Source organism: Bufo gargarizans, chromosome 2 (assembly GCF_014858855.1).
Source record: "Bufo gargarizans isolate SCDJY-AF-19 chromosome 2, ASM1485885v1, whole genome shotgun sequence".
NCBI classification, from domain to species: Eukaryota; Metazoa; Chordata; class Amphibia; order Anura; family Bufonidae; genus Bufo; species Bufo gargarizans.
Window position 1 is genome coordinate 678,353,216 of NC_058081.1, and position 288,358 is coordinate 678,641,573.

General features: G+C 44.1%; 2 protein-coding genes across 2 annotated transcripts; one reads left to right on the top strand and one right to left on the bottom strand.

Annotated features, from left to right (window-relative positions):
- Positions 1-84,293: 84,293 nt before the first annotated feature.
- Positions 84,294-222,308, top strand: LOC122926289. The gene is made up of 4 exons (XM_044277662.1): positions 84,294-84,454; positions 100,503-102,305; positions 179,575-179,614; positions 221,897-222,308. Exons 2-4 carry the CDS (start codon positions 101,927-101,929, stop codon positions 222,306-222,308), a joined length of 831 nt encoding a protein of 276 aa, XP_044133597.1. The 5' UTR covers positions 84,294-84,454; positions 100,503-101,926.
- Positions 222,309-249,527: 27,219 nt separating this feature from the next.
- Positions 249,528-269,475, bottom strand: LOC122926290 (zona pellucida-like domain-containing protein 1). The gene is given in 10 exon segments (XM_044277663.1): positions 249,528-249,706; positions 253,482-253,608; positions 260,838-260,891; positions 260,893-261,010; positions 261,101-261,187; positions 262,129-262,226; positions 264,724-264,796; positions 266,802-266,989; positions 268,626-268,852; positions 269,379-269,475. Coding segments are annotated over 10 exon segments (1,248 nt in total).
- Positions 269,476-288,358: the final 18,883 nt, after the last annotated feature.

The window sequence follows — 288,358 nt, forward strand, 5'->3', positions numbered from 1 at the left end:
ACGTTTAAACACCTCACTTGAGCCCTGCCAAATTATAAGAAGGTCATCAATGTACCTTCTCCAGTATTGGACCTTGTGTGACAGAGATGATACATTTGTCTGTAAAATCTCTCTCCCACAGCCTCAGGAAAAGATTGGCGTAGGAGGGCGCGCAAGCCGCACCCATCGCCGTTCCCAGAAAAAAGAGACCACTAAACATAAAAAAAAAATTATGGGTAAGTACAAACTCCATCAAGGTCAGCAGAAACTCACATTTCTTTGGTTCCATATTAGAGATCCGTAGGAAGAAATTAACCACCTTCAGACCATCTTGATGCTTGATGGACGTGTATAGCGACTCGACATCACATGTCGAGTCCATAGTGTCCTTCAAATATGGTAACAGCGCTCAGCTCATAGCCTGAGAGAGAAAAAAAGCCTCTCAGGCTATGAGCTGAGCGCTGCGATTGGCCAGCGCTGCAGCATGGGAGAAGGAGGCGCCGGCAGGTTCCCCTGGGTGGAGCCTAACTATGAAGATACCGGAGACTATACCGGGAGAACGGAGCGGCGCCCAGGGATAACAGTAAGTGCAGGGGGGTCCCTGGGCGCCACTCTACATGCCTGTATAGCCAGTTTAGATGTTTTATTCTAGTGAAAGGTCCTCTTTAAGTTTATTGGGTTTATTCTGGAACCGGAAGCTACAGAGCTCCCATCCTCACTTCTTGAGGTAATCGATATAACAGATGCTGATCTTGATCTTGCACCTATATCCTTGTGTTTCCAGCGATATACTCTATTCATTTCAACATCCAGACGATCCCTCTGAAGTTACTTGGTCTTAGTGGCCTTGATCTGCTCCATTTTGCTCTGCTGGGATTTTAGGCTGGGAGGGTGCGGACTGTAATGAACATCAATGAATTCTTATTTCATAATTACTACTTTACCTCACATACATTTAGTGGCCAGTCAATATAGTTTGTTTAGTACATAACAGTTTTGGCAGTGCTTTGCCCATATGTTGTAACGTCTGGCATTGCCCTGTAAGGCTTGATCTTAGTATGTCTGACCCACCGAGCTTGTACTAGGTGGGATATTATACAACCCTCTATATAACTCCAGCCTTCATCAGCTGTTCACCGCCATAAACATTGGGTGGAATGTATCATTTCCTTTGCGCCTGAATTCTGGCAGGAAAAAAGTCACAAATTTTGGAGCAAACTGTTCGCCTGACAAAAAAGGGTACAGCTACATGTGTAACACCCCAGAGTTGTGTTACTACACTCCTCTACTCCGCTACTGCCCTTCAGGAGCCATTATATTGTCATCTGATGTGATTTTGATTATGTCATTCACAAATGTGCATAAAACCATGTTAAAGTAAATTTTTTCCTTGTAATGTTACAGGTCTACCAGCAGGTGGCAGCATCATTGGTAGAGATAGTTTTAATGTTATGGCCGTTCAGAGTGGAACGATCGATCATGTTCTGTTCTGCCCCCCTGCTGAAGGGAAGTGGAGGTTTTCACATCCAGCAGCAAGGGAGGAAAAAAACTGTTAGATCCAGTTCTGATCAAGTTCCCAGTCTGAGCCCTGCAAAGAAAGCGAAAAGTTGCAGACAACTCCAGTTCCAGGAAGAAATCATCCCCTGAGAAGATAACTGTGAGTAAAGTCCAGAGATCCAGGAGAAGCCATATTCCTCCTCAGCTAGTCAGTCCCCATACAGTAGAAGATAGAAAGTGCAGAAGGCAAATTCCTGCCCCAGTATAGAGCTAACAAGCAGCCGTCCTGTCCTGCAAGCTCCAGGTTAGAGCAGAAGATAAATTCCTGCCAACCATTGCCAATACCTGCTGGGACCTAAGACTAAAGCTGTGTCTTGCTTGGATGAAAGTTACAATCAGTAAAGACAAGTTTGAACTTCACCTAAAGGTCTGAATCTCAATTTCTGCTGCAAATTCCTCTATTACTACTAGCACTACACTCAATTTATTGCTAGTGAGCCAGGAGTCCAGCCGTACCCAGGTAGGAGACACCGTTGACACAATTACCACTACCATACAGAGACATTACACCACTCTGGCATTCCTAAACCTGGACGTACGTTATAACACCTTTGAAGGGCCCTGTGACAATACCCTGCGCACGCTGCAATTGGCGTCACAAACAAAAGACAGACTATTATCCACCTGACCCAGCCATTGCATTAAAGTGACGTCAGTATACCTGCATCCTGGTCACTGCACATGGTGACATGTGTCACGCGATTTCTTGTTGAAAAGTCGCGTAACATTTTTTGTAATTATAGTCGATGGTGTCGCACTGCAACATGCGCACAAAAATTCAACTTGAATGGATTTTTTGCGACTATAGCGTCACAGCACGTTGCGTGTTGCAGTGCGACACCATTGACTATCATTACAAAAAAATGCTGCGCAACCTTTCAGCGACAAGAAGTCGCACAACACGTGTAGCCTTCAGCTGTTTTTGACACGGGAGGAAGTGGAGGGACTGGACGTGGTTAGCTATGTTGATTAAGTATATGTCGGATTTATCAAAGTTATGAAAAAAGCCACGGCCTTACTCCAGTAGGCATGGTAGCACGGGCCCCTTAATTATTAATGTCCGACAGATGTAGCTTTACAGATTGAGTCCGATTTTCGTCTGGTTAGACCTAAAGAAAGAGAAAGGAGCGAGGACTGACTTTCATTTCATTAGTCTAGAAAAGAAACTTACAGCAATTTATCTCAACTTTAGACTTTAGAATGTAAAAGTACAAAACCAACAATAAAAATGACGTATGTAAGGGAGGACACGGTCCTGGAGTGCGCAGGCATTTTATGATGCAGGTAGTATTAGTTTCTGCTTCTCAGTAAAAAGGTAAGTGCCTACAGAAGCAGAGCTTTAGGTGGACATACCTGTTTCTGCTGTAATCTTACACCTGTAAGGGAGAGGCGCTCCCGCTGGAATGTCACACACCACAAGTACTTTTTGGTTATAAAACAGAAAGTATTTATTTGTCTTTCTTTGGATCACAACTAGAGATGAGTAAATTTTTCAAAAATTCGATTCGGCTGGTTCGCAGAATATTTTGTCCGGTTTCGATCCGAATTTATTTGTGCCGAATCGTGTTAAAAAACGGCTGCAGAGAGCCTTTATAGTGGTGGTGAACACTGTGCCTTGCAGTAACATGCATAGGGAGTCTGCTGTGGTACCGTAGTGAAATAATACTGTGAGTCAGTATGACATTGCTATTAGAATCACTGCACACTTCACTTATTTGGGCAGTCACAGGACCAAAACTGACCAAATAACTCAAGTATGAACTCAACCTTAGTCCTCCTACACATAAACGTGTGCGCCCTGTGGTCGCAGCGGATCATGGACCCATTCACTTTAATGAGTCTGCGATCTGGCCGTTCCGCAAAAAGATAGATCATATTCTATCTTTTTGTGGAACGGAAGTACGGGACGAAACCCCACGGAAGCACTCCGTAGTGCTTCTGTAGGGTTCCGTTCCGTGCTTCCGTTCCGCACCATTCCACATCTCCAGATTTGCGGACCCATTGAAGTGAATGGGTCAGCATCCGTGATGTGGAATGCACACAGAACGGTTCCCATGCATTTGCGGATCCGCAATACGGCAACGGGAAGCACACGTTCATGTGCAGGAGGCCTTAGAGGTTGATGTTAGCGCCAAGAAGAAGCACACTCCTTTTACACCGCTGAATGGCAAATAGGCCCTTATTTTTTTCCACTAATACACGCCACAGAAGGCTTTAGAACATATATTTTACTTTCGCCACTAATACACGAGAAAAAGGGCTTTAGAACATATAACTGCACCGCTGAACTGCAAATACATTTTTATTTTGCCACTAATACACAACAAAAAGGGCTGTAATTTTCGCCACATAGCGGCTATAAGCCTTTTTTTCCCACTAATACAAGCCAAAAAATGCTTTAGAACATATAACTGCACCGCACAAGGGCAAATAAGACTTATATAGAAATATTTCCTTGTAATAAACCCTGTTAATGGCTGCATCAAACAGCACTAGCACCCCAATAACAAGGACGGTTTTCTGGAATTACAGAGCTGTATAATGGCAACTTGGATCCCCAGGCAGTGCAGCAAGGTGTAATCGGATTGTTCCTATTACCCAGGCTGTAACTTCCCCTACTGAACCCTGTTTTACATAAATGCTGTGGAATGTTCCTCCCTATCCTTTTTCTTACACCTTGAATAATCTTTCCCTGAACTTGTAAATCATTTTTTTTTAGCACAATGAACTTTTTCCTAGCATTGTCCCTAGCGCCTGCTGAGGTCTCTCCCTGCACTAAGCACACTGGAAAATGGCAGAATCCAAGATGGCTGGGGCTATTTATTGGGCTGTGACATCACAGGGCTGGCTGGCTGCTGATTGGCTGCTGCAGGCATTATGGGTGATCCTTCCTTCCCAAAGTTCCTTGCTCCATGTCTTTACATGTGCAGCAGCCATTTTAGTGCGAAATGTTACCACAAAGCGTGAGGAAATTCGGATTCTGTGTGAATCAAATTTTTCCTAAAATTCGGATCAAATTCCACTTCGTCAACTTTGATTCGCTCTTCTCTAATCACAACCTTCTTGTCGGATACTGTCACTTTTTTTTGCATAATGATTATTGTTCAGCGAATTGAAGTCAAACATAATTACTTCGGTCCGAATTTCCAAAATAATTTGATTCACAGCAAAGCCGTATTTCTTCACGCTTCACCTCAATCTTAATTGCAGAAACCATGTAACATTTTGCGCTGTGTGACGTATGATGTAGCGCAGTGACATCACCAGTGATGACATCTCCACGCCAGCATGATGACGTCATCATTTCACAGCACGAGATGTCGTGCGGTGTCCTCAATCAAGATGGTCGCGACGGCCTCTACGAGAGCAAATGGATAAGGTGAGTCATTTTTTTCTGATTAACCCCTGAAAGGCCTAAATTGTAGCCTCAGATGCCGCAATCAGCAACAAACACGGCATACAGGGACAGATTGGCCATAGACCTTTCAGGGAAAATATATGAATGGACAGTACAGACATTTTGACACCATGACAAGAGGCCATCTTGTAGGTCTATTAGAAAGAAGGTTTCACCGTCATAGACAGGGATTCATAACTATAAGGCCTCTTTCACACTGGCGTGTGCGCAATACACAGGCGCCGTTCCGTGGGCATTCCGCATTACGGATGCGGACCCATTTACTTGAATGGGTCCACAAATACGGAGATGCGGAATGGTGCGGAATGGAACCACGGAACGGAACCCTACAGAAGCACTACGGAGTGCTTCCGTGGGGTTTCGTCCCGTACTTCCATTCCATAAAAAGATAGAACATGTCCTATCTTTTTGCAGAACGGCCGGATCGCGGACCCATTCAAGTGAATGGGTCCGCGATCCGCTGCGGCTGCCCCATGGACTGTGCTCGTGCGGGCCGCAGCACGACCACGGGGCGCACACGCCAGTGTGAAAGAGGCCTAAAGCAGTGGGACGATGGAACTATCTGCCAGAGGAGGTGTTGGAGACTGAACATTGTTTTATGCTATGTTATACATTGCTTGGTTTATTTCCCTGTATGCCTATGTATTTGAAGTATTGAATCTGACCACTAGATGTCACTATACACAAATACTCTATCATAATGTTCTATGTGTTGACTATCTGTTATTGCATTTTCCTGTTATCTATGGTTGTTGTTCTTCTATATCTCCTGTGCTAACATGAGCACCATGCTCTCTGCTGTATGTCTCTTCAACACAAATGAATCCTAGTAAACTACAACCATCCATATATGTCTGATTATTCTCTGCATCATCTGCACCAGCCAACAAAGGTTATGGGCCCAGACAACGTAAATCATCAGACAGTCGGAACAGAGGCCTAGTCTTCATCTGCACACCATCTTTGATCAAGCTGCGGAGGAAATATGCTCTGAGGTATCCAGGTGCTTGGAATACGAGCAAGGTACATTAAACATGGCTAGCAGCGGGGATCTTAAACTGGGGATCACTAAGCTAAATAGTGACAACTACCAGATGTGGAAGTTCAAGATGGAGATGTTGCTGAGCAAAGATGACACATGGGATGTCCTTACCACAGACAGGCCGGATGTAGACAACCAGGAGTGGGATAAGAAAAACAGACAGGCAAGAGCCACAGTAGCCCTACTAGTAGAAGATGAACAGCTTATCCACATAAAAGGGGAAGATACTGCCAAAGGTATGTGGAATGCACTCCAGAGATTACATGAGAGCTCTAGCTTAAACAACAAGTTATATTTACTAAGGAAGCTGTATCAGTCAAAACTGACTCCAGAAGGGGATATGCAAGAACATATAAGAAGCGTGCTGGAGATTGTTGCACAACTCAGGGACCTCGGAGAGGAGATCAAAGATAACCATGTGACAGCAATACTTTTATGCAGCCTGCCAGAGTCATACAACCCTCTGATTAATGCATTAGAGACAAGATCTGAAGCAGAACTCACATTACAGTTGGTGAAATCTCGACTTTCAGATGAATACAAGCGCAGAAAGGAGCAAACTTCTCACAGGCAAGAGAGCGATACAGGAGCAGCTCTTAAAGCAACAGACACTAAGATGCCAAACTGGAAGGCCAAACTATGTTTCCGGTGTAACAGGGCTGGGCATTTCAAGCGCCACTGTCCATTGTGGAGGAATGAGCAGAGGGAAAAAGATCCCAATCAGGCACTCATAACCATGATGAAAAACAGCGACCAAGCAGCGTGGCACGGAACTTTTAAAGTGACAGATGCTGTCACCAACCATAAATGGTATATAGATTCTGGAGCAACAAGTCACATGACCAACGATAGAGAATTCTTCGTAGAGCTCAATCCAGACAAGAAAGAAACCATATATCTTGCAGACGGGAGTTGCACAACTGCTGAAGGAACAGGATATGGAATAGTCACTTGTAAAAATGAGGCTGGACAAGTGTTAAAAATACCAATGACGGATGTATTGTATGTTCCCGGGCTCAATGGCGGCCTTATATCAGTCAGGCGACTGGCAAGCAAAGGACTAACCACAATGTTTAAAGGTGACCAATGCACTATCCAAGATGGGGAAAGAGTGATAGCAACAGCTAAAGCGGGTAAGCACCTTTATGAACTTGATGTTGTTGAGCAAGAAACAAAGCTCTGCACACATAAGCACAAGAACTGTATTCATTTATGGCACAGACGTCTGGGCCACAGGCACTCTGACAGCATACAGGAGCTGGCCAGACGGGATTTAACGAAAGGCTTCAAGTTAACAGGCTGCCCAAACACGCTAAGATGTGAATGCTGCATCAAGGCCAAAGCCACCAGAGTAACCCCACCAAAGGCAAGTGAAAGCAGAGCAACAAGACCGATCGACCTAATACACACAGATGTATGCGGGCCTATGAGAACAACCACCCCAGGAGGAAATAAATACATATTAACTTTTATAGACGACTACCTCAAGGTTTACAGTGACATACCTAATGAAGAACAAGTCAGAAGTATTCGACAAGCTGAAGGACTATGTTACCAAAGTAAGCAATACATTTCACAGAAAACCATTAGTACTCAGAAGTGATAATGGTGGCGAGTACACCGGGTTTCAAGTAGAGAATACATTCAGGGAACTAGGAATAGAACATCAAAAGACTGTCCCATATACTCTAGAGCAGAACGGGGTAGCAGAGAGGAAAAACAGATCTCTGACTGAAATGATCAGATGCATTTGGACTCCCTGAAAAATATTGGGGAGAAGCAGCACAAACGGCCACCTACTTACAAAACAGATTACACTCCAAGGCAACGACCAAAACTCCATACGAGCTATGGCACAGTCGAAAACCAAGCATAGGACACCTCAAGATATTTGGAAGCAAAGCTTTTGCTTACATTCCGGGAGAAAAGCGCAGCAAGCTCCAAAATAGAGCAATTGAAGGTGTCTTTGTTGGTTATGCCGAAAACACCAAAGGATACAGAATCCTAGACCCAAAGACCGATAAAGTGACAATCAGCAGCAGCGTAACATTTATCGAGGACCTGAGAAATGAAGTAACGGAGCCAGCCATGCCAAGAGCAGAAGAACCAAATAACGCTGAGCAGGTTTCTTTTCCTATGGAACAAACACCCGAGAGTGATACTGTGTCACAGAAGAGACTGGAACAAACTGAACCAGCTAATGACGCTGAACCAAGACGCTCAATGAGGGAAAACAAAGGTAAACCCCCCAACAGACTCTCGTACAAAGTAGAAACATCCTGCGTAAGAGAACCCACTTGTTGGAAAGACATAACACAACTCCTGGAGAGGGAAGCCAAGAGATGGATAAAGGCAGCTGAGGAAGAAATCATCTCACTACAGGACACGCAGGCTTGGGTGCTAACGCAACTGCCGGCCAAAAAGAGGGCAATTGGCTGTAAATGGACTTTCAAGGTCAAGTACAACACTGATGGTACAGTTGAGAGATATAAAGCAAGACTCGTAGCCAAAGGATACTCCCAAAAATATGGAGAAGACTACGATGAGACATTTGCCCCAGTCGTCAAACATACCACAATCAGAGCTCTACTCACAGTTGCAACTACAAAACAAATGCTTGTAAAGCACTTTGATGTAAAAACCGCTTTCCTACACAGTGACTTAACAGAAGACATCTACATGGAGCAACCAGAGGGCTTTGTAGACCCACAAAAGCAAGAACAGGTATGCAAACTTAAGAAGGGGATCTACGGGCTCAAGCAAGCAGCCAGAGCATGAAACATGAAGATTAATGAGGCGCTTTTAAGAGAATCCTTTCAGAGGAGCAAGGCCGATCCCTGCCTATACACCAAGAAACTAAATGGTAGGTGGATCTTTGTACTCATTTATGTAGATGATCCGTTAGTATGTTATGAGCAAGAAGGGGATTGTTCCAGACTGCTGGAGGTCTTAAACATGGACTTTGAAACAAAAGATCTAGGTGATGTCAAACACTTCCTAGGCATGCAGATAGAAAGAGAAGAAGATGGTAGTTTTCTTATTAACCAGAGTCACAAAATACAGGAAGTAATTGAAACTTTTGGGCTCAATGATGCCAAACCAGTCAACTCGCCTATGGAGACAAATTATCTTAAAGAATTAAACAACTCAATTAACCCCTTGCAAGATGACTCACAATTCAGAAGAGCAATGGGGAAGTTACTATACATTGCTACAGTGGCAAGGCCTGACATAGCCACAGCAGTGGGATTCTTATGCAGAAAAGTATCCCAGCCAACCCAGATGGACTGGAACGCAGCAAAAAGGATCATACGCTATTTGAAGGGAACAATAGACTTGAAAACTAAAACTTTCATCAACAGGGAAAAGTGGTCTGACTGGATATGTGGATGCAGACTGGGCAGGTGACCTGTCATGGTCTCACCTTCTTGCTGTTCTCCTTCGTTTGACATGTGCTGGCGGCCATCTTGGTTTCTGGGTTTCTTGTAGCCTCCCACCCTGCGGCTTCTCCTTCCCACTGGGAGGAGCTGGATGCCTAGCCCATATATATAGGAGGTCTGTGGCTTCAGTTCCTTGCTTGGTCCTCCTGTGTTCACATGCTTCTAAGACTGCTGCTGCTTCTGGTTCCTGATCCTGGCTTCGTCTGTCTACCCTGCTGGTTCCTGATCCTGGCTTCGTCTGACTACCCTGCTGGTTCCTGATCCAGGCTTCGTCTGACTACCCTGCTGGTTCCTGATCCAGGCTTCGTCTGACTACCCTTCTGGTTCCTGACCTCTGGCTTCGCAAGACCCTGCTTCGGTTTAGCCATCCGTTTGGACTTTTGCCTTACGGCTTGATTTTCAATAAAGCCTTCTTATTTCCACTTATCTCTTGTTGTACGTCTGGTTCATGGTTCCTGACATTAGGACCAAGCCATGAATTCTGACGGTACAGGGCCATCCTCGCTACCTACGCTGGTTGCCAGACTTTATCAGCAGGATCACCTGTTGGGTCGGTTCGCTGTGGCGTTGCAAACCCTGCTTGAACGCACGGCTCATTTCGCTTCCGTTGCCGATGGGTCGGTTGTCGCTCCTGGGCCCGCTCCTACTGCCGCTCCGGTTGTTGCGCCAGAGTCTACCCCGACACCTGTTGCTGCGCCTGCGGTGTTTCGGGGTATGACCGGTTCTGCCCCCCTTCCACAGCGCTTTGGGGGAGAGCCAACTCAGTGCCGAGGTTTCCTTAACCAGGTGGGCATTTATTTCGAGTTCCTGCCACATGCCTTTCTTACTGAGAGATCAAAGGTGGGCTTCTTGATCTCGCTGCTCTCGGACAAGGCCTTGGCCTGGGCCAGCCCTTTATGGGAGAACAACAATCCGGTGGTTGCCGAGTTTTCCGGTTTTGTTGCTTCTCTTCGGAAGGTATTCGATGTGCCGGCTCGTGCTGCCTCTGCTGCGAAGCTCCTTATGTCCATCAGACAGGGTTCACGATCTGTAGCTGAATACGCCATTGAGTTTCGTACCCTGGCAGCAGAGGTGGGCTGGAATAATGAGGCTCTGGTCGCTGCTTTCTCTCATGGTCTCTCGGATGCCTTGAAGGATGAGGTTGCAGCTAAGGACCTACCAGTGGAGCTCGAGTCTCTTATTTCTTTCCTGATTTTGATTGACACCAGACTCAGGGAGAGACCTTCCTTTAAGGAGAGCCTGCGGAGGTCTTCTAACAGATTGGCGCCTACGTTTGCTGTCCCACCCGTGCCTCCCTCTCCTCCCACGCCTCCTGGGGATGACTTGTCTGGGGGTGAACCCATGCAGCTGGGGTTTGCTCGCCTGTCCGAGGGGGAGAGGGTACTCCGGAGACGCGAGGGCCGATGCATGTACTGTGGTCTCGGTGGGCATTTTCGGTTGGCATGCCCGAACCGTCCGGGAAACGCTCGCACCTGAGATCCTGTCGGGGGCAGATCTTGGGTGGAGTCTCCTCGTCCCCGGTTTCCCGTGTTGACAAACCACTGATCACTGTTGTCCTCTCCTGGGTCGGGGGCTCGGTGCTGGTGGTTTGTTCATTGATAGTGTGTTCGCTGCCGCCAATTCCATTCCTCTGCAGCCTCGAGGTTCCCCACTGGCTCTTGAGGCGATAGACGGCAGACCCCTTCTGCCGCCACACGTGACTCATGAGACCCTTCCAGTGGGGATAGCCATTGGTGCCGTTCACAGAGAGTCGGTCTGTCTCCAGGTTATTTCGTCTCCATACTACTCGGTGGTCTTGGGGTACCCCTGGCTCCAGAAGCATCCGAGCTTTTGAGGCTCTAAAGTCCGCCTTTGTGTCGGCTCCGATTCTGTCGCATCCCAACCCTGGGTTGCCTTTTGTCCTCGAGGTGGACGCGTCTGAGACGGGAGTAGGCGCCCTTCTGTCTCAGCGTAGAACACCAGAGGGTCCTCTGCTTCCTTGTGGGTTTTACTCCCGGAAACTGTCTTCCGCGGAGTGCAACTATCAGATTGGCGACAGGGAGTTATTGGCCATCGTCCAGGCCCTTAAAGAATGGAGGCACTTGCTCGAGGGTTCGGTGGTTCCGGTTCTCATCCTGATGGACCACAAGAATCTGACCTACCTCTCTGAGGCCAAGAGATTGACACCTTGTCAGGCCAGATGGGCTCTGTTCTTGTCACGTTTTAATTACGTGGTCTCCTACCTACCCGGTTCCAAGAACATCAGAGCGGATGCCTTATCACGGCAGTACTCCGAGCTGTCCGGGGAGGAGTCGATTCCGACTTCGGTCATACCTCCGAATCAGATCCTGGCCGCCATTCGCACCAGCCTGACCTCTCCCCTGGGTGAGCAGATTTTGGCGGCTCAATCTGGTGCTCCCTCTGGGAGACCCAACGGCAGATGTTTTGTGCCTGAGGAGTTGCGCACTCGGTTGTTGCGAACCTACCATAACTCCAAGGCCGCGGGGCATCCTGGAAAGAATCAGCTGTCCTGGGCTGTTTCACGTCTGTTCTGGTGGCCTTCTCTACGTTCCGACATCGCCGCATATGTAGCGGCATGCTCCGTTTGTGCCCAGAGTAAGTCCCCTCGGCACCTTCCGTTGGGCCTTTTGCAACCCATAGCCACCGGGGAGCGTCCATGGTCACACCTGGGGATGGATTTCATTGTGGACCTCCCTGCATCCCGAGGCCATACGGTCATTCTCATGATTGTGGATCGGTTTTCCAAAATGTGCCACTGTGTTCCTCTCAAGAAGTTACCCTCTGCACAAGAGTTGGCCACGATTTTCGCCAGGGAGGTCTTCCGGTTGCACGGTTTGCCCAAGGAGATTGTGTCGGATCGGGGGAGTCAGTTTGTGTCCAGGTTCTGGCGCGCCTTTTGCTCCCAGTTGGGGATTCATCTCTCTTTCTCCTCGGCCTACCACCCTCAGTCCAATGGGGCCGCAGAACGATCCAATCAGGCCTTGGAGCAATTCCTTTGTTGCTATGTCTCCGATCACCAAGACAATTGGGTTGACCTCCTGCCTTGGGCTGAGTTTGCCAGGAACACGGCGGTGAACTCTTCCTCTGGGACGTCTCCCTTCGTGGCCAATTATGGGTTCCAACCTGCCGTGTTACCGGAGGTATTCTCTCCCCAGGATATTCCGACTGTGGAGGATCACCTTTCCGTCCTACGTGCTTCTTGGGTACAGATCCAGAGGTCCCTTGAGGTCTCTGCGCAGCGCCAGAGACTCCAGGCTGATCGCAGACGAGCGCCCGCTCCTTCCTACCAGGTCGGAGACCGCGTATGGTTGTCCACCCGCAACCTCAACCTTCGAGTGCCCACTCCCAAGCTGGCGCCTCGCTTTGTTGGTCCCTTCCGAGTGCTTTGCAGGGTAAACCCGGTAGCCTATGCCCTTGCGCTTCCTCCTGGCATGCGGATCTCCAACGTGTTTCATGTCTCCCTGTTGAAGCCACTGGTGTGTAATCGTTTCACTTCCTCGGTTCCTCGGCCTCGTCCGGTCCAAGTGGGCAATCGTGAGGAGTATTAGGTGAGCAATATCCTGGACTCACGCCTGTCCGCGGTCGGGTGCAGTTTTTGGTCCATTGGCGTGGTTATGGTCCAGAGGAGCGTTCCTGGGTTCCCTCCGCAGATGTCCATGCTCCTGCCTTGCTCCGAGCCTTCCACGCACGCTTCCCTCAGAAACCGTTCTTTACTCCGCGGAGGAGGGGCCCTTGAGGGGGAGGTACTGTCATGGTCTCACCTTCTTGCTGTTCTCCTTCGTTTGACATGTGCTGGCGGCCATCTTGGTTTCTGGGTTTCTTGTAGCCTCCCACCCTGCGGCTTCTCCTTCCCACTGGGAGGAGCTGGATGCCTAGCCCATATATATAGGAGGTCTGTGGCTTCAGTTCCTTGCTTGGTCCTCCTGTGTTCACATGCTTCTAAGACTGCTGCTGCTTCTGGTTCCTGATCCTGGCTTCGTCTGACTACCCTGCTGGTTCCTGATCCTGGCTTCGTCTGACTACCCTGCTGGTTCCTGATCCAGGCTTCGTCTGACTACCCTGCTGGTTCCTGATCCAGGCTTCGTCTGACTACCCTTCTGGTTCCTGACCTCTGGCTTCGCAAGACCCTGCTTCGGTTTAGCCATCCGTTTGGACTTTTGCCTTACGGCTTGATTTTCAATAAAGCCTTCTTATTTCCACTTATCTCTTGTTGTACGTCTGGTTCATGGTTCCTGACATGACCCCAGTGATCGGAAATCCACCAGTGGACACCTGTTTCTATTCAAAGACGGGCTGATCAGCTGGACCACCAGAAAACAGTCCACAGTGACACTGTCCTCCACCGAAGCAGAATATGTGGCCGCATCACAAGCAGGGCAAGAGGTAATCTGGTTGAGACAATTGCTGGAAGATCTAGATCACAACCAGACAGAGTCCACGCCAATCTATGAGGACAATCAAGGATGTATAGCACTCGCACAGACAGAGCGGATAAACCCGAGAACCAAACACATAGACGTGAGATATCACTTCTTAAGAGACTTGCAAGGACAGATGGATCTACGATACTGTCCCACTGAGGAAATGTTAGCAGACATCCTTACTAAGCCTTTGCCTGCAAAGAGACATATGGATCTAACAAGAAGAATCGGTTTGTCTAATTAAGCACTTCACAATGAGAAGGGGTGTTGGAGACTGAACATTGCAGGGATCTCAACTCTCCCGGAGGTTCAGGGAGTCTCCCGCTATTAGATAGCGGCTCCCTGACACCCGCATGTGAAACAATATCTCCCGGAAAGGTTTATCTCAGTCAGATAGCAGAGCAGAGAGATAAGAGAAGTGACAGGACAGAGTTTAGATTACAGGTTGAATTAACCCTTTAGGGTCAAATTGGCTTCTCAAGGAGATATATAGGTTAAAGGGATCCCTTCTGTCTCATTCAGTAGCTATAGAACTATTGAGAGAGATGCATTTTTTTTTCAAATACATTTACACATTTAACCCTCCATTTTAATTATATTATTTACCCCAGTGTTAAATTCACACCCCCTGGATGCATTAATCATATATATAAATATGATAATTTGGGGCAGGGTAATGAGACCGGTCCTCCACACCATAGAGCAAAGTGTGCAGATACTTCATATGTTTGGAAAATGTAATAAAAAGTTTGTGAAAAAAAACCTCCCTGAAATGAGAAGTGCACCTCCCTGAAATGAGTTTTTGCAGGTTGGGATGTCTGACATTGTTTCATGCTATGTTATACATTGCTTGGTTTATTTCCCTGTATGCCTATGTATTTGAAGTATTGAGTCTGACCACTAGATGTCACTATACACAAATACTCTATCATAATGTTCTATGTGTTGACTATCTGTTATTGCATTTTCCTGTTATCTATGGTTGTTGTTCTTCTATATCTCCTGTGCTAACATGAGCACCATGCTCTCTGCTGTATGTCTCTTCAACACAAATGAATCCTAGTAAACTACAGCCATCCATATATGTCTGATTATTCTCTGCATCATCTGCACCAGCCAACAGGAGGTGGTGATGATTCATTGATTCATTGTACAAGTTCAACAAGGGTCCAGGAATGGATGTCTTTCTAGAACATAAAAATATGGCAAGTTATGGATACTAGATTTCTGGAGATGGGACACTGATCCAGTAATTTACTCCTTTGGGGCAATTAGCATCCATCTCATAGGAGTTTTTTTATTTTTTATTTTTTATCTTCCCTTGGATCACCACTGAAGGATTATATGTTATACTTGATGGACCTGTGTCTCCCCAAATTTACAAACTATGTAACAGTGCAATTACACATTGAATGTTTTCATATGGCCACCCTTCTGCAGGAAGATCTGTATGTGTTACATCCAGATTTGTCTTGGATTGTGATGCCTATTTGCCGCACTCTACACATTCACTCTATGCATTGCAAAGGGTGAAATCTGCAATTAAAATCCACAGCGTAAGGCCTCATGCACACGACAGTATTTTTTTCATGGTCCGCAAAACGGGGTTCCGTTGTTCCGTGTCCGTTTTTGTTTCCGTGTGTCTTCCTTGATTTTTGGAGGATCACCAGACATGAAGGAAAGTGAAAAAAAATCTAAGTCAAGTTTGCCTTGCAAATGAAAAAAAAAAAAGGAAAAAAACGGACGCGGATGACAATCTTGTGTGCCTCCGTGTTTTTTCACAGACCCATAGACTTGAATGGGTCCGCGAACCGTTGTCCGTGAAAAAAATAGGACAGGTCCTATTTTTTTGACGGACTGGAAACTCGGATCACGGACGCGAATGACAAATTATCCGAGTTTTCAACGGACCCATTGAAAGTCAATGGGTCCACAGAAAATCATGGAAAACGGAACAACGGACACGGAACACAACAACGGTCGTGTGCATGAGGCCGAAGTTGACATACTACAGATTTAAAGAAAACCTGTCACCATGAAAATGCAGTGTAACTGGCTGGCAGCAAAATACAGAGCAGAGGATCGGATCAGAGTGATACATAGCTATTACAAAGTAGATATGGTCTCTCTGTGTCGTTTGAACAGATTTGACTTGTGACTACTCCTAAGGGTGTTATCTAACTGTCAGGTTTACAGCTTTTAACTAGAGATGAGCAAATCGAAGTTGACAAAGTGGAATTCGATCCGAACTTCAGGAAAATCTAGATTCGCACCGAATCCGAATTTTTTCACGCTTTGTGGTAACTAGGGATGAGCGAATCGACTTTGGATGAAACATCCGAAGTCGATTCGCATAAAACTTCATTCTAATACTGTACGGAGCAGGAGCATTGTACAGTATTAGAATGTATTGGCTCCGAAGAGCCGAAGTTATTGCTGACGTGGTACCTTGGAACCAAACCTGGGTTCGGGAAATGTTTTTTTAAAGTACAAATTAATTTATGAATTTATTGCGAGACTTCGCGAAGCAATGACTTCTGCTCATCGGAGCCAATACATTCTAACACTGTACGGAGCTCCTGCTCCATACAGTATTAGAACAAAGTTTTATGCAAATCAACTTCAGATGTTTCATCCGAAGTCGATTTGCTCATCCCTAGTGGTAACAAATTGCATTTTTTTTCTAAAATGGCTGCTGCACATGTTAGGACATGGAGCAAGGAACTCTGGGAATGAGGGATCACCCATAATGCCAAGCATGTAGCATCAGCAGCCAGCCAGCCCTGTGATGTCACAGCCCTAGAAATAGCCTCAGCCATCTTGGATTCTGCCATTTTCCAGTGTACTTAGTGCAGGGAGAGACGTCAGCAGACGCTAGGGACAGTGGTAGAAAAGACTTTAAAACTTTATTTTGCTGTATAGAAGTTCAGGGAAAGGATAGGGAGGAATCATTTCACAGTATTGAAGCAGAACAGGGTCCAATAGGGGTGTGTACAGCCTGGGTAATAGGAACAATCCTATTACACCTTGCTGCACTGACTGCGGATCCAAATCCATTATACTGCTGCTTTCAGGTTTGCAATAGATGATACCTCTGTAATTCCAGCAAACCTTACTTGTTATTGGGGTGCAAGTGCTGTGTGATACAGCCATTAACAGGGTGTATTATATAGGGTGAATATATAACTGCCCTTGTGCGGTGCAGTTATATATTCTAAAGCCTTTTTTGGCGTGTATAAGTGGGAAAAAAAGGGCTTATTAGACATAGCCGTTCAGCGGTGCAGTTATATGTTCTAAAGCTTTTTTGGCCGTTCAGCGGTGCAGTTATTTGTTCTAAAACCATTTTTGCCGTGTATTAGTGGGAAAAAAAGGGCTTATTAGCCCGAGCACCCGAGCACAATGGAAGTCAATGGGAGAACCCGAGCATTATACCAGGCAACCCCTGCTCTAAAGAGGGGAGGATGTCTGGTTCACAGGAAAAGGTCAGAAATTGATGGTTTGGGAACAGCATGGGGAGGATGTCTGGATGCATCTTGGACTCCCAGGTTGCTGCTGAGAACGATGTTGTCCGAGTAGTACGCCAATTTTCTGGATGTCACAGATATTTTTAGGCTGCGCACATATTACACAGGAGATGTAGCACAGATAATGTCGCTGTCTGCAGCGGCTAAATAATTGCAAGCTATTTAGCTCAGGTTGCGCTAAAAATATAAATTGCTGCCAAATACAATAGTCTTTAAAAGGACTTTTGAGTCTCTACAATTGTACGCAATTTAGCGCAGGTTGCGCTAAAAATATATATTGTTGCCAGACAGAACAATAGTCCTTAAAAGGACTTTTGGATCTCTAACACCAACCCAGCCTAAAATTCAGTTCCCTACACTATCTGTCTCTTCTACAGCACAGCTCTCCCTTGACTAAGACCGAGCCGAACCACGTGTAAAGCACCCGATGACGCGTATCGGCCAGCCAATCACTGTAATGCCAGTAACCAACATGGCTAAGGCATTACAGTGAGTGGCAGTACTTACCTGCACGTTTATTGGTTGCATAGCAGCCAACAAACTTGCGTGGAGGAGACTCAATCATCGCGCTCGAGCACACGTGGTATTCGGCCGAACACCGCAATGTGCTGTGCATCGCGATGCTCGAGTCGAACTGGAGTTAGGCCGAGCGCTTGCTCAACACTACTTATTAGCCGTTGTGTGGTGAAGTGAGAAAATTGCAGCCCTTTTTGGCGTGTATTAGTGGCAATTTTTTTTTATTATTTGCAGTTCAATGGTGCAGTTATATGTTCTAAAGCCTTTTTTGGCATGTATAAGTGTGAAAAAAAGGGCTTATTAGCCATTGTGTGGTGAAATTAGAAAATTACAGCCCTTTTTGGCGTGTAGAAGTAGCAAAAAAAAGTATTATTTGCCGTTGTGTGGTGAAGTGACAAAATTACAGCCTTTTTTGGGGTGTATTAATTTCCTTTTTATTTACTTATTTGATCTAACAGTATGTCAGACAGAGAAGTGCCAGGCCCTGCACAGGGGAGGGTCAGAGGCCTAAATGTTTCTGGTGCAGGCACAGGTCGCAGAAGAGTAAGGTGGTGTGGCAGCAGGGGTCACTTCGAGAGGCCTGAGCTTGCGGTGTCATCTAGCGGTCGTGTCTTGACCAGCAACCCAGCGGTTCTTGAATGGTTGACTCGGTCATCCACTTCGTTCCAAGTGACATCAGACACCCCCAGCCAAGAGTCAGTGGGACGTCAGATACAACCCTTAGTTGGCAAGGCCCTGTGCCCTCAGCTGTCCTCAACCTGCCTCTGTCCTTTTCTGTTCCCTCAGCCAGAGAAGTATTGTATGCTGTGGGCTCAGCTACACTATACAGTGATGACGAGCTACTAGAAGACAGTCAGCAGCTACTGGCAAGCCAAGATTTTGAGGAGACATCCGACGCTTCCTCCACTAGGGGGGAAAGTAGTTATGAGGAGAGTGGCATGGGAGCTGGTGTTGCGAGCTGTCAGGCTCCTGGCTCAGAGACCGTTAAGGAATACATCAATAATGTGCAGACAGTACTCAATAATGATGTAGCCGATCACAATTGGGAGCCGGGTGACGAAGGGGCTTCATCATCATCGGGAGAAAAGGGTTGCAGCTTGTGCGTGAGTCCCAAGCCATCATTTCTTTGCCAAAAAGGCAGTACCAGCCCTCCACAAATATGTAGAACAGAAGGTGGACCAGTCCTTGAGCCTGTCGGTGTCTGCCAAAGTACATGGCAGCGCCGATGTGTGGAGCTGTAACTACAGTCAAGGACAATATATGTCCTTGCCAAACCAGCAACTTGACCAGGTGACGCCGCTTCCACCTCCACGTTCTCACGGCGTTGGTCCTGCGACAATGTCCGGCTCTGGTCCCTCATCCTCCACCGTGTCCTCAGCCTTCACTGCAGGGACAATTCAAAGTGCCCCACCAGCATACTAGATGTGCAGGGCACGGCGGTGCCACGCTGTTCTGCACCTAGTTTGCCTGGGCGAACAGAGTCACACAGGGGAGGAATTGCTCCGTGTCCTTCATCAAGAAATCGAATCCTAGCTTTCTCCACGACAACTCAAAATCTGAACCATAGTGACCGACAATTGAAAGAAAATGGTGTTGGCGCTGCGTCAAGAAGGGGTGAGCCATGCGCCCTGCATGGCGCACGTGTTCAATCTGGTTGTCAAGCGGTCTCTGAAGTCTTCCACCCATCTGCAAGGCATCCTAAAAATGGCCAGGAAACTTTGCATGCACTTCAGCTACTTGGACACCTCTGAGCACACCCTTTTTGAGCTGCAGCGGCAGAATGGCGTCGCCCAACATAGACTGGTCTGCGACGTTTGCACCCGTTGGAAATCCACCCTCCATATGTTGGACGGAATATACGAACAGAGAAAGGCCATGAACGATTTCTTGATGATCCAAGCGGACAGGAGTACTCTGTGTAACTTCAATGTCATCCAGTGGCAGCTCATGCGTGACACCTGCCGTTTGCTCAGTCCCTTTGAGGATGCCACGTTATTTGTCAGTCGCCAGGACTACGGGATGAACAACGTCATTCCACTGCTTCATATCCTGCAACAGATGCTGGTAAATCTGGCTAGTCAGGGGACTGGAAACGTGGCACCTAGATCTCAGGGAGTCCCTCCGAGTCACTTGCGCAAATGGCCCGCTGCATGCTCACTTTCTTGGGTAGTGACAGCTGAATTATCACCATTCGGCAGACGGATGACTTTTGGCTCCTCTTCACCTTGCTGGACCCTAGCTACCGGTCCAAAATGGGGGCCTTTTTTACACCCTCTGAGAGGAAGGACAAACTGAACTACTATAAAGTCATTCTATGTTTTGAGTTGGCCGCTGCCTATGCGCCATCATCCATCCTCTCGCAGGTCTGACTGAGGGGGGGGGGGCTCTCTGCGCTCTTGTTCCACTGCCATGGTTGCCATGGTTGCCATGGCTGCCGTGGCAGGGTGGGGGGGGATAGGAGCAGTTACAGCTCCATCAGCAGAAGCTTGAGTCTAGAGTTAATGATAAGCAGCTTTCTTAACCAGCCTAGTGAAGAAACTACTCACCTGCAGCAGCAGCTAAACATGGAGCAGAACCCGGACCAGCAGGTGGTGGCATACTTGGACAGCACCCTGCCACCCCACATTGAAGATCCGTTGGACTACTGGGCAGCCAAACTGGATTTGTGGCCGCAACTGGCTGAGTTTGCCCTGGAAAAGCTGTCCTGCCCTGCCAGTAGTGTGGCATCAGAGCAGGTATTTAGTGTGGCGGGGGCCAAAGTTACCCCAAGGAGAACTCGCCTGTCCACCCAAAATGTTATTGGCACATGATTGGGACGACGCTGAGGCGAAACGCGCGTCGGGGTTCCAGCCTGCCCCGTGTCCGGTGTCTCAGCCCTCCATCATGTCTGTGGGTATGTTCACGTTCCCAGTGGGTACTTTTGTGTGAGAGTCAGTTTTGTTTTTGCAGCCTGCTATTCATGACCTGATGTATAGGGGTATATCCATCTGAATATATCAGATGGACGCTGTGTGATTATTTCCTCTATAGTATTACCATTAAGTGCCCCATTATTATATACTGACTCTCCACTGGGCTATGCAATGAGATGAGCATTGTAGCTGGTATATACCAGTCACTTGTAGCTGGTATATACCAGATACTTTCTACTTGTGAATCACCTCACTGCATATTGCACAGACATGTATTCCAACTGTTTGGCGGGTTTTTGAGGCACCGGCGGGGGGGACTACGGCATCCAGGTTGTTTTGCTGACTGTTCTCCAAAGTATTTCTGTGAAAATGTCTTATGAATTTTTGATCAATTGATGACACAATAAAGTATTTATATTTTTATTGGGCATTCTATGGTTGTTTTTTAGCAACACTTTTAGGTTTACATGATTGGTTCTCTGTTTGCCCTTATTTATGGTATTATAGTGAGGCCCTTCTTCTTCTTTTTTCAGTTCTATAGACCTGACACTGTTGGATGAATCAGGAATGTTAACATGTGTACAGTTAGGGTCCATTCACACGTCCGCAAAATGGGTCCGCATCCGTTCCGCAATTTTGTGGAACGGGTGCAGACCCATTCATTTTCAATGGGGCCGGAATGTGCTGTCCGCATCCGCATTTGCGGATCCGCACTTCTGCATCCGTGCTTCCGTTTCCGCAAAAAAATAGAACATGTCCTATTCTTGACAGCAATTGCAGACAAGATTAGGCATTTTCTATTATAGTGCCTCCGATGTGCGGTCCGAATGCACATTGCCGGTGTCCGTGTTTTGCGGATCCGCAAAACACTTACGGACTTGTGAATGGACCCTTAGCGTGAAGGATGGGGTAAATAAGTGAGAAAGATCTATTTTTTTAATAAGGAAAAATTAGAAACATATTTGTACTTAGTAATTTTTTTCCTGGTAGATTAAAATCTCTGTGCCCATTGCTGGAGCAATAATTTGAGCTGAAGTACTGGTGAGAAGTATTCAATGCTCATCACCTTGATTCTCTTGGGATCCCAAACACAATCCTCTTCCAGTTCACTTTTAACCATGTCACAACCTGCTGGCACCCAGGCTGTATCATAGCCATTCTCATGCCATGTCTTTTGCAGAGGATGACCTTGATAATGAATCATTACAACCTTGCCCACATTCACTCTGAGCTTCAGGACAACCTGATCTGATTTGTCGCCTAGGGGGTATCTCTTGGCTTTATCTACATCTCTACTGACGTAGACGCCTCTTCCCAGCATTCCATCTTCAGATTGCTGAAATCCAGAGAACATGATTGCTATAGCAGCTGCATATGTGGTGCCGTGGTACATTTCATAGATCTTCCCTTCTTGTGGCTGAAAACCGGCACTGAGAACACCTTCCCGAAATCCCAGCAAAGTCTCCTCTCCCCAGATATCTTCAGTGTAGTGTGAAGGATATCCATAGTGATAAGCCATGATTACTGTAATAAAGATGACAGGGTGAGTGGTCTACAGCATCAAGCCACACAATGATAGGCCACAATATCTGCAACATACATTCAATATCTTTAATTTAAAGTTTTTGCAGAATTACATGACCTACTGTACAAGCAGTGGCCAGAGAGTGTCATGTAATAGATTTACATCTAAAATGTTTTTGCAGTTATGGGATATACTCTATACCTACCTCTGAAATTTTGAAAAGCCCAAAGAAGGATGCCAGTAGCTGGGCACCTATTCTACAAATGTTTTACATATACACTAAGCTACGCCTCTAACTCCACCCAATGCTGTACATTCTAAATCCGACCCAGTCAGCTTTGTTCCCTCAAACAGTAGTTATTCCCCCCTTAGGGCTCCCTCTACATAAGCATCATGCCCCCTTAGTGCCGCCCTCATATTAGTGATGCCCCTTTAGTGCTCCCACACCGTAGAGTGTCCCCTTCGCAGGCTCGGACTAGCCCACAGGGCTATAAGTGAATGCACTGGTGGGCCCCTGAGCAAAAGTGAGCCCCCGATCCTGAACCATTGCAAGGATTTTTAAGAGACTACCCAGTTTATTATAGTAGGTGCTTCGGGTGAAGGGGGCACTGAGGCAGGCCAGCCAGTATCCTTTTTCCTCAGGGACCTGCCTTTTAAAAACTACTGCAGGGACCCCCATAATCAATCAACTTGAGCATTTTGCTGCTGCCTACCCCTGTGTGACCAGATAGTATTTGCATGTAGCTGTACATTGGGCTCCCAGAATGAACTTTACTGGTAAAACTCAATACTCTTTTCTCCCCATTGTTTCCAGTGATCCTCTCTGCCACTGATGTCATGTTCCTGGCTGCAGTTGTCACGTTCTGTACACACAGGTCACCAAGCAGACAATCAATGGCCTCGGCAGTATACTGGATGTTACAGCTGAGGCCAATGGTTGGCTGCAGCAGGGAACAGAATGTCACCACTGCAGCCAGGAAAACAACCAGCAGTGGGAAGGAACAGAGCACAGTGCTGGAAAAAGCAGCGGAGAAAAGAGGTGAGCATTACCTCTTTTGTTACTTTACCACATGTACAGATGCTCCTAGAATTTTATTTATCTGACAACCCCATTAACTGCGGTACTACATGAGTAGTACTGACCCAAAATTACCGCAATATCCATGTATACTCCTCCCCATTCCGCTTCTGGAATACATTGAAATTACTCATGAGCTGCACACATATTGAACAGGACTTCTTGAGCGCAAGCTCAGACCTCCCCTTATGGACCATTTACACAGTGGAATTTAGCAGCAGAATTTCGGTGCAGACTGTTCAATTGGAGGCAGCACTGCAATTCACTCGGCTAGCACTCTCAAGGCTGTGACCATGTTGAGAAGGGACATCTCCCTCCTTGGTGTGGTTTCCAGACAGACGGCAGGTGTCATTTACAGTTTAGCTCAATTTAGTGGAGCTAAGCTGTGAGCAGCCCCACAGGATCCAAAGAGAACAACCCTCCCTCCCCAGTTTTAAATTCATTGGTGGCCAGTGCAGCCCCCCTCCCTCCCCTGTATTACATTCATTGGTGGCCAGTGCGGCCTCCCCTCTCCCCCCTCCTAATTAAACCCCCCCCCCATATACTATGGCCCCATTTGTGCCCCCATCTTTATATTATGGCCCCAGTTGTGCCCTCATACATATACTATGACCCCAGATGTGTCCCTATACATATATTACGGTCCCAGTTGTGCCCCCATACATATATTATGGTCCCAGTTGTGCCCCCATATACGATGGCCCCAGTTGTGCCCCCATAGATATATTATGGCGCCAGTTGGTGGCAGCGGAGAGTTCCGATCGGAGTCCCAGTTTAATCGCTGGGGCCCCGATCGGTAACCATGGCAACCACGATGCTACTGCAGTCCTGGCTGCCATGGTTACTTAGCAATTTTAGAAGCATTATACTTACCTGTGCTGTCTGTGACCGGCCGGGCGCTCCTCCTACTGGTAAAGTGAAAGGTCTGTGCGGCGTATTGCTTATAGCACAGACCTGTCACTTACCAGTAGGAGGAGCGCCCGGCCGGTCACAGACAGCGCAGGTAAGTATAATGCTTCTAAAATTGCTAAGTAACCATGGCATCCAGGACTGCAGTAGCATCCTGGTTGCCATGGTTACCGATCAGGAGCCCCAGCAATTAAACTTTTTGTAAATTGGAGATGATAGCATTGGATAAACCAAATAATAAAATAAATCAACAAATAATGAAAGATAGGTAAGACCTTAGAGAACACAAAGAAAAGAAAGGGGGAGGACCTGATAAAAATTGCAAAGAAGCGAACAATAAAATTATAAAAAATAAACAATATAAGAAAAAGTAAAAAATAAATAATAGTATATAAATAAATACCAGTAACTTACCAGAGGGTATGAGCAGACAAGGAGGGATATGTCGGCAAGTGAACACCTGTAAGGTAAAGACATAAGTGATGAAGTGAGCAATAAAACCATATAGAAATGAGGAAATCTATAAAGATTGAGATATAGGACCTCTGAGGCAAAAGAAGAGAAGAGAAACTGAGGCAAAAGAAGAGAAGAGAAAGTGACAATTTGAGTATGGATAGAGCCCTAAGTGTCATAATAAGAATATGAATAAGAACAAATTCCGGAAAATCAATAAAGAAAGAGATCGTTAAATAGATATAAGAAATGGTTGGTAGACACCAGGAATAAAAAGAAATATGTAAGACATGGTGCTGAAAAAAGAAAACAACTCAGAGGGCCATATAAGAAGAGATGGGGAACTAATCACTAGGTAATTTCACCCACACATAGAAGAAAAATAATAATAAAAATAATAAACAATAAATAATAAATAAAAAATAAAAAAATATATATATAAAGTCATAGATAGGTGATATAAATAAAAGATAGAGTCATAGGTGATATAAATAAAAAATAGAGTAATAGGTGATATAAATAAAAAATATATAAAAAGATAAAATGAAAATATTTAAAAATGTAATCCTACACAATTAAATTAATAAAAAATAGAAATGATATGTACACTTCACATAATGAGAGTCACTGGCCATTCTTTGTAGGTCCATGTATAGATACAATAATTAAAGAGCTAGAATCTAGTAGAACATAGGGCATCCTTCCAAGTGGGGACGCATGCGCAGTCAGAAAAGAAATGGAGGAATCAGTCGCAAGTGGCAGTATGTGGAGAAAACATCAGAAGTCCTAGCGCATGTGCACCACATAGACACGATGCGATGATGTCACTGCCGGGAGCCGGATGTCGGGAGCCGGTCCAAGGAGAGAAACCGAGACGTCAGAGGTAAGAAACAGAACGTCCTAAATGATGGACGAATAACGTCAACAGAGGGCGTACAGGTACTCCCTCTGATTGGTCCAAACAACATCACTCAGAGGAGAAGAAAGCGCCGATTTTACCACACAACTCCGCCCACACAAAACCGAAGGTTTAAAGGTCGGGACCCGTCCCCTGAATCATAACCTGCATATCTCTTACAGGGGGCTATGATATGCACAATTTACCCCTCAGGTGCGGCACCTGAGGGGTTAATTGTGCGGATCACAGCCTCCTTTAAGAGATCGGGTGCTGCTAGGCAGCAGGGGGCAGTCATGTACACAGTTCTTAGTATATTCTAACTTGAAGCGTCCCCATCACCATGGGAACGCCTCTGTGTTAGAATATACTGTCGGATCTGACTCAGCTCTGAAAAAGCTTTTATGCAGACAGATCTGCGATCCATCTGTGTGAAAGTAGCCTACGGACACGGATCACGGACTCGGATGACAATCTTGTGTGCATCCGTGTTTTTTCACAGACCCATTGACTTGAAGGGGTCCGCGAACCGTTGTCCGTCACAAAAATAGGACAGGTCCTATTTTTTGTGACGGACAGGAAACACAGATCACAGATGCGGGGGAAAAACGGTGCATTTTCCGAGTTTTCAACGGACCCATTGAAAGTCAATGGGTCCGCAGAAAATCACGGAAAACGGAACAACGGACACGGATGCACACAACGGTCGTGTGCATGAGGCCTTAAGCTAAAAGCGATGAAAAGGGAATGTGTCATCAGAAAATGACCTGCTGCTTAAATCACTCTATGTTTAACATATTTTTAAACAATTTTTGATGATTTTTTATTTTCTATGTTACATTTTATCCTAAAACAAAAAAATCCTGAAGTTTTCTCATTGGCCACTATGTCCAATAGTTTATACAGCTCATTTTACTGTAGTTAACTCATTCTAATCCTCACTGTAATGATATCACCTCTGTGTACAGATAAGACAGGATCGTTAATTCACAATAGGTGATTTTTAGAGCTTGTCTATTTTTTCCTTGTACAATGACCTCTGCACAGGTCACAGAGCGGCCTACAAAACCCTGTCATACAAGTCAATGAGGTCCCCCCCCCCCCCCCTGACCATTGTGTCTATGGCCCATGGGGCTGCCGTAAAGTATTTTTTTGTAATGCTTTGTAAATGCTATTGAGAACAGCTCGGGCAAGATGGCTTCCCCCATAATAATGTCTAGGAAATAAAAATTTTAAAAAATCTACAATCATTGTGCCATTGTACTGTGAATGTCTTCTCCAAATGTGGTCCTGTAACTTTGTTCCTTTTCCTGTTATTTGAATATAAAATCAATAAACAGATTTTAAAAAGAAAGAAAATAAAAACAAGATGTGCTAATATTTGGTTTTAACTTGCAGATTACATTTTTGGTGACACATTTCCTTAAAAAGAGAGCATATGCTAGCCTCCTAGGGCAGCTAAAAAAAAAGTTTTTAAAAAGTACTGTAAAATAAAAATATAAAAAGTAAAAAATATAAACATTTAAAGCACTCCCTTTCCCCAGAATTAAAATGAACAAAAAACATCAAGATCATAGGCATTGCTGTGCCCCAAAATGCCTGAACCACTTTGTTATCACTTTAGCTAGCAAAAAAAAAGAATAAAATGCGATCAAAAACACACACTCCAAAACACACACTCCAAAAAAAATAAAAAAAATAATGACTGTCCTACAAAAATGAGCCCCCCAGCTCCCCCACTACAGTATATGCAATATTAAGTGGTGCCTTTAGAAAGTACAACTTATCCCACAACGGACAAGCCCTCATACGGCTATGTGTATGGAAAAGTTAAAAAAAAGTTATGACGGGGAGGAAAAATGAAAATGCAAAGACTACAAAATCCATAAGGGATTGAGGAGGGTTCGGTGTATTTACACATGCAACTTTTACTCTGGTTTTTACTACAATTTTGTACACATCATGTTACAAAACCAGCAGTACATTAGTGAGAAGTCTGACAATCTGACTCAGGGTGTAACTTCCTCCTCTGCTCTTGGCTATGTACACGCGGGCTGTGTGCCTCCTGAATGTGAGGGCTCCAGACTCTCTGCCTCTACTTTGCATCATGTTATGCAAAATCACCAGCACTTGCTATTGCAGTAAAAAAAAAAAATTGCTTACCACCGGACTGCCAGTGAAAATTTCAACCCGGACTGTGGTTTAACGGCCAGATGCTGGAAGTCAGACCCTCATCTACCCTAAGGTTACGCTATTAATATTAAATTAATATAAAACCAATGGAATTCTACTTCTTTCATGCATTTTACATTCAGAAATAAGTTCAGCATTACAGTCACTGCTATATCATCCTGATGTAAACCGGTGGAGCTCTTGGTGTGTACTCACCAGATGTCGGAAGAAGCAGGAGTGAGGGTAATTTTCTGGAAATCTCAACCTTTTATTAATTTGCCAATTAGTTTCAGTTTCGTTTCTGAAAACTTTTTTAACTCTAGCTGGGCAAGGTTAGATATTTAGTAGTTGAAGAAAGACACGTTCATCAAAATCAATCAAGGAAAGAGAAGAGCTAATGGAGGAAATGATAAAGATAATTCTCACTAACCCACCGAGGAAGGGGAAACGACTCAATTACAAAGGTTGTCCCATCAGGACATTTATGGCAAATCCACTGGATATGCCATAAGTGTCCGACAGGTACCCATATAAAGGTAGGGTTATCCAGGGGTGCACCACCAATGGTCAGTTGCCTCAGGCACCATCAGGTAGGGGCAAGAGGGGGGCAGCAGAAGGGCCATGGGCAATGAGCGCTTTCATTGTGGCAATGGGGTTAGGCCCCTTTCACATGAGCGAGTTTTCCGCGCGGGTGCAACGAGTGACGTGAACGCATAGCACCCGCACTGAATCCTGACCCATTCATTTCAATGGGTCTGTGTGCATGAGCGTTTTTTTTTCACGCATCAGTTCTGCGTTGCATGAAAAACGCAGCATGTTCTATATTCTGCGTTTTTTACGCAGCCCTGGCCCCATAGAAGTGAATGGGGCTTCAGTGAAAAACGCATTGCATCCGCAAGCAAGTGCGGATGCAATGCGTTTTTCGCTGATGGTTGCCGTTTGTAAATCTTGGAAACATCTGAAGAGATGGTGTTTGTAAATCTTCAGTTTTTTTTATCACGCTCGTGAAAAACGCATCAAAACGGATTGCACTCATGTGGAAAAAAACTGAACAACTGAACGCAATCGCAGACAAAACTGACTGATCCTGCTTGCAAAATGGTGCGAGTTTTACTGAACGCATCCGGAGACAATCCGTCACGCTCGTGTAAAAGAGGCCTTAGGTTAAAAAAAATTGGCATTGGGGAGGGGTGCCATTTCAGTTTTTGCCTCAGGCAACAAAAGGGCTAGGTGCACCCCTGGGCCAAGGTTTCATGGGTAAAAAAGAGGGTTTAATTTAGGGGGGTGGCTTAACAAGGGGTATTATTTGACACCAACAGTGCGAACATATTTTAAGTTTTGAGTCTTTAAAAAAATAAATAAAATTCCTCTCATTTTTTCGGGTGTAATAAAATTCCAAATACCCACAAAACCAGGAAATATACACCGCTTTTACTGCTGCTCCATGCAGCCCTATGCTGGAGCCCAGTTTGCCCTGGTTTGTCATACTAATTGAAAATGATAATTTATGGAGACAGTGAGTGAGAAAAAATGTCTGTTCTGATGGAACCTTCTCCATCTGTAAGAAATCCATTAGATTTTCCCACCTAGTGATAGTTGCTATTACTGCATCATGTAACTGGTATTGCTAGAGAAGGTTTTACACTAAAGGCCTAGTAAGTCAGGCCGGACAGGAGCGCAGCGGTGGGGGAGGACGCGCATGAAGAGGCGTGGCGGCGAGGGAAGGTGAGGTAAGGGTTAAGAGGTGCGGGGGGCGGCATCCAGCGGAGGCGCGAGTTGCCGAGGCAGCGGGGGGCGCGGCAGGAGCAGGGAAGGAGGAAGTGGGCGGAGCAGTGTTCAGTGCGGCCAGGGGAGCGAAACGGACGGCGAGATGTCGGCGCCTGTCTTATCGGTGGATGCCATGCTGGAGCGGTTGCGGCGTGAGGCGGAGGTGCGGGGGCCTGGCTGGCTGCAGGAGCAGGTGGGTGCCTGTTTGGTGGCCCCTGCTCCGGAGATTTCCCCCACAGTTCGGGCTGCCCGGCCGCTGCGTGGGGTTCCGCCGGCGCGCCTAAGCCCTGAAGTCACCCCACGGGCCCGGCGCCGAGTAGGGAGCCCCTCTGTGGACCCTTCGCGGCGGAGAGTGGCCGCTCGGCCTTCTGCGAGTCGCTCACGCCGTGGAAGGAATCCCGTCACGCGGCGGGGCCCTGAGCGGAGCGGGACGCCCCTTCCCCCTCTCCCTGCGGCTGTGCTGGTGGATTCCGGACCGGGAACGGCGGACCGGCCCTGTCCCTCCTTAAGCGGGCGGTCCGCTCGGCTTCTGGACGACGTCGTGGTTCCTCGGGCTGCGCTGGGTGGTGACGGATGCCGGCGCAGGTCCAGAGAAGATGGGAGCAGCGCGGATGAGGATCCCCTTGCCGTGGGGGGCGCCGAGGTCTTCGCCCGGGGCCCGTCCAGTGTTGTGCAGAGGGTCGTGCAGGAGGTCCGGGATGAACAGCCGTCGACGTCCAGGATCCAGGACGGTGGAGTGTCCGGTCGGCGGGAGTCAGGATCTGCGGCAGCGGGAGTCACAGCGCCCGCGGTGCCTGATGAGATTGCGTGGGGCTCCATGTTAGCGCAGGGTTTCCCGGTTGCTGGGGGGGGGGGGTCCATGGGGGAGTTTGGTAGGGGTTTGGGGCAGTTGTTGGGGGGTCTGGCGGGATGGTTATCGGGTATGGGGGCGGGTGCGGGGTCTCCGTTGCCGGGGTGGGGGGTGGTACCGGGGGCCGTGGCTGGGTCGCCGGGGTTTGTGGGGGGGTCGGTGTCAGTGGAAACGCAGGCGGGGGGAGAGGAGGTAGTGCAGAGGTTGGATGATAGGGCGCGCGGGGAGGTGTACGTCTGCTTTGAGGGGCCGTTGGGGGCTCATTTGAAACAGGAGGTGAGGGAGAGGATTTGGAAGGGGGAGTATGTGGAGATATTCTCGCTGCTTCCGTTGGAACGGTTTAACCTGGATAGGGGTAAGAAGGATGAGGGGAAGAAAGGGGATGAGGATAAGCGGCGGCATCGGTTGATCCCGCGTACTTTTGGTAATTGGTTGCAGGCGTTTGCCATATTGGCGAGTGTCATTGGGGAGCGGTCGCCGGATTGTTGTTCGGCGCTGTTTTGCTACCAGGACGCGATTGGGGAGGCGTATAGGGTTTATGGGGGTATGGGTTGGCTCCGGTATGATGAGCAGTTCCGGCAGCGGAAGGCGGTTAGGCCTGATATCCGATGGGATCATAAGGACATTGGGTTGTGGTTGAGGGTGACGGCGGCTCCCAGGACTGGGCAGTCCTTTCGGGGGGAGTCCGGGGGGTCTTCCCCGGGTGCCTTGGCAGCGGCGTCGGCAAAGGGGTTGTGTTTCCTATTTAACGAAGGAAATTGCAGATTTGGGGCCAAGTGCAAGTTTAAGCACGAGTGCACGGGGTGTGGGGGGCCCATGGCGCCAATCGTTGCTTCAAAGGGGGCAGGAATAGGGGCGGGGATGGTGCTGGAAAGGGGACGGACGCCGGTGCGGTTGGAAGAGATGCAGGTGTTCCTAGATAGGTACCCGGATCGGGTTGCGGCTGTTTTGTTGGGGGATGGTTTTAGTTTTGGTTTTAGGATTCCGTCGGTTGTTACGGCGGGGCCTATGGTTCATAAGAATCTTAGGTCCGCGCTTGATCATGCGGATGTGGTGACGGAGAAGTTGTGGAAGGAGGTGGAGTTGGGGCGGATGGCGGGTCCATTCAAGGAACCGCCGATCCCGGGGTTGAGGGTGTCTCCGCTGGGCGTGGTGCCGAAGAAGGAGCCGAATAAGTTTCGGCTCATTCATCACTTGTCTTACCCGAAAGGGGCGTCGGTCAATGATGGTATAGCTCCTGAACTTTGTTCGGTGGTCTATACGTCCTTTGATGCGGCTGTGAGATGGGTAAGGCGGTTGGGGCGGAGGACGTTGATGGCTAAGGTTGATGTGGAGGCGGCATTTCGTTTGCTGCCGGTGCACGTGGAGAGCATGGGTTTGTTGGGCTGTTTTTGGGATGGGGAGTATTTTGTGGATAGGTGCTTGCCGATGGGGTGCTCTCTCTCATGTGCATATTTTGAGACTTTTAGCTCGTTTCTGGAATGGGTGGTGGTGGAGGTTTCCGGTTGTTCATCTGTTATCCATTACTTGGATGATTTTTTGTGTTTGGGGGTGGCGAATTCACGGGTGTGTTCTTTGTTGCTGCACACGGTGCAGTCAGTTTTTGCGCGTTTTGGGGTACCGTTGGCGCGGGAGAAGACAGTTGGTCCGGTGACGGAATTGTGTTTTTTGGGGATTGTTATAGACACGGAGCGGATGGAGTGCAGACTTCCCCAGGATAAGTTGGAGGATTTGCGGCAGGAGATTGGCAGGGCCATAGGAGGGGAGAAGATTAGGTTGCGGGCGTTGCAGTCATTGTTGGGAAAATTGAACTTCGCTTGTCAAATTATGCCAATGGGTAGGATTTTTTGTAGACGGTTGGCCGCGGCTACGGCAGGGGTGTCAGCGCCGCATCATTTTGTCAGGTTGCGTAAGGAGTTGAAAGGGGATTTGAGAGTGTGGGCGGAGTTTTTAGGTCAGTACAATGGTAGGTCGTTGGTCATGGAGGAATTGTGTGATAGTTTGGAGTTGGAGTTATATACTGACGCGTCGGGGGGGTGGGTTTTGGGGCTTATTGCCAGGGTCAATGGTGCGCAGGCGTGTGGCCGGACTCGTGGGTCAGTCGGGGGTGGGTGAGGAATGTGGCTTTGTTAGAGCTTTTTCCCATTGTGATGGCGGTGGTGTTGTGGGGGGAGAGATTGGGGAACAGGGAGGTGCGCTTTCATTGCGACAATCTGGGGGTGGTTCAGGCTATCAACAGTTTGTCCGCATCTTCTCCGCCGGTGGTGCGGCTGTTGCAGTTTTTAGTGTTGCGCTGCTTGTCTATTAATGTGTGGGTGGTGGCGGAGCATGTGGCTGGTGTGTCTAATTCAGTGGCGGATTCTCTTTCTCGTTCACAGTGGGAGCGGTTCCGGCTTCTAGCGCCAGAAGCGGAGGCGGTGGGTCTGGAGTGTCCGTCGTGGCTGTGGGGGATCTTGGAGGAGAAGTGATGGGGATGTTGAGGGATTCGTTGAGTCCGGGTACGTGGAGGGAGTATGGTAAGGCGTGGGCGATCTGGGAGTCTTGGAACGGGGCTTGGGGGGCTGGGGGGCGGTGATGGGGATGTGAGGTTGTTGATATTGTTGGGACAGCTGAAGGGCGAGGGGTGGTCGGTGTCGAAGGTGAACCATTTTATTGCGGGGGTCGCGTTCGGTTTCCGGCTGCGGGATTTGACGAAGGAATTTTTGGTACGGCAGGTTTTGAAGGGTTGGCGGAGGGGCGCGTGCAGGGGGCCGGATTGCCGGAGGCCGGTGTCTTTTGAGTTGTTGGGGCGGATGGGTGAACAGTTGAGTGCGATTTGCAGTTCCGGGTGGGAGTTGGGGCTGTTTAGGGCTGCGTTTGCGTTGGCGTTTTTTGGCGCCTTTCGCTTGGGGGAATTGGTGTGTGACAGTGTTCGTCGAGCGGGGGGGCTGAGGAGTGAGGATATCGAGTTGATGGGGGACAGGTTGTCCGTTCGGATTCGCAGGTCGAAAACGGATCAGGAGGGCAGGGGGCGTAGTTTCATGTTGTTTTCGGTTCCAGGGTGTATTATGTGCCCAGTTCGGTGTGTGCGGTCTTATGGGGCGGGCCTGGTGAGGGACGGTGTTCCTTTCCTTAGGCATGAGGATGGTTCCTTTTTGTCTAGGTTTCAATTTCTGGCGGTCTTTAGGAAGTGTTTGAGGGCGTTGGGGGTGCCGGTCAAGGATTATTCTGGGCATTCGTTCCGGATTGGTGCGGCGACTGAGGCCGCCAGGCTGGGCGCCAGTGAGGAGGTGATTAGGAGGATTGGGCGGTGGGAGTCGGTGCGTTTTAAATCCTATGTGCGGCCTGCTTTGTTGTAATGGGATTGGGGTGGTGGTTTGGTGTTAATTATGTTCTTTTGTGTTTGCAGGTCGGACGGCGGCGGCGTTGGTCTGGATTTTGGGGCACTCTTATGTGTTTTGGGGTGCGATCAGAGCGGATGTGCGGCCGAGTGGGCGACAGTTGGGTTTCAGTCCGGAGTTGGCTACGGTCCGGTGGTTAGGGGTGAGAGGTATGTTGTGGGGCGGGGTGATGAGGGAGGTGCATCATTTTGTGCGGTTGGACCGTCCCCCGGACGTGTTGGTTTTGCACGTGGGGGGGAATAACTTGGGTAAGCGGCCTTTTAGGGAGTTGGTTCGCGATATTAAGTTCGATTTGCTCAGGATTTGGGCTTTGTTTCCGGGGGTGATCACGGTCTGGTCTGACATTGTTCCGCGGAAGGTTTGGAGAGATGCGAGGTCGGTGGAGAGGCTTAATAAGGCGCGGATCAAGGTGAATAGGGCGGTGGGCCGGTTTATGGCGCGGAATGGCGGGGTGGTGGTGCGGCATGAGGTGCTGGAGAAAGGGGAGGGTGCATTTTGGAGGGCTGATGGCGTGCACCTAAATGCGGTGGGGACGGATCTGTGGTCTCTGGGGCTCCAGAGTGGTGTGGAAATTGCGTTACGTATGTGGGGGGACGCGCAGGGTTGAGGTGGTCAAGCTGCGCGTTGTTGGAGGCGGGGGAGGTCCTTGAAGTGGAGGAATATGGTGGTACCTGAGGATGGGAGGGCCCCGCGGGAGGGGCTGGACTCTCATTGAGGAGCTGGTAGGAACTAATTACGTGGCCATCAGTTGCTGCCTCCGAGCTGGGTTCAACGGCTGAAGGTAAGATGGTGACGTAGGTGTTCCAGTGTTATTAAGTTATTGGGGCTTCTAGGACCTCCCTCGTCATTGGTTAACTTATGTTATTTAATTTGTATGTATTTAAATAAACGGCTGCTGTGGCCGATTAAATCCAAGCAGTGGTGTGGTGTGTTTATTTCTTTGGGGTTTGGGGGGAGGGGCTCGGTGTATGGGGTTAGGCAATTGGGGAGGACCAAGCAAATAGCCAATGCCCTCTTCAAGTCAGGCCGGACAGGAGCGCAGCGGTGGGGGAGGACGCGCATGAAGAGGCGTGGCGGCGAGGGAAGGTGAGGTAAGGGTTAAGAGGTGCGGGGGGCGGCATCCAGCGGAGGCGCGAGTTGCCGAGGCAGCGGGGGGCGCGGCAGGAGCAGGGAAGGAGGAAGTAGGCGGAGCAGTGTTCAGTGCGGCCAGGGGAGCGAAACGCCCACCCACCCTGCCCTGTTGGAGGGGGGGGTAGGGGAAGTGTTGAAGTTTGTTGTTTTCTGTGTCGTAGCAGTCGTGGAGGCGGGGGAGGTCCTTGAAGTGGAGGAATATGGTGGTACCTGAGGATGGGAGGGCCCCGCGGGAGGGGCTGGACTCTCATTGAGGAGCTGGTAGGAACTAATTACGTGGCCATCAGTTGCTGCCTCCGAGCTGGGTTCAACGGCTGGGGGTAAGATGGTGACGTAGGTGTTCCAGTGTTATTAAGTTATTGGGGCTTCTAGGACCTCCCTCGTCATTGGTTAACTTATGTTATTTAGTTTGTATGTATTTAAATAAACGGCTGCTGTGGCCGATTAAATCCAAGCAGTGGTGTGGTGTGTTTATTTCTTTGGGGTTTGGGGGGAGGGGCTCGGTGTATGGGGTTAGGCAATTGGGGAGGACCGAGCAAATAGCCAATGCCCTCTTCATGGACAGGAGGACAGTGTAACATGGTAACTGGTCTGGACGCTGGTTAACATCTCAGTCTTGGTGTCAATAAAACAGCCCAATTAGGAGCAGATAGGGATCAGATCAGTTATTACTTATCTTGAAAAGAGCTCCCTAATGTGTGACAACCTAATATGTTCTGGTTGATGGGGGGATGGATTACATGCACAGAAGTCCATGTTAAGCTATGCCCATATATGTAATGGTCGGTCTGTCAAGAACCTCTGTTGAAGATTGCATAAAAAACACAGGGCATAATAATGGAGGATGCTGCTCTTTCTTGTCTGGTAAAATGCTGGGTTTTCTAATGGAAAACAGATCCTATTATTGCCAATGGTGTCCTTCAGGTGGAGTTCTTATTTCGACATTTGATGGAAATGCCACTTCCATTATTCTCGTTGTTCTTCCCCTAGTTTATATTCTGCCCCATAATGGACGATTTTGTCACATTCATTTCATAAAGGGTATTACAACAATGGGAGTCATTTACTAACGGCCAGCAAGACCATGTTTTGCAACTTTTTAACTCCCGTGTGACAATATTTTGCTGTACACAGTATTTTCACGCGGTCCTCGCCAATTGGGAGTGGTGGGGGATTTGCAGGGGCATGACGGTGGTCAAGTCAGGGGTGACTGACTTGGCCCTGGCATATTCACTTACATTTACACCAGTTTTAGGCATAAAAGATGCCGAAAAACTACTCCATTCAAAGAGTGGGCTACATTTTCACTCAAGGCAAACAGACTGCCATAGTTGTGCCTAATTTATGATCAGGCGCATGCATATTCCTGCAGAGCAGGGAGGAATCAAAGACAAGTGTAAAACGCTGGTCTTTGTAAATGACCCATAATATCTCCTGCGACATCATTAGCTTCTTCAAACGATTGGCAGGATTGTTGGGAGTCGGACCCGCACTGATCTGATATTGATGACCTATACTGAGGTCATCAATATCAAACACTTGGACAACCCCTTAAAATTTTTGCAAAAAATAAATTAAAATGTTATACTTCATCCTTTAAAAAAACAACAACCATACAATGTACTGGTAGGGTGTATGTAGAGATTAGGGATAAGTGAATCGAATTTCAGGATAAATTTGATTTGCCGCGAAACTGAATTTCCTAGTGCTTCGTGGTAGCGAACCGATTTAACCTGAAAAAAAATAAAAAATATTATACTTACCTCCTCCATTTGCTGCCCGTAGCCATCTTGCTTGAAGATCTCAGCCGAAACCCTGTGCGTATTGACGTATGACGTCTTAATGCCAGCCGGATGCCAGACGTCATCTCGGGCCGCATGAGATTTTGCACCAGACCTTCAAGCAAGATGGTGGCGTCCATCCCGTCGCGAGCAAATGGTAACTTTTTTATTTTTTCTTAATTTTTGCGCTCTTTTATGTATTATATTTCGTGTATGAACGCGACATCGAAGGGGTACAATAACGAGGGTCGGCGCAACTCCCTGTCACTGCACCCACTACTTACAAACAGGGCCGTCTTTAACTTTGGGCAAAAGGGGCAGCTTCCCCGGGCCCAGTTGCTCCTGGGGGGCCCAAGGCAGCTGCCTCTTGAGCCCCGCTGTCCAGTGGTGTAGCGTGGGGGGGGGGTTTACCTGGGCGCAAAATTCCACTGGGTGCTAGCAGGGCTGCACTGCCAATTAGGCAAAGTGAGGTGATGGCCCTGGTGACAAGCGTGGGGCGGCGGCAGGGCACAGGGCGATAAACGCTCATCTCCATAGTCATCTGTTTCGCCTTCCTCAGGACAGCAATACAGATAGATGTGCTGCGGCAGGGCAGGGGAGGGAGAGGCGAGTTACTGGCACATGATTGGGGGGGCATCTATGGGGCACTTGTTATTGGCACATGATAGGGGGGCATCTATGGGACACTTGTTACTGGCACATGATTGGGGGGCATCTATGGTGGCTCCTGTTACTGGCACATGATTGGGGGGCATATATGGGGGCACTTGTTACTGGCACATGATTGGGGGCATCGATCGGGGCACTTGTTACTGGCACATGAGATTGAGGGCATCTATGGGGCACTTGTTACTGGCACATTATTAGGGGTATCTATGGGGGCACATCTTACTGGCACATTATTGGGGGGCACTATGGGGGCATCTATGAGGGCACTTACTAGCACATTATTGGTGGCACTTTTTACTGGCACATTATTGGGTAGCATTATGAGGGCATCTATGGGGACACTTCTTACTGGCACATTATTGTGGGCACTCTGGGGGCATCTGCTGAGGCCACAAAGAAGGGATATTTTATATGGGGGAAGGGGGAGAGAAACACTATGGGGGCTTCTATTTTATAGGGGGGCGCTCTGTGTAGGGGCATTTTATACTGGGGCACATTATTGTGGATACTATGGGGAAGGGAAGAGAGGAGTACTATGGGCTCATCTATGGGGGCACTATTTTTTAAGAAAGCTAAAGGAAAAAATGTGTACATTTGTATATTATACACACACAAAGTCCACTATACTGTTGCTAAAACTAATAAATATATTATATATTGTGACACAGTGAGAGATTTTGTCTGGCAAGGCAGGTATTTTTCTCCAAAAATGTGCGGCTGGGTTGATTTACAGCCAGGTGAAGTCAAATACCCGACTGGATTTTAAGTGCCGGTCCGGGTTTTGGCAGCACCTGGCTATCCTTAAATGGGCAGCTGGGCTCAGAAGCAAAGTCTTTGTGTTGGGATCTGGGAGCCTTGTGTCTGGATGAAGGCTTGCTACCTGTTTGGCATGAAAATAGGTTGGTGCTGCTATCAGCAAGGACTCTTCGAGGCAGAATTGCTGCATGGTGTGAATTACCACCAACACCGCAAGGTGACTTTTTGTTGACTATGACTGCTTGTTTTGTCACTTGCCTAAAGTGTGAATAAAACACTAAACTGTTTGATCCAAAGAACTTGTTGTTGCCTCTATACTGCGTCTGCTAATCCTGTCTACCGGAGCAAAACCCCACTATATATATATATATATATATGTATATATATATAGTGTGGTTTCGCTCTGGTAGATAGGATAAGCAGGCGCAGTACAGAGGCACAATTCAAGTTCTTAACTCAAAATGTCAGTGTTTATTCACACTTGAGGCAATTGCAGAAAACAGCACGTTACTTTGCAGTCTTGGTGTTAATTCACACTCAATGGAAAGTTCATATAACAGAAGTCACCTTGCTGGCAGTTCTGCCTCCAGTAGTCCACAGCAGGCTTTAGGGGGCCTGTTTCCCCAGCATGCAGCTCTCAGCCCTCCAGCACGGCACAAAGCCTCAGATCCCCCAAAACAGGGAACATTTCTGCTGAGCCCAACTGCCTATTTAAGGAAAGCAAGGTGCTGCCAAAACCCGGAGCGGTACTTCAACTCCGGTCCGATATTTGACCTCGCCTGGCCGCACATGCTCGGAGGAAAATACCTGCCTTGCCAGACACAACCCTTCACTGTGTCACATACGCCCCCCCCCCCCTTTGTTCAACCCTAAGGGGGTGGACATACGCCAGACAATGTACCCAGGACAGGGCATCCGCGTTTCCCTGAAACCGGCCTGCTCTGTGTTCTATTGAGAACTTAAAGTTCTGCAGAGACAAAAACCATCTGGTGACCCGGGCATTCCTGATTTTGGAGAGGGGAGTGGTCAGTCAGCAGGCGGAACTTCCTCTCTAAAAAATAGTAGCGGAGAGACTCGAGTGCCCACCAGAAACTCTCTCTCCACTATACTGTACCTGGTTTCAGCTGCGGTGAGCTTGCGGCTTAGGAAGCACCGAAGCCTACTTCGGAGGCATCTGTTTGTACTACGAACTCCCTCTTGAAGTCGGGCGTCACCAAAACCAGTGACCCACACAGGGCCGACTTTAAAGTGGCAAAAGCCTCTACCACCTGATCATCCCAGCGAACCATCACTGATTTTTGTCCCTTTAAAAGCCCTGTCAAGGGCATGGCTAGAGTAGCAAACTGGGGAACAAACCTCATGTAATAGCCCACCATTCCCAGGAATTACTTTATTTGCCTAGTGGTGACAGGTCGGGGCCAATTCCGTATCGCCTCTATTTTGTTCACTTAGGGTTTGATGACTCTGCGCCCAATGACATACCACAGGTTTTTAGTCTCTTCTAACCCTATCGTGCATTTTTTGGGGGCAAGCGGTTAGACCAGCTTTCCGAAGGGAAACTTTGCGGTCCGAAGGGACACTTTGCGGTCTGCAAAATACATCCGCAAAAAATACGGATGACGTCTGTGTGCATTCTATTTTTTGCGGAATGGAACAGCTGGCCCCTGATAGAACAGTACTATCCTTGTCCGTTATGTGGACAATAATAGGACATGTTCTATCTTTAAATGGTACGGAAATACGGAAACGGAATGCATACAGAGTACATTTCATTTTTTTTGTGGACCCTATACGGAACACAAAAAAAAACGGAACGTAAACAAAAAACGTTTGTGTGCAACAGGCCTTAGCTGCACTTTTGTGACGGCTTGTCTCCGAACCTCGGGTACCCGGTATGGTTTTAACCGGACTTTTGCCTGAGGCTCAGTGACAATGTCATGCTGGATTATGGAAATGCGTGTTCCAACTAATGAACTCCCTGGATTCCTGAGCCTGTTTAGAGGAAAGGCTGTCAGCAAATTTTACTGTGGCAACTGCTTCTCCTGCATCAGACCAAGGAGCCTGAACCTTTTCTCCTACAAAACCTGGCCGCGGGCTGTCTTCAGTAGAGGACTCCCTATCTTTCCATGGTTTGAGTAAATTCACATGGTACACCTGCTCTGGCTTTCGCCTCCCCGGCTAGTGTACCTTGTAATTTATCTCCCCCACTTTCTCGAGTACCTCTTAGGGCCCCTGCCACCTAGCTAGGAACTTATTATCTATGGTTGGTACCAGAACTAAAACCCAATCACCCAGGTTAAAGTTCCGGATCCGAGTCTGCAGATTTTAGACCCTACTCTGGGCTCGCTGCGCTGCCTCCATATGCTCCCTGACCAGAGGCAACACTGTCTCCATCTGTCCTTGCATCTGGGCAACATACTCAATAACACTTTTGTGCGGTGTGGGTTGTTGTTCCCATGCTTCTTTGGCTATGTCCAACAGACCCTGAGGGTATCTGCCATATTGCAGTTCAAAGGGCAAGAACCCAGTAGAGGCCTGGGGCACCTCTTGCACTGCGAACATGAGATAGGGCAGAAGAATGTCCCAGTCCCTCCCATCCTTAGACACCATTCATTTTAACATGTTTTTTACTGTTTGATTAAATCTCTCTACCAGGCCATCTGTTTGCGGATGATACACGGACTTCCGTAGCTGTTTCATGTGGAGCAACTTACAGAGATCCCTCATGACCTTGGACATAAAAGAGGTCCCTTGGTCAGTCAGAACCTCTTTAGGTAGTCCCACTCAGGAAAACATCTTGATTAACTCCTTAGCTTTGAGTTTGGCTGATGTATGTTGCAGTGGCACCACCTCCGGGTACCAAGTGGCGTAGTCAAAGACGACCAAGATGTGTTTGTGCCCTCTAGCGGACTTCAGTACTGGGCCTATGAGATCCATAGCGATTCGCTCTATTGGGACCTCGATAATCAGGAAAGGCACCAGTGGGCTCCAAAAATGTGTCAGGAGGCTATTTATCTGGCAGGTTAGGCAAGACTTACAAAACTCTTCTACCTCTCTGAACAACCTGGGCCAGTAAAAACGCTGTAGTATCCGGTCCTGCCACCCCAAGTGACCCCCAAGAACATGTTGGTGGGCAAGCTCCAATACGAGCTTTCAATACACCTTGGGCACCACCAGCTGTTCAATATTCTCACCCCGCAGTTGGTTTACCCGATACAGCATTTCCTGGTGAACCACAAAACGGGGAAACATCGACTCAGCCACAGGTTTTTGTGGTTCACCATCAATTATTACCACATTCTCCCAGGCCCAGGATAAGGTTGGGTCCCGGTGTTGTGCGGTTCTGAAATTTTCACTGGAGACATTGAGGTCTGCCCATTCAGGACCCCGCGGCAAGTCCTCAATGTCCTCTACCAACACACTCAGCAGGGTTGTCTCCCCCTCTTCCACCGAAGTGGCGGTCAACCCTACCGCTGGCCCTTTGGCCTTGGGTTCCCAGGGTTCTGGCCTCCCGCTCGAGGCAGGCCACTCTGCTGAGGTTACACCTGACTCAGGAGTGTAACGGCACCGTTTCAGCAGACAAGGGGTTAAAATCCGTTTAGGAGATATGCCCCTTTCCGAGAGACAGGCACAGCTACTGCAGAACACCAACCTCCCGAACTGGATACAAAATAGCACTCCAAACTGGAACCTCGCGTATAGCTGTCAGCAGACGAACAGGAAAAGCTTACACTCCTGGCAATCAGTCTCCAACAGCATACAGGGAATCCCCCCAATGACGAGACAAGGCTCCGTGTTGAGGGTCAAGCAGTGCTCTGACTGTACTTCAAGTACAGCCTCTTTTATTGATAAAAAAACAAACATAGTACTGCCCACAGGGTTTTGAAATCCAACCAATCAGTAATTCACAACACACAATGTAAATACAGCAACCAATCGTTCCCGCCCCCTAGAGGACCAGAAGGGAGACTGCGACACAGAACAGATACAACATATCCCCACAATGCATCATGGTTTCCTCCTCTCTGCCTGGGAGACGACCGAAGACAATCCAATTATCTCTCAGGACAAAGGGGAGATCACCAATACACATGTGGAGACAACAGGACAGACATCACCATTTACACACACAATGGGACAATGGGACAATAGAACCACACCCAGCATATTCCTCCCAAGCTGACAAGTTACACTTATTATAAGTTGTTACAACTTTGTGAGGTTACATTGTCCATACATATAACTTACATCAATTTAAACAGTATAACTTGGGGGACAAACCTATCCAAAATTCCCTGGAATAGGTTCAGGGGTTTAAAAGTTACTATGGGCCATAATCCTGAGGCAAGAGGCTTTTAAACAGCCCCCTCCAAAACCCAGTGGCGAGGTTGGTTTCGCCACAAGGAGCATCAACAACTCTCACAGCCGGCCACAGGGCCAGGAAGCCCGGCAAGTCTCTCCCTATTTTTAGTTCATAAGGTAAAGTGGTGGCAATGGCCACCTCATGGGTCCACTTGCCGCCTCCCGTGAATAGAGACACCAGGGCGGTGGGATAGTCCTTTAAATCTCCATGTATGCACACAACCCCAATTTTTCGTCCAGTATACTCGTCGTGCCGCACCAGGGTAGCTCTTACCAGGGATATCAGACTCCCTAAGTCCAACAAACCCACTGCCAGAGTGTCTCGCACTTCTACCTGGAACAGGTGGTTATCGTCTATAGTCTCTGGGATACCTGATGCACACAGCTTCCAGGCGTACAACGAGTTGCGGTATCCATAGTGAGGGTACATTCACACTAGCGTTATTCTTTTCCGGTATTGAGTTCCGTCCTAGGGGCTTAATACCGGGAAAAAAATGATCAGTTTAATCCTAATGCATTCTGAATGGAGAGCATTCCGTTCAGTATGCATCAGTTCAGTCCCTCTTATGGTATTTGGTCGGAGAACAACCACAGCATGCTGCGATATTTTCTCCGTCCAAAATTCCGGAACACTTGCCGGAATGCCGGATTCGGCATTCATTTCCATTGAAATGTATTAGTGCCGGATCTGGCATTAAAATTGTCGCATTGACGGATCCGGTCTTCCGGTCTGCGCATGTGCCGACCTTTAAAAATGTGAAAATAATAAATACCAGATCAGTTTTTTCCGGATGACACCGGTATTTCAATGCATTTGTCAGACGACTCTGCATCCGGATTCTACAAATAATATCTGTTTGCATATGGATTTCCGCATCTGGCAGGCAGTTACGGCGATGGAACTGCCTGCCGGATCCTCACAACGCAAGTGTGAAAGTACCCTTAGTCTCCATGGGTTCACCCCGATAGGGACAGTAGGCCCTTCTGTGACCAGGCACCTGACACCGCCAGCATACAATCGGAGCCGGGTCTACGGGGGGTACACACTGGGCGGGCTTGGTTGGCACAAGTCTCTGGGTCTGGGATGGAGATTACTGGGATTTGGCTGCCCCCCTCCCTAACAAACCCCCTTTCAAATTCCTGGTAGCCTCATAGCGTTCCACCAGGTCCACCATCTCAAAGGCATTGCCAGGAGACACCTGGCCGATCCAGTACAGCAAAGCCCTCCAGAACACATCAGCCAACAGACGGTCCAAGCAGTGGGACTTAGTACGTCAGGTTGCAGACATTTTTGCAACAGGTGTAATAGGGTATAAACTCCCACTGATGCATCCGCTGAGCCCGGACTAATACATTCACCCCCAGTCCCACCAGGATCTCACCCTTTACTGTCGGGTAATCAGCCGCTTGATCATCTGGTAAGTCAAAATACACCTGCTGGGGTCCAGATACCAGGAACAGAGCGACAACCTCAGCCCATTGCTCCCAGGGTAGCTTCTCTCTCACGGCCACCTTCTTGAAGATCGCCAAATAGGTCTCAACGTTGTCTGTGGGGGTCATCTTGGGGATCGCCGCAAGGACTGCTTTCCAGGCATCGTGGACGCTCTGGGATGCTCCTGCTGCTTGTAAAGCCATCACATGTTGTAACAGCAGCTGGTTTGTTTCCTGCTTTTGCATATTGGCCTCCCTCTGTTGCAGGTTAGCTTCCACGAGAGCTTTCTCGACAGCTTCTATTTTGTCGAGGGACAAGGGTTGTAATCTCACTGGTTTGATGTAAAACATACAACCGTGCCCGGAAAAACAAAAATATTTCAGCCTTCACGCTAGCCTCACTGCAATGGCCACATTCTCCACCAATTGTGGGGATAAGTGGGTGCAGTACAGAGGCAAAGTACAAGTTCGTAATTCAAATGTCCGTGTTTATTCACACATAAGGTCAAACAAAAAACTTTTTGCAAGGTTGGTGTTTGTTCACACCAAGTAGAAAGAAAGTTCGTACATAACAAAAAAAGTCACCTTGTCGGCGGTTCTGCCTCCAGCAGTCAAAATGCAGGCTTTAGGTGGCCTGCTCTCCCAACACATACTCAGCTTTTCAGCCCAGCACAGGGATCAGTTCCCACACGAGCGATTGCCAGAGCTCCTCTGTCAGAGAGAGGTAATCACTCACAGCTGACACTGTTGGCTGGGTTTTTTATAGGCCAGTCAAGGCCCGGCCTGGAACATGGGGAGTAGTCACCCACCCATAACTTTGACTACTCCCAGTAAGAGCCATCCCAGATCAGCTATATAGCCATACTAAAATAGCAAAGTGTCAATCAGCTTTAGCTTCAGCGAGGCCAGGAACCTTGGTGACACATACCTTCCGTCAACGACAGACCCTTGCGCCTTCCTACTATATATATACATATATATATATATATATGTTGTGACACAGTAAAGGGAATTGTATGTGGAGGCAGGCATTTTCCTCCCAGTGTGTGCTGCTGGACTAAGGTAAGGTCAAACACCGGACTGGATCGCAGGTGCCGATCCAGGTTTTTGTTAACACCTAACTACCTTTAAAAGACAGCTGGGTTCATGCAGAGGGGATCTCTGTATTGGGATCTGAGGCTTGTGCCGGGGTGGAGGGCTGAGACCCATGTGAGGGGAAGCAGGCCGACTAAAGCCTGCTGATGGACTCTTGTTGGCAGAACAGGCTGCATGGTGTGAACTGACACCAATACTGCAAGGTGACTTTTTTTGCTTGAAAGTGTTTTTTTGTTGTGAACTATCTAACGTGTGAATAAACACTGAACTTTTGGTTTACAAACTGGTTGGTGCCTCTTTACTGCGTCTGCTTATCCTGTTTACCAGAGCGAATCCCCACAATATACTGTATATTTATATATATGTATAATATATTTTGAATTTGATTTTATTATGAACAAAATAAGGGGGAAATGTGTTTGTGTGCATAGGTTGCTTAACTATTGTAAACTAATAACTATAGCTTTAACTTTTTTTTATTATTTTCTCTTCTTTATTTCACTTTTCATGAATTTATTCATATTTTTTTAATTAAATTTTCTTTTTTTCAATTTCTTTATGGAAAAAAGTGCGGTCAAGGCAGGAAGGGGTTAATTCAGACTGCAGGTTCACAATTATTTTTACAGCCAGCAGGGTGCTCTCTCACATCAAGTAGAGCTCTCCCCTGCCGGCTTTTTGACTTTACAGTGCGGTGGATCTCGGTACACAATGCAAAGAGATCACTTTGACTGGTCTCAGGGATCCTTACTGGGATGGTGGCTGGCTAATGACGGCATGGTCACAGCAATATTCAGCTCCCCTGGGCGTAGGCAGAAACGCAGAGTAACCCGACGCTTTTATACGTTAGGTTGCAGTTAAGAGTTTACAGCCATATATGCGTATATAGTCATGCGGTGGCAAGCAAAAGGTTAATAAAGCTGTAGCTGACCCCCTCTGTACCCATAATTCAGTTTCTGTTTTATTCAGGTTCAAGCATTATTACATGTACTTGTTTAAGAAGGAGACGCATTCTCAAGTCATACTTGGAATCCCATCACAACCTGTGCTATAATGCTAATTGGGCAGATTTACTAAGGCCTCTTTCACACTTGCGTTGTCCGGATCCGGCGTGTACTCCACTTGCCGGAATTACACGCCGGATCCGGAAAAAATGCAAGTGTACTGAAAGCATTTGAAGACGGATCCGTCTTCAAAATGCTTTCAGTGTTACTATGGCACCCAGGACGCTATTAAAGTCCTGGTTGCCATAGTAGTAGCGGGGAGCGGGGGAGCGGTATACTTACAGTCCGTGCGGCTCCCGGGGCGCTCCAGAGTGACGTCAGAGCGCCCCATGCGCATGGATGACGTGCAATGCGATCACGTGATCCATGCGCGTGGAGCGCCCTGACGTCACTCTGAAGCGCCCTGGGAGCCGCACGGACGGTAAGTATGCTGCTCCCCCGCTCCCCACTACACTTTACCATGGCTGCCAGGACTTTAGCGTCCCGGCAGCCATGGTAACCATTCAGAAAAGGCTAAACCTCGGATCCGGCAACGACGTTTAGCTTAAGGCCAGATCCGAATCAATGCCTTTCAATGGGAATTCATTCCGGATCCGGCCTTGCGGCAAGTCTTCAGGATTTTTGGCCGGAGCAAAAAGCGCAGCATGCTGCGGTATTTTCTCCGGCCAAAAAACGTTCCGTTCCGGAACTGAAGACATCCTGATGCATCCTGAACGGATTTCTCTCCATTCAGAATGCATTAGGATAAAACTGATCAGGATTCTTCCGGCATAGAGCCCCGATGACGGAACTCTATGCCGGAAGAAAAGAACGCAGATGTGAAAGAGCCCTAAGCCTGTAGATGGAGTAATGTATGAAGTGCACTGTCCTGGAAAAGTAGAGTCACCTTCCCTGTTTTGTTGGTGGAGTAGGCATTTGCACAAAATTTATGACGTATTCATGCAGTTTGCATTTACTATGAGGAAGCTAGATGTTTTGTAGGTGGAACTTCATTTTTGGCCAGATTTATCATTGCAACTTTTTGCATAGTTACAAAAAAGTACCAAGTGTACTGCATTCCCCTGGTGGTGTACAAACTGCCAACTGTCTTTGTAAAATAGTACATAAGGCCGAAAAAAGACATTTGTCCATCAAGTTCAGCCTGTCATCCTGCAAGTTGATCCTGAGGAAGGCAAAAAACCCCTGTGAGGTAGAAGCCAATTTTCCTCACTTTAGGGGAATAAAAATTCCTTCCCGACTCCAATCAGGCAATCAGAATAACTCCCTGGATCAACGACCCCTCTCTAGTAGCTATAGCCTGTAATATTATTACGCTCCAGAAATACATCCAGGCCCCTCCTGAATTCCTTTATTGTCCTCACCATCACCACCTCCTCAGGCAGAGAGTAGTTCCATAGTCTCACTGCTCTTACCGTAAAGAATCCTCTTCTATGTTTGTGTACAAACCTTCTTTCCTCCAGACGCAGAGGATGTCCCCTCGTCACAGTCACCGTCCTGGGGATAAACAGATGAAGGGATAGATCTCTGTACTGACCCCTGATATATTTATACACAGTAATAAGATCTCCCCTCAGTCGTCTTTTTTCTAAAGTGAATAAGCCTAATTTTGGTAATCTTTCAGGGTACTGTAGTTGCCCCATTCCAGTTATTACTTTAGTTGCCCTCCTCTGGACCCTCTCCAGCTCTGCTATGTCTGCCTTGTTCACAGGAGCCCAGAACTGTACACAGTACTCCATGTGTGGTCTGACTAGTGATTTGTAAAGTGGTAGGACTATGTTCTCATCACGGGCATCTATGCCCCTTTTGATGCAACCCATTATCTTATTGGCCTTGGCAGCAGCTGCCTGACACTGTTTTTTGCAGCTTAGTTTGCTGTTTATTAAAATTCCTAGGTCCTTTTCCATGTCAGTGTTACCGAGTGTTTTACCATTTAATAAGTACGGGTGACTTGCATTATTCCTTCCCATGTGCATAACTTTACATTTATCAGTGTTTTGTAATAAATATGACTAGACCTTACACGGAAAAATGCAACATTCTGTAAAAATAAAAAATAAAAGCAAAAACTCACATTGAGCATTACCCGAAAAGACCGACTGTCTAGATCTGTACCAAATATATCACAGTGGTTCGGACTGGATTACACACCTGGTGCCCGTAATGTTGAGCGTATCAAAGTGAATCGAATTTATTTCCATCCGAATTTCAGGAACAATTCAATCTACATTTAAGGCCTCTTGCACATAGTGTGCGTCCCGTGGCCGTGCTGCAGGCCGCAATGTACGAACACCAACCGTGGGGCAGCTGCAGTGGATCGCGGACCCATTCACTCACTTTAATAGGTCCGCGGTCCGGCCATTCCACAAAAAGATAGGACATGTTCTATCTTTTTGCGGAACGGAAGTACGGGACGAAACACGTGCTTCTGTTCCGCACAATTCTGCATCTCCAGATTTACGGACCCATTGAAGTGAATGGGTCCGCATCCGTGATGGGGAATGCACACGGAACGGTGCCCGTTTATTGCAGATCCGCAAATGCGGTCTGCAATACGGTCACAGAGCGCACACATTCATGTGCAATAAGCCTAAGAGTCATTCCGTCATAATAGAAGTCTATGGGCAGCATAACTGATCCATCTGGTTTCCTTTATGCAGGACAGGACTCCTGCATAATGGAAACCAGACGGATCCGTTATGCTGCCCATAGACTTCTATTATGACGAAATGCCTCTTAAAGTTTTCATTTTGCATTCCGTGATAGCCGAAACCATAACGGAATTCACCTAGAACCCGAACACTGAACCTGAAAACCTCAGGTTCGCTCATCCCTACCCAGAAGCACTACAGATATCGGCTGATGACAGCTCATGCAACCTTAGGCTGTATTCACACGTCCGCAATGTGTTTTGCGGATACACAGAGACACGGATCCGCAAAACACGGAAAGCGGCAATGTGCGTTCCGCATTTTGCGGACCGCACATTGCCGACATAATAGAATATGCCTGTTCTTGTCCGCAATTGCGGACAAGAATAGGACATGTTCTATTGTTTTGCGGAAACGGAAGCACGGATGCGGAAGTGCGGATCCGCAAATGTGGATGCGGACAGCACATTCCATCCCCATAGAGAATGAATGGGTCCGCACCCTTTCCGCAAAATTGCGGAAAGGATGCGGACCCATTTTGCGGACGTGTGAATGGAGCCTAATATCTACTCCCTTATTGTGTTAAGATGGCTGGACCATTGTACATAACAAGCACTTGTTACCTCCTGTGTCACCCCTATCTCCACATAGAGTGTAAGCTCCAGGGCCCTCATTCCTCTGTTTTTAATTGTTCACTTGTCTGTTGCTATTATAGGCATAGATAATTCTCTAAACCTAGGTGCACCAAATTGCCCCACATTTTGGCACAATTTAAGACAAAATCTAGGTGCACAAATATCAGTAAATGTGAGCCAGTGTGTTAATGTTGGTGTATGGTGAACGACCAAAAGTATTTTTATCTAAAAATGAAGCCTTAAAAATCACAACATATCATGAAGGAGTTAAAAATATGGAGCTTCTGCGCGATTCCTTTGTTTGTCATTTCTTGTAAAAACTTCCCAGTGACTATATAGTTTTGTTTCCGTGAAAATCTTACATTTTGGAAACTCCCTTTTTTTCGACATGTGTGTTTAGTTTTGCATGTGTGCCAAAAATTACAAGGAACCGGCACTCCAAAACACCCTTTGTTACACATAAAGGAGGGCATCATACACACCCTTGAAAAATTATGATTGCTGACCTGCTGCTGACCCTCAAAAACATTTGGAGCAAGGGCCTGCTGATCTGACCATCTAAAACCTTAGGGGCGAGGGCCTGCTGCCACATTGGTGACTCTAGATAACCTCTGGGCGATTGCACGTCCCCGTGACATCGACGATCCATTTGGATGTCTGCCCTATCAACTTTTGATGTTCTTTTCTGCGTCTACCATAGTGATCACGGGTAACGGGGAATCAGGGTTTGATGCCGGAGAGGGATCTTGAGAAAGGGATACCACATCCAAGGGAGGTCAATGGCTGAATTCTGATTGGCTGTTGTTGCCTTGCCCCTTTTTTTTCCTAATTGTGAACCACCCAGAGAGGGTGCGTCAAGTTATTAAAGCAGAAGAATCAAAGGAAGGCAGCAAGCGCGCGGCAATTACCCCCATTCCCGACTCGGGGAGGTAGTGAAGATAAATATCAATACAGCACTCCTAAGAGGCCCTGTTATCGGAATGAGTCCACTTTCCGTTAACGAGGATATATTGGGGGGCAAGTTTGGTGCCAGCAGCCCACTTGATCCCAACCTTCACAACGTTCACCCAGTGTGCCATCATGGTGAGGATTGTGTTGACCAGACTCTTGGATACTGAGACTGGACTTGTAGATGAGGGCCTGCTGCCGCTTTGTTGACTATAGATAATTTCTAGGCGATCGCAAGTCCAATCCATGGAGGAGAGCAGCTCTAACGTCCCTGGTAGGAGCGCAGCTAGGGGACAGCTGGTGGAAGCGTTTGGGTCTGAAGCTGTAGGATCAGCGCAGAGGACTGGACACCCGGACTCAGGATCTTCGGCTGATGGGGGTCACAGCACCCAGGCAGCCAGGTAAGATTTTGTGGGGACCCTTAGTGCAGGTAGCGACGGGTAATGGAGTGGGGGCGGTGGGCCCCCGGCGGATTTAGGTAGGGGCTTAGGGCAACTGTTGGGGGGATTAGTGGGCTTATTAGCAGGTTGGGGTATGGGGAGGGATGTCCCCGTTGCCGGCATGGGGGGTGGCGGGGGCCCTGGAGGGTGCAATATGGTGAGGGATGGTAGTTTTGGGTTAGGGGGTAATGTGTGCAAAAACAGCCAGGGGGTGGCGGACGAAGAAACTGTGTGGTTGGATGACAAAGCAAGAGGGGAGGCATATGTCTGCTTTGAGGGTCCGTTGGGAGCCCATTTAAAACAGGAGGTAAGGGACCGTATTTGGAAAGGTGAATATGTGGAGATTTTTTCTTTGCTCCAGTTGGATACGTTTAACCTGCATAGATTACGGAAGGAAGAGGGTAAAAAAGAGGAAGAAGAGAAGTGTAGATATTGTCTAATACCGCAAACCTTTCAGAAATTTTTACAGGCATTTGCGATATTAGCGAGTTTCATAGGGGAGAAGGTGACGGAGTGCTGTTCGGCGTTGTGTTGTTATCTGGATGCAATCGGTGAGGCGTATCAGGTATTTGATAGGATAGCGTGGCTGCGGTATGACGAGCAGTTCAGGCAGCGAAAAGCGATGCGTCCAGAGATGAGGTGGGACCACAAAGATATAGCTTTGTGGCTGAAGGTGACTGCGCCCATTAGGTCAGGGCAGTCCTTTTGGGGAGAATCAGGAAGTGGGTGTCAATCCAGTGTCGCCGTTGTGTACGCAAAGGGTCTGTGCTTCCCATTTAATGATGGGCACTGTAAATTTGGAGCTAAGTGCAAATTCAAGCACAAATGCTCCGTTTGTGGGGGATCTCATGGAGCGGCGCTGTGCTTTAGGGGAAATAGACAAAAAGGGGGGGATAGTAATAACAAACGGGGAGACGCCAGTCCGTCTAGAAAGAATGGAGCCGTTCCTAGATGGATACGGGGGTAGCGGTGTTGTTGCGGGGGGGGGAGGGTTTCGCTGGGTTTTAAAATTCTGTTTGTTCCCGGGGATGCGGTGTTGTTGAAAAGGAATTTGAGGTTGGCCAGAGAGCATCTGGAGGTAGTGGCAGAGAAACTTAAAAAATAGATTATGTTAGGTAGGATGGCGGGCCCGTTTTTGGATCCGCCATTTGTAAATTTGCGAGTGTCTCCACTGGGGGTGCTTCCGAAGAAGGAGGTGAATAGGTTTTGGCTTATTCACCACCTGTCTTTCCCTAAGGGAACGTCGGTCAATAACGGTATTTATTCGGCCTTGTGTTCCGTGGTCTATACCTCATTTGATGTGGCAGTTGCGTGGCTTAAGAACTTTGGGAGAGGGGCGCTGCTAGCAAAGACAGTCATCGAGGCGGCGTTTAGGTTATTGCCAGTACATCCGGATTGTTTGCACTTATTGGGGTGTTTTTGAGACGGGGGATTTTTTTGTCAATAGTTGGTTGCCTATGGGATGTTCCTTGTCACGTGCATACTTCGAAGCGTTTAGCTCGTTTTTGGAATAGACGGTGGTGGATTTGTCTGGTTGTGAATCTATCATTCACTACTTGGACGATTTTATTTGTATCGGCCCTCCGGATTCGAGAGTGTGTGAAATTTTGCTGCATACATTGAGTATACGTTTTGAATTCCATTGGGAACGGAGATGACGGTAGGGACGGTCACTGGCAATATTGACAGGTTGACTCAGAGTTTCCGTGAGAACGGAATCCATTACGTAATTCACTTAAGCAAAAGGCAGGTTCGCTCAACTCTAATTGCAATCCAATATACCGTACCTAGCCATAGTGTAAGAGCTGGTGAGCTGTAAGTATTCCCTATGTTAGGCCTCCTGCACAGTCCAGAAAATGCGCATCTGCAAAATATAGGTACCGATGTTCGATGTCTGCATTTTTGGGGGACCCATTGACTTCATTTGTGGAATGGACTGTATCCATATTTCATGGATCTGCATTTTGCAGACTGCAAAATAAATATGGTTGTGTGCATGAGGCCTTAATGCATGACACCAGGAACAGCATTCCTGGAGACCATCCTACAGGAGGAGGAGAGGTCTGTCAGTAAGGGCCATTACTTTGACTTAAAGGGATTATCCCATCTTGAATATCTTATCGCGGTCAAGGCAGGAAGGGATTAATTCAGACTGCAGGTTCACAATTATTTTTACAGCCAGCAGGGTGCTCTCTCACATCAAATAGAGCTCTCCCCTGCCGGCTTTTTATAGAAACATAGAATGTGTTGGCAGATAAGAACCATTTGGCCCATCTAGTCTGCCCAATATACTGAATACTATCAATAGCCCCTGGCCCTATCTTATATGAAGGATGGCCTTATGCCTATCCCATGCATGCTTAAACTCCTTCACTGTATTTGCAGCTACCACTTCTGCAGGAAGGCTATTCCATGCATCCACTACTCTCTCAGTAAAGTAATACTTCCTGATATTACTTTTAAACCTTTGTCCCTCTAATTTAAAACGATGTCCTCTTGTAGCAGTTTTTCTTCTTTTAAATATTCTCTCCTCTTTTACCTTGTTGATTCCCTTTATGTATTTAAAAGTTTCTATCATATCCCCTCTGTCTCGTCTTTCTTCCAAGCTATACATGTTAAGGTCCTTTAACCTTTCCTGGTAAGTTTTATCCTGCAATCCATGGACCAGTTTAGTAGCTCTTCTCTGAACTCTCTCCAAAGTATCAATATCCTTCTGGAGATATGGTCTCCAGTACTGAGCACAATACTCCAAATGAGGTCTCACTAGTGCTCTGTAGAGCGGCATGAGCACCTCCCTCTTTCTACTAGTAATGCCTCTCCCTATACACCCAAGCATTCTGCTAGCATTATCTGCTGCTCTATGACATTGTCTGCCTACCTTTATGTCTTCTGAAATAATGACCCCTAATTCTCTTTCCACAGATACTGAGGTTAGGACTGTATTACTGATTTTATATTCTGCTCTTGGGTTTTTACCCCCCAGGTGCATTATCTTGCACTTATCAGCATTACATTTTAGTTGCCAGATTTTTTACCATTCCTTTAGTTTTCCTAAATTCTTTTCCATTTGGTGTATCCCTCCAGGAACATTAACCCTGTTACAAATCTTTGTGTCATCAGCAAAAAGACACACCTTACCATAAAGGCCTTCTACAATTTCGCTGATAAAGATATTAACCCCTTAAGGATTCAGCCCAATTTCACCTTAAGGACTTGGCCATTTTTTGCAAATCTGACCAGTGTCACTTTAAGTACTGATAACTTTAAAACGCTTTGACTTACCCAAGCCGTTCTGAGATTGTTTTTTCGGCACATATTGTACTTTATGACACTGCTAAAATTGGGTCAAAAAAGTTAATTTTTTAGCATAAAAAAATACCATCTTTACCAAAAACTTCAAAGTTTCAGTTTCTCTACTTCTGTAATACATAGTAATACCCCCAAAAATTGTGATGCCTTTACATTCCCCATATGTCTACTTCATGTTTGTAGCATTGTGGGAATTATATTTTATTTTTTGGGGATGTTACAAGGCTTAGAAGTTTAGAAGCAAATTTAGCAATTTTTCAGAAATCTTCAAAATCCCACTTTTTATTGACCAGTTCAGGTTTGAAGTCACTTTGTGAGGCTTACATAATAGAAACCACCCATACAAACTTTGTTAACCCTTTAGGTCTTCCACAAGACTTCATGGCAAATGGACATAAATTTTATGAATTTAGATTTTTTTAAAAATTTTCAAATATAATCAATTTTTTTCTGGAAAAAAACAAGGGTTAACTGCCAAACAAAACTCAAAATGGGTTGCCCTGATTCTGTAGTTTGCAGAAACCCCCCATATGTGGTCGTAAACTACTTTTTGGCCAAACAGGAGGACATAGAAGGAAGGGAACACCATATGGGTTTTGCAAGGCAGATTTTGCAGGACTGGTTTTGTTTATACCATGTACCATTTGAAGCCCCCTGTTGCACCCCTAGAATAGAAATTTCAAAAAAGTGACTCCATCTAAGAAAGTACACCCCTCAAGGTATTCAAAACTGGGTTTACAAACTTTGTTAACCCTTTAGGTGTTCCACAAGAGTTAATGGCAGATGGAGAAACAATTTAGAAATTTCTATTTTTTGGAAAATTTTCCATTTTAACCCTTACTTTATTACTGGAAAAAATGGGTTAACAGCCAAACAAAACTCAAAATGGGTTGCCCTGATTCTGTAGTTTGCAGAAACACCCCATATGTGGTCGTAAACTACTATTTGGCTAAACGGCAGGACATAGAAGAAGGGGAACGTCATATGGTTTTTGGAAGGCAGATTTTGCTGGACTGGTTTATTTACACCATGTACCCTTTCAAGCCCCCTGATGCACCCCTAGAGTAGAAACTCCATAAAAGTGACCCCATCTAGGAAACTACGGGATAAGGTGGTTGTTGTTTTGGGACTATTTTAGGGGTAAATATGATTTTTGGTTGCTCTATATTACACTTTTTTGAGGCAAGGTAAAAAAAATCTAAAATTGTTTCTACATTCGCAATTTAGTTTTGTTGAACACCTAAAGGGTTAACATAGTTTGTAAAGTAACTTTTGAATACCTTGAGGGGTGTAGTTTCTTAGATGGGATCACTTTTTTGCAGTTTCTAGTCTAGGCTACATCAGGGGGGCTTCTAATGGGACATGGTGTCCCAAAAAAAAACAGTCCATCAAAATCTGCCTTCCAGAAACCGTATGGAGTTCCCTTCGTTCTATGCCCTGCCGTGCGGCTATATAGGTATTTACGACAACATATGGAATGTTTTTGCAAACTACAGAATCAGGGCAATAAATATTTAGTTTTGTTTGGCTGTTAACCCTTGCTTTACTACCGGAAAAAAGATGGTGAAAGATGGAACAAAGAAAGTTTAGGATAAAAGTTCTTTTTTTTTTTTCCTAACTAACTTTTCCCTTCTTTCCCTGCCTAACGATGCCTCTCCCTCACTGACCCTAACCTACCTGGATGGTGATGGGTGCAGGAGGGTGATGGATGGCGATTAGGGGGGACTCAGGAGCTGGTGCTGGACGGTGCTGCAGGGTGCTCGTGCAGAACAGGAAGAGGAGGGGAGAGAGGAGCGCAGGAAGTTTGAATCTCGCGCCTCTCTCCCCTGCACCAATCAGCACCCTGGAGAGCGGTGTTCAGCACCAGGGCCAGCACCGCATCTCCAAATCTTCGTAGTGCGATTGGTGGTGTATAATCACGCCACCGATCGCAGTCTTTTTCCGATTCATCGGGTCACCGGAGACCCGAATGGACCGGAAACGCAGAAAACCGCAGGTCTAAATTGACCTGCGATTTTCTGCGATCACCGATACGAGGGGTCAAATGACCCCCCCCCCCCTGCGTTGCTACAGGATGCTGGCTGAATGATTTCAGCCGGCATCCCGATCTGATTAACCCCCGCGGCGTGGGAATCGCGAATTAAAGCCATGACGTACCCATACGTCATGGGTCCTTAAGGACTCGGGAAACATGCCATACCGGTACGTCATGCGTCCCTAAGGGGTTAAACAATATGGGTCCCAGAACAGATGCCTGAGGTACCCCACTGGTAACAAGACCATGGTCTGAATATACTCTGTTGTCTGTCCCTCAGTCACTGCCTAATCCATTCAACAATATGGGAGTCCAAGCTCAAAGGCTGCAATTTATTGATAAGCTTTCTATGTGGGACAGTATCAAAAGCCTTACTAAAGTCTAGATAAGCGATGTCTACTGCACCTCCGCCATTTATTATTTTAGTCACCCAATCAAAAAATTCTATAGGATTAGTTTGACATGATCTCTCTGAAGTAATCCCATGCTGTTTTTCATCTTTCAATCAATGGGATTTTAGATGTTCCACAATCCTCACCTTAAGTATGATTTCCATTAATTTCCTCACTATTGATGTCAGGCTTACTGGCCTATAGTTGCCTGATTCCTCCCTACTACCTTTCTTGTGAATGGGCACAACATTTGCTAATTTCCAATCTTCTGGGACGACTCCTGTTACCAGTGATTGGTTAAATGAATCTGTTAATGGTTTTGCTAGTTCACCGCTAAGCTCTTTTAGCTTTGGGTGTATCCCATCCGGCCCCTGTGACTTACAGACGTGGACAAAATTGTTGGTACCCTTTGGTCAATGAAAGAAAAAGTCACAATGGTCACAGAAATAACTTTAATCTGACAAAAGTAATAATAAATTAAAATTCTATAAATGTTAACCAATGAAAGTCAGACATTGTTTTTCAACCATGCTTCAACAGAATTATGTAAAAAAATAAACTCATGAAACAGGCATGGACAAAAATGATGGTACCCCTAGAAAACACAGAACATAATGTGACCAAAGGGACATGTTAATTCAAGGTGTGTCCACTAATTAGCATCACAGGTGTCTACAACCTTGTAATCAGCCATTGGGCCTATATATATGGCTCCAGGTAATCACTGTGTTGTTTGGTGATATGGTGTGTACCACACTCGACATGGACCAGAGGAAGCAAAGGAAAGAGCTGTCTCAAGAGATCAGAAAGAAAATTATAGACAAGCATGTTAAAGGTAAAGGCTATAAGACCATCTCCAAGCAACTAGATGTTCCTGTGAGTACAGTTGCACATATTATTCATAAGTTTAAGATCCATGGGACTGTAGCCAACCTCCCTGGACGTGGCCGCAGGAGGAAAATTGATGACAAATCTAAGAGACGGATAATCCGAATGGTAACAAAAGAGCCTAGAAAGACTTCTAAAGAGATTCAAGGTGAACTTCATGCTCAAGGAACATCAGTGTCAGATCGCACCATCCGTCGTTGTTTGAGCCAAAGTGGACTACATGGGAGACGACCAAGGAGGACACCATTGTTGAAAACGAATCATAAAAAAGCAAGACTGGAATATGCCAAACTACATGTTGACAAGCCACAAAGCTTCTGGGAGAATGTCCTGTGGACAGATGAGACAAAAATCGAAGTTTTTGCCAAGGCACATCAGCTGTATGTTCACAGACGAAAAAATGAAGCATATCAAGAAAAGAACACTGTCCCTACTGTGAAACATGGAGGAGGCTCTGTTATGTTCTGGGGCTGCTTTGCTACGTCTGGCACAGGGTGTCTTGAATCTGTGCAGGGTACAATGAAATCTCAAGACTATCAAGGAATTCTAGAGAGAAATGTACTAGCCAGTGTCAGAAAGCTTGGTCTCAGTCGCAGGTCATGGGTCTTGCAACAGGACAATGACCCAAAACACACCGCTAAAAACACCCAAGAATGGCTAAGAGGAAAAAATTGGACTATTCTAAAGTGGCCTTCTATGAGCCCTGACCTCAATCCTATTGAGCATCTTTGGAAGGAGCTGAAACATGCAGTCTGGAAAAGGCACCCTTCAAACCGGACACAACTGGAGCAGTTTGCTCATGAGGAGTGGGCCAAAATACCTGCTGAGAGGTGCAGATGTCTCATTGACAGTTACAGGAAGCGTTTGATTGCAGTGATTGCCTCAAAAGGTTGCGCAACAAAATATTAAGTTAGGGGTACCATCATTTTTGTCCATGCCTGTTTCATGAGTTTATTTTTTTACATAATTCTGTTGAAGCATGGTTGAAAAACAATGTCTGACTTTCATTGGTTAACATTTATAGAATTTTAATTTATTATTACTTTTGTCAGATTAAAGTTATTTCTGTGACCATTGTGACTTTTTCTTTCATTGACCAAAGGGTACCAACAATTTTGTCCACGTCTGTATTTGTATTAATTTTAGACAGCGGACTTCGAACCTCTTCCTCTGTAAAGACACATGCATCAAAAGATTCATTAGTCTTTCTCCCTAAATGAGGTCCTTTTCCTTTGTAAAAACTGAACAGAAGTATTTATTGAGGCAGTCAGCTAGTTCTTTATCTTCTTCCATATACCTTCCTTCTTTTGTTTTTAATTTTGTAATTCCTTGTTTTAGTTTCCTTTTTTCATTCATGTATCTGAAGAATGTCTTATCGCCTTTTTTCACTGACTGAGCTAATTTCTCTTCTGCCTGTGCTTTAGAAGCTCTTATAACTTGTTTGGCCTCTCTCTGCCTAATCTTATAAATTTCCCTGTCATCCTCATTTTGTTTTTTGTTTTATAATTCCTAAATGCTATCTTTTTGTTTTTAATGATTTTGGCCACTTCTGCTGAGTACCACAGTGGTCTCTTCCTTTTTTTGCTTTTACTGACTAGCCTAATGCAATTATCTGTTGCTTTCCAATAGTGCCACTTTTAAGTAGTCCCATTTCTCCTGGACTACATTGAAACTGTTCCAATCTGATAGGGACTCGCATATCACTAATCTAATTTTAGAAAAGTCAGTTTTTCTAAAATCTAAAACTTTTGTTTTTGTGTGGTGTGACTCAGTCACTGTACTTATAGTAAACCACACTGACTGGTGATCACTAGATCCCAAGCTTTCCCCTACAGTAATATCAGATACCAAATTCCCATTTGTGAATACTAAATCTAAAATGGCCTCCTTCCAGGTTGGTTCCTCAACTACGTGCTGTAGAGACAATCCCTGTAGGGAATTTAGAATATCTGTACTCCTGGCAGAACTAGCTATTTTGGTTTTTCAGTTTACATCAGGAAGATTAAAGTCTCCCATAATGATAACTTCCCCTTTCAATGTCTTTACAGTGCGGTGGATCTCTGTACACAATGCAAAGAGATCACTTCGACTGGTCTCAGGGATCCTTACTGGGATGGTGGCTGGCTAATGACTGCATTGTCACAGCAATATTCAGCACCACTGGGAGTAGGCAGAATCGCAGTGTAAGGCCTCATGCACACGACCGGTGTGTGCATCCGTGGCCGTTGTGCCGTTTTCAGTTTTTTTTCGCGGACCCATTGACTTTCAATGGGTCTGTTAAAAAATCGGAAAATGCACCGTTGTGCAGCCGAGACCGTGATCCGTGTATCCTGTCCGTCCCAAAAATAAGACCTGTCCTATTTTTTTGACGGACAACGGTTCACAGACCCATTCAAGTCAATGGGCCCGTGAAAAAACACAGATGCACACAAGATTGGCATCCGCGTCCGTGGTCCGTGGCCGTAAGCTACTTTTACACAGACGGATCCGCAGATCTGTCTGCATAAAAGCTTTTTCAGAGCTGAGTTTTCACTTCGTGAAAACTCAGATCCGACAGTATATTCTAACACAGAGGCGTTCCCATAGTGATGGGGACGCTTCAGGTTAGAATATACTAAAAAGAACTGTGTACAGACCCAGTGCGGCCGCCCCCCCCCCCTCCCTCCCCTGTAGTTAACTCGTTGGTGGCCAGCCCCCTCTCCCTCCCCTGTAGTTAACTCATTGGCGGCCAGTGGGCCCCCCTCCCTCCCCTGTAGTTAACTCGTTGGTGGCCAGTGGGCCCTCTCCCCTCTCTCCCCCTCCTAATTAAAATCTCCCCCCTATCATTGGTGGCAGTGGAGAGTACCGATCCCAGTTTAATCGCTGGGGCTCCGATCAGTAACCATGGCAACCAGGTCGCTACTGCAGTCCCGGTTGCCATGGTTACTTAGCAATTTGTAGAAGCATTATACATACCTGCGAGCTGCGATGTCTGTGTCCGGCCGGGAGCTCCTCCTACTGGTAAGTGACAGGTCTGTGCGGTGCATTGCCTAATGATCTGTCACTTACCAGTAGGAGGAGTTCCCGGGCGGTCACAGACATCGCAGCTCGCAGGTAAGTATGATGCTTCTACAAATTGCTAAGTAACCATGGCAACCGGGACTGCAGTAGCGTCCTGTTTGCCATGGTTACCGATCGGAGCCCCAGCGATTAAACTGGGACTCCGATCGGTACTCTCCACTGCCACCAATGATAGGGGGAGATTTTAATTAGGAGGGGGAGGGAGGGGGGAGGGCCCACTGGCCACCAACGAGTAAACTACAGGGGGGGAGGGGGGCCCACTGGCCACCAATGAGTTAACTACAGGGAAGGAGGGGGGCCCATTGGCCACCAACGAGTTAACTACAGGGGAGGGAGGGGGGGGTCCACTGGCCACCAACGAGTTAACTACAGGGGAGGGAGGGGGGCCCACTGGCCACCAACGAGTTAACTACAGGGGAGGGAGGGGGGGCCCACTGGCCACCAACGAGTTAACTACAGGGGAGGGAGGGGGGGCCGGCCGCACTGGCCACCAATGAGTTAACAACAGGGGGGGGTCCTGCCAGGCAGCAGGGGGCAGTCATGTACACAGTTTTTTAGTATATTCTAACCTGAAGCGTCCCCATCACCATGGGAACGCCTCTGTGTTAGAATATACTGTCGGATCTGAGTTTCACGATCTAACTCATATCCGACAGTATATTCTAACATAGAGGCGTTCCCATGGTGATGGGGACGCTTCACGTTAAAATATACCATCGGATTGGAGAAAACTCAGATCCGATGGTATAAAAGGGACTCCTGACTTTACATTGAAAGTCAATGGGGGACGGATCCGTTTGCAATTGCACCATATTGTGTCAACGTCAAACGGATCCGTCCCCATTGACTTGCATTGTAATTCAGGACGGATCCGTTTGGCTCCGCACGGCCAGGCGGACACCAAAACGACTTTTTTTTCATGTCCGTGGATCCTCCAAAAATCAAGGAAGACCCACGGACGAAAAAACGGTCACGGATCACGGATCTACGGACCCCGTTTTTGCGGACCGTGAAAAAATACTGTCGTGTGCATGAGGCCTAACCCAGAACTTTTATAAGTTAGGTTGCAGTTAAGAGTTTACCGCCATATATGCGTATATAGTCATGCGGTGGCAAGCAAAAGGTTAATAAAGCTGTAGCTGACCCCCTCTGTACCCATAATTTAGTGTCTGTTTTATTCAGGTTCAAGCATTATTACATGTACTGGTTTAAGAAGGAGATGCATTCTCAAGTCATACTTGGAATCCCATCACAACCTGTGCTATAATGCTAAGCCTGTAGATGGAGTAATGTATGAAGTGCACTGTCCTAGAAAAGTAGAGTCACCTTCCCTGTTTGGTTGGTGGAGTAGGCATTTACGCCAAATTTATCACGTATTCATGCAGTTTGCATTTACTATGAGGAAGCTAGATGTTTTGAAGGTGGAACTTTATTTTTAGCCAGACTTATCTTTGCAACTTTTTGCATAGTTACAAAAAAGTGCCAAGTGTACTGCATTCCCCTGGTGGTGTACAAACTGCCAACTGTCTTTGTAATAAATATGACTAGACCTTACACGGAAAAATGCAACATTCTGTAAAAATAAAAAATAAAAGCAAAAACTCACATTGAGCATTACCCGAAAAGACAGACTGTCTAGATTTGTACCAAATATATCACAGTGGTTCGGACTGGATTACACATGTGGTGCTCGTAATGTTGAGCGTATCAAAGTGAATCAAATTCACTTCCATCCGAATTTCAGGAACAATTCAATCTACCTTTAAGGCCTCTTGCACATGTGGCCGTGCTGCCGCAATGCACGAACACCAACCGTGGAGCAGCGGACCGCAGACCCATTCACTTTAATAGGTCCGCGATCCGGCCATTCCGCAAAAAGATAGGACATCTATCTTTTTGCAGGACGAAACCCCACAGAAGCACTCCGTAGTGCTTCCATAGGGTACCATTCCACATCTCCGGATTTGCAGACCCAGTGAATGGGTCCGCATCTGTGATGCGGAATGCACACGGAACGGTGCCCGTGTATTGCGGATCCGCAAATGCGGTCTGCAATATGGCGACGGAGCGCACACGTTCATGTGCAATAAGCCTAAGAGACATTCCGTCATAATAGAAGTCTATGGGCAGCATAACGGATCCATCTGGTTTCCTTTATGCAGGACAGGACTCCTGCATAACGTAAACCAGACGGCTCCGTTATGCTGCCCATAGACTTCTATTATGACAGAATGCCACTTAAAGGTTTTTGTTTTGCATTCCGTTATATTCCGTGATAGTCGAATACATAACGGAATTCACCAGAACACGAACACCAAACCTGAAAACCTCAGGTTCGCTCATCCCTACCCAGAAGCACTACAGATATCGCCTGATGACAGCTCATGCAACCTAATATCTAGTCCCCTATTGTGTTAAGATGGCTGGACCATTGTACATAACAAGCACTTGTTACCTCCTGTGTCACCCCTATCTCCACATAGAGTGTAAGTTCCAGGGCCCTCGTTCCTCTTGTTTTAATTGTTCACTTGTCTGTTGCTGTTATCATAGGCATAGATAATTCTCTAAACCTAGGTGCACCAAATTGCCCCACAGTTTTGGTTCCCTTGCGGGCAGATACGGTGGGGCGTCCGCATGGGCGCCGGAGGGGAGGGCCGCGGGGATCTCTGAGGCAGAATTGCCGGGCTGATGGCAATACGTTGCGGCCGGTCCTGCCTCCGGTGTCTCCTGCGGGTTCCGTTCCAGCGTCCATGCTGGCACAATCCCGTGCCCGTGCCGAGTCTGTTGGGCGTCCGCGTGCACGCCCGAGGGGTTATTCGCAAAGGAATGCGCGGCCGAGTGTGCGTGCATCTTATGTGCTATGTCGGCCACTGGCAGGTAAAGCATCTCTGCACAAATTCAAAGTTGATTAGGGATTTGCTGCACAGGGGCTAATGAGTAGGATCATCGCATGACCTATGAGGTTCGGACAAGCAGCACTCTGTGATTGGCCAGCAGGTGTTTAAAAGGTGATCTCCCTGGCTGACCAGTGCTCACTGTTGTCTCTACAACCTGGGAGTATGCTGGTTCAGATTCACTAAGTTTGTTCCATACATGAACTCTGTGTGTCTCCATCTAGTGAATGCCTCTGGAAACCTCGTCTCTGCTCTACAGTTGCACCGTGTCTGGCCTCGGATCGGACCTTGGATACTTCACAGTCTCATCCTTAAGTATTTGGTTTCACGGACTATTCTGTATGAACTTTAGCCTGGTCTGGCTTTTCTCTGACGTTTTCCCACAGAGCTTATCATTTGGACTACGTTATTTCTGTATGATTTATGGCTTGGACTTTACTGCTGTGTTTTCAATAAATCCACATTTGTTCAGATCTTTGCCTGGTTGCTTGGGGTTCTGCAGCATTACAGAAGCCTTAAAAGTCTACAACATATCCTGAAGGAGTTAAAAACATGAAGCTTCTGCGTGATTCCTTTGTTTGTGATTTCTTGTAAAAACTTCCCAGTGACTATATGGTTTCGTTTTCTTGAAAATCTTACATTTTGGAAACTCCCTTTTTTTCCACATGTGTGTTTAGTTTTGCTTTTTAGGTTCAACCCCTTGGAACTGTAAATCATTTTAATTTATTTTTAATTTATTTTATTTTTTTCACATTTTCCACCCTGCATTCTAATAGCTGAAACTTTTTTCTTTTTTAAACTTAATTTTTTTTCAAATATTTATAGTCCCCACAGCGCACGTCAACATGCAGTGTGGCTGCCACAGCAACCGGATAGCTCCCAAAATCTATCATGAAGGGAATAGTAGTTTGATAAATGTGTCTTATCCTTAACCTAACACTTTTGTCTAGAAAAGCTGCTCCAGTTTTCCTACCCTACCCTCCTACTGGAATGAGTGACTTAAAAAAAAAAGTCTCAGTGACAAATCTGGAGTAAAATTCATTAACGTAGCTAACCAACCGACTTTCCCACCCATATTTGAAACTGGAGTGAGTGGTATAAAAATGCAAAAAGGCCCAAAATGTTTGCACAAATGACAGTAGTTACAAACACTATGTGCAAGACTTGGGTCTCTTGAAGGCATAGGGTTTGGAGGTCACTATTAGTAATAGAACACTCTTTAAAGGCATACAGGGGGACATAATGAAACCTTGAGTGCCAGAGTTTTGTGGTCAAAATGTCACAAGTGATGTAGCATGTGGTACCTTGAGCAAAATTTTGTGACAATTTGACCTCAGCTTCACTATCGGTTTTGGAGTAGAAAGGGAGTTTGCTTTCTGCTTACAGCACTTTTCAGCAGATATACAGTACTGTATCATTTGCGACTTTTGAAAAAAGACTCCAAGAATAAATTGCACATACAACGTTGTGTGGCACCTCAAGTCGGCACTCTCCCAGTCTCTGGTTATAACGCGAGTATTCTCCAGGACCTTCCACGGCTCACAGTACAAGCACTCTCCATGAAGTGATCCAGAACTGCTCACAATGATTCCAGGGACACCTCTGGTTAAAGGGGTTTTTGTATATACTTTTGTAATTGCATATAATAAAAAATGTAGTATAGCCCTGAGTTTTTCAATAAAATGTATCTGTATAGCACCATCTGCTGTTTGTTCATTTTTTTATATTTACCAACATTACAGTTGGTAAATTCTGGGCATGCAAGCCACGGGAACACCCCAAACTCACCTGGAAGCACAAAGTATATGCAGGGTCTATAAAAAGTCTGTTAATTATTGACCCTGGAATTTGCTAGGACTACCTCTGAAATTTGAATACAGTCCCTGCAAATTTGGGACTCTTGGCAACTATGCTTTTTTTTTGTCTTATGGTCAGTGTTTGATTATTTTAAATAGTTTGGCCATGAAGCTCTTAGCACGGACATGCAGTGCTTATCAGTGATCAGAAGAACACATGAAGAAGCAGCTCTTAGCACAGACATTCCTGCATTTGTAAAATTTATTCATAACTGACCCAGTGATTCCCTGGGATCTGTCCACAGAAGAGTCTTAGCCTTTATCCAAACCCTGACCAGCACAACAAAACCAGGTGAGCACCTACCAACTTATTATATTTTACACCACTATGTATTTTCATTTAGCACCTAGTGTGCTTTCTTTAATATAGGTGTTATGGACATGCTCACTAACCTTTCTAGATAGAAATTAGGAGACAAGGATGAAGGCTCATGTAATGCATGTCAAAACCTGCTTGGTGGTACATTGCAATTAGAGTTGAGCGAACCTGCCTTATGTAAATTCAATGACGGTATGCCACATAAAAAAGTGTATGGCCAGTCCTGAGGGTTCCGTGGAGACCATCCTACAGGAGGAGGAGAGGTCTGTCAGTAAGGGCCATTACTTTGACTTAAAGGGATTATCCCATCTTGAATATCTTATCGCTAGGATATGCCCCCAATGTCTTCTATGTGAGGATCCCACCTCTGGGATCCACACATGTCCTTAGAATGGAGCCCATAAAGTGACAAAGGATGCACCACGCATGCAGGGCCGCTCTCTTCATTTCTAGGGGATGCCGAAAATAGGCAAGCGCTGGCCATTTCTGTAAGCCCCATATAAGTGAAGGGAGCCGTACTCTTTCTATTCATTTCAACGGGACTGCTGTAGATCCCCCGCAGATAACACATGGGCTATGCTGTGATAGGGGATGACCTCTCTTAGGCCGATAGTGGCACGAGCCATTATATAACTTAGGAAGGCTTGACATCCTGGATGATCTGTGGTATGGAGCTCAATCTCCTTGGCCTAGACAAGACAACACCAAGTGTTGCAACGGTTGACCTGTTCAAGAATATTTACCAGCCAAGTGTGAGAGGAACCAAACCATCAATTGCATAGTACCATTTAAAGTGACAGTAGCCATTAAGGTCCCTTGCCATTGTGGAAAGGAAGAAAACTGAATTATTCCTGCTTTATTACACCATAATATAGTCTAGTCAGCCTTAAAGAATGAGCCTGGATAGGTATATTTACTCAAAGAATGACTCATTTCTTTAGAAACGAAACTTAGAGGAATTATGTCATCTTTAGACTTTATAATGCAAAAGTATGAATACCATAAAAATGACACAAATGGGTAAGTACAAGGGTGGAAACAGTGTTATGCAGAGTCATTTCAATAAAAACCAGGGAATGGTATCGTTTGTAATGTGTAAGCAGTGCTTATCAGTGATCAGAAGAACACACGAAGAAGCAGCTCTTAGCACGGACATGCCTTTCCTGCATTTGTAAAATTAATTCATAACTGACCCAGTGATTCCCTGGGATCTGTCCACAGAAGAGTCTTAGCCATCTTTATCCAAACCCTGAACAGCACAACAAAACCAGGTGAGCATCTACCAACTTATTATATTTTACACCACTATGGGCCAGATTTATCATGACTCTGACAGCTCACTCCACTTTCACATATGGCTAAAGTCAGTTTTAGCCAAGTCAGATTTATGATCGGCCCTTTAAGACTGTAATAAATGTGGTTTGACAGTAGCAGTTTATCCGTCAGTAAGCAGCTTTACAAAAGTCGCACATCTTTACGAAAAAGTCGCACGTCTTTACGAAAGAGTCGCATGTTCTATTAAAAAGTCTCTTAAGATAAGCATGGTCCTCACTGGAGTGAAATTGCGCAATTTTTTGCGACTTTTTTGCGACTTTTTAAATAGTCGCAATAGTAAATCTGTCTAGAGATTAATTTACATAAGAAAACACGCCCACTTTCAGAAAACTGGCGAGCATAGTGCAGAGCAGAAAAAAAAAATTTGCGCAGTTTTGGTGATTGCGCAAAAATTTGCGACTTTTTCACTACATTATTCTGACTTGAGCTAATGATAAATCTGGCCCTATGTATATTCATTTAGCACCTAGTGTGCTTTCTTTAATATAGGTGTGGTGGACATGCTCACTAACCGTTCTAGATAGAAATTAGGAGACAAGGATGAAGGTGGTAGTCCTGAAAGGTGATTCCTGTACATGAAGTTGTAATGCATGCCTTCTGAAATTCGAGTTATTACACCATGGAGGCAATACCATATACACGGTTGAGTCACATTATTATGAACACTTCCTACTTTCAAAAGTGGCAGTAGGTAGCTCATGAAGAAAGTCACCTGTCGTAGAGATGGATTGGTGGGAAATTAAGGTGTATTATAGGCTGTTTGCACACATATTGTCACAGGTTAAGGGTAAGGGAAAACACCAAATACACATCACAACGAATAGACAACAAACTAGGCCTCAAAAGCTAAGGAAGAGGGATGGTGACCTCCTAGTAATCCATAGGCCTTTTCCTAATTTCTGCCAGTATGAGCAGATCCTGATTGTGGAAATACTCATACACGGATACCTATGCCCTGCTAAAACTGACAAGCCCTAGAATTTTGTAGAAGGGGATGAGACAGCTGGTTCCTTCAGAATGAAGGAACCTGCGTCTCCCTGAGGCCTAGAAACAACGCACACCAGATAATAAGAAACAGCGAAGGCAACAAGTACTTAGCTTAGAGATGTATGTAGAAGCAGGAGATCCAAGACAAACCAGCACTAGCAACTCCAAGCAGAAACTATCAACCGCATGGTCAGCAGTGTGAGGCAGATCTAAATAGAGCCTCATCACTGATAATGAGCGGCACCTGAGGAGAGGTGAGATCCTGACAAACAACAACATACATAGAGAAAAACAGAGAGACCTGTCAGAGAGCCTCACGTGCAGCAAGTCTATCCATTCTTCTCACCTCTCTCACAGGAGGGATCGTGACAGTACCCCCCTTCTACGGGTGGCCTCCGGATACCCAGGACCGACTTAATCAGGATGCGCCCTGTGAAAGGCCCTCACAAGGCGACTGGCATTCACGTCAGTCACAGAAACCCACATTCTTTCCTCTGGACTGTAACCCTTCAAGTGCACGAGGTACTGAATAGATCCACGAAGAATACATGAGTTCACTATCCTGGCAATTTTAAACTCAAGATTACCATCCACCATGACAGGTGGTGGCACGGAGGACGGTTCAGCATGTTCAACATATCTTTTCAGCAATGACTTGTGAAGCACATTATGAATCTTCAAAGCCTGCGGAAGCTTAAAATAATTGCAGAGATCTTGTATGGCCTTGGCCCCAACTTCCAAGAGGGTACCTTTAACTTAATGTTTCTTGTGGACAGCCACACAGAATCACCCACTCTTAGGTCCGGACCACTCACACGTCTCTTGTCAGTCATATGTTTATACTTTTTTCCCATTTTATTTAAATTGTTTTGAATCTTCAGCCAAATAGATGACAACGAAGAGGAGAATCTTTCCTCTTCAGGTATACCAGACGTCTCAGTACCAGAAAATGTTCCAAACTGCGGATGGAACCCATATGCACCAAAAAACTGCGACTGATCAGTGGACTCCTGTCTATGGGTTTTTATGGCAAACTCGGCCAACGACAAAAATAAAGACCACTCCTCTTGATTCTCAGAGACAAAACATCTCAAATAAGTCTCCAGATTCTGGTTAGTGTGCTCAGTCTGCCCGTTCGACTGAGGATGAAAGGCTGAAGAGAAGGACAATTGGACCCCCAGACGAGTACAGAATGCCTTCCAGAATCTAGAAACAAATTGAGTCCCTCTATCAGACACCACATCAGAGGGAATTCCGTGTAGTTTCACGATGTTATAGACAAACACTTGAGTGAGAGTTTTGGCATTAGGTAAACCTGATAATAGTATAAAGTGCGCCCTCTTGCTAAAGCGGTCAACAACCACCAGAATCACAGTTTTCCCAGAAGAATTAGGCAAATTTGTGATAAAGTCCATGGACAAATGAGTTCAGGGTCGGAATGGGATAGACAAGGGAAGTAGAGATCCTGAAGGCCGAGTATGAGCCACCTCTCACAAGCTGCCACATAGCCCTCAACACATTTACGTAACCCTATCCACCAGAATCGTTGAAAAATTAGATCCACAGTGGATCTGCCCCCAGGGTGTCCCATATGAACAGTATTGTGATGTTCTTTAAACACCTTGTGTCGTAGTTCCGAAGGGACAAACAACTTCCCTGGAGGACAGGAATTGGGTGTCTCTCCCTGGGCCTCCAACACCTCTGCCTCAAGTTCGGATACAACCACCCTATCAGCCAATATCGGAGCAGAATCCTACGAATCACCCCCCCCCACCCCCCCCGGGAAAGCGACAAGGCAACCGCCTTGACGTTTTTAATCCCAGGACGATAAGCGACAATAAAATTAAATCTAGTAAAAAACAACGACACATGCATCAAAAGATTCATTAGTCTTCTTTCCTAACTGAGGTCCTTTTCCTTCATTTTCCTTTGTAAAAACTGAACAGAAGTATTCATTGAGGCAGTCAGCTAGTTCTTTATCTTCTTCCATACAGACGTGGACAAAATTGTTGGTACCCTTTGGTCAATGAAAGAAAAAGTCACAATGGTCACAGAAATAACTTTAATCTGACAAAAGTAATAATAAATTAAAATTCTATAAATGTTAACCAATGAAAGTCAGACATTGTTTTTCAACCATGCTTCAACAGAATTATGTAAAAAAATAAACTCATGAAACAGGCATGGACAAAAATGATGGTACCCCTAACTTAATATTTTGTTGCGCAACCTTTTGAGGCAATCACTGCAATCAAACGCTTCCTGTAACTGTCAATGAGACATCTGCACCTCTCAGCAGGTATTTTGGCCCACTCCTCATGAGCAAACTGCTCCAGTTGTGTCCGGTTTGAAGGGTGCCTTTTCCAGACTGCATGTTTCAGCTCCTTCCAAAGATGCTCAATAGGATTGAGGTCAGGGCTCATAGAAGGCCACTTTAGAATAGTCCAATTTTTTCCTCTTAGCCATTCTTGGGTGTTTTTAGCGGTGTGTTTTGGGTCATTGTCCTGTTGCAAGACCCATGACCTGCGACTGAGACCAAGCTTTCTGACACTGGCTAGTACATTTCTCTCTAGAATTCCTTGATAGTCTTGAGATTTCATTGTACCCTGCACAGATTCAAGACACCCTGTGCCAGACGCAGCAAAGCAGCCCCAGAACATAACAGAGCCTCCTCCATGTTTCACAGTAGGGACAGTGTTCTTTTCTTGATATGCTTCATTTTTTCGTCTGTGAACATACAGCTGATGTGCCTTGGCAAAAACTTCGATTTTTGTCTCATCTGTCCACAGGACATTCTCCCAGAAGCTTTGTGGCTTGTCAACATGTAGTTTGGCATATTCCAGTCTTGCTTTTTTATGATTCGTTTTCAACAATGGTGTCCTCCTTGGTCGTCTCCCATGTAGTCCACTTTGGCTCAAACAACGACGGATGGTGCGATCTGACACTGATGTTCCTTGAGCATGAAGTTCACCTTGAATCTCTTTAGAAGTCTTTCTAGGCTCTTTTGTTACCATTCGGATTATCCGTCTCTTAGATTTGTCATCAATTTTCCTCCTGCGGCCACGTCCAGGGAGGTTGGCTACAGTCCCATGGATCTTAAACTTATGAATAATATGTGCAACTGTACTCACAGGAACATCTAGTTGCTTGGAGATGGTCTTATAGCCTTTACCTTTAACATGCTTGTCTATAATTTTCTTTCTGATCTCTTGAGACAGCTCTTTCCTTTGCTTCCTCTGGTCCATGTCGAGTGTGGTACACACCATATCACCAAACAACACAGTGATTACCTGGAGCCATATATATAGGCCCAATGGCTGATTACAAGGTTGTAGACACCTGTGATGCTAATTAGTGGACACACCTTGAATTAACATGTCCCTTTGGTCACATTATGTTCTGTGTTTTCTAGGGGTACCATCATTTTTGTCCATGCCTGTTTCATGAGTTTATTTTTTTACATAATTCTGTTGAAGCATGGTTGAAAAACAATGTCTGACTTTCATTGGTTAACATTTATAGAATTTTAATTTATTATTACTTTTGTCAGATTAAAGTTATTTCTGTGACCATTGTGACTTTTTCTTTCATTGACCAAAGGGTACCAACAATTTTGTCCACGTCTGTATACCTTCCTTATTTTGTTTTTAATTTTGTAATTCCTTGTTTTAGTTTCCTTTTTTCATTTATGTGTCTGAAGAATGCCTTATCGCCTTTTTTCCCTGACTGAGCTAATTTCTCTTCTGCCTGTGCTTTAGAAGCTCTTATAACTTGTTTGGCCTCTCTCTGCCAAATCTTATAAATGTGCCTGTCATCCTCGTTTTGCTTTTTTTTGTAATTCCTAAATGCTATCTTTTTGTTTTTAATAATTTTGGCCACTTCTGCTGAGTACCACAGTGGTCTCTTCCTTTTTTTGCTTTTACTGACAAGCCTAATGCAATTTTCTGTTGCCTTCAATAGTGCCACTTTATAGTAGTCCCATTTCTCCTGGACTCCAATAAAACTGTTTCAATCTGATTTCAATTTCTTTCGGCAGAAGAGAGTTTTTTAGAGAAAAAAGCACAAGGGCGCCATTTGCTAGGAGAAGAACCCTGCAACAAGACTGCTCCAACCCCTACCTCTGATGCGTCAACTTCCACAATACATGGTTGTGACACATCCGGTTGTACCAGAATAGGAGCAGAAGTAAAATATTCCTTTATTGCTGAAAAAGCATGCAATGCTTCTTCAGATCAGACTGAGAAATCCACGCCTTTCTTAGTCATATCAGTTAATCGTTTAACAACAGTTGAGTAATTCAAGATAAATTTACGGTAGTAGTTGGTGAACCCCAAAAATCGCATGAGTGCCTTCAGATCTTCGGGTCTATCCCAGTCCAACACAGCATGGACTTTTTCTGTATCTATACGAAATCCCGTAGATGAAAGTAGGTACCCCAGGAATTGCACTGCAGGGACCGCAAATACACACTTCTTCATTTTGGCATACAATTTATTCTCTCTTAGGATCTGTAAGACCTAACATGATCCTTATGCATCTCCATATCAGGGGAATAAATTTAAATATCATCCAAATAAACCACCATAAACCTGCCCACCAGATGATGAAAGATGTCATTGATGAAGTGTTGAAAAACCGCAGGAGCATTGGACAAACCAAAAGGCATGACCAGATTCTCAAAATGACCCTCAGGAGTATTAATGGCCGTTTTCTATTTGTCCCCTTCCTTGACTCTTATCAGATTATATGCCCGCCTCAAATCCAACTTAGAGAAACACCTTGGCGCTAACAATCTGGTTGAATACATCTGGAATCAAAGGAAGGGGATAGGGATCACGGATAGTGATGCGATTAAGCTCACGGAAGTACAAACATGGCCTAAGAGTTCAATCCTTTTTTTTAACAAAGAAGTACCCTGCCGTCATGGTGATTTGGATGGTCTAATATGACCTTTAGCCAAACTCTTGGTGATATACTCTCGCATGGCTACTCTTTAGGGTTCAGAAAGATTAAACAACCGAGACTTTGGTAATGTAGCTCCGGGAATAAGGTTGACGGGGCAATCATACTTCTCCACCCTTAGAGAATATATCAGAAAAATCCGAAAGGAAAGGAGGTAACATTTTAGTAGTTACAACAGAAAGCGACGTGCTAAGACAGTTTTCTAGGCAGAAATCACTCCAATTGAGAATCTGTCTCGCTTGCCAATCGATAGTAGGGTTATGTTTGGTTAACCATGGTAAACCTAACACCAGAGGAGCAGGCAAACCCTCCAATACATAACAGGAGATAGATTCAATATTAGAATCTCCCACCTTTAGGCCTTTTTCACACGACCGTTTTTTTTACGGGGCATTTTTTACGGTCCGTATACGGAACCATTCATTTCCATGGTTCCGCAAAAAAAACTGAATGTACTCCGTATGCATTCCGTTTCCGTATTTCCGTTTTTCCGTTCTATTGAAAGATAGAACATGTCCTATTATTGCCCGCAAATCACGTTCTGTGACTCCATTCAAGTCAATGGGTCCACAAAAAAAATTTAACACATACGGAAATGCATCCGTATGTCTTCCATATCTTTTCCGTTTTTGTGGAACCATCTATTGAAAATTTTTTGCCAAGCCCATTTTTTTCTATGTAATTACTGTATACTGTATATGCCATATGGAAAAACGGAACGGAACAACAGAACAGAAACGGAAACAAAAAACGCAACAACGGATCCGTGAAAAACGGACCGCAAAACACAGAAAAAGTCATACAGTCGTGTGAAAGAGGCCTTAGGCGAATGTCCTGCACCATTTGAGACAGACACTTTTAACCCCTTAAGGACGCAGGGCGTACCGGTACGCCCTATTTCCCGAGTCCTTAAGGACTCAGGGCGTACCGGTACGTCCTAACTTTAAATCGTTATTCCAAAGCCGCGGGGGTTAATCGGAAGGGGATGCCGGCTGAAATCATTCAGCCGGCATCCTGTCACAACGCCAGGGGGGGTCATGTGACCCCCCGTATCGGCGATCGCCGCAAACCGCAGGTCAATTCAGACCTGCGGTTTGCTGCGTCTTCTGCAGTTTCTGATACCCGCGGTCCCTGACCGCGGGGATCAGAAACTTTAGTGTCCCTAAAATATGGATTTTGCACCTCCCCCTGCACCCCTGCATGATTTTTTGCCGGCGGGTGGTGCAGGTGGGGGAGTTGTGGGCGGTGCGGGAGGCGGGATCGCGATCCAGATGTCAGCCGTTTAACCCTTTCTATACCGCGGTCCGTACGGTCCGCAGCCCCCCGATGGAGAGGGAGAGAGCTCCCAGACAGCCCCCCGACAGCCCCGTCCTTACCCTTCCCTGTCTGCGAAGTTCTGACCACTACTGAGCAGACGGGGAAGGTTCCCATGGCAACAGGACGCCTTCTCAGGCATCCTGCTGTCAATGGTGCTGAACAGATCTGTGCTAAAGGCATAGATCTGTTCAGACAAAGTGTAAGTAAAATACAGTACAAAACACTATATAGAGTATTGTATTGTATTTTACAGACATCAGACCCATTGGATCTTCAAGAACCAAGTGGGTCTGGGTCAAAAAAAAGTGAAAAAAGTGAAGAAAAGTAAAAATAAAAAAACACATTTATCACTGATTAAAAATGAAAAGAATAAAATTCCTTACAGATGTTTGATATCGCCGCGTCCGTAATGACCTGATCTATAAACCGGTCATGTTACTTTCCCCGCACGGTGAACGCCATAAAAAAAAAAAACTATTAGGAAATTGAAATTTTGCCCACCTTACTTCCTAAAAAAGGTAATAAAAAGTGACCAAAAAAGTCGCATGTACGCCAAAATAGTACCAATCAAACCGTCATCTAATCCCGTAAAAATCATACCCTACCCAAGATAATCGCCCAAAAACTGAAAAAACTATGGCTCTTAGACTATGGAAACACTAAAACATGATTTTTTTTGTTTCAAAAATGAAATCATTGTGTTAAACTTAAATAAATAGAAAAAAGTATACATATTAGGTATCGCCGCGTCCGTATTGACTGGTTATATAAAAATATGACATGACCTAACCCCTCAGGTGACCACCGTAAGAAAAAAAAAAAAAAACGATGTAAAAAAGCAATTTTTTGTCATCACAAAAAGTGTAATAGCAAGCGATCATATGCCCCCAAAAATAGTGCCAATCAAACCGTCATCTCATCCCGCAAAAAATGAGACCCTACTTAAGATAATCGCCCAAAAACTGAAAAAACTATGGCTCTTAGGCTATTGAGACACTAAAACATTTGTTTTGTTTTAAAAATGAAATCATTGTGTAAAACTTACATATACAAAAAAAATTCTATACATATTAGGTATTGCCGTGTCTGTGACAACCTGCTCTATAAAATTACCACATGATCTAACCTGTCAGATGAATGTTGTAAATAACAAAAAAAAAGCGTGCCCAAAAATCTATTTCTTGTTACCTTGCCGCACAAAAAAGTGTAATATAGAGCAGCCAAAAATCATATGTACCCTAAACTCGTAACAACAAAACTGCCACCCTATCCCGAGGTTTCTAAAATGGGGTCACTTTTTGGAGTTTCTACTCTAGGGGTGCATCAGGGGGGCTTCAAATGGGACATGGTGTAAAAAAAAACAGTCCAGCAAAATCTGCCTTCCAAAAACCGTATGGCATTCCTTTCCTTCTGCGCCCTGCCGTGTGCCCGTACAGTGGTTTACAACCACATATGGGGTGTTTCTGTAAACTACAGAATCAGGGCCATAAATAATGAGTTTGATTGGCTGTTAACCCTTGCTTTGTAACTGAAAAAAAATATTAAAATGGAAAATTTGCCAAAAATGTGAAATTTTGAAATTGAATCTCTATTTTCCATAAAATCTTGTGCAACACCTAAAGGGTTAACAAAGTTTCTAAAATCAGTTTTAAATACCTTGAGGGGGTCACTTTTATGGAGTTTCTACTCTAGGGGTGCATCAGGGGGGCTTCAAATGGGACATGGTGTCAAAAAACCAGTCCAGCAAAATCTGGCTTCCAAAAACCATACGGCGCACCTTTCCTTCTACACCCTACTGTGTGCCCGTACAGTAGTTTACGGCCACATATGGGGTGTTTCTGTAAACGGCAGAGTCAGGGCAATAAAGATACAGTCTTGTTTGGCTGTTAACCCTTGCTTTGTTAGTGGAAAAAATGGGTTAAAATTGAAAATTAGTCAAAAAAATGAAATTCTCAAATTTCATCCCCATTTGCCAATAACTCTTGTGCAACACCTAAAGGGTTAACAAAGTTTGTAAAATCAGTTTTTAATACCTTGAGGGGTGTAGTTTATAGAATGGGGTCATTTTTGGGCGGTTTATGTTATGTAAGCTTGCAAAGTGACTTCAGACCTGTAGCGGTCCCTAAAAATTCGGTCTTTGTAAATTTCTGAAAAATTTCAAGATTTGCTTCTAAACTTCTAAGACTTGTAACATCCCCAAAAAATAAAATATCATTCCCAAAATGCTACAAACATGAAGTAGACATATGGGGAATGTAAAGTCATCACAATTTTTGGGGGTATTATTATGTATTACAGAAGCAGAGAAACTAAAACTTTGAAATTTGCTAATTTTTCAAAATGTTTGGTAAATATAGTATTTTTTTATGCAAAAAAAATTACTTTTTTGACCCAATTTTAGCAGTGTCATGAAGTACAATATGTGACGAAAAAACAATCTCAGAAAGGTCTGGATAAGTCAAAGCATTTTAAAGTTATCAGCACTTAAAGTGACACTGGTCAGATTTGCAAAAAATGGCCAAGTCCTTAAGCTGAAATAGGGCTCAGTCCTTAAGGGGTTAAGAGAGAGGGGCGGAATCAATCGCAAACACAGAAATATTTTGGTCTAATGCGCTTGTTGTCAAACCATGCATAGGGACAAACTGGCCATCCACTAAGTTAACCCCTGCCCCACTGTCAATAAATACTTTCCACAGTTTTGGAATCTAGCGCCACCTTGGCAGGCAGGAGAAATCGGGTACAACCGGTAAAAGACAAAACTACATTCTCAACTTCCCCATCCACACTACCAAGAGTGAGAAGAGGACTAGACACATTATGACTTTTTTTTTCCCTTCTCACCTTGATGTTTAACATAAGGACATACGTAAACAAAATGTCCTCTTTGACCACAGAAAAAGCAAAGTCTTTTCTTAACCCTAAAGTTTTTATCACCTGGTTCAGGTGTGACCTGACCCAATTGCATTGGCTCATCACCAGACACGATCGAACTTTAGATGTCTCCCTCAGGCGTCTATCAATACGCACCGCCAGAGACATGGCCGCCTCCAATGACTCTGGATTTGCGTGAAATGCCAAGGCGTCTGTAACGGCACCGTTTCAGCAGACAAGGGGTTAAGATCCGTTTAGGCGATATGCCCCTTTCCGAGAGACAGGCACAGCTACTGCAGAACACCAACCTCCCGAACTGGATACAAAATAGCACTCCAAACTGGAACCTCGCAAGTAGCTGCCAGCAGACGAACAGGAAAAGCGTATCCGTCAGCTTACACTCCTGGCAATCAGTCTCTAACAGCATACAGGGAATCCCCCCAATAACGAGACAAGGCTCCGTGTTGAGGGTCAAGCAGTGCTCTGATGTGCTGGCCCACCCAGCCTGGTTTTTATTACAGTTTTGCAAATACAGAACAGATACAACATATCCCCACAATGCATCATGGTTTCCTCCCCTCTGTCCCGGAGACGACCGAAGACAATCCAATTATCTCTCAGGACAAAGGGGAGATCGCCAATACACATGCGGAGACAACAGCACAGACATCACCATTTAAACACACAATGGCACACCCCCACAGCAAACACAGACATTTAACATATCCCCAGATAGCTCAAGTCTGAGTGCATATCATTAGGTGAATGGCACTCAGAATACACGAATACAATAATATTAGCTATCTGGGTGCCCTCACATAACATACAATTTAACCGAACGCATAATAACATAAAATACAATTCTACAGACAGATTTAAGCTGTGCGGCCGGTCTGTTTTCTCCTTTAAAGTTACTATGGGCCATAATCCTGAGGCAAGAGGCTTTTAAACAGCCCTCTCCAAAACCCAGTGGCGAGGTTGGTTTCGCCACAGCGTCCTTCAGGTTCTCAGACAGTGCTTGACAAAATTGACTACGGAGAGCTGGGTCATTCCACACCGTGTAAGTTGCCCACCTCCTAAATTCAGAGCAATAGGACTCAGCTGAACGTTCTACCTGCCGCAAGCAACGCAACTTAGATTCTGCCAGGGAAACCCAATCTGGGTCATCGTAGATAAGTCTCAGAGCTCTGAAAAATTCATCTACCGACCAGAGGGATTGTGAACCAGTTGGCAAAGAGAAAGCTCAAGACTGAGTGTCACCTTTCAGCAACAAAATAATAATCCCCACTCTCTGACCCTCGTCCCCAGAAGAGCTGAGGACGCAGTCTGAAATATAATTTGCACGATTCCCTGAACCAAACAAAGTTGTCACTTCCCCCCGGAAAACCTATCCGGGAGAGCAACCTTCGGTTCAGGGCAGGACTGGTTCCCGCTGCCGAAACCCACCGCCTGTGGTCTCTGAAACTGTGCAACGGCCCTGCGGACGTCAGCCACTTCCAAAGACAGCCACTGCATACGATCGGCCAGTGCAGAAACAGTATCCATAGCTGCACTGATAAAGCAAAGGATAACGGTTTAGGCGGTTAATAATGTCACAGGATAAGGGGAAGGGAAAACACCAAATACACACCACAACGAATAGTCAAAAAGCCTCAAAAGCTAAGGAAGAGGGATGGTGACCTCCTAGTAATCCCTAGGCCTTTCCCAAACTCCTGCCAGTATGAGCAGATTTTGATGGTGGAAATACTCATGCAACGGATACCTAAAGCCCTGCTAAAAATGACGAGCCCTAGGCTAGGTAGCAGGGGATTAGACAGCTGGTTCCTTCAGAATGAAGGAACCTGTGTCTCCTTGAGGCCTAGAAACAACACACACCAGATAATAATAAACAGCGAAGGCAACAAGTACTTAGCTTAGAGATGTATGGAGAAGCAGGAGATCCAAGACAAACCAGCACTAGCAACTTCAAGCAGAAACTATCAACTGCATGGTCAGCAGTGTGAGCAGGGCCGGCTCCAGGTTCATGTGGGCCCTTGGGCGATAAATCCTAGTGGGCCCCCTTGAGGCATTTTTTACATTTACACGTCCCCCTGTGGCTCCCACGCGGTATAATGACTCCCAGTTGCCCCTATACAGTATAATGACCACTAGTGTCCCTTAACACAGTATAATGACCCCCAAATGCCCCCCCACACTGTATAATGACCCCCAGTGGCCCCACACACAGTATAATAACCCCACAGTGGCCCTCCATTCAGAATAATTACCCCCAGTCGCCCCCCATTCAGAATAATTACCCCCATGCTGTATGGAGGTGGCATTGGGGGTCATTATACTGTATGGTGGTCACTGGGGGCATTATATTGAATGGGGGCTTAGGGGATCATTATACTGAATGGAGGGTCATTGGGGATCATTATACTAAATGGGGGACACTGGGGGTCATTATACTATGTGAAGGGCCCTCACAGTATAATGACCCCACAGTGGCCCTCCATTCAGAATAATGAGCCCCAGTCGCCCCCACATTGGGGTTTATACTGTATGGAGGGGGCACTGGGGGTCATTATTTTGTATGGGGGCTCTGGTGGTCATTATACTAAATGGAGGGTCAATGGGGATCATTATACTAAATGGGGGTCAATATATTGGGTAAGGGGCCATCACAGTTTAGTGACCCCCCCAGTGGCCCCCTCACATACCTATCATTGCTGGAGCGCAGGGGAGCCGGCGGTCCTGTCATTCACTAACCGCAGCTCCCTGCGCTCCTTCTCTCCTCAGGCCCGCTGCAGCAATGAGACACACATCATGACGTCACCCCTGGGCTGGGCCTGGAGGAGAGAAGGTGATGTGCAGTGATGTAGCTAGAACTGACTGGGCCCCACAGCAAATTTTGGTAAGGGTGAGGGGGATTCATACAACAAGTAGTGGCATGAGGTCTGTGCAGGGCAGCAATAGGATATAGGAGGGTGGAACAGGAGCTCTGGATACATGAGGGAGGAAAGGAGACAGCAGGGGCTCCATGAGGAGGAGATAGGACAGGATATGGGGGGGGAGCAGGTGTCATGGAGGCAAACTGCTCAATGAAACAGTAAAACAACTAAATAGAATGAAGCAACATCCAGCAGCAGATCAAAGAGTCCCCCCCTCCTGTCCCACAGAGACAAGACTGACAACCTGTGTTCACACTTCTGCTCCAGCCCTTCACAGTGCAGACTCACTGACAACCTGTGTTCACACCTCTGCTTTAGCCCTGCCGGTCTCTCTCCTCAGGCAGCACGTCCTGTGTAGAAGGGGCGTGTCTGAGTTTCTGCAGCAGCCGGCCTCATGTGACTCAGAGGGCCCACCAAAGGGGTACTGCTTAAGTGAAATGACAGCAATGAGAGCTTCCATCTGTATTGATGGAAGTGCTCATAGCAGCTCAGTTGGCCCCCCCAGGAGCATTGGGCCCCGGCACTTGCCTGGGTTTGCCGGGTTATGACGCCGGCCCTGAGTGTGAGGCGGATCTAAATAGAGCCTTATCACTGATAACGAGCGGCACCTGAGGAGAGGTGAGATCCTGACAAACAACATATATAGAGGAAAACAGAGAGACCTGTCAGCTAGCCTCACGTTCAGCAAGTCTATGCGATCTTCTCACATCTCTCACAGGAGGGACCGTGTGACACATATTCCTCATTGTTGTTATGGGCAAGAGGGGCATAATATCAGAGATACATAAAGGGATTATTGGCTTTCTGGAGAAGCGTGGCAGTATTTCTAAAATTGTGCAAATTGTGAGCTGTTTCCATGCTGTGGAGAAATTGTACAGTATCACGAGAAGACAAATGGGACCATTGCAAACAAGCGACGTGGAAATTGCGTATCACCACATGCCATTGATGTGAGAGGTGAACATCAGCTGTGAAGGCAAAAGGATATGCTACAGTGGTGTATCTCCCTACCAAAATGAACCAGGGGCTACCAGATGTGTGTCTAAAACAACAGTTCAGTGAATCCTACTGCATACGGATAGTTGGAAAATCACTGCACCTATGCTAACGAAGTTGCATCATCAGAAAACCCTTCAATTTTGAATTGGACCTCCACTGATTAGCAAAGGGTTGCTTTCTCCAATGAGTCACATTTTCTGCTTCATCGAACGGATGTACATTGCCGTGTCAGGAGAGAAACATCAGAGAATACACTGTCTGCAACCATTGCTGGAAGAACACAAGATGGTGTTGGCAGCGTTATGGTCTGGGGAATGTTTCACTAACATTCTCTGGGCCTAATCTTCCATGTGGAAGACACTCTCAATGGATTTGGGTATGAATCTATCTTTGTAGATTACGTGAACCCGTACATGCTGATTGTCTTCCCTAGGGCAGACGGGATCTTCCAGCAAGACAATGCAACATGTCACACAGACAGAATTGTCTGACATTGGTTGGAAGAGCATGACCAAGAATCACACTGGCCTCAATTAAATTTCCCCAGAATTAAACCTAACTGAGCATCTGTAGGACCACCTCGATTGTCACTCCTAGTTCGTCTAGCTGCTGTCAATGCTGCACTGTTACTTTGGATATTAGCTGTTGGTCAGAATAATGTATATATATTGTTAGTGAGCATCAGGATGATTTAGGAGAGCAGGTCTGTCAACGATCAATGCTAACAGTGTTACACACAGGGACACATGCAGAAGACTTAGTTCTACAGTAAAATGCCAAATCTGTATAAATCAGATGTAGGCAGGCAGTAGAAAGGGAGAGAAGAGCCAGGCTGAGAAACCTGCCTCTGGTATTATGAGTGCTTGTACTCCACATACAGTACACACTTAAGACAGAATTTCCTTAACAAAACTCAACAAATTGCTACGGTACATAAAAAATTATAAAATGACTTTCCCTACACATTGAAATATAAACAAAACAACAGTTACAGGCACTTTTCAAAAAAGTAGGCTAGGCTTGGCAGGACCTACTTGACCCAGCACATTTATAATTTTTGGCAGAAATGTGGCATAGAATATGGCTGTAGCCACAATTTAATTCATGGAAATGGGAGCTGAGCTGCAGTACGCGAGAATAGCCATTAGACAGTGTATGGAGCTTTGTAACTGGAAAAAAATTGTAAAATGGAAAATTTGCCCAAAAATTGAAATTCTGAAATTTGCCAATGCCAATAAGGCCCCTTTCACACGGGCGAGTATTCCGTGCAGATGCGATGCGTTAGTTGAACGCATTGCACCCGCACTGAATCCGGACCCATTCATTTCTGTGGGGCTGTTCACATGAGCGGTGATTTTCACGCATCACTTATGCGTTGAGTGAAAATCGCAGCATGCTCTATATTGTCCGATTTTCACGCGACGCAGGCCCCATAGAAGTGAATGGGAAGCGTGAAAGTCGCATAGCATCCGCAAGCAAGTGCGGATGCGGTGCGATTTTCACGCACGGTTGCTAGGAGACAATCGGGATGGAGACCCGATCATTATTATTTTCCCTTATAACATGGTTATAAGGGAAAATAATAGCATTCTGATTACAGAATGCATAGTAAAACAGCGCTGGAGGGGTAAAAAAAATAAATAAAAATTATTTAACTCACCTTAGTCCACTTGATCGCAAAGCCGGCATCTCCTTGTGTCTCCTTTGTTGAATAGGACCTGTGGTGAGCATTAAATACAGGTAAAGGACCTTTGATGACGTCACTCCGGTCATCACATGGTACGTCACATGATCTTTTACCATGGTGATTCACCATGGTAAAAGACCATGTGATGACCGGAGTGACGTCATCAAAGGTCCTTTACCTGTATTTAATGCTCACCACAGGTCCTATTCAACAAAGGAGACACAAGGAGATGCCGGGCTTCGCAATCAAGTGGACTAAGGTGAGTTAAATTATTATTTATGAATTGTTTTTTACCCCCTCCAGCACTATTATACTATGCATTCTGTATTCAGAATGCTATTATTTTCCCTTATAACCATGTTATAAGGGAAAATAATACAATCTACAGAACACTGATCCCAAACCGGAACTTCTGTGAAGAAGTTCGGGTACCAAACATGCGCGATTTTTCTCACGCGAGTGCAAAACGCATGACAATGTTTTGCACTCGCGCGGAAAAATCGCGCATTTTCCCGCAACGCACCCGCCTCTTATCCGGGCCAAAAATAAGACGCCTGTGTGAAAGAGGCCTAACTCTTGTGAAACACCTAAAGGGTTAGCGATGTTTGTAAAATCAGTTTTGAATACCTTGAGGGGTGTAGTTTCTAGAATGGGGTCATTTTTGGGTGGTTTCTACTATTATGTAAGCCTCACAAAGTGACTTCAGACCTGAACTGGTCCTTATAAAGTGGGTTTTTGAAAATTTCTTAAAAATTTCAAGATTTGCTTCTAAACTTCTAAGCCTTGTAACATCCCCACAAAATAAAATGGCATTCCCAAAATGATCCAAAGTAGACATATGGGGAATGTAAAGTAATAACTATTTTTGTAGGCATTACTATGTATTATAGAAGTAGAGAAATTAAAACTTGGAAATTTGCAATTTTTTACTTCATTTTTGGTAAATTTGGTATTTTTTTTATAAATAAATTTTATTTATTTTTTTACTTCATTTTACCAGTGTCACGAAGTACAATATGTGATGAAAAAACTATCTCAAAATGGCCTGGATAAGTCAAAGCATTTTAAAGTTATCCCCACATAAAGTGACACTGGTGAGATTTGCAAAAAATGGCCTGGTCCTTCAGGTGAAAATGAGCCCGGTCCTTAAGGGGTTAAAAAAATGAAAAGCTCTTTTCTAGAAAGGAATATTGCTTTGTTTTCATATTCTGACATCCATGACTTTTTTTATTTTACTACTTGAGAAAGCTGTGTGAGGGATTGTTTTTTTGTGAGGCGATCAGTAGTTTTCACCAAAACTATATTGGGACACTGTACATACTACCTTTTGCTCATGATCTCCAGAGGTGCTGTCATGGGGAGGGGTAAAAGATTGATTTTTCTTACTGGTAATCCAGTTTTAACATACCCATGATGGCACTTCAATCTTTGGCCCTCCTTTATCAGTTCTTTCTTATGTGTTCACATGAGCAAAAACATAGATTTTTCATGTAACTACATGAATCTCATCCCTGGGCAGGGTTCTTGGAAATACCTAGATGTGGAGAGGCATGTTCCTCTTTTATTTTTCAGGTTCCCTCTCCAGCTGTGAGAAGTTCCCTCCAGGGTCTTTGTCATGGGTTTCTAAAAAACAGATTACAGCTTGGCACGAGGAAGGAAATTACACTTCTGCTTTTCCTGTTATTTCTGACAAATTGAAGCCTACATCCCTCCCTCACACAGCACACACGCCTCATACGTACCATAGCTTTTTATTATCCCTCAGGTACTGCTCATATTTGCTGTGTGAAGCTCAACCTGCAGCTTTTCTACACCAGCCCTCAGGGTCCACCTGCCGTCATGATTTGAGAATATCCCACAGAATGATTACCTGGGGTAAGTCCAGATGCATTGACAATAATTACCTGCGGAATACTAAGGAAATCCGGAAAACATTGTACTACACTGGCGCCTTTATCCTCTATGCTCTATCGCTGACGCTGCGGGCATTGTTGTGGTTCCGCACAACAATGCCCCACACTCCCTATAATACCATAAGCAGAGGTAAAACGTGCATTCGCTGCATCAATCCAAATATATATATATGCGTACCTGTTTGAACTGCGCGTACCGATCCTCTTTTGTATGCCGGTACTTGTATATTAGAGTGGGATAGGGAGCACTATATGTTTTGTTGAAAATGAGCTTTTCCCGGCCGGTGGCACTGCTCGAAGTTAGACTCGCAGGTTCGCGCTCTAATCCGAGAGCTACGTGACGTCACTGAACTTACTGGTATCTGGGAGTGTCAAAAAGCTCCAACGCTTTTCGGATAATCGTTATCCTTCGCCAGGGATGTAGACAGTTTCTTCTAGTATTCCTTATATAGGGTTCTCCTCCCCTCCAATTTTTAACCCTTCGTTCTCTGTCATGCTTTTCTCCTTCATTCAAATGCAAATAATTCCATCTCCATGAGTTTAACCCTAATGGTGCTAATGTATTCATATTAAAAATCTAACGTGTCTCCACTTTAGACATTTTTTTTTTTATAAAGTCTCCTCCTCTTTTAGCTCCCTTTAACTATTTCTATTCCACTAAATTGAGTTCCCTCACTTAAACCTCCACGTGTCTCCTTATAATGTCGGGATAAGGGATGGCCATCGTATTTTCTATGAATATTATAAATACGTCCCCCCCCCACTCTCTTATTTAATGTCCTTTTTGTACATCCTATATATATCTTATTACGTGGACAAGGTAATGAGTAAATAACACCTCGACTATTACATGTGATATAGTCTCTATCATGCACAAATGAGCCATCTGTATTTTTTACTTGTGTATTTGTTCCAGATTTGTTTTTAACCTTTTGCATACCCCACATGTTCCACATGGAAAAAAACCTTTTAATGGTTGCTTTATTTTTGGATTATTCACCTGTATATTTATGCATTTATTTGTTGGTGCCACCATATTCCCCACATTTCTAGCCTTCCTATATATACATTTGGGGAACCTGGGGATATAATCACCTACTATTTTATCCTCTTTCAAAATGTCCCAATGTTTTTTTAGTCTGACAGTTATATTGTGTAATAATAGGCGGTATTTCAAATTGTTCCCCATCATTCTTCTCTTCATTTTCATTCTCACATCTCTTGTTCTTAATTAATTCCTGTCTTTCTAATTCAGCTATTATTGTTTTTTGTTCTATTAACCTATTCCTACTGTAACCTTTTGATTTAAATTTATGTTGTAGTTCCTCTGCTTCTTTCTCATAATCCTCTCTTTTTGTACAGTTTCTTTTTATTCGCATAAATTGGCTCTTAGGTATATTTTTCCAGCCACTGGGGGAGATGACAACTATCTTGTGAAATAAAACTATTCACATCTGTGGGTTTATTATATGTCCTTGTACATATTTTATCCTTCTATATATGAATAGTTAAGTCTAAAAAATGAATCTCCCTTTTACTAAACGTTTTTGTAAATTCTGCTTTCCCTCCCCCCAAATAAAAACCACATCGTCTTTAAAACATTTCCAGAGGACGAGATTTGCGCTGAGCTCGCCATTGGGGTGGATCACTTCATGTTCCCACCGCCCCACATATAAAATTGCAAACCCTGGTGAGAATCTCGTTCCCATCGCAGTACCCCACTGCTGAAGGTAAAAAGTATCCTCAAAAATAAAATAAAATTCTTTAAAATAGACATTATGCGCTCCCCTATGAAATTGATTTGCTCTCTAGGTAGTTCTCCCTGTTTTTCTAAAAAGAATTTTGCAGCTTCATATCCTTTCTCATTGTCTATTATAGTATAAAGTGATTTTACATCAAGTGTACCGATAATATAATGTGATCTCCATTCTATTTCATTTAATATCTGTAAAATGTGCTTAGTGTCTTTCAAATAGGTCAGTAACATCTGGGCACAAAGCTGTAAGTGGAAATCCACATACCTCGAGAAATTGTTGGTTAAACATTCAGTGCTGATACAATAAGTCCACCAGGCGGTTCCATTGTGCTTTAATGGATTTTAGCATTATGGTGGAAGGCCTCAATCCTCGGGAGTCTGACTTCTACAAATTCCGTCTCCTTTTTTATTTAATATACCTTGTTTTTTGCCCCTTTGTATTAATCCATTTACTTATTTTTTATATGTTTCTGTATAATGATGTTATTAATCTCTTGAATCGCCGTCACAGCTTCCCTCTCCACTTTTGATATATTGTGATCTTTTGGATTTTTGGGGACCTTTTACTTTCCGTATATATTTTACTATTAGGTTCATAAATGTGTTAAAAGACTGAGAGTACTCCTGTATCGGGTGATATCTAGACTTAAAGGGGTTCTCCGGGCTTAACCTTTTTTTTCCTTTAAAAATCTAACTTGTGGAGGAAAGATTAACGATCACATACTTACCTTCCACAGTGCAGTCGTTCCTTAGATCTGCTCTCGGTCACGTGGTCCCTCCAGATGGATTTTCTTGGCTTCTGGCTGAGGTCCGTCTTATTATCTTCCTGTCTTCGTTTCCTTTCTCCAGCATGAGACGGATCGTCACTAGTGACGTCACCGCCTCCTGCTGGAGACAGCGGCGTCCGGCAGTCTTCACAGCGAACTAGGCTGAATACTAGTGCGCATGTGCAGGACCGCCGGCCGCTCTCTGTATTGCACAGGCTTCTATGTGAAGCCTGTACGGACTCCTGCACAGCGCAATGTAAGCGCTGAGCAGGAGTGACAGCATAGCGATCAGCCACAGAGGCTGATCCCTATGCTGTGGATCTCACTGGGGGCACTGACTGGCACTTGGGGGGTAGGGCTGCCACTGTGGAATTGTGGATGGCAGTCTGGGGCAATTAGGATGTCACATGGGGAACTGGATTTCACTGGGGCCCAGTGGATGAAACATGTGGGCAATGGATGGCACAAGGGGGGTAATGGATGGCACAATGGGGGAACTGGACGGCACAAGGGAGGCAATTGATGGCAAAAAAGGTGGAACTGCATGGCATAGTGGGGGTAATGATTGGTACTAGGGGCACTGGCTGACAAATAGGGGGCATTGGATGGCACTAGGGACATAGTGGATATCACTGTTATGGATGCACTGTGGACGTCACTGTTATGGGGGCAATGTGGACGTCACTAATATGGGGGCACTGTGGACATCACTGTTATGAGGTCACTGTGGACATCACTGTTGTGGATGTCACTGTTATGGATGCACTGTGGATGTCACTATTATGGTAGCAATGTGGATGTCACTGTTATTGGGGCACTGTGGACATCACTGTTATGAGGTCACTGTGGACATCACTGTTATGGATGCACTGTGGATGTCACTGTTATGGATGCACTGTGGATGTCACTGTTATGGTAGCAATGTGGATGTCATTGTTATGGGGGCACTGTGGATGTCACTGTTATGGGGGCACTGTGGACTTAACTGGATGTCACTGTTATGGGGACACTGTGGATGTCACTGTTATGGGAGCAATGTGGATGTCACTGTTATGGGGGCACTATGGACGTCACTGTTATGGGGGCACTGTGGATGTCACTGTTATGGGGACACTGTGGATGTCACTATTATGGGAGCAATGTGGGCGGGGTGTTAGGAGCACATAAAAATAATTTTGATTTCGGGACCGGACAACCTATTTAACGTTCAAGTCAGTATGATTATAGTTATTATTAAACTCCTCCTTCTTAATATCATTATCACCTCTTTATTTATTTATTTTTTGTAATTTTTTTTTTCTTCTAATATATGAAGAAAATATTTAGCATATTAATGCTAATCTCCTCCTGCATTTTCGTATACATATGAACGCCTCAAATTTATAAAAAAAAATTGTTGGCGCAAAATTCAAGCCTTTCTCTAGTATTTTTTCTTCCCCTTCCTTGAGTGTATATTTACTCAAATTATAAACCTTTTGTCCCAATTGTTTCATTGGTTCATTTGATGATAACTTCTTTTTGTTGAGTTTCCCTCCCCTACTTCCCTTTTTGTATTTCCTTTCCTTCTGGCCTGAAAAAAAATGCTGTTTTACTCTTTTTCTTACCACTACCTTCTTCTTATTCTCCTTGTCTCTTTGTTCATTAACCTCTTCACCCTCCATCTCTTTCTCTTCCTTTTTATCTATCTCTTTCTTTCTATTATTCTTTTCTCCTTTCATCATTATATTCGATGCTCTTTCTTGTACAACATTTTTCTTTTTCCTTATCATCATTAACATTTTTGGTGTATCATTTTGCGATCTCTGATGTTGTTGCTGGACTACATCCTCAATACTCTCCTCACTACAATCAGTTAACACATCAAATCGATTACTGTTTTGTACATTAAATTCATCTTTTCTTTTTGTTAGAATTTCTGGGGATAGTGGGGTTCTATAGTTTAGGTAGTTATCTTCTTCTTCTTCATTATGTATAGTAATAATGGATGAGATTTCTTACATATCATTATTCCAACTTTGTGAAAATTCATCTACTTTTTTAAATGAATTGGGGATTATGGACTCTTGATGCTCTACTGGATTTTAGGGGAGGGCATCACAATTAAATTTCCTAATTTTCTTCTCCCTTATTTCCTCTTCCTTTTGGTGTAACCTCTTTTTTATATTTTCTACTATCTGTTTTATACTCATATGGTCTTCCCATAGTCTTAATTTCTCAAATGTTACCATGATCTCTCTATTTGTTCTCATTAATCTTTCTCTTCTTTTATTATATAATAAATTTAGTTGCATTCCTTGAAAATTCATGAAACATACATTCCCATTCATTGGTTACACTATTTTTCCACTTTTAATCCTTTGGGTATTATATCCCATTCCAGATATTTCTCCAATGAGGTGATTTCCCATAGATCTTTCATTTCTACAATGAGTAACTGCTCTAAATCTTTCAACGTGTGTTTAATCTGTATAAGCTGTACACTATCATCTTTATTTAGGGATCCAGATTGTCTCTTATACAGTCCTGATCAAAAATTTAAGACCACTTGAAAAATGGCAAAAAATCATATTTTACATTGTTGGATTTTAACAAAGTTCCTAATAGAGATTCAACATGCAACAAGAAGAAATGAAAGTGAGACAAAATCATTTTTTGAGCATTCAATTAATTAAAAATAACGATTAAACTGAAACAGGCTGTTTTTCAGCTGATCAAAAGTTTAGGACCACATGCCTTTAAAAGGCCAAATCTGTGCAAAGCTGTGCATTCACTGTCATTTTCTGTCAGGTAGTCACACGTTGTGATGCCAAAGGCAAAAAAACTCTCCCTTTTTGAACGTGTTCGGGATGTTGAACTGCATAAGCAGGGTCTCTCACATCGCGCCATCGCTGCTGAGGTGAGACGCAGTAAGACAGTCATTTGGAATTTCTTAAATGATCCTGAGGGTTATAGAACAAAAAACTCAAGTGGAAGACCCAAAAAAATGTCACCAGCACTGAGCCGGAGGATCCAATTGGCTGTCCGTCAAGACACTAGACGATCCTCAACCCAAATTAAGGCCCTTACTGGTGCTGACTGCAGCCCCATAACCATCAGACCCTGAAGGGCTTCAAAAACAAAAAAAGTCTTCAAAGACCTCGTCTACCTGAATGCCACAGAACTGCTCGTTTGCACTTTGCAAGAGAGCACCAAACATGGAACATTCAAAGGTGGAAGAAAGTTTTATTCTTTGATGAGAAAAAATTTAACCTTGATGGTCCTGATGGTTTCCAACGTTACTGGCATGACAAGCAGATCCCACTTGAGATGTATTCTACGCGCCACAGTGGAGGGGGCGCCATAATGGTCTGGGGTGCTTTTTCTTTCAGTGGAACAATGGTGCTTCAGGAAGTGCAGGGGCGTCAAACGGTCACTGGCTATGTCCAGATGTTGCAGAGAGCATTCCTCATGACTGAGGGCCCTCGTCTGTGTGGTAACGACTGAGTTTTTCAACAGGACAACGCTACAGTACACAATGTCCGCAGAACAAGGGACTTCTTCCAGGAGAATGGCCCATCCTGCGTGTTCCCCTGATCTAAATTAAATTGAGAACCTTTGGGGATGGATGGCAAGGGAAGTTTACAAAAATGGACAACAGTTCCAGACAGTAGATGGCCTTCGTGCGGCCGTCTTCACCACTTGGAGAAATGTTCCCACTCACCTCATGGAAACACTTGCATCAAGCACGCCGAAACAAATTTTTGAAGTGATCAACAATAACGGCGGAGCTACTCATTACTGAGTTCATGTTTGTAAGTTGGATTTCTGTTTTGGGGGGGTTTAGTTTTTTTTTTTTAGAGGTGTGGTCCTAAACTTTTGATCAGCTGAAAAACAGCCTGTTTCAGTTTATTCGATGTTTTCATTAAATTGAATGCTCAAATTTTATTTGTCTCACTCCCATTTCTTGTTGCATGTTGAAGCTCTACTTGGAACCTTGTTAAGATCCAGCCAAGCTAAATATGATTTTTTGCCATTTTTCAAGTGGTCTTAAACTTTTGATCAGGACTGTATGACCAAAAGAACGTTTGTACTTTTTGGATACGTTCCTTTCTGTCCCACCATAATTATGACATATTTCTTAATTGTGAATTAATGGCTTTACTGTCGAGGGTATAGCTGCCGTAGTGTATTGCGATAATTGAAACAATGTACTTAAAAACTATATTACACTGGCGCTTTTATCCTCTATGCCCTATCACTGATGCTGCTGTACCGCAGCAGTACCACTGCTGCTGCAAAAAACTAATATCAATAATAAGAGGATTGGTACACGCAGTAAAGTGACAGCAAAGTTCAAACAAGTACATATATAGTACTTGTATATATATATTTGTATGGATGCTGTGAATGCACGTTTTACCTCTACTTATGGTATTGTTGGGAGTGTGGGGTATTGTCGCGCGGAACCAGATTATTGATATTAGTAATCCTGAAAACATGACAAGCTGGGGATTGTGAGGAAAGGAGTTGAGAAACACTGCTCTAGACTAATATATATCAAGTCAGTGCTCTACCAGTCCACAGCCAGATGAAACCCTGTCGCATGTTGGCTATATTGGTGCCTGAAAGATGACATTCTAATCCAGTGTGACAGAGTAGTTTAGGGGCAGTAATGGACTGAGGTACCGAGGGCCTACCAGTGGAACTAATTCTGTGTGCCAACCCGATAGCTAAACGGTAAAATTAACCGTTTTTTTTCAGGTCTTTTACACACCTGAACATTTTGTCAAACAGAAATGCTTTGTGCACTGCAATATATAATATTGATGGCCTATCTGCCAATCTTCTGGTATTTTCTCCCCTTCTTTCAAACATTCAGTCATAACCCCCCCCCCCCCCAAAAAAAAAACTGTCTCTAATCTCCCCTTTATCTCTAAACTCCAAGTCTACTCTTGCATGATCCATTATTCTCTGCTAACTCTCTCCTTGATCTATTACAATCTACATTCTACAGAAACTGCCCTCACCAAAGTGACTAATGACCTCCTGACAGATAAATGCAACGGAACTACTTTTTACTAATTCTTCTTGATCTCTCAGCAGCATTTGTCACTATAGATCACCATTTCCTCTTCACCATACTTCAATCTATTGGCCTTTAGGACACCATTCTCTCTTGGTTTTCTTCTATTTCCCCTCCTCTCCCTCTTGCTGTTGGGGTTCCTCAGGGTTCAGTCCTAGATCCTCTCCTGTTTTCTCTCTACACAGCCCCTATTGGACAGACTATGAACAGATTTGGTTTTTAGTGCCTCTTCTATGTCGATGACACCGTGACCCAGCTATACACTTCTTCACATGACATCAACCCAGCTGTACTACAGAACACCAGTGACGGCCTGTCCGCTGTCTCTAACATCATGTCCTCTCTATATCTGAAATGCATTCTTTCAAAAACTGAACTACTGTTTTTTTTCTCCATCTGCTAACCTATCTAAACCTGATATCTCCATCTCAGTGTAAGGCCCTACCATCACGCCTAGGCAGCCCACTGTCTCTGTGTTATATTTGGCACTGATCTTTCCTTTACAATCTATATTCAATCTCTTGCCTGCTCATACTATCTGCACCTCAAAAACATCTCTAGAATCCACCCTTTCCTTACTGTGGTAACAACAAAGACTATCATTGCTTTGACCCATTCCCATCTCAATTACTGTAACTCAGTACTAACTGGTCTCCCCTTCACCAGCCTCTCCCCTCTCTAATCTATTCAGGCTCATTTATCTGTCTAACCGCTACTCTGATGCTTCTAACCTGTGCCAATCATTGCACTGGTTACCCATAATGTACAGGACTCAATTTAAACTGGTCATTCTCACCCACAAAGCTCTCCACAGTGCTGCATCCCCTAACATCTCCTTTCTCACTTTTTACTAACATCCTACCCATGCTCTCTGTTCAGCCAATGATTTGGGACTAACACCCACCATAATCTGAACCTCTCACTCCTGTCTACAAAAGTTCTCTCCTGAGCTGCACCAGTTCTCTGGAATGCCCTACCCCAAGCAACTAGGTTAATTCATACATTGCCTTGCAAAAGTATTCACCCCCTTGACCTTTTTTGCATTTTGTTACATTACAGCCTTAAGTTCAATGTTTTGTTAATCTGAATTTTATGTGATGGATCAGAACACAATAGTCTAGTGAAATGATGTCCACCTGTGTGCAATCTAAGTGTCACATGATCTGTCATTACATATATACACCTTTTTTGAAAGGCCCCAGGGGCTGCAACACCTAAGCAAGAGGCGTCACTAACCAAACACTGCCATGAAGACCAAGGAACTCTCAAACAAGTAAGCGGCAATGTTGTTGAGAAATACAAGTCAGGGTTAGGTCATAAAAAATATCCAAATCTTTGATGATCCCGAGGAGCACCATCAAATCTATCATAACCAAATGGAAAGAACATGGCACAACAGCAAACCTGCCAAGAGATGGCCGCCCATCAAAACTCACGGACCGGGCAAGAAGGGCATAAATCAGAGAGGCAGCACAGAGACCTAAGGTAACCCTGGAGGAGCTGCAGAGTTCCACAGCAGAGACTGGAGTATCTGAACATAGGATGACAATAAGCCGTGCGCTCTATAGAGTTGGGCAGAGTGGCCAGACGAAAGCCATTACTATCAGCTAAAAACAAAAAGGCACGTTGTGAGTTTGTGAAAAGACATGTGGGAGACTCCCAAAATGTATGGAGGAAGGTGCTCTGGTCTGATGAGACTAAAATTTAGCTTTTTGGCCATCAAAGAAAAAGCTATGTCTGGCGCAAACCCAACAGATCACATTACCCAAAGAACACCATCCCCACAGTGAAACATGGTGGTGGCAGCATCATGCTGGGGGGATGTTTTTAGCAGCCGGGACTGGGAAACTGGTAGGAGTTGAGAGAAAGATAGATGGTGCTAAATACAGGGATATTCTTGAGCAAAACCTGTACCCCTCTGTGCGTGATTTGAGACTAGGACGGAGGTTCACCTTCCAGCAGGACGATGACCCCAAACACACTGCTAAAGCAACACTTGAGTGGTTTAAGGGGAAACATGTAAATGTGTTGGAATGGCCGAGTCAAAGCCCAGATCTCAATCCAATAGAAAATCTGTGGTCAGACTTAAAGATTGCTGTTCACAAGCGCAAACCATCCAACTTGAAGGAGCTGGAGCAGTTTTGCAAGGAGGAATGGGCAAAAATCCCAGTGGTAAGATGTGGCAAGCTCATAGAGACTTATACAAAGCGAGTTGGAGCTGTGATTGCCGCAAAAGGTGGCTCTGCAAAGTATTGACTATAGAGGGGTGAATAGTTATGGACATTGCCTGTTTCTGTTATTTTGTCCTATTTGTTGTTTGCTTCACAATAAAAAAATTATCTTCAAAGTTGTGGGCATGTTCTGTAAATTAAATGATGCAAATCCTCAAACAATCCATGTTAATTCGAGGTTGTGAGGCACCAAAATACGAAAGAAGTAAAGGGGGTGAATACTTTAGCAAGGCACTGTAACATCCTCAGTTTTAGGTTCTCCCTAAAAACACATCTTTTTAGGTTAGCCTAATACATCTCTTGATCTAAGTCTCCAACATTCACTGCCCTGCCATTCCTTCAGCATCATTCTTCTGAACCTAATCCATCATCAAAAATAGACAACCCATGCACTCAGAAGTAATGTTGAGCGAACCTGAAGTGAAAAGTTCGGGTCCTTCCCGAACTTTGCGAGTTTGGGTACCCAGACCCGAACCCGAACTTTGCACCAAAAGTTTGGGTTCGAGTTCAGTGTTCAGGCATTTAATAAAGCTTGTTGAAAGGCTGCAGGGCAGCCAATCAACAAGCTTTTAAGCTGTGGGCACTTAGAAGCCATCACAACCATGTCTAGTAATGGCATGGCTGTTATTGGCCTGTGCATCATGTGACCCAGCCGCTATACAAGCTGGATCATGTGTAGCACTGCCGATCGGCTCTGAGAAGTGCAGGGACAGGAAGTAGGCAGCTGAAGGGAGAGTGTTAGGGAGAGTGTTAGGAATTTCATATGGCTATTTATTCTGTGGGTGATCTATAGTGATTTTATTCTTGGGTGCTATACTCAAGCTTTGCACCCCTGACACAGAAATATAATAATTTATCTGGCTGTAAATTCAGTGGGTGCATTGCACCATCTTTGCACCCCTAACACAAAAATATAATAGTTATAATAGTTATTTCAGTGGGTGACATATTTTTTTGTGTGATGTACACTTGCACTGCATCCGTGACAGGGAAATTAATATAGTTAATTCATCTGTTAGTTCGTGGGTGACATATACCCCTTTTGTGTGTGAGGTACACCTGCACTGCATAAGTGACAGGGAAATTAATATAGTTATTCTGTCTGTTAGTTCGGTAGGTGACCTCAAAGAATGAGGAGAGCATCAAATAAGGGAGGTGGCCCTGGTCGTGGTGCTGCTGGTGTTGGTGGAGCTCCTGTTGCAGGGAGAGGATGTGGTCGATCTGTGCCAGCTACACGCCCAAATGAAACACCTTCCTCAGGTGCATGTAAGCACCAGAACGTTCAATGTTATTTTGTAGGCCGAAACACCGGTGTACGAATGGTGAGGCCAGATCAAGTAGAGGCGGTAGTAGATTGGGTGGCTAACAGTGTCTCCAGTTCCTTTACATTGTCTCCCACTGTGTCCCCTGCTGAAATTTCAGAGTTGGCACCTGAAGCACATGGGCATCTGTCTTTCACCTCACCCCCTTGCAAATCAATCAAGCAATCTGAGCCCCAAGTCATGCAGCAATCTCTTATGCTTTATGATGACTCTGCTGGCAGGGTTTCCATAGGCCATCCACCTAGCCCTGCCCCAGAAGTGGAAGAGATTAAGTGCACTGATGCCCAACCACTTATGTTTCAGAATGTGGACATGGGCCGACCACCGCAGCACATCTCTGATAATTACGAAGCCAACTGCTGCAGCTTTCTGCAGTGTGCAGACCGGCAAGGAGGGAAGGGGTGAAGAGTGGGTGGAAGATGATGTGGAGGATGATGAGGTCCTAGACCCCACATGGAATCAAGGTCATGCGAGTGATGTGTGCACTGTGAAGGAAGAGGTGGTGGTCACACAGCGCCAGCCACACAGCAAAAGAGGCAGCAGGGTGCAAAAGTAGAGTGGCTGTCCCCCTAGCCAGTACGCCTACTACTGCCCACCCCACCCAGGGACTGAGCACACCAAAGCCAGCTCCAAGGAGTTCCCTGGCGTGACAGTTGTTCAGACAATGTGCTGACGACAAGAAGCAAGTGGTTTACACGCTGTGCAATCGGAGCCTGAAGCGAGTCATAAATGTTCTAAACCTAAGCACCACCTGCATGACCAGGCATCTAAATGCAAAGCACGAGTTGCAGTGGAGTACACACCTCAAAAGCCACGAAAGATCTCAGGCTCCTTCTGCTCCCTCTTCTGCTGTAGTCTCGGCCTCGTCCTCCCCCTCTGGAGTGACAGTGGCAAACAGAGGATGTGGCAGCAACACCATCAACAAGCATCTCCACACTGTCCCATGGGAGCGTACAGCTGTCCATCCCCCAAACACTGGAGTGAAAGAGGAAGTACCCCCCTATCCACCAGCGATCCCTGGCCCTGAATGCCAGCATTTTAAATTTTCTGGCCTTTGAAATGCTGTCATTCCATCTGGTGGAGACGGAGACTTTTAAAAACCTTATGGCGGTGGCTGTCCCACAGTACGTGGTTCCAAGCCGCCACTACTTTTCCAGGGGAGCCATCCCTGCCCTGCACAACCAAGTGGGGGACAAAATCAGTTGAGCACTGCGCAACTCCATCTGTGGCACAGTCCACATAACCACGAATATGTGGACCAGTAAGCAAGGGCAGGGACGTTATATCTCCCTAACGGCACACTGGGTAAATGCAGTGGCATCTGGGCCTGAGGCGGATAGCAGTTTGGCGCATGTCCTTCTGCCACCGATGATTGCAGGACGTTTCTCGTTGCCTCCTACTCCGCTTCCTCCTCTACCGCCTCATCATCTGGTCAGCCTTACACCTGCACCACCAACTTTAGCACAGCCAGGGGTCAACGACAGCAGGCAGTTTTTAAACTTATTTGTTTGGGGGAAACAACCCACACCGTGCAGATGCTGTGGACAGGCATGGAACAATAGACCGATGAGTGGTTGGTGCCAGTGAGCCTCAAGCCCATCCTGGTGGTGTGCAGCTCTGGGCCTAGCCTGTTTGATGCACATCCCCTCCCTGGTGCATGTGCTGAATTTGGTGATGCAGAAGTTCCTGAAAAATCACCCCGATATGTCAGAGCTGCTGCAGAAAGTGTGGGCCGTCTGTGCACGCTCTCGGCGTTCTCACACTGTCTGACCTGCAGCATAACTTCGGCCTTCCCGCTCACCACCTCATATGCGATGTACCCACAAGGTGTAACTCCACCCTGCACATGCTGACAGTGGAGTTTCAGCTGCAGCATGCACAGGTGACTTGCTCTGTGGAACAGCACCACTTCACCACTAACGAGTGGGCCTCCATGCAGGACGTGTGTGCCGTGTTGCACTGTTTCGAGTACTCCACCAACATGGCCAGTGCCGACGAAGCAGTCCTCAGCGTTATTATACCACTTCTATGTCTCCTTGAAAAAATGCTTTGGGCGATGATGGAAGAGGATGTGGCACAGGAGGAAGAGGGATCATTTCCACGGTTAACTGGCCAGTTATTCACAAGTGACTCGCCGGGTGGGTTCCTGCACCAACAGAGGCCAGGTACACAACTTTCCAGCCAGGTCACAGTTTAGGAGGATGAGGAGGAGGAATCGTGTTCACAGCAGGGTAGCACCCAAAGCAGCTCATGCGCATCAATGCAGCGTGGCTGGGGGGATACAGAGGACACAGGCGATACACCCCCCACAGAGGATAGCTTGTAGTTGCCTCTGGGCCGCCTGGCACACATGAACGAGTACATGCTGCAGTGCCTGCGCAACGACCGCCGAGTTGCCCACATTCTAACCAGTGCTGATTACTAGGTGGCCACCCTGCTGTATCCACGCTACAAGGACAACGTGCCATCCTTAATTATGTCACTGGAGCGTGATCGGAAGATGCGCAGGTACAAGCGCATGCTAGTAGGCGCTGCTGATGGCATTTCCACCTGACAGCGGGGGCTCAGAGGAAGCGCAAAGCGAAGGCAGAGGAGGAGGGTTAGCATAGCCGAAATGTGGAAAACATTTGGCAGCACGCCACAACAACCAGCACCACCAGCTGGAGTTGCTGGCCTGCCCTGCGGCCAGTGTATTGTCCGAACGTGTGTTTCACAGACAGCAGTCTGTCCACAGCCAACATGGACAAGCCCACGTTCTTTAAAATGAACCAGGCATGGATCCCACAGGACTTGTCCGTACCTTGTGCTGAATAGTCAAGTATACCGGCTGCACCCAGCCATTGTTATATTCCTCTTTGCATTCTCTTTTCCATTTCCCAATGTTTTGGGGCCTTCCTGAATTTATAAAAAAATAAATAAGTAAAGGGGGGGGGGGAAACAAAAACAGTCTTAGCTATCTCCTACTCCCCCACCACCACTTCCACCTACACTGCCACGTCTACCGCCTCCTCAACCTCCTACTCCACTTTGACCTCTGCCTCCTAGTTCAAGATTATTATTTTTTAATTTTTTTATATTCTATGTTATTTTAAGTCATTTCCCTATCCACATTTGTTTGCAGGGCAATTGTCCTGCTCTGACCCCCATTTTGTTTCCTTTTGCCCTTACTATGACTATTTTAGTGCACCAAGGTTTGGGTTCAATGGGTCAATGGGGTTTGGGTTTGGGTTCGGGTTCGTGTTCGGGTCCTGAATTTGAACCCGAACATCCACGGGTCTGCTCATCCCTACTCAGAAGCACTACAAATATTGGGTGTTGATGGCTTATGTAGCCCTCATATCCACTACCCTATTGTGTTAGAGATGGCCAGACCACTGTACAAATAAAGCCTTATTACCTTCTATGTCACCCCTATCTGCTCATAGATTGTGGGCTCTTGTGATGAGGGTCCTCATTCTTGTTGTTGTAATCATTGACTTGTTTGTTAGGGTATATTCACACTTGCGTTGCTGGATCCGGCAATCTGTATGCAAACGGAAACCATTTGTAGACGGATCTGGATGCGGATGCGGATGCATTGCAATACCATCCCGTTTTTCCGGATTTAATTTTCAACATTTTTTTAAAGGTCTGCGAATGCGCAGACCGGAAGACCAGATCCATCAATGCGGCAATTTTAATGCCGGATCCGGCACTAATACATTCCAATGGGAAAAAAAATGCTGGGTCCGGCATTCCGGCAAGTGTTCAGGATTTTTGGCCGGAGAGAAAAATGCAGCATGCCGCAGTTTTTTCGCCGTCCAAATACCATAAAAGGACTGAACTCAAGACATCCTGATGCATCCTGAACGGATTGCTTTCCATTCAGAATGCATTAGGATAAAACTAGGACGGAACTCAATATCGGAAAACTTTGATGCAAGTGTGAAAGTACCCTTACTATGTTATTTCTGGCTCTGTTTGTACCTGAACCCCCTTATTGTAAAGCGCTGTGGAATATATTGGCACTATATAAAGAAAGATTATTATTATTATTAATATTGTTTTTTGATTGTTCTTATTTAGTAGGTTTAGTAGTTACTTGGAGTCTTTTTAAAGGGCCCGTTTACATTGCCCCGTGCATAGGGCAGTGACCGGGAGGAAAATGTTTGTTATAGATCACTGCCCTACTGAGGTGCAGTAGAGATGGATTTACATGCAACAATCATCTCTCTTGTATGGGGATGAAGAAATGCTACTGTGATCATCCTTCCCTATGCAGACTCATTTCTTGTGGCCAGCACATTACTGCTGCCAACAATGATTTTAGGTGCCACATGAAAGATGCATTCAACCAATGAATGAGCATTTGCTCAATTGTCAGGTGACCTTTGGCATCTTTATACAGGGCAATTACCAGGAACGAGTGTTCCTCTAAAATCTCCCTCCTGATAATCGCCCGGATCAAAGGTGTGCAAAGGGTCCTTAACTCGACTGTGATATCACGTCACAAAGACCATTGAAAAATTCAAGTAGGAGTTTCTTGCACTGTTTAGTAAACTATTGTCAGGATACAAATTGTTACATTTGTATTTTATCTGCAGATATATTCTGGTATAATTTGGTCAGGGACATATGTTTTTTGGTTAGATAAATGAAACTTATTAATGTGGCCTAATGTGGACCAAAAATTTACCTCCTTTATAGCAAGGTTTTAACCTTATTTTTTGAATTTTTACTTTTAGGTTTAACTTTTTCTATCATTCATTCTTAATTTCCGACAAAAAATATTTTTGATGTTTCTTTAAATTTAGATTTCATTTCATAATTGTGCTAAACCGCATATTTAGAAGATGTTACTTTATTTTACTTGATTTTGTTTCTTTTTATAAGCTGGTATTCAGTGATGTATGCTGATGGGATCAGGTTGGTCCTGTACTTATACATCAGGTGAGGATATATCAGAACTGGTCTATATACGTTTTTCTTGACTCTTATGCATTGCCTGTTTCTAGACCTGAGATCTTGGATAAAGACAGCATTAGTATCCGGTATTAAATTGTATTGTGCCTATTTCGCTATACATCAGAATCAGGTGAGTGATCACATTACATGCTCTTGATCATACTTCTTTCACACAACCATTGCATTGCCAAGACCCCCTGAGGCTAAACTGAACCAAGGCAGAGCAGAACAGTTTTGTATGTTTTTATGGATTTTTTTAAATGACCAGAACTTTTTATAGGAATGGTTTTATAGTATAGCTAGGGGCCCAGAGCCATGATGACAATTGTTGCGTTATACAGTATATCTTATAACAGTGGTCTCAGCCCATCACTCAATACTTACCTGGGGAAACTGGTCCAATATTCAGCATCCGGCAACACAATGAGGATAGGGGGTAAGTGCCTGATTGTGGGGTTTCAACTGATGGAACCCCAACTAATCACAAGAAAAAACATCCTATTTTCCCCATATGAGTGTAGTCAGGTGTGCATGCTGCTGCTTTATTCATCTGTAAGGGATAGCTGGCAATGCTATACAGAAGCTTTGAGCAACAATGCACCTGCTCAACAAGCCATCCGTTAGACCCTCACCAAACAGACACTCCCAGTGGGTATATATTATGTTTAAATCTTGTCCCAACCCCTTTAAGTCAATTTTAATTCCCCTGCTTTGCTTGGGTAATAATAGGTTCATGAGTTGTTCCTCAATAAAAATGAAAAAAATATAAACTTTTAAGCCTAGGTTTGATTAGTGATTTCAAACACAGAACAGGTGCAGATCTTTCCATTATAACTTATTTCTGTGTAGCCCTCACTTCTGGTTTTGGCTCACAATCACTGATAAAAATCATTGACAAAATCTGTGAAGTGTGAACTAGGCCTTACCCAATTTAATTTAGGTATGGGAAGCTGCCTTAGTGCAACTGTAGGATGTTCTCCCACCAAACATAGACCTCCCGTTGGTCCTATATTACTATTTTATTTTATTTTTTCTAAAGAAAGGGACTGTCTAGTTTGCAAAAGAAAAAAAAAATGATTGCACATCCGCTAAGACATGCTAATTTTGGTGGTTCCTACTATCATGGGATCATACTCCTGAGGGTCTCTGTAATGAGTTGTTACAAGTTGCAAGAATTAAATATTGAGGCTACATCATTATATTGTCACAAGAAGTCTTTGGCATGGTCTTCTTTATAATAAGAACAATACTATTTTTGGATTTGATAATCCTTCCATCTTGCTTCACATTAACACATTATAACTCTTCTTCCAGGCTTCAGGTACACACAAACTTGAATTACTTCTGCAGTAATGGCAAACAAACATTCTGGAAGAAGGTTTTATACCATGTATCATGGGACATCGGTAAATGCAGCCTACAGTATCATCAACAATGGATTTCAAGTCTCATTGAATGGGATGTTGGGGAGAGGAGTCTATATTAGTAAAGATGTGAGGAAGGCTTCAAAATATCCAGGAGGTCAGGTAGATAAAGTGGTTTTGAAACTTAGTGTAAGGGTGGGAAAGGTTAAGAAAATTGACCGTCAAGACCACCCACTGCGGCTCACCTGGCACGATCATGGATATGACTCTGCTTGGGTGCCTCCAGGATGTGGCATGGTGCCTAGTGGCCAGGAAGAAGACTGTGTTTATGACCCTTGGAGGATCAAAGTGACTGATGTTGTGAGGGGTCCTCCTGAACACGTCCATTCTTTAAAAGATTTAATTGCCAGAAAACAATGACATGAAGAACTTTCAAGAGCTTGAATGTGTGTTTATAACATTTTTTAACATTTACGTAAAAGTTTAACATCCAACTGGAACTGCATTTTACACTGTGTGATGTTATCATCATGTTCCAAGAGTTGCACATCCTTCACAACTCAAGCTGATCTTCATTAACCTCTTGTGACCTCAGGATTTGGTTTGCTTGCATTATAGAATGATCTACCCCTTAAAATATCTAAATGCAATAAAACATGTAAGGGGTCATTTACCAAAGCTGTACACTGGGTCTTTGTGGTAAAAGTCTAAAAATTCAGGGCAAAAGGTATTTTGAGCAAACACTTTTTGAGTTTTCCACCACTTTCTCCTTTAAGTGGGTGGAACTTATCAGAAGGGGCAGGGCTATGAAGCCTGATATATTTACTATAGATTTATGTCAGAAAATTTAAACTGAATTGTACTCCAGCTCCTGGAGTCTTTTTTTTTTCTAGTTTCTGATCCACGGAGTGCGACTGTTAATAAATGGTTGGATCTTCCTCCATCTAAGCTTTTACAAAGATTGTATGTGATTGCATGTGAAATGTCAGCCTTTAGTAAATGACCCCCATAGTATTTCCATTTCCATGTTTGAACATGCTGGAGAACAGCAAGTTAAAGACCTCTGGCTTAAGGCAACAGGTCAGGACAATAACATACAGATGTGTCCTTCCTTACCTTCCTCTTGGCTCAGTATATCCTGGGATGTGTGGCACAAGAGGATGTGCTTTTAATAAATACTTGATTTTATGAGACTGTCACAAGATGTCTTTTACTTTCAGCTGCTATCACTCCTGACATAATATCTAAAGGGTATGTCTCCCGATATACAGGGTGGGCCATTTATATGGATACACCTTAATAAAAATGGGAATGGTTGGTGATATTAACTTTCTGTTTGTGGCACATTAGTATATGTGAGGGGGGAAACTTTTCAAGATGGGTGGTGACCATAGCGGCCATTTTGAATCCAAGAAGGTAATGTGACACATCAAACTTATTGGGAATTTCACAAGAAAAACAATGGTGTGCTTGGTTTTAACGTAACTTTATTCTTTCATGAGTTATTTACAAGTTTCTGACCACTTATAAAATGTGTTCAATGTGCTGCCCATTGTGTTGGATTGTCAATGCAACCCTCTTCTCCCACTCTTCACACACTGATGATGTGTTTCCCTCTTTATTCACTGAAGCTGGCACGTTCCCTGAGTTTTTCCAGCAAGATGGTGCACCACCACATTATGGGTGTCAGGTCCGAGCATTCTTAGATGAACAGTTTCCTGGAAAGTGGATTGGTCGTCGTGGGCCAGTTGAATGGCCCCCAAGGTCTCCCGATCTGATCCCCTTAGACTTTTATCTTTGGGGTCATCTGAAGGCAATTGTCTATGCTGTGAAGATACGAGATGTGCAGCACCTGAAACTACGGATACTGGTAGCCTGTGCTAGCATTTCTCCTGCGGTGTTGCTCTTAGTGTGTGAAGAGTGGGAGAAGAGGGTTGAATTGACAATCCAACACAATGGACAGCACATTGAACACATTTTATAAGTGGTCAGAAACTTGTAAATAACTCATGAAAGAATAAAGTTACATTAAAACCAAGCACACCATTGTTTTTCTTGTAAAATTCCCAATCACATGACCCATGACAAAAGTTTAATTAAAAATGGCCGACTTCAAAATGGCCGCCATGGTGACCACCCATCTTGAAAAGTGTCCCCCCTCACATATACTAATGTGCCACAAACAGGAAGTTAATATCACCAACCATTCCCATTTTATTAAGGTGTATCCATATAAATGGCCCACCCTGTAGAAAAGATTGCCTAATAGTGTTGATCATGCTGACAGAGGCTCTTTAAAACCAGTTAATGATGCATATTTTTTTATTGTAATCTGTTTTTATTTTCTGATATTTTTTTAAAAAAAAATTCTGTACATGACTATGGGGGCAGGATTTCATTAAATTTATAGTGACAATAACCAAAAAATATTTAAAAAATGTATACGATAACATGATTTCAACCATAAACATTTTACTTTCCATACTGCTGTACAGAGGAAGTGACAAGATGGCACATATTTTTTCCTACAAAAGAAAGTTAGGCGTGCAAAAAAAAGCCAACCAAAAATGTTAGGTGCTAAAACACAGTGCATGGGCAAAAATGCTACAAAAACAGTGGTCAAGTGTTATTTTGAGGTTTTATCTTTTTGCCAAAAAAATGTCCAGCACAAAACTGTATGTGAAGGAACTCTTAGATATGTTAATACAGATACAAGACCAACGCTGGCCCGCATGCCTGGACTACAATGAGTATGTGCAATACATATTGCGGCAAATTTGGGGGCCAACAACTTGAAAAATATATGAGTACCAGATCCTACAACAAAACAAAGACCTAGAAAAATTGAAGCTCACAGGTACCAATACAAAAGATATACTTTATTGAATTACATGAATACATGCATAAAAGACGTTGTGATTAAAAGGGTAGAAGCAAGAAAACCACCATCCCTCTCTTAGATCTCAATAGGTCTAATCCAGATTTTTTAAATGTCCATTATTAGGGAGTATAAGGTCAATGTCTGGACCACAGCATGTAAACCCTAAAACTGCTACCAGCTTTCCAAAACCACTCCAGGTGGTAGAAAGTTAAGGGCCCAAGCACAGACAGATACTGTAGATATTTAGATTATTCCTTAATATTAGGGAGCTTTTAGGCATGTATTAGGCTCCAGTCCTACTTTGACCATGCACCTTTATTGCTATTCTTTCTCCAAACTTTTTGCCCACTGATTAAGGTTCAGACACCAGCAGAAACATACCATGGCTCCATATCTGAGTTCCAACACATTTTAGGCCATTTTAGAGGTCTATAGGGATAATCTCCAGGATCTCCACAGAGGGGACAGTGCAGGGACATTTATACCACATGTTATTTCTCAGATAAGATTGAAGAAAACGCTAAACCTCTCTTCCAGTCATCTGCATCTGTCTCCCGATCTGAAATGATAACATTGAAGACCTGACTGGACTTCACCATCCATGATTTAGACACTGTTTTGCATGCTTATCAAGTTATCTGACCCAGGATGGAGAGCCCATCTTGACCTATTTGCCTTCATACCTACATATATTATTTGCATAGTGTGATGTGTTGTCTATTTGACATATCTTTTTTCTGCTGATCCCGCAGTACACATTAGCCCTGCATGGTTATTATTAATAACAGTTTAATACGAAGAACAATTTATCATTGAGATTTTATCTGATTCAATAAAAGGTACTTTTGCTATAGCTCACTTGTTATTGGTATAAAGAAATTTTAACATGATAGACAGATTACATGCCATGAGGTATATAAAGAGCAAATTCAAATCACCAATATCAGGTCATATATATAGATTATTTTAGAAATGTACAGGACAAAAATCCCCTTCCCTCAAGAACGCCATCAATTTGGGACCATCCATTTATGGCTGGGGCTTATGTAGGCCCATTTTCGTTCTAGGACAGCCCGAATTTGCAGGGACTGTCTCTGAAATTAAGGACAGAGTCCATGCAAATTTGGGACTGTTGGCAAAATTAGACTTAGGAACCCTCGTTCTCATGATCTGTATGAATCCCAGTGGTTGGACCCTCATGCATTTTTCACCTATACTGTGGGCGAAAAAAACCTTAGAAGCTCTCGGTGTCCAAGGCTAAAGCTTCAGCTTGACTCTCACTTCACATGTGCTATTTGTAAAAGTGGTGTCCTTCTATGCATTTGAAGGATATGTGAGCCCCCTTTAGACAACCAATAAATTTGCTTAATTTCTTAATTTCCCTGTTGTGTCACCGCATGAAAATGTAACAATTTTTAATAGGTTCTCTCCACAGTTTATAGCTGAAGTTTGGGGTTTAAACAGTGGGACATACTGATCGTCTGAGGGCTGATTCACTAAAAGTATATAAAGATAACCAAATCAAATCAATGAGTAAAAAATATTAGACGGGATAATTTATTTATTGGGCAGTGATTGTGTTACAAACTTACCTGCCAGGCCCCAGTGGTGAGATGTGCTGCAAAGCCATGCCCCCTGGTGACGTGACAGCATGCTTAGCAATAAGATGCAATGCTCTGTTTCTCCACACAGCGGGCATGTGCTGGAGAAGACTAGCAGTGGGCTGATTGTTCAGCTGTTCTATTCCTGTGTGCTGTGTCTGACTAATGGAGCGCCCAGTCATGACCTATCAGGTTCTGATTCTGAGACTCAGTGCTCTACAGCAGTGTTTCCCAACCAGTGTGCCTCCAGCTGTTACAAAACTACAACTCCCAGCATGCCCGCACAGCCAAAGGCTGTCTGGGCATGCTGGGAGTTGTAGTTTTGCAACAGCTGGAGGCACGCTGGTTGGGAAACACTGCTCTACAGTATTTAAACCCCTTCCTGGCCACATACCATTGCCAGTGATGTTTTTTTTCATGTTTTGTTACATTACAGCCCTAAGTTCAATGTTTTGTTAATCTGAATCTTATGTGATGGATCAGAACACAATGGTCTAAGTTGGTGAAGTGAAATTAGAAAAATGTGTAAATAAAACTATTGTTTAGAAATAGAAAACAGAAAATTGGCATGTGCTCGGGTTCAACCAATTACCTTCATAAGTCACATAATTAGTGAAATGATGTCCACCTGTGTGCAATCTTAGTGCCACATGATCTGTCATTACATATACACACCTTTTTTGAAAAACCCCACAGGCTGCAACACCCTCGCAAGAGGCATCACTAACCAAACACTGCCATAAAGACCAAGGAACCTCTCCAAACAAGTAAGGGACAATGTTGTTGAGAAGTACTGTTGAGAAGGGTTAGGTTATAAAAAAATATCCAAATCTTTGATGATCCCCAGGAGCACCATCAAATTTATCATAACCAAATGGAAAGAGCATGGCACAACAGCAAACCTGCCAAGAGACGGCCGCCCACCAAAACTCACGGCCTGGGCCAGGAGGGCATTATTTAGAGAGGCAGCACAGAGAACTAAGGTAACCCTGGAGGAGCTGCAGAGTTCCACAGCAGAGACTGGAATATCTGTACATAAGACGACAATAAGCCGTACGCTCCATAGAGTTGGGCTTTACGGCAGAGTGGTCAGAAGAAAGCCATTACTTTCAGTTAAAAACAAAAAGGCATGTTGTGAGTTTGTGAAAAGGCATGTGGGACACTCCCAAAATGTATGGAGGAAGGTGCTCTGGTCTGATGAGACTAAAATTTAGCTTTTCGGCCATCAAAGAAAATACTATGTCTGGAGCAAACCCAACTCATCACATCACCCAAAGAACACCATCCCCACAGTGAGACATGGTGGTGGCAGTATCATGCTGTGGGGATGTTTTTAAGCAGCCCAGACTGAGAAACTGGCCAAAGTTGAGGGAAAGATGGATGGTGCTAAATATAGGGATATATTCTTGAGAAAAACCTGTACCATTCTGTGATTGATTTGAGACTAGGACGGAGGTTCACCTTCCAGCAGGACAATGACCTCAAACACACTGCTAAAGCAACACTTAAGTGGTTTAGGGGAAGCATGTAAATGTGTTGGAATGGCCTAGTCCAGTGGTGGGCAACCTTATTAGTAAAATGAGCCAAATATCGACAAAACAGCGATTTTTATTTTTTTGAGAGCCAAATTTTTTAAACTTCAAATATATAGGAAGGTACATTGTTATTTACTTCATAAGGGTATTCCTAACCATCTGAACATACCTTTCTCAATCCTTGACACTACATCTTCTTTCACTCCACAACGTTTTACCCTATAAGACGCACATAGGTTTTAGAGGAGGACAATATGGAAAAAAAAAATATTCATTACACCTCAGGTCAGACCACTAATCAGAACCTCAATGTTTGAAATCTCTTTTGAAATTTGAAAAAAAGGAACTCGGGGGTTCTGTACCAACGCAACGCTGTCTTAACAAAGTTTTCTTGAATTTTTATGCTCTTGGAAAAGCCGTGCGAAGATTTCTGAATCCATTTACTGTCAGTGTCACTAAATTCAAGGTGGAGTTCTTTTCCCCACTCAGCAACCCAGGGCGGTACGCTAGAATAGCTCTCACTTAGAATCTGCCTATAAATGAGGGTGGTGCATTTATGAGGTAAATATGGCAGCAGAACATAATTCTCCAACCATGATGGATCAGGGAGAGGGGTAAATTTGGAAATCATAAACTGCCTACAAGCATTCTCAAAGTCATTTCTTTGAATGAAATCTTTACCAAGGGCAGGTACACCCGAGAGGGCAGTATAGAAGTCAGAAGTGATCTGTAACCCTTTCAAATCTTCTAATCTGTGATGTGACATTGATAGCCAAATGTCTGATGGAGATTTAATTTGTGGGAACAGTAGTGTGGGGATAACTGAGATAGGAGCTAAGGGAGAAATCTTGTCCTGAGCAGATGTTAAGACCAAAGACTTATGGCAAATATGCAGCATTCCTCTGGTGAGTACGCTATCTACTTTGGTCCCTTCTCCTGTCCTCTCAGGTGTCCATAACCTATGGAACAATTCCTTACCCAACAGGGCCAATTCTAAATCTACATGCATACAGAATGTCTCTTGTCTGGCCAGTTTAAGCCACCTTTCCAAACTAATAGCCTGTATATAGGTTGATAGGTCAGGGAGGGAGATACCCCCATGTTTCTTTCTTCGGGAAAGAAGGCGAAAGGACATTCTAGTGCGCTTCTTATCCCACAAATAACTGCTCATGATGGATTGTAGTTTATTAATGAAACTAACAGGTACCGATATGGGTAAGGCTCTCAAGGTGTACATTATCAGCGGCAGGATGTAGTCAAAGGCCAGATCTGAATACAATAGAAAATCTGTGGTCAGACTTAAAGATTGCTGTTCACAAGCGAAAACTTGAAGGAGCTGGAGCAGTTTTGCAAGGAGGAATGGGCAAAAATCCCAGTGGTAAGATGTGGCAAGCTCATAGAGACTTATCCAAAGCAACTTGGAGCTGTGATTGCCACGAAAGGTAGCTCTACAAAGTATTGACTTTAGGGAGGTGAATAGTGATGCACATTGACCTTTTCTGTTATTTTGTCCTATTTGTTGTTTGCTGCTTCACAGTAAAAAAAAAAAAACATCTTCAAAGTTGTGGGCATGTTCTGTAAATTAAATTATGCAAATCCTCAAACAATCCATGTTAATTCCAGGTTGTGAGACACCAAAACACGAAAAAAGTCAAGGGGGTGAATACTTTTGCAAGAAACTGTATGTTAGTGAACACGTTTTATTGCTTCAAGAAACTATTCACTGTTATACCAAAAGCAACACAGCAATGATGTCATTATTATATCTATGTTAGTAATGCATTGTTTTATTACTTCAGGAAACCATTCAGTGTTATATCAAAACCAATATGACAAAAATGCCCTTATCATATCTGTGTTAGTGAACGCGTTGCTTTATTTCCTCAAGAAACTGTTCACTGTTATAACAAAAGCAATATGGCAAAAATACAATTATTAAAGCCAGGTTAGTGGCTATGTGTGAGTATCTCCAGTATGGTGGATTTTCTCCACAAGTCTGAAACACAAAACTAAAGCCTTGTGCAAGATCTGCAGGATTAAAATGCACTGCGGGTGTTCAAACACAAACATAGGTACCAGGGAACTATTGCAGCACAAGAGGCGGCATCACCAAATCCTGTGAGAAAATAGAACTAGCAAGCATTCCAAATCAGAACAAAACTGTCCCTCCAAAATCTTCTTGTGGCAGCCAGGCCACATCCCCAAGCAGTACAGTGTCCTTGTCACCATCATCATCATGCTCAGATTCCTCCTCGTCCTTGTCCTCTGCTCCATTGTGAAACATCTATGACAGAATGCGTGGCTGTGAGAAAACTATTCTCAAACAAAAATTGGCTTGTGTGCAAGCTGAACTTCCACCTGGCCAAATTGGTGGTGACGCAGTTGCTGCCATCCTGCTTAGTTATAGTAAATGTGGCACAGTTTCACTTCTTACCTTCTTCTCTAAAATTGATTTCTTCTCTGTCTCTTCTGCCACAGTTTTTGCCATATCCTATCATTAAGTCTTTTGACAGGTGTCTGTAGTGACACTGTTCTGCACCTTCCCCAAAACTGAATTCTGCTATAAAATTGAATTCTTCTGTATGCCATCAGTTGGACGTTTTGTTAGGCAGGGGTCTGTAAAAATGGTCTTGTTATTATAGAAATGTGGTGAAGTTCCGGGACTTCACCAGAATTGAATTCTGCTGTATGGTAGTCATTCTTCTGCCCAGCTGTCCACTTTTTTTTTAGAAAATAGTCTCATTTTCTAAATGACTGTGGCCTTTTCCCGGCACATACCCTGTTTCCTGACCTCACAGACTTCTGGGGAGGCAGATTGGAACATTGGACAAAAATAGCCCAGTTTGCTCTCTGTACTGTCTTGTCCAGTCTCCAGTGTCGTCTCAGAGAGGGTTTTCAGCATGCCAGGTGGTGTCACATCCAAACTGTCAACCTTGTCCTCTGCCATTGTACAAAACATCACATTTTTTAGAATGAATCAGGTATGATCAGTAAGAATGTACACACATCTCCAGCTGAGGTCGATGAATAGCTCTTCCATTGCTGACGGTAGATATTGATCACCGGCCCCATTACACCACTGTTGCTGTCAGCCTGCCTATCATCATGTTCCATACCATATGGTTGCTGCTACCCCTGCCGCAGTTTCTACTCCCTGTTGCTAATCCCCTTATTGCTTCTTCCATTATTCAACTTCCACTACCATTACCCCTACACAGCAGCCACTACTTTGACTACTACCAACACAGTGGCGTACATTACATTACATACTGTAGATTACATACAGATCTTCAGACTTTTTTTTGTCATGCATTACTGTTTTTTGTTTGACAACACTGTTACTTATTTTCTCTCTTACAGGACTGTTAATTCGGCGTTGTTGAGGTATCTAGATGCCTGCTAGATAAATGTGCTCCATTTGTGCATTTGACAGACTTATAAAAGGGAAGAAAAGTGGAACTTCAAGAAGCTGGATGGTCCATCCTTCATATCCACCCAAACGATTAGAAACCATCTACTTGAAGATGGATGCATTCACTCATTCCAATAGCTCATTTGCCACTGTTATTCACTGTCAAGAGAACCTGCACTGGTGCCACAAGATAGCCCATTGGAGACAGGAATGATAAACAACAGTGTGGAATAATCAAAGCAAATTCTGCCTTGGTATTAATGATGGCCACCTTAGAGCTCAGAGGAGAGCTGGAGAGTGCCTACTGCTATCATTCATATGCATGGTGCGGTGACAAACAGGACCAACACCAGGTGTCATAGTGTAGGGCACCATTAGCTACCATACGCGTTCCGGTCTGGTATTTGTACATTGACCAGCCTTTGGCATGTCCAGGAACCAGTCCTATTGGGGTTTTTTTTGTACTCAGGAGATTTAGTATTCCAACAAGATAATACCCATCCACACGCTGCCCATGCTATACAAAATGCTCTTCAGGGTATCCAGAATCTTCCCTGGTCAGCTTGATCACCCCCTACCAAGAATGTGGGACTGTATAGGATAACAGATCTCCAATGCACAAGAGCCAACAACCATCTTGGCTGAACTACAGCTCCAAGTTGAAAGATCTTAGAATAATATAACACAGGAATACATCCAACATCTGTATGACCATTACCAAGCCAATTTGCCTGTATCACAGCAAAGGGGTGTTCTCCTTTAGGCCCATAGTAACATGTTGAATTCAGGCAAAAGCTGTCAGCAATCGTAGGCACACACTGTCCTTCTGGAGGATTTGTGCTTAAATACACAATCCTCTAGGCACAGAAAAGAGTCCGCTAAGTGTTACAACCTTTGACCGATTCAAGAACATTTGCCCAGTGTGAGAGGAACCAAACCATTAATTGCATTGTACCATTTAAAGTGGCAGTAGCCATCAAGCTTCCTTGCCATTGTGGAAGAAAGAAAATTATTCTTATTGCTTTACTACAGAAAGTAACTGTGACATTTTAGTGGGGGTGCCATAATATACAGTGCCTTAAAAAAGTATTCATACTCTTTGAACTTTTCCCAAAAATTTTACGTTACACCCACAAACTTAAATGTATTTTATTGAGAATTTATGTGATAGACCAACACAAAGTAGCAAGTATGTGTAAAGTTAAAAGAAAATGATACATGGTTTTCAAAAACATACCAGACAGGTCAGGGATAAAGTTGTCGAGAAGTGTAAAGAAAGGTTAGGTTGTAAAATATATCACAAGCTCTGAACATCTCACGGAGCGCTGATCAATCAATCATCTGAAAATGGAAGGAGTATGGTACAACTGCAAACCTACCAAACCATTGCCGTTCACCACAACTGACAGCCCAGGCAAGTTGAAAACTAATTAGAGAAGCAGTCAAGAGGCCCATTGTCACTATGGAGGAGCTGCAGAAATTCACTGCTCGGGTGGGAAAATCTGTCCACAGGACAACTATTAGTTGTGTACTCCACAAATCTGGCCTTTATGAAAGAGTGACAAGAAGACAGACATTTTTTAAAGCAGCCATAAGAAGCCCAATTTGCAGTATGCCACAAGCCATATAGAGGACACAGCAAATATGTGGAAGAAGGTGCTCTGGTCAGATGAGACCAAAGTTGAACTTTTTGTCCAAGATGCAATGCCATGTGTTGCAGAAAACTAACACTGCTAACACACCTTGAACACACCATCATGCTGTGGGGATGCTTTTCATCAACAGGGACATGGAAGCTGGTCATAGTTGATGGGAAGATGGATGGAGCTTAATACAGGGCAATCCTGGAGGAAAACCTCATATAGGCTGCAAAAGACTTGCGACTGGGGCAGAGGTTCCCCTTCCAGCAGGACAAAGACCACAAACATACAGCCAGAGCTACAAGATATAATAAAGGCATATTCATGTGTTAGAATGGCCCAGTCCAGACCTAACTCCCATTGAGAATCTGTGGCAAGAATAGAAAATTGCTGTTTACAAACCCTCTCCATCCAATCTGACTGAGTCTAAGTTTTTTTGCAGAGAAGTATTGGCAAAAAAACTCATCCTCTAGATGTGTAAATCTGGTAGAGACATACCAGATAAGACCTTCAGCAGTGAAAGGTGGTCCGACAATGTATTGACTCAGGAGGGTGAATACAAATGTACACCACACTTTCCAGATTTTTATTTATTAAAAATGTTGATAACCATGTATCATTTTCTTTTCACTTCACACATACTTGCTACTTTGTGTTGTCTATCACATAAAATGGCAATAAAATACATTTTTAGGGGCGGGTTCTCACCAGCGTTAGGAATTCCGTTATAGGGTTTCGTTATAAAAGAGTTATAATGGAATATAACAGAATTTTAGGTCGGAATACAAAAAAGAAGCCTTTCTATGGGAACTGTAAGGGGTTACACTCTCAGACAGGGCGGCAATGACAGATTCTTGTGCAGACCACAGGGTTAAAGTCCAAATGTTGCTGTCACGAGGTAGCATCACGGGTATAAAGATAGAGCGGAGGTGCACCCCCTGAGCTGCCACCCGTTCCCCTGTCCCTGCCTACTTGCACCACCCGCCCTAGGTGACGGGGCGCAACTGGGTGACAGTCCCTGACCTGAGTAAGTGCAAGCAGAGAGAAAGAGACAGCAGGGAAGTGGACAGCCAATGAGAGGTAGCACTCGTGTGGACAGAGAGGTGGAACAAGCAAGGTACAACCAAAAATGGAAGGGCGAGGCGGGTCAACTAGCCTGGGTCAGTCCAGGGGGTCACGTCAGTACGAGCGAGGAGACAAACAGATCCGAGAGCGTGCCGAGGTCAAAATCCGGGCGGTCACGTCAGTACAAGAAAAGAGGCAAAGACAAAATCCAAAAGCAAGCCGAGGTCAAAATCCGAGAGGGAGTGTCAAGGTTCAGGGAGCAGATCAAATCCAAAGGTAAGCTTAATAACAATAATAATAATACACAGCAAGGGACCAAAATCACAGGAAATCTGTAGCCAGCAGGTTGCCTGTATTTATAGTGGGGAGTGAGAGTCATGTGACGTGGTCAGCGTCACATGACCGACAGACAGACAAGTCGAGCACCGAGTGATCAGCTCGGAGCTCAAGGCAGACCTAGGAACAGGGAGCCTCCCAGCTAGCAAAAGTCGCCCTGGGAACGAGGCCGGAGACAGATCCTCGCTCCCGAAGCTAAGCAGCAGGTCTGCGGCTGATGGGAGACTGAGTGTGCCTTCGGCACCCCGTTACAGTTGCTTTATTTATAACACTCTGGCAATACAGGCAACCCCAGTTATAATTCACTGAGTAAGGTGAAGGCCCAGCACCACAAAAACATAAACCAAACCAAAATAAACACCTACCCGTCTGGGCTCTGGCTAATACAGTGAAGATCCTGGCTCATCTATTGAACACAGTTCACACAGAGAATTCGGCTTCTCTAGCCAGCAGGGCAGCCAGCTTCCCAGACTTTCTCTAGGCATCACTCTCTCTAGACTGACAGCCTGGACTGTGCTTTATTTTACCTTGACGATCCCAGCTGGCTTCAGTCAGGGATCCTTCAGGCTAGGGGAAGACCTGCCCTGGAATGGGGTGGACTGGGGAGGTCCCTCTACTAAGCCTATCTTCTCCCAGGTAATTTAAGTCCAGCCCATAAACTTAACAACACTGTCTCAGCAACCTACAAATTGCTGAGACCATTTTAACCTTCTGGATTTTATTTACCTCACCCAGTTCAGGAAGCTGGGTGGGATATACACCCCATCCAGGACTTTACCATACACTTTTCTGTTCACCTTACCACAGCACATATAACAGTTCAGTTTTTCTCCGTTATGCATGACAGAAAAAAAAGTCCTGTTTGACAGTGTTATTTGGGCCCATAGACATGTATTAGGATGGAGCAAAACAAAATGCCTCTTAAAGGCTTCCGTTTTGCATTCCGTCCTAAAATTCAATTATATCCGTTATAACTCTATATATAATGGAACACTATAACGGAATCATTTACACTGAGAACCCGCCATAAATTTGTGGGTGTAACGTGGAAAAGTGTGGAAAGGTTCAAGGGCTATTAATACTTTTTCAAAGCTTGTAGTCTAGACAGCCCTAAAGAGTGAGCCTGGACCAGATGTAATTATGAAAAGCACGACTAATTTCTCAAGAAACGTACAAAAATGCAAACCGAAAATGATACTAATAGGTTAATATATAAGGGTGGTAAAAGTCCTGCTATATATAATCTTAAAAACAAAACAAAACAGGAAATTGTATATCTTGTAGTGTATGGGCGCAGCTTCTCACTCATAAAGGTTAACGCCGGAAGAAGCAGGTCTAAACAGACATACAGTACAGACCAAAAGTTTGGACACACCTTCTCATTCAAAGAGTTTTCTTTATTTTCATGACTATGAAAATTGTAGATTCACACTGAAGGCAACAAAACTATGAATTAACACTTGTGGAATTATATACATAACAAACAAGTGTGAAACAACTGAAAATATGTCATATTCTAGGTTCTTCAAAGTAGCCACCTTTTGCTTTGATTACTGCTTTGCACACTCTTGGCATTCTCTTGATGAGCTTCAAGAGGTAGTCACCTAAAATGGTTTTCACTTCACAGGTGTGCCCTGTCAGGTTTAATAAGTGAGATTTCTTGCCTTATAAATGGGGTTGGGACCATCAGTTGCGTTGAGGAGAAGTTAGGTGGATACACAGCTGATAGTCCTACTGAATAGACTGTTAGAATTTGTATTATGGCAAGAAAAAAGCAGCTAAGTAAAGAAAAACGAGTGGCCATCATTACTTTAAGAAATGAAGGTCAGTCAGTCAGCCAAAAAATGGGGAAAACTTTGAAAGTAAGGGCTATTTGACCATGAAAGAGAGTGATGGGGTGCTGTGCCAGATGACCTGGCCTCCACAGTCACCGGACCTGAACCCAATCGAGATGGTTTGGGGTGAGCTGGACTGCAGAGTGAAGGCAAAAGGGCAAACAAGTGCTAAGCATCTCTGGGAACTCCTTCAAGACTGTTGGAAGACCAGGGTCAGCAAGGGAAAAAAGCCACTACTCGCTCATCCTGGTGCACGATGGCATCAATGCACCACCTGGGCAGCAGCTCCTCTCTCTCATAGGCTTCTATGGTTTATGAGGTCGTTATTATGGGGGACTTCAACTAGCCATATATAGACATAAAGGAAACAGGTTCTTGGCAATAACCAAAGACAATTACCTTTCCCAACTGGTTCAGGACCCGACTAGAGGGACAGCCACACTGGACTAAGTATTAACCAATAGACCTAACAGAACAACATATGTTCAGGTTAGGGGACACCTGGGAGATAGTGACCATAAAGTAATAACCTTCCAATTGTCATTCAAAAAAGTGTTTCTTCAGGGAGGAACAAAAATACCAAACTTCAAAAAAAGCTAAATTTAGTCAACTAAGAGAGGCCGTAGGCTTAACTAACTGGGACAGCCACAAAATGGGATATTTTTAAAAGCATCATAAAATCTAATTGTGAGGGGTACATATCTTATGGGAATAAAAGGTAAAGGAACAATAAAAAAACAATGTGGATAAATAGAACTGTAAAGAAAGCAATAAATTACAAAAAGAAAGCATTTAAATCACTAAAACAGGAGAGTAGCGAGGAAGCACTGAGAAACTATAAGGAAAAAAATATAATATGTAAAAAACAAATAAAAGCAGCCAAACTAGTGACCGAGAGATCAATTGACAAAGAGAGCAAAACTAACTCTTAAAATGTTCTACAGTTATATAAATGGTAAAAAGTATAAATAGGAAGGTGTCGGCACTCTACAGAGTAATGAGGGGGGAGTTGCAGAGAGCGATGAGGAGAAAGCAAAGCTATTAAATATTTTTTTCTCCACTATATTTACTGAGGAAAATAAACTGTCAGATGAAATGCAGAATGTAAAAGTAAATTCCCCATTAAAAGTGCCCTGTCAGACACAGGAGGTAGTACAGCGGCGTCTTAAAAAGATTAAAATAGACAAATAGCTAGGACCAGATGGCATACACCCCCGTATCCTAAGAGAATTAAGTAATGTCATAGCCAGACCCTTATTTCTGATATTTAAGGACTCTATACCATCAGGGAGTGTTCCACAGCGTTGGCGCATAGCAAATGTGGTGCCAATATTCAAAAAGGTCCAAAAACAGAGTCCGGAAACTATAGGCTGATAAGTTTAACATCTGTAATGGGTAAACTGTTTGAAGGTTTTCTGAGAGATGCTATCTTGGAGTACCTCAATGGAAATAAGCAAATAACTCCATATTAGCATGGCTTCAGAAGGGATCGGTCATGTCAAACTAATTTAATCAGTTTCTATGAGGAGGCAAGTTCTAGACTTGACAGCGGCGAATCAATGGATGTCGTATATCTGGACTTCTCCAAAGCATTTGACCTTGTACCACATGAAAGGTTAGTATATAAAATGAGTATGCTTGAACTGGGAGAAAATGTATGTATGTGGATAAGTAACTGGCTCAGTGATAGAAAACAGAGGGTGGTTATTAATGGTACACAATCAGATTGGGTCACTGTCACTAGTTAAGTACCTCAGGGGTCAGTATTGGGCCCTATTCTCTTCAATATATTTATTAATGATCTTGTAGAAGGTTTGCACAGTAAAATAGATTTTTTTGCAAATGACACTAAACTGTGTAAAGTAATTAACACGGAAGAGGACAGTATACTGCTACAGATGGATCTGGATAGATTGGAGGATGGACAGATAAGTCGCAGATGAGGTTTAACACTGACAAATGTAAGGTTATGCACATGGGAAGGAATAATGCAAGTCACCCGTACATATTAAATGGTAAAACACTGGGTAACACTGACATGGAAAAGGACCTAGCAATTTTAGTGGACAGCAAACTAAGCTGTAAAAAATGGTGTCAGGCGGCTGCTGCCAAGGCCAATAAGATAATGGGTTGCATCAAAAGGGGCATAGATGCCCATAATGAGAACATAGTCCTACCACTTTACAAATCACTAGTCAGACCACACAAGGAGTACTGTGTACAGTTCTGGGCTCCTGTGAACAAGGCAGACATAGCAGAGCTGAAGGGGGTTCAGAGGAGTGCAACTAAATTAATAACTGGAATGGGGGGACTACAGTACCCTGAAAGATTATCAACATTAGGGTTATTCACTTTAGAAAAAAGACGACTGAGGGGAGATCTAATTACTATGTATAAATATATCAGGGGTCAGTACAGAGATCTATCCCATCATCTATTTATCCCCAGGACTGTGACTGTGACGAGGGGACATCCTCTGCGTTTGGAGGTAAGAAGGTTTGTACACAAACATAGAAGAGGACTCTTTACGGTAAGAGCAGTGAGACTATGGAACTCTCTGTCTGAGAAGGTGGTGATGATGAGTTCACTAAAAGAGTCCAAGAGGGGCCTGGATGTATTTCTGGAGCGTAATAATATTACAGGCTATAGCTACTAGAGAGGGGTCGTTGATCCAGGGAGTTATTCTGATTGCCTGATTGGAGTCAGGAAGGAATTTCTTTCCCCATAAGTGGGAAAAATTGGCTTCTACCTGACAGGGTTATTCTTGCCTTCCTCTGGATCAACTTGCAGGATTAGGCCTCCTGCACACAACCGTTTTTTTCCCCCGTTTTTTGCGTTCCGTATACGGTCCGTATACGGAACAATTCATTTCAATGATTCCGCAAAAAAAACTGAATGTATGCATTCCGTTTCCGTATTTCCGTTTTTCCGTTCCGTTTAAAGATAGAACATGTCCTATTATTGCCCGCAAATCACGTTCCGTGGCTCCATTCAAGTCAATGGGTCCGCAAAAAAACTGAACACATATGGAAATGCATCTGTATGTCTTCCGTTTCCGTTCCGTTTTTTGCGGAACCATCTATTCAAAATGTTATGCCCAGCCCAATTTTATCTATGCAATTAATGTATACTGTATATGCCATACGGAAAAACGGAATGGAAAAACGGAACAGAAACGGAAACACAACGGAAACAAAAAACGGAACAACGGATCCATGAAAAACGGACCGCAAAACACTGAAAAAGCCATACGGTCGTGTGCAGGGGGCCTAACAGGCCGAACTGGATGGACAGATGTCCCGTGTTCATATGTGCTCTCACTGCTTAGAAAAAGTTCTAATATTTGCAAATGAGCCTCTAGGAGCAATGGGGGCTAGAGGCTCTCCTCTCCACACTTTGTGCACTTTGATTGTCAGGACCAGGCAGTGAAAACGTCTTAACACCTGCCTGGTCCTGTCAAAGTGGAGAGGGCGCGGCAGTCGCAGAGAGAGCTGAGCCAGATGACTAGCATGACGAGAGATGATTGGATTTCTTTACTTTAGGGTCTTATTCTAATAAATCAGTCAAAAAAATTAGATTCAAGTCCGAATCGATTCTACTCAAATGAAAAGTGTTCCAATAGACCTGAAAATTGGTGCATGACATTGTGAGGTGTTCTATATATTTTTTTTTTATCAGAGCGTAGCAGTTGTGGCAGCAGCAGCAATCCAGTATGGAACATGATAAACAGGCAGACAGCAGCTATGGCATGATTGGTCTGGTGATAAATAATCACTGTCAGCAATGGCAGATGTATTCATTGGCCTTAGCTGAAGGTATGTTAAAATCTTCAGGGACCCATGGCAAATTTTTCTCTGCTTGGGTATGATGATACCACCTGCTGCGCTGAACACCCTCTCTGATAGTACACCTGAGGCTGGACAATACATTGCACTGATAGCACACTGGGCATGTTTGGCATGGCACCTGAAAAAACTGCTCCATCATGTTCATCAAACTGAATTATTTGATGCTGCTTCTGATACTTGTCGTAGCAAAGACAGGAGGAGGTGGGTGACTCATCGGAGGACGGAGAGGACTTCCTGGTCAGACACGTGGACGGCAGGCATCCGCCTGCTGAAAGCTGCAGCAAGCTGTGTACAGAGGGAATCCTGATAATACAACAATTTTGTCTCCATTTTGGTATCAGCAAAACATTCCTCCATTTTGCTTTGCTAGCAAGGGTCTAAAAGCAAAACTATCTGGTAGAAATCACACAGCTTGCCATGTCTGCAAACATGCCTGAGGACCCAGTTCTTTCAGGATCTGCCCCGACTGTGATTGATCATGACCAGTGTTTTTGTTGTCATTATGAGCCTCGTCCTTCGGCACCACTAACTCCTCCTCCTCTTTCTCTCCTACTTGTCCTTATCCTCCTCCACTTCTTCCTCAGTTTAGAAGGTCTACTCAAGTATAGGGAAAGGGAACTTACTGTCATGAAGTAGAGAAGAAATTGTGCAAGAATAAAGTACCTCCTATAAGGACTTAGTGTGTGTCTAAAGTAGTGCGTCTACCAACAGGTATGGTAGTTATTGTGATGAATTCACACAAGAGGAGAATGGGGATAGAAAGTACTTCGAACACAACTAGTGCCAGACGTGTAGCAAGCCTCTGGTCAGTGTACTTTGTATACTGGCCAGAAAGAGTGGCTGGGCGTTCAATCTGAATATATGGGATAGAGATAATCCAAGTGAGTCTCCAACAAGGCTTAGTCAGTTTAGTGATATCTAACCAGCATTGTAGTTGGATGGCCACATAATATAATTTGATGTTTGGGAGTCCAATCCCTCCTTCAGACCTCGAGAGAGGTTCTGAAAAGCAATGTGAGGGTGAGAGAATTTCCATAAAGATCTGGAGAACAGAATTGCATTTGGGTAAAATAAAGGTAATCATAAAAGGTTTCCTACCTATACAAGAAAGAAAAGGTCGTCTAAGCTCCGTTAATTATGCACTGACTTGATTAGTAAGAGGTAAATATTTGAATGTGCATACATTAGAGAGGTAACTCGGTACTTTAAGACCCAAGTAGGTAATATACGAGTCCTGCTACATAAATGGGGCGAGATGCAATATTCATACTCCCTCCTCCTGCAAAGTGATATTTAAGATCTTAGATTTTCCGATATTGATGAAATCTATCAAATAGATTAACAATATAGGGAAGGACTTGGTCTGGGTTTATGATAAAGAGAAGTAAATCATCCACATATGCTGCTGCCGAGTGATCACCAGAAGGGCACTATCAACCTTTAATAAATATAAGGGTGCTGCCTAATTTTCCATACACATAACTAAAAGGCTAGGAGATAATCAACACCCTTGTCTGGTGCCATTGGTAAGGGTAAATGCTGGTGACATGAAATTATTTACCTTAACTCAGGTGTAGAGGAGGAGAATAATGAAAAAAGATCAGTTATTAATTTTGGAGGAAGTCTGAATCTAATAAATGTTTCTCTCACGAAGAGCTAGTCGGTTCTGTCAAAGGTTTTCTCTACATCTGTGTTGAGAAGGACCAGGAATATTTAAAAAAAAACTTGGCAAATTATATAGCATTTCACACGCTAGTGGCATTGTCTTTGCCTTCCCAAGAGGGGACAAAGCCACTTTGTTAATTATTAGGAAGGGAAGATATTTCTGAAGTAGGGATGAGCGAACCCGAACTGTATAGTTCGGGTTCGTACCGAATTTTGGGGTGTTCGTGACACGGACCCGAACATTTTCGTAAAAGTCTGGGTTCGGGTTCGGTGTTCGGCGCTTTCTTGGCGCTTTTTGAAAGGCTGCAAAGCAGCCAATCAACAAGCGTCATACTACTTGCCCCAAGAGGCCATCACAGCCATGCCTACTATTGGCATGGCTGTGATTGGCCAGTGCAGCATGTGACCCAGCCTCTATTTAAGCTGGAGTCACGTAGCGCCGCACGTCACTCTGCTCTGATCAGTGTAGGGATAGGATGCAGCTGCTGCTGTTAGGGCGAGATTAGGCAGGGATTTACTCTTCCAAAACACTTAATGAAGTGATCGATCTACAGCTGTAAATCATTCAACCTCTGCTATTTAAATGCTCACTGTTTTTAGGCTGCCCAGAGCGTTTTTCTGTCACTTTTTTCTGGGGTGATCGGCGGCTATTTTGTGTCTTGTGGTGCACCAGCAATTCCCTAATTCAGTGGTTTCTGCTGTATCAGGCCAAGTTTAAATCTATCTATAAAAGGGTATATTACATTGAAGGTGTTGATAGGGTCATCCTCAATAACTTCATACGCTACCGTGCATCTCCAAGTCTAATTCTGTCCGTAAACGTATACCTGTCATCCAGGGCCTAAATACTAAGCCTACAATTTATATTCAGCTAAATCTGTGGTTATTGCTGTGGCTGGTCAAGTTATTTAGTGTCCATCAAAGCACAGTTTTTTTTCTGGGTTGAAATACAATTCCCAACTTAGCAATTCCCTAAATCAGTGGTTTGTGCTGTATCAGGCCAAGTTTAAATCTATCCATAAAAGGGTATATTACATTGAAGGTGCTGATAGGGTCATCCTCAATAACTTCATACGCTACCATGCATTTCCAAGTCTAATTCTGTCCATAAACGTATACCTGTCATCCAGGGCCTAAATACTAGGCCTACAATTTATATTCAGCTAAATCTGTGGTTATTGCTGTGGCTGGTCAAGTTATTTAGTGTCCGTCAAAGCACAGTTTTTGTTCTGGGTTGAAATACAAATACCAACTTAGCAATTCCCTAAATCAGTGGTTTCTGCTGTATCAGGCCAAGTTTAAATCTATCCATAAAAGGGTAAATTACATTGTAGGTGCTGATAGGGTCATCCTCAATAACTTCACACGCTACCGTGCATCCCCAAGTCTAATTCTGTCCGTAAACGTATACCTGTCATCCAGGGCCTAAATACTAGGCCTACAATTTATATTCAGCTAAATCTGTGGTTACTGCTGTGCCTGTATTAGTGTAATACAGTACCTAAATAGATAGCCAGATAGTGTTAGGTGCCTGTAAAAAAAGGCCTGCATTTGAATTCAATACATTGGGCCAAATAACTTTTTTCTTATTGTTGTGAACGGTAACAATGAGGAAAACATCTAGTAAGGGACGCGGACACGGACATGGTCGTGGTGGTGTTAGTGGACCCTCTGGTTCTGGGAGAGGACATGGCCGTTCTGCCACAGCCACACGTCCTAGTGTGCCAACTACCTCAGGTCCCAGTAGACGCCAGAATTTACAGCGATATTTGGTGGGGCCCAATGCCGTTCTAAGGATGGTAAGGCCTGAGCAGGTACAGGCATTAGTCAATTGGGTGGCCGACAGTGGATCCAGCACGTTCACATTATCTCCCACCCAGTCTTCTGCAGAAAGCTCACAGATGGCGCATGAAAACCAAGCCCATCAGTCTGTCACATCACCCCCATGCATATCAGGGAAACTGTCTGAGCATAAAGTTATGCAGCAGTCTCTTATGCTGTTTGAAGACTCTGCTGGCAGGGTTTCCCAAGGGCATCCACCTAGCCCTTCCCCAGCGGTGGAAGACATTGAATGCACTGACGCACAACCACTTATGTTTCCTGATGATGAGGACATGGGAATACCACCTCAGCACGTCTCTGATGATGAAACACAGGTGCCAACTGCTGCGTCTTTCTGCAGTGTGCAGACTGAACAGGAGGTCAGGGAGGAAGACTGGGTGGAAGACGATGCAGGGGACGATGAGGTCCTAGACCCCACATGGAATGAAGGTCGTGCCACTGACTTTCAGAGTTCGGAGGAAGAGGCAGTGGTGAGACCGAGCCAACAGCGTAGCAAAAGAGGGAGCAGTGGGCAAAAGCAGAACACCCGCCGCTAAGAGACTCCGCCTGCTACTGACCGCCGCCATCTGGGACCGAGCACCCCAAAGGCAGCTTCAAGGAGTTCCCTGGCGTGGCAGTTCTTCATACAATGTGCTGATGACAAGACCCGAGTGGTTTGCACGCTGTGCCATCAGAGCCTGAAGCGAGGCATTAACGTTCTGAACCTTAGCACAACCTGCATGACCAGGCACCTGCATGCAAAGCATGAACTGCAGTGGAGTAAACACATTAAAAACAAGGAACTCACTCAGACTCCCCCTGCTACCTCTTCTGATGCTGCCGCCTCGGCCTCTTCCTCCGCCTCTAGAGGAACGTTGGCACCTGCCGCCCAGCAAACAGAGGATGTACCACCAATACCACCACCTCTGTCACCAAGCATCCCAACCATGTCACACAGCAGCGTTCAGCTCTCCATCTCACAAACATTTGAAAGAAAGCGTAAATTCCCACCTAGTCACCCTCGATCCCTGGCCCTGAATGCCAGCATTTCTAAACTACTGGCCTATAAAATGCTGTCATTCAGGCTGGTGGACACAGACAGCTTCAAACAGCTCATGTCGCTTGCTGTCCCACAGTATGTTGTTCCCAGCCGCCACTACTTCTCCAAGAGAGCCGTGCCTTCCCTGCACAACCAAGTATCCGATAAAATCAAGTGTGCACTGCGCAAGGCCAACTGTGGCAAGGTCCACCTAACCACAGATACATGGACCAGTAAGCACGGCCAGGGACGCTATATCTCCCTAACTGCACACTGGGTAAATGTAGTGTCTGCTGGGCCCCAGGCGGAGAGCTGTTTGGCGCACGTCCTTCTGCTGCCAAGGATCGCAGGGCAACATTCTTTGCCTCCTGTAACCTCCTCCTCCTACTCGGCTTCCTCCTCCTCTTCTTCCACCTGCTCATCCAGTAAGCCACACACCTTCTCCACCAACTTCAGCACAGCCCGAGGTAAACATCAGCAGGCCATTCTGAAACTCATATGTTTGGGGGACAGGTCCCACACCGCACAGGAGTTGTGGCGGGGTATTGAACAACAGACCGACGAGTGGTTGTTGCCGGTGAGCCCCGACATGTCAGTGCTGCTGCATAAAGTGCGGGCCGTCTGTGCGCGCTTCCGGCGTTCACATCCTGCCGCTGCTTGCCTGTCTGCGCTACAGCGTAACTTCGGCCTTCCCGCTCACAGCCTCATATGCGGCGTGCCCACCAGGTGGAACTCCACCTTGCACATGCTGGACAGACTGTGCGAGCAGCAGCAGGCCATAGTGGAGTTTCAGCTGCAGCACGCACGGGTCAGTCGCACTGCGGAACAGCACCACTTCACCACCAATGACTGGGCCTCCATGCGAGACCTGTGTGCCCTGTTGCGCTGTTTCGAGTACTCCACCAACATGGCCAGTGGCGATGACGCCGTTATCAGCGTTACAATACCACTTCTATGTCTCCTTGAGAAAACACTTAGGGCGATGATGGAAGAGGAGGTGGCCCAGAAGGAGGAGGAGGAGGAAGAGGGGTCATTTTTAGCACTTTCAGGCCAGTCTCTTAGAAGTGACTCAGAGGGAGGTTTTTTGCAACAGCAGAGGCCAGGTACAAATGTGGCAAGCCAGGGCCCACTACTGGAGGATGAGGAGGACGAGCATGAGGAGGAGGTGGAGAAGGATGAGGATGAAGCATGTTCACAGCGGGGTGGCAGCCAACGCAGCTCGGGCCCATCACTGGTGCGTGGCTGGGGGGAAACGCAGGACGATGATGATACGCCTCCCACAGAGGACAGCTTGTCCTTACCTCTGGGCAGCCTGGCACACATGAGCGACTACATGCTGCAGTGCCTGCGCAACGACAGCAGAGTTGCCCACATTTTAACGTGTGCGGACTACTGGGTTGCCACCCTGCTGGATCCCTGGTACAAAGATAATGTGCCCACCTTACTTCCTGCACTGGAGCGTGATAGGAAGATGCGTGAGTACAAGCGCACGTTGGTAGACGCGCTACTGAGAGCATTCACAAATGTCACAGGGGAACAAGTGGAAGTTCAAGGCGAAGGCAGAGGAGGAGCAAGAGGTCGCCAACGCAGCTGTGTCACGGCCAGCTCCTCTGAGGGCAGGGTTAGCATGGCAGAGATGTGGAAAAGTTTTGTCACCATGCCACAGCTAACTGCACCACCACCTGATACGGAACGTGTTAGCAGGAGGCAACATTTCACTAACATGGTGGAACATTACGTGTGCACACCCCTCCACGTACTGACTGATGGTTCGGCCCCATTCAACTTCTGGGTCTCCAAATTGTCCATGTGGCCAGAGCTAGCCTTTTATGCCTTGGAGGTGCTGGCCTGCCCGGCGGCCAGCGTTTTGTCTGAACGTGTATTCAGCACGGCAGGAGGCGTCATTATAGACAAACGCAGCCGCCTGTCTACAGCCAATGTGGACAAGCTGATGTTCATAAAAATGAACCAAGCATGGATCCCACAGGACCCGTCCATCCCTTGTGCAGATTAGACATTTATAACTACCTCCCCTTAACCATATATTATTGTACTCCAGGGCACTTCCAGGGCACTCATTCAATCCTTTTTTTATTTTCATTTTACCATTATATTGCGGGGCAACCCAAAGTTGAATGAACCTCTCCTCTGTCTGGGTGCCGGGGCCTAAAAATATCTGACAATGGCCTGTTCCAGTGTTGGGTAACATGAAGCCTGATTCTCTGCTATGACATGAAGCCTGAATCTCTACTATGGGACCTCTCTCCTCTGTCTGGGTGCTGGGGCCTAAAAATATCTGACAATGGCCTGTTCCAGTGGTGGGTAACATGAAGCCTGATTCTCTGCTATGACATGAAGCCTGATTCTCTGCTATGGGACCTCTCTCCTCTGTCTGGGTGCCGGGGCCTAAAAATATCTGACAGTGGCCTGTTCCAGTGTTGGGTAACATGAAGCCTGATTCTCTGCTATGACATGAAGCCTGATTCTCTACTATGGGACCTCTCTCCTCTGTCTGGGTGCCGGGGCCTAAAAATATCTATCAATGGCCTGTTCCAGTGGTGGGTGACGTAAAGCCTGATTCTCTGCTATGACATGAAGCCTGATTCTCTGCTATGACATGAAGCCTGAACCTCTGCTATGGGAGCTCTCTCCTCTGTCTGTGTGCCGGGGCCTAAATATCTGACAGTGGCCTGTTCCAGTGGTGGGTGACGTGAAGCCTGATTCTCTGCTATGACATGAAGCCTGATTCTCTGCAATGGGACCTCTCTCCTCTGTCTGGGTGCCGGGGCCTAAATATCTGACAATGGCCTGTTCCAGTGGTGGGTGACGTGAAGCCTGATTCTCTGCTATGACATGAAGCCTGATTCTCTGCTATGACATGAAGCCCGAATCTCTGCTATGGGACCTCTCTCCTCTGTCTGTGTGCCGGGGCCTATAAATTTCTGACAGTGGCCTGTTCCAGTGGTGGGTGACGTGAAGCCTGATTCTCTGCTATGACATGAAGCCTGAATCTCTGCTATGGGACCTCTCTCCTCTGTCTGGGTGCGGGGCCTAAATATTTGACAATGGCCTGTTCCAGTGGTGGGTGACGTGAAGCCTGATTCTCTGCTATGCCATGAAGCCTGATTCTCTGCAATGGGACCTCTCTCCTCTGTCTGGGTGCCGGGGCCTAAATATCTGACAATGGCCTGTTCCAGTGGTGGGTGACGTGAAGCCTGATTCTCTGCTATGCCATGAAGCCTGATTCTCTGCAATGGGACCTCTCTCCTCTGTCTGGGTGCCGGGGCCTAAATATCTGACAATGGCCTGTTCCAGTGGTGGGTGACGTGAAGCCTGATTCTCTGCTATGCCATGAAGCCTGATTCTCTGCAATGGGACCTTTCTCCTCTGTCTGGGTGCCGGGGCCTAAATATCTGACAATGGCCTGTTCCAGTGGTGGGTGACATGAAGCCTGATTCTCTGCTATGACATGAAGCCTGATTCTCTGCTATGACATGAAGCCTGATTCTCTGCTATGACTTGAAGCCTGATTCTCTGCTATGACTTGAAGCCTGATTCTCTGCTATGACATGAAGCCTGATTTTCTGCTATGACATGAAGCCTGATTTTCTGCTATGACATGAAGCCTGATTTTCTGCTATGACATGAAGCCTGATTTTCTGCTATGACATGAAGCCTGATTCTCTGCTATGACATGAAGCCTGATTCTCTGCTATGGGACCTCTCTCCTCCGTCTGGGTGCCGGGGCCTAAATATCTGACAATGGCCTGTTCCAGTGGTGGGTGACGTGAAGCCTGATTCTCTGCTATGACATGAAGCCTGATTCTCTGCTATGACATGAAGCCTGAATCTCTGCTATGGGACCACTCTCCTATGTCTGTGTGCCGGGGCCTAAAAATATCTGACAGTGGCCTGTTCCAGTGGTGGGTGACGTGAAGCCTGATTCTCTGCTATGACATGAAGCCTGAATCTTTGCTATGGGACCTCTCTCCTCTGTCTGGGTGCCGGGGCCTAAATATCTGACAATGGCCTGTTTCAGTGGTGGGTGACGTGAAGCCTGATTCTCTGCTATGACATGAAGCCTGATTCTCTGCAATGGGACCTCTCTCCTCTGTCTGGGTGCCGGGGTCTAAATATTTGACAATGGCCTGTTCCAGTGGTGGGTGACGTGAAGCCTGATTCTCTGCTATGACATGAAGCCTGATTCTCTGCTATGACTTGAAGCCTGATTCTCTGCTATGACATGAAGCCTGATTCTCTGCTATGGGACCTCTCTCCTCTGTCTGGGTGCCGGGGCCTAAATATCTGACAATGGCCAGTTCCAGTGGTGGGTGACGTGAAGCCTGATTCTCTGCTATGACATGAAGCCTGATTCTCTGCTATGACAAGAAGCCTGATTCTCTGCTATGACATGAAGCCTGATTCTCTGCTATGGGACCTCTCTCCTCTGTCTGGGTGCCGGGGCCTAAATATCTGACAATGGCCTGTTCCAGTGGTGGGTGACGTGAAGCCTGATTCTCTGCTATGACATGAAGCCTGAATCTCTGCTATGGGACCTCTCTCCTCTGTCTGGGTGCCGGGGCCTAAATATCTGACAATGGCCTGTTCCAGTGGTGGGTGACGTGAAGCCTGATTCTCTGCTATGCCATGAAGCCTGATTCTCTGCAATGGGATCTCTCTCCTCTGTCTGGGTGCCGGGGCCTAAATATCTGACAATGGCCTGTTCCAGTGGTGGGTGACGTGAAGCCTGATTCTCTGCTATGCCATGAAGCCTGATTCTCTGCAATGGGACCTCTCTCCTCTGTCTGGGTGTCGGGGCCTAAATATCTGACAATGGCCTGTTCCAGTGGTGGGTGACGTGAAGCCTGATTCTCTGCTATGACATGAAGCCTGATTCTCTGCTATGACATGAAGCCTGATTCTCTGCTATGACATGAAGCCTGATTTTCTGCTATGACACGAAGCCTGATTTTCTGCTATGACATGAAGCCTGATTCTCTGCTATGACATGAAGCCTGATTCTCTGCTATGGGACCTCTCTCCTCTGTCTGGGTGCCGGGGCCTAAATATCTGACAATGGCCTGTTCCAGTGGTGGGTGACGTGAAGCCTGATTCTCTGCTATGACATGAAGCCTGATTCTCTGCTATGACATGAAGCCTGATTCTCTGCTATGACATGAAGCCTGAATCTCTGCTATGGGACCACTCTCCTCTGTCTGTGTGCCGGGGCCTAAAAATATCTGACAGTGGCCTGTTCCAGTGGTGGGTGACGTGAAGCCTGATTCTCTGCTATGACATGAAGCCTGAATCTCTGCTATGGGACCTCTCTCCTCTGTCTGGGTGCCGGGGCCTAAATATCTGACAATGGCCTGTTCCAGTGGTGGGTGACGTGAAGCCTGATTCTCTGCTATGACATGAAGCCTGATTCTCTGCTATGACTTGAAGCCTGATTCTCTGCTATGACATGAAGCCTGGTTCTCTGCTATGGGACCTCTCTCCTCTGTCTGGGTGCCGGGGCCTAAATATCTGACAGTGGCCTGTTCCAGTGGTGGGTGACATGAAGCCTGATTCTCTGCCATGAGACCTCTCTCCAATTGATATTGGTTAATTTTAATTTATTTTATTTTTATTTTTATTCATTTCCCTATCCACATTTGTTTGCAGGGGATTTACCTACATTTTGCTGCCTTTTGCAGCCCTTTCCTGGGCTATTTTACAGCCTTTTTAGTGCCGAAAAGTTCGGGTCCCCATTGACTTCAATGGGGTTCGGGGCGAAGTTCGGGTCGAGTTCGGATCCCGAACCCGAACATTTCCGGGAAGTTCGGCCAAACTTCTCGAACCCGAACATCCAGGTGTTCGCTCAACTCTATTCTGAAGTCTCTTAGCAAGGATTTTGGTCCATAATTTCATATTGCAATTACAAAGCGATATTGGCCTGTAGCTACTGGAATCTGTCAAAGCCTTCCCTTCTTCAGGCAGAACAGCAGGATAAGCTTCTAAATGCCTGTCTGGGAACGGGAGTGCTTTCTAAGATGGTCTGGCATAACGTCTGGAAATGTAGATGTAAGATGGATTGAAACTTTTTATGGTACATTGTTTCTTTTATTTGTGTACTATACTCACTTATAAAGAGCTAGACATATTATTTATACATTATCATCAATCACTGTACCCAATGGGGCTCACAATCTAAGTTCCCTATCAGTATGTCTTTGCATTGTGGGAGGAAACTAGTGTACCCAGAGGAAACCTCCGCAAACATGGGGACAACATACAAAACTCCACGCAGATGTTGTCCTTGGTCAGTTTTGTACATTGAACCCCAGCGCTGCAAGGCAGCAATGAGTCACTGTGCTGCCCGAGGGGGTCGAAGATAGAGCAACTATCATGCTACATACCATATGGCTGCTGTCGCTTTAGGGTCCATTCACACGTCCGCAATTTAGTTCCGCATTTTGCAGAACGGAATTGCAGATCCATTCATTTCTATGGGGCCACACGATGTGCTGTGCGGTTTCGGAAATGCGGATCCGCACTTCCGGGTCCGCATTTCTGTTCCAGAAAAAAATAGAACATGTCCTATTATTGTCCGCAATTGCGGACAAGAATAGGCATATTCTATTAGTGTCGGCAATGTGCGGTCCACAAAATGCAAAACGTGTGAATAGAGCCTTAATTTTTTTAAGCTTCTTAACCTCTTCCCGACCTATGACGTGTATACTCGTCATGGAGCACTGCTACTTAGTGCTCCATGACGAGTATAAACGTCATGGCATTAAACTGTCACCATGTCTGCAGCCAGGCACCCAGGGTCAATGCCGAGGGGGGTCCTGTGACCCCCCCGTATCGGCGATCGCTTCAAACCGCAGGTCAATTCAGACCTGCGGTTTTTTAGCGCTTTATGTAGTTTCTGATCCCTGTGGTCCCTGACCGCGGGGATCAGACACTTTTAAATTCCCAAAATAAATTTTTTTTACCCCCCCCCCCTGCACCCCTGAATTATGCGGGCGGGTGGTGCAGGGGGATGGTTGCGGGCGGTGCGGGAGGCGGGCGGTGCGGCAGGCGGGATCGCGATCCCCCGCCCGCTTCCCCTTGAATAATCGTTGGTTTCTAGTGGGTATACCAGGGTGCCAGCACATTGCTGGCACCCTGGTATAAACGGCTGACATCGTTGATGCGATGTCAGCCGTTTAACCCTTTCCATACAGCGGTCCGTACGGACCGCTGTATGGAAAAGGTTAACAACGCAGGGAGCTCCCTCCCTCTCCGATCGGGGGGCTGCTGTGCCTTTGCAGCCCCCCGATGGGAGAGGGAGATAGCCCCCAGACAGCCCCCCGACACCCCAGTCCTCACCCTTCCCCGTCTGCGCAGTTGTGACAGACGGGGAAGGTTCCCATGGCAACAGGATGCCTTCTCAGGCATCCTGCTGTCCATGGTGCTGAACAGATCTATGCTGAAGGCATAGATCTGTTCAGGCAAACTGTAAGTAAAATACAGTACAGTACTGTATAGTATATTGTACTGTACTGTATTATACAGACATCAGACCCACTGGATCTTCAAGAACCAAGTGGGTCTGGGTCAAAAATAAATAAAAAAAAAGTGAAAAAAGTAAAAGATAAAAAAAAACATTTATCACTACACATATTAGGTATCGCCGCGTCCGTAACGACCTGATCTATAAAACAATCATGTTACTTTCCCCGCACGGTGAACGCCATAAAAATAAAAAAATTAAAACTATGAGGAAATAGAAATTTTGCCCACCTTACTTCCCAAAAAAGATAATAAAAGTGATCAAAAAAGTCGCATGTACGCCAAAATAGTGCCAATCAAACCATCACCTCATCCCGCAAAAAATTTGCTCCTACATGAGACAATCGCCTAAAAACTGAAAAAACTATGGCCCTCCGACTATGGAGACACTAAAACATGATTTTTTTTGTTTCAAAAATGATATTATTGTGTAAAACCTAGATAAATTAAAAAAAGGTAGACATATTAGGTATTGCCACGTCCGTAAGAACCCGCTCTATAAAAATATCACATGACCTAACCCCTCAGGTGAACACTGTAAAAAATAAAAAAAAAAACAGTGTCAAAAAAGCAATTTTTTTGTTACCTTACATCAGGGGGCTTCAAATGGGACATGGTGTCTAAAATCCAGTCCAGCAAAATCTGCCTTCCAGAAACCATATGGCGCACCTTTTCTTTCTGCGCCCTGCCGTGTGCTCGTACAGCAGTTTACAACCACATATGGGGTGTTTCTGTAAACTACAGAATCAGGGCCATAAATAATGAGTTTTGTTTGGCTGTTAACCCTTGGTTTGTTACTTGAAAAAAAAAAAAAAGGAAAATCTGCCAAAAAAATGAAATTTTGAAATTGTATCTCTATTTCCCATTAAATCTTGTGCAACACCTAAAGGGTTAACAAAGTTTGTAAAACCAGTTTTGAATACCTTGAGGGGTGTAGTTTCTTAGATGGGGTCACTTTTATAGAGTTTCTACTCTAGGGGTGCATCAGGGGGCTTCAAATGGGACATGGTGTCAAAAAAACTGTCCAGCAAAATCTGGCTTCCAAAAACCATACGGCGCACCTTTCACTCTACGCCCCACTGTGTGGCCGTACAGTAATTTACGGCCACATATGGGGTGTTTCTGTAAACGGCAGAGTCAGGGCAATAAAGATACAGTCTTGTTTGGCTGTTAACTCTTGCTTTGTTAGTGGAAAAAATGGGTTAAAATGGAAAATTAGGCAAAAAAATTTAATTCTCAAATTTTATCCCCATTTGCCAATAACTCTTGTGCAACACCTAAAGGGTTAACAAAGTTTGTAAAATCAGTTTTGAATACCTAGAGGGGTGTAGTTTCTTAGATGGGGTCACTTTTATAGAGTTTCTACTCTAGGGGTGCGTCAGGGGGCTTCAAATGGGACATGGTGTCAAAAAAACTGTCCAGCAAAATCTGGCTTCCAAAAACCATACGGCGCACCTTTCACTCTACGCCCCACTGTGTGGCCGTACAGTAATTTACGGCCACATATGGGGTGTTTCTGTAAACGGCAGAGTCAGGGCAATAAAGATACAGTCTTGTTTGGCTGTTAACTCTTGCTTTGTTAGTGGAAAAAATGGGTTAAAATGGAAAATTAGGCAAAAAAATTAAATTCTCAAATTTCATCCCCATTTGCCAATAACTCTTGTGCAACACCTAAAGGGTTAACAAAGTTTGTAAAATCAGTTTTGAATACCTAGAGGGGTGTAGTTTCTTAGATGGGGTCACTTTTATAGAGTTTCTACTCTAGGGGTGCGTCAGGGGGCTTCAAATGGGACATGGTGTCAAAAAAACTGTCCAGCAAAATCTGGCTTCCAAAAACCATACGGCGCACCTTTCACTCTACGCCCCACTGTGTGGCCGTACAGTAGTTTACGGCCACATATGGGGTGTTTCTGTAAACAGCAGAGTCAGGGCAATAAAGATACAGTCTTGTTTGGCTGTTAACCCTTGCTTTGTTAGTGAAAAAAATGGGTTAAAATGGAAAATTAGGCAAAAAAATGAAATTCTCAAATTTCATCCCCATTTGCCAATAACTCTTGTGCAACACCTAAAGGGTTAATGAAGTTTGTAAAATCAGTTTTGAATACCTTGAGGGGTGTAGTTTATAGAATGGGGTCATTTTCGGGTGGTTTCAATTATGTAAGCCTCACAAAGTGACTTCAGACCTGAACTGGTCCTTAAAAAATGGGTTTTGGAAATTTTCCGAAAAATGCTTCTAAACTTCTAAGCCTTGTAACGTCCCCAAAAAATAAAATGTAATTGCCAAAATGATCCGAACATGATCCGAACATATGGGGAATGTAAAGTCATCACAATTTTTGGGGGTATTACTATGTATTACAGGAGTAGAGAAACTGAAACTTTGAAATTTGCTAATTTTTCCAAATTTTGGGTAAATTAGGTATTTTTTTGTGCAAATTTTACCAGTGTCATGAAGTACAATATGGGACGAAAAAACAATCTCAGAATGGCCTGGATAAGTAAAAGTGTTTTAAAGTTATTCACACATAAAGTGACACTGGTCAGATTTGCAAAAAATAGCCTGGTCCTTAAGGTGAAAAATTGCTTGGTCCTGAAAGGGTTAATAAGACAAACCATAACACATGAGACAGCGTTTTTTCAATCACACTGCTTGTTAACGCAGTCACACATGCATTTACCCGTAGCTAGGTCTGTCAGTGGCACTCTGCTGTCATTGCGTTCAAGAGTTTTGCAAACGAATTAACAAAAACAGATACCGTAACTGGGGTTATTTACAATTATTTTTACACCTGTTTTTGTCGTAAAAATAGTCGCAAGACCCTTTTTGTGACTATTTCAATGTTCGTGTGACAATATTTTGTCGTAAAGGTGTTTTTGTGCCGTGTTTGACACTTAGGAGTGTCCGGATTGTGGTGGTAGCCGGAACCTTGGTCCCAGTAAATTTGCTAACATTTACGCCTGAAAATGCATACATGTTGCCAAAAAATTACAGCAGCCACTGGGCTGGTGTCGTTTTTCTGCTATGTTCTCGGGCTGCTGAAGGTGCAACTAATTAATGATGAGGAGCGCAACCTATGACAGCGCACGCAGAGACAAAGACCATTATAACACACCGATCTGTGTGAATGACTCTGACCATCTTTTCATAAAAAAAAGGATGTTGTAGCCGACTTGGTCTCAGTTTAAAGGGGTTCTCCAGGATTTTGATCCTCAGGATAGGCCATTAATGTCAGATCAGCGGGGTTCTCACTCCACCGATCAGCTTTATAAAGAGGCTGCGGCACTCCATGAGCACTTAGGACTCTTTCTAGGCCAGTGATGTCACCGAGCATCTGTCAGGCTTGGTTCACACTTGCGTGAAACAGATCCGGCAGGCTGCTCCGGTCGGGAACAGCCTGTCGGATCCGTCCTTGCCGGGCTCTGCTGGCATTCCGTCCGACCGCATTCACTATAATGGGGACCACCGGAGATCCAGCCGCAACCCGGCAAATATGCTGAGGAGCGGCCGGACAAATACAGCTGCATGCAGCAGTTTTCATCCGTCCACTCCTCTGCATATTTGTCGGGTTGCGGCTGGATCTCCGCCGGTCCCCATTATAGTGAATGCGGTCGGACGGAATGCCAGCAGTGCATGACTGCGCCAGGCAAGAACAGATCCGACAGGCTGTTCCCAGCCGGAACAGTCTACCGGTGTTACCACTCCTGCACCCTGCTACTGTCTTTAATGGGCTAACACAGTGTCATCTTATGTATTTTTGTCCAGGTCCTCCACCGGGTCTTTTTCCTGCAAGTGTGAAACAAGCCTTACACGACCAAGGTGCAACTCAGTCCCATTCAAGTGAGTAGACCTGGGCTGCAAATACCAAGCACAGCCCATGTCCAATGTCAGCACTATGCTGCAGCGAGGCCACAGAGCTCACCAGAGCGCCACAGCCACCTCAAACAGCTAATCAGTGGAGGTTAATGCCTCAGTGATTTCCATCAGTCATTCTGATCCAAAACCAGGTGCAGATCTTCTCCTTATACCTCATGTCTGTGGAGGCTCCAGTCCTGGTTTTGGCTCACAATCACTGACGGAAATCACTGACGTGTGAATGGGGCTTAGGGCTCATGCACACAAACTTATTTTCTTTCCGCTACAGTTTTTTTTTGCGGACCGTATGCGTAACCATTCACTTCAATCGGTCTGCTAAAACAACGGAAGGTACTCCATGTGCATTCTGTTTCCGTATTTCCGTTCCGCAAAAAAGTAGTGCATGCCCTATTATTGTCCGCGATTTACAGTCCGAGGCCCCATTCAAGTCAATGGGTCCGCAAAAAAATATGGAACGTACACGGAACACATTTGTATATTATCCATATTTTGCGGATCCATACTGTAGAAATTAGGGGCGTAGCGTGGGGGGGGGGCCAGAGGGGCCGTTGCCCCGGGCGCCAAATTGCAGGGGGCGCCAGGCATCCGAAATTTCAATGAGGGCTACGGGAGCCTATGGCTCCCGTCCCCTCCGTTATGCCCCATAGGCTTCAGGCCTAGTGGCCTGAAGCCTATAAGGCAGTAGAGCGATGCAGGACTCGGTCACGATAACCTCACTGTGATCTCCTGCGTCGGGTCTCGCGAGATGACGTGGCGCAGGAAGGCACAGTGAGGCGTTCGTGACCGCCTGCGGCGGGAACAAGCGGGGATGGAGATAGGTAAGTATTTTTTTTTATGTTACCTTACCTAATTGCAGAGGCTCTGGGGGCAGTATGGGGGGTGGGAGAGGAGAGGACTGGAGCAGAAAGGCTATCCTATTCAATGGCATTGGCACAGTAATAAGAGGGGGCGAATATATTAGCAAAGAGGGGGGCCAGTACATTAATAACAAAGAACATTAATAACAAAGAGGGGGACATTACATTAGCAAAGAGGGGGCCAGTACATTATTATTATTAATGTAATGACCCCCTCTTTATTATTAATATAATGACCCCCTCTTTGTTATGAATGTAATGGCCCCTCTTTATTATTAATATAATGGCCCCCTCTTTATTATTAATATAATGGCCCCCTCTTTATTATTAATATAATGGCCCCCTCTTTATTTATAATGTAATGGCCCCTCTTTATTATTAATGTAATGGCCCCCTCTTTATTATTAATATAATGGCCCCCTCTTTATTATTAATGTAATGGCCCCTCTTTATTATTAATATAATGGCCCCCTCTTTGTTATTAATGTAATGGCCCCTCTTTATTATTAATGTAATGGCCCCCTCTTTATTATTAATGTAATGGCCCCTCTTTATTATTAATATAATGGCCCCCTCTTTATTATTAATATAATGGCCCCCTCTTTATTATTAATGTAATGGCCCCCTCTTTATTATTAATGTAATGGCCCCTCTTTTTTGGCTTGCCCCGGGTGCTGGCAACCCACGCTACGCCACTGGTAGAAATGCTATGCCCAGCCCATATTGCTCATGTGTTTGGTGACTATTAAGTTACTGTTTCCGATCTGCAAAAAACATACGGATATGTTCTGTGGAATAACGGAATGGAAGAGGACTTAAGGGTGCATTTACACGACCGTAAGTGTTTTGCGATCCACAAATTGCGGATCCGCAAAACACGGATACCGGCCATGTGCGTTACGCAATTTGTGGACCGCACATGGCCAGCTCTATATAGAGAATGCCTAAGCTTGTCCGCAGTTGCGGACAAGAATAGGACATGCTCTATCTTTTTTGCGGGGCCACAAAGCGGAACAACGGATGCGGAGAGCACACGGTGTGCTGTCAGCATCTTTTGCGGCCCCATTGAAATGAATGGGTCCACACCCGTTCCGCAAATTTGCGGAACGGATGCGGATCCATTTATACGGTCGTGTGAATGCACCCTAAATCAGAGAGAGAAAAAAACTCAGACACGGAACAAAGGATCCGTGAAAAACGGACCACAAAACAACGGTCGTGTGCATGAGCTCTTAGGGCTAGGGCTACATGGTGACAAAAAGGGAACAACTATACTGAGACGTGTGGTAAGACATTTTTTATAATGACAGTCAATGGTGTCGCACTGCGACATGTTGCGAGGCAACAAATGCACATAAATCCAATTTGGAAGGACCTTTAGTGACTATGGATGCCACCTGGCGGTTAACTCACCGGCCAAGCCAGTAATTTAGGTCCCCTGCCGATGCCAGTCATTTTTTCTCCCAGCAATAATAATTGCCGGTATGTAACATCCGAAGCTCGCTTCGCTCATCACTAGCGGCAACCCTATTTTCGACTGTCGTGACGCAGTCTCAGCATGTCGCAGTGCAACACCAATGACTGTCAGTATAAAAAATGTTGCGCAACTTTTCAGCAACACATGTCGACGTGTAGCCCTAGAGTCTAGAGGCATGTCTTCAGTTTTTTTCGCCGGCAATTAAACCGTAGCATGCTACGGTTTTATCTTTTGCCTGATCAGTCAAAACGATGTTCAATAAAACGAGTAAAAAATAAATAAATCAGACATCATATAGTACACGACAATTTCGTTCTAACAAAGCTAGAGCCAGCCCTGCACCTCACATGGATCCAGAGATCTCCCCATTCTCTGCTCTAATTGTTCCTAATTCTTTCAGCCTGGCAGCTCAATGGGGCGTGTCCTTTCCGCTGCAGCTCTCCCCCTGTAACTGCCATAGCTTCTAATAGAACATATGGCAGGTTGCAGGTGGAGATTTAAACTGGGCATGTACGACCAGCTCAGTGAGACGGACAAAGAATAAGGAAAATAACAAACAGCAGGTGGCGCTATACAGATACATTTTATTGGATAACTCACTGGCTATATTACATTTTTAATTACATGTAACTACAAAAGTGTTCAGATCCAGGTGCTGGTTTGAATAATGCAGAATATGTTTTGTGACACAACCCCTTTAAATAGTATAGGACTCAAAGTTCAAACCATTGTGCTGTGTTCATGTTTCCTCTCCTTATTGTGTAAAGCTTTTATACTAATCTATTTTTTTATTAAAAGATTGTATTTTTTTGCTAAAAATTATAAATTGTCATTCTTTAAAGCGAAGGTTATCTGATGATCTTATACGATATATATCAGTATAAATAAGAAGTGTGTGCCTTTAGTGTGATTGCACTGTAGATATGGAGAACTTACAGTGTATTCATTCCAGACAGGAAGTAGTCATGATATGTAGGTTCCCCCTGTAACAGGGAGAAGTCTGTCAATCAGGAATACATTACATTCCTGTTGCTGACATTGGCCTGAAACAAGTAAACTGTATGTTTTCATATATGCAAATGAGCCTCTAGGAGCAACAGGGGCGTTTCTGTTACACCTAGAGCCTCCGCTCTCTCTGCAACTGCCGTGACCTCTGCACAGCAGATTGACAGGAGAAGGCAGAAGGTTCTGGGATCCAAGGAGTTATTGTCAAAATTGGTTTCTACTTCATGGAATTTTTCTGCCTTCCTTTGGATTAACCTAGAGGATAACTGGCTAAACTGGATGGACGGATGTGTTTTTTTCAGCCTTATTAACCCCTTAGTGACCACCCATACGCCTTTTTACGGCGGTCACTAAGGGGCCTTAGGCTGGGCCGCCGCGTTTTTACGGCGCCCAGTCTAAGCGCTGCACGGCTCCCCCGTGCAGCGGGGAGCACGGACCCGGCTGGCCCTGCTCTAACAGCCCTGACCGGCAGAAGTGCCGATCCGGGCTGTTTAACCCTTTACATGCCGGGCGCAATGGCGTCCACTGCATGCAAAGTGGTGACAGAGGGAGCGGATTCCCTCTGTCTCCCATCAGCACCCCGAAAATAAGATTGCGGGGTGCTGATGTGTTGGGAAGCTTACCTTGCTTCCGTTCAGGGCCCCGAGCCTATCTTCAGTGCCTCTCTGGCGCAGCCTGCTGGTCAATCTTTGAATAGCATTGCTATTGAAATGTAATGCATTATAGAGATAATGCATTACATGTTAAAAGCAATCAAAATACTGTATATTATAGTCCCCTTGTGGGACTTCTAAGTAGTAAAAAAAATAGAAAAAAATACACATTTATTAAATAAAAAAATTCCATAAAATAAAAAAATATGCTTTTTTTCCATTGAAAATACGCTTTTCAATGAAAAAAATTGCAAAAAGAAAATATCCCCCATATGTTTGGTATTTCCTCGTCCGTAACGACACAGACTACGTAAATATTACATAAATTATCCCCTATGGTGAACGCCGTAAAAAAACAAAACAGAATATCTAATTTATTCTTAGTTTCCACCGAAAAAAACATAATAACAAGTGATCAAAAAGCGGAATTTACTCCAAAATGATACCAATGAAAAATACAAGTTGTCCCTCAAAAATCAAGCCCTCACACAACTCCATAGAAAAAAAAATAAGAAAGTTATGGGTCTTGTGAAGTGGCAATGCAAAATCATTTTTTGGGTTAATAAAAGAGGTTTTATTGGAAAAAAAGTTGTAAAACTTAAAAAAGATTATAAGTATTTAGTATCACTGTAATCGTACTAACCCAGAGAATAAAGATATTATGTTATTTTTACCGAAAAATGAACGCCGTAAAATTTATAATGTAAAAACGCAGTGGCAGTATTGCTATTTTTCCCCATCTCCCTCCCAGAAAGAGTTAATAAAAGTTAAACAGAAAGTTATGTGTACCCCAAAATGGTGCCATTTAAAACTACAACTTGTCCCGTAAAAAACAAGCCCTCATAAAGCTATATAGACGGAAAAATAAAAAAGTTATAGCTCTTGGAACGAGACCATGAAAAAAGGAAGAAAAACGCTTGGTCATAAAGGCCCAAACAGGCTTGGTCACTAAGGGGTTAATGTATGGGGTTAATACTGATCTTCCTACAGTGGTCTGTTAGTAACAGTACGGTGGTAATATTCAGTCACTATTTAGCTGTATTACTAGTAGTCATAGTGCGGCATTATCTGGATTGGGGGCCACTCAGGTGACGGGTGCTGACCCCCTATCTATGCCCCAGAGTCATGCCACCGATGACATCACAGATAGTGTTTCTAAGGAAACAAGAAGTGTTATCGTGCCAGGATTCTAATGATGACATCACAAAGGGTGGCTTAGTATGAGAGCGGCCATCTTGAATGTACTTTGTTAACCTACCCTTAATGGAGATATCACTAGTGGATGGAGTATTACCTGGGGGGATCATTTATTTTGAGACTTGTACTCGTTTTCCGGCTATAATAACAGTCACAAACTTTAGCACATGCTAATTTTATTGAAGAATTTGTAACTTTAAATATTACCCTTAGGATACCCTTAGAAAAGAGGGGCTGAGTACGATTTTTGCAATTTGATAATTTAGAGAAATAAAACAAAATTTTTAAAAACAAAAACACTATGTTTATTTGTAAAAGGTTTTAAATGAATTTTCTGCAGCTTTGGCTCCGTCTTCAGAATTGGCTGGATTCAGGTCCGCTAACTTGTAGAGAGGAGGTCGGGGGTCGCACCTCTGGCAGATTTTCAGCGACAGAATATTGTCACCAGAGGTTCCTGATGTTATTTTGTAGTCGGATTCTAGAAGAGAAAATACCTAAATAAAAAAACTGTTTACAAAAACACAAGGAGAAGACGGAGGGAAGCGGCCAAACTTACCGGACCTGGTGGTGCTCTGCTCATCTTCATTGGAATTTCAGATGGTTTGGATGGTAAAACCATCTATAGATGGTAAGTGGGCCCCAAGGGGTAGATGGTAAGTGGGCCCCAAAGGATGGATGGTAAGTGGGCCCAAAGAGGTAGATGGTAAATTGCCCCAAGGGGTAGATGGTAAATGGGCCCCAAGCTGCAGATGGTAAATGGCCCCAAGCCGCAGATGGTAAATGGCCCCAGGCGGCAGATGGTAAGTGGGGCCAAGCAGCAGATGTTATATGGTGGCCAAGGGGTAGATGGTATAGTAGGGCCTATCGGCAGATGTTATAGCCGGCGGCAGATGATACAGCTTGGCCGCTTTCTCTTCCGGGTACTTGAGGCCCTGATGTTAGTGGTGTTCCCCGGAAGGTCCTCCATCTCCACATCCTCCGGATACTGGCGAGGGCCAACATCCATTTCATCATCACCGTGATCGGACTTCATGTCCACGTCATCGGGATACTGTCGAGGGCCGACATCCATTTTCTCTACTGCATTCACCTTAGGAATCGTCATCCTCCTCTTCTTCCCCATGGTGAGAGCCAGCTAGAGATACTGACACTGCTGTCAGGGTGTGACCTCAATTTATGGGATTAGACCACACCCCCTGATTATTATGTCATAAGTAAATTAGTCATTTCCCATTATGACATCACAAGTAAAAAGGTCATGCAAGAGGAGGGGGGGCCAGGGGGACAAGCATCTATTGATGACATCACAAGAAGTGCCTTAGCATGAGAGCGGCCATATTGGATGTACTGAACTCACGTTTTTAATATCACATCATGTACATACATGTTCTTCCATGAAATTTTCTTCATGTTTGTTCATTCTCTAAACATAGATTTTGGGATGAGGGGTGGGATATATGACCCCAGAGGACTTTGGTCCCTATAGAAGCCAATCACATCGCAGCTTTCTATTTGGCTCTTTGAAAATAAAAGCTGCGCTGTGATTGGTCGCTATGGGCAACAAAGACAGTTTTACTGTTAATCTGACCCGATGTGTTAGATGATGGGAGTGATATAATGTGTAAGAGATGGTGGGAGTGATGAATTATGTATAAGATGATGGGAGATATGCATTGTGTGTGACATGATGGGAATAAAACATTGGTTGTATGATGGTGGGGGTGATAAACTGTGTATAGGAGGATGGGAGTGATACATTGTGTGTGAAATGATTGGAGTGCTTACAGATATTTGTCTATAATGTAATATTTTCACAATAAAAAAAATATTTTAAAGATATTTCTGATACTTTACAGTGGATTATTGTGTAATGTACAGGACTATACATGGGGTGCAGTATAATATACAAGACTATACATGGGGTGCAGTGTAATATACAGGACTATACATGGGGTGCAGTGTAATATACAAGACTATACATGGGGTACAGTATAATATACAGACTATACATGGGGTGCAGTGTAATATACAGGACTATACATGGGGTGCAGTGTAATATACAAGACTATACATGGGGTACAGTATAATATACAGGACTATACATGGGGTGCAGTGTAATATACAGGACTATACATGGGGTGCAGTATAATATACAGGACTATACATGGGGTACAGTATAATATACAGGACTATACATGGGGTGCAGTATAATATACAGGACTATACATGGGGTGCAGTGTAATATACAGTACTATACATGGGGTAGAGTGTAATATACAGGACTATACATGAGGTGCAGTATAATATACAGGACTATACATGAGGTGCAGTATAATATACAGGACTATACATGGGGTGCAGTATAATATACAGGACTATACATGAGGTGCAGTGTAATATACAGGACTATACATGGGGTGCAGTGTAATATACAGGACTATACATGGGGGGCAGTATATTATACAGGATTATACATGGGGTACAGTATAATATACAGGACTATACATGGGGGGCAGTATATTATACAGGATTATACATGAGGTGCAGTGTAATATACAGGACTATACATGGGGTGTAGTGTAATATACAGGACTATACATGGGGTGCAGTGTAATATACAAGATTATACATGGGGTACAGTTTAATATACAGGACTATACATGGGGTGCAGTATAATATACAGGATTATATATGAGGTGCAGTGTAATATACAGGACTATACATGGGGTGCAGTGTAATATACAGGACTATACATGGGGGGCATTATATTATACAGGATTATATATGAGGTGCAGTATAATATACAGGACTATACATGAGGTGTAGTGTAATATACAGGACTATACATGAGGTGCAGTGTAATATACAGGACTATACATGGGGTACAGTATAATATACAGGACTATACATGAGGTGCAGTGTAATATACAGGACTATACATGGGGTGTAGTGTAATATACAGGACTATACATGGGGTACAGTATAATATACAGGACTATACATGAGGTGTAGTGTAATATACAGGACTATAAATGGGGTGCAGTATAATATACAGGACTATACATGAGGTGTAGTGTAATATACAGGACTATACATGGGGTGCAGTGTAATATACAGGACTATACTTGGGGTACAGTATAATATACAGGACTATACATGGGGGCAGTGTAATATACAGGACTGTACATGGGGTGCAGTGTAATATACAGGACTATACATGGGGTGCAGTGTAATATACAGGACTATACATGGGGTACAGTATAATATACAGACTATACATGGGGGGCAGTGTAATGTACAGGACTATACATGGGGTGCAGTATAATATACAGACTACACATGGGGGCAGTGTAATATACAGGACTATACATGAGGTGCAGTGTAATATACAGGACTATACATGGGTTACAGTATAATATACAGGACTATACATGGGTGCAGTGTAATATACAGGACTATACATGGGGTACAGTATAATATACAGGACTATACATGAGGTGTAGTGTAATATACAGGACTATAAATTGGGTGCAGTATAATATACAGGACTATACATGAGGTGTAGTGTAATATACAGGACTATACAAGGGGTGCAGTGTAATATACAGGACTATACATGGGGTACAGTATAATATACAGGACTATACATGGGGGCAGTGTAATATACAGGACTGTACATGGGGTGCAGTGTAATATACAGGACTATACATGGGGTGCAGTGTAATATACAGGACTATACATGGGGTACAGTATAATATACAGACTATACATGGGGGGCAGTGTAATATACAGGACTATACATGGGGTGCAGTATAATATACAGACTACACATGGGGGCAGTGTAATATACAGGACTATACATGAGGTGCAGTGTAATATACAGGACTATACATGGGTTACAGTATAATATACAGGACTATACATGGGTGCAGTGTAATATACAGGACTATACATGGGGTACAGTATAATATACAGGACTATACATGGGGTGCAGTATAATATACAGGACTATACATGAGGTGCAGTGTAATATACAAGATTATACATGGGGTACAGTATAATATACAGGACTATACATGGGGTGCAGTATAATATACAGGACTATACATGGGGTGCAGTGTAATATACAGGACTATACATGGGGGGGCAGTATAATATACAGGACTATACATGAGGTGCAGTATAATATACAGGACTATACATGAGGTGCAGTGTAATATACAGGACTATACATGGGGGCAGTATATTATACAGGATTATACATGAGGTGCAGTGTAATATACAGGACTATACATGGGGTGTAGTGTAATATACAGGACTATACATGGGGTGCAGTGTAATATACAGGATTATACATGATGGGGTACAGTTTAATATACAGGACTATACATGGGGTGCAGTGTAATGTACAGGACTATACATGGGGTACAGTATAATATACAGGACTATACATGAGGTGTAGTGTAATATACAGGACTATACATGAGGTGCAGTGTAATATACAGGACTATACATGGGGTGCAGTGTAATATACAGGACTATACATGGGGTGCAGTATAATATACAGGATTATACATGCGGTACAGTATAATATACAGACTATACATGAGGTGCAGTGTAATATACAGGACTATACATGGGGTGCAGTGTAATATACAGGATTATACATGGGGTGCAGTGTAATATACAGGACTATACATGGGGTGCAGTATAATATACAGGACTATACATGGGGTGCAGTGTAATATACAGGACTATACATGAGGTGCAGTGTAATATACAGGACTATACATGGGGTGTAGTGTAATATACAGGACTATACATGGGGTACAGTATAATATACAGGAATATACATGAGGTGTAGTGTAATATACAGGACTATACATGGGGTACAGTATAATATACAGGACTATACATGGGGGCAGTGTAATATACAGGACTATACATGAGGTGTAGTGTAATATACAGGACTATACATGGGGTGCAGTATAATATACAGGACTATACATAGGGTGCAGTGTAATATACAGGACTACACATGGGGTACAGTATAATATACAGAACTATACATGAGGTGCCGTATAATATAAAGGACTACACATGGGGTGCAGTATAATATACCGGACTATACATGAGGTGCAGTGTAATATACAGGATTATACATGGGGCAGTGTAATATACAGGACTGTACATGGGGTGCAGTGTAATATACAGGACTATACATGGGGTGCAGTGTAATGTACAGGACTATACATGGGGTGCAGTGTAATATACAGGACTATACATGGGGTGCAGTATAATATACAGACTATACATGGGGGCAGTGTAATATACAGGACTATACATGAGGTGCAGTGTAATATACAGGACTATACATGGGTTACAGTATAATATACAGGACTATACATGGGGTGCAGTGTAATATACAGGACTATACATGGGGTACAGTATAATATACAGGACTATACATGGGGGGCAGTGTAATATACAGACTATACATGGGGTGCAGTATAATATACAGGACTATACATGGGGAACAGTATGATATACAGGACTATACATGGGGGGCAGTGTAATGTACAGGACTATATATGGGGTGCAGTGTAATATACGGGACTATACATGGGGTACAGTATAATATACAGGACTATACATCGGGTGCAGTGTAATATACAGGACTATACTTGGGGAACAGTATGATATACAGGACTATACATGGGGTGCAGTATAATATACAGGATTATACATGGGGTACAGTATAATATACAGACTATACATGAGGTGCAGTGTAATATACAGGATAATACATGAGGTGCAGTGTAATATACAGGACTACACATGGGGTGCAGTATAATATACAGGACTATACATGATTTGCAGTGTAATATACAGGATTATACATGGTGCAGTGTAATATACAGGACTGAACATGGGGTGCAATATAATATACAGACTATACATGGGGTGCAGTGTAATATACAGGACTATACATGGGGTGCAGTATAATATACAGGACTATACATGGGGTGCAGTGTAATATACAGGACTATACATGGGGTGCAGTGTAATACACAGGATTATACACGGGGTACAGTATAATATACAGACTATACATGGGGGGCAGTGTAATGTACAGGACTATACATGGGGTGCAGTATAATATACAGACTATACATGGGGGCAGTGTAATATACAGGACTATATATGAGGTGCAGTGTAATATATAGGACTATACATGGGGTGCAGTATAATATACAGACTATACATGGGGTGCAGTATAATATACAGGACTATACATGGGGTGCAGTGTAATATACAGGATTATACATGGGGCAGTGTAATATACAGGACTATACATGGGGCAGTGTAATATACAGGATAATACATGAGGTGCAGTGTAATATACAGGACTATACATGGGGTGCAGTATAATATACAGGACTATACATGGGGTGCAGTATAATATACAGACTATACATGGGGTGCAGTATAATATACAGGACTATACATGAGGTGCAGTGTAATATATAGGACTATACATGGGGTGCAGTATAATATACAGACTATACATGGGGTGCAGTATAATATACAGGACTATACATGGGGTGCAGTGTAATATACAGGATTATACATGGGGCAGTGTAATATACAGGACTATACATGGGGCAGTGTAATATACAGGATAATACATGAGGTGCAGTGTAATATACAGGACTATACATGGGGTGCAGTATAATATACAGGACTATACATGGGGTGCAGTGTAATATACAGGACTATACATGGGTTACAGTATAATATACAGGACTATACATGGGGTGCAGTGTAATATACAGGACTATACATGGGGTACAGTATAATATACAGACTATACATGGGGTGCAGTGTAATGTACAGGACTATACATGAGGTGTAGTGTAATATACAGGACTATACATGAGGTGCAGTGTAATATACAGGACTATACATGGGGTACAGTATAATATACAGGACTATACATGAGGTGCAGTGTAATATACAGGACTATACATGGGGTGTAGTGTAATATACAGGACTATACATGGGGTACAGTATAATATACAGGACTATACATGAGGTGTAGTGTAATATACAGGACTATAAATGGGGTGCAGTATAATATACAGGACTATACATGAGGTGTAGTGTAATATACAGGACTATACATGGGGTGCAGTGTAATATACAGGACTATACATGGGGTACAGTATAATATACAGGACTATACATGGGGGCAGTGTAATATACAGGACTGTACATGGGGTGCAGTGTAATATACAGGACTATACATGGGGTGCAGTGTAATATACAGGACTATACATGGGGTACAGTATAATATACAGACTATACATGGGGGGCAGTGTAATGTACAGGACTATACATGGGGTGCAGTATAATATACAGACTATACATGGGGGCAGTGTAATATACAGGACTATACATGAGGTGCAGTGTAATATACAGGACTATACATGGGTTACAGTATAATATACAGGACTATACATGGGTGCAGTGTAATATACAGGACTATACATGGGGTACAGTATAATATACAGGACTATACATGAGGTGTAGTGTAATATACAGGACTATAAATGGGGTGCAGTATAATATACAGGACTATACATGAGGTGTAGTGTAATATACAGGACTATACATGGAGTGCAGTGTAATATACAGGACTATACATGGGGTACAGTATAATATACAGGACTATACATGGGGGCAGTGTAATATACAGGACTGTACATGGGGTGCAGTGTAATATACAGGACTATACATGGGGTGCAGTGTAATATACAGGACTATACATGGGGTACAGTATAATATACAGACTATACATGGGGGGCAGTGTAATGTACAGGACTATACATGGGGTGCAGTATAATATACAGACTATACATGGGGGCAGTGTAATATACAGGACTATACATGAGGTGCAGTGTAATATACAGGACTATACATGGGTTACAGTATAATATACAGGACTATACATGGGTGCAGTGTAATATACAGGACTATACATGGGGTACAGTATAATATACAGGACTATACATGGGGTGCAGTATAATATACAGGACTATACATGAGGTGCAGTGTAATATACAAGATTATACATGGGGTACAGTATAATATACAGGACTATACATGGGGTGCAGTATAATATACAGGACTATACATGGGGTGCAGTGTAATATACAGGACTATACATGGGGGGGCAGTATAATATACAGGACTATACATGAGGTGCAGTATAATATACAGGACTATACATGAGGTGCAGTGTAATATACAGGACTATACATGGGGTGTAGTGTAATATACAGGACTATACATGGGTGCAGTGTAATATACAGGATTATACATGATGGGGTACAGTTTAATATACAGGACTATACATGGGGTGCAGTGTAATGTACAGGACTATACATGGGGTACAGTATAATATACAGGACTATACATGAGGTGTAGTGTAATATACAGGACTATACATGAGGTGCAGTGTAATATACAGGACTATACATGGGGTGCAGTGTAATATACAGGACTATACATGGGGTGCAGTATAATATACAGGATTATACATGCGGTACAGTATAATATACAGACTATACATGAGGTGCAGTGTAATATACAGGACTATACATGGGGTGCAGTGTAATATACAGGATTATACATGGGGTGCAGTGTAATATACAGGACTATACATGGGGTGCAGTATAATATACAGGACTATACATGGGGTGCAGTGTAATATACAGGACTATACATGAGGTGCAGTGTAATATACAGGACTATACATGCGGTGTAGTGTAATATACAGGACTATACATGGGGTACAGTATAATATACAGGAATATACATGAGGTGTAGTGTAATATACAGGACTATACATGGGGTACAGTATAATATACAGGACTATACATGGGGGCAGTGTAATATACAGGACTATACATGAGGTGTAGTGTAATATACAGGACTATACATGGGGTGCAGTATAATATACAGGACTATACATAGGGTGCAGTGTAATATACAGGACTACACATGGGGTACAGTATAATATACAGGACTATACATGAGGTGCCGTATAATATAAAGGACTACACATGGGGTGCAGTATAATATACCGGACTATACATGAGGTGCAGTGTAATATACAGGATTATACATGGGGCAGTGTAATATACAGGACTGTACATGGGGTGCAGTGTAATGTACAGGACTATACATGGGGTGCAGTGTAATATACAGGACTATACATGGGGTGCAGTATAATATACAGACTATACATGGGGGCAGTGTAATATACAGGACTATACATGAGGTGCAGTGTAATATACAGGACTATACATGGGTTACAGTATAATATACAGGACTATACATGGGGTGCAGTATAATATACAGGACTATACATGGGGTACAGTATAATATACAGGACTATACATGGGGGGCAGTGTAATATACAGGACTATACATGGGGTACAGTATAATATACAGACTATACATGAGGTGCAGTGTAATATACAGGATAATACATGAGGTGCAGTGTAATATACAGGACTACACATGGGGTGCAGTATAATATACAGGACTATACATGAGGTGCAGTGTAATATACAGGATTATACATGGGGCAGTGTAATATACAGGACTATACATGGGGTGCAGTATATTATACAGGATTATACATGAGGTGCAGTGTAATATACAGGACTATACATGGGGTGTAGTGTAATATACAGGACTATACATGGGGTGCAGTGTAATATACAGGATTATACATGATGGGGTACAGTTTAATATACAGGACTATACATGGGGTGCAGTGTAATGTACAGGACTATACATGGGGTACAGTATAATATACAGGACTATACATGAGGTGTAGTGTAATATACAGGACTATACATGAGGTGCAGTGTAATATACAGGACTATACATGGGGTGCAGTGTAATATACAGGACTATACATGGGGTGCAGTATAATATACAGGATTATACATGCGGTACAGTATAATATACAGACTATACATGAGGTGCAGTGTAATATACAGGACTATACATGGGGTGCAGTGTAATATACAGGATTATACATGGGGTGCAGTGTAATATACAGGACTATACATGGGGTGCAGTATAATATACAGGACTATACATGGGGTGCAGTGTAATATACAGGACTATACATGAGGTGCAGTGTAATATACAGGACTATACATGCGGTGTAGTGTAATATACAGGACTATACATGGGGTACAGTATAATATACAGGAATATACATGAGGTGTAGTGTAATATACAGGACTATACATGGGGTACAGTATAATATACAGGACTATACATGGGGGCAGTGTAATATACAGGACTATACATGAGGTGTAGTGTAATATACAGGACTATACATGGGGTGCAGTATAATATACAGGACTATACATAGGGTGCAGTGTAATATACAGGACTACACATGGGGTACAGTATAATATACAGGACTATACATGAGGTGCCGTATAATATAAAGGACTACACATGGGGTGCAGTATAATATACCGGACTATACATGAGGTGCAGTGTAATATACAGGATTATACATGGGGCAGTGTAATATACAGGACTGTACATGGGGTGCAGTGTAATGTACAGGACTATACATGGAGTGCAGTGTAATATACAGGACTATACATGGGGTGCAGTATAATATACAGACTATACATGGGGGCAGTGTAATATACAGGACTATACATGAGGTGCAGTGTAATATACAGGACTATACATGGGTTACAGTATAATATACAGGACTATACATGGGGTGCAGTATAATATACAGGACTATACATGGGGTACAGTATAATATACAGGACTATACATGGGGGGCAGTGTAATATACAGGACTATACATGGGGTACAGTATAATATACAGACTATACATGAGGTGCAGTGTAATATACAGGATAATACATGAGGTGCAGTGTAATATACAGGACTACACATGGGGTGCAGTATAATATACAGGACTATACATGAGGTGCAGTGTAATATACAGGATTATACATGGGGCAGTGTAATATACAGGACTGAACATGGGGTGCAGTGTAATATACAGGACTATACATGGGGTGCAGTGTAATGTACAGGAATATACATGGGGTGTAGTGTAATATACAGGACTATACATGGGGTGCAATATAATATACAGACTATACATGGGGTGCAGTGTAATATACAGGACTATACATGGGGTGCAGTATAATATACAGGACTATACATGGGGTGCAGTGTAATATACAGGACTATACATGGGGTGCAGTGTAATACACAGGATTATACATGGGGTACAGTATAATATACAGACTATACATGGGGGGCAGTGTAATGTACAGGACTATACATGGGGTGCAGTATAATATACAGACTATACATGGGGGCAGTGTAATATACAGGACTATACATGAGGTGCAGTGTAATATATAGGACTATACATGGGGTGCAGTATAATATACAGACTATACATGGGGTGCAGTATAATATACAGGACTATACATGGGGTGCAGTGTAATATACAGGATTATACATGGGGCAGTGTAATATACAGGACTATACATGGGGCAGTGTAATATACAGGATAATACATGAGGTGCAGTGTAATATACAGGACTATACATGGGGTGCAGTATAATATACAGGACTATACATGGGGTGCAGTGTAATATACAGGATTATACATGGGGCAGTGTAATATACAGGACTATACATGGGGCAGTGTAATATACAGGATAATACATGAGGTGCAGTATAATATACAGGACTATACATGGGGTGCAGTATAATATACAGACTATACATGGGGTGCAGTATAATATACAGGACTATACATGAGGTGCAGTGTAATATATAGGACTATACATGGGGTGCAGTATAATATACAGACTATACATGGGGTGCAGTATAATATACAGGACTATACATGGGGTGCAGTGTAATATACAGGATTATACATGGGGCAGTGTAATATACAGGACTATACATGGGGCAGTGTAATATACAGGATAATACATGAGGTGCAGTGTAATATACAGGACTATACATGGGGTGCAGTATAATATACAGGACTATACATGGGGTGCAGTGTAATATACAGGACTATACATGGGGTACAGTATAATATACAGGACTATACATGGGGTGCAGTGTAATATACAGGACTATACATGGGGTGCAGTGTAATATACAGGACTATACATGGGGTACAGTATAATATACAGACTATACATGGGGTGCAGTGTAATGTACAGGACTATACATGGGGTGCAGTGTAATATACAGGACTATACATGGGGTACAGTATAATATACAGACTATACATGGGGTGCAGTGTAATATACAGGACTATACATGGGGTGCAGTGTAATATACAGGACTATACATGGGGTGCAGTGTAATATACAGGACTATACATGGGGGGCAGTGTAATGTACAGGACTATACATGGGGTACAGTATAATATACAGACTATACATGGGGTGCAGTGTAATGTACAGGACTATACATGGGGTGCAGTGTAATGTACAGGACTATACATGGGGTGCAGTGTAATATACAGGACTATACATGGGGTGCAGTGTAATGTACAGGACTATACATGGGGTACAGTATAATATACAGACTATACATGGGGTGCAGTGTAATGTACAGGACTATACATGGGGTACAGTATAATATACAGACTATACATGGGGTGCAGTGTAATGTACAGGACTATACATGGGGTGCAGTGTAATATACAGGACTATACATGGGGGCAGTGTAATGTACAGGACTATACATGGGGTACAGTATAATATACAGACTATACATGGGGTGCAGTGTAATGTACAGGACTATACATGGGGTGCAGTGTAATATACAGGACTATACATGGGGGGCAGTGTAATGTACAGGACTATACATGGGGTACAGTATAATATACAGACTATACATGGGGTGCAGTGTAATATACAGGACTATACATGGGGTACAGTATAATATACAGACTATACATGGGGTGCAGTGTAATGTACAGGACTATACATGGGGTACAGTATAATATACAGGACTATACATCAGGTGCAGTGTAATATACAGGACTATACATGGGAAACAGTATGATATACAGGACTATACATGGGGTGCAGTATAATATACAGACTATACATGGGGTGCAGTATAATATACAGGACTATACATGGGGTGCAGTGTAATATACAGGATTATACATGGGGTGCAGTATAATATACAGGACTATACATGGGGTGCAGTGTAATATACAGGATTATACATGGGGCAGTGTAATATACAGGACTATACATGGGGCAGTGTAATATACAGGACTATACATAGAGGGCAGTGTAATATACAGGATAATACATGAGGTGCAGTATAATATACAGGACTATACATGGGGTGCAGTATAATATACAGGACTATACATGGGGTACAGTATAATATACAGGACTATACATGGGGTGCAGTGTAATATACAGGACTATACATGGGGAACAGTATGATATACAGGACTATACATGGGGGGCAGTGTAATATACAGGACTATACATGGGGTACAGTATAATATACAGGACTATACATGGGGTGCAGTATAATATACAGGATTATACATGGGGTACAGTATAATATACAGGACTATACATGGGGTGCAGTGTAATATACAGGACTATACATGGGGAACAGTATGATATACAGGACTATACATGGGGTGCAGTGTAATATACAGGATTATACATGGGGTGCAGTGTAATATACAGGACTATACATGGGGTGCAGTATAATATACAGGACTATACATGGGGGGCAGTGTAATATACAGGACTATACATGGGGTGCAGTATAATATACAGGATAATACATGAGGTGCAGTGTAATATACAGGACTATATATGAGTAGAGATGTCGCAAACATAAAATTTTCCGTTCGCGAACTTCAATAGGCAGGCGAATTTTAAAACCCACAGGGACTCTTTCCTGCCACAATAGTGATGGAAAAGTTGTTTCAAGGGGACTAACACCTGGACTGTGGCATGCCGGAGGGGGATCCATGGCACAACTCCCATGGAAAATTACATAGTTGACGCAGAGTTGGATTTTAATCCATAAAGGGCATAAATCACCTAACAATCCTAAAAATTTTTGAACAACGTGGTTTAAAACATCCAGTGTGTGTATACGATCAGGTATGATGTTGTATCGATCAGGTAGTGTAAGGGTTACGCCCGCTTCACAGACATTGACAGACCAAACTCCCCTTTTAATGCACCGCAAACAACCGCAAACAGTCCATTTGCCCAACCGCAAACTTCCCATTTGCACAAGGTTGGATACCAAGCTAGCCATGTCCCGTTGATGTCATTGAAGGTTTCTTCCTCCACCCAGCCACGTACAACACCAAGGGTCCCGGAAAGGTGAATTGAATTGATTTTTCGAACGGGGAGATGGTTAAAAAGTTGCTGGCTCCCTCCCCTTTGTTTGAATCCACGCCACGGTCACTGCGTCTGCGCCGTGCAATTTACTGTCACACCCAATATGAGTGCTATTTTCTGTAGTACTATTCTCATCAGTTTAATCCCTGTTACGTCCCATATCAGGGTGGGATTGCCTTTTGTGAAAAAAAATTTAGGCCGGGTACCTTCGACTGCCTTCACAGTGACAGACCAAACTCTGATACACCAAACTGAATTGATTTTAAGAACCGGGAGATGAAAAAAGCAGCTTGGTCGGTCCTCTTACTCCCAAGTTGGGGCCTTCCTGAATTTATAAAAAATAAATAAATAAAGGGGGGGGGGGAAACAAAAACAAAAAAAAAACAGTCTTAGCTATCTCCTACTCCTCCACCACCACTTCCACCTACACTGCCACGTCTACTGCCTCCTCAACCTCCTACTCCACTTTGACCTCTGCCTCCTAGTTCGAGATTATTATTTTTTAAATTTTTTATATTCTATGTTATTTTAAGTCATTTCCCTATCCGCATTTGTTTGCAGGGCAATTGTCCTGCTTTGACCCCCATTTTGCTTCCTTTTGCAGCCCTCTAGCCCTTACTATGACTATTTTACAGCCATTTTAGTGCACCAAAGTTCGGGTTCAATGGGTCAATGGGGGTTTGGGTTCGAGTTTGGATCCTGAACCCGAAATTTGACCCGAAGTTCGGCCGAACCCGGCAAACCCGAACATCCATGTGTCTGCTCATCCCTACTCAGAAGCAGTACAGATATCGGGTGTTGATGGCTCGTGCAGCCTTATATCCACTACCCTATTGTGTTAAGATGGCCGGACCACCGTACAAATAAAGCCTTATTACCTTCTATGTCACCCCTATCTTCTCATAGATTGTGGGCTCTTGTGATGAGGGTCCTCATTCTCGTTGTTTTAATCATTGACTTGTTTGTTAGGGTATATTCACACTTGCGTTGCTGGATCCGGCAATCTGTATGCAAACGGAAACCATTTGTAGACGGATCTGGATGCGGATCGGTCTCACAAATGCATTGCAATACCGGATCAGTTTTTCCGGATTTATTTATTTTTTACATTTTTAAAGGTCTGCGCATGCACAGACCGGAAGACCAGATCCATCAATGCGGCAATTTTAATGCCGGATCTGGCACTAATACATTCCAATGGAAAAAAATGGTGGATCCGGCATTCCGGCAAGTGTTCAGGATTTTTGGCCGGTGAGAAAAATGCAGCATGCCGCGGTATTTTCTCCGTCCAAATACCGTAAAAGGACTGAACTCAAGACATCCTGATGCATCCTGAACGGATTGTTTTCCATTCAGAATGCATTAGGATAAAACTGATCAGTTTTTTTACGGTATTGAGTCCCTAGGACGGAACTCAATATCGGAAAACTTTGATGCAAGTGTGAAAGTACCCTTACTATGTTATTTCTGGCTCTGTTTGTACCTGAACCCCCTTATTGTAAAGCGCTGTGGAATATATTGGCACTATATAAAGAAAGATTATTATTATTATTAATATTGTTTTTTGATTGTTCTTATTTAGTAGGTTTAGTAGTTACTTGGAGCCTTTTTAAAGGGCCCGTTTACATTGCCCCGTGCATAGGGCAGTGACCGGGAGGAAAATGTTTGTTATAGATCACTGCCCTACTGAGGTGCAGTAGAGATGGATTTACATGCAACAATCATCTCTCTTGTATGGGGATGAAGAAATGCTACTGTGATCATCCTTCCCTATGCAGACTCATTTCTTGTGGCCAGCACATTACTGTTTACATCGGGGAGTCTGCTGCCAACAATGATTTTAGGTGCCACATGAAAGATGCATTCAACCAATGAATGAGCGTTTGCTCAATTGTCAGGTGACCTTTGGCATCTTTATACAGGGCAATTACCAGGAATGAGTGTTCCTCTGAAACAGGGGCGTTGCTAGGGTCTCAAAAGATCCAGGGCACAAGCCCCAATAAATATGTTGCCCCCCCCCGCACTTTGCTGTACTTACTATACAGCAGCACTTACCTGTCACATCCAGGGCCTCCAGGTGACGTCTCCTCTCTGTCATCATCTTCTCTGTAGATATTCTCCACTCGGTCCGGACACTTCTCTCAGCCGCCTCGTCTCTGCAGAGTGTGACACACAGACATCTTAGCTTCCTCACATTCTATCATTATCCCCCAACTGGAGTCCCCACAGTCTTATCCTGCTGCTTGCTATCCCCCCCCCCCCCCCCCCCCCCCCCGGGGTGTAGCTATAGGGGGTCGCTACCGGGCCCAGGAGCCTGAAGGGGCCCAAAGACACTTGTGCCGCATAAGAAGACACACAAAGCACTGAGGGAAGGGGAGCCCAAGCTGAACTCTTGCACCGGGGCCCATGAGCCTTTAGTTACGCCCCTGCCCCCCCCCCAATACTATCCTGAAGAAACATTACTGCCCCCCATAGTAATAGTGCTCCTCATAGTCCCACCAATAGTAATTCCCTTCTAGAGTGCCCTCATTAGTAACACTGCCCCAACCGTGATAATGCTCCTCAACAATGCCCCCATTATTAGAACAGTCCTCCCATATTAATAATACCCTCACAGAGCCCCCAGTAGTAATAAGACCGCCTATAATGTCCCCTGGATCTGCAGTGCCTCCTGCAGTTATAATCCTCCCTCCACCATACAGTCCCATGTAAATAACATCACCTCCTCCCCAGCCGCCTCCAACGCACAATCCAATGTAAACATCACCCTCTAAAATTACTTTCACCCTTGCGTTCGTGCGGATCCGCACTGATAATACAAACGAATGCATCCGTTCAGGACCGATTCGTTTGTATTAGATTTGAATTTCTAAGTCTCAATACGGATCCGTCCTGACTTACATTGAAAGTCAATGGGGGACGGAACCGTTTACAATTGCACCATTTTGTGTCAATGCAAAGGGATCCGTCCCCAGGACGCTGCGTGCAGCCGTTTTGGAGGCGGACCCCAAAATGCTGCACGCAGTGTTTGTGTCCGCATGGCCATGCAGGGCCAAATGTATCCGTCCTGACTTACAATGTAAGTCAATGGGGACGGATCCCTTTGCATTGACACAAAATGGTGCAATTGTAAACGGTTCCGTCCCCCATTGACTTTCAATGTAAGTCAGGACGGATCCGTATTGGGACTTAGAAATTCAAATCTAATACAAACGAATCGGTCCTGAACGGATGCATTCTGAATGGATCCGCATCCATTCAGAATGCATTGGGGTTAAACTGATGCATTTGGGGCTGCTTGTGAGAGCCTTGAAGCGGATCCCCAAACGCAAGTGTGAACGTAGCCTAAACAATAAGCCCCATGTACATAAACATAATTCTCCCCCACCATCTACTTTCAACATACAGTCCCATGTAAATAACATCACTCCCTCCCCCAGCCACCTCAAGCACACAGTTCCATGTCAATAACATCCCTCCCTTCAGCCCTAACACACATCCCAGTTAAATAACTACAACTCCCAGCATCTGCCTCTCCCTTAACTTACCTCTCCTCATGTACAGATATCACCATTAGGCTCCTTCTCCTCTTCACTCCGTGTCCAATCCTGCACTGGTCACATGATGGTGACATCATCCAGGTCATCCTATCAGGTCATCCTATCACAGCCTGTTTTGCTGATCACATGACCTGTGATGTCACCACAGGTCCTTCGCCTCTTCCCAGTGTAAGATTCAATTGTATTGCCGTTCTGTGTACGGCAATACAGTTGTATCTAGCAGGGTTGTGACTAAATACTATACTCCGTAAGGACCTGGTCCTTACCAGTGATAGTAAATAGCCGACTCAGTGTGAGCTGGCTATTTCCTATCACCGGGAAGGACCTTTTTGCCCCCTAGTGGTCAGGTCCTGAACTGAAATAGTATTTAGCCAGTTCATAGTGAGATGGCTAAATACTATCCTCCATAAGGACCTGGTCCTCACCAGTGATAGGAAATAGCCAGCTCCCACTGAGTCGGCTATTTACTATCACTGGTAAGGACCAGGTTTTCCCCCTAGTGGTCAGGTCCTGAACTGAAATAGTATTTAGCCAGTTCACAGTGAGTTGGCTAAATACTATCCTCCGTAAGGACCTGGTCCCTGATCTGGTTATTGAACTGTGTTAGGATTTAGTTGATTTTTTATGACTTGGTGAAATCCCCTTGTCTATTATGACCTGGCCATTAACTATGTCCAGTAACACATCTTCTACATGGATACAGTGTTATAGTATACAATGAAGTTATATAGGTGACTATAGTAGAATGAGCCTCTTTTATGTTTATTTTTATATTTGAAAAATCTTTAAAATAACCAATGTGACTTTGGAGTACTTGAATTGGTAGAAATGTCCGGTCTTATGATATTCATGGTAAAGCGCTTTCCAGAAACATCTGCCCATGCGATCTCTGTTGGCTATTTCCTATCACAGTTAAGGACTAGGCCCTTAAGGAGTATAGTATTTAGCCAACTCTCTGTGAACCAGCTATATACTACTCTGTAAGGACCTGGTCCTCACCAGTGATAGTAAATAGCCGACTCAGTGTGAGCTGGCTATTTCCTATCACCGGTAAGGACCTTTTTGCCCCCTAGTGTTCAGGTCCTGAACTGAAATAGTATATAGCCAGTTCACAGTGAGTTGGCTAAATACTATCCTCCATAAGGACCTGGTCCTCCCCAGTGATAGGAGATAGCCGACTGTAGAGGAGCTGTCTATTTCCCACCATTTGTAGGGACCTCTTCTTCTGCTTCGTTGATCTGGTTATTGAACTCTGTTAGGATTTAGTTGTTTCTCAATGACTTGGCTAAATCCCCTTGTCTATTAGGACCTGGTCAGTAACTATGACCAGTAACACATCTACATGGATACAGTGTTATAGTATACAATAAAATTATATAGGTGACTATTGTAGAATAAGCCTCTTTTATATTTATTTCTATTTCTGAAAAATCTTTACAATAAAAAAAAACTCTCATGTGACTTCTGAGCACTTGTATCTTCAGAAATGTCGTTCCTGTGATATTCATTGTAAAACGCTTTGCAGAAACATCTGGTCATGTGATCTCTGTACTTTCCTTGTATGGATTATACTTACCTGCTCAGTGGCACCCGCATGGCTGCGGATTTCTGTATGGCCACTGCTACATCTCCATGTCGTTCGGATCAAAAGATCCAGTGACGGGGGAGCAGCCAATAGCAGGCCGCAACGGTGACCAGACCCAAGGGGGCTCGTTCCAGTCGTGGCCTGCTATTGCCTGCTCTCCCCGTTGCCAGATATTTTGATTCGAGTGACGGGGAGATGCAGAGGCGGCCATGCAGGGATCGGGAGCGACGCGGGTGCCCTGAGCACATATAATCCATACAAGGGGCTCGAGATATTTTCGATATCAGATAACCCCTTTAACATTATTTGTTTAAAAAACAAATTAGAAATTTCCTATATTCTCAAAAGGACCTTTTCCATCTATGTTGTACTAGGGAGGAATCATACTGCTGAGGTCCTTTTCAAGGATAGGATTTAGCCGACTCGCATTGAAGTGACTATTTCCCGTACCCCAAAAGGACCTTTTCCCCTCTATTATGGAGGAATCATACTGCTGAGGTCCTTTTCAGGGATGGGATCCATCAAAGCAAAATGGGCGCGCCGAACGGTGAGGAGACGGAGCCTCTAGGTGCTGCAGCAACGCCCCAATAGCACCTAGAGGCTCATTTGCATATTTTTAAAGTTAGTTTTCTGGGCAAACGGCGGAATGTAGGCAGATAAAAGTTACACAGTTATGTACTGCCGACATTAGCACATCGCTGATGTCAGCCAGCTACATAACGAATTTTGTGATGATGGAAACCCTTTAACAAGGCTTCATCTTCCTCACTAAAGGGAAATCTACGCCATATTGTTTGGGAATAAATAATTTCCTATCTGGCGTCTTCCATTTCCTTTTTATCATATCATGCATATTTTTAAGGACTGGGAAGACTCGTTTTTTCTTATGTTCAAGTCCACTAAACATTTTGTCCTGGACGGACCTATGGACTTTCTCGTCTGAGAGGTCAATGGTCGCCCTAATGGCTTTAATCAATTCTCTCAATTAAAATCTGTATCAGATCCAGAGGAATCAACAGAGTCCAAACTTCCTTGGTCTGAATCTGAGGAGCTATAATACATCATCTTTTGTTCCCTACGTTTAGAGGTAGACGGACCCGGGCTGTTTGGATAAAGCTGAGCGAATCTCCTCTCTAATTACATCCCTTTATTCCTCCCTGATAGATGGAACCAAATCTTTGGCCATATTTGCAGTACATGTTTCTGGTAATTTTACCAAACACACTACACATTTCCTAATTTTAGGGGTGGATTTTGTTTTCTGCACACCATCCTTATCACTCTGCACGCATATAGGAGAAGGTTGACAGAAACACAAGAGGTTAGCATAAGTATACAGCATCCCCCAAGTGAAAGTAACCCACAGCAGCAGGACTCATGGCGGACTCCATCTGGCCTGATCCCAATTCCAACGTACTGTCAGACCTCTGCCATGTTTGCCCCCCTTTTTATTTCTCCTTACCTGCAGACCTCAGATCAGAGGGCGACTTCCGCCTTGATCTACGTTAGTCACACAAGCAGAAGTACCGCTGGAACGCATGCGACTTCCTGTGAAGTCATAGTCATGCACCGAAGATTCGGGATGCCATGAGGAGCGCTGAAAAGACAGGAGGCACTAAGTGTCTGGTTGGCACATGGACCTCCACCCCGGCTCGCAGAGGAGGTAAAGTGCAGGATCCCTTACGTACAGACTTCCAGCACCCCAAAGCCCAACTAGGGAACGGGTGCTGCCTGCATCCCTCATGTGCCTAGGCATAATGACAGTAAAATCGCCACCTCTACCTTCCGGCACAGAAGTGGACCCACAGCAAGTGCCGTGAGGAATAACCCGTCTACCACCTGGAGGGACAGGAAGACAGTGAGGAGCCGGAGGAGGGTCATTTATTCTTCCTGTCCCTACCTGGTTGGAGAAGGGTCATCTCTCATGGTATGCCATCATGAAGGATGAAAGGGGAAAATAGAACATGTCCTATTCTTGTCTGCAATTGCAGACAAGATTAGTCATTATCTATTATAGTGTTGGCGATGTACAGTCCGCAGATTGCGGAACGCACATTGCTGTGTCCTGCGGATCCGTAAACCACTTACGAACATGTGAATGGACCCTTAGCCGACTCACACTGAAGTGACTATTTCCCATAGCCCAAAAGGACCTTTTCCCTTTATTATGGAGGATTCATACTGCTGAGGTCCTTTTCAGGGATAGGATTTAGCGACCCTGCCCAGCATACTGTGCAGGAGCGACAGTGTAAACGTCTCCTGTGTCTCTCCCAGTATTGATTTTGGTGGAATTTGGTTATTGATTTGTGTCTGCTGTTTCCATGTGTTTTTGTCTGTCCTGGCTCATTTGGTTTCCACTTTGTTTTGGCTGATCTGTCACTAGTCAGTTATTTTGACCCCACTGTACCTTCCCCGTATAGGGGGAATTAAGGAGTGACTGTGGACTAGGAGAGATCGTGCAGTTAGGAACATTGTTGGAGTAGGTGAGCATCAGAATTGTCCTTTCTGTGACACATGATTGAAGCATTGTACAATGCAGGGAGTCCCCATTCTAGCAGTAGATGCTGCTCCCTAGTAGCAAAGGTCACCAAGGCTGTGTAATGTGTGTGTCTGCTACATCATACATAGGCCCTGATTTATCAGAACTTCACTCCAGAATTCTGGCATCAAAAAGAGCAAAATATGGCTTTTGTAACTTTTTTTGCTATTAATTGCGCCAAATTTAGCATTTTTACACAACTCATGCCAGTTTTGCAATATGGATGGAAAAGTGGGTGTGGTTAGCTACGTTAATGATTATTACTCCAGATTTATCATTGAGATTTTTTAAAAGTCGCACTCTCACTCCAGGAGGGAAAAATAGGAAAACGGGAGGAGCTTCTCTAGAAGAAGTGTTGGGTGTAAGAACGAGCCACATTTATCAGACCGCCTGTGACGTGTGATGAATGCGGAATAAAGTTCTCCAACCCAGACTCAAGCAAAACTGACTTCAAATATTCTCCTCATGATCAATTCCCCCAGAGTGTGCCATCGGAGACACATGCACACAGTATATAGTTATAAAAAAAAAAAAAAAAAGACAATTATTTGAAATGTTTACATATTTTATTCATCTAAAAACATTATTTGACCACAAATTATGGTTATCCCTTTAAAAAAAAAAAAATGCAGGATTAAAAATGGTAAACTAAACAGCATTGTAGGGCACGTCACACTCTTTCAAACAGGACTTTTTTTTTATCTGGTGAGATGCTCCCATATTGAGACACGCGTCGCCCGTTCCATGCACTGGGGACCGGAATAACCAATGTAATCTCGCCCATGTCAGCGATTTGTAATCTTCTACAGAGGAGTTGCAATATTCTAACACTTCTGGTCCCCCATGTACCCCCAGACTACACCCACACTGTTACCAGCACCCCACTGGTCCCCCATGTACCCCCAGACTACACCCACACTGTTACCAGCACCCCACAAGCTTTACATATACCTTTTGTAAGGGACAAAAAAAAAAAAAAAAAAATCTCAAGCATGCCACCATCCTCTGTGTCCCTCCAGCACACCGTGCCAGTGCTAAACCATGTTACCCCAGTGCACCCACAGAATCCTAACCAGTAGTACACCATTATAAATATGCCTAAACTGTACTCGCCAAATCCTGACCTAGCCCACCTCTAACCCAGTTAAAGGGGTCCTCTCACTTCTGCACATAGCATTCATCATGTAGATCAGGCATGCTCATCCTGAGGCCCTTCAGCTGTTCTAAAACTACAACTACGATCATTCCCAGACATCCTACAGCTTTCAGCCTACAGAAGGGCATGGTGGGAGTTGTAGTTTTACAACAGCTAAAGGGCCGCAGATTGAGCATCCCCTGATGTAGATAAAGTTAATACAAGCCACCTTCTAATGTACTGTGATTCTCCACATTGCCTCCATTGCTGGCTAGATTCATTTTTCAGTGGAACAGAAATAAATAGCGGTGGTGTGTACAGGGGCCTAAGAGGTGAGCGTGCAGGAAACCGTTACTGGTCTAAATAACATGAGGTAATGATAGCGAAGTGAGAAAGTCCGGTCCAATATGGCGGATGCTCCCTGTACTTTACCACTTGGCTTTAATAGCCTGCATTCGCTACATGCATCTCACACACACATCAGCGTGTGTGAGGTGCGTGTGGTATTAGAAGCGTGTGGGACAGTGTGAGGTGCGTGTGGTATTAGAAGCGTGTGGGGCAGTGTGAGGTGCGCGTGGTAATAGAAGCGTGTGGGACAGTGTGAGGTGCGTGTGGTATTAGAAGCGTGTGGGGCAGTGTGAGCTGCGTGTGGTAATAGAAGCGTAGGGGGCAGTGTGAGCTGCGTGTGGTAATAGAAGCGTAGGGGGCAGTGTGAGCTGCGTGTGGTAATAGAAGCGTAGGGGGCAGTGTGAGCTGCGTGTGGTAATAGAAGCGTAGGGGGCAGTGTGAGGTGTGTGGTAGGTAGGGGGGGGGGTCTGCCCCCTACTGCCTGGCAGCATCTGATCTCTTACATGGGGCTATGATACGCACAATTAACCCCTCAGGTGTGGCACCTGAGGGGTTAATTGTGCTGATCACAGCCCCCTGTAAGAGGTCGGGTGCTGCCAGGCAGCAGTCATGTACACAGTCCTTAGTATATTCTAACTTGAAGCGTCCCCATCACCATGGGAACGCCTCTGTGTTAGAATATACTGTCGGATCTGAGTTATCAAGTTCTAACTCAAATCCGATGTTATATTCTAACATAGAGGCGTTCCCATGGTGACGGGGACGCTTCAAGTTAAAATATACCCTGTCTTTACAGTGAAAGTCAATGGGGGGCGGATCCGTTTGCAAATGCACCATATTGTGTCAACGTCAAACGGATCTGTCCCCATTGACTTGCATTGCAAGTCAGGACGGATCCGTTTGGGTCCGCACGGCCAGACGGACACAAAAAACGAATTTTTCCTTCATGTCCGTGGATCCTCCAAAAATCAAGGAAGACCCACGGAAGAAAAAATGGACACAAATCATGGACCAACGGAACCCGTTTTTGCGGACCACAAAAAAAAAAAACGGTCGTGTGCATGAGGCCTAATACCGCCGGTAATTACCCGATGAGCAAGCAAAAGGCAGATTGTGCTAATTACAGTCTGCCGCGGGCAACTGTACAGCATGGAGACAAGCGATGGTATAACGATCGCTGCATGTAATAGCGGCGTCCTCCTCAGCAGCCGAGTCCTTCCTTAGCGCCTGGAAAATCTGCCTCTGTAATACAGACTTTACACACACTACCAACAGCATACAATCCCACACACTGCTGTCCCCCTTCACATACAACCAGATACCCCCTCCCTCAGCATCCACGCAGCTGCCCCCCCATACAAGATACCCCCTCCCTCAGCATCCACGCAGCTGCCCCCCCATACAAGATACCCCCTCCCTCAGCATCCACGCAGCTGCCCCCCCATACAAGATACCCCCTCCCTCAGCATCCACGCAGCTGCCCCCCCATACAAGATACCCCCTCCCTCAGCATCCACGCAGCTGCCCCCCCATACAAGATACCCCCTCCCTCAGCATCCACGCAGCTGCCCCCCCATACAAGATACCCCCTCCCTCAGCATCCACGCAGCTGCCCCCCCATACAAGATACCCCCTCCCTCAGCATCCACGCAGCTGCCCCCCATACAAGATACCCCCTCCCTCAGCATCCACGCAGCTGCCCCCCCATACAAGATACCCCCTCCCTCAGCATCCACGCAGCTGCCCCCCCATACAAGATACCCCCTCCCTCAGCATCCACGCAGCTGCCCCCCCATACAAGATACCCCCTCCCTCAGCATCCACGCAGCTGCCCCCCCATACAAGATACCCCCTCCCTCAGCATCCACACAGCTGCCCCCCCATACAAGATATACCCCCCCCTCAGCATCCACGCAGCTGCCCCCCCATACAGATATACCCCCCTCAGCATCAACGCAGCTGCCCCCCCATACAGATATACCCCCCCTCAGCATCAACGCAGCTGCCCCCCATACAAGATATACCCCCCTCAGCATCAACGCAGCTGCCCCCCCATACAGATATTCCCCCCCTCAGCATCAACGCAGCTGCCCCCCCCCCATACAGATATACCCCCCCTCAACGCAGCTGCTCCCCCATACAGATATACCCCACCCTCAACACAGCTGCCCCCCATACAGATATACCCCGCCCTCAACGCAGCTGCCCCCCCATACAGATATACCCCGCCCTCAACGCAGCTGCCCCCCCATACAAGATATACCCCCCCCTCAGCATCAACCCCCCCCATACAGATATACCCCCCAACGCAGCTGCCCCCCCATACAAGAAATACCCCCCTCAGCATCAACGCAGCTGCCCCCCCCATACAGATATACCCCCCCCTCAACGCAGCTGCCCCCCCATACAAGATATACCCCCCTCAGCATCAACGCAGCTGCCCCCCATACAGATATACCCCCCCCTCAACGCAGCTGCCCCCCCATACAAGATATACCCCCCTCAGCATCAACGCAGCTGCCACCCCCCATACAGATATACTCCCCCCTCAGCATCAACGCAGCTGTCCCCCCATACAAGATATACCCCCCAACGCAGCTGCCCCCCCATACAAGATATACCCCCCCCCCCTCAGCATCAACGCAGCTGCCCCCCCATACAGATATACCCCCCCCTCAGCATCAACGCAGCTGCCCCCCCCCCCAGCATCAACGCAGCTGTCCCCCCATACAAGATACCCCCCCCCCCACAACTCAGCTGCCCCCCCCATACAAGATATAACCCCACTCCCATACAAGATATACCCCCGGTGTAAAATCCCTCACTGCACATCACCAATAGTTTCAATACAAAATCAGTTACTCCATCAGTAGGCTCCGCGGACTTCTACATCGCTGCAGGCGTTTTTTAGTTCACTCCCCGCACTGCTGACCCGAGCGAGCTCCATGATGCATGTAAAAAAGAGCGCGGCTCTCCTATTTCCGATCCACGTGATCTAGGAGAGCCACGTGATGTTATGACGTCAGAAGGTCCTTCCCGAATATAGTATTTAGCCATTACCTATCTAGCAGGCAGGCAAGACATTCGGGGCCTGGGACAAAACATTCGGGGCCCAGGCCCCGAATGTTTTAACCTAGCGACGCCCCACAGATATACATTTCCTGCACATTTAGAATTGCTTTGTGACAGACCCATCTCCATCCTTAAAAGTCCTCCTTTGTATCGTACATGCAGCGCAGCAGAACCAGGTGAGCCTCTGCCAACATACTGACTCTTACACCACTTACCTTGTCTAGAGCACTCTGTTTATTATGGACAGGTAGGTAGGCATGCTGACTAACACTTCTGGATAGTAATTAGGGGAAGAAAGTTGAGGAGATAAGGCTGGCAGTTACATTATAGTCCAGAAAGGTGACACTTATATATGACTCTGTAATTGATGACTAGAGGAATCTGCAACAAAACATGAAAACCATGATAAAACCCACATAAATTGGCAATATGCATTGTGGATTTTTTTGCTGTTTGTATGCAGTTTAGTTGTGGATTTTCTATTAATTTTAATAACACCATGGGGAAAGCCACTCTACATAACGTGCAGAAATGCACAAAAAATTGGCATGCTGGCGATTTTAAAATCCATACAAATTTTGCAAGAAATTGGTCTCACAGCATTCAAAGAAAAAATGTATCTGTGCCCAGCACTGACACTAAAGTGCTGCAGACATAGTGCATCCCAAGTAGTGCTTCCAAAAAAGAAATTATGCAAAGTACCTGCAATAGTTATAGTGATCATCACCTAGAATCCTACAAATCGCAGCACTCTCCTGTCTTCAATTCAGTGGAATTTATTTCACCAGCAGAAAGAAAGACCTTTACGGTCGAAACGTCGCATTATTTTTGCTGGTGAAATAAATTCCACTGAATTGAAGACAGGAGAGTGCTGCGGTTTCTTCTATATGACGTATCCAAGGGGTAACTTCTGACTGGCTCCCAACACGGCTGGCACCACCACAAGATAAGACTTTAATTTTTAGTTGTGCTGCTATACGCATTTTTTCCTAGAATCCTACAAATTCACTGTGCCAAGCAGTGCCCCCAATAGTAATAGTTCTCCCCTACAGTACCCCCAAAATTGGCTGTGCCAACAATAATGCCTAAAACAGTCATAGTGCTCCTCCATAGTGACTCTGAATTTTAGTTTGCCAAGGTACCCCATAGAACTTTTGCCCACAAAGGTGCCACGAAAAGCAATAATTTTCCCCAGAGTGCCCCATTATAGCACACTGTATTTATAATGCTCCCCCACAGTGCCCCATTAGTAATCGCTTCCCGGTAGTGCTCAAATTTTCCTCATTAGTGCTCCTCACCCAACAGGGTCAGCAATATTATTTCTCCATAAATCTTCTGCATAGAAATTTTTCAAAAAGGGAAAAAAGCCACTACTCGCTCATCCTGGTGCACGGTGGCATCATTGCCCCACCTGGGCAGCAGCTCCTCTCTCTCATAGGCTTCTATAGTTTATGAGGTTGTTATTATGGGGGACTTCAACTAGCCAGATATAGACATAAAGGAAACAGGTTCTTGGCAATAACCAAAGACAATTACCTTTCCCAACTGGTTCAGGACCCGACTAGAGGGACAGCCATACTGGACTTAGTATTAACCAATAGACCTAACAGAACAACAGATGTGCAGGTTAGGGTACACCTGGGAGATAGTGACCATAAAGTAATAACTTTCCAATTGTCATTCAAAAAAGTGTTTCTTCAGGGAGAAACAAAAATACCAAACTTCTAAAACGCTTAATTTAGCCAACTAAGAGAGGCCATAGGCCTAACTAACTGGGACAGAGTCCTTAAAAATAAAAATACAGCCACAAAATTGGATATTTTTAAAAGCATACTAAAATCTAATTGTGAGAGGTACATATCTTATGGAAATAAAAGGTTAAGGAACAAAAAAATAAAAATATGTGGATAAATAGAACTGTAAAGAAATCAATAAATGACAAAAATAAAGCGGTTAAATCACCAAAACAGGAGAGTAGCGAGGAAGCACTAAAAACCATAGAATATGTAAAAAACTAATAAAAGCAGCCAAACTAGAGACCGAGAGATCAATTGACAAAGAGAGCAAAACTAACCCTAAAATGTTCTACAATTATATAAATGGTAAAAAGTATAAATCTGAAGGTGTCAGCTCTACTACAGAGTAATGAGGGGGGAGTTGCAGAGAGCGATGAGGAGAAAGCAAAGCTTTAAATAAACTGTCAGATGAAATGCAGAATGTAAGAGTAAATTCCCCATTAAAAGTGCCCTGTCTGACCCAGGAAGAAGTACAGCAGCGTCTTAAAAATATTAAAATAGACACTTCGCTAGGACCAGATGGCATACACCCCCCGTATCCTAAGAGAATTAAGTAATGTCATAGCCAGACCCTTATTTCTGATATTTAAGGACTCTATACCGACAGGGAGTGTTCCACAGGGTGGGCGCATAGCAAATGTGGTGCCAATATTCAAAAAGGGTCCAAAAACAGAGCCTGGAAACTATAGGCCGGTAAGTTTAACATCTGTTGTGGGTAAACCGTTTGAAGGTTTTCTAAGAGATGCTATCTTGGAGTACCTCAATTGAAATAAGCAAATAACTCCATATCAGCATGGCTTCATGAGGGATCGATCATGTCAAACTAATTTAATCAGTTTCTATGAGGAGGTAAGTTCTAGACTTGACAGCGGCGAATCAATGGATGTCGTGTATCTGGACTTCTCCAAAGCATTTGACCCTGTACCACATGAAAGATTAGTATATAAAATGAGAATGCTCGGACTGGGAGAAAACGTCTGTATGTGGGTAAGTAACTGGCTCAGTGATAGAAAACAGAGGGTGGTTATTAATGGTACACAATCAGATTGGGTCACTGTCATTAGTGGGGTACCTCAGGGGTCAGTATTGGGCCCTATTTTCTTCAATATATTTATTAATGATCTTGTAGAAGGCTTGCACAGTAAAATATCATTTTTTGCAAATGACACTAAACTGTATAAAGTAATTAACACTGATGAGGACAGTATACTACTACAGAGGGATCTGGATAGATTGGAGGATGGGCAGATAAGTGGCAGATGAGGTTTAACACTAACAAATGTAAGGTTATGCACATGGGAAGGAATAATGCAAGTCACCCGTACATACTAAATGGTAAAACACTGGGTAACACTGACATGGAAAAGGACCTAGCAATTTTAGTGAACAGCAAACTAAGCTGTAAAAACCAGTGTCAGGCAGCTGCTGCCAAGGCCAATAAGATAATGGGTTGCATCAAAAGGGGCATAGATGCCCGTGATGAGAACATAGTCCTACCACTTTACAAATCACTAGTCAGACAACACATGGAGTACTGTGTACAGTTCTGGGCTCCTGTGAACAATAGCAGAGCTGAAGGGGGTTCAGAGGAGGGCAACTAAAGTAATAACTGGAATGGGGCAACTACAGTACCCTGAAAGATTATCAACATTAGGGTTATTCACTTTAGAAAAAAGACGACTGAGGGGAGATCTTATAACTATGTATAAATATATCAAGGGTCAGTACAGAGATCTCTCCCATCATCTATTTATCCCCAGGACTGTGACTGTGACGAGGGGACATCCTCTGCGTCTGGAGGAAAGAAGGTTTGTACACAAACATCGAAGAGGATTCTTTACGGTAAGAGCAGTGAGACTATGGAACTCTCTGCCTGAGGAGGTGGTGATGGTGAGGACAATAAAGGAGTCCAAGAGGGGCCTGGATGTATTTCTGGAGTGTAATAATATTACAGGTTATAGCTTCTAGAGAGGGGTCGTTGATCCAGGGAGTTATTCTGATTGCCTGATTGGAGTCGGGAAGGGATTTTTTTCCCCTTAAGTGGGGAAAATTGGCTTCTACCTCACAGGGTTATTTTTGCCTTCCTCTGGATCAACTTGCAGGATAACAGGCCGACCTGGATGGACAGATGTCCCATGTTCATATGTGCCCTCACTGCTGTGAAAAAGTTCTAATATTCACAAATGAGCCTCTAGGAGCAATGGGGGCGTTGCCGTTACACCTAGAGGCTCTCCTCTCCACGCTTTCTGCACTTTGATTGTCAGGAGCAGGCAGTGAAAACGTCTTAACACCTGCCTGGTCCTGTCAAAGTGGAGAGGGCGCGGCAGTCGCAGAGAGCCAGATGACTAGCATGAAGAGAGATGATTGGATTTCTTTACTTTAGGGTCTGATTCTAATAAATCAGTCCAAAAAATTTGATTCAAGTCCGAATCGATTCTACTCAAATGAAAAGTGTTCCAATAGGCCTGAAAATTGGTGCATGACATTGTGAGGTGTTCTATATATATTTTTTTTATCAGAGCGTCGCAGTTGTGGCAGCAGCAGCAATCCAGTATGGAACATGATAAACAGGCAGACAGCAGCTATGGCATGATTGGTCTGGTGATAAATAATCACTGTCAGCAATGGCAGATGTATTCATTGGCCTTAGCTGAAGGTATGTTAAACTCTTCAGGGACCCATGGTGATACCACCTGCTGCGCTGAACACCCTTTCTGATAGTACACCTGAGGCTGGACAATACATTGCTCTGATAGCAAACTGGGCATGTTTGGCATGGCACCTGAAAAAACTGCTCCATCATCCTGCACTGAACACCATGAAGCCTCCTCTAAACTTATATATAGATGGTATTACACACCATACAGACTATCCAAGATTTATGAGAATACATCCAGTATGTGCTGGAGAGGATGCAACCAGACAGGCACTCTCCCCCACATATTCTGGGAATGCCCACCCATATCTAACTTCTGGCAAGAAATCAACAACTTAATTCTAAATGTCATAAGAGTGAAACTCCCTTTCAGACCAGAAATATTTCTTTTAAGATTCAATTTAGACAATCTATCTCCCTCTCAAACAACTGTACTCTGTCATATACTTACAGCTTCCCTCCAGAGTATCGCACAACACTGGAAATCCACACTCACCCCTCCAATTTCACGCATAATCAGGAAAGTAAATATTAACTGCAGATTCGAAGAAATGATAGCAAACAGTAATAATACATCTGCCAAATACTATAAAACTTGGGCGCCATGGAGGTCTACAGTCTACGCCACTCTACTAGATCCATAAGATCAACCGAACTAAAACTCCAACTTTTATCAATATAGGTGGAACTATATAACCCTGTTCTTTTCTTTTTTTTATCTTTATATATATTTTATTTTTTCGCTGTCATACTGTATTTTCCTCTTGTGAATTTTATCATCCCTCATTCATAACAAATCATATAGACCAGAATAAGGTATATTTGAGGAAACTGTTAATAATCTTGACAATGCGTCTTTACTAGGGATGAGCGAACTCGAACTGTATAGTTCGGGTTCGTACCGAATTTTGGGGTGTCCGTGACACGGACCCGAACCCGGACATTTTCGTAAAAGTCCGGGTTCGGGTTCGGTGTTCGTCGCTTTCTTCGCGCTTTTGTGACGCTTTCTTGGCGCTTTTTGAAAGGCTGCAAAGCAGCCAATCAACAAGCGTCATACTACTTGCCCCAAGAGGCCATCACAGCCATGCCTACTATTGGCATGGCTGTGATTGGCCAGAGCACCATGTGACCCAGCCTCTATTTAAGCTGGAGTCACATAGCGCCGCCCGTCACTCTGCTCTGATTAGCGTAGGGAGAGGTTGCGGCTGCGACAGTAGGGCGAGATTAGGCAGATTAACTCCTCCAAAGGACTTGATTAACTGATCGATCTGCAGCTGTGGATCATTGAGCTGCTGATCCTCAATTGCTCACTGTTTTTAGGCTGCACAGACCGTTTGTCAGTCACATTTTTCTGGGGTGATCGGCGGCCATTTTGTGTCTTGTGGTGCGCCAGCACAAGCTGCGACCAAGTGCATTTAACCCTCAATGGTGTGGTTGTTTTTTGGCTAAAGCCTACATCAGGGTGAAGCTGTCACACCAAGTGCATTTAACCAGCAATAGTCTGTTCATTTTTTGGCCATATACAAAATCAGGGGCAAGCTGCGCCTGTCACCAAGTGCATTTAACCCTCAATGGTGTGGTTGTTTTTTGGCTAAAGCCTACATCAGGGTGAAGCTGTCACACCAAGTGCATTTAACCAGCAATAGTCTGTTCATTTTTTGGCCATATACTAAATCAGGGGCAAGCTGCGCCTGTCACCAAGTGCATTTAACCCTCAATGGTGTGGTTGTTTTTTGGCTAAAGCCTACATCAGGGTGAAGCTGTCACACCAAGTGCATTTAACCAGCAATAGTCTGTTTATTTTTTGGCCATATCCCAGTCTAATTCTGTCACTAAATCCATACCGGTCACCCAGCGCCTAAATACTAGGCCTCAAATTTATATCCAGCTAAATCTGTCCCTAGTGCTGTAGCTGGGCGAGTTATTTAGTGTCCGTTCAAGCACATTTCTTGTTCTGGGTTGAAATACAATTCCCAATTTAGCAATTTCATAATTTAGTGGTTTCTGCTATATCAGAGCTATTTGAAATCTATCCCTAAAAGGGTATATAATATTCAAGGTGCACATTGGGTCATTCAGAATAACTTCACACACACCCGCTACTGTGTATTTCCAAGTCTAATTCTGTCACTAAACCCATACCTGTCACGCAGCGCCTAAATACTAGGCCTCAAATTTATATCCAGCTAAATCTGTCCCTAGTGCTGTAGCTGGGCGAGTTATTTAGTGTCCGTTCAAGCACATTTCTTGTTCTGGGTTGAAATACAATTCCCAATTTAGCAATTTCATAATTTAGTGGTTTCTGCTATATCAGAGCTATTTGAAATCTATCCCTAAAAGGGTATATAATATTCAAGGTGCACATTGGGTCATTCAGAATAACTTCACACACACCCGCTACTGTGTATTTCCAAGTCTAATTCTGGCACTAAACCCATACCTGTCACCCAGCGCCTAAATACTAGGCCTCAAATTTATATCCCGCTAAATCTGTCCTTAGTGCTGTAGCTGGGCGAGTTATTTAGTGTCCGTTCAAGCACATTTCTTGTTCTGGGTTGAAATACAATTCCCAATTTAGCAATTTCATAATTTAGTGGTTTCTGCTATATCAGAGCTATTTGAAATCTATCCCTAAAAGGGTATATAATATTCAAGGTGCACATTGGGTCATTCAGAATAACTTCACACACACCCGCTACTGTGTATTTCCAAGTCTAATTCTGGCACTAAACCCATACCTGTCACCCAGCGCCTAAATACTAGGCCTCAAATTTATATCCCGCTAAATCTGTCCTTAGTGCTGTAGCTGGGCGAGTTATTTAGTGTCCGTTCAAGCACATTTCTTGTTCTGGGTTGAAATACAATTCCCAATTTAGCAATTTCATAATTTAGTGGTTTCTGCTATATCAGAGCTATTTGAAATCTATCCCTAAAAGGGTATATAATATTCAAGGTGCACATTGGGTCATTCAGAATAACTTCACACACACCCGCTACTGTGTATTTCCAAGTCTAATTCTGGCACTAAACCCATACCTGTCACCCAGCGCCTAAATACTAGGCCTCAAATTTATATCCCGCTAAATCTGTCCTTAGTGCTGTAGCTGGGCGAGTTATTTAGTGTCCGTTCAAGCACATTTCTTGTTCTGGGTTGAAATACAATTCCCAATTTAGCAATTTCATAATTTAGTGGTTTCTGCTATATCAGAGCTATTTGAAATCTATCCCTAAAAGGGTATATAATATTCAAGGTGCACATTGGGTCATTCAGAATAACTTCACACACACCCGCTACTGTGTATTTCCAAGTCTAATTCTGGCACTAAACCCATACCTGTCACCCAGCGCCTAAATACTAGGCCTCAAATTTATATCCCGCTAAATCTGTCCTTAGTGCTGTAGCTGGGCGAGTTATTTAGTGTCCGTTCAAGCACATTTCTTGTTCTGGGTTGAAATACAATTCCCAATTTAGCAATTTCATAATTTAGTGGTTTCTGCTATATCAGAGCTATTTGAAATCTATCCCTAAAAGGGTATATAATATTCAAGGTGCACATTGGGTCATTCAGAATAACTTCACACACACCCGCTACTGTGTATTTCTAAGTCTAATTCTGTCACTAAACCCATACCTGTCACCCAGCGCCTAAATACTAGGCCTCAAATTTATATCCTGCTAAATCTCTCGTTAACGCTGTCCTGTTGTGGCTGGGAAAGTTATTTAGTGTCCGTCAAAGCACATTTTTTGTTCTGGGTTTAAATACAATTCCCAATTTAACAATTTCATAATTTAGTGGTTTCTGCTATATCAGAGCTATTTGAAATCTATCCCTAAAAGGGTATATAATATTCAAGGTGCACATTGGGTCATTCAGAATAACTTCACACACACCCGCTACTGTGTATTTCCAAGTCTAATTCTGTCACTAAACCCATACCTGTCACCCAGCGCCTAAATACTAGGCCTCAAATTTATATCCTGCTAAATCTCTCGTTAACGCTGTCCTGTTGTGGCTGGGAAAGTTATTTAGTGTCCGTCAAAGCACATTTTTTGTTCTGGGTTGAAATACAATTCCCAATTTAGCAATTTCATAATTTAGTGGTTTCTGCTATATCAGAGCTATTTGAAATCTATCCCTAAAAGGGTATATAATATTCAAGGTGCACATAGGGTCATTCAGAATAACTTCACACACACGCTTCTGTGCATTTCCAAGTCTAATTCTGTCACTAAATCCATACCGGTCACCCAGCGCCTAAATACTAGGCCTCAAATTTATATCCAGCTAAATCTGTCCCTAGTGCTGTAGCTGGGCGAGTTATTTAGTGTCCGTTCAAGCACATTTCTTGTTCTGGGTTGAAATACAATTCCCAATTTAGCAATTTCATAATTTAGTGGTTTCTGCTATATCAGAGCTATTTGAAATCTATCCCTAAAAGGGTATATAATATTCAAGGTGCACATAGGGTCATTCAGAATAACTTCACACACCCGCTACTGTGCATTTCCAAATCTAATTCTGTCACTAAACCCATACCTGTCACCCAGCGCCTAAATACTAGGCCTCAAATTTATATCCCGCTAAATCTCTCGTTACCGCTGTCCTGTTGTGGCTGGGAAAGTTATTTAGTGTCCGTCAAAGCACATTTTTTGTTCTGGGTTGAAATACAATTCCCAATTTAGCAATTTCATAATTTAGTCGTTTCTGCTATATCAGAGCTATTTGAAATCTATCCCTAAAAGGGTAGATCATATTGAAGGTGCACATAGGGTCATTCAGAATAACTTCACACACACGCTTCTGTGCATTTCCAAGTCTAATTCTGTCACTAAATCCATACCGGTCACCCAGCGCCTAAATACTAGGCCTCAAATTTATATCCCGCTGAATTTGAATACAATACATTGGGCCAAATAATATATTTGTTGTTGTGGTGAACCATAACAATGAGAAAAACATCTAGTAAGGGACGCGGACGTGGACATGGTCGTGGTGGTGTTAGTGGACCCTCTGGTGCTGGGAGAGGACGTGGCCGTTCTGCCACATCCACACGTCCTAGTGTACCAACTACCTCAGGTCCCAGTAGCCGCCAGAATTTACAGCGATATATGGTGGGGCCCAATGCCGTTCTAAGGATGGTAAGGCCTGAGCAGGTACAGGCATTAGTCAATTGGGTGGCCGACAGTGGATCCAGCACGTTCACATTATCTCCCACCCAGTCTTCTGCAGAAAGCGCACAGATGGCGCCTGAAAACCAACCCCATCAGTCTGTCACATCACCCCCATGCATACCAGGGAAACTGTCTCAGCCTCAAGTTATGCAGCAGTCTCTTATGCTGTTTGAAGACTCCGCTGGCAGGGTTTCCCAAGGGCATCCACCTAGCCCTTCCCCAGCGGTGAAAGACATAGAATGCACTGACGCACAACCACTTATGTTTCCTGATGATGAGGACATGGGAATACCACCTCAGCATGTCTCTGATGATGATGAAACACAGGTGCCAACTGCTGCGTCTTTCTGCAGTGTGCAGACTGAACAGGAGGTCAGGGATCAAGACTGGGTGGAAGACGATGCAGGGGACGATGAGGTCCTAGACCCCACATGGAATGAAGGTCGTGCCACTGACTTTCACAGTTCGGAGGAAGAGGCAGTGGTGAGACCGAGCCAACAGCGTAGCAAAAGAGGGAGCAGTGGGCAAAAGCAGAACACCCGCCGCCAAGAGACTCCGCCTGCTACTGACCGCCGCCATCTGGGACCGAGCACCCCAAAGGCAGCTTCAAGGAGTTCCCTGGCATGGCACTTCTTCAAACAATGTGCTGACGACAAGACCCGAGTGGTTTGCACGCTGTGCCATCAGAGCCTGAAGCGAGGCATTAACGTTCTGAACCTGAGCACAACCTGCATGACCAGGCACCTGCATGCAAAGCATGAACTGCAGTGGAGTAAACACCTTAAAACCAAGGAAGTCACTCAGGCTCCCCCTGCTACCTCTTCTGCTGCTGCCGCCTCGGCCTATTCTGCTGCTGCCGCCTCGGCCTCTTCCTCCGCCTCTGGAGGAACGTTGGCACCTGCCGCCCAGCAAACAGGGGATGTACCACCAACACCACCACCACCACCTCCGTCACCAAGCGTCTCAACCATGTCACACGCCAGCGTTCAGCTCTCCATCTCACAAACATTTGATAGAAAGCGTAAATTCCCACCTAGCCACCCTCGATCCCTGGCCCTGAATGCCAGCATTTCTAAACTACTGGCCTATGAAATGCTGTCATTTAGGCTGGTGGACACAGACAGCTTCAAACAGCTCATGTCGCTTGCTGTCCCACAGTATGTTGTTCCCAGCCGGCACTACTTCTCCAAGAGAGCCGTGCCTTCCCTGCACAACCAAGTATCCGATAAAATCAAGTGTGCACTGCGCAACGCCATCTGTGGCAAGGTCCACCTAACCACAGATACGTGGACCAGTAAGCACGGCCAGGGACGCTATATCTCCCTAACTGCACACTGGGTAAATGTAGTGGCAGCTGGGCCCCAGGCGGAGAGCTGTTTGGCGCACGTCCTTCCGCCGCCAAGGATCGCAGGGCAACATTCTTTGCCTCCTGTTGCCACCTCCTCCTTCTCGGCTTCCTCCTCCTCTTCTTCCACCTGCTCATCCAGTCAGCCACACACCTTCACCACCAACTTCAGCACAGCCCGGGGTAAACGTCAGCAGGCCATTCTGAAACTCATATGTTTGGGGGACAGGCCCCACACCGCACAGGAGTTGTGGCGGGGTATAGAACAACAGACCGACGAGTGGTTTTTGCCGGTGAGCCTCAAGCCCGGCCTGGTGGTGTGTGATAATGGGCGAAATCTCGTTGCAGCTCTGGGACTAGCCAATTTGACGCACATCCCTTGCTTGGCGCATGTGCTGAATTTGGTGGTGCAGAAGTTCATTCACAACTACCCCGACATGTCAGAGCTGCTGCATAAAGTGCGGGCCGTCTGTTCGCGCTTCCGGCGTTCACATCCTGCTGCTGCTCGCCTGTCTGCGCTACAGCGTAACTTCGGCCTTCCCGCTCACCGCCTCATATGCGACGTGCCCACCAGGTGGAACTCCACCTTGCACATGCTGGACAGACTGTGCGAGCAGCAGCAGGCCATAGTGGAGTTTCAGCTGCAGCACGCACGGGTCAGTCGCACTACAGAACAGCACCACTTCACCACCAATGACTGGGCCTCCATGCGAGACCTGTGTGCCCTGTTGCGCTGTTTCGAGTACTCCACCAACATGGCCAGTGGCGATGACACCGTTATCAGCGTTACAATACCACTTCTATGTCTCCTTGAGAAAACACTTAGGGCGATGATGGAAGAGGAGGTGGCCCAGGAGGAGGAGGAGGAGGAGGAAGAGGGGTCATTTTTAGCACTTTCAGGCCAGTCTCTTCGAAGTGACTCAGAGGGAGGTTTTTGGCAACAGCAGAGGCCAGGTACAAATGTGGCCAGCCAGGGCCCACTACTGGAGGACGAGGAGGACGAGGATGAGGAGGAGGTGGAGGAGGATGAGGATGAAGCATGGTCACAGCGGGGTGGCACCCAACGCAGCTCGGGCCCATCACTGGTGCGTGGCTGGGGGGAAAGGCAGGACGATGACGATACGCCTCCCACAGAGGACAGCTTGTCCTTATCCCTGGGCAGCCTGGCACACATGAGCGACTACATGCTGCAGTGCCTGCGCAACGACAGCAGAGTTGCCCACATTTTAACCTGTGCGGACTACTGGGTTGCCACCCTGCTGGATCCACGCTACAAAGACAATGTGCCCACCTTACTTCCTGCACTGGAGCGTGATAGGAAGATGCGCGAGTACAAGCGCACGTTGGTAGACGCGCTACTGAGAGCATTCCCAAATGTCACAGGGGAACAAGTGGAAGCCCAAGGCCAAGGCAGAGGAGGAGCAAGAGGTCGCCAAGGCAGCTGTGTCACGGCCAGCTCCTCTGAGGGCAGGGTTAGCATGGCAGAGATGTGGAAAACTTTTGTCAACACGCCACAGCTAACTGCACCACCACCTGATACGCAACGTGTTAGCAGGAGGCAACATTTCACTAACATGGTGGAACAGTACGTGTGCACACCCCTCCACGTACTGACTGATGGTTCGGCCCCATTCAACTTCTGGGTCTCTAAATTGTCCACGTGGCCAGAGCTAGCCTTTTATGCCTTGGAGGTGCTGGCCTGCCCGGCAGCCAGCGTTTTGTCTGAACGTGTATTCAGCACGGCAGGGGGCGTCATTACAGACAAACGCAGCCGCCTGTCTACAGCCAATGTGGACAAGCTGACGTTCATAAAAATGAACCAGGCATGGATCCCACAGGACCTGTCCGTCCCTTGTCCAGATTAGACATTAACTACCTCCCCATAACCATATATTATTGGACTCCAGGGCACTTCCTCATTCAATCCTATTTTTATTTTCATTTTACCATTATATTGCGATGCTACCCAAAGTTGAATGAACCTCTCCTCTGCCTGTGTGCTAGGCCTAAATATATGCCAATGGACTGTTGCAGTGGTGGCTGACATGAAGCCTGATTCTCTGCTATGACATGCAGACTAATTCTCTGCTGACATGAAGCCAGATTGTCTGTTACGGGACCTCCCTCCTCTGCCTGGGTGCTGGGCCTAAATTTATGACAATGGACTGTTGCAGTGGTGGCTGACGTGAAGCCTCATTCTCTGCTATGACATGCAGACTGATTCTCTGCTGACATGAAGCCAGATTGTCTGTTACGGGACCTCTCTCCTCTGCCTGTGTGCTAGGCCTAAATATATGCCAATGGACTGTTGCAGTGGTGGCTGACGTGAAGCCTGATTCTCTGCTATGACATGCAGACTGATTCTCTGCTGACATGAAGCCAGATCCTCTGTTACGGGACCTCTCTCCTCTGCCTGTGTGTGTGCTGGGCCTAAATATATGCCAATGGACTGTTGCAGTGGTGGCTGACGTGAAGCCTCATTCTCTGCTATGACATGCAGACTAATTCTCTGCTGACATGAAGACAGATTCTCTGTTACGGGACCTCCCTCCTCTGCCTGGGTGCTGGGCCTAAATATATGCCAATGGACTGTTGCAGTGGTGGGTGACGTGAAGCCTCATTCTCTGCTATGACATGCAGACTAATTCTCTGCTGACATGAAGCCAGATTGTCTGTTACGGGACCTCTCTCCTCTGCCTGTGTGTGTGCTGGGCCTAAATATATGCCAATGGACTGTTGCAGTGGTGGCTGACGTGAAGCCTCATTCTCTGCTATGACATGCAGACTAATTCTCTGCTGACATGAAGACAGATTCTCTGTTACGGGACCTCTCTCCTCTGCCTGTGTGTGTGCTGGGCCTAAATATATGCCAATGGACTGTTGCAGTGGTGGCTGACGTGAAGCCTCATTCTCTGCTATGACATGCAGACTAATTCTCTGCTGACATGAAGACAGATTCTCTGTTACGGGACCTCTCTGCTCTGCCTGTGTGCTAGGCCTAAATATATGCCAATGGACTGTTGCAGTGGTGGGTGACGTGAAGCCTCATTCTCTGCTATGACATGCAGACTGATTCTCTGCTGTCATGAAGCCAGATTGTCTGTTACGGGACCTCTCTGCTCTGCCTGTGTGCTAGGCCTAAATATATGCCAATGGACTGTTGCAGTGGTGGCTGACGTGAAGCCTCATTCTCTGCTATGACATGCAGACTAATTCTCTGCTGACATGAAGCCAGATTGTCTGTTACGGGACCTCTCTCCTCTGCCTGGGTGCTGGGCCTAAATTTATGACAATGGACTGTTGCAGTGGTGGCTGACGTGAAGCCTGATTCTCTGCTATGACATGCAGACTGATTCTCTGCTGACATGAAGCCAGATCCTCTGTTACGGGACCTCTCTCCTCTGCCTGTGTGTGTGCTGGGCCTAAATATATGCCAATGGACTGTTGCAGTGGTGGCTGACGTGAAGCCTCATTCTCTGCTATGACATGCAGACTGATTCTCTGCTGACATGAAGCCAGATTCTCTGTTACGGGACCTCTCTCCTCTGCCTGTGTGTGTGCTGGGCCTAAATATATGCCAATGGACTGTTGCAGTGGTGGCTGACGTGAAGCCTCATTCTCTGCTATGACATGCAGACTAATTCTCTGCTGACATGAAGACAGATTCTCTGTTACGGGACCTCCCTCCTCTGCCTGGGTGCTGGGCCTAAATATATGCCAATGGACTGTTGCAGTGGTGGCTGACGTGAAGCCTCATTCTCTGCTATGACATGCAGACTAATTCTCTGCTGACATGAAGACAGATTGTCTGTTACGGGACCTCTCTCCTCTGCCTGGGTGCCGGGGCCTAAATATCTGAGAATGGACTGTTCCAGTGGTGGGTGACGGGAAGCCAGATTCTCTGCTATGGAACCTCTCTCCAATTGATTTTGGTTAATTTTTATTTATTTAATTTTTAATTTAATTCATTTCCCTATCCACATTTGTTTGCAGGGGATTTACCTACATGTTGCTGCCTTTTGCAGCCCTCTAGCTCTTTCCTGGGCTGTTTTACAGCCTTTTTAGTGCCGAAAAGTTCGGGTCCCCATTGACTTCAATGGGGTTCGGGTTCGGGACGAAGTTCGGATCGGGTTCGGATCCCGAACCCGAACATTTCCGGGATGTTCGGCCGAACTTCTCGAACCCGAACATCCAGGTGTTCGCTCAACTCTAGTCTTTACTATAACAATATTATCCACTTGGCTGTTTGTCTCATGCTGCAAAGACAAACATATAGTTTCTTCCATCTGCAATGTTTAGCAGGTGGAACTGCATTTTATTGTCCTCTATTACCTTTTATTGATACTAAACCAATAAAAACTATTGAAACTGAAAATACTGCTCCATCATGTTCAACAAACTGAATTAGCTGATGCTGGTTCTGATACTTGTCGTAGCAAAGACAGGAGGAGGTGGGTGACTCATCGGAGGACGGAGAGGACTTCCTGGTCAGACACGTTAATGGCAGGCATCAGCCTGCTGAAAGCTGCAGCAAGCTGTGTACAGAGGGTATCCTGATAATACAACAATTTTGTCTCCATTTTGGTATCAGCAAAACATTCCATTTTGCTTTGCTAGCAAGGGTCTAAAAGCAAAACTATCTGGTAGAAATCACACAGCTTGCCATGTCTGCAAACATGCCTGAGGACCCAGTTCTTTCAGGATCTGCCCCTACTGTGATTGATCATGACCAGTGTTTTTGTTGTCATTATGAGCCTCGTCCTCCTGCACCACCAACTCCTCCTCCTCTTGCTCCTCTTTCTCTCCTACTTGTCCTTATCCTCCTCCACTTCTTCCTCAGTTTAGAAGGTCTACTCAAGTATAGGGAAAGGGATCTTACTGTCATGAAGTAGGGAAGAAATTGTGCAAGAATGAAGTACCTCCTATAAGGACTTAGTGTGTGTCTAAAGTAGTGCGTCTACCAACAGGTATGGTAGTTATTGTGCTGAATTCACACAAGAGAGGAATGGGGATAGAAAGTACTTCGAACACAACTAGTGCCAGACGTGTAGCAAGCCTCTGGTCAGTGTACTTTGTATGCTGGCCAGAAAGAGTGGCTGGGCGTTCAATCAGAATATATGGGATAGAGATAATCCAAGTGAGTCTCCAACAAGGCTTAGTCAGTTTAGTGATATCTAACAAGCATTGTAGTTGGATGGCCACATAATATAATTTGATGTCTGGGAGTCCAATCCCTCCCTGAGACCTCGAGAGAGGTTCTGAAAAGCAACGTGAGGGTGAGAGAATTTCCATAAAGATCTGGAGAACAGACTCTTAACATGTTGAAAAAGGAGGTGGGCAGGAAAATGGGGGCCAATTGCATTTGGGTAAAATAAAGGTAGTCATAAAATGTTTCCTGTCTATACAAGAAAGAAAAGGTCGTCTAAGCTCCGTTCATTATGCACTGACTTGATTAGTAAGAGGTAAATATTTGAATGTGCATACATTAGAGAGGTAACTCGGTACTTTCAGACCCAAGTAGGAAATATACGATTCCCGCTACATAAATTGGGCGAGATGCAATATTCATACTTCCTCCTCCTGCAAAGTGATATTTAAGATCTTAGATTTTCCGATATTGATGAAATCTATCAAATAGATTAACAATATAGGGAAGGACTTGGTCTGGGCTTGTGATAAAGAGAAGTAAATCATCCACATATGCTGCTGCCGAGTGATCACCAGAAGGGCACTATCAACCTTTAATATGAGGGTGCTGCCTAATTTTCCATACACATAACTAAAAGGCTAGGAGATAATCTGGTGCCATTGGTAAGGGTAAATGCTGGTGACATGAAATTATTTACCTTAACTCAGGTGTAGAGGAGGAGAATAATGAAAGAAGATCAGCTATTAATTTAGGAGGAAGTCTGAATCTAATATATGTTTTGCTCACGAAGAGCCAGTTAGTTCTGTCAAAGGTTTTCTCTACATCTGTGTTGAGAAGGACCAGGAATATTTTAAAAAAACTTGGCAAATTATATAGCATTTCACACGTTAGTGGCATTATCTTTGCCTTCCCGAGAGGGGACAGAGACAGTTTGTTCATTATTTTTTAGGAAGGGAAGATATTTCTGAAGTCCCTTAGCAAGGATTTTGGTCCATAATTTCATATTGCAATTACAAAGGGATTTTGGCCTGTAGCTACTGGAATCTGACAAAGCCTTCCCTTCTTCAGGCAGAACAGCAGGATAGGCTTCTAAATGCCTGTCTGGGAACGGGAGTGCCTTCTAAGATGGCCTGGCATAACGTCTGGAAATGAAGATGTAAGATGGTTTGAAACTTTTTATGGTACATTGTTTATTTTATTTGTGTACTTTACTCACTTATAAAGAGCTAGACATCATTATCATCAATCACTGTCCCCAATGGGGCTCACAATCTAAGTTCCCTATCAGTATGTCTTTGCATTGTGGGAGGAAACTAGTGTACCCAGAGGAAACCTCCGCAAACATGGGGACAACATACAAAACTCCACGCAGATGTTGTCCTTGGTCAGTTTGGTACCTTGAACCCCAGCGCTGCAAGGCACCACCGAGTCACTGTGCTGCCCGAGGGGGTCGAAGATAGAGCAACTATCATGCAACATACCATATGGCTGCTGTCGCTTTAGGGTCCATTCACACGTCCGCAATCTCGTTCCGCATTTTGAAGAACGGAATTGCAGACCCATTCATTTCTATGGGGTCCCACGATGCGCGGTGCAGTTTCGGAAATGCGGATCCGCACTTCCGGGTCCACATTTCTGTTCCGGAAAAAAATAGAACATGTCCTATTATTGTCCGCAATTGCGGACAAGAATAGGCATATTCTATTCGTGTCGGCAATGTGCTGTCCACAAAATGCGAAATACACATTGCCGCTGTCCGTGTTTTGCGGATTCCTGGATTCGCAAAAATGTTACGGACGTGTGAATAGAGCCTTAATTTTTTGAAGCTTCTTAATAAGAAAAACCATAACACACGAGACAGTGTTTTTTCAATCACACTGCTTGTTAACGCAGTCACACATGCATTTACCCGTAGCTAGGTCTGTCAGTGCCACTCGGCTGTCATTGCGTTCAAGAGTTTTAACGAGGGGGGAGAGAAAGAACAAAAATTTGCAAACGAATTAACAAAAAGATATACCGTAACTGGGGTTATTTACAATTATTTTTACACCTGCTTTTGTCGTAAAAATAGACCCTTTTTGTGACTATTTCAATGTTCGTGTGACAATATTTTGTCGCAAAGGTGTTTTTGTGCCGTGTTTGACACTTAGGAGTGTCCGGATTGTGGTGGTAGCCGGAACCTTGGTCCCAGTAAATTTGCTAACATTTACGCCTGAAAATGCATACATGTTGCCAAAAAATTACAGCAGCCACTGGGCTGGTGTAGTTTTTCTGCTACGTTCTCGGGCTGCTGAAGGTACAACTAATTAATGATGAGGAGCGCAACCTATGACAGCGCACGCAGAGACAAAGACCATTATAACACACCGATCTGTGTGAATGACTCTGACATCTTTTCATAAAAAAAGGATGTTGTAGCCTACTTGGTCTCAGTTTAAAGGGGTTCTCCAGGATTTTGATCCTCAGGATAGACCATTAATGTCAGATCAGCGGGGTTCTCACTCCACCGATCAGGAGCGGCCGGACAAATACAGCTGCATGCAGCAGTTTTCATCCGTCCACTCCTCTGCATATTTGTCGGGTTGCGGCTGGATCTCCACCGTTCCCCATTATAGTGAATAGTGCCAGACAGAATGCCAGCAGTGCATGACTGCGCCAGGCAAGAACAGATCCGACAGGCTGTTCCCAGCCGGAACAGTCTACCGGTGTAACCGCTCCTGCACCCTGCTACTGTCTTTAATGGGCTAACACAGTGTCATCTTATGTATTTTTGTCCAGGTCCTCCGCCTCAAACAGCTAATCAGTGGAGGTTCCGGGAGTCGGGATTCCCACCGATCTGATATTGAGGTTAATGCTCAGGCTGGATTCAGACCTGAGCGTTTTACAGCGCGTACGATCGCGCTGTAAAACGCCCAACGCCCCAAGAAGTGCATGAGCTTCTTTGGGGCGTCTTGTCGCGCGTTCCCCTACATAGACTTCAGCGGGAACCCGCGACAATGGGCGTTCGCTTGTCTCTGTATGCACGATTGCAAACGCCCGTACAATCGCCCATACAGAGCGTACGTTTAAGTACGCTCAGGTCTGAACCCAGCCTCAGTGATTTCCATCAGTCATTCTGAGCCAAAACCAGGTGCAGACCTTCCCCTTATGCCTCATGTCTGTGGAGGCTCCAAGACATGAGGCATAAATCACTGACGTGTGAATGAGGCTTAGGGCTCATGCACACAAACTTATTTTCTTTCCGGTACCGTTTTTGTTGCGGACAGTATGCGGAACCATTCACTTCAATGGCTCTGCTAAAAAAACAGAAGGTACTGCATGTGCATTCTGTTTCCGTATTTTCGTTCCGCAAAAAAGTAGTGCATGCCCTATTATTGTCCGCAAATTACAGTCCGAGGCCCCATTCAAGTCAATGGGTCAGCAAAAAATATGGAACGCGCACAGAACACATTTGTATATCATCCGTATTTTGCGGATCCATACTGTAGAAATGCTATGCCCAGCCCATATTGCTCATGTGTTTGGTGACTAATAAGTTACTGTTTCCGTTTCCGATCCGCAAAAAACGGATAGCATACGGAAACCATACGGATATGTTCTGTGGAATAACGGTACGGAAGAGGACTTAAGGGTGCATTCACACGACCGTAAGTGTTTTGCGGTCCGCAAATTGCGGATCCGCAAAACACGGATACCGGCCGTGTGCGTTCCGCAATTTGCAGACCGCACATGGCCAGCGCTATATAGAGAATGCCTAAGCTTGTCCGCAGTTGCGGACAAGAATAGGACATGCTCTATCTTTTTTGCGGGGCCATGGAGCGGAACAACGGATGTGGAGAGCACACCGTGTGCTGTCCGCATCTATTGCGGCCCCATTGAAATGAATGGGTCCACACCCGTTCTGCAAATTTGCGGAATGGATGCGGATCCATTTATACGGTCGTGTGAATGCACCCTAAATCAGAGAGACACGTAACATCGGATCTGTGAAAAACAGACCGCAAAACAACGGTCGTGTGCATGAGCCCTTAGGGCTAGAGCTACATGGCAACAAAAAGGGAACAACTATACTGAGACGTGTGGTAAGACATTTGTTATAATGACAGTCAATGGTGTCGCACTGCGAGGCAACATTTGTATTCATTCCAGACAGGAAGCATTCATGATATGTAGGTTCCCCCTGTAACAGGGAGAAGTCTGTCAATCAGGAATACATTACATTCCTGTTGCTGACATTGGCCTGAAACAAGTAAACTGGATGTTTTCATATATGCAAATGAGCCTCTAGGAGCAACAGGGGCGTTTCTGTTACACCTAGAGCCTCAGCTCTCTCTGCAACTGCCGTGACCTCTGCACAGCAGATTGACAGGAGAAGGCAGAAGGGTCTGGGATCCAAGGAGTTATTGTGATTGCCTGGAGCCAGGAAGGAATTTTTACCCCTAAAAGCAGGAAAATTGGTTTCTACTTCATGGAATTTTTTTGCCTTCCTTTGGATTAACTTAGAGGATAACTGGCTGAACTGGATGGACGGATGTGTTTTTTTCAGCCTTATTAACCCCTTAGTAACCACCCATACGCCTTTTTAAGGCGGTCACTAAGGGACCTTAGGCTGGGCCACCGCGTTTTTACGGCGGCCCAGTCTAAACGCTGCACGGCTCCCCCATGCAGCGGGGAACACGGACCCTGGGGGGCCCTGCTCTAACAGCTCTGACTGGCAGAAGTGCCGATCCGGGCAATGGCGCCCACTGCATGTAAAGTGGTGACAGAGGGAGTGGACTCCCTCTGTCTCCCATCAGCACCCCGAAAATAAGATTGCGGGGTGCTGATGTGTTGGGAAGCTTACCTTGCTTCCGTTCAGGGCCCCGAGCCTGTCTTTAGTTATCTCCAGCAGGCTGTGCCTCTCTGGCGCAGCCTGCTGGTCAATCTTTGAATAGCATTGCTATTGAAATGTAACGCATTATAGAGATAATGCATTACATTTTAAAAGCAATCAAAATACTGTATATTATAGTCCCCTTGTGGGACTTTTAAGTAGTAAAAAAATAGAAAAATAAATACACATTTATTAAATAAAATTCCATAAAATAAAAAAATATGCTTTTTTTCATTGAAAATACGCTTTTCAATGAAAAAAATTATCCCCCATATGTTCAGTATTGCCGCGTCCGTAACGACCCGGACTACATAAATATTACATAAATTATCCCCTATGGTGAACGCCGTAAAAAAAACACCTGAATTTCTAAATTATTCTTAGTTTCCACCGAAAAAAACATAATAACAAGCGATCAAAAAGCGGAATTTACTCCAAAATGATACCAATGAAAAATACAAGTTGTCCCTCAAAAATCAAGCCCTCACACAACTCCATAGGAAAAAAAGTTATGGGTCTTGTGAAGTGGCAATGCAAAATCATTTTTTGGGTTAATAAAAGGTGTTTTATTGGAAAAAAAAAGTTGGAAAACTTAAAAAAGATTATAAGTATTTAGTATCACTGTAATCATACTGACCCAGAGAATAAAGATATTATGTTATTTGTACCGAAAAATGAACGCCGTAAAATTTATAATGTGAAAACGCAGTGGCAGTATTGCTATTTTTCCCCATCTCCCTCCCAGAAAGAGTTAATAAAAGTTAAACAGAAAGTTATGTGTACCCCAAAATGGTTCCATTTAAAACTACAACTTGTCCCGTAAAAAACAAGCCCTCATAAAGCTATATGGACGGAAAAATAAAAAAGTTATAGCTCTTGGAACGAGACCATGAAAAAAGGAAGAAAAACACTTGGTCATAAAGGTCCAAACAGGCTTGGTCACTAAGGAGTTAATGTATGGGGGTAATACTGATCTTCCTACAGTGGTCTGTTAGTAACAGTACGGTGGTAATATTCAGTCACTATTTAGCTGTATTACTAGTAGTCATAGTGCGGCATTATCTGGATTGGGGGCAACTCAGGTGACGGGTGCTGACCCCCTATCTATGCCCCAGAGTCATGCCACCGATGACATCACAGATAGTGTTTCTAAGGAAACAAGAAGTGTTATCGTGCCAGGATTCTAATGATGACATCACAAAGGGTGGCTTAGTATGAGAGCGGCCATCTTAAATGTACTTTATCAACCTACCCTTAATGGAGATATCACTAGTGGATGGAGTATTACCTGGGGGGATCATTTATTTTGAGACTTGTACTCGTGTTCCGGCTATAATAACAGCAAAAGAAAAGACCGGCACTCAATTTTTCTTCTGAAAATTTCAATCGCTCTTTATTCGCCACATATAGAGTATTTAGTGACGCGCGTTTCGGCTCTGATGCGAGCCTTGGCTCTGATGCGAGCCTTTCTCAAACCAATGGCATTGGTTTGAGAAAGGCTCACATCAGAGCCGAAACGCGCGTCACTAAATACTCTATATGTGGCGAATAAAGAGCGATTGAAATTTTCAGAAGAAAAAGTGAGTGCCGGTCTTTTCTTTTGCTTGTACTAGGACTTTGGTCCTGGACTCGTACACCACGCTTCCAAACGGAGTGCCGGCTGACCATCTTCGAAATACTCTGGCTATAATAACAGTCACAAACTTTAGCATATGCTAATTTTATGGAAGAATTTGTAACTTTAAATATTACCCTTAGAAAATACGGGCTGAGTCGATTTGTGCAATTTGATAATTAAGAGAAATAAAACAAAATTTTTAAAAGCAAAAAAAACACTATGTTTATTTATAAAAGGTTTTAAATGAATTTTCTGCAGCTTTGGCTCCGTCTTCAGAATTGGCTGGATTCAGGTCCGCTAACTTGTAGAGAGGAGGTCGGGGGTCGCACCTCTGGCCGATTTTCAGCGACAGAATATTGTCACCAGAGGTTCCTGATGTTATTTTGTAGTCGGATTCTAGAAGAGAAAATACCTAAATAAAAAACTGTTTACAAAAACACAAGGAGAAGACGGAGGGAAGCGGCCAAACTTACCGGACCTGGTGGTGCTCTGCTCATCTTCATTGGAATTTCAGATGGTTTGGATGGTAAAACCATCTATAGATGGTAAGTGGGCCCCAAGAGGTAGATGGTAAGTGGGCCCCAAGGGATGGATGGTAAGTGGGCCCAAAGAGGTAGATGGTAAATTGCCCCAAGGGGTAGATGGTAAATGGGCCCCAAGCTGCAGATGGTAAATGGCCCCAAGCCGCAGATGGTAAATGGCCCCAGGCGGCAGATGGTAAGTGGGGCCAAGCAGCAGATGTTATATGGTGGCCAAGGGGCAGATGGTATAGTAGGGCCTATCGGCAGATGTTATAGCCGGCGGCAGATGATACAACTTGGCCGCTTTCTCTTCCGGGTACTTGAGGCCCTGATGTTAGTGGTCTTCCCCGGAAGGTCCTCCATCTCCACATCCTCCGGATACTGGCGAGGGCCAACATCCATTTCGTCATCACCGTGATCGGACTTCATGTCCACGTCATCGGGATACTGTCGAGGGCCGACATCCATTTTCTCTACTGCATTCACCTTAGGAATCGTCATCCTCCTCTTCTTCCCCATGGTGAGAGCCAGCTAGAGATACTGACACTGCTGTCAGGGTGTGACCCCAATTTATGGGATTAGACCACACACCCTGATTATTATGTCATAAGTAAATGAGTCATTTCCCATTATGACATCACAAGTAAAAAGGTCATGCAAGAGGAGGGGGGGCCAGGGGGACAAGCATCTATTGATGACATCACAAGAAGTGCCTTAGCATGAGAGCGGCCATATTGGATGTACTGAACTCACGTTTTTAATATCACATCATGTACATACATGTTCTTCCATGAAATTTTCTTCATGTTTGTTCATTCTCTTCACATAGATTTTGGGATGAGGGGTGGGATATATGACCCCAGAGGACTTTGGTCCCTATAGAAGCCAATCACATCGCAGCTTTCTATTTGGCTCTTTGAAAATAAAAGCTGCGCTGTGATTGGTCGCTATGGGCAACAAAGACAGTTTTACTGTTTATCTGACCCGATGTGTTAGATGATGGGAGTGATATAATGTGTAAGAGATGGTGGGAGTGATGAATTATGTATAAGATGATGGGAGATATGCATTGTTTGTGACATGATGGGAATAAAACATTGGTTGTATGATGGTGGGGGTGATAAACTGTGTATAGGAGGATGGGAGTGATACATTGTGTGTGAAATGATTGGAGAGCTTACAGATATTTATCTATAATGTAATATTTTCACAATAAAAAAAATATTTTAAAGATATTTCTGATACTTTACAGTGGATTATTGTGTAATGTACAGGACTATACATGGGGTGCAGTATAATATACAGGACTATACATGGGGTGCAGTATAATATACAGGACTATACATGGGGGGCAGTATTTTATACAGGATTATATATGAGGTGCAGTATAATATACAGGACTATACATGGGGTGCAGTGTAATATATAGGACTATACATGAGGTGCATTGTAATATACAGGACTATACATGGGGTGCAGTGTAATATACAGGACTATACATGAGGTGTAGTGTAATATACAGGACTATACATGAGGTGCAGTGTAATATACAGGACTATACATGGGGGGCAGTGTAATATACAGGACTATACATGAGGTGTAGTGTAATATACAGGACTATACATGAGGTGCAGTGTAATATACAGGACTATACATGGGGGGCAGTGTAATATACAGGACTATACATGGGGTGCAGTATAATATACAGGACTATACATGGGGTGCAGTGTAATATACAGGACTATACATGGGGGGCAGTGTAATATACAGGACTATACATGGGGGGCAGTGTAATATACAGGACTATACATGGGGCGCAGTATAATATACAGACTGTACATGGGGTGCAGTGTAATATACAGGACTATACATGGGGTACAGTATAATATACAGGACTATACATCGGGTGCAGTGTAATACACAGGACTATACATGGGGGCAGTGTAATATACAGGACTATACATCGGGTGCAGTGTAATATACAGGACTATACATGGGGGGCGGTGTAATATATAGGACTATACATGAGGTGCAGTGTAATATACAGGATTATACATGGGGTACGGTATAATATACAAAATATACATGAGGTGCAGTGTAATATACAGGACTATACATGGGGGCAGTATAATATACAGGACTATACATGGGTGGCAGTGTAATATACAGGACTATACATGAGGTGTAGTGTAATATACAGGACTATACATGGGGTGCAGTATAATATACAGACTATACATGGGGTGCAGTGTAATATACAGGACTATACATGGGGTGCAGTGTAATATACAGGACTATACATAGGGTACAGTATAATATACAGGACTATACATGGGGTGCAGTATAATATACAGGACTATACATGGGGTGCAGTATAATATACAGGACTATACATGGGGGGCAGTATATTATACAGGATTATATATGAGGTGCAGTATAATATACAGGACTACACATGAGGTGCAGTGTAATATACAGGACTATACATGGGGTGCAGTGTAATATATAGGACTATACATGAGGTGTAGTGTAATATACAGGACTATACATGGGGCAGTGTAATATACAGGACTATACATGGGGGCAGTGTAATATACAGGACTATACATCGGGTGCAGTGTAATATACAGGACTATACATGGGGGGCGGTGTAATATATAGGACTATACATGAGGTGCAGTGTAATATACAGGATTATACATGGGGTACGGTATAATATACAAAATATACATGAGGTGCAGTGTAATATACAGGACTATACATGGGGGCAGTATAATATACAGGACTATACATGGGTGGCAGTGTAATATACAGGACTATACATGAGGTGTAGTGTAATATACAGGACTATACATGGGGTGCAGTATAATATACAGACTATACATGGGGTGCAGTGTAATATACAGGACTATACATGGGGTGCAGTGTAATATACAGGACTATACATAGGGTACAGTATAATATACAGGACTATACATGGGGTGCAGTATAATATACAGGACTATACATGGGGTGCAGTATAATATACAGGACTATACATGGGGGGCAGTATATTATACAGGATTATATATGAGGTGCAGTATAATATACAGGACTATACATGAGGTGCAGTGTAATATACAGGACTATACATGGGGTGCAGTGTAATATATAGGACTATACATGAGGTGTAGTGTAATATACAGGACTATACATGGGGCAGTGTAATATACAGGACTATACATGGGGTGCAGTGTAATATACAGGACTATACATGAGGTGTAGTGTAATATACAGGACTATACATGAGGTGCAGTGTAATATACAGGACTATACATGGGGGGCAGTGTAATATACAGGACTATACATGGGGCGCAGTATAATATACAGACTGTACATGGGGTGCAGTGTAATATACAGGACTATACATGGGGTGCAGTGTAATATACAGGACTATACATGGGGGGCAGTGTAATATACAGGACTATACATGGGGGGCAGTGTAATATACAGGACTATACATGGGGCGCAGTATAATATACAGACTGTACATGGGGTGCAGTGTAATATACAGGACTATACATGGGGTACAGTATAATATACAGGACTATACATCGGGTGCAGTGTAATATACAGGACTATACATGGGGGCAGTGTAATATACAGGACTATACATGGGGTGCAGTGTAATATACAGGACTATACATGGGGTGCAGTGTAATATACAGGACTATACATAGGGTACAGTATAATATACAGGACTATACATGGGGTGCAGTATAATATACAGGACTATACATGGGGTGCAGTATAATATACAGGACTATACATGGGGGGCAGTATATTATACAGGATTATATATGAGGTGCAGTATAATATACAGGACTATACATGAGGTGCAGTGTAATATACAGGACTATACATGGGGTGCAGTGTAATATATAGGACTATACATGAGGTGTAGTGTAATATACAGGACTATACATGGGGCAGTGTAATATACAGGACTATACATGGGGTGCAGTGTAATATACAGGACTATACATGAGGTGTAGTGTAATATACAGGACTATACATGAGGTGCAGTGTAATATACAGGACTATACATGGGGGGCAGTGTAATATACAGGACTATACATGGGGGGCAGTGTAATATACAGGACTATACATGGGGCGCAGTATAATATACAGACTGTACATGGGGTGCAGTGTAATATACAGGACTATACATGGGGTGCAGTGTAATATACAGGACTATACATGGGGGGCAGTGTAATATACAGGACTATACATGGGGGGCAGTGTAATATACAGGACTATACATGGGGCGCAGTATAATATACAGACTGTACATGGGGTGCAGTGTAATATACAGGACTATACATGGGGTACAGTATAATATACAGGACTATACATCGGGTGCAGTGTAATATACAGGACTATACATGGGGGCAGTGTAATATACAGGACTATACATCGGGTGCAGTGTAATATACAGGACTATACATGGGGGGCGGTGTAATATACAGGACTATACATGAGGTGCAGTGTAATATACAGGATTATACATGGGGTACGGTATAATATACAAACTATACATGAGGTGCAGTGTAATATACAGGACTATACATGGGGGCAGTATAATATACAGGACTATACATGGGTGGCAGTGTAATATACAGGACTATACATGAGGTGTAGTGTAATATACAGGACTATACATGGGGTGCAGTATAATATACAGACTATACATGGGGTGCAGTGTAATATACAGGACTATACATGGGGTGCAGTGTAATATACAGGACTATACATGGGGTGCAGTATAATATACAGGACTATACATGGGGTGCAGTGTAATATACAGACTATACATGGGGTGCAGTGTAATATACAGGACTATAAATGGGGTGCAGTGTAATATACAGGACTAAACATGGGGTGCAGTGTAATATATAGGACTATACATGGGGTGCAGTATAATATACAGACTTTACATGGGGTGCAGTATAATATACAGACTATACATGGGGTGCAGTGTAATATACAGGATTATACATGGGGTACAGTATAATATACAGACTATACATGGTGTGCAGTGTAATATACAGGATTATACATGGAGTGCAGTATAATATACAGGACTATACATGGGGTGCAGTGTAATATACAGGACTATACACTACGTGCAGAATTATTAGGCAAATGAGTATTTTGACCACATCATCCTCTTTATGCATGTTGTCTTACTCCAAGCTGTATAGTCTCGAAAGCCTACTACCAATTAAGCATATTAGGTGATGTGCATCTCTGTAATGAGAAGGGGTGTGGTCTAATGACATCAACACCCTATATCAGGTGTGCATAATTATTAGGCAACTTCCTTTCCTTTGGCAAAATGGGTCAAAAGAAGGACTTGACAGGCTTAGAAAAGTCAAAAATAGTGAGATATCTTGCAGAGGGATGCAGCAAAATTGCAAAGCTTCTGAAGCGTGATCATCGAACAATCAAGCGTTTCATTCAAAATAGTCAACAGGGTCGCAAGAAGGGTGTGGAAAAACCAAGGCGCAAAATAACTGCCCATGAACTGAGAAAAGTCAAGCGTGCAGCTGCCAAGATGCCACTTGCCACCAGTTTGGCCATATTTCAGAGCTGCAACATCACTGGAGTGCCCAAAAGCACAAGGTGTGCAATACTCAGAGACATGGCCAAGGTAAGAAAGGCTGAAAGACGACCACCACTGAACAAGACACACAAGCTGAAACGTCAAGACTGGGCCAAGAAATATCTCAAGACTGATTTTTCTAAGGTTTTATGGACTGATGAAATGAGAGTGAGTCTTGATGGGCCAGATGGCTGGATTGGTAAAGGGTAGAGAGCTCCAGTCCGACTCAGACGCCAGCAAGGTAGAGGTGGAGTACTGGTTTGGGCTGGTATCATCAAAGATGAGCTTGTGGGGCCTTTTTGGGTTGAGGATGGAGTCAAGCTCAACTCCCAGTCCTACTGCCAGTTTTTGGAAGACACCTTCTTCAAGCAGTGGTACAGGAAGAAGTCTGCAAGGTAAGAAAAACATGATTTTCATGCAGGACAATGCTCCATCACACGCGTCCAAGTACTCCACAACGTGGCTGGCAAGAAAGGGTATAAAAGAAGAAAATCTAATGACATGGCCTCCTTGTTCACCTGATCCGAACCCCATTGAGAACCTGTGGTCCATCATCAAATGTGAGATTTACAAGGAGGGAAAACAGTACACCTCTCTGAACAGTGTCTGGGAGGCTGTGGTTGCTGCTGCACGCAATGTTGATGGTGAACAGATCAAAACACTGACAGAATCCATGGATGGCAGGCTTTTGAGTGTCCTTGCAAAGAAAGGTGGCTATATTGGTCACTGATTTGTTTTTGTTTTGTTTTTGAATGTCAGAAATGTATATTTGTGAATGTTGAGATGTTATATTGGTTTCACTGGTAAAAATAAATAATTGAAATGGGTATATATTTGTTTTTTGTTAAGTTGCCTAATAATTATGTACAGTAATAGTCACCTGCACACACAGATATCCCCCTAAAATAGCTAAAACTAAAAACAAACTAAAAACTACTTCCAAAAATATTCAGCTTTGATATTAATGAGTTTTTTGGGTTCATTGAGAACATGGTTGTTGTTCAATAATAAAATTAATCCTCAAAAATACAACTTGCCTAATAATTCTGCACTCCCTGTACATGGGTGTGCAGTATAATATACAGACTATACATGGGGTGCAGTGTAATATACAGGACTATACAGGGGGTGCAGTGTAATATACAGGACTATACATGGGGTACAGTATAATATACAGACTATACATGGGGTGCAGTGTAATATACAGGACTATACATGGAGTGCAGTATATTATATAGGATTATACATGGGGTGCAGTGTAATATACAGGACTATACATGGGGTGCAGTGTAATATACAGGACTATACATGGGGTGCAGTATAATATACAGGACTATACATGGGGTGCAGTGTAATATACAGGACTATACATGGAGTGCAGTATATTATATAGGATTATACATGGGGTGCAGTGTAATATACAGGACTATACATGGGGTGCAGTATAATATACAGGACTATACATGGGGTGCAGTGTAATATACAGGACTATACATGGGGTGCAGTATAATATACAGGACTATACATGAGGTGCAGTGTAATATACAAGACTATACATGGGGTGCAGTGTAATATATAGGACTATACATGGGGGGCAGTGTAATATACAGGACTATACATGAGGTGCAGTGTAATATACAAGACTATACATGGGGGGCAGTGTAATATACAGGATTATACATGGGGTACAGTATAATATACAGGACTATACATGGGGGGCAGTGTAATATACAGGACTATACATGAGGTGCAGTGTAATATACAAGACTATACATGGGGTACAGTGTAATATACAGGACTATACATGGTGTGCAGTGTAATATACAGGACTATACATGGGTCGCAGTGTAATATACAGGACTATACATGGGGCAGTGTAATATACAGGACTATACATGAGGTGCAGTGTAATATACAGGACTATACATGGGTCGCAGTGTAATATACAGGACTATACATGGAGTGCAGTATAATATACAGGACTATACATGGGGTGCAGTGTAATATACAGGACTATACATGGGGTGCAGTATAATATACAGGACTATACATGGGGTGCAGTGTAATATACAGGACTATACATGGGGTGCAGTATAATATACAGACTATACATGGGGTGCAGTGTAATATAAAGGACTATACATGGAGTGCAGTATAATATACAGGACTATACATGAGGTGCAGTGTAATATACAGGACTATACATGGGGTGCAGTATAATATACAGGACTATACATGGGGTGCAGTATAATATACAGGACTATACATGGGGTGTAGTATAATATACAGGACTATACAGGGGGTGCAGTGTAATATACAGGACTATACATGGGGGGCAGTGTAATATACAGGACTATACATGAGGTGCAGTGTAATATACAAGACTATACATGGGGTGCAGTGTAATATATAGGACTATACATGGGGGCAGTGTAATATACAGGACTATACATGGGGGGCCGTGTAATATACAGGATTATACATGAGGTACAGTATAATATACAGGACTATACATGGGGGGCAGTGTAATATACAGGACTATACATGAGGTGCAGTGTAATATACAAGACTATACATGGGGTACAGTGTAATATACAGGACTATACATGGTGTGCAGTGTAATATACAGCACGATACATGGGTCGCAGTGTAATATACAGGACTATACATGGGGGCAGTGTAATATACAGGACTATACATGAGGTGCAGTGTAATATACAGGACTATACATGGGTCGCAGTGTAATATACAGGACTATACATGGGGTGCAGTATAATATACAGGACTATACATGGGGTGCAGTGTAATATACAGGACTATACATGGGGTGCAGTATAATATGCAGGACTATACATGGGGTACAGTGTAATATACAGGACTATACATGGGGTGCAGTATAATATACAGGACTATACATGGGGTGCAGTGTAATATACAGGACTATACATGGGGTGCAGTATAATATACAGGACTATACATGGGGTGCAGTGTAATATACAGGAATATACATGGGGTGCAGTATAATATGCAGGACTATACATGGGGTACAGTGTAATATACAGGACTATACATGGGGTGCAGTATAATATACAGGACTATACATGGGGTGCAGTGTAATATACAGGACTATACATGGGGTGCAGTATAATATACAGGACTATACATGGGGTACAGTATAATATACAGACTATACATGGGGTGCAGTGTAATATACAGGACTATACATGAGGTGCAGTGTAATATACAGGACTATACATGGGGTGCAGTATAATATACAGGACTATACATGGGGTGCAGTATAATATACAGGACTATACATGGGGTGCAGTATAATATACAGGACTATACATGGGGTGCAGTATAATATACAGGACTATACAGGGGGTGCAGTGTAATATACAGACTATACATGGGGTGCAGTGTAATATACAGGACTATACATGGAGTGCAGTATAATATACAGGACTATACAGGGGGTGCAGTGTAATATACAGGACTATACATGGGGTGCAGTATAATATACAGGACTATACATGGGGTACAGTATAATATACAGACTATACATGGGGCAGTGTAATATACAGACTATACATGGGGTGCAGTGTAATATACAGGACTATACATGGAGTGCAGTATAATATACAGGACTATACAGGGGGTGCAGTGTAATATACAGGACTATACATGGGGTGCAGTATAATATACAGGACTATACATGGGGTGCAGTGTAATATACAGACTATACATGGGGTGCAGTGTAATATACAGGACTATACATGGGGTGCAGTGTAATATACAGGACTATACATGGGGTGCAGTATAATATACAGGACTATACATGGGGTGCAGTATAATATACAGGACTATACATGGGGTGCAGTATAATATACAGACTATACATGGGGTGCAGTATAATATACAGGACTATACATGGGGTGCACTGTAATATACAGGACTATACATGGGGTGCAGTATAATATACAGGACTATACATGAGGTGCAGACTAGACTAAGCCTTCAATATGAACATCCTGGAAAAACCCTTTAAGTCCTGAAACCATATGGGCAGGTGAATTTTAGACACGTGTTCACTCAGTGCAGTACTGCATGGTTGCTGTTTTCGCTGCAATGCAGTGCCTGTGGGGTGGCGGGACCCCCGCTTACTCTGGCAAAGGCTCCTAGGAGACTAGAGGGTGATATGCACCAATTTTCTGAGCACTCTTGACCTGGTGAGTGGGCTTATGCTTTTGGATCAAAATGTATACAGATGCCTCGTGCACATTTGTAGATTATGGCATTGGATGCAATTAAATATACTGAGAAGCAATAGATCCGTGTTTTCTTCTTTTTGCTGCTTGACATTAGGGCCTTCCATCCGTGGTATCTGCCTCCTCCCATTTGTACCAGGTGTTTTTACTTAGCAGGAGACTGCATAAGGTGCTGCCTACTCTGCCTCAGTTTAGGTTTTGAGACCATATGTAAAGGTGAGTTGTAGACACCTGTCCCCATAGAGTAGTGCAGTGCTGCTTGGTTGCTGTTGTTACTCTGGCGCTGTGTCTGTGGATTGGTGGGACCCAGAGCCAAGGGGGCTTAGGCCATTTTACACGAGCGGGCGCGATGCGTGAAGTGAATGCATAGCACTCCTGCATAGAGTCCTGACCCATTCATTTCAATGGGTCTGTGTGCATATTTTTTCAGACTTGAATGGGGCTTCAGTGAAAAACATATTGCACCCGGATACAGGAGAAGTTTATAAACCTTCAGTTTTTTTCACACGTGTGAAAAAATGCATCAAAACGGATTGCACCCGAGTGGAAAAAACTGAACAACCGAACGCAATCGCAGACAAAACTGACTTAACTTGCTTGCGAAATGGAGCGAGATTCACTGAACGCATTCTGACACAATCCATACCGTTCGTGTGAAAGAGGCCTAACCCTGGGTTCACACCTGAGCGTTCTGAAAGGAGCGCCCTGTATGCGCGATTGTACCGGCGTTTACAATCGCGCATACAGAGACAAGCGAACATTGTTGCGCGTTCCCGAAAGTCTATGTACGGGAACGCGCGACAAAACGCCCCAAAGAAGCTCAAGAACTTTTTTGAGCGTAGGGCGTTTTTCAGCGCGTTCAAACGAGCTGTAAAAGGCTTAAGTGTGAACCAGGGCCATAGGGAAGCATTGGTTTTCATGTGTTGAGCGTTTTACAGCGCGTTTGAATGCGCTGTAAAACGCTCAGGTGTGAACCCAGCGTAAGGCTAGGGCTACACGACGATGTGTTGAACAACATTTTGTCGCACCAATGTTGTGCGACAATTTTTATAATTATGGTCGATGGTGTCGCACAGCGACATGCTGCAACTGCGACATGACAGTAGCAAAAAATCCATCCAAGATGGATTTTTCTGCGACTGTCGTGTCGCAGTGTGACATCATAGTCTATAAAAATTGCTGCACGACACAAGTTGCAGTGTAGTTGTGCCCTATGTGTCGCCTGACACATGTCGTCGTGTAGCCCTAGCCTTATAGTCTGGCAGCAGGGGTTAATATTAGTGATGATCGAGCATGCTCGGCCAAACACCTGTTCGGCTCCAGCATCTCGATGCTCGGCACATGGCGGTTCTCGGCCGAGTACCGCATGGGCTCGAGCGCCATGCTCGAGTCGCCTCCCCGCACATTTCTTGGCTGCTACTCACTGTAAGGGCTCATTCAAACGGCCGTATGCTATCCGCAAAAATGCGGATTAGATGCTGACCTATTCACTTCTATGGGGCCCTTTTCTATTCCAAGGTTCCGCAAAATAAATGAAACATGTCCTATACTTGTCCGTGAAAATCAGGACATGGCCCTATTGAAGTCTATGGGTCAGCATAAATACTGAATGCTATCCGTTTTTTTGCGGATCCGCCCAAAAAAAGGATAGAATTCAGTATTTTTGCGGACAGCATACGGACGTCTGAATGAGCCCTAATGCCGTAGCCATGTTGGCTACTGGCATTACATTGATTGGCTGGCCGGATAGCACCCAGTGGCGCATGTTCGGCTCATTCGTAGTCAGGAGAGCTGTGCATAGGAAGGCACAGAGAGTGTAGGGAGTGTAATTAAATATTTTTTGGGGACAAAAACATTTCAGAGACCCAAAAGTCCTTTTAAGGACTATTGTGTGTGAAAGCAGCAATAAATGTTTGTAGCGCAACCTGCGCTAAATTTCTCAGTGTTAGGGCTCATGCACACAAACGTTTTCTGCGTTCCGTATACGGACCATATTTTGATTCTGTATATGGAACTATTCATTTCAATGGGTCTGCAAAAGATGCGGACAGCACTCTGTGTGCTGTCTGCCTCCGTTGCTCCGTTTCGTGGTCAAATTATGAGACATGTCCTATTCTTGTCCGTTTTGCGGACAAGAACAGGCATCTCTACAATGGGCCACTTGTTCCGTTCCGCAAATTGCGGAAGGCACATGAGCGGCATCCGTTTTTTGCGGATCCGCAATTTGTGGACTGTAAAAAAACAGCACGTCCGTGTGCTTGAGTCCTTAGGGAGTGCTGTGCATAGGAAGGGACAGACAATGTAGGGAGTGTAATGGGAAGATTTTTATACAAAAAACTTTTCAGAGACCCAAAAGTTCTTTTAAGGACTATTGTGTGTGATGACAATATATATATTTTTTTAGCGCATTTTGCGCTATATACCGTGTAATAGGCCGCTGCGGACAGTTAAATTATTTGTGCCACATCTTGTGTGTAAAGTGTGCGCATCACTAAAATATCAGTGACATCCAGTGTACCTTTTTCCGTAGACACTGCGAACAGTGACATTACCTATGGTACCTGTCCTGTATAATGTTTCCTAATCACAAATACCTTTTGTAAATGTTTTTGCTCATACACTTCTAAACCCTACGCTACTGTACATGTCACATACTTTCAAGCATATATCAAATTTAAAATGAAGAAGGCAAACAGTAAGGGACGGGGAAGTGGCCGTGATGCTGATGGTGCACACAGAGGCCGTGGCCCTGGGTGCAGAGAAACTGTACCTGCTGCCAGAGCACAAGGAAAACAATCATCCACCATACCTAGCTTCATGTCCCAGTTTGCAGGGCAGCACAGCACAGCACTCTTGAAGTCAGACCAGTGTGACTAGGTGGTCGGTTGGATTGCAGCAGATAATGCTTCCAGTCGGTTAAGCACCACCCTGTCTTCCACCAAGTCCAGTCTCAGTAGCCAGGAGTCTGGTCAACACAATCCTTACCCTGATCCTCCTTCCTCCCACCATGTACAGTATGGCCAAACAAGTGATCCCACACTCGGATATTCCGAAGACCTTTTTCATCGCCATTACTTGATTTGGCCCTCTCGTCAAGCACGCTTGAAGATGAACATGAGATCTTGTGCCCTGATTCCCAACCTCTGGAGCATCCACAGTCACAAAAACATGATGGTGGGGAACGGCAATTACTGTTTAATGAGGTGGATGATGATGAGATACAGTTGCCAACGAGTCAACCGAAATTACTGTCTCAAGAGGTTGATGAAGAGGATGAGACATAGTTGTCAATCACTTAGGTTGTGGTTGGGTCAACAAATCAAGAGGATGATCAGAGTGTGGAAGAGGAGGTGGTGAACGATGAGGTCACTGACCCCACCTGGGAAGGTGGAAAGCCAAGCATGGACAGCAGTACAGAGGGGAAGGGATCTGCAGCACCGCAACAGGCTTCGAAGAGGCAGTGGGGTGGCAAAAGAGAGAAGGCGGGCCACACCAAACAGGCCCTCAGCTGTTCTACAGAGCACCCCCTTGCGGAAATCTCCCTTGCCAAGGGGTAGATGTTCCGCAGTATGGTGCTTTTTTGAGGAAAGTGCGGACGAAAATGAGCCAGGGGGTGAACACTAGCAACCTTACCACCACCAGCATGATCCGCCAAATGGCATCCAAGCACCGTAATAAGTGGGACGAACGACTGGGTCCACAATCTGTCTGCGGGTTACACCACTGCCTCCTCTTCCACTATGTTACGTGCTGGCCAATCCCCTGTCGAAGGCGCAGGCCTGGATGCCTCCCGCTCTGCACCTGGACCTTCGCAAGCACCATCAGCGACTACATCCACGTCCGTGTCCCAGCGCAGCATCCAAATGTCCTTACCCCAGGCCTTTGAACGCAAGTGAAAATACCCAGCCACCCACAGGCCACAGCACTTAGGCCCCTTTCACACGGGCGAGTTTTCCATGCGGGTGCGATGCGTGCTGTGAACGTATTGCACCCGCACTGAATCCTGACCCATTAATTTCTATGGGGCTGTGCACATGAGCGGTGATTTTCACGCATCACTTGTGCGTTGAGTGAAAATCGCAGCATGCTCTATATTGTCCGATTTTCACGTGACGCAGGCCCCATAGAAGTGAATGGGAAGCGTGAAAATCGCATAGCATCCGCAAGCAAGTACGGATGCGGTGCGATTTTCACGCACGGTTGCTAGGAGACGATCGGGATGGAGACCCGATCATTATTATTTTCCCTTATAACATGGCTATAAGGGAAAATAATAGCATTCTGAATGCAGAATGCATAGTAAAACAGCGCTAGAGGTTAAAAAAAATAATAATAATAATTTAACTCACCTTAGTCCACTTGATCGCGAAGCCGGCATCTCCTTGTGTCTCCTCTGCGCTGAACAGAACCTTGGGTGAGCTGCTGCATTAAATACCGGTTAAGGACCTTTGATGACGTCACTCCGGTCATCACATGGTCTTTTACCATGGTGAATCACCATGGTAAAAGATCATGTGACGTACCATGTGATGACCGGAGTGACGTCATCAAAGGTCATTAGACGGTATTTAATGCAGCAGCTCACCCCAGGTCCTGTTCAGCGCAGAGGAGACACAAGGAGATGCCGGCTTCGCGATCAAGTGGACTAAGGTGAGTTAAATTATTTTTTATTTATTTTTTTAACCTCTCTAGCGCTGTTTTACTATGCATTCTGCATTCAGAATGCTATTATTTTCCCTTATAACAATGTTATAAGGGAAAATAATACAATCTTCAGAACATCAATCCCAAGCCCGAACTTCTGTGAAGAAGTTCGGGTTTGGGTACCAAACATGCGCGATTTTTCTCACGCGAGTGCAACGCATGACAATGTTTTGCACTCGCACATTTTCCCGCAACGCACCCGGCTCTTATACGGGCAAAAAAACTGACGCTCGTGTGAAAGAGGCCTTAATGTGCAGCTTTCCAAATTACTGGAAATGTTGTCATTTAGGCTTGGGGACACTGAGGCCTTCCACAGCCTGATGTCGGCGACCATCCCGCATTGCGCAGTCCCCAGCAGCCACTATTTTTCAAGGTGTGCCGTGCCCGCCTTACACTAACATGTGTCCCGTAACATAACGCGTGCCCTGACCAACGCAGTAACTAAGAAGGTCCACTTAACCACGGACACATGGTCAAGTGCATTCTGCCAGGGATGCTACATTTCCCTGATGGCACACTGGGTGAATGTTGTGGAGTCTGTACCCTGGGATGGCACAGGTGCTAAGGATTGCGGACCCTACGTCGATTAGGGTTTCCACCAGCACCTACGTTAGTGGCTCCAAACCCCACTTCTCCTCCTCCGCCCCCTCCTCCACTTCCACCTCCGATTTATCAGCGTGCAGCACCAGTCAGTCATCAGACGGTAGCTGGAAGCAGCGTAGCACTGCAGTGGGGAAGCGGCAACAGGCCACTGAAGCTGATATGCTGAGGGGACAAACGGCACACCGCCGCAGAGCTGTGGCAGGGGATAAGAGACCAGACTGAGCTGTGGCTCTCGCCACTCAACCTACAAGATGGCATGGCTGTGTCTGATAATGGCCGTAACTTGGTGGCAGCTTTGGAGCTCGGCAAGCTCAGACGCAGCCCATGCCTAGCCAATGTGTTCAACCTTGTGGTTCAGCGGTTTCTCAAAACCTACCCCAATTTGCCTGAGCTACTGGTGAATTAAGAAATTACAAGCTCAGAGTCTTGTCTACAAATGCTCGCAGTCTAGGGAATAAGATCAATGAACTTGAGGCTATAATGGCATCTGAGAATATAGATGTTGTGGCTGTTACTGAGACGTGGTTCAAGGGGAGTAATGACTGGGATACATCAATACCAGGGTTCTCTCTATACAGGAAAGACAGAGTAGGCAAGAAGGGGGGAGGGGAGGCCCTGTATGTGAAAGATAGCATAAAATCTAATTTGATACAAGTTAGCGAGAACAATTTGGAGTCAGTTTGGGTTACCTTGCAGCTTGATAATCATAAGGTAACTTGTGTAGGTGTGATATATAGACCACCTAGCCAAGTCAAAGAATTAGATGATCTACTAGTTGAGGAAATGGCTAAAATGACATTGAAGGGGGAAGTGATCATTATGGGAGACTTCAATCTTCCAGATGTAAACTGGAAAACCAAAATAGCTAGTTCTGCCAGGAGTACAGATATTCTAAATTCCCTACTGGGATTATCTCTACAGCAAGTAGTGGAGGAGCCAACCCTGATGGAGGCCATTTTAGATTTAGTATTCACAAATGGGAATTTGGTATCTGATATTACTGTAGGGGAAAGCTTGGGATCTAGTGATCACCAGTCAGTGTGGTTTACTATAAGTACAGTGACTGAGTCACACCACACAAAAACAAAAGATTTAGATTTTAGAAAAACTGACTTTTCTAAAATTAGATTAGTGGTACACGAGTCCCTATCAGACTGGAACAGTTTCATTGGAGTCCAGGAGAAATGGGACTACTTAAAAGTGGCACTATTGAAGGCAACAGAAAATTGCATTAGGCTTGTCAGTAAAAGCAAAAAAAGGAAGAGACCACTGTGGTACTCAGCAGAAGTGGCCAAAATCATTAAAAACAAAAAGATAGCATTTAGGAATTATAAAAAAAAAACTAAATGAGGATGACAGACAAATTTCTAAGATTAGGCAGAGAGAGGCCAAACAAGTTATAAGAGCTTCTAAAGCACAGGCAGAAGAGAAATTAGCTCAGTCAGGGAAAAAAGGCGATAAGGCATTCTTCAGATACATAAATGAAAAAAGGAAACTAAAACAAGGAATTACCAAATTTAAAAACTAAAGGAAGGTATATGGAAGAAGATAAAGCACTAGCTGACTGCCTCAATGAATACTTCTGTTCAGTTTTTACAAAGGAAAATGAAGGAGAAGGACCTCAGTTAGGAAAGAAGACTAATGAATCTTTTGACGCATGTGTCTTTACAGAGGAAGAGGTTCTAAGTCAACTGTCTAAAATTAATACAAATAAGTCACAGGGGCCTGATGGGATACACCCAAAGCTATTAAAAGAGCTCAGCGGTGAACTAGCAAAACCATTAACAGATTTATTTAACCAATCACTGGCAACAGGAGTCGTCCCAGAAGATTGGAAATTAGCAAATGTTGTGCCCATTCACAAGAAAGGTAGTAAGGAGGAATCGGGCAACTATAGGCCAGTAAGCCTGACATCAATAGTGGGGAAATTAATGGAAACCATACTTAAGGAGAGGATTGTGGACCATCTAAAATCCCATGGATTGAAAGAGGAAAAACAGCATGGGTTTACTTCAGGGAGATCATGTCAAACTAATCTTATTAATTTTTTTGATTGGGTGACTAAAATAATAGATGGAGGAGGTGCAATAGACATTGCTTATCTAGACTTTAGTAAGGCTTTTGATACTGTCCCACATAGAAGGCTTATCAATAAAGTGCAGTCATTGGGCTTGGACTCCCATATTGTTGAATGGATTAGGCAGTGGCTGAGGGACAGACAACAGAGGGTTGTAGTCAATGGAATATATTCAGACCAAGGTCTTGTTACCAGTGGGGCACCTCAGGGATCTGTTCTGGGACCCATATTGTTTAATATCTTTATCAGCGAAATTGCAGAAGGCCTCAATGGTAAGGTGTGTCTTTTTGCTGATGATACGATTTGTAACAGGGTTGATGTTCCTGGAGGAATACACCAAATGGAAAAGGACTTAGGAAAACTAGAGGAATGGTCAAAAATCTGGCAACTAAAATTTAATGTTGATAAGTGCAAGATAATGCACCTGGGACGTAAAAACCCAAGAGCAGAATATACAATCAGTGATACAGTCCTAACCTCAGTATCTGAGGAAAGGGATTTAGGGATCATTATTTCAGAAGACTTAAAGATAGGCAGACAATGTCACAGAGCAGCAGGAAATGCTGGCAGAATGCTTGGGTGTATAGCAAGAGGAATTACCAGTAGAAAGAGGGAGGGTGAGACCTCCTTTGGAGTATTGTGCTCAGTACTGGAGAGTGGAGACCATATCTCCAGAAGGATATTGATACTTTGGAGAGAGTTCAGAGAAGAGCTACTAAACTGGTACATGGATTACAGGATAAAACTTACCAGGAAAGATTAAAGGAACTTAACATGTATAGCTTGGAAGAAAGACAAGACAGAGGGGATATGATAGAAACTGCTAAATACATAAAGGGAATCAACAAGGTAAAAGAGGAAAGAATATTTAAAAGAAGAAAAACTGCTACAAGAGGACATAGTTTTAAATTAGAGGGGCAAAGGTTTAAAAGTAATATCAGGAAGTATTACTTTACTGAGAGAGTAGTGGATGCATGGAATAGCCTTCCTGCAGAAGTGGCAGCTGCAAATACAGTGAGTTTAAGCATGCACGGGATAGGCATAAGGCCATCCTTCATATAAGATAAGGCCAGGGGCTATCCATAGTATTTAGTATATTGGGCAGACTAGATGGGCCAAATGGTTCTTATCTGCCGACACATTCTATGTTTCTATGTTTCTATGTGTGTGCACATTTTCACAAGTCATCAGCTTCAGCCGGTTTGTCAACGCTGCAGCAGCACTTAAAATTGTCAGCTCATTGGCTCTTCTGAGACGTAAGTACGCACTGGAACTCCACGTTCCCCATGTTGGCCGGGCTTTGTGAGCAGCACAGGGCAGTAGTGGAATACCAGCTGCAACATGGTCGTCGTCTTTCCAGTCAGCTTCCACTATTTACAAGCGAGGAGTGAGCATGGATGTCTGGCCTCAGGTTTTAAGAAACTTTGAGGCATCAACACAGATGGTAAGCAGTGATAACGCTACTATCAGCGTAACCATCCCACTTCTGTGTCTACTCAAACGCTCGCTGCTCACAATTAAGGACAACGCTTTGCATGTGGAAGAGGTGTAAATGGGGGAAGACATTACAGAGGGTGATAGCCAGACCACCCTCAGTTCGTCTTCTCAGCGCAAATTGGAAGATGAAGAGGAGGAGGAGGAGCAGGAGGCGGTTGCCTCCGCTACAGAGGGTAGTACCCATGGAAGTTTAATTCCATCTGTTCAGCATGGGTGGGCAGAAGAGGAGGAAGAGGATGAGGAGATTGAGAGTGATCCTTGTTATACGCATTTTAGACACCACGGATTACTGGTTGTTCACCTGTCTCGACCCCCGCTACAAAGAGAACTTCTCATCTCTCATTCCTCTTGTGGAGATGATGAGCAAAATGGTGCAATACCAGAAGTTCCTTGTTAAAAAATTGCTCCAAAAATTTCCATCTGACAACATTGGAGTCCGTAGTTCCTTCGCCAACCGAGGAGGGGAAAAAAGGGGAACACACAGCAGTTCCAACAGAGGCACGGCAACACTCTCTAAAGCCTGGGACAGTTTCATGACACCCCGCCAGCGCCCTAACCCTGATGCGCGGCCTAGTATCACAAGGAGGGAAAATTTTGGGAAGATGGTGAAGGAGTACATAGAAGACCGTGTCAGCGTCCTCAATGATCCCCGAGTTCCTTACAAGTACTGGACACGTGGCATGAACTGGCGCTCTACACCTTGGAGGTTCTAGCTTGCCCTGCCACCAGCATTTTGTCTGAGCGGGTATTTAGTGCAGATAAGCGTATCATCCTGTCAACTGAAAATGCTGACCAGTTTACTCTTAGGCTCCCTTCACACAACTGCAATTCCGTTCCGCATTTTGCAGAACGGAATTGCAGGCCCATTTATTTCTATGAGGCCGCACGATGTGCGACCTGAATCCGGAAATGCGAACCCGCACTTCCGAGTCTGCAATTCCGTTCCCGAAAAAATAGAACATGTCCTATTCTTGTCCGCAATTGAGGACAAGAATAGGCCTTTTCTATTAAGTGCCGTCGATGTGCGGTCTGCAAAATGCGGAACGCACAGTGCCGGTGTCCGTGTTTTGTGGATCAACAAACACACACGGATGTGTGAATGGACCCTAAGAGCTCATTCGCATGAACGTTTTTTGCATTCCGTATACGGGCCGTTTTTTTGGGTTCCATATACGGTCCGTCAAGGGAACCATTCATTTCAATGGTCCCGCAAAAAAAAACTGAATGTATTCCATTTCCGTATTTCCATTGTTCCGTTCAAAGATAGAACATGTCCTAATATTGCCCGCAAATCATGTTCCGTTGCTCCATTCAGGTCAACGGGTCAGCAAAAAAAAAACGGAACACATATGGAATGCATTCCCTAAGTCTTCTGCATCCGTTCCATTTTTGCGGAACCATCTATTGAAAATGTTATGCCCAGCCCAATTTTTTCTATGTAATTACTGTATATGCCATACGGAAAAATGGAATAGTCCATTCACACATCCGTATGTGTTTTGCGAATCCGCGGATCCGCAAAACACTGACACCAGCAATGTGGGTTAGGATTTTGCGGACCCCACATCACCGGCACTATAATAGAAAATGCCTAATCTTGTCCACAATTGCGGACAAGAATAGGACATGTTCTATTTTTTCAGGAACGGAATTGCCGACTCGGAAGTGCGGATCCGCAATTCCGGATCCGGACAGCACATAGTGTGGCCCCATAGAAATGAATGGGTCCGCAATTCCGTTCCGCAAAATGCAGAACAGAATTGCGGACGTGTTATCGGAGCCTAAACACTACTGAAACAAAAACCGGACCCGTTAAAAACGGCCCGCAAAACACTGAAAAAGCAATACAGTCGTGTGTCACGATCAGTGTGGGAGGGAAACTCCACACTGAACACAGGAGGGAAGGGGAACAGTAACTGGGCCTGGAAACTAGGTAAGAAACAGGTCACCTCCTAGACAACCCTAATCAGGGCCCTGACTACCTATCAATATGAATAGACCTTGAAGGTAGGAATATTCATATGCAGAAAACAAAGGCCCTGATTTCTCTGTAAGAACCAGAGACAACCCATTCCTCCCCAGATGGAGGAATGGAAGTCTCTGTCTCAGGCCCAGATGCAACAAAAGGGAATATAACAAACACAAACAAACGCGACACTTACTGTAACTTCTGTAGAGGTGGATGAACAGGAACACCAGAGACAACCTCACACTGGCTCAGCCAAACCCTAATGAAGCTATCTACCGCATAGTCAGAAGGGTGGGGTCAGACTATAAAGGGTAGAAGTGATGATAACTGAGCAAAAATGAACAAGGCCTGGATTGACCATGACTTCTCGACTCCACCAGAGGAAAGCTGATGAACATAAAAGCACTTTAAGGGTCCATTCACACGTCCGCAGTGTATTGCGGAACCGCAATAGACCCGGCTGGCACCCCCATAGAACTGCCTATTCTTGTCCGCAATTCCAGACAAGAATAGAACATAAATTTTCGGGAGCCGCAGACCAGAAGATCGTGGCCACGCTCTGGAAATGCGGATGTGTAACACCCCAGAGTTGTATTACAACACTCTTCTACCCCGCTACAATCTCCTAAGAGCCTTTACCTTGTCATCAGATATGATTTTACATTATGTCATTCACAATAAACCATGTTAAATGTAAATTATTGTTGTTATTTTCCATGTTCACCAGCAGGTGGCAGAAATGTGTTGGTAAGGAATTTGTTTCAGTTTAGTATTTTTAAGCTGGAATGGTTCATACCAGCTTAGCTCCCCCTCTGTCGAGGTGTGGACTATTCCCACAGCCTACACCCTGGGTGGAGAAGGAAGTTAGTGAGGAGTGCAGCCCGCCCTCTGCTTGGGGTAGGGTGTGCCTGTTAGGAGCTCCCCGATATAGGGAACCAAGCCAGGATCTTGACTCGGCTGAGACATTGATCACCATCCCCAGCCTGAAAGCCCTGCAGCCTCAGCTGGATGAAGCAAGCAGACAAACTCCAGTTCCAGGAAGAAGGCATTCCCTGAGAATATAACTGTTAGTAAAGTCCAGAGACCCAGGAGAAGCCATATTCCTGCTCAGCTAGTCAGTCCCTATAAAGCAGAAGACATAGAGAAGTGCAGAAGTCAAATTCCTGCCACAGTTTTAGAGCTACTAAGCAGACGTCCTTTCCTGCAAGCTCCAGGTTTATAGAGCAGCATATTCATTCCTGCTGGGACCTAAGACCAAAGCTGTACCTTGCTTGGATGAAAGTTACCCTCAGTAAAGACAAGTTTGAACTTTACCAAAGGTCTGGACATCAGTTTCTTCTGCAAAATCCCTCTATTACTCCTCCTATCACTACACTCCAATTTATTGCAAAGGAGCCAGGAGTTCATCCGTACCAGGGTAGGAGACACTGTTGACACAATTATCATCACCATACAGAGACATTATAGGCAATTACACCACTCTGGCATTCCTAACCTGGGACGTGCGTTATAACACCTTTGAAGGGCCCTGTTATAATACCCTGCGCATGCTGAAATTGGCGTCAAGACAAATACTAAACATTTAAACCACCTGTTCCTGGCCACTGCATAAACGGAGAGCACAATGTGTGCTGTCCACATCTCTTCCGATCCCATTGGGAATGAACTGGTCCAGATTTGTTCCGCAACGTTGCGGAATGGATCCGGACCTATTCTACGGACGTGTGAATGGACCCTAAATGTGTTGTTTATAATGTACTGAATACACTGTATTCCCATTCACCCCTTCCACCACAAACAAGGGTATATGGTTGAATCTTCCTTTTCTCATCATCCTCCTCCTCTTCCATCATGTTAACATGCTTATTCATCGCATATAATGCCCTCGCATATATGCCCTTCGTTTTACAGGCTCAGCTCAGCTGCAGGCCCTCGTATATAATTTTTTAGAGGGTCAGATCACCAGCAAGCACTCGCATATAATTTTTTAGAGGGTCAGTCCACCAGCAGGCCTTCACCTACAATGTTTTACAGGGTCAGCTCACCTGAAGGCCCTCACATATAATTTTTTTAAAGGGTCAGCTCACCAGCACGCCCTCACCTACAATCTTTTACAGGGTCAGCTCACCTGCAGGCCCACGCATATAATGTTTTACAGGGTCGGCTCACCTGCAGTCCCTCGAATTAAATTTTTAGAGGGTCAGCTCACCAGAAGGCCCTCACCTACAAGTCCAGTCTCACTATCCAAGAGTCTGGTCAACACAATCCTCACCACCGGGGGTTGTGTAACTAGTTATAATGGAGGAGTCTCGTTCGTTAATGGAATTAATCAGACAAATCGCTCCACCAACTAGGAACGTCCATGCACCACCACCCACATAATCGAGAAAGAGCTATCAATCTGTCAATCCTTTCCGTGTCCAGTACAGGTGAGGTTTGCCGTGTTGAGTCAAATTAAGCAGCAGGCTCCACTCCTGGTGGTGCCTTTCCGCCAATTCCTTTAAGTTTCAGCTTTGCAACCATACTCCCCCTGGAACCCAAAGACTTTGGTTTCCCAGAAGCTGCTTGGCGGGTCATGGGAATAACTTTGCTGGATCGCCGGTCGTCATCTTTTATGGTCGAACTACGACTGTATCTGATCATATTTGAACCTCCGACTTTCGTTTTTGATTAATGAAAACATTCTTGGCAAATGCTTTCGCTTTTGTTCGTCTTGCGCCGTTCTAAGAATTTCACCTCTAGCAGCGCAATACGAATGCCCCCGGCCGTCCCTTTTAATCATGGCCCCAGTTCCGAAAACCAACAAAATAGAGCCGGAGTCCTATTCCATCATTCCTAGCTAAAGTATTCAGCCTGCTTTGAACACTGTAAAAAAAAAAAATAATGGTCAGCTTAGCAGCAGGCACTCTCCCATAATGTTTGAGGGTCAGAACACCTGCAGGCCCTCGCATATAATGTTTTAGAGGGTCAGATCACCTGCAGGCACTCACCTAATTATACCTGTTAGGTAATTTGCGCGCATGCTGCCTTGCTTGGATGTGGTAGCTGTAGCCGTTTCTCAGGCTCCCTCTCCGGAATCGAACACTGATTACCCCTTACTTGGTTGGCGCTGAAAATAACATCGAAAGTTGATAGGGCAGACATCCAAATGGATTGTCGCCGTCACGGGGACGTGCGATCGGCCCCAGGTTATTTAGAGTCACCAAAGCGGCAGCAGGCCCTCGCCCATAATGTTTTAGATGGTCAGATCAGCAGGCGCTTGCTCCACATGTTATTGAGGGTAACCAGCAGGCCATCAATCATAATTTTTTACGGCTGTGTATGATGTCCTCCTTTATGTGTAACAAAGGGTGTATTGGAGTGCCGGTTCCTTGTAATTTTTGGCAGCCTTTTCACTTAGTGGATAGGTTTTAGGAGTCCAACTACCTGAACAATTGTACCACAATGTGAAAGAGGCCCTTCTTTATGTGATATACAGGTTGTATCAGAGTTCCTATTACTTGTAATTTTTGTCAGCACTTGCACTTTATATACAAGTAAATATACAGGAAAGAATGTTTTCCTCTAAAATCGACTTTATCTTCGGTTTTGTTCGTATTATTGTCAGTCTTTAAAAGTGGCGTACTACTCGGACAATATAGTTCCCAGCAGCGACCTGGAAGACCAAGATGCATCCAGACATCCTCCCCATGCTGTTCCCGAACATTTTGGTGGTGTTCCCATCAATTTCTGACCTTTTCCTATGAACCAGACACTTTCCCCTCTTCAGAGTAGGGGGTGCCTGGTTTAATGCTTGGATTCTCCCTTTGACTTCCATTTTGTTGGGGTGCTCGGTAGAGCACCCGAGCATCCCGGAGTGTTCTACCCGAGCACTATGGTGCTCGATCAACGCTAGTTAATATCAATAGGTCCGCCAAAAAATACGGAAAGTACTGTGTGCATTTCATATGTCCGTATTTGCGTTCTGCAAAAAAAATTGATGTCCTATTATTGTCTGCTTTGCGGACATGGATATACTGTTCTATTAGGGGCCAGCTGTTCCGTTCCGCAAAATGCATAATGCACACCTAAGTCATCCGTATTTTTGTGGATCCGTTTTTTCCAGACCGCAAAATACAGTCGTCGTTGTAACGGATCACCTGGCACCCCGACGGAGTACCTCCGTTGCTGGATGCTCCTAGCATTTCCTGAGGTCTCCAAGCACTCTGGCAGACACCACCATCACCGAACCGAAGAAGCAGATAAATCCTCTTCAAACATATGAATGCTGTAGACAGTGGAATAGGAAACCATACGAATAGGTTTACGCTCCTAGCAGTCAAACTGGAACAGCATACCATAAATCCTCCCCCCAAGAATGAGACGACACTTTGAGGGTTAAAACAGGAACTGGCTGTCCTGGGGCATACAGCCTCTTTTATTCACAATCCACACACATAGTACTGCCCACAGGGTTTTGAAATACAACCAATTAATCCATACAATACACACAGACACTCCCACACAAAATCCTCCCCTCTGGCTGTGATATGATTACTGAAAACAATGGGTAATATAATTATCACAGGCAGAGAAATACAGTTTTATAAAACATATCACAGGAACCCCAAAACATGCAATAACCCCATAACAAGTATATCCTCGGAACAGGGGGGTCTGGGTGAACCACATATCCAAAATTCACCCAGATCCGTTCAGTAGTCTGGAAGATACAGTTTAATGCAGATTCCGCAGAACATATACAGGCTAAATCAAAAATAATTACTGTTTAATGTGTCCCCTGTTGTATAGTTTAAAACTACCGCCCGATGTCTTTGTGCACCAAATACCGGCGAGATGGCACCATGTAGAAAAGTCCAAACAGTGTCTGTGAGTAAAAAATGGCCGCCATCCATTGTTCTCACCATATGCTTCATCCATTGTTCTCACCATGTGCCTCTGATACATGAAATGGTGGCCATCCAGTAACTCCACAGTATGTCCCCAGATGGTTCTTTAAAGGGCCATAATCCAGGGGCAGGAGGCGGGCAAACAGCCCCCTCCAAAACACTGTGGCGAAGTGGCTTTCGCCAGTCGTGTGCATGGCCTAAGAGGCAGCATTGATGTGGTGAATGGGCTTATGATTTTTTTTGATCAAAATGTATACAAATGCCTCGTGTAAAGTTGTAGATTATCCCAGCAGACGTTCTTGCTTCCAATATATTATATTCTTTATTTCATCTTCAAAAATTTCAAAGTTACAGGACGCGTTTCGACCCTTCCAGCTTTTCTCAACTGCATGATACTAAATGACACTTAGTAACATTTTAGAGATACAAATCCAAATCACCCGATCATGACATCATCAATTCATTAAACAAACAGGAAATGACATAGGTAAATCGTTAGAATCTTTTGATCCATATTCACCGCAAAGGAAACAAAAGTCCTTCAAACTATCAACGTCGTATTGCGGTCTGTAAGAAAATACACTCTACATTAAAAAACTATTAAAAACACAAATCCAATGCATGGATCTAAAATGCCTCTCTCCTGAGTAACAACGTTTTTATATCTCCTCCCCTTCTTGGCTGATGACCCTGCTCTATTATCTGATATTTCAATTGTGCAATAGAATGTTTACAGTCATGAAAATGAAAAGGTATAGATAATAAAAGATTCTGTTTACGTATAGTGGACTTATGTTTACTAATGCGATCTTTAACTGTCTGCATGGTCTCCGCTATATTATAAGGTAAATCACTTTGCGGTATCACAGGTATAATAACTCTTGATTTTTATAAGGTTTTCCCGTGCGCGGATGAGAAAAAACTAGCCCTTTAGTACATTTAAGCATTGCATGCAATGGAGGCAGGGGAATGTTCCAAATTTCTGATGTGTAAGGCCACCTTCACACAGGCGTTGCAGATGAGGGCCGGATGCGATGCAGGTGTGTTCAGGGAAAATCGTGCGAGTAGGCACGCAATTTCAGTCAGATGAATTTTCCACTGACATAATTTGCTATTGCTGTCATTTATCAAGGGACTTGCAACTTTTTAGTCATAAAAAAAAAAAGCCACAGGTCTCTTTATTGACCGGCTATGCTACAATAAAATATATACCTAGACCAGAAAACAGAAACAAAAAGTCTACAGCTCAAAGTAGAGAGAAAAATACAAAATTCTTTATTAGTATATATAACTAATAAAATCCTTTCAAATATGAATCTTGGCAAAGAGAGAAATGGGTGAAATGGGTGGCAGCCCCAAAAAATCATTTAGTGCATCTATTATAAATCATGTGGGTGAATAAAGTGACAAATGCATATTAATAACAATTAGGCTAGGTCAACACAAAGACATTTTGTCGCACCAATGTCGCGTGACAATTTTTATAATGGTAGTCTATGGTGTCGCGATGTGTGTTTATAATGATAGTCTATGGTGTCGCGATGTGACTTGCGACAGTCACAAAAAATCAATTTGAGATGGATTTTTCTGCAACTCTCACGTTGCAGTCGCAGTATGTCGCATTGCGACACATAGACTACCATTATAAAAATTGTTGCGCGACATTGGTGCGACAAAATGTTGCCCAACAAATGTTGCAGTGTAGTTGTGACCTATCTGTCGCGCGACTTATTGTCCTCGTGTAGACCTAGCCTTAGAGTTGAGCGGACCTGCCTTTTGGCAGGTTTGGGGTTTAAGCGAATAACGTAATGGATTCCGTTCAATGCCGGCATGCCGCATATTAAAAGTGTATTGCCAGCCCCGAGGGTTCCGTTCTGCTGACCATACACTTGTATTATGGCTTTCCGTTTGGCATGCCGGTTATAGATTCCGAGAGAACGGAATCCATTACTTAATTCACTTAAACCCTGGACCAGAACTCAACTCTAATGACAACTATAACAAGCTGCCAGTGCATGTAAAGTATGGAATATGAATGGTGTGCTGTACACTCAAAAGACTAAAAAAATAATAAAATTATATAGGCAGAATGCAAAAATGTATACTAGAGCACAATGGTGAATCTACCAACTTAGCCCGGGTTCATATCACGGTTTAGTTTTCCGTTCTCCTGATCTGTCAGAAGAACAGAAAAATAAACAAAAGAAACAGATCCTGTATATCACCATCTGTTATTAAGCATTTGTTTTAGCAATTTCCGCCTGACATCTGTTATTTCAGACGGGAAAAAAGTCCTATAGGAAGTTTTATTTTTTTCCATCTAAAATAACAGATCTCAGATGGAAATTGCTAAAACGGATGCAAAATAGGCATAACTGAGCATAATGGATGCCAAAATATAGGATCCGGTTTTTTGTTTATTTTTCTGTTCTTCAGATCGATCAGAAGAACGGAGAAATAAACGGTGATGTGAACCCGGCCTAAGGCCTGTTTTAGACAATCATGTCCCGTCTGTGATTCCCCGTTATGGACACTGCTCATTTCTCTGGAGCGCATGGCATTATAATGATTTACAATGCTATATATCGCTGCATGACCTGTATCTACTGAATTAGGGTCCATGCAGACGGCCATTGGATATTTTGCAGTCCGCAAAGCACGGATGACGTCTGTGTGCATTCTGTATTGTCAGGAACGGAACAGCTGGCCGCTAATAGAACAGTCCTATCCTTGTCCGTAATGCAGACAATAATAGGACATTTAAAAAAAATATTTGGCCATGCAGACATATGGACACGGAATACACATGGAGACATTTCCTTTTTTTTTTTTTTTTTTTTTTGCGGGCCAATTGAAGTGAATGGTTCCACATCCAGGCCGCAAAAAAACCTGAATGGATATGGAAAAACATGTTTGTATGCATGACCCCTTTTTACTGATATAATGCTGTCAGTATAATTCTATAGAGGTAAGGTCATGCAGAGACACAATTATTATAATGCCACAAGCTCCTGAACAACGAGCAGTGTCCATAATGGGGAATCGCGCTCACACACGGAGCATGGTTTCCGCACAGGACACACTCCTCTGAAATAGGCCTAAGGCTGTTTAGTGAACACCAGGCAGATATAGGAGAGCAAGCCTGTCGGTGATCAGTCCTGACAGTAAGACTACATTCACACTACCGTGTGTATATTGCGGTATTTTGAGGAACCCGTGTGCTTTCCACATCCCTATGTCGCAGAATATAGAACATGCCCTATTCTTGACCAGAGACACGTTTTAAGTCAATGGGTCTGCAAAAAAAGAAAAGAAAACGATGCAGCTCTGATGTCATCCGGTATTTGCAGTTCCGCAATTTGTGGACTGCAAAATAATACATATGGCAGTGTAATATACCCTAATTAGATGTAAGGGAGGGAAAAAGAGGCTCTGCCATTAAAGATGTCCATATTCAGCCTACACGACACGTTTACATATACATATACTACATACATGTAACACACATAAATACGCCATATATACACTAGACACACATACCACCCAACTAAGGAGCTAAACTATCAGTGGAGCGCAAAGCAATGGAAGCAAACAACTCCAGCTGTCCTGCCGCCATCAGAGCACCGGATCGTGACTCGGCCGGTAAAACGGTTCTCCGATCCGTATCTGGAGAACTGGAGGGAACTGGCTGTATCCCATGCACTGAGCGCAGAATTTCTTTAGCAATGCTTATTTACAGAATTGCTAAGGGAACTTTTCAAAGGCTTTTTTTATGTTTGTATGTTTTAATAAAAGTTGAAAAATTGCCTAATGTTTTACAAAAATTCATAAAATCACCGTCCCTACATATTTGAACAAATGAAAAAATAAACGACAGTCGGGCTTTAAGGCACTTTTCATAAAAAGTGGGACAGGGACCACTTGGCCCCAGCACATTTATCATAATTTAAACTTAGAAAAGTGGTAAGAAATATAGCTGAAATCACAACTATTCAGCTGAATGGGAGCTGAACTGTAAAACCCAAGAACGGCCATTACAGAGAGTAGGGGAGGGGGGGTGCCGGTTGTCGGACCCCCACTGATATCATATTGATTACCTAGCTTAAGTAGATATTTCAACAGATTTCGTGCCCTCAAACCTGCAGACTTTATTTCCCTGCATCATGTGTATGGGTCTTGATTAGCACTGTACTTAGAGTTCCTCAGTAGGGATGAAGTTTGGGGTTTAGGTTTTAGCTCTGCTAAACTTAGGCTGTGCTGAACAGTTTTGGTAGGATTTTTGTAGCCAATAGAAGGGAAGAGTAATATATAATAAAATAAAATATTGCCATCTAATAATGGTAACAGCTCATCGCTCAGTACTTACCTGTGGACACTGGTCCAATACAACACACTGAGAATAAGTGGTAAGTGTCTTATCTTGGGGGATCAACTGCAGGATCCCCCACCAATCACGAGAGAGGACATCCTGTGTCCACCCTGTATGAATGAAGCAGCAGTCAAACAGCGGTTCTGCTCTATTCATTTCTATCAGACTGCCAGAAATAATGAAGTATAGCGCACAGCTCTCTCCTGCAGTCCCATAGGTATGAATGGTGCAGCAGTACACATGATTGAGCAGGGATCCAGTTATATGGGGAATCTGTGGGATTGCATTATTGTGATCACTAGGCAACCCCCACTAAACAGATTCTTGCTATGAATAGTGGATAAGTACTTTAAATCTTGCCACAACCCCTTTAAGCCACTTCCCTGGTTTGCATGGGTAATTATAGGCTCATTTTCCTAAGAAAAAACACTTTTACCGAATTGTGTGTAATTTTATCCAGGTTTGCTCCCTCCTATTTTTTTTTTATTTCTGTTTCTAAAGAAATGGATTGTCCAGTTTGTGAAAATAACCTCCCCTAAGATGTGCCAGTTTTGGGATTCTTACTATTATGGGATCCTACTTCTGTAGGTCTCTGTAATCAGTTGTTACCAGCTGCAGCCTGCGAGCATTAAACATTGAGGCTACATTGTTGTCATAAGACTTCTTTGTAATTGTCTTTTTGTGGTAACAATACTTTGCATTTGATGATCCTTCCATCTAACACAGTAAAACATTTTTACTACGTTGCAGGTTCATACACTTGAATTACTTCTGGAGAAATGTCAAACAAATATTCTGGAAGAAGGTTCTATACCATGTATCATGGGACATTGGTAAACTCAGCCTACAGTATCATCCAACATGGATTTCGGGTTTCTGAGGATGGGATGTTGGGGAGGGGAGTCTATGTTAGTAGAGATATAGAGAAGGCTTCAAAATATCCACTAGGTCATGGAGATCATGAGAAAGTGGTTTTGCAGCTTAATGTAAGGGTGGGAAAGGTTAAGAGGATTGACAGTCAAGACCACCCACTGCGGCTCACCTGGCATGATAAAGGATATGACTCTGCTTGGGTGCCTCCAGGATGTGGCATGGTGAATAGTAACCAGGAAGAGGACTGTATTTATGACCCTAGTAGGATCAAAGTGATCGATGTTGTGAAGGGTCCTCCTGAACACGTCCATTCTTTAAGACATGAAATTGGAAACCAATGATGTGGAGAACTGTCAAGAGTTTGAATGTGTGCTCATAAAAAAAAATATTTATATGTAAGGTGGCCATACACACTAGACAGAAGTTGGTTGAGCAGCAGTTAAAACATCTGGAGAATATTAGTTTTGTAGACACCGCCATATATATTTAAGTGCATATTTGCTGATACAGTTGTTCAAATTGATCATACATGTTGAGTGGGAATGTTCTTTCAAAGGAAGATCTTTCGTCCACAAATGATCTTTCTTTAAAAGAAAGCTCTTTCATCCAACTACTGGATGAAAATTTTAAATACCCTGACTTTTCAGATGATAATGGTCTTTCATCGGTTGGCCAAAACGATTGTTCGTTGTTAAATTTCTCTGGAATAAATTTCATTTTGGTTTGAATTGTCCATTTTGATCAACCTTAGACGGTGTATGACCACCTCTAGTTAAGTTTAAACTCCTATTGGAGCTATACTTGATGCTATGTTGTAATCATGCACCAAGAGTTGTACATCTTCCATAACACAAGCTGATCTTCTAGAACCTCTTTTGACCTCAGAATTACATGTTTGCTTTCATTCCAAAAATAATTATCTACCTCTTAAAATATCTACGGTAAAGGAGGTTGTCTACCAAACCGTATGCCCGGTTTTTGACATTAAAAAAAAGTACCAAAATTTTGTGGATGTTGAGCATTAAAATTCAGCGTAATACAGAACCAGCACGGTGTGTGAGATTACTCAAATGTTCATGCACACTTTGCTTTTTTTCTTAGGTGGGTATTTTGAGATACGGTATGCAGAATGTCAACTGTTCTGTTTCTTTTACGAACATTACCCTTTTTTCTGTTTTAAACCCACACCAAACGATGCATAAAAAACACACCAGAAATGGGAGTGTGGATTTACGTGCATTTTTTTTGTGTGTGCAGATTTCTTTTGAATTTTCTGCACATTAATCTGCCCCACCGTGTGCAGCCAACCTTAGGCCTCAAAATAAAATGTTTGGAATATAGAAGGGTTCCAAATGAAAGACCGTGTGCATGAGGCCTATGGGGCAGACAGGTTAATTAGTGCAAGTATAAAGCTGTAGCCTGCTTTCCCTGCATTTAGTGGAGGACATTTGGCACCAGGAGAGGTAAAATGCAGAGTGGGATCAGCATGCACATGGAACCTGCATTTCCTAAATTTAATGGAGGCCAGTAGGGCACCAAAAGAGGTAGCATTTAGTGTAAGTTCCTGTCCTAAAGAGATTGCCTTGACGCTGGCAGACAGGCACAAATTATTTTATACTAAATGTATTTGCCAAGAATTTCAACGTAGCATTCTTTATGTGGCAAGGAACGCTCTCTTGGACTTGCAGAGACAAAACAGTTTGATGTTACACCTCTTAACCCACAATATTCCAACTCTGGAATTCCACTTTAGACATGCTAGCGTGTCTGTACTTTGGTATGCACCAGACAGCCTCAGCAGGTAGCATGTCTTTTGAGGTCAGGCAGTGGCAGCTCAGCAGAGATGCTTGATGCTTGCTTAAAAACAACTAAATTTGTCAGTAAGGATAACTGCAGCATGTCGGAGGTGGAGGAGTGGGAAGATGATGACACAGACCACAACATTCAATCCTCTCAGTAGGGGATATAGCCGGAAAGAACTGGCTACTCGGGCACACTGACCAGAAAGGTGAGCTGTATGCTTGCTTACACACTTCACATAAAGCAGACTGATAATTACTAGATAGCAATGCTTTTAGATCCTTGTTATCAAAGCAAAATTAAGGAATGCATCTTTTCTCACTAAAAGGGAGGTCAAAATACATTATTGCCAGGAAACATGGTGTACACACCTTGCTGCAGATTTTGGTGAAACACCAAAATATCAACAACAACCTATATATATCTTGCATTGAACAATCCGTTCAACACCAATCAAGATCAAAAGCTACCACGCAACAAGGTAGAGAAATTCATAATTTATTGGTAAATCCACATACATACACATAAGGGTCCATTCACACATCCGTATTTTGTATTCCGCATCCGTTCCGCAATTTTGCGGAATGTTATGCGGACCCATTAATTTCAATGGCCCCGCAAAAAATGCGGAAAGCACTCATTGTGCTGTCCGCATCCGTCATTCTGTTCTGCGGAACCGCAAAAAAGAATTGCCCTGTCCTACTCTTGTCCACAAAATACGTTCCCTCTTCCCATTGTAGTCAATGGATCCGCAAAAAATGCGGATGACATGCGGAATGTAGCAATGTGTTCCACATGTCATCCGCAATTTCGGATCCATTTACAGGAAATAGCCGTTTCCAGGCTGTGACATGTGCTTCAGGAGCCTGGAAAAGTTGTGTAGATGTGCACAGTGTCTCTGTCTCTTCAAGAAAAAATGCCTGCATTTGAGGTGGCGCGATTGATAGTTCTTATTCAGGAACGGCCCTGCCTATGGGACACCCGCAGAGAAGAGTATCAAGACAGTGCCAAGAAGGACCGCTGCTGGGCAGAAATAGCGGCAGATTTGATCCCATCTGCCTGGGAATCGGCAGACATTGCAAAAAGAGAAAAAATCAGTGAGTATTAAATGTTAAGATATAAAATGTGTAAATTTAATGTATAGATTCAGACATAAGGTCGGTGAGTGGGCCTTATGTCCTTGAATAGCATAGATAGTGTACATTTGAGTGACCGTGAATTTGGGTTGCTCATTTGAACATTTTCTATGCTGTTTCAGGACATATGGCCACTCACTGTGTTATACCTTTGTGCACGAGGCCTAGTGTTTCTTGCATAGCATTATTTCATTTTTCCCTATCTGCAATGCATTATTCAACTTGTTGCATAGGCAATTTTTTTTTCTCTAGATATTCTTGGGTTAAAACTTTATTAAATCCTTTACATTGTTGATTTTAACAATTTTATATAGGCCTCTTTCACAATTGATAGTTGATAGACAGAAAGATGATTTTGGGTACAGAGTCACAAGCATAGAACCCCTTAAAGCTCATGCACACGACCATGGACGTGTGCCCCCATGGACGTATTGCAGCCTGCTTATGTCGGGTCCACAATTCATGGCACCGGCCGTGTGCATGCCGCATGACAGATCACGAACCAATTCACTTGAAGGGGTCAGTAATCTGGGAGATGCGGTGCGGAAGGACAGACCGGAACCCCATGGAAGCACTGCAGAGTGCTTCTGTGGTGTTTCTGCCCGTGTCTTTGCACCACAAAAAAATAGTGCATGCACAACTTTATTGCGGTGTGGACTGGCGATGTGAATCACGGACCCCATTCAAGTGAGAGGGTCAGCTATCTGCACGCAGCTGCCCCACGGTCTGTGCCTGTGCATTGCGGACCGCAATTTGTAGTCCACAGCATGGGCATGGAGCCCTTACGTTTGTGGCCATGAGCACTTATATTTATTTAACGAAATCTGACGGCGCATGGACGCATTATAGCTGAACTTTTTTTTATCTAACTTTTTGAAGTTTGTTAATCTAAATTTGATGTAAAAATTTGTATTTCTATTTTTTAACAGTAAAGGATGTAAAGAAAAGGTGGTACTCCTGCCGGGATCAATTCAGGAGGGAGCTTAACCAAAATTGCGTAGTGGGGATGGCTCATTGAAAAAGAAACCTTACCTCTAGACAAAGCAGCTAGAATTCCTAAAACCTGTGATGGACCTTAGGGGTTAAGTATATTTTTCCTAAATTCGTTTTTTTTTTAAATATATATCTAAAGTTTAAAATGTTAAAAATGAAAACAAATTCTTTATTCAACAGCACTGTGGACAATCTTTCGTCTGAACCCAACTAACGTAATCCAGAGGACAGCGGTGAAGTGTCACATTCAGAGCCATCTCAAGCTGAACTGGAAGAATCTTCAAAAGTGGAACAGCCGACAGAACCCGTAATAATGCTGCTACCTAATGAGCCCATCGCCGAAACTAATCCTGTTTCGGAGGCGTGTGCTTGCCCTTCAGCAGGTAGACAATGGCGCAGACCAGCGGCCGATTCTGAGGTAGATGTTCGAGGCCTGATTGATGTTCGGGTTCTCGAATTTCTAAATCTGAATCGGTCTGATACACATGAGGAAAGGATTTTAAAAAGTCTTGCGCCCTATTTAACTTGTGTGTCTGCTGAACGGCAATCCCGATGTGTTTGTAGTGTCCCACTAGGCAGGGGTGGGCACTACACAAGGGTCAATTGGTGTGCGCGTTACTCCTACTCACAAGGAACAGAAATGTCATATTTAATTGTGCATTTAATGTATGTTTTAATGTGTTGTTATATGCAATGTACCCCTGTATGATGCAACAGCAGGCCTAGTTGGGTGTAGTTAGACATCCCAGACACTAGAGGGAGATAGGGAGCCCCTAGTATAAATGTCCAGGCCCAGACAGGGAGAGTTAGTGCAGAGTCAGGAGTCTGAGAAGACAGAGGTTAAAAAGCCTGCTCCTGACATGCAGCTTGATAGCCCTGGCTGCTAGTGATGTCCAGGAGGCTAGTGAGAAGCTCCAGCCTGGCTGAGAACAAGAGAGCCTTAGTTAGCTCTGAAGACACCCCAGTTGCAGGACCCAACCTCCTGGGAGGAACCCACAGTCATCCACTTCACAAGAGAGGGCGATCCAGGGTAAGCTAAGTAACCCTGATGGGCAGATGCAAATAGAAAGGAAAGCAAGAATCTAATACCTGAGGAAGATAGTAACCAAGGATTTAAGCCACCCTTTAGGCATCCGGGCCTTGGGAAATAAAGCCAGAGCAGGAGTTCTAGAAAGGACAGTGTACATTGATAAATATTACCTGCCATTGTATGAATAAGCCTACTTGTGGAACTGTGATCGAAAGACTGTACTACTACCTGCTGTACAAAGTTGGATTGTTCAGTAAAATTACGTTTGGGTCACTATTCTACTTGTGTACCTCCATCTTTCCAAATACCAACCGGTGTGCCACCGTCCAAAGGCACTGGCGTCACGAATCCAACAGGGACCTTGCCCCAGGCACTTAAAATACCCGTAACATCCAGGGCACCTCAATCCACCATCAGGCCTGGTCCCTATATACAGAGGGCGCCCCAGAGGAACCGTGTCTACCTCTCATTCACTGCCACGCGCCTGCCCAGGGTCCTCTAAAAAGTGAGTAACCCTTGATTGCCCATACCGTGACCTCACTGTCGCTATACCCTGCAGGTCTGGCGTGTTGCATGTTTCTGCTGTGATCTTTTTGCTAAGCCTATACGATCATCCCGAAGAACCCATTGAGGTCATTCCCAAAATGGAGGCTGTTCGGGATACACTTATAAATGAAGAAAATCTCTGTTCACTGGTCCACCTACCAGACCCACTAGTTATTCAAACCCCTGGCCCTTTTACAATGGAATTGCATGATCTGTAAAAAATATATTTTTGGGTTATATAAAAAAAAAAATATTCCTAAGTTAAATTATTGTCTGGCAATTTTTTAAGTGAAGTTTGCTATGCTTTCACACTGGAGGCAGAAGAGTCCGTCTGGCTCTTCTGGCAGGGGATCAGACTTTTGGATCCATTCTGAAGCTAGCCCACCATGATGTAAGATTTCTGCTCTTGCCCCATTGGTGTATGGGGCTGGAGAAGAAATCTAGCAGCACAGTAGTATAGCTTCTGCACGGATTCGGCTGGCTGTTCTCTCGCCAGAGCATCCTGCTGCCAGTATGAAAGTGGACCCATTAAAGTTCTTCTTTAAAAATGCAGATGTTTTATACTCACCTTGTCTGCATAGAATGTTATTCTTTGTGGATTGCCGGTCTGATTACACCATGTGCTGTTCAAGTTCAAAGATAAACACCGACATATCCCCTAAAAAAATTATAAGAGCAATGGGACATGGCCGCGTTGGGCTCTGAACCTGGACAAGTATTTTTAAATAGCTATTTAAAAATATAATTTTAATTGATAAGATGTAATTACAAATGAGGTATTAGAAGGTATTTACACCAAATTTTTAACAAAATTGGGATTTTACCAACTCTGCCAATCACCCCTTTGTATATACCCCCCAATCTTGGATTCTGCCAATTACTGAGCATAATATTATTAACCAATCAGCAAACGAGTACGTTGTTCCCGCCTAGAGTTGCGTCTGAGATCTCGCGATAACTAAATGATGCGGCAGACTGATGATTCATCATGTGCACAATCAATGTCATGTGACGGGTCACATGAGCGGAGCCACCATCCCACACCAGGACAGTAAAAATATCTATATCATATAGTTCCACGTCTCTCGGACACTTATTCACCTGTTAATTTGGTTTAACTATAAGGCCCCTTTCACACAGGCGAGTTTTCCGTGCGGGTGCGATGCGTGCGGTGAACGTATTGCACCCGCACTGAATCCTGACCCATTCATTTCTATGGGGCTGTGCACATGAGCGGTAATTTTCACGCATCACTTGTGAGTGAAAATCGCAGCATGCTCTATATTGTCCGATTTTTCACGCGACGCAGGCCCCATAGAAGTGAATGGGAAGCGTGAAAATCGCATAGCATCCGCAAGCAAGTGCAGATGCGGTGCAATTTTCACGCACGGTTGCTAGGAGACGATCGGGATGGAGACCCGATCATTATTATTTTCCCTTATAACATGGTTATAAGGGAAAATAATAGCATTCTGAATACAGAATGCATAGTAAAACAGCGCTAGAGGGGTTAAAAAAATAATAATAATTTAACTCACCTTAGTCCACTTGATCGCGAACCCGGCATCTCCTTGTGTCTCCTCTGCTCTGCTGAACAGGACCTGGGGTGAGCATTAAATAGAGGTTAAGGACCTTTGATGACGTCACTCAGGTCATCACATGGTCTTTTACCATGGTGAATCACCATGGTAAAAGATCATGTGACGTACCATGTGATGACCGGAGTGACGTCATCAAAGGTCCTTAACCCAGGTCCTGTTCAGCAGAGCAGAGGAGACACAAGGAGATGCCGGGCTTCGCGATCAAGTGGACTAAGGTGAGTTAAATTATTTTTTATTTTATTTTTAACCCCTCTAGCGCTGTTTTACTATGCATTCTGTATTCAGAATGCTATTATTTTCCCTTATAACCATGTTATAAGGGAAAATAATACAATCTTCAGAACATCTTCACAGAAGTTCGGGCTTGGGATTGAAGTTCGGGTTTGGGTACCAAACATGCGTGATTTTTCTCACGCGAGTGCAACACATGACAATGTTTTGCACTCGCGCTGAAAAATCGCGCATTTTCCCGCAACGCACCCGCCTCTTATCCGGGCAAAAAAACTGACGCCCGTGTGAAAGAGGCCTAACGGCTCCAATGGTATATACTCCCGAACGGCAGGACATGCCGATAAATTAAATATCAAAACAATAGTGTACAATAAAGTGACAGGTGCCAGTGAGGAGTGAAGGTGTGATACAAAATCAAAATAACAATATATTCAATTACCAAAATAATATAAAAAGATGTATACCGGATAAAAACAAGGTTGGCACATGATTAGATTAAATTATCCAATTAATAATTAATCTATACATAAAAAAAACTACAACCATAAGCATTTCTGTAATCATTTAGAGCTATTGTATATCCATTCCTACACTCTAATGAAGACCATCTTGTATCCTATAGATCCAGACAATTTACATAAGTGCAAAAAGTGAGAAAAGTGCAAGTGTTCAGTGAAAGGTGATAAAGTGCCCAGTGCTAAAGTGAATACAAGAGACATCAAAACATAGCTCCATGATTTCCAATTACATGAATTAATGCCATCAAATATAATATACATATGAAATTATTCACCATATCAAACATATGTACTAATCCCTGTACTCACACATATCAGTGAAAAATTTATAAGTCACTTAATACATAAATATAAGTCTCATTAATCCTAAATTATACTAGATAATGTTAATATATATAAACTGCAAAGTGTATAATAAATCGTCCAGTTCTATTGTCCTGCCGACTGGAATCTTGGGTGGGGAACTTGATATCAATAAGTTACTGTGAGGTAACTAAAAGAAAGAAGAAAATATAGCAGATGAGTATAAATGCAACCACCATAACAATATAACAACCAATAACACAAAAACATCATAAACAACACATAATCACATCTGTTAAAAAATGACATATGTTAAAAAACAGTCCTACCTGGTGGTCAACATGATCATAGGTCATAGAAGCAATTAGGGAACCTACAGAAATGGAGCAAAACTATTATTATCATTTAACCCTAATGGGGCCATAGATTTCAGAATATAAATCCAACGTGTTTCGCGTTGGGCAAGTAATCTTTTCCAATTGCCACATGATCGATCCCCCAAAAGTGCAATCCCGATCCATCGCAGTCATGTGCCGCCTTAAAGTGTCTGGGTACGGTTGTGAGTAATTCCAAATCCGTGATATCCCTAGCAGCTTCAATAGACAACACATGTTCGCGAATACGCTTCTTGAATTGGCGAGAGGTCATCCCCACATATATTTTATTGCAAGGACAAATGGCCCAATAGACCAATCCTACCGTGGCACAATCAATGGGATAAGTGATCTTATATTCTTTTTGATGTGTGGCATCCCAAAAAATCTCACTCCTATCCATATTGGCACAAGCCACACACCTACCACACTGTTTATTACCCCAGCGGGGGCCTCTCGATCCAAAAAGATTAGGAGAGCGTATCACATAATGGCTCTGTACCAAATGATCTTTTACGTTTTTTGCTCTCCTAAAGGTAATGCATGGATGGTCTTCCAATTTGTCTCTCAGTTGTGAATCAAATTTTAAGTTACCCCAATGTTTTGACAATATGTTGGTAATCTCAGTACTTTTATTGCTGAAGGTTGTGATAAACCTGACATCATCAGTGGTATTCTTACGCTTTCTATCTTGTAATAAATCAGAACGTCTGGACAATCTTGCCCATCTATATGCTTTTTCGACGGATCTCACCGTGTAATTCCTAGCTTGGAATCTACTCTGTAAATCCTCTGCCTGTGTCTCAAATAGTTGGTCGGTAGAGCATATCCGCCTTGCCCTTAGTAACTGCCCCATATTGTTGATCAGCCTTCTAGGGTGTGCGGATTTAGCTGATAATATGCTATTGAGGGCCCTTTCACACCTGCGTTATAGTCTTCCGGCATAGAGTTCCGTCGTCGGGGCTCTATGCCGGAAGAATACTGATCAGGATTATCCTAATGCATTCTGAATGGACAGTCCGTCCTTCAGGATGCATCAGGATGTCTTCCGTTCCGGAACGGAACGTTTTTTGGCCGCAGCAAATGAGCGCCTTTCTCTATCCTTTTGGCCACTTTTTGCATTATGCCAATGCGACCATCATCATGCTGCTGTCTGCCTGCCTGCAAACATGCACCATATGACTGCTGCTGACGCCACAACTGCTGCTGCTAATGCCCTACTGCCACAGCTATTAATGCTTCAAATCCGCCACTAGTACCACTACTCCTACCCATAAAAAGCTGCCTTGAATGTTCCATGCTATGATGCCTGTGCTGCCGCTACTGTTGTGACAACATGCCACTACTACTTGCCGATACCCTTTCCATGCTGTACTCCTGCTGTTCTCAAAATGCAGAATTTTTCTCGGCTCATTTAGAATGAACCACATTTTTTTCCTGACAATTAGAGATGAGAGAATAAAAAAAAATAATGAAATCCAGCCCATTCACTGAATTTTCTGAAAAAATTTGCTTAGATCCAAATTTATTCACGGCGAATCGCGTTAAAAAGCGTCTATTTCCTGGCCGCATAGGAGAATACTGTGCCTTGCAGTAACACGCATAGGGAGTCTGCTCTGGTAGTGAAATAATACTTTGAGTTAGTATGACATGCAGATGACAGGCGTCGCTCTTAGAATCACTGCACACGTCACTGCACACAGTCACGGGGCCAAAACTGACCAAATAACTCAAGTATGAACTCAGCCTTACAGGTCGATCGTAGCGCCGTGAAGTGCACTTTTTTTTACACCGTTGTCAGCTCATTCCACATAAATGTCTACAGAACCTGTTCTATTAAACGCTTATACAAGCAGAGCCCCACAACAGAGTGGAGAGGGTGTCAGCAGAAAGTTTGTGTTGACGTCGCTGATAATTTTGCCCTTCCTCTGATCCATCAGAACAATAACCCACAAAAAACGGATCCTGTCTGTGGAGCATACGCCTTCACTCGGTCAAAAATTGGTCAGTAATCCATCAGTATTGCTAATGCCAAAAAAACAGGAATGGATCCAAAACAGAGATGACACATTAATGGAATATTTGCATGTCTTCTGTGTTTTGTACACACTCCTGCTTTTGGCTACCAAATCATAAGCTAATTCTGATGGGACCATACAGGCCTTACAGCTGCTACACAGACAGGATCCGTTGTGCATCTAATTTTTCCTTGCTACTGACAGATCAGATGATGAGTCAAATAAATGATGATGTCAGCCAGGCCAAAAAGCAAAATAGTGGCCCAGTCATGAAGTGGGGAGGGTGGGAACAGCATGAGAGGTCCACAGAGTGGCCCTATGACATAGTGGTGAGGTGGAAGCAGCATGAGGAGGCCACAGAGCGGCCCAATGACAGTGTGGAGGTGGCGACAGCATCATGAGGAGGCCACAGAGCGGCACATTGACAGTGTGGAGGTGGTGGCGGCAGTAGCAGCATCAGGAGGAGGCCACAGGGTGGCACAATGATAATGTGGAGGTGGCAACAGCATCAGGAGGCCACAGAGTGGCAAGGTGACATAGTGTGGAGGTGTTAGCAGCATCAGCAGGCCACAGAGTGGCAAGGTTACATAGTGTGGAGGTGGCAGCAGCATCAAGAGGCTACAGAGTGGCAAGGTAACATACTGTGGAGGTGGCAGCAACATCAGGAGGCCACAGACTGGCAAGGTGACATAGTGGGGAGGTGGCAGCAGCATCAGGAGGCCACAGAGTGACACAGTGACAAAGTGGGGAGGTGGGTGGCAATAACAGTACCCACTGATGATGGTCGGTGTAATAAGGAGCAGTTGGCATCAGTTGTGCGGAATCAGGCGTGTGGCAGCATCAGAATAGTAGCTGAGCCAGGTAGCCAGAAGAAACCGGTCTCTTTTGTCAAAGTGTTGGTGTGGCACCATGGATGATCTAGTCTGATGCATCTGGCATTGGTGGGTGGAAATCCATGCTTATCCACACCTGATTCATCTTGACAAAGGTCAGTCTCTCCACATTTTGGGAGGACAGGCGAGTTCTTCTTGGGGTAACTATAGCCCCCGCCGCACTAAACACCAGCTCTGACGTCGCACTACTGGTCGGGCAGGACAGCTTTTCCAGGACAAAATTGGCCAGTTTCGACTACAAATCCAGTTTGGCTGCCCAGTAGTCCAGTGGATGTTCAATGTGGGATGGCAGGGTGTTGTCCAAGTATGCCACCACTTGCTGGTACAGGTTCTGCTCCAGGTCTAGATGCTGCTGCTGCTGAGTAGTTTCTTCACAAGGTGGGTGAAGAAAGCTGCTCATCAGCGACTCTAGACTCAAGCTGCTGCTGCTGATGGAGCTGGTACTAATCATGCCACCCCATCCCTCCCCAGCAACCATGGGAATGAAATGTGAGCGCAGAGGGCCCCCTCGGTCAGACCTGCGAGAGGATGGACTATGGCGCAGATAGTCAATTGCTAACTGACTACATAGGATGTTTCTATAGTACCTCAGTTTGTCCTCCCTCTCAGCAGGTGTAAAAAAGGCCCCCATTTTGGACCAGTAGTGAGGATCCAACAAGGTGGAGAGCCAGAAGTCACCCCTTTGCTGAATTGTGACAATTTGGCTGTCACTACGCAAGCAAGTGAGCATGCAGCGGGCCATTTATTCAAGTGACTAGGAGGGATTCCCTGCCTCCATCTCCACTGCATACTGCCTTGGTGTGTGGGTCTTCTGCCTCATCCTCCTCATCTCCCTCTTGCTCCTCCTGCTGCTTCTGCTCCTCCTCTCCTGTCACCTGTGTATAAAAACCAGCCATTTTGCTACACATTGCTTTTGCTCCAATGTCCTCCTCCTCCTCCTCCTGCAGTTTTTCTCCCACAGGGCTCACGTGGCTGTGAGATCTAGGTGCCACGTCTCCAGTCCCCTGACCAGCCATATTTAGCAGCATCTGTTCAAGGACATGAAACTGTGGAATGACATCGGTTATCCTGTATTCCTGACAACTGACAAACAGTGTGGCATCCTCAAAGGGCCTGAGCAAAATGCAGGTGTCACGCATAAACTGCCACTGGCTAACATCGAAGTTACACAGGGGAGTACTCTTGTCCGCTTGGATCATCAAGAAATCTTTTATGGAGGGTGAAATTCCAATGGGTGGAAACGTCGCATATCAGACCATGTTGGGGATGCTGTTCTGCCGCTGCAGCTCAAGGAGGGTGTGCTTTGCAGTGTACGAGTGGCTAAAGTAACATGCAAAGTTTCCTGGCCATTTTTAGGATGTCTTGCAAATGGGTGGGAGACTTCAGGAACCACTTGACAACCAGATTAAACACGTGCGCCATGCAGGGCGCATGGCTCAGTCCTCCTTTATGCAGCGCCGACACCATGTTCTTCCCGTTGTCGGTCAGCGTGGTTCCGATTTTGAGTTGTCGCGGAGAAAGCCAGGATTTGATTTCTTGATGAAGGACACGGAGCAGTTCCTCCCCTGTGCGATTCCGGTCACCCAGGCCAATGAGGTGCAGAACAGCATGACACCGCTGTGCCCTGCACATGTGGTATGCTGGAAGGGCACTGTGAATTGTCCCTCCAGTGGAGGCTGAGGACACGGAGGATGAGGAGGCAGATGTGGACATTGTCGCAGGAACAACGGTGTGAGAACGTGGAGGCGGAAGCGGCGTCACCTGGCCAAGTTGCTAGTGTGGCTGTGCAGGAACCACATTCACCCAGTGGGCCATAAAGGACATGTATTGTCCCTGACCGTAGTTACAGCTCCACACGTCGGCACTGCCATGCACTTTGGCAGACACCGACAGGCTCAAGGAATGGTCCACCTTCTGTTCAACATGTGTGTGCAGGGCTGGTACTGCCTTTTTGGCAAAGAAATGATGGCTTGGGACTCTCCACCTCGGCTCGGCACAAGCCTTCAGTTCTCTGAAAGGTGCAGAGTTCACCACTTGGAAAGGCAGGGACTGCAGCACCAGCAACTTGTTGTCTCTTGTCAATCGCTTCGGTGATGAATCACTGACGATGAGTAGGAGGAGGAGCAGGAGCATCAGGACCAGCAGATGATGGGAAGGACAGACAGCTCCCTTCGGCTGAGGTGGTGGAGCCCTGACTGCCTTAAATCGGGTGCGTGCCACTGGGTAATGCAGTGGTTGCTGTGGCAGGTCGGTCCACCACATAGGAGCCACAGTTCTCCTAGACCACTTTATGGTGATGCTGCATATGTTGAGCAGGGACGTGGTGCCAACATTGGCACCCTGGCCACGCTTCACCTTCTGCCCACAGATTTTACATATGGCCATGTTCACCTCCTCCGGCGGCTTAACAAAAAACTGCCACACCGCCGAGTAGGTGATTTTTACCCCCAACACTACGCATTGACTGACTGCTACCGCTGCTGCCTCCGTGAACCCATGCACCGCTACTTCCCGGGCAGGTAGGCTGTCACGGGTAGAGTCATGGGAATCAAGATAGAGCAGAGGTGCACCCCCTGAGCTGCAACCCAGTCCCCTGTCCCTGCCTACTTGCACCACCCGCCCTAGGTGACGGAGCACATCTGGGCGACAGTCCTTAACCTACTAAGTGCAAGCAGAGAGAAAGAGACAGCAAGGAAGAGGACAGCCACTGAGAAGTTACAATAAGCGGACAAGAGGTAGAACAAAAACGGAATGCGAGGCAGGTCAACTAGCCGAGGTCAGTCCAGGAGGTCACGTCAGAACAAGGGAAGAGGCAAAGACAAATCCGTAAACAAGCCAAGGTCAAAATCCGAGAGGTAGCGTCAAGGTACAGGGAGCAGGCAGAAGAGTGTTGATGGCGAATTTTGCCATCGGGAGGTATCTCACCCCTAGGAGTTAATTATGCGATACATAGCACCTTAGAAAAAGCTCCACTGCCTGATTTAACCGTTCCGTCTGCCCATTGGTCTGTGGATGGAAAGCAGACGAAATGGACAAAAAGATGTTGCATCTTCTACAAAAAGCCTTCCAAAAGCTAGAAACAAACTGAACGCCTCTATCAGAGACAATATTCTCAGGGACACCATGCAGACGTACCACATGTTCAATAAACAAGGATGCTAAGGTCTTAACATCAGGAAGCTTACTTAAAGGAACAAAGTGCACCATCTTGCTTAAATGGTCAACCACTACCTACACCACTGACTTCCCCTCAGAGAGGGGAAGATCAGAAAAAAAATCCATGGAGATGTGAGACCATGGTTTACAGGGAATGGGTAGTGGTTGTAGTTCACTAGCGGGATGTGTTCTTGGGGTCTTAGACTGGGCACAAACATTGCAAGCTAAAACATAAGACCGTACATCTTTAGACAAAGTGGGCCACCAGAAAGACCTCAGCAGCAATTCCTTAGTGGCAGCAATACCTGGATGACCACAGAGCCCGGAGTCATGACATTCACCTAATAATTGAACACAAAAGCATTCAGGAACAAACAACTTATCTGCCAGTGTTTGTGGAGGAGCAAGTTGCTGAGCCTGTTGAATCTCAAAGGAAAGATCCACAGAAACTGCTGCCACAAAGATGTTTGTTGGCAAGATGGGTTTCGGGGGGGGGGGGGGGTATCGGGAGGTTGGACAGCATTAAAACTCCGGGACAAGGCATCTGCCTTAACATTTTTACTTCCTGGTCTGAAAGTTTACTGACTCGGATTACAGCATCAGTTACCCTAGTAAAGAGATTTACTAACTGTAACAGCAATCATGTGATTTATTTTATTTACAGTGTGAACTATTATTAAAAAAAAGTTTGTATTTTGGAGCATTTAAATGATATGGAAAATCCTAACAATCCCAATTTATCCAATGCAGAAAAACTCTTTGTAACCTGCCATTCAGGAAACACCAAGTTTTTTTAGAGGCAAAATAACAAAAACATGGAGGAGATTCAAGATGTCTCCTTTAAATTGGGATGTGTATTGGATCTTCAGTATCAATACTAGATGTTACAGGGCTGAGATTCAGTCCTGTTTTGATATTTAAACTGGACACATGGTTGAGTGAGTAACATCACTTTGCCATGTGGTTCCATAGTCATGACTCCGCCCCTTCCTGTGCTTACAAAAAACAAAATGGCTGCACACCATTATATATACAAACAATAGAACTAAGAAGTGGGGGTCATTCTAGATAAAAGTGGTACAATACCGACTATAAATGAGTATGCATGAATAATGATAAATGCAAAAAGATACTGGGCACTCTCACTGTCTATAAAACCACATAGTTTATTAATAAAATTATAATTATGAACAGTATTTTTAATACATACAATTATATAGTGCATATAAATAACACGCTATATCTTACAATATAAAATCCGGATAAATTATGCTAAAATCAATGTAATACTACTAAGTAGTCTGGTTCCAAAAGTCCTTATACTGCTGATAAAGTCTGTGAATAAAATGCAGTAGTACAATCCCTTTGGGATATATAATCTCACAGTTCTAATCTCTTCACCTCAGAGCGTATTCGTTTATGGGTTAGTTGCAGTGAAAGATATGCGGCGTCCCGCTGTACTCACTGTTTGACTGGAGTTTCATTGGCTTTTTCCATGAATACCAAATAATGCTGGTGTTCCGGTACAGTTGGTGGCTGTGTCCGGCCCTCGTCCGTGCTCCTGCAGTTTCTCTCCGTCCCTCTTTGGCTGCCGCTCTATATGATATAAGAGCCGGCACTCCGCGCTGGACTTCGTTTGCACGTTTCGTTTGTAGCTCGTGCTTCTATGCGACAGTCCTATGTAGATGCGCGTCTTCAGGGTTGAGTAAGCACTGGAGGTGTCACCGTAGATATGGTTAATGTCCGTCAGGGGGTCTTTACACCAAACGCGTTTCGGGGTGTTAATACCCCTTCCTCAGTGGGACCGTGTTTGGTGTAAAGACCCCCTGACGGACATTAACCATATCTACGGTGACACCTCCAGTGCTTACTCAACCCTGAAGACGCGCATCTACATAGGACTGTCGCATAGAAAAACGAGCTACAAACGACACGTGCAAACGAAGTCCAGCGCGGAGTGCCGGCTCTTATATCATATAGAGCGGCAGCCAAAGAGGGACGGAGAGAAACTGCAGGAGCACGGACGAGGGCCGGACACAGCCACCAACTGTACCGGAACACCAGCATTATATGGTATTCATGGAAAAAGCCAATGAAACTCCAGTCAAACAGTGAGTACAGCGGGACGCCGCATATCTTTCACTGCAACTAACCCATAAACGAATACGCTCTGAGGTGAAGAGATTCGAACTGTGAGATTATATATCCCAAAGGGATTGTACTACTGCATTTTATTCACAGACTTTATCAGCAGTATAAGGACTTTTGGAACCAGACTACTTAGTAATATTACATTGATTTTAGCATAATTTATCCGGATTTTATATTGTAAGATATAGCGTGTTATTTATATGCACTATATAATTGTATGTATTAAAAATACTGTTCATAATTATAATTTTATTAATAAACTATGTTTATATGTTTTGTTTTATAGACAGTGAGAGTGCCCAGTATCTTTTTGCATTTATCTTTATTAACCCTAGAGGAAGGGTGATTCCTCTTTACTGTGAGCACCTCCACCACAGATTCTGTCAGTCCTGTGCGCCACATATTACATAATACATGAATAATGGAAGCTCTTAGCGCACATACGTGCTTACATCACAGGTACAATGAATTGGGGGAGGCAGGTGTTAATATACCTAGCCACTGGGGCATTCCTGGGCAGACCAGCATCCTGTGAGGTCTCAGATGGAGGAAGTGGGACCAGCATACATGCTAAGGCTAAGTATCTTTTGTCTATATTATTAGACTGTAGGCCGGTTACATGGTGGATGTATACTGATATGACCATGATATTAAAAGTATTTGTATATGTTGTAGTACATCGTTGTTAAGTAAAGGTGTCTTTTATGTTATTTCTGCAAGAGTTGTGTGTTATTCCTGGTGATACCAAGGCAACATACTGTAGCTGTGGTATAAACTGAGAACAATCCCACGAGCTAGGGCGAAAGGGGAATATTGACCGGTATCATCTGCTAATTGGTAATATTCCGCCCTTGCAGATATTGCTATTGATAACAACTATTGATATTAATAACAATATCTAACCTTTATCAGTCTCCTTTTAAATCGGAATGTGTATTGGATCTTCAGTCTCAATAATAGAAGTCCATATGGTTTAAACTTAAGAAAGAAAATGATGTGCTGTTATTAGTTATGTGACTTTAATTTGATCGTACTTTATATCCCACCGTAAAATTAGAGTTGAATTAATGTAACTGTTATTTCATTATGTCTATTTTATAGTTCAGATAAATATGGTAGGCTCATAGTTAAGACAGTTATCACAAGTGCTTTGTCTACTTTATACCCACAAGCAGTCCAAAATAATATAGTATTTTGAGGTCTGCAAATTGTGGATCTTCAAAACACGGACCGAGTTTATTAATTATTGATATGAATCCCAAATATTAATTAATACTTCCTATTACACCGCCGGTGTGTCCCACAATTTACAGAACGGGCAGCAAAACGGACAAGAATAGGACTTGTTCTATCTTTTTTGCAGGGCCATGGAACAGAGCAACGGATGCGGACAGCACAGGGAATGCTGTGTGCATTGTTTGCGGCCCCATTGAAGTGAATGAGCCCTTAACTGTCTGTAACTGTTTTTTTTTTATAATTGGGAATCTGATATATGCCTAAATTATCAGTATATCACAGTAAAATGTATAAAATATATCATCATAAATTAATAGAACATATGACAACGTGATTCTGGTCCAATCAGTTGCCAATGTGGGCCTCATTCAGGACACACTCAGGACACATTTTATAACGTAGCTGCTGAAAAACTGCTAAAATAGATTAAAGGCAGCTCTTAATTCATATCTGGTATAATACAATGTATCGACTATAGAGATGAGTGAAACTTTTGAGATTCTGTTGGTTTCAGGTTCTACAAATTTATGAAAAAATGTGCCTTGGATTCGGTATAAAAAGAGCTTCTCAGAGTGGCAGTGTCTCTCAGAAGCCAAGATGGGTAGAGGATCACCAATTCCCACAATGTTGCGCAGAAAGATAGTGGAGCAACATCAGAAAGGTGTTACCCAGCGAAAAATTGCAAAGACTTTGCATCTATCATCGTCAACTGTGCATAACATCATCCGAAGATTCTGAGAATCTGGAACAATCTCTGTGCGTAAGGGTCAAGGCCGTAAAACCATACTGGATGCCCGTGATCTCCGGGCCCTTAAACGACACTGCATCACAAACAGGAATGCTACTGTAAAGGAAATCACAGAATGGGCTCAGGAATACTTCCAGAAACCATTGTCAGTGAACACAATCCACCGTTGCCCGCTGAAAATGTACAGTGCAAAGAAGAAGCCATTTCTAAGAAAGATCCACAAGCTCAGGCGTTTTCACTTGGCCAGGGATCATTTAAAATGGAGTGTGGCAAAATAGAAGACTGTTCTGTGGTCAGACGAGTCACCATTTGAAGTTCATTTTGGAAATCTGGGACGCCATGTCCTCCGGACCAAAGAGGACAAGGACAACCCAAGTTGTTATCAACGCTCAGTTCAGAAGCCTGCATCTCTGATGGTATGGGGTTGCATGAGTGCGTGTGGCATGGGCAGCTTGCATGTCTGGAAAGGCACCATCAAAGCAGACAAATATATTCAGGTTCTAGAACAACATCTGCTCCCATCCAGACGTCATCTCTTTCAGGGAAGACCCTGCATTTTTCAACAAGATAATGCCAGACCACATTCTGCATCAATCACAACATCATGGCTGCGTAGGAGAAGGATCCGGGTACTGACATGGCCAGTCTGCAGTCCAGATCTTTCACCTATAGAGAACATTTGGCGGAGGAAGAGGAAGGTGCAACAAAGAAGGCCCAAGACGATTGAACAGTTAGAGGCCTGTATTAGACAAGAATGGGAGAGCATTCCTATTTCTAAACTTGAGAAACTGGTCTCCTCGGTCCCCAGACGTCTGTTAAGTGTTGTAAGAAGAAGGGGAGATGCCACACAGTGGTGAAAATGGCCTTGTCCCAACTTTTTGGGGATTTGTTGACACCATGAAATTCTGATTCAACATATTTTTCCCTTAAAATGGTAAATTTTCTCAGTTTAAACTTTTGTTCCGTGATTTATGTTCTATTCTGAATAAAATATTAGAAGTTGGCACCTCCACATCATTGCATTCAGTTTTTATTCACTATTTGTATAGTGTCCCAACTTTTTTGGAATCCGGTTTGTACACTTTCATATTCCAAAGCTTCCAAAAATTGTCCGTTATCAGTGGCAGACAGTGTTTAAACACACACAGTGCTTGGGAAAGAACAGTGGCTTGTTAGGGGACCAAGCGTCCAAAAATGATGCCTTCATGGGAGTAGATACACGTACAGGGGTTAACTGTCAGAAGAAAAAGTGCCTCGTGAAGAAGCCTAGGAAAATTCTCTTCAGCCCTTGCTGCATGAGCATCAGCATCTGTTCTAAGATAAATCCGACGGGCATTCGATTCTAGATTAGATTAGTTCAGGCCACAGTTGTCCCTACTTCTGGAGAGATGGCTGGTGCTGCTATTAGGCTATGTTCACACTTGTGTTTAACTTTTCCGGACCCTGGAACTAATGTCAGGACTGAGTCTACCTGTTTCTCCAAAGGGAAGGACGAACAGGAGTCTCCCTCAGACCAAATGACAAACAACAGGGAAAGACAACACATTATATATATATATATATATATATATATATATATATATATATACAAAATACAAAATACAAAAGGGAAAGGAAACACTTATCTTCAATGAAGCTTTGGTAGCACCAGGAACTCAGCCGAGAACCAAACACAAGCTAACCACAAGTCCAACAGAAGCTATTAACCGCATAGCATAGTGGGATAAACAACAATAAATAGAGAAAGTTAAATGACCCTAATAGCCACACCTGGCGAAAGCAGGTGGGGCAAGCATCAGAAACAACACAGACGTCATTTGATCCAAAAGGAAAACATGTCAGATCAAACCACGTGTTGCCAGTCTCACAGATCTCCTGCCACCTGTCGCGGGAATGTCCGTATGTCTCAGTACGTCTGTGACACCGGCAGAGGATCTCAATACCCGAGAAAAACACTTTTGTTTTGTCCCCATTCATTGTGGACAAAACTGAACTGAACAGAATGGAATGCTCCAGAATGTATTCTGTTCTGTTTGGTTGCGTTCCCATACCGGAGAGAAAAGCACAGCAAGCTTCAGTTTTCAGTATGTTATGGGATGCAAAGGAAAAAGAATCCGGCAGAACACACAATGTAAATCAATGGGGACGGATCAGTTTTCTCGGATACTATAGAAAATTCACTTTCAATGGTGTTCATGCCACGTCATTGCTATTTTAAAGATAATACAAGCGGATCTGTTCATACCAGATGCAGCCAGTTGTATTATTAGAAATGGAAGCGTTTTTGCTGATCCCTGCTGGATCAGGCAACAACGCAAGTGTGAAAGTAGCCTTAACTACATTGGGAGGACAAGGCCTGGGCCTGGTGTTTCAGATATTTGGCCTAATGTACACAGTTACACAAAGTATGGAACAGTTTGCAAGTGTGTTTTCTGGAACTTAAAGACAGAGAGGCGCAATCAAATATCCTTCCCTTTTTACAAACACACCAAAGACACTGCTATTGTCAATTTACTTTGGGAGTAATGCAGTATTGGCACCAGACTGATGAGGTATAAAACAGTACACCCTGGATTGTAAAGCACATGTTGCAGACTTGCATTGCGATTATCCCCAGCCTCCCCCCATTTAACACTTGTCTTGAGATTCCCTGTAACAGAGTTAGGACAGTACTCTCTGGATTGTAAAACACGCTTCTGCACACTTGTGTTGTAATTATTCCCCCACACGCAAACCAACACTTGAACTGTCTGGAGATGCCTTGTAAAAGAGTTGGGCCTACTACTTGATGTGCATTCACACATAGATTTTAAACAGTGCTCTCTGGATTTAAAAAACACATCTTGCACGTTATCCCCATGTTCTTGCAGGTGACTGCTTTTGAGCCTCTGCAGCAGCTGCAGCTGTATTATAAGGCAGTAACTGCAGCTAGAAGGCATTGCCTGCCTACTCACAGCTACTCACTCCCTGAAAGCTTTCCCTGCTTAAATGTCCTATTCTACACAAATAGTCTTCTTTCTAGTCTTTCACATTCTTGTCCCTGACACTAAAATAGAAGCTTGATTGTGACTAGAGATGAGCGAATCGAAGTTGACAAAGTGGAATTCGATCCGAATTTCAGGAAAAATTCGATTTGCACCGAAAAAGAATTTCCTCACGCATCGTGGTAACTAAAATGGCTGCTGCACGTGTGAGGACACGGAGAAAGAAACTCTGGGAAGGCGGGATCACCCATAATGCCATACATGCAGCCAATCAGCAGCCAGCCCTGTGATTTCACAGCCCTATAAATAGCCTCAGTCAATCTTGGATTCTGCCATTTTCCAGTGTACTTAGTGCAGGGAGAGACGTCAGCAGGCGCTAGGGACAGTGGTAGAAAAGACTTAATTGTGTTAAAAAAACGATTTACAAGTTCAGAGAAATATTATTCAAGGTGTAGGGAAAGGATAGGGAGGAGTCATTCCACAGCATTTATGTAGAACAGGGTTCAGTAGGGGAGGTTACAGCCTGGGTAATAGAAACAATCCTATTACACCTTGCTGCACTGACTGGGGATCCATATTGCCATTATACAGCTCTGTAATTCCAGCAAACCGTTCTTGTTATTGGGGTGCAAGTGCTGTTTGATACAGCCATTAACAGGGTTTATTACAAGGAAATATTTCTAAAGCAATTTTTGGCTTTTATCAGTGGGGAAAAAAGGGCTTATTAACTGTTGTGTGGTAAAGTGCTAAAATTACAGCACTTTTTGTCGTGTATTAGTGGCAAAAGTAAAATATATTTACCGTTCAGCGTTGCAGTTATGTTCTAAAGCCTTCTGTGGCGTGTATTAGTGGAAAAAAATAAGGGCCTATTTGCTGTTCATCAGTGCAGTTATATGTTCTAAAGCCCTTTTTGGCGTGTAATAGTGGGAAAATAAAAATATATTTGCCATTCAGAGGTGCAGTTATATGTTCTAGTAACATAGTAACATAATATATAAGGCTGAAAAAAAGACATTTGTCCATCCAGGTCGGCCTGTTATCCTGCAAGTTGATCCAGAGGAAGGCAAAAAAAAAACTGTGAGGTAGAAGCCAATTTTCCCCACTTAAGGGGAGAAAAATTCCTTCCCGACTCCAATCAGGCAATCAGAATAACTCCCTGGATCAACGGCCCCTCTCTAGTAGCTATAGCCTGTAATATTATTATTCAAAAGCACTTTTTGTCATGTATTAGTGGCAAAAGTAAAATATATGTGCTGTTCAGCGGTGCAGTTATATGTTCTAAAGCCCTTTTTGGTGTGTATTAGTGGCACAAAAAAGTATTTGCCATTGTGTGGTGAAGTGAGAAAATTACAGCCCTTTGTGGCGTGTATTAGTGGAAAAAAAAGGGCTTATTAGACTTTTTGGGGTGTTTTAATTTCCTTTTTATTTATTTATCTGATCTAACAGTATGTCAGACAGAGAAGTGCCAGGCCCTGCACAGGGGAGTGGCAGAGGCCTAAATGTTTCTGGCGCAGGCACAGGTCACATCAGGGTAAGGGGGGAGGCACCAGAAGTCGCAGTGAGAGGCCCGAGCTCCCGGTGTCATCTAGCGGTCGTGTCTTGACCAGCAACCCAGCAGTTCTTGAATGGTTGACTCTGTCATCTCTGTTTTGGAACCACTAATGTTTTTTTGGGGCATTAGCAATACTAATGGGTTAGTGACCAAATGCTGACCGAGTGAAGGCGGATGCTCCACAGACCGGATCAGTTTTTTGGGGGTTATTGTTCTGACGGATAAGAGGAAGGGCAAAATAATCAGTGACGTCAACACAAACTTACTGCTGACACCCTCTCCACTCTGTCGGGGGGCTCTACTTGTATAAGCGTTTAATATATAACAGGTTCTGTAGACATCTATGTGGAATCAGCTGACGATGGTGTAAAAGGAGTGCGCTTCTTCTTGGCGCTAACATCGACCTGTAAGGTTGAGTTAATACTTGAGTTATTTGTTCAGTTTTGGCCCCATGACTGCCCAAATAAGTGAAGTGTGCAGTGATTCTAAGAACGACGCCTGTCATCTGCATGTCACACTGACTCGCAGTATTATTTCACTACAGAAGCAGACTCCCTATGCGTGTTACTGCAAGGCACAGTGTTCTACACCACTATAAAGGCTCTCTGCAGCCAGGAAATAGCTGTTTTTAAACGAAATTCGCCACAAATATAAAATTCGAACCGAATGAAAAAAGTTTTTTTTAAACGGCGAATTGAATTCTTAAAAAATTCGCTCATCTCTAATTGTGACTGTACACTGGCCCTAAAATAGTTTTCTACCATGCACCTCATTTACAGCCTAAAACAGAATGACTTTCGGCTCTTTCTGCTAGGGCACCTCCCTGTTTGCTGCCCCGTTGATTGGCTTATCGAGGCTGTCTGTCAGCTTGTAAGCCAATCGGGGCAAGCCCCCCACCACTAGTTCCTCTCAGGGTCATGTAAGCATCATGCTTTTTCCCGTCTAACATGTGCAGGAAAATGGCCATGAGCGCCGTTTAACAGGATACGTCCAGAGGAAATCTGCTCTGCGGCTAAATGTGTAACGCCCCAGAGTGGCATTGTCACCTTTTACATCCCTCTACTACCTCCAATGGTTGATTCAATCCCAACATATGTATTAATTTCCAGGTCCTGCAAAATGTGCATATTTTTTCCCTGTAATGTTATGTTTGAATGTAGTGTGCCTGGTTTACCAGCAGGTGGCAGCAAGCTTGGCAGAGCTAGTTTGCCTGGAGTGGAACCTTCTGTCCATTCTAGCCTTCTCTAGAGAGGGAGGAGTTTTAGTTAGTGAGGAGCAGTTCAGAGTAGCCCCTGGATGGAGAAGGAAGCAGAAGTGAGTCTAGGGTACCCCCTCCAAGGGGAAGGCTGTGTGCCAGCCAGCAGAGCCCTGTCCGCTCTGCTATCACGGAAGGTGTACAGAAAACTAGAAGACACAAAATGAAGATCCGACTGACTGGATCCAAAACTAAGGAACCAAAGGGAGAGCCCTGCAACAGACCTGGCTCTCTCCCTAACTGCTCAGCCTATGCAAAAATCTCAATGGTAGATGATCGCATATCCTCGTACCTCGACTGTATAACACCTGAACACCCTATAATAGTGAGGGGACATGACCACCGGCTCCCTACACTTGATACGGAGAGAGTCAGGGTCACCTGGGATCCAGCAAACAGGAAAACACAAATGAATGAACAAAACTTATCTGTAGAAGACTCAGTAGTAGCATCCAGCATGCACACACTCCAGGAAGTTGTATAAACCGCAAAGTGATGCAGTATGGGAGGTGATTTAAAGGGATGCAATCAGTGCAACTACATGACAGCTGAGAGAGGCTAACGAGATGAGAAAACGAAAGCAAAACAAAAGGAACCTCAAGGAGGAGGTTCTGAAGAACGTCTGTCAGAGCTTCTCAGATGTCTGGTGGTGACATCTGCTGGAACAAGAGGAGAAAGCAGAAAGCCTCAGTAGCCAGGAGGAAAGGTTCCCTGGGAAAAGATAAAGATACAGATAAAGACAGTCAGACTACCAGGCTAAGTACAGCACAAAGAAAGGAAAAGTTTCTATTTAATCCTGTTGGCACAGCAGAGCTAAAGAGTTTCAGATGTAGCAGGGCCAAGTGTGTTTGCCTGCCAGAATGAATGCCAAAGCCTGCTGGTGACCAAGATAAAGTTGGAAGATTGTTCTCTGATGCAAGTTTATTCAAGTAAAGCTGTTATCAACTTCAATACAAGTCAGGACCTGAATTAATTTCTTCATCTCCTTCATCAACTATCCCTTGCAATGCTTCGGATGACTGCGCCTGGGGTCCCAGGATATCCAGGTAGGAGCACCATGACACATGCTCAGCTACCCTTACACCACTCTGGCATTCCTACACCTGGGTTCCACCATCACTATCTACTTAGGGGTACCCCCGGCCACTGCAAATGTTTGTGAAATTCGTAACAAATGCAGTTCATTATGAATTGGCTCACTCATCCTTAATGTATATGTACTACACAGAAGGTATATATTTTATACCACACCGGATAATGTGAATGAATCCATGGAACAACACATAGGTTTGCCGCCATCTATTGAGCAATTGTATTTTCACAGATCACAAATGGATTATACATGGGATGATAAAATACCTTCTTTCAGCTGACCTACTGAAATTAGCATCTTGGTTCTATGTTGAAGATGGTGCCTGGAGAGGCCATCCCTGGCAGGTCCTTCAGTATGTCCTAGAAACCCATGGCATGAGGGCATAATTACAAGTGGCATGCAGGCCACATGTTTAGTATGTACAGTTTGAAACAGAACATAGACGAGTGAGTGAGCTGGTGGCTGTGGCTGGAGCCATAACCTTTGTTATATTCCTGTGTGTAACTAGCAGAAGTGGTTGCTACTGGAAAAAAAAGGTACAACACCTTAGGAAATTGCTAGGGCAAAACAAGTTGAATACCGAAGAGGGCTTGGAGTTGGACATGAGAGGTAGAGAAGTCACCTAGTGTATCCTGGAAGTGTTTGTGCAGTGGTTATGAAGTCATATACTGCAACCTGGGAGCACATGTTAGAAACTGAGCAGATTGTGCAATACAGCTCCATGTGGATGGAAATCAGGGCTAATAGTGCAAATAAGGCCATCTATCTTGCTGCCACTCTGAGGAGACCAGGCCCAAAATCTTGAGGCCGGATAATTGTGTGCAATGCAAGCCAGAGGGAGAGTGAGTCGTTATTTCTTAAAGGGACGATAATGTATTTGTTGCTGCTATAAGAGACAGTGTACCTAATTATCCTGTTGCCTTTAACTAAGTGTGTGCCCTCACTGAGACTGTAGCCACTAAGCATGTTGTCTGCCAAAGACTTGTAACTGTAAGCCTGTTACGGCCACAGGAGTCAAGTAAAAGCTACCTTATATAAATTACAACTGTGTCCACCTGATTCCTTCCACCATCCTAGAGAGGGTAGCCAATCCCAAAAAGATCCTCCAGTTTTTTGTCAGGGGGCCAGGCTATCACAACACGACAACCACCCCTTACAAGTGGATATGTACATACATGTTTTGTATGGATGGAGGGTGGGCTGAAGGAACCGCATTTCAAGCTGTTTACTGGAGTCTAGGAGACTGGTGGCATGCTACAAGAGACCATTTCAACTTAATGCAGGCATGTAGCCAAAGTATATGGATGGCAGAGGCCTTTGACAGATGGTATACAGTGGGATTTGTCATCCATATGGTTCCATTGTAAAAAATAAAAACAAAAGAAAACAACTGCTGATGATATTTTTTCATTTGCAGTGGCCCTCTGTGGAGCAAAGAACAATCTGCTGCGCTTTCCTGTATAGTTGAAAAAATACTATTCCAATCCATACTAACCTGATGGAGGCCTAAAGGACGTTCTTTTGGCCTACATCATATTGAATCATGGGGGTTATGGATCAAAGCTTTTCTTAGTGTATCTTTTAAATTTAATTTGCAAGACCTGTGTATACGGCCTAGGTATATTACAAAGACCCTTGTATTAGTGCCAAGACATGTAAAATGTACGGTATTTGTAACTGGAGGTATACTGTAAGATTTGCTTCAGCATTAAAGACGATACAATGGTTCTACCATGAAATTAAAATTATTTTTTATCTTACAAGCAATCATAAAAATAAATCTGGATGAATATATAATTCTTAACGTAATACAAATAAATCAAAACTACTATTCTTCATAAATTGCACGTTCATTTCAGATTATAATACACAGAAATTCAATGTATTAAAGTGAATAAGGAATATTGCAGCAAGTACTGACAGCCGCCATTACAAAAAGTGCTTATTTTCCACTAAAGGTAAAGTTGTCCACACCATGCTTATCATTCTGAGTTCGGATTCTGGTTATTTTATACAAAATCACACCGGCAATGGCAAGGGCTGTCCCCAACAGAACGGCAATGATGATTCCAACAATGAGTCCTGTTAACGTCCCCTGGAGTTGATTTATTTCAGATATGTCTAGGAAGAGATAAATTAAGAATAAATTCTTATTGCTGTGAATGGTTACTTACATGTGAAAGGCCTGAAAGTAACACGTGTGCCATGAAAAAAAATGAATTCTGTGCCAAATGGTTGCATAATGACCACTGACCACCTAATGGCTGCTGAACTGTCTGTAGACTACCCAGATCCTTGTGCAGACCACATTTTGCCAGGAGCTCAGAAGCTATAGTAATGGCCAGAACATGTTTGGTGGAGGCCATTGGGAAATATTTGGTGGAGCCCGCTCACCAGCAAAATACACGTCCAGCTTGTGCTCGAGATAAACATTAGATAGTTGTCAACAGAACGTAATGATTACAACAGAATCTGATGACAACCTAATTGGTATAAGACCACCATCGATGTCCACACATGTCTACTGTTAAAGGCACATGTTGGATTTTAACTTTTCCAGTGTTTGGTTCCACTCGGAGAAAAGCACCACTAGAAGTATTGGGAAGTTGCCCATCTGCTTCTCCTTAGGCCTCATGCACACGACCATTGTGTGCATCCGTGGACGTTGTGCCGTTTTCCGTTTTTTTTCGCGGACCCATTGACTTTCAATGGGTCCGTGGAAAAATCGGAAAATGCACCGTTTTGCAGCCGAGACCGTGATCCGTGTATCCTGTCCGTCAAAAAAATATGACCTGTCCTATTTTTTTGACGGACAACGGTTCACGGACCCATTCAAGTCAATGGGTCCGTGAAAGTACACGGATGCACACAAGATTGGCATCCGTGTCCGTGATCCGTGGCCGTAGGTTACTTTCATACAGACGGATCCGAAGATCCGTCTGCATAAAAGCTTTTTCAGAGCTGAGTTTTCACTTCGTGAAAACTCAGATCCGACAGTATATTCTAACACAGAGGCGTTCCCATAGTGATGGGGACACTTCAGGTTATAATATACTAAAAGAACTGTGTACATGACTGCCCCCTGCTGCCTGGCAGCAGGGGGCAGACCCCCCCCCTCCCCCCTGTAGTTAACACATTGGTGGCCAGTGCGGCCGCCCCCCCCCCCCTCCCTCCCCTGTAGTTAACTCATTGGTAGCCAGTGGGCGCCCCCCCTCCCTCCCCTGTAGTTAACTCGTTGGTAGCCAGCCCCCCCCCTCCCTCCCCTGTAGTTAACTTGTTGGTAGCCAGCCCCCCCCCTCCCTCCCCTGTAGTTAACTTGTTGGTAGCCAGTGGGCCCCCCCCCTCCCTCCCCTGTAGTTAACTCATTGGTAGCCAGCCCCCCCCCCCTCCCTCCCCTGTAGTTAACTCGTTGGTAGCCAGTGGGCCCCCCCTCCCTCCCCTGTAGGGAGGGGAGAGGGCCCACTGGCCACCAACGAGTTAACTACAGGGGAGGGAGGGGGGGCACTGGCCACCAACGAGTTAACTACAGGGGAGGGAGGGGGGGCTGGCTACTAACGAGTTAACTACAGGGAAGGGGGGCCCACTGGCTACCAATGAGTTAACTACAGGGGAGGGAGGGGGGGGGCGGCTGCACTGGCCACCAATGAGTTAAAAACAGGGGGGGGTTTGCCCCCTGCTGCCTGGCAGCAACTGCCAGGCAGCAGGGGGCAGTCATATACACAGTTTTTTAGTATATTCTAACCTGAAGTGTCCCCATCACCATGGGAACGCCTCTGTGTTAGAATATACTGTCGGATCTGAGTTTCACGATCTAACTCATATCCGACAGTATATTCTAACATAGAAGCGTTCCCATGGTGATGGGGACGCTTCAAGTTAAAATATACCATCGGATTGGAGAAAACTCCGATCCGATGGTATAAAAGGGACTCCTGACTTTACATTAAAAGTCAATGGGGAATGGATCCGTTTGCAATTGCACCATATTGTGTCAACGTCAAACGGATCCGTCCCCATTGACTTGCATTGTAATTCAGGACGGATCCGTTTGGCTCCGCACGGCCAGGCGGACCCCGTTTTTGCGGACCGTGAAAAAATACTGTCGTTGTGCATGAGGCCTTATGGTAATAATAACCTTGCATGCTTAAAGGGAACCTGTCACCGGGATTTTGTGTATAGCGCTGAGGACATGGGTTGCTAGATGGCCGCTAGCACATCCGCAATACCCAGTCCCCATAGCTCTGTGTGCTTTTATTGTGTAAAAAAACCTATTTTATACATATGCAAATTAACCTTAGAGGAGTCCTGTCCCTGACTCATCTCACGTACAGGACTCCTCTCAGGTTAATTTGCATATGTATCAAATTGTTAGTTTATACAATAAAAGCACACAGAGCTATGGGGACTGGGTATTGCGGATGTGCTAGCAACCCATGTCCTCAGCTCTATACACAAAATCCCAGTGACATGTTCCCTTTAACTGCCATATTTCTAGACCACCACATCTCTAGTTAGCAGCTCAGGCAGGAGAACCGAGCCTGATCCTTGATGATAAATATTAGAAAAACGAATCACCTATTCTGCCATATGTTAATACTCTTACAGTATGTTGTTGTAGAAGCACTTTTTAAACTCCCAGCTCTTGGTGCTGAAAGTATCTGGAATGGTCTTGTGGGAGTCAAATGGCGAAGGCCTCTATATTATAAAACTTATGGGAAATTGGCCATTCTGCTCTCCTTCTACTTATGGCACTTGCTATAGTATATGTCCAGAAATATTGTGTAGATCGTTGGGCCTTGTTATACACTATATCTACATTTATTAGCTAATTAGCAATTTACTGTATATTGTCATTGGCAGCATTGAAGGAAATATTGTGCGCTGCCTTCTGACTCAAGGAAAGCAAAATGCCAGGTAAACCCAATTTTCTCTATATGTGGCTGTACAATATATACTGACTTCACAATGCATATGATCTAACTATTATCGTGACTTATACATTTGTCTTGAGTGGTAGCGCCATCTAGTGTGATTTTCTCATGTAGGTTAGCCACAGTATATCATTGTGTCCACTTATAAAAGCTTACTAGAGTCTTACTATGAAAACTTACAGTAATTGTACAGTGCTTGCTGTGACATGAGTCTATAGTTATGAAGAGAACGACATTTCTAGATGATATAAAGAGATAATATAGAAAGATATTTACCACTGGACTGACTTTGACTGGTGGAAACTGCAAAATAGGAAAATATTAAGAGCCAGGAAGCAACAGTTCCCTTAACATTATGACATATTGATATGTATTCGAAAAAAAACTAATAAAAAAGAACTACCGCAAACAAGGCTGCACCTCTTATATAAAAGTAGTAATTTATTCAAAGAACACAAAATCCCAAAGAAGTTAAAATCATTGTATACAATTTATATCATTGTGTGTGGACTGCAAATACTGTATGTCCACCACACATACCTGCAACACTCAAAATGGGAACACACATAAGCCGCCAGACAGTAAGTGAATAAGGCAACAAGTAATACACAATATATATCAATTGCACATGGCGGACATGGTATGCAGGTACATATGCCCCACGCGTATCGCCAGACAGTGCTGGCTTCCTTGTGTTTGTGTGGGTTTCTTCGTATGTGCCAAAGACATACTCATAGGGGATTTAGATAGTAAGTCCCTCTGGGGACAGCGAATGATAATGTCTCTAAAAGTGCTGCAGAATATGTCAGCGCTATAGAGAAATAAATAGTGTCCTGTGAGGCAAGCAGAGGACATGAAAAGTGAGCTGTACATGGCAGAGGAGTCAAGGGAACCTAGTGAGGAGATCACCTGCCTGCATATCAGATAGATAGATAGATAGATAGATACTTTGACACTTGTCCTACCTGCCTCTCTGGTATATATAGGGCCAGATGATACAGTCACACTCTCGGTAGTTCCATCAGTAATTTCTGCATCTGCTGCTCTCTTCCTTCTTGACAAAGCTGGAGTAGTGAGACCAATGTCACAGGCCTGTTTATGCATAAAGAATACAATTTAGAGCTTGATGTGAAGTTGCACGTTGCTAAATATGAGTGCATAGTATACATAATACACTAGTAATAGTGCTAATACTGCATTTACAAAAAAAAGGTCAGTGAATAGGCCATCAATATCAGATTAGTAGGGATTCTTAGCACCCCTGACAGCCAGAGACCACAGTAGCCACGAAGCAGATGGTGTGAAGGTTAATGGATTAGTGTAAACATTGAACAGACTGAAGGGCTCGCACAAGTTAGGGTACTTTCACACTTGCGGCAGAGGATTCCGGAAGGCAAACTGATGACATTTGTCAGACGGATCGGGATGCGGATCCATCTGACAAATGCATTGCAATACCGGATCCGTCTCTCCGGTGTCATCCAGAAAAACGTATCCAGTATTAATTTTATTTTTTTACATTTTTAAAGGTCTGTGCATGCCGCCGGGTTTGTTTTGCCGGAACACTTAATGCCGGATCCGGCACTAATACACTTTAATGTAAATTAATGCTGGATCCGGCAAGTGTTCAGTATTTTTCGCCGGAGATAAAACTGCAGTATGCTGCGGTATTTTCTCAGTCCAAAAAACGTAAGAGGGACTGAACTGATGCATCCTGATGCATCCTGAATGGAATGCTCTCCATTCAGAATAAAACTGATCTATTTTTTTCCGGTATTGACGGAACTCAATACCGGAAAACAAAAACACTAGTGTGAAAGTACTCTAACACAACCCTTCAAACAGATGATCAACAGAGGTGGCAAGAGTCTGATCCACAGGAATCTGATATTATTGGTCTATACTAAGGCTATGCCATCAATATTCTGAACCCAGAAAACCCCTTGGCGTAAATGAATATGAGGACTATCTATATACAGTTTCCTGTATATAGTTTCCATTAGATACCAAGGACTGGGGCACAAAACAGAAGAGCTAAAAAAAATATGTATTTTAATCAGGGGCCATTTTCACATCAAAAGTGATTATGTGGCTCGAGGTACATTATGCGGTCAATGGGTAAAAATTTTACTGTAGCCCACTGGAGTACAGGCCCCAAACATTATGAATTCACCGTACAGAAAAGATCAAGTGATTATGTGGCTGGAGGTATATTAGAAAGTCATTGGATAACAATTTTACTGCAGGCCAGTGCAAATACATGTCAAATAAATATTTTTAAAAGAACTAAAAATATAAAATTGGATTAAAAACATGGCTAGCGAAATCCCCCCTCTTGAATAAACCCCAAATGATAGGTGAATAATAGGTGAATTTCGATAACACGTGGTCATCACAGGTGTTGAATTCCTCAGAGACCCCAACAATTAGGCATTCACCTTACAGAAAACATCAAGTGATTATGTGGCTGGAGGTATATTAGACGGTCATTGGATATCAATTTTACTGCGGGCCAGTGGAGTACAGGCTCCAAACATTAGGCATTCGCCGGACAGAAAAGATCAAGTGATTATGTGTCTGGAGGTATATTAGACGGTCAGTGGATAACAATTTACTGTTGGCCGGTTAGATTACAGGCCCCAAAAATTATGCATTCACCATACAGATCAGATCAAGTGATTATGTGGCTGGAGGTATATTAGACGGTCAGTGGATAACAATTTTACTGCAGGCCAGTGGAGTACAGGCCCCAAACATTAGGCATTCACCGTACAGAAAAGAACAAGTGATTATGTGGCTGGAGGTATGTTAGACAGCAATTTGATATCAATTTTACTGTAGGCTAGTACAAATACATGTCAAATAGATATTTTTAAAAGAACTAAAAATATAAAATTGGATTAAAAACATGTCTAATGAAAGCCCCTCTCTTGAATAAACCCCAAATGATAATAGGTGAAATTCGATAACATGTGGTCGTCACAGGTGTTGAATTTCTCCGAGGCCCCAACAATTAGGCATTAACCATACAAAAAAGATCAAGTGATTATGTGGCTGGAGGTATATTAGACGGTCATTAGATAACAAATTTACTGCAGGCCAGTGGAGTACAGGCCCCAAACATTAGGCATTCACCGGACGGAAAAGGCCTTTTATGCCGCTGCATTTACATAAGACAGGGACCATTCTTTGTTCTGGGTGGTGGCGGATCTGTGTGGGCTGGCATGAGGAAATCCAATTAAACGTGGTCGTCACAGGTGTTTAATTCCTCCTAGATCCATGCCTCATTCATTTTTAGAAATGTGAGGTAGTCCAGATTGTTGTGAGCTAGACGAGTGCGCTTATCGGTCATGATCCCCCCCTGCTGCGCTGAACGTCCTTTCAGACAGGACACTCGACAAAGGGCAAGCCAAGAGTTCCATGGCAAATTGTGCCAGCTCTGGCCACAGGTCAAGCCTGCATACATAGTAGTCAAGGTGTTTCTCGCTTCTCAGAGCATCTACATCGGCCGTTAACCCGATGTAGTCGGACACCTGTTGGTCTAGGCATTCCCTGAGGCTGGATCCGGAGGGCGGCTGTCGATGGGTTGGCTGCAAGAATGATCTCATATCCGAAGTGACAAATACATCTTCAAACCGCCTCTCTTCTTGCATGCGCGGTAGGATTGGTACCCGCACCTGTTTCTCTGTGGGTGGAAATTCCTCGGCCAACACCCGCAACAGCAGAATGCAGCATCTCTCACAGCAAGTCCTGGAAATGCTGCATTCTGACAGCCTTCTGTGATGCTGGTAACATGTCCATTTTGTGTTTGTACCGAGGGTCTAAGTACGTTGCCCCCCAGTACTGGTCCTTGCCCTTTAGGCTTTTTATACGGGGGTCCCTCTCCAAATACTGGAGCATGAAGGCCCCAATTTGCACTAAATTGGAAGCGGTGGAGCGCCCTGGCTCCTGCTCATTGCCCAGGAGAATGTCGTCTTCGGTCTCCTCCTCCCAGCCATGGACAACACCAGGGATCCCCGAAAAGATTAAAGTCTGCTCTTCTTGCTCCTCTTCTTCCTCCTCACCCCAGCCACCATCCTCCTCTGACTCCACTTCAGACTCCTGCTGACTTTTCTCAAATGGAGTAGCCCCCCCCTGGGAATTCATTAAGCATTGGGACTTACTCATCTTCCAGCTCCTGCTCCTCGACGCTTGATCAATGACATGATGCAATGCATTCTCCAGAAAGAAGGTGTAAGGTACGATGTTACTGATCGTGCCCTGGCTGAGACTGACTAGTTTCGTGATCTCATTAAATGGCTGCAGAAGTCTGCATGCGCCGCAGCATGAGCAGCCACTGGCACGGTGAAAAGAAACCATTGCTGCTGGAGCAGCCTATCACGCATATACAAGGTGGAGTTCCCATGCATCGGGCTGTCACAAATTATGTAGAACCCCCTAATGAGTATTTGCTGGAAGCCAGTATATCAAACCCCTTAATCAATATTTGGTGGAAGCTGGTGTATCCGCAGTCCTTAATCAATATTTTGTGGAAGCCGGTGAATCACACCCCTTAATCAGTATTTTATGGAAGCAGGTATATCAAACCCCATAATCAGCATTTTGTGGAAGCAGGTATATCGCACCTCTTAATCAGTTTTTGGGGGGGCAACAGGTATATCACACAAGTTGCAAATAGTTATTCCTATCGATAGCACACCTATACCAGTCCTTAAAAGGACTTTTGTCCCTCTATCTAGCTGCGGTATCTCAGCAGAACCGCACACAACTGCTGCACAATACAAATGCACTATAATATACCTTCTATGTTAGAAGGTACATTATAGGTATATCACACCCCTCAGTAAGTCACACCTATCGATAGCACACCTATACCAGTCCTTAAAAGGACTTTTGTGGCCCTATTAGCTAGCGTTTGGTGTCTCTAACAGTCTGTCCCTGCTCCACACAGCAACCTCTCCCTACACTGACAAAACACTAAATGTAAAATGGCTGCCAGATTGGGTTTATTTATAGGATAGGGGGTATGTCCATGTGCTGAAACGTCTCAATTGGCTGTCCTGTCCCACCTGATGGATGTGTCATGGGCCAAAGTTCGGCACAATGCAAAAGAATATGGAGCCGGTGGACATCGCCACGTGGACATCGCCATATGTTTCGCATGTTCAGTGAACAGCGAACGAGCAAAGTTTGCTGCGAAACAACCGCCGGGTGAACCGCAAGGCCATCTCTACTCTGCAGCATCATGCACACGGGGGTCTTGGTGATCGCACTGGGACCATCATATGTGGAGCAGATGCATCATTCCATCCTCAGTTACATATGACTCATCTGGGCCCCGGTGCTGTTTATCAATTCTGCCAGCCTCCCTCCCGTTTTTTTTTCTTTTTCTTTTTATATATATCTATATATCTTTATTTAGATAATAAGGAAAGGAAGGAGGACGGAGAGGCTCCACCATTAGGGGCTGTTTCCGGGCTGCACCATTAGGGGCTGTTTCATAATAGAGATTGTATTTTAAATATAGCAGCATAGATACAATAATATTATTTTTAATCCGTACTTATTTTACCATTTATGATCATTACTACTAATTTACTTTTATATATATATATTTTGCAATCCCCTTCTTTTGTGTATTTTAGTGATACTTACCATTTTTATATGCTTTGGTACCTATATTTACAGCTATATTTATCAATACCTATTTATTTATTTATATATCCCTTTTGTTATACAGAATTATCATAGGGAAGCACAAAATTTATGTCTTCAAATATATGTTTCTCTGTTTTTGTTTTATTTAACCTTTCTTTTAGACTTGATAAAGGGGACTTTCCCCCGAAACGCGTTGTCTTACGAATAAATGGAATACTGCCGAAATTAAAACACGGTCCTTGATTGGTTGTCCACACGCTCCACTTAAGGTTTAGCGCACTTCTCTTCATTTCCATTACCCTAGTGGCAGGGTGGCCCCTGCCCAAGGTGTTAGGACGGATCTTGGCTGCACCAACCATCCCTTATCTATACTCGATCGCCATTGCAGTTGCATCCAATTGATGCAACCGCAGTAGGTGAGCAAACCATTTATTTTATTAGAAATTTGTTTGTTTGAATTTACTTACCCTATTAGCGCCTTCTCTATCCCATTGGCCATCATTTGCCCTATTGACCCTAGACCTTGATCACAATTTTTCCTTTTTTTTTCGCAAAAAAATTTTTTGTATATTTTCATTATTGAATATACTTATTGAGTGCTGCAAAAGTGGGCAGTAAGACCTATCAAGTATATTTTTAATGAATTTAATAAAGAGTATATTTTAAGGGTCCTTTTTTTGTTAATGTTATACTTGAGTTTTGATGGGACTTTATGTTATCATATTTTATATCGGTCGATGTCTATGAACAGCAGAACAGAGGACCTAAAAAAAAAACGCTAGATATCATGGACTTGTGCACTGACGTACCGAGCACTAAACCACTGGACACACACCGTGGAAATTACCACTCAGATTAAATAGCTGTGGAGCATTTTGGGGGCCTAAATAAATGAGAGTAAAAGCAAACAAAAGCTAGCACTGAGGAACATTTCACTAGATGAAGTCGCTGATAAAGCAGAGTAAATTGTCACGTCTAGAGATGAGCGAATCAGTTAACGAATTAGATTCAACCTGAATGTTGTAAAAGTTCAAGGTGCATCCAAATCCAAATTTTGGGTGACGCAATTTGGGAAAATGTTGGAGCGAGCGGGAGAAAGAAAAACTTTTATAAGTGGCAGTGGCAGATGAGGTTTAACACTGATAAATGTAAAGTTATGCACATGGGAAGGAAAAATGCAAGTCACCCTTACATACTAAATGGTAAAACACTCGGTAACACGGACATGGAAAAGGATCTAGGAATTTTAATAAACAGCAAACTAAGCTGCAAAAACCAGTGTCAGGCAGCTGCTGCCAAGGCCAACAAGATAATGGGTTGCATCAGAAGGGGCATAGATGCCCGTGATGAGAACATAGTCCTACCACTTTACAAATCGCTAGTCAGACCACACATGGAGTACTGTGTACAGTTCTGGGCTCCTGTGAACAAGGCAGACATAGCAGAGCTGGAGAAGGTCCAGAGGAGGGCATCTAAAGTAATAACTGGAATGGGGCAACTACAGTACCCTGAAAGATTACCAAAATTAGGGTTATTCACTTTAGAAAAAAGACGACTGAGGGGAGATCTAATTAATATGTATAAATATATCAGGGGGCAGTACAGAGATCTATCCCATCATCTATTTATCCCCAGGACTGTGACTGTGACGAGGGGACATCCTCTGCGTCTGGAGGAAAGAAGGTTTGTACACAAACATAGAAGAGGATTCTTTACGGTAAGAGCAGTGAGACTATGGAACTCTCTGCCTGAGGAGGTGGTGATGGTGAGTACAATAAAGGAATTCAAGAGGGGCCTGGATGTATTTCTGGAGTGTAATAATATTACAGGCTATAGCTACTAGAGAGGGGTCATTGATCCAGGGAGTTATTCCGATTGCCTGATTGGAGTCGGGAAGGAATTTTTATTCCCCTAAAGTGGAGAAAATTGGCTTCTACCTCACAGGGTTTTTTTTTTTTTGCCTTCCTCTGGATCAACTTGCAGGATAACAGGCCGAACTGGATGGACAAATGTCTTTTTTCGGCCTTATATACTATGTTACTATGTTATGTACTATGTAATCGAGAAAAAAAAAAAAAAATAATAGATTTGTCACAGATCTGGGGCATTGCTACCTCAGCGAAGAAAAGGATCAGTCTTTGGCCAGTTTCAGATTAACAAGATCACTGAGATAACCACACTCTGTTGAAGCGTAATTTCCTATGCTGAACTCTGCTCCTGTAATGGGACGCCAGGGCATTATAATGATTTATAACGCTGTGTGTCCTTGACAGACATCAGCTGTAATGAACTGTACTGATATAATGCTGTCAGTGCAAATCATCACAGTGGAGGTCTACAAGCCAAAAGATATTTTTTTAACAATTTGTAACAATGTGTTTAAAGTTGTACAGAGCCTTTAAACTACAAACTAAGCTTAGCTGGGCCACTTTAGATCAGGATTTTTCATCAGCTGTAAGTGAAAACTGGGGTGGAACCCACAGAAAAAAAGTATAATGGAAAGAGTTGTGCCTTTTTCTATGCTGTGGATCAATTCACTCCTGGTGTTGACTTCCAAATACTGATAAAAAAAATACTGATCAAATAAAATAATCTGTAACGTAGCTATAATCTATTGCGGATTTATACTTTTTAGACCTTATACAGTATATCAAACAACCTACCTGTTGCAGCTTTGCACATGTATCAGGCTGGCAAAGTCTTGTGGCACAGTGGAGGATAGATGCTAGAAGTTGGTTGACCACTGTGTTGCAAGAAACGGAATGTCTCAAATGAGAACTGAGCTGATTTTCCAACACCATTGGACAATATTTTAGTTTTATTCGCAGATGCACACCTGAGTAAAAACAAAGCAATCAAGAAATCCAATATTATTCTCAAATTGCTGGCATAGCTAGTTTTAATGTCTTGATTTTGTAATGCATACCCCGATAACAGAGGGAACTTGCTTGCAGTTTCAGTAGTCATCAGGGGTGACGGGGTAGCAAAACATTCATCTAGATGCACATTGAAGCTAAAAAAGAAGAAAGTAAAATGGTTACATGCATGACCTAAAGATGCAGTAAACAGAAAATGCACAAAAAAAACTACCAGCACTTCTTCATTAATCTCCTTTCAGCAATGTCTCCCTTTTTCCTGCTCCCTGATCTGTGCCTGACAGTAAGATAACTGGCTGAGCAGGAGCCTCTCTCCCCTCCTCTGCAGTAGGACAAAAAGATTCTTAAGCTATGTCCCTTTGATTAAGCCCCTAGCCCTACAAGGGGTGAGCAAATTCATTTTGGGTGCAATTTGCAGTATCTTTCAAAGAATGTGATTCAGGTATGAGTAAATTCTACCAAAACCAAAAGTACTATTAAAAAGAGATAGAAAGCCACACACAATACTCCACTAGAAAAGAGATAGTTTAGTCAGTTCTCCTTCCAAAGGGACACGAGTACTGAATGAGATATGCAAGTCAGTTCTCCTTCCAAAGGGACAGGAAAGATGAACATTTCAAGAGAAAATTGCCCTGGTTAGCTGAGTAGCCTTTGTCGAGGTCTTGGGGGTACTTTTTCTCATCAGGAAGACCAACTCATATGCATGAGGAGTATTGTAGTTCAGCCAACGCTGCTCTGTATTTTTGAGAAAAATATATAAAATATATTCAAATTAGCCTATATAATGGGGCTTTGGATCTTCTCTCCACAGGTCCTAGTTAACCAAGTACCATTAAAAAGGAAAAGGGAGCAAAAGAACACCAAGTTTTCTTGTCCCAGGTGATTAAGGGCACGGTAGTGATATCCAGCAGACCAGCATACAATGGGTCCCAGTTTTAATATTTCTGTGGCCCCTCACGGCTATGCCTGACTCATAGAGTGCTCTCCCAGTGGCACTGGATACAGTTAAGCCCAAAAAAATCTTATCAATGTGATCCATTATCATTTCAATCATAGCACAAATCACAAGGCAGCTTACTTGGCAGTGAGGTTGGTGGCTGTCACTTGAACATACAAATTCATTTTAAGTGGGAGTGCACTGCCATTGGATTGCAGTGGAATGGTGAGATTTTCATCCTGTAAGAGAGTACATTGACCTAATAAATGCTGTATGGTCAATCATGCAGTATATTAGACCGACAAGAGATCATGACGATATCTATTCTGGATAATGGATTGTAATTTCATTTGTTCATCATTCAGTGAATACACTCCATGGGCAAGGTTTATCATTACTCTGACAGCTCACTCCACTTTCACATATGGCTAAAGTCAGTTTTAGCCAAGTCAGATTTATGATCGGCCCTTTAAGACCGTAATAAATGTGGTTTGACGGTAGCAGTTTATCCGTCAGTAAGCAGCTTTACAAAAGTCGCATGTCTTTACAAAAAAGTCGCATTTTCTATTAAAAAATCTCATAAGATAAGCGTGGTCCTCACTGGAGTATAATTGCTCATTTTTTTGCGAATTTTTAGCGACTTTTTAAATAGTCGCAATAGTAAATCTGTCTAGAGATTCATTTACATAAGAAAACATGCCCACTTTCAGAAAACTGGCGAGCATAGTGCAGAGCAGTAAAAAGTCGCACATTTTTGTGATGTTTTAGCAATTGCGCAACAATTTGCGACTTTTTCACTCCATTATTCTGACTTGAGCTAATGATAAATCTGGCCCCATGTCTGTTCCCATAATACCCAAAATTTCTATTGAAAGGGCCAATTCTACTGCAGTTTTAAGCTATAGAAGACAAAAGGAACACTTAAAGAGTAACCACACCTTTTTATACCCACAGATACACAGTTCAGCCCCAATGCAAAAGAAATATAATATATTTAATTTCTCTTTTTGATCATTTTCAAGCTGAATTTGCCTAAATTCACGCTTCTTTGGTCTAGATGTCCCCTCTAAAATCGCCATCCATTCCTTGTTTCTATGGACTGTTCGTCCTCAGCTCCAGGGATGGGTTCTCCTTGTGTGGTAGCCATCTGCAGGTTTCAGATGGCAGGTGCACCCAGTGGAATAATATGTGCAGGTGCACCCAGTGGAATAATATGAACCGTGCAATACAGGGATAAAAGTTCAGAGCCACTGTGCACTGCGAGCAAGGGAAAGAAGAAGTGCACCAGGACCGCATGCTCGCTGCAGACACAAGCAGCAACCTGTCTTCAACATCCCTTGAGCAGAAGACAAACAGCCCATAGAAAAAGGGAGTGGATGCTGATTCTAGACCAAAGAAGGGTTAAATTTAGGCAAACAAGTAAGGCTACTTTCACACTGGCGTTTCTGGGTCCGCCTGTGAGATCCGTTTCAAGGCTCTCACAAGCGGCCCAAAACAGATCAGTTTTGCCCCAATGCATTCTGAATGGATAAGGATCCTGCTCAGAATGCATCAGTTTGCCTCCGTTCAGCCTCCATTCCTCTCTGGAGGCGGACACCAAAACACTGCTTGCAACGTTTTGATGTCCGTCTGACGAAACTGAGCCAAACGGATCCGTTCTGACTTACAATGTAAGTCAATGGGGACGGGTCAGTTTTTACTGACACAATATGGTGCAATTGAAAACTGATCCGCCTCCCATTGACTTTCAATGTAAGTCAAAACGGATCTGTTTGCATTATCATGAACAAAACAAAAAAAAATATATATATATATACACAAGCGTTTGCATTATAGGTGCAGATCCGTCTGTGCAGATACCAGACGGATCCGCACCTAAACGCAGGTGTGAAAGTAGCCTAAGTTAGAAAATTATCAAATGGGAAATGAATATACTGTATTCTGCCACTGATGTATGTGAGAGAAGTCTCTGATGAGTGTGAGTGGCAATCTCTTGTACAAGCAATGGAAGATAGGGAACTCGCTATACTAATTCCCCTACTGACACTAGTTGCCTTAAGGCAATTTATTGAATCTACCTCGAGAAATGATGATAGAGGTAAAAGAAAACTGCCACCACTACTGACATGTTTGTTTTTGTATATAATTGTATTCCACATAAAATTATAGTTCTGAAACATTTTACCTTAAGGCTCTATGTTGTGTCATCCTTCTACTATTCTTGCTAGAAATGTATGGCTTAAGTTTACAGATACTCCTGCACAGTCTAACCCTGTACAGTTCTACCAGTGGCAGACTATTCAGGGACACACCCCTAACTGATATCGCCCATCTGTACCTTTATCCATAAACTTCTAGCAGTAAAAAGAGAGGAATGGCATAACACTGAGATATAAGAATAGATGGTCCAGAATTATTATTACATGGGGAATGCAAGTAATTACTAAAACAGACATGTCAGGAGAGGTGGCAGGTCCTCTTTAAATTTTATGTGAAAGCATTAGTTGGGACAGCACCTACTATATTACATTTCTTTTGATATGGGGCTGAACCAAGTATCTGTGGGGAAAAAGTGCAGTTACGCGTTAATGATAATTGTAAATCCATGTACACGTAATTAGCACTCATTCCACTTTTAATGGAAGGAACAATTTGCTGTTCGTATGTCCAATAAACTAGAGAATCAAGCAGCGAATTTTATGACTGTATTTTTTTGTGCTTAAATTAGATACTTACAGTGAATATTTGCATTCTCAAGGTGCTGATGAAGGTGCCGTTATTTGTGTTGATAGCAACATTTGCTGAAGACCTGCCAATAAAATCAGCTATTGTGCTTAAAGGGTTTATCCAAGTTAAATCAATATATGTTCAGGTGGCTTAAAACATTATTAAAAATACATTTCTAATGTACATTCATTATTTTTTCTGCTGTGTTTCCACACGCCCGATGCGGGTCACGTGACCCCTGACGTGACTCACCAGGCTCCGGCGGTGACGTCTTGTTTACAGGACTTCTCCCTGCTTGGGGCAGGGGCCCGGCTCTGTAAACGAAACGTCAGAGCCTTTTGGTGCCCGCCCCCTCTCTCTCTGTATCTGGCTCCTGTGAGGAATCGCTCATGCGCGATCCTTATCAGTGCCGGCAGCCGTGAAGAAAGATTCCATGGATTCCAAAGCTCCCTCCCTCTGGTTCACCAGTGTGCCCGTTGCACTGCGTCTGGCGATCTTTACTAGCCTTAGCTGGTAGCTCAAAACCACCCCCAGGAACGTCACAAAGTAAATAATTGTCCATTATATAGATATTGCTGTAATATAGCTTAGATAGATATAGGTGTCATATATGACACCTATATGTATCTAAGCTGTATGACACCTATATGTATTTAAGCCCTATGACACCTACAGTATATGTATCTAAACTCTATGACTGCTATATGTATCTAAGCTATATGACTGCTATATGTATATGTCATATGGCTTAGATACATATAGGTGTCGTATAGCTTAGATACATATAGCCTTCATATAGCTTAGATACATATAGCCATCATATAGCTTAGATACATATAGCCATCATATAGCTTAGATAGACATAGCTGTAATATAGCTTAGATACATATAGCTGCCATAGAGCTTAGATACATATACCGTAGCTACCATAAAGCTTAGATACATATAGCTGCCATAGAGCTTAGATACATATAGCTTCTATAGAGCTTAGATACATATAGGTTTCATATAGCTTAGATACATATAGGTTTCATATAGCTTAGATCTTAGAAGATCTTCTGCCTGTGTGAGCTAGGAGATGATCATGTGAGAATTTTTTTTATACAAAGTTAGGATGTGCAGGGGGCGGGGAAGGGCAGATTGTTCACGCCCACAAATATTCATGAGGGAGAGCGCAGGCATTGTTGTTACAGGCCCCCACAGCTTTGCTGCAGCATGTAAACAAAGCAAGAATAACAGAACCATGCAAAGGTGTAAATACGGGTTTTTCTCTTAAGAAATCAAGCTTAACTAATGTATATGTATATCCTGATGAGTTTTATAAGGTTTTTGTTTTTTTCTATAACTCGGATAACCCCTTTAATCTGAATTTTCCTACACCATTTGATTTCAGGATAAAATGGGAAGGTGAGAATCTGGCAATATGTTTAAAATAAGAAAACAAGTCACATTTTGCTTACAGTTCTCATAATCCATTAATGATACCCTAAATAATACATTAGATTTAGTTGTTGTTGTCCTTTTTAAACCTGACAACTCTGGGCTGACTACAGCAAAAAACACTTCACTTCATGTCTTACTCTATATGAGTTCAGGACGATGATATAGATGTGGGGATTGGTTTGCTAGGATCCTCATTCTTGTGACTTGCCTACATATATGTTAACCATTTTGCCTGTGATAGCAAGAAGACTTTGTGGTCACTTGAATTTATTAGGTCTTAAAAAAATATAGGTTATTTTATACTATACATTGTTTCAAATTTTATTTCTTAAACACCCTAAAGAAGAAAAGCTAGCAGAAGTTTTCCATTTAGTAGATTTTATGAAGGTTATGTAAAGTAGGGTGCTTAAGTTCCCCACGTCAATTAAGAGCATGGGAGGACATATTAGCCCTCTTAGTGCTTTTCCAATTGCCAGTGAAGAATCAGACTCCCTACAGTACTTCCCATATCGTCCCCCATCCCCCAATGAGGGGACTAGGGGAGAGGTGGGGCATTTGGGGTTTTTATGGGGTTTGATTGTATCATTTAACTTTTCTTCATTAGGACGTCCCAACTCATCCTTGCTGCTAAAGAATATACTTACGTCAAAAGTTCAGTATTGTTGAGCATGTACTGTAGTGGGTAGTAGCAAGAAAAATTATAGTTCAAGTTTGTGCTGTAGGAAATCAATGAATTATCTATTATATCTGGGGTATTCACATAACCTGCGATGACCACTGTTTGGACACTTGAGAAAGCTTGGAATAGCCCAGTTCCCACACTATCCTGAATCTGTAAAAAAAAATATTCATATATGAATCTTTGGGGGATACTTGTTAGATAAAAATGTAAATTATACAAAGTTATTAAGGCTAATGTCTGGATAGAAGGTTACAACATGGTATGGAACAAACATGTACAGGAGTTATTTACCTTTTTATTTAAGGATGGATTGGATGCGGACCCATGCACATAAATGGTACATGGGTCCGCTGTCCGCATCCGTTTGTACATTCCATGGCAGCTACAAAAATATAGAACATGTCCTATAGAACTATTATATTATCGGCCGGACCTTCCATTCCACAGAATGTGGAACGCATACGACCGGTGTCCGTGTTTTGTGGATCCGCAATTTGCAGACTGCAAAACAGGTTATGGTTCTGTGCATAAGCCCTTACTCAAATATTAGGCTATAGTTTGAAATCCAGCATTTTCAGATACAACCATGTACTGCTGGATCCCTACTGACTATGGTCCAGATATTTTTCTAGCATAAATGCCGGGTATTTGGCTGGACAAAAACCGTTGCATGCAACAGCTTTTGGACCAGCAGACAGCCACCATTTGTGCCACATTAGGCAGCCGAATCAGCCTGCCACATATGTTACCCGACCTTACTCTTTAGCTGTTTAGCTGCTTTTTATCTCAGCGGGTGCCAGAGCCACTGAGTGCCTGACGTTTCAATTGTGACTATGCATCAGAGGCAGCTTTCCACAGGAGGGCTCCCCTTCTGGGGCTGGAACGGCTTCCTCTGCCCTGAGATCAGGGAAGCCGTTCCTTGGTGGTGATAGGCTAGAGCTTTTACCATGCTACCAGGCCTATCACAGATATATTACAAAGTAGGCCCGCAGGTGGCAATAATGCATTGAAATTTACAGAATTTCCCATGCACTAAAAAAAAAACCCACTCAATTTAATTAGTGTATGGGAAAAGCAATCTAATGCACATTCAGGTCCCTTAGGGGCGAGCTAAAAAACTATATATATGTATATAAATTCAAATCGCCCCCTTTCACCATAATAATAATAAAAATAAGTAAAATGTCTAACATATAAAAGTATTTATCCTGTACAGTGAAAACCGTAATGGAAAAAAAATAAAAAATGTCCGATTCGCCTTTCTTTTGTCGATTCACCTCCCCAAAAAATTTAATAAAGGTTAATCAAAAAGTCATACACAGATCATTCCACAAAAAAATGAGCGGAAAATCACCATGTCCTCAAAGGCTTGTTTTTCTGCAGAAATACTGCCATGTCTGTCTATGCCTAGTCAAATAAATGGAAATGAGCTGCAATACAGGACAAAGTTTGTGGACAATGGTGGCACTGTTTTTGAAAAAAGTAACCCCTTTAAAAGGTCAAGAAGAACCCGAAGGGTCATACACTTAATAGCTCCTCTAAAAATGCATGATATGAAAAATGGTATCAGAGTAAAGGTTCCTCCTCTGAACTGCAGCTTTAGGTCGACTGGAAGGTGATTTTAAATTGTCCTACTACAAAAAGTCTCCATGTAGCCCCAGTCCATCATTGAAAACAAAATAATTTTTGGTTGGAGTAATGGGCTAATTCTTTATTTTACCTATATGACAACATGGAAAATAAAGGAAGAGAAGCTACACGTGTCCTGATGCTGTTCAATACTTACCGTAATACTATTCCCACACGTGTTTTCTGTAGTGTCATTAAGTGGGAAAACAAATGTTATGGCTGGGGGATCGACTGTAGTATCCAGGGCTCCAATGCAGTTACTCTTGCTATGTTTCCCATTGAGAGCCAAGCTGGTGGGGTCAAACTCAGCAAACTGAACTGGGCAAGCATTGATAGTCAGCACAATCGACGATGGACCACAATTGACCATAATGTCACTGTCCACTAAGGGAAACAAGAATTACAATTATGATGCAACTGAAAGCCAGAAGGGAAACAATAGGGTTGTCTTTAAATTGTCAGTGTATTGTAAAGATTTTAATTCAAGTAAAGAAAATAAAATAAATCACATCATACTTACCTCATCCATTTGCTCGCATACTCACCTTGATTGGAAATCTGGCGCACAATCTCCCGTGGCCCGTGATAATGTCATCACTTTGGCCGGTGTGGTGACGTCATACATCACCGCGCACAAGATTTTGTGCGAGATCTTCAAGCAAGATGGCAGCGGCCAGCCCATCGCGAGCAAATGGATGAGGTAAGTATTTTATTATTTTTTTTACACTATTTGAGGTAAAATCAATTCACTATTTATCCTGAAATTCGGATCGAAGTCCACCTTGTGGACTTTGATTCACTCAAAACAAATTTTAATACCTGAGTACAATTGATTTAGCACAATGCCATAAAAATCCAAGCAAACCACAAAATCACTTTGAGGGGATTTGTAGAAGAAAGTAGAACCAACCTGGATATCTGTAATAAAGGGATGAACAGTTTAAGGTTGTTCCAAGGCATTGTTGTCCGGCTATACCAAGCAGAAGAACAACAAGTGCAATCATCATGGCTGCAAAAAAGGGAAAAAAATTGTTATAATAATTCAAATAATTGAAACTCAGCATATGACCTGCTATAAGATCCAGACACCAAAGAACAAAGAGCAAAAATATGTCCTTCAGTGGATGGAAAAAATAGGAATAGAAACGGAGAGACAAAGACGGTATTTCTATTAGCGTCTATCATATCCTCATAGGGCACATGATATATGTTATATCATGAAGGACATGGACATGAACACCCCAGTCCTTCCCACTGTTGGAACATCAGTATGTATTTTAGACAGCAGTTCCGAAGAACACTTTCTCACTAGTGAAGTTCTGGTGAGGAGGGATTTAGGCTCTCAATACAAGTGATTGGTGGTATTCTTTTTGTGGTGGTCCCTGGCAATCTAGCAATACATAGGTAATACATTTTGTTATAAGGCATTCCCTTTAAGAATAGCCATATGTTTTTGAACCAAATATAAGACATACTCTAATGGTAACTTCTTGTGAAATAATACTGCATAAAGGGTTTGACATTTTTCACTGTGATATTCTGGATATATTTCTGAAGCCAAATCTCTAAAAAGCCATGTGTGCGGGGTACAGTTTTAATTAAAAGAGTTGTCTCATCACAGACAATGGGGGCATATCGCTAGAATAAGCCCCCATTGTCTTATAGGTGCGGGTCCCACCGCCGGTGGGAACGGAGGGAATGGAGCCTTATAAGGCCACTACCAAGCACACTCCCCATAGAAGTGAATAGGAGTGCACCGCGCATGACCAGCCACCGCTCCTATTTACTTCTATGCCCCGACCGAAATAGCCAAGCCAGCACTCGGCAGCCCCATAGAAAATGAATAGAGGGCAGTTGCGTACGGGCAGTACACCCTACAACAATTTCCGGGCTCCGTTCTCGACATAGGTGCGAGTCCCATCAGTGGGACCCGCACCTATAAGACAATGCGGGCATATCCTAGAGATAGGATGTCATCAATGTGAGTTTGTGGTGGTCTTACTCCTGAGAACTCTGCCGATCAGCTGTTTGAGGAAGTCGCGGTGCTGACCTGAGCTCTGGTGAGTGCCGCAGCCTCCTCACAGCTCACGAAGCACAGCGCCATCCATTGGATAGCGGCTGTGCTTGGTATCACAACTCAGCATCATTCACTTGAACAGGACCAGGCTACAACCAGACCATGTGACCGATAAATGTGATATCACATAGCCTAGGGAGAGGCCTAAGTGCTCATGCAGCACCATGGCCTCTTTATACAGCTGATCATCAGGGGTGCCGGGATTCGGGCCCACACCAATCTCATATTGGTGACCTATCCTGAGGATACGCCACCAGTAGCAAAATGCTGGAAAACCTATCTATCTACACGTACATGCCTTTTACATTGTAGGTTTTAAAAACAATGCAGCAGAAAATATTTTAATATAACAATACAATAACATATAAGATAGAAAATAAATTAATATGTTGATTTTAAAATGCCATGTGTGAAGATGGAACCTCACAGATTTTCTCAGCGTAAAGCAATTTTGCAGTCTTACCTGCAGAGGATCCTTGGCAGATGGTTAAGACAACTGCCAGGCAGAGGCATTTATACGATGAGGCTGGGAAACTGATATTTTGGGAAAGGAATTGATTTCTGACTACGGGGCTGAGAGTGGTATGTATTTCATTGTCACTGACTATCCCATCACAGATACAATAGTGGCCACTTTGTCACAAGATATCGGTTTCTCTTAAGAATTTGGGACATGACTTTGAGCACAATGATGTGGGAGAATGTTCTTTACCACCCTCCAAGTACACTGGATAATGCACAGTAGGTGATAATCACAAATTGATTACAGAAATCATATACCGTACATCAGAGACCTGAAACCGAGAACATTGTAAATGTGAACCATTCCTCCCGGCAGAAAGAGGGTGACCCATTTTCTTACAGATTTCAAAATAATATTTAGGAATTTACTGTATGACGAGCGTATGAACGTTATGTGGAAACACAGCAAAATAGCACAAAAGAGTATTATCCCTCAGCTGGTGGAGTTCACACCAGCGCCGATGTATGCAGTTGTAATTATGGTCAAGGGAAATATAGAGAGATGAGAAGTTATGGAAAATTTGATTCGGCTGCTTTGCCTAATCTCATAAAGAAATTTGTTTTGTAATGAATTACTTCATCACGAAGCGCATTTCTTTGTATGTAGATGGCGCAATGACGGGGAACGGCCATTGCGCCCCCCTCGTCATTGAGGCCCTCAGATGCCGCGTTCATTGCTGATTGCAGCATCTGAGATTAAAAATGAGGGCTTTCAGGGGTTAATCAGTTAAAAAAAATACTCACCTTATCCATTTGATCGCGAAGAGTCCGCCGCGGGCATCTTCATTGAAGATATTGGGTGAAGTCTTGCGCGGTGACATGATGATGTGAGGTTTTGGGTTTTTTTGCCGCCATTTCAGGGAAAATCTATTTGTTGCCACAAAGCATAAGGAAATTAGGCTTCGCAGCTAATAAAATTTTTCCTGAAATTCGGATTTGCTCAACACTAACAATCTATATCATTCACAGCCCGCTGGCAATCTCGTCAAGTGATGGCAATGCCACCTCCACATTGTAATTGTGGGACTTCTGCGCCAATGTCTTCTCTGCATCCTCATTCTCTACCTTATCCTCGCACAGTTCGCAGTGGTCCTCCATCATCACACCAATGCAAAGCTAGGCATTGTCACACCGTTCTGTCAGAAGTTTAGGAAAACTTTAAGGTGCAACTATTCCGATTTTCCTCATGCTTCGTGGTAACAAATCAGTTTTTCCTAAAATGGTGGTTTGACGTGTTACAAAGTGAAAGTAAGAAGCCTGGGAACACCAGATCACCCATAATGCCATGCAGTCAGCCAATCCCCAGATAACCATCCCCTGTGATGGTGTATCCACCATTGTCCTATGAGCTAAGTACAGGGAGAGACGTGACAAGCGGCCATGCACTAGGCACAGTTTTGCTGAAAATGATTAATAGAAGAATATTGGAGAGAAAGAGTGCAGGGAGAGTGCAGAGTGACTGCAGGGAGAGTGCAGAGAGACTGCAGGGAGAGTGCAGGGAGACTTATTCTGCATCAGTTTTATTTATGTATTCAGGGCTGCCATCAGAAATTTTGGGGCCCCTTACACAGCTCAAGGCCTGGGCCCCCCTCCTACCCCGCCCCTTTAGAATCCATCCTGACTCCGCCTCCCCTCCACCCCCAAGGACCTACCCCCAATTTCATTATTTTTTTACAACTACAAAGACAGTAAAAAGTGATAATCAGTGATTTCAGTAAGGAATTAATTTTTGACCAAATAATATGAAGCCTGCTACCACGACAAGGTAGACTCTTTTAAGCAGGACCCTCCACTAACACTAACTACACTACCTGTTCTAATCTGCCCTAGCAATCTTCCCCTGGCACATTTAAGAAAAAACACCTTAAAAGCACAAGGTTTACTGTTACAGTGTTATGGGGGGAATCTGTGGAGGACTTACTGTTATGGGGGGAATCTGTGGAGGACTTACTGTTATGGGGGGAATCTGTGGAGGACTTACTGTTATGGGGGGAATCTGTGGAGGACTTACTGTTATGGGGGGAATCTGTGGAGGAATTACTGTTATGGGGGAATCTGTGGAGGACTTACTGTTATGGGGGGAATCTGTGGAGGACTTACTGTTATGGGGGGGAATCTGTGGATGACACACTGTTATGGGGGGAATCTGTGGATGACACACTGTTATGGGGGGAATCTGTGGATGACACACTGTTATGGGGGAATCTGTGGATGACACACTGTTATGGGGGGAATCTGTGGATGACACACTGTTATGGGGGAATCTGTGGATGACACACTGTTATGGGGGGAATCTGTGGATGACACACTGTTATGGGGGGAATCTGTGGATGACACACTGTTATGGGGGGAATCTGTGGATGACACTGTTATGGGGGATCTGTGGATGACACTGTTATGGGGGATCTGTGGATGACACTGTTATGGGGGGATCTGTGGATGACACTGTTATGGGGGATCTGTGGATGACACTGTTATGGGGGATCTGTGGATGACACTTATGGGGGGATCTGTGGATGACACTGTTATGGGGGATCTGTGGATGACACTGTTATGGGGGATCTGTGGATGCCACTGTTATGGGGGATCTGTGGATGACACACTGTTATGGGGATCTGTGGATGACACACTGTTATGGAGATCTGTGGATGACACACTTATGAGGAATCTGTGGATGACGAATACTGTTAGGGGGATCTGTGGATGACACTGTTATGGGGGATCTGTGGATGACACTTATGGGGGGATCTGTGGATGACACTGTTATGGGGGGGATCTGTGGATGACACTGTTATGGGGGATCTGTGGATGACACTGTTATGGGGGATCTGTGGAGGACACTGTTATGGGGGATCTGTGGATGACACACTGTTATGGGGGATCTGTGGATGACACACTGTTATGGGGGATCTGTGGATGACACTGTTATGGGGGATCTGTGGATGACACACTGTTATGGGGGATCTGTGGATGACACTCAACCACTCTCAAACCCAACTGGTCAAACTTGTTAAATGGATCCCAAACACAATATGCACAATAACACCCCCACCCCCTCCAACACTTAATTAACCCCTTCATGGCCTAAACATTTTTTTCAAAGCAGAACACAAAGCTAAATAGAGCTGGGTGGGCTGGCAAGGGAGGGGTTAATAACAATAAGTGATGGAGGATCCTGGCCCTGTGGGATAATCCAGAAAACAGTTTTGCATTTTACCCCCGAGCAAAGACCACACAACATAGAGCTGCCGAGCCAAGTAGACAACATAAGGATCAATATGAAAAGAAATAATTTGGAGCCTTTGAAATAGCTTAGACTCCCTGACTGTGTGTGACTCAGACTCAGAGCTGCTAGTGTTTGCCTTGACTCAGCTCTGATTGGTTGGTGGGCGGGAAGGGGAGGGGCTGGCAGAAGCAGCTTCCACTCTAGGATCAGATTACACTCCTCCCGAGCCCCTCCCCTCCCTGCTGCCAGCGGCTCTGCTATTGTCTGCTGTGACTCACTGACTCAGCTCTGATTGGTTGGTGGGCGGGGAGGGGAGGGGCTGGCAGAAGCAGCTTCCACTCTAGGATCAGATTACACTCCTCCCGCGCCCCTCCCTGCTGCCAGCGGCTCTGCTATTGTCTGCTGTGACTCACTGACTCAGCTCTGATTGGTTGGTGGGCGGGGAGGGAGGGGCTGGCAGAAGCAGCTTCCACTCTAGGATCAGATTACACTCCTCCCGCGAAACCTCCCTGCTGCCAGCGGCTCTGCTATTGTCTGCTAGATCAGACTGAGGAGCTGTTTCACTCGGATCAGCTCAGTCAGGTGAATCGACTCCTCCGGTTCAGTGAACTGAATCGATTCAAATGAATGATTAGCTCATGAACCGGACATCACTAGCAAGGAATAATCAATTGCCCCCCTCTAGCGATGCAATAAAGTTCAACTCAAGTCACTGACAAATGGGAGGAGGGGGGGGGGGATATTATTTTTTTTTTTATTGGAACTGGCCGGGCCCCCTCCAGGGTCTGGGCCCCTTACTGGGGTATTGGTTGTACCCCCCTTATGGCGGCCCTGTAGGTATTCCTACATTTACTTATTCCTACATCAGCCGCAAATGTAATACCAATAAGATGGAAGCCTTTATTATTCTGGTACCAGCAAGTTGACTAATACCATCCAGTCTGCACCCCTTAGGGGGGCCAGGTCTTAATGATGACCATCCTTATCTTTTGGTGGCTTTACTTTTTCCAAATCATCCTTCAAATTCTTTATGTCCAAGGAAAGTCAGCAAGATGCAGAGAGAAGAGGATCTGGATGTTCCTGATGACATATTCTCATTGATATTAGCTGATGTGAAAAAGGAGGAAAAGCAGATGGCAGAAGGGTTCCCACCTGTAGGGCAGGAGAGCGCTGGGGATAGAGAAGTGGGTATGCCAGAGCTGATTAATATTCTGTGTTTACTGTCAAATAACCTGCAGGAGATTGCAGGCAAGAACAGAAATAATTTGTATATTGTCCCCCCACCTAACCAGACAAACCCCATACCAGTAACAGACCCTGTTTAAAGGTGCATTAACCCCTTAAGGACATAGGGCGCATAGATGATGATGCGTACAGGTACGCCCTTGTGTCCTGGTACTTAAGGACACAGGGCGTACATGTATGCCCTGTGTATTTTCGATCACTGCCGTGCGGCTGGCAGTTATCGGAACCCGGTGCCTGCTCAAATCATTGAGCAGGCACCTAGGCCAAATGCGCGGGGGGGTCCCGTGACCCCCCCATGTCAGCGATCGCGGCAAACCGCAGGTCAATTCAGACCTGCGGTTTGCTGCGATTTCTGCAGTTTCTGATCCCCGCGGCCCCTGACCGCGGGGATCAGAAACTTTAGTATTCCTAAAATACATCTGTATCTCCCCCCCTTGCACCCCTGAGTGATTTTAGCCCGGTGGGAGGTGCAGGGGGAGGGTTTTGGGCAGTGCGGGCGGTGCGGGAGGCGGGTGGTGCGGCAGGCGGGATCGCAATCCCCCACCCGCCTCCCCTTGAATAATCGTTGGTGGACAGTGGGTATACCAGGGTGTCAGCACATTGCTGACACCCTGGTATAAACGGCTGACATCTGTGATGCAATGTCAGCCGTTTAACCCTTTCCATACCGCGGTCCGTACGGACCGATGTATGGAAAAGGTTAACAGCTCAGGGAGCTCCCTCCCTCTCCCATCGGGGGGCTGCTGTGCCTTTGCAGCCCCCCGATGGAGAGGGAGAGAGCCCCCAGACAGCCCCCAGACAACCCCCCTCCTTACCCTTCCCCGTCTGCGCAGTTCTGGCCACTACTGAGCAGATGGGGAAGGTTCCCATGGCAACAGGACGCCTTCTCAAGCATCCTGCTGTCCATGTGCTAAAGGCATAGATCTGTTCAGACAAAGTGTAAATCTTCAAGAACCAAGTGGGTCTGGGTAAAAAAAAAAGTAAAAATCAAATAACACATTTATCACTGATTAAAAATGAAAAAAATAAAATTCCCTACACATGTTTGGTATCGCCGCATCCGTAACGACCTGATCTCTAAAACGGTCATGTTACTTTACCCGAACGGTGAACGCCATAAAAATAAAAAATTTAAAACTATGATGAAATTGAAATTTTGCCCACCTTACTTCCCAAAAAAGGTAATAAAAGTGATCAAAAAAGTCGCATGTACGCCAAAATTGTAACAATCAAACCGTCATCTCATCCCACAAAAATCGTACCCTACCCAAGAGAATCGCCCAAAAACTGAAAAAACTATGGCTCTTAGACTATGGAAACACTAAAACATGATTTTCTGTTTCAAAAATGAAATCATTGTGTAAAACTTACATAAATAAAAAAAAGTATACATATTAGGTATCGCCGCGTCCGTATCGACTGGCTCTATAAAAATATCACATGATCTAACCCCTCAGATGACCACCGTAAAAAAATAAAAACGGTGTCAAAAAAGCCATTTTTTGTCATCTTACGTCACAAAAAGTGTAATAGCAAGCAATCAAAAAGTCATATGCACCCCAAAATAGTGCCAATCAAACCGTCATCTCAACCCGCAAAAAATGAGACCCTACTTAAGATAATCGCCCAAAAAATGAAAAAAACTATGGCTCTTAGACTATGGAGACACTAAAACTTTTTTTTGTTTTAAAAATGAATTCATTGTGTAAAACTTACATAAATAAAAAAATTGTATACATATTAGGTATCGCCGCGTCCGTGACAACCTGCTCTCTAAAATTACCACATGATCTAACCTGTCAGATGAATTTTGTAAATAACAAAAAAAAACGGTGCCAAAAAAGCTATTTCTTCTTACCTTTCTGCACAAAAAGTGTAATATAGAGCGACCAAAAATCATATGTACCCTAAACTAGTACCAACAAAACTGACACCCTATCCCGTAGTTTCTAAAATGGGGTCACTTTTTGGGAGTTTCTACTCTAGGGGTGCATCAGGGGGGCTTCAAATGGGACATGGTGTAAATAAACCAGTCCAGCAAAATCTGCCTTCCAAAAACCGTATGGCATTCCTTTGCTTCTGCGCCCTGCCGTGTGCCCGTACAGCAGTTTACGACCACATATGGGGTGGTTCTGTAAACTACAGAATCAGGGCCATAAAGAGTTTTGTTTGGCTGTTAACCCTTGCTTTGTAACTGGAAAAAAAAATATTAAAATGGAAAATCTGCCAAAAAAGTGAAATTTTGAAATTGTATCTTTATTTTCCATTAAATCTTGTGCAACACCTAAAGGGTTAACAAAGTTTGTAAAATCAGTTTTCAACACCTTGAGGGGTGTAGTTTCTTAGATGGGGTCACTTTTATGGAGTTTCTACTCTAGGGTTGCATCAGGGGGGCTTCAAATGGGACATGGTGTCAAAAAACCAGTCCAGCAAAACCTGCCTTCCAAAAACCAAATGGCACACCTTTCACTCTACGCCCCACTGTGTGGCCGTACAGTAGTTTACGGCCACATATGGGGTGTTTCTGTAAACGGCAGAGTCAGGGCAATAAAGATACAGTCTTGTTTGGCTGTTAACCCTTGCTTTGTTAGTGGAAAAAATGGGTTAAAATGGAAAATTAGGCAAAAAATTGAAATTCTCAAATTTCATCCCCATTTGCCAATAACTCTTGTGCAACACCTAAAGGGTTAACGAAGTTTGTAAAATCAGTTTTAAATACCTTGAGGGGTGTAGTTTATAGAATGGGGTCATTTTTGGGTGGTTTCTATTAAGTAAGCCTCGCAAAGTGACTTCAGAGCTGTAGTGGTCCCTAAAAATTGGGTTTTTGTAAATTTCTGAAAAATTTCAAGATTTGCTTCTAAACTTCTAAGCCTTGTAACATCCCCAAAAAATAAAATATCATTCCCAAAATAATTCAAACATGAAGTAGACATATGGGGAATGTGAAGTCATCACAATTTTTAGGGGTATTACTATGTATTACAGAAGTAGAGAAACTGAAACTTTGAAATTTTCAATTTTTTCCCAATTTTTGGTAAATTGGGTATTTTTTTATGGAAAAAAAGATATTTTTTTTGACTTCATTTTACCAGTGTCATGAAGTACAATATGTGACGAAAAAACAATCTCAGAATGGCCTAGATAAGTCAAAGCGTTTTAAAGTTATCACCACTTAAAGTGACACTGGTCAGATTTGCAAAAAATGGCCTGGTCCTAAGGTGAAATAAGGCTGTGTCCTTAAGGGGTTAAAAGTGCCACGCGGCCATTAACAATGAAGAAGGACTATACAGTGTAGTCTTCATTATTACATGAAAGGCAGCTGCGGGCTAAATGGCCCCACGGTTCTTCACCACAGCACAGTCACTCCATGTGGCAGAGTGGCCTGGGTTTACCTGATTTATAGCGATTTGTGACAAATGAATTAATAACAAATAAAATGTCTTGGCTAACTTTTCAAAACTTCACTCATCTCTAGTTACTAATAATGGGAAGAATATTTTGTCTGCACTGCACCAGGGAGAAACATAGAAACATAGAATGTGTCGGCAGATAAGAACCATTTGGCCCATCTAGTCTGCCCAATATATCTGAATCCTATGAATAGTCCCTGGCCCTATCTTATATGAAGGATAGCCTTATGCCTATCCCATGCATGCTTAAACTCCTTCACTGTATTTGCCGCTACCACTTCTGCAGGAAGGCTATTCCACGCATCCACTACTCTCTCAGTAAAGTAATACTTCCTTATATTACTTTTAAACCTTTGCCCCTCTAATTTAAAACTGTGTCCTCTTGTGGTAGTTTTTCTTCTTTTAAATATGCTCTCCTCCTTTACCGAGTTGATTCCCTTTATGTATTTAAAAGTTTCTATCATATCCCCTCGGTCTCTTCTTTCTTCCAAGCTATACATATTAAGGTCTTTTAACCTTTCCTGGTAAGTTTTATCCTGCAATCCATGGACCAGTTTAGTAGCTCTTCTCTGAACTCTCTCTAGAGTATCTATATCCTTCTGGAGATATGGCCTCCAGTACTGCGCACAATACTCCAAGTGAGGTCTCACCAGTGATCTGTACAGCGGCATAAGCACTTCACTCTTTCTACTGCTTATACCTCTCCCTATACATCCAAGCATTCTGCTGGCATTTCGTGCTGCTTTATTACATTGTCTTCCCACCTTTAAGTCTTCTGAAATAATTACTCCTAAATCCCTTTCCTCAGATACTGAGGTCAGGACTGTGTCAAATATTCTATATTCTGCCCTTGGGTTTTTACGCCCCAGGTGCATTATCTTGCACTTATCCACATTAAATTTCAGTTGCCAGAGTTCTGACCATTCTTCTAGTTTTCCTAAATCCTTTTCCATTTGGCGTTTCCCTCCAGGAACATCAACCCTGTTACATATCTTTGTGTCATCAGCAAAAAGACAAACCTTACCATCGAGGCCTTTTGCAATATCACTTATGAAGATATTAAACAAAATTGGTCCCAGTACAGATCCCTGTGGAATCCCACTGGTAACATGACCTTGTTTTGAATGTTCTCCATTGACTACAACCCTCTGTTGTCTGTCACTCAGCCACTGCCTAATCTACTCAACAATATGGGAGTCCATGCTCAATGACTGCAGTTTATTGATAAGTCTTCTATGTGGGACAGTGTCAAAAGCCTTACTAAAATCTAGATATGCGATGTCTACTGCACCTCCACCGTCTATTATTTTAGTCACCCAGTCAAAAAAATCTATAAGATTTGTTTGACATGATCTCCCTGAAGTAAACCCATGCTGTTTTTCATCTTGCAATCCATGGGATTTTAGATGTTCCACAATCCTATCTTTTAATAGGGTTTCCATTAATTTGCCTACTATTGATGTCAGACTCACTGGTCTATAGTTGCTCGATTCCTCCTTTCTACCTTTCTTGTGAATGGGCACGACATTTGCCAATTTCCAATCTTCCGGGACGACTCCTGTTACTAATGATTGGTTAAATAAATCTGTTAACGGTTTTGCCAGCTCACCACTAAGCTCTTTTAATAATTTTGGGTGTATCTCATCAGGCCCCTGTGACTTATTTGTCTTCACTTTAGACAGCAAACTTAGAACATCTTCCTCTGTAAAGACACATGCATCAAACGATTTAATAGTCATCCTTTCTAGTGGAGGTCCTTCTCCTTCTTTTTCTTTTGTAAAAACTGAACAGAAGTATTCATTAAGGCAGTCGGCTAGCCCTTTATTCTCTTCTACATACCTTCCGTCCTTTATTTTTAATTTAGTTATTCCTTGTTTTAATTTCCTTTTTTCATTTATATATCTGAAGAATGTCTTATCCCCTTTTTTCATAGACTGAGCTAGTTTTTCTTCTGCCTGAGCTTTAGAAGTTCTTATAACTTGCTTGGCCTCTTTCTGCCTAATCTTGTAGATTTCCTTATCTTCATTGCTCTGGGTTTTTTTATAATTACAAAATGCTAGCTTTTTATTTTTAATGATTTGGGCCACTTCTGCTGAGTACCACAGTGGTCTCTTCCTTTTTTTGCTTTTTTGCTTTTTTGCTTTTACTGACAAGTCTAATGCAATTTTCTGTTGCCTTCAATAATGCACCTTTTAAGTAGTCCCATTTCTCCTGGACTCCATGTAATCCGTTCCAGTCTGATAAGGACTCATTTATGACTAATTTCATTTTTGAAAAGTCTGTTTTTCTAAAATCTAAAACTTTTGTTTTTGTGTGGTGGGACTCTTTCACAGTTCTTATATTAAACCACACTGACTGGTGATCACTAGATCCCAAGGTTTCGCCGACAATGACATCATATACCGAATCCCCATTTGTGAATATCAAATCCAAAATGGCCTCCCTCCGGGTTGGCTCCTCAACCATTTGTTGTAGGGATAACCCCAGTAGGGAATTTAGAATATCTGTACTCCTGGTAGAACTTGCTATTTTGGTTTTCCAGTTTATATCTGGAAGATTGAAATCTCCCATAATGATAACTTCTCCTTTCATTGTCATTTTAGCTATTTCTTCAACTAGTAGATCATCTAGTTCTTTAACTTGATCAGGTGGTCTATATATCACACCTACACGAGTTACTGCATGATTAGCAAACTGCAATGTAACCCAAACTGACTCTATGTTGGCCTCACCAACTTGTATTAGGTTAGATTTAATGCTATCTTTCACATACAGGGCCACTCCTCCTCCTTTCTTGCCTTCTCTGTCTCTTCTGTATAAAGAGTACCCTGGTATGGTTATGTCCCAGTCATTTCTGTCATTAAACCAACATTCTCAGATGCCATTATTGACCCAAGTTCATTGATTTTTTTTACCTAAACTGCGAGCATTTGTAGAGAGGACTCGGAGCTTATTTCTTACCCTCTGTGCTTCTGACCTGTTCTGGCATTGTTTCGGGGGGCAATTGGACTCTTTTATTTTCACTCTTTTGCCCCCCCTTCTTAGTTTAAATACTCTTTCGCAAATTCTTGGAGTTGTTCACTAAGTACATTTGTTCCTTTGAGAGAAAGATGCAAACCATCTTTTTTGTACAGTTCCTTTCTATTCCAAGTAGAGCTATTATGAGAAACAAAGCCAAATCCTTGCTCTTGACACCATTTACCAAGCCATGTGTTGAACTCCTTTATGCGCCTCTGCCTATCATTCTGAACATTATGCACAGGCAGAACTTCAGAAAATGAAATGGTGGATGCAAAATCCTGTACGTCATTACCAAGTGTGATAAAAGATTTTTTCACCTCTGACACTTCATTGCAAGCCAGGTCATTTGTCCCTAGATGGACAAGAACATCCACGTCCCCTTCCTGCTTTGCTTGCTTAACAATATTAATAATACGTCTTCTATCTCTTCTAGCAGTAGCCCCAGGGAGACATCTCACAAAACCATTTTCTTTAAGCTCCACACTTCTTATGATTGAATCACCCAGCAACAGCTGCTTCCTTTGAGACTTCACTTTATCTTTTTTGTCCTTGGCTGCAGTCTTGCATACATTAGACATAGGAGTCGATGGTTTCTCACCCTCTGTTCTTGAGTCCATATCCATGTTGTCCTTACATTCTGAGAGTGCTGCAAATGAATTTTGGAGAATCACCGACTGTGGGACATGTATTCTATGGAGGGCTGACCCATGCGCCTTGCATGGCACACGTCTTCAATTTATTGTCACCTGGTTTCTCAAGTCTTTCTCTGGACTGCAATAGCTGTTAATGAAAACAGTGCATGCACTTCAGCAACTCTTATCGTGCAAAACACGCCCTCTTTGAGCTGCAAAGACAAAATGCTCTTCCCCAACATCACCTGACACTGCGAAGTTTCCTCCCATTGGAACTCCACGTTCCATGAGTTAGACTGTGTGTATGAGCAGAGGAAGGTGGTCAACGATTTCTTAGTGCAGCAGACGGAAAGGTTTACTCCCTGGTGTAATTTCCAACTCATCTGGTGGCAGCTTATGCGTGACATGTGCTGCTTGCTCAGGCCGTTTGAGAAGGCCACTTTATTTGTCAGAGGAGGAGGATGAGGAGGAGGAAAATAAATATCCAGGAATTCTTTACACACCTAGGTGGTTTATCTTCCCAAAGGACAGGAGAGGAGCAGGAGGAGCAGGAGGAGCATGAGGAGCTGGAAGATGAAGATGTCGCAGATGACCCAGACAGACCGTGGCAGTATGCAGTGAAGATGGAGGCAGGGAGGCCCTCCGAGTCCCTTGGCAAATGGCCATATGCATGCTGTCATGTTTGTGTAGTGGCAGCCGCATTGTCAGGATTTGGTAGAGGGATGACTACTGGCTATCCATATTGTTAGACCATCGCTACTTCGGTCTGGAATCTCTGTTGGGCAGTTTTCTTCAGCCGGCTACTAAAGAAACCCCCAGCAGCAGGCAGCAGCTATGGAACATCCAGCAGAACCTCAACCAGCAGGTGGTGGCATACTTGGAGTGCACCCTGTCACCCATAATACAAGATCCCCTGGACTACTGGGAATGCAAACTTGAAATGTCGACGCAACTGGCCAAGTTTGCCATGGGCATTCTTTCCATACCCGATCAGTAGTGTGGCATCAGAGCGGGTGTTCTGTGCAGCAGGGGGCATAGTTACCCCTAAGAAAACTCGCCTTTCCTCCCAAAATGTTGAGAAACTAACTTTCATAAAGATGAATGAGGTGTGGATCAACCAGGATTTCCAGACACCGGTGCCTAATGCAACAGAATAGATCATTCTGCTCCTAATGATCATACTGTAGTGTGCTACCACACTGGAATATTCAGCAAAATGGGCCGTAACTTCTGGCCACGTACTGCTGCCACCCGCCTGATGCCACCTGTCTCCTGACATTCCTACAATGGGGCTTCTTGGCCCACTGATATGTTAAAATTTTGAAAAGGATATGCATGCCACTGGGCCTTGCTGTTAAACTGCTGTTGTTGGATTCTGCTACTATTGTGATCTGCCACTATCTTGTGCTGTATGCCAATCTTGCTGCCCAAAACCCCCTCCTCCCCCGCCACTCTGTCATGGGGAGACTATAGAAACTGTCACTGCTGCTGCCAACCTCTCCACTCTGTCATGGGGCCACTATTGTGACTGTAACAGCGACTGCCCCTGCTAATGCCACCCTTCCCATTCTGTCATGGGGCCACTATTGTCACTGATACTGCTGCTGCCACCCTCCCCACTCTGTCATGGGGACAATATTGTCACTGGTACTGCCACTGCTGCCACCCTCCCCACTCCGTCATGGGGCCACTATTGACACTGTTACTGCCACTGGTGCTCCTGACAACCTCCCCACTGTTATGGGACCACTACTTTATACTCTTTTTTATGAAATTTATAGGACAAGTTGGTTAAAAATACTGTGTTATGCAGCTGTAACTTCCAAGGCTTTACATCGAGATTGGGTCACCAAGTAGGATGCCTTAGGGTAGGTTCACACCAGCATTTCGCTGGTTTTCAGCCTTCTGTCCGAAGGATCTGCCTGCCTGGAAACTAATGTCACGTGTACTGTAAATCTTCTTTAGGATTCATGATTTTTTTTGGCGTAAAAGAGTACAGACTGCTAAAATGTGACATTTTGTCAAGGACACAGACCATTTTGGCCTTGTGGACACAGCTGCATGCATCTGACAAGTGTCACTTTATGTGGTAAAAACTTTAAAACACTTGTTCTTGTCCAAGTGATTTTGAACTTGTTTTTTGGGGGCACACTGCACATCACGTTAGCAGTAAATTTATATTGTTATGTTTTGGGTTTACTATCAGAAATTTACAGAAAATTTGTAAAAATTGACAATTTTCTAAATTTGATATTTTTTTGCTGATAAAACAGTCATGCCACACAAATTAGTTAATAAATATAAATAACATTTACCATTTACTAAACATTTAGCTTTATGTTGTGTTTAGCGATGAGAGAAGCGAGCTACGGATCCTAGACCTGAGGCTTTGTTAAAAATTTCGGAATCAATGCTGTACAGAGGTCCGTCTTCGTACACCATTAAAATGTACAGCCTCCAATGAGGCGAAGTTAGTTATTCACGAAGTCGCGCAAGACTTTGTTGAATAACTTTGGTCATTGATTTTAAACGTGGAAAACCACTTTAAAATGTGGATCTGAACTCGGCTTCAGTTCCGAGTGAGGATCCAAGCTTTAATTAACTTCGCCTCATCGGAGTCCGTAATTTTCCCCGTACAGCATTAAACCGAAGTTTTGAACGAAGCGACTTCGGATCTATGATCCAAAGCTCACATTGCTCATCTCTAGTTATGTTGACAGGATTTCTTAGACATTCTTTCTTTTTGTGTTCAGGACATTGAGGAATTTTCCAAAATCTATTTTTTAGGAACTGATTCAGTCCTGAAGGGACTTCAAAAGGATTATATTAGAGTCCCCCCAACCAATTTACCACATTTTAAAAACTGCGCCCTTAAAAGTATTGGAAATTACATGTAGGAAGTTTATTAGCTCTTTAGGTGCTTCACAGGAATTAACTCTTTCCCTGTCAAAGACATGTCATGGGTTCCTGCAGGGTAGTAATTCAGTAGCCAAGAACAAATCTCAAATGCCTTTGCTACTGATAGCTGGACCTTAGGCTGTGTAACAATCTCAATTTTAAAACAAGACCAGGATTACAGCACTAGCCATTATAAAAAGCAATGTAGAGCCCTTTGAAAAGGGTCTCAGTGAAATCTGCATATATTTGCAGCTTCCACTGCCAACCCAATATGCAAGAGGTCTAATTCACTATTGATCATAGATAGCAGCTGCGGCTTTAAAACAAGAGCTGACCTGAATCTCTACCTGTTACACAGCCTGACATACGCTAGGAGAATGAATCCCCCCCCCCCCCCTCCCAACTAAAGTCAGAGGTGATTGTCTCCATAAATAATAATTTTCAATGGCTGTAGTTTAATTAGCTGCTTTTCAAACAGGTGTAATACAGAGCTTTTTTGTGCCCACATTATGGATACAGATAATCCCAGCACTCACTTTCTTCTTTAATTTTCATAACATCACATACTGTATGTAACAGCTGATGTGATAAGTAAAAGCATATTGAAGAAAGTGAGTGATGGGATTATCTGCTCTCAAAAAAGACAGGGAACGTATCCCTTCCACGTTCACACCACAGGCCCAAGTGCTGACCAGATCTTCTACATATTATGGATACAACACTCTAACCTCCAGCGGTTCATCAGAACCAGAATTATGGAGTTCTAACTCATTTTCTGATGAGCTACAGGACATTCAGGTGTTGTGTCAATATTATGGAAATAATAAAGCATATTATACCCATCTAAAAGCAGACTTAGTTTAAAGAGGACAGTTCATGGGTTTGTAGTAAGTGAGATAAATATCTGTACCTGCGGGGTGCCTCCCGCTGTGCTGCCACCCTGCCTGGTGTTTTAAAATAGCGCTCCTGCTCCCCGTTATGGCCCCCCGCAATTTTTGCGTTCAGTATGCTAATACTGAGCATCGGAGCAATGGGGAGGAGACGGAGTCTTTCTCTTTGGGTGTCTCCTTCTCCCCTGGCTGGAGCGCTGTCCAATCGCAGAGCAGAGCGTCACAGCCATAAAGAAAAAACCTCCCTGGCTGTGACGCTCTGTGCTGCGATTGGACAGCGCTACAGCCATGGGAGAAGGAGACGCCCACAGAGAAAGACTCCGTCTCCTCCCCATTGCTCAGTATTAGCATACTGAGCTTGAAATTTGTGGGGGGCTATACGGGGTGCAGGAGCTTTATCTCACTTACTACAAACCCATGAAAAGTCCTCTTTAAGGGGTTATGTTGGCTGTGCGCCATCAGGTCACAGTACACCGCGGGACCCGGAAGAAGTGATGGAGCAGTGTGTCCTGGATCTACAGTGCCGTCCGGAGCAAGCGAGGTAAGTTTATTTATTTATATATATTTTTGGAATGTCTGATCTGAGATCTGATGGGGGCTGGAGGGTGCAATCTGAGGCTGATAGGGTCTTATTGGGGGTCTGATCTGAGACTGATGGAGGCTGGGGGGCTGATGGGGGTATGATCTGAGGCTGATGGAGGCTGGAGGGTCTGATGGGGTCTGTTCTGAGGCTGATAGAGGTTTGGGGGTCTGATCTGAGACTGATAGAGGTTGGGGGGTCTGATCTGAGGCTGATGGAGCTTGGGGTTCTGATTTGGAGTCCGATGAAGAATGGGGGTCTGATTTGGGGGTCTGATGATGGGGCTGGGGGGTCCGATCTGAGGCTGATTGGGGCTGGAGGGTCCGATCTGAGGCTGATGGGGGTCTGATCTGAGTCTGATGGAGGCTGGGGGGTCTCATCTAAGGCTGATGGAGCTTGGGGCTCTGATCTGAGGTCTGATGAGGAATGGGGGTTTGATAAGGGACTGATATGAGGTCTGATGAAGAATAGGGATATGATTTGAGGGTCTGCTCTGAGGTGTGACGGAAAATATATTTTTTCTTATTTTTCTCCTCCAAATCCTAGGTGTTTCTTATAATCTCAAAAATATGGTACTTTGTTTTTATCTGTAAACCTCTGCTTGTATGTGCATTTTAGGAGCAAATGTTTCTTATGATACTTTTTATATATATATATATATACACAGGAAAAATGGCGGCACTGGAACACAATCAAAGAAAAAGAGGGTGCACGTCTCCAGGGGAATAGGCTTCTTACCCCAATGTGTAATCCAGAAAAGTAGGCGGCACTCCAAGAAAGATGACAAGTGAACTTTATTCACCACCTGGGTGAATAAAGTTCACTTGTCATCTTTCTTGGAGTGCCGCCTACTTTTCTGGATTATATATATATATATATATATATGGCACTTTAAAAGTAATAATAATAATAAGTTGTACGTATGAACTCTGCACATGTTTATTGTTAGGATGTGTGGTCCATAAAACTTTCTGCTTGGATTACACTTTTACCCACTAATATAAACTTTTATGCAATTTTTCTGAAAATTGATACTGTATTTTGACAATGTGCTGGGTGTCTACTTTCAGAAAATATATGTGTATGGGTTCTTAGTATGATTTATTTATTTATTTGTAATTTACATTTTATTTGTTTGTCTGAGAAATGTGCTGCCACGCTGAATGCACTTGGGCACGCAGATCATCAAGATCCACTTGTGGCAACTTCCTATGCAATTGCCAACCAATGACATCCCAGATGTGCTTGATGGGTGACAAGTCTGGAGACATTTAGGCCAAGCAGGCTGCTCACAGTAGCAGAAGCAACGTGCAACTTGGCCTGGAGTTGTCTTGTTGAAAAAACACTCCTGAGACACTTTGGAGAAATGGCCATATCTATGGTTCCTCG

Bases quoted from the DNA above. Each gene is read 5' to 3' on its own strand.
- LOC122926289 (XM_044277662.1), top strand. From the start codon at position 101,927: ATGGCAAACAAACATTCTGGAAGAAGGTTTTATACCATGTATCATGGG. The intron at 102,306-179,574 runs GTCCTCCTGAAC...CGCACGGGTCAG, and splicing joins AGTGACTGATGTTGTGAGGG to TCGCACTACAGAACAGCACC. The intron at 179,615-221,896 runs GCCTCCATGCGA...ATATTCTGGAAG, and splicing joins ACTTCACCACCAATGACTGG to AAGGTTCTATACCATGTATC.